Raw genomic sequence first — 287,232 nt, forward strand, 5'->3', positions numbered from 1 at the left:
AGCTCCTTCCTTGTGCTGTGTTCATTATACAGCTGGCTACAGCTACAAGGTGATATGCTCAACTGTTGCTAATTAGCACACATTTTGTGGGTGTTGGGCTGGGATTTATCTAGGTTATCAATTAGTCTCTAACATGAGCTGTAAACCCTGCTTCTGTCTCCCTCATAGTGTTTTATAAGTGAAGGAGATGGAGAGACAACTACAGCAGCCGGTGGAGCAGGTGAGGGACCCTTCTGAAATGTTTCTCCTGCCCACTTCAGTGTACATGAAGTTGTCTGACTTTCAGCCCAAGAACTGGGAGTGAAGATGAACAGCACATCAGACTGAACCTCTCAAACCACTCACTTCTCCCAAAAATGCTGGCATGGCAAGAAGGTGAAGAACCATAGAGACCAGAAAGGCAAAGTTTATTAGTTTCAGGTGTACAACGTAATGATTTGATATTTTGTACATATTTTGAAACAATCACCACAGTAAGTCTAGTTAACATCCATCACCATATATAATTACAAAATTTTTTTTCTTGTGATGAGAATTATTAAGATCTACTCTACTGGCAACTTTCAAATGTGCAACACAGTATTGTCAACTGTAGTCACCATGCTGTATATTATAGTCCCAGGACTTACTTATTTTATAACTGGAAGTTTGTACCTTTTGACCACCTTCACCCATTTCACCCACCCCTGCCTCTGGCAACCACCAATCTGTTCTCTGTATTTGTGAGCTCAGTTCTTTTTTTTCTTTTCTTTTTCAGATTGCACATACAAGTGAAATCATGTTATTTGTCTTTCTCTGTCTTACCTCATGTAGCAAAATGTCCTCAAGGTCCATTATGTTGTTGCAAATGGAAACATTTCCTTCTTTTTTATGACCGAGTAATATTCCATTATATATATGCACCACATTTTCTTTGTCCATTCATCTATCAGTGAATGCTTAGGTTATTTCCATATCTTGGCCATAGTAACTAATGGTGCAGTGAACATGGGGATGCAGCTATCTTTTTAAGGTAGTAATTTCATTTCACTTCCAGCTACATACCCAGAAGTGGAATTGTTGGGTTGTATGGTAGGTCCATTCTTAATTTTTTAAGAAGCCTTCATACCATTTTGCACAGTGGCTGTACCAACTTACATTCCCACCAGCAGTGCACAAGGCTTCCCTTTTCTCCACGTCCTTTCCTACACTTTGTTGTCTTTTTGGTAACAGCCGTTCTGACAGGCATGAGGTGGTAGCCCACGGTGGTTTTGATTCGCATCTCCCTGACGATTAGTGATGTGGAGCACATTTTTCCTGTGCCTCTTTCTTGGCCACCTGTATGTCGTCTTTGGAAAAACGTCTATTCACTTCCTCTACCCATTTTTAAATTGGATTGTTTTTTCACTATTGAGTTGTATGAGTTCTTCATATATGTTGGCTATTATCAGATATGTGCTTTGCAAATATTTTCTCCCATTGGGTAGTTGCCTCTTCATTTTGTTGGTTTCCTTTGTCGTGCATATGCTTTTTAGTTTGACGGAGTCCTCCTTGAGTTTTGCTTTTGGTGTTGAATCCAAAAAATCATTGCCCAGACTAATGTCAACAAGCTCACCACCTGTGTTTTCTTCTAGGAGTTTTATGGTTCCAGGCCTTACATTCAAGACTAATCCATTCTGAGTTAATTTTTGTGTATGGTATAAGATAGTGGTCCAGTGTCATTCTTTCACACATGGCTGTCCAGTTTTCCCAACACTGTTTATTGAAGGGACTGTCCTTTTGCCATTGTATACTTTTGGCTCCTGTGTCTTAATTGACCATATACAGGTGAGTTTATTTCTGGGCTCTTTATTCTGTTCCATTGATCTTTGTGTCTCTTTTTGTGCCAATACCATACTGTTTTGATTACTACAGCTTTGACTATAGTTTGGTATCAGGGAGCATGATGCCTTCAGCTTTGTTGTTCTTCAGAGGGCAAAGTTTTAAAGGCAGTTTGAGTTTAATATTTTTTAAGACAAGAAACTGATCACATCAAACTAGCTTGGGTAATGGTTCGAATGGCTTAAAATGCCAGATAAAACATGTTTTCAGCATGTCTGTCTAGATTTCGGATCTAATAGATCCTTCTGTAAGCTGCAGCTTAAGCCTCAATTTGGGATTCCTCCTTTAGTTTATATCATTCTCTTAACAACTCCATCTTCTATCTGCCCTGCCCTTCTCATTCTCCCGTTGTGGATCTCCCCCTAACTATTTTTTACTGTGATGCCTCTTTCCATTGCAAATAAATTTCTACACCCTCGGCCCCTTCACCAAAGACTCTGTTCTCCTGCCTCACCTCAGCACTGGTTCTTCCTTTCCCTTTCTGCGTTTGTAAGAGGAGGCAGCTAGTTCCCCAGTGCCCCACACGATGTAGTAATACATACACAGCTAGACAGACAGAGTTAAAGAGGCTTAAAAAAAACACGTCTTTATCACTTGTTCCCCTCATCCCCAGTCTTGCTTTCCAGAGGCCACTACTTCCAAATCTTCAGTCAGCTTTTCTGATATTTGCTTCCATATTTCTAAATGATATGCTAATACTGTTCTTCACTAATTTTAGGTACAGTCTGGTTAGTTTTTTATGGTAAAGGATTTAGCTCTCACATTAACTACCTCACTGTGTAACCCCCCCCCCCAATACAGTTATATCAGTTCTAAATAACTTTTCAAATGCAGACATTATCATTTTGAGCTTTTTCTGGGTTCTTCTGGGCAAAGTGGCTTCATGTACAATTCACTCTCCACAGGTAGGTGGATTGCAGCATTCTCCACTTGCTGAGTTAGTTACCACTTCATTGGCTTTGTTTTTTGAAAATACACTGGCATCTGGTCTTCTCTCCTATTCTCTGACCTTCGCTTAGCAATCCTCTCCCTCCCCTGGTAAATTTCCTCACGCCTCCTTTTTTGGTTGTTCCTAGTTACTTCTTAGCTTGGTAAATAGCTGGCAGAACTAGCAACTTCAGAGTCCTCCTAAAACATTTAACATTTAAAAAAAATTATAAAAGCATCACTTTGTTTTAAAAAAATTCAAATAATATTAGGGTACATTAAGCAAAGAGTTTATATATTCTACCACTCAGAGTGACACCTACTATTAAACATTTGGGATTCTTCCGTACTTTTTCTATATTGATTATATTGATTATATAAATGATACCCATTTGTGCTGGGGTTTTTTGTTTTGTTTTTGTTGACCTACAGCAAAAGGCTTCAGGAGGCTGGCTGCTCAATCAAGGCTTATTAATTGTCTTAGTGCAAATATGACTAATGAAGAATGTGTGCCTTTATTCCCCCTTTTAAGGTTTTAGGACATAAATTCGAAAGGAGTAAACTTTAAGAAAATTTTTATTTTAAAAAATCTCACAAAAAGTATTGGAATGAATACATAGATAAGGCATTTAGAAATGATTCTTTCTTTTGGTTTAGATTGTTCACTGGCTCAATTCTAGCTCTGCCCCCGGTAAAGTTCTCCAGAAACATTACTTATAAAGTCTGGTCTCATGGGAAAGGATTTTTACTGTACTGAAAGGAAGCCAGATGAAGGCGAGATCTGAAGCGCTCAGCTTCCAATTCCCGGAAGAAAGCATCATCGTCGTGCTGTGTTATCATGTTCTGCAGTTGCTGAATTTCCTTCTCCATCTTAGATCTCAGCTCTCTCTTCACCTTATATAATGTCTAAAAGAGAATTCATGTCATCCTGCCATTCACATTTCTCCAGGCCCTCATCTGTTTTTATTCCCTCTCCACCTTCCAGCTCATCAAGCTCCTGGAGTGGTTTTAATAATTTAGCAGCAGCTCTTACAGAGACCTGACAGGTAAAGTTAAAATCATAGGATAAATGTTTTGGATCCTAGATGGATCTTCTTCATAGTATTCTCTCCATTCCCCTTACAAGGTGTAATACGGTTGTTTATATTTCCTAAAAGTGTCAATAAATAATTTTTATCCTGTTATTACCTGGGCCTGGGCTTTCTCTCTGGCTCTGAGTTCTTGACGTTCCTGTGATACGGCTTCTGCCAGCAATGAAAACTGTTTACAAGAAAGAAAAAAACCAAATCTTAGACTTGTCTGTAGTCCAAATATAACAGTTCTTATACTTCTGTTTGTATAGAATAGCCTAATGTTCTTTAAGCCTAATGTTCATAGGCTTAAAATCTTTATTTTAATGGAAATAGGGCAATATAGACTCTAGATTCTGTACTGTGTTCAAGCACTAGCTTATTTTAAATTTCAATCTTGAACATGGGGTCAGCCTAACCTGTATAGTGACGAGTTCTGAGTTAATAAGTGGAGGTTTATTGTTCAACAGACTGAGCTGACTTGACCCAGGGTGGTCAGGAGAATGTAAACAAGCAACAGCGCGCCCACCTGGTCTTTATAGTAGTTCTCCATCGAGTCCAGTTCATTTTGGTGCTGTCTCTTTTGTTCATCTCGCTTTTCTTTGGCATAGTTTCTTAGGTCTCGTAATCTTTGCTTTTGAATTTGTAAACCTTCTTCAAACAGTTTCTTAAATATCTGTCAGTTATTTAGGCAGAAGAATAAAGTTATGCTGAACTTGCATGGAAGAATATAATCATTTTGCCCAAGTGGAGGCATATACTGATTGATTGTATTTCACAAAGATTTTTTTAAATAACAGCTTTATTGAGATATAATTTGCATACCATAAAATCCACCCTTTAAAGATGTATAATTCAGTAGGTTTTAGTATATTCAGAGTTGTACAACCATCACCACTAATGTCATAACATTTTCATCACTCCAAAAGAAACCCTGTACCCATTAGCAACCATTCCCCATTCTTCCCTCTCCCTAGGCAACCACTAATCTACTTTCTATGTTTATAGATTTGCCTCTTCTGGACATTTTTATAAATAGAATCATATAATATGTCACCTTTTTGTATCTGGCTTCTTTTTATTTGGCATAATGTTTTCAAGGTTTATCAATACTTCATTCCTTTTTATTGCCAAATAATACTCTACTGTATGGCTATATTACATTTGTTTATTCATCAGTTGATGGAGATCTGGGTTGTTTCCTCTTTTTGGCTCTTATAAATAACACTGCTGTGAACATTTGTATAGCAGTTGTGTGGATATATACCTAGGAATGAAGATCGAGTCATATGGTAGCTCTATGTTAAACCCTTTGAGTAAATGCCAGACTGTGTTCCGAAGTGGCTTGACCATTTTACAACCTCACCAGCCCTGCATGGGGGTTCCAACTTCACATCCTTGCCAACATTTGTCTATTTTAGCCATCTTAGTGGGTGTGAGTGGTATCATTGAGGTTTTGATTTGTATTTCCCTAATGACTAATGGTGTTCAGCATCTTTTCCTGTATCCCAAAGATTCTTTACCACTTTCAGAAAAGAACTCTCAAGTAGCCAAGTTTATAGGGCAGGAACCCCAGAGCATGGGCCGGCCTGGTGGCACAGTGGCTAGGTTTGCATGCTCTGCTTTGGTGGCACAGGGTTCACAGGTTCAGATCTCAGGTGTGGACGTAGCACCACTCGTCAAGCCATGCTGTGGTGGCATCCCACATAAAATAGAGGAAGATTGGCTCAGATGTTAGCTCAGGGCCAATCTTCCTCAACACACACACACAAAAGAACCCCAGGGCAGAAACCAATGCTGCATCTACACTTGTGCATAACTGAGGGTGATGTGGTTATCATCTAACGAGGCCACAGGACAACTAACTGTTCAAAGGATTGGGATATGCCCTCGTCATCCATGGATTAGTAAGAATTCTTGATCAAAGAACTGGTTCTTACAGCCATGCATTCACTAGCCAGCCATAATACCTTAGTTAAGTTCCTTAACCTCTCACAGCCTTAGAAATGAGGATAATAGTATGACCCACTTCAGAGCATTTAGCCCAGTTAACTATAATTACCTTAATGTTTTACTCTAGAGATGAAATTTACTGCCAGTTTGGAACCCCAAAAGATTAAGCATTTCAGCTTGATTAGGATGAGACAGCAAATACCTTGTGGAAACACCTCACAGCACATCTGTCCTACACTATTTTCCTGGTTTTTTTATTTTTTATTTTTTATTAATGTTATGATAGATTACAATCTTGTGAGATTTCAGTTGTACATTTTTGTTAGTCATGTTGTGGGTACACCACTTCCCCCTTTGTGCCCTCCCCCCACCCCCTCTTTTCCCTGGTAACCACCGATCAGATCTCCTTATCAATATACTAACTTCCACCTATGAGTGGAGTCATATAGAGTTCGTCTTTCTCTGCTTGGCTTATTTCGCTTAACATAATACCCTCGAGGTCCATCCACGTTACTGTGAATGGGCCAATTTTGTCTTTTTTTATCTATTTTCCTGGTTTTATGTGAAATCTTAGGTCATCTAATAACACGTTAAATTCCTGTCTTTTATAACATGCTCCAAACCCCTAAAGCAGTTGTACTGGAGAAGAACCTATGTGCAGGGGGTCAGAGGGAATTAAGACCTCACATTAAGTTTAGGGCAGTGGAGACTGAGAAGAGACTGGAGTGCACTATGGGAGTAATAAAATGAGGCACGGACAAGTCTGAACCCTCACAGTCAGCATTTTAGGACTTGCATTTGGATTCTGGATTCAAACTGGGACGAGAGTCACAAGGAAGGTGGTCCTAAAAGGCAAGAGACCAAAGTTCACCTTCTTAACAGGGTTTGAGAGAAAAGCCGTATTTACCATTTCTTCCCGGGTCCTCATTCTCATCATTTTTGCACGCAGCTGAACTCTGTAATCATCATAATACTTTCGGGCACGAACAATCTGCTGCCGATTTTCTTTTATCTTTGATTGGGTTAGCTTTTGCCTATGAATGCGATCGTTGAAGTCTTGCTAAGAAAGGGAAAGGGAGAAAGAGGTAAAGACAAGAGGAAGACAGACTCTGGAGTTGTCATTTGTTCTGCTCCCCATCATGATGTCTTCAAGCAGTAAGCCAGGTATAGAGGGCCAGTGGCCTACTGCCTGGGCACAGAGTGTGAAAGACCGTCAGCCCCCAGAAGCCCTCCAGCATTTGGTAGGTTCATCACCTCAATTTGAAGTGCCGCCCCAGTGAGCCCCCACTGTGGCAGAGAGCAGCAATGATCCTGGTGGAACTGAGGATCTCATCTCCCTGTTCTAACAGGGGGTTGCCTAAGCCACACTCTGATGCCAGCTTAAAAGGAGTAAACAAACAGCACTCTGAAAGACTTTCAAGCAAAGCTTGAGTTACCAAGAGTATTTACATCAAAACTAACGAAATTAGATAATTTCTTACAAAGTGGTATAGATGAAATGAGGTCAGGTCCATAAAGCCTTCACCTAGTTGTTCAGATATTTGTTTTCTTTTCCCCCATACCAAAGTACCACATTCAGTTTTTCAGATGGCTTCTCTTTCTTTCTCTGGAATTGTTTAGGATTATAGTTCTCATTGCTTGTCTCTACCTCCAAACAAGGGTTTTAAAATCTGTCTGTCTGGCATACTGTCTTTGACCTCTGTCCTCTCCCTTTAGTATACTCAACAGAAGATATGTTGTACTATGTATATTCGCAATCCAAATTATAATGGAGGCTGGTGAACTACCTCAGCTCTCTACTGGGGAGAAAGATGGGAGGGAACAAAAACACTAAGTTACAACCACCTGGTACCTCGAAGGGGCTGTGGAGGTAGAAATAGACCTGGATTAAAATCTCAACTTTGGGGGCTGGCCCTGTGGCGTAGTGTTTAAGTTTGGTGCACTCTGCTTCCAAGGCCCAGGTTCACAGGTTCAGATCCTGGGCATGGACCTATACTGCTTGTCAGCCATGCTGTGGCAGTGACCCACATGTAAAGTGGAGGAAGACTGGCAAAGATGTTAGCTCAAGGCTAATCTTCCTCAAGGCAAATGAGAGGATTGGCAACAAACGTTAGCTCGAGGCTAACCTTCCTCAGCAAAAAACCTCAACTTTGCCCCTTGCTGATTATGGTGGGACCCAGGGCAAGTTAAGATATCAAAGCCACCTCAGGTTTCTCATTTCACAGAAAACATCTCCATTATGTTACCATAAAGACTAAATTAAACTGTGTATATAATAAAGCACTTAGAACCTTCCCCCCTCATCAATTTTGGTGAAAGCCCTAGATGCTTCCCCAGGCAAGTATCAGAATTAAGAGTCTGTGGGACTATTGTCCAGCTGCTACAAATAAAATCGATATAACTTATAAATTCAAAATTATAAAGCCAGCCCTGATGGCCTAGTGGTTAAAGTTTTGTGCATTTCACTTTGGTGGCCTGGGTTTAGTTCCCGGGTACAGGACCACACCACTCATCTGTCAATAGCCATGCTGTGGCGGTAGCTCACACACAACCAGAAGAACTTACAATTAGACACAACTATGTACTGGGGCTCTGGGGCGGGGGTGAGAAAAAGGAGGAAGACTGGCAACAGATGTTAGCTTAGGGCAAATAGTCCCCTGCAAAACCAAACCAAAACAAACAAATGAGAATTCTAATACCCAACTTGCTCCTGACATACCAGTCTCTTGTTATGTTCATATTCTTTCTTGACAAGTGCAGTAAGGAGGTCATGCCGCCTTAAGGCTTCTTCTATCTTTAAGAGGGACAGAGGGAAGGAGGTTAATAATGCTATTCATTAGATTCTCAAGGATAGGCTCCTCCCTTTTCTGGTTTATATTCCTATGCTTAAAATTGACAGTTAACTTACTTCATCCTGGAGTTTCTTCTTTGATCGATTTTCTCTATATGCATCTTTTTTGAGCTGTTCAACCTGTGCAATTTGCTGTTTCCACATTTTGCTTAGTGTTTGGCCAGAAACATAGAGAAATGGAAACTGCTCCAGCATCAGGGGTAGGAGACCGTGTTCGTTTACTTTCACTGCAAGGTAAAACGAGATGCTCTAAATCTGAGATACTTGCTGACAGCTTTTAATAAGAACTCTCAACCCACCTTCCTGGTAGATCAAAGCTTATCTAAGTGATGTGGTTCTGCTCCTGAAAAGAACAATTCTAAAAGTACGTTATTACTTTTTGCATTCCTTCTTTGATCAGAGTAAATCAACTACTAGTAAGGAGAAAATAAGCTCAACAGTTCTGATTGATGACACGCTGGTCTGGTGAAGTCCATCCTAACTTCTCAGCAGACTCAGCGCCTGGGGTGGATGCTCTGTGTGTGGTCAAAGATTCCTCAGCCCTCCTGGGAGGCAAAGTCTCTGTCTGATGGGATGTAGTTAGAAACCAGCAGCCTTTGAAACTGCACCCTGGCATTTCACATGACCCTGTTTTCCTTATAACAGGACTCTAACACACACTGGCATCGATTATCAATACAACAGGAGGTGGACAGGCCATCTGCTTGCTTTGGAGCATCGCTTTGGTTCTACCAACTTCCCAGAAACAAAGAAAAGGCAACCAGCATAAGTGAGCAGCAGAATGAAGCTAAGCTGGAGCAGCAGGTAGCAGCCCCAGCACTCCTTTGGTGCCAATATATATAGGCCTCCTGAAGGTATTATTTAAGAGTTTTATATCTCTTTATAGCAATCTAGCATATGGCAGTTATAAAAGAGGGAACGTTCTGCAGCTAACTGGTGGATGTTAGTTTTCAGTGCTGTGTCCTTGGAATGTAACACACACTTTCAAAGGATGCCAGTTTTCCATAAAGTACAATTTTGTGGTTCTTACTTGGAACTGCTTTATTTGGCTTTGGCAAGCCACCTTTTGGACTTGGAGTTGTGGTTTTTCGAGAGTAAATCTTCCAGGGCTGACTACGTTTTGGAGTTCCTTTATGAACAGCTTCTCTGTATACTTTTTCCTTAGAAGCAGATATAAAACAGAACAGAAATAAGAGAGAGGTCTAATCACTCTTTCATACAACATCTTAAGTATTACGTATTGACAAAAGAGCTAACTAATCCCCAGCCAAACCACCTTCCGTCAGATTTCTAAAATCTGGTTAGTATTTATCTACTCTAAGTTACAAGCAGCTTTTGGCTTCTGGCATCCTTTGGAATTTAAAAAAGCACTGAATAGTTTTTGAGTTTCATAGTCACCACAGTCCCACACCCTAAATACAACTTACTAACAATGTTTTTATAGTACTTGCTTCTTTGACAACTTTTTCCAAATAGGTTAAACAATGTTTAGTTGTAACCGCACTGTACTTTACATCCTGTTTTGTTCATGAATATTTTAGCATAAGCAGTTTTCCTATGCTTTCATTTCATTTCTGTAACCATCCTTTTGAAAGGCAAGGAAAACTTATGCTTTGGGTTTCTTCCAACCAGGCCTAGAACTACAACTGAGATTTCCTATCTTCTCTTATTGCCCTTTAAAGTGTCAATCTAGACTATCTCTTAAACCCTTGGTGAACTGCTAAGCAACAGAACCTCTTAAAATTGATGGAAGTTTCGGGCAGAAAGGAAAAATGCTAATGTTCTTTGGTATCATGTCTTGTCACATTTTAGCAACTTGGCTACACTGTGAATAAGAGAAAATCCCACACATAAAATGAAATCCTGCCTTTTCCTAAGGAGCTAATGATTAAAGCCCTGTTGATTCTTTTTTCTTTTTAAAAAGATCATCTCTGCACTTTCCACTGATCTGATGGCATTTATTACAGTAGAGACTTTTACCCACTGTTTCCTCCTCATTATTTATTCCTAGAGGTCCAATATTCTCTTGAACTTTATTCCTTCTTAGTTCCCTTTCAAATGCTTCAGTTAGTGCCTAGAGGGAAAAAGGCCATACGATATTATAATTAAAAAGATATACAAATGAAAATGAAGGAAAAAAAATTCACCCAAGATCCTGCCATTCCATTCACTTTTTTTTAAGTCCCTTTCAGGCTCTATATAATAAATATACATTATTTAACACATTTAATTGGGACATAAAGTGAAATTTTCTATACTGTATTTTTTTGTTTTCACAGTTTTTGTAATTATTTTGATACTCCCTTGAGTAGAAGTTACATGCTGAGTTACATACTGAGTTGAAGTTACATGTTATTGTAAGACATCTGAATTCGTTTTCACTATCATAAAACATACTACAGGAAACAACTTAAGTGTTCTAAACTTATGCTACATTTCAAAATCCCTGTTCTATAGCAGAAAAGTCTTCCCTGGTAATCATGTAATCAAAGTATCTCCTTGTTGAATCCTAACTACCTCCTCTCATTCCTGTCTTGGGCACTTTCATCCTATCTGTAACTCAAGTGGCCTATCACGTTTAATCCACCTCAGATTTTCTTCATCTCTGAAGCTCTCTCTGAAAATATCAACCCACAATGATGTATACTTTCTTAATCCACTGGTGTACTGGGCTATATCTGACAAGGTTAGTTTCCTTAGAGTATCATGAGTACAAGTTTTATGATCCCTAATGGGGGACACAGAAGCTAAGTCACATAATTTTCTATCATTGACTCAGCTCAAGAATGTTAAATGAATTTTAAGCTTTTAATTAACAGCATGTTAATTACAGGCATTGCCTGCTGTCCAACGGTAATCAAGAGATGAGATGTACCTTTGCTTGGAATCGGCGGATATCTGTTTCCTTTGGCTTTCGCTGCTTTCTTCTCTCCATATGGAATGGTTTGTTTTTGTTAACGGGAGATGGCGAGAGTGAATGAGATCTGTAGGGTGGCTTTCTATGCATGGCAAGTCCTATAACATAGAAGAGACGTATACCATTAGTTGCTGACAGCCAGAAGTGTTAAGTTGGGAAAAAAATAGCTGATTTTTACCAAATCCAAAGAGACTGACTGTGAATATGCTAAATGTACTCTCTCCTATAACTAATCTGTATTTTCATATTTAGTCATACCAAGTAAACAGACAAATGCACATAAATGTGTACTGTCTCAAGTAGGTACTTAGGTTCCATATTCATCTTTGGGTTGAAAATGGAGCAACATGTGGAATGTGTGAAGCACACAAAGGCCTATATTAAGTGCTCTCGGTAGTGGAGGGAGAAAGAAAATGTTAAACCGTCTGAGCCATGTGTCTGCTATCCCTTTACCTATCTAGGTCCTGAGGAGGTGGGATGTAAGCATACACACATACCTTATAAAGCAGCATGCTTATAAGCAAAACTTAATGTAGTTTAGCATTTTCTAAGCAATTCCAATTCTTCCCTATTTAGCAATCTAGCCTTCCTAATTCCTCACTGCCCAAGAGAGCTGACAAATCACTTCTTTCCACAAACCTTTCTATGTTTCATTGTTTATAAGATGTGCTTGGGCCTCTGCTAGTTGTGAAGAGGGGTACTTCATGCCTTTCTGGAAAAGCAGATAATTTAATATAGCTCTAAGGTCAAAGAAATTAGTTTGATAGCTTTCTAAATAAATTTTCCCAGAGAATTCAAATTTCCCTGAGCTTTTATTTTTCTTTTCACTCTCTTTTAATTCAAATCTTTCAAATTCATTTTAAACTCTAAGGTATTAAGAAAAGCTGACTTACACAACTTATTTTAAATGATGTTTTTATGCTATTTTACTATGTCCATAATGTACTGTTCTTTAGAAATTGAAGAATGAATTAAAATAACATTTTCCTGTAAAATGCGTTTTCAAAACAGGATACCATATGTATATGTATAGTAAGGGAAACACGTAGGTTACTGGTGAGGTTTCCTAGAGATTACCTGAGTCAAGCTCAAGGAAAGAGATGAAATAATCAAGAGGAGGGAAAAGTATTCTTGCAGTAAAAAAAACAAGTGAAAAAGTTAAGGAAGTTTCAGGGCCGGCCCTGTTGCAGAGTGGTTAAGTTGGTGCACTCTGCAGCAGCAGCCCGGGGTTTCACCCATTTGGATCCTGGGTGCAGACCTAGCACCACTTATCAAGCCATGCTGAGGGCATCCCACATAGCAGAGTTGGAAGAACCTACAACTAGAATATATACAACTATGTACTGAGGGGCTTTGGGGAGAAGGAAAAAAAAAAAAGACTGGCAACAGATGTTAGCTCAGGGCCATAAAAAAGAAACATTAAAGAAGTTTTGGTAGATAAAAGTAATGGAAAACACTCAGAATTTTAGGTGGTGGAAGATAGGATAATTATTTGAATTTGAACAAACAGTAGGAAGTATCTGCAAGGAAGTGGCAAACCAGAAACTGTCATGCATTGCTGATATGAGTATAAACTGGTACAATCACTTTGGAGGGGAATTTGGCAATCGTGAAAAAGCGTAAACCTCATGATTTACCACTTCTACGAGATGTAGATCCTAGAGAAACTTCTGCACAGGTTATAGATTGTTCACTGCAGAACTGTAGTTATGAATATGTCCTACAGTAAGGGAAATGGTGATATATATATATACTCATACAAATGGGGTACATTGTATCAACTTATTACACAGTAGTTAAAAAGAATGAACTGGATTTATAAGTATTAACATAGATTTCCAAAACAACGTTAACAGAAAAAAGTTGCAGAATACACACAAAATCTACATAAATTTAAAAAAACAAAACAATAGCATATTTAGACAAGTAACATATAAGCTGTTACAGTATAAAAACAGGGATGAGTGTGTTCCAGTTCATGATGGCAATATAGAGGCTCCTGAACTCACCCCCTCTCGTGGAACACAATGAATCTACAGCTACATATGGAACACTTCCCACTGAAAGGAATCCAGACCCTAGCTGAGTGGCTCCTACACATCAGGTGTTAGGAAAAAGCCCATAGCGAAATGGGTCTTGGCACACCATAATCTACCAGAAGCAATTAAATAAAGGCGGCAGGGTAGACAAGCACAAAGGTTTGCTAGACAACCAAGAGGTAGGGATGGGCTGAACAAGATTCATCTCCTATGCAAGACTACTCCTTCAAGACTGGGAGAGGTGGCTGTTTTACCTAATGCACAGAAACCAACACAGAGTCAAGGAAAATGAGGAAACAAAGGAATGTGTTCCAAACAAAAGAACAAGATAGAACTCAAGGAACAGAGCTTAATGAAACAGAGATGAGGGATTTACCTGATAAAGAATTCAAAATGATGGTCATAAAGATGCTCAATGAGGTCAGGAGAACAATGCATGTACAAAGTGAGAATTTCAACAAACAGAAAGAAAATAGAAGAAAGTACCAAACAGAAATCACAGACCCAAAGAATAGAATAATTGAACTCAAAAATACAATAGAGGGGTTCAACAGCAGACTACATGAGGTGGAAGAACAGATCGGTGAACTCAAAGACAGGGCAGTGGAACTCATCCAAACAGAGAAGAAAAAAGAAAAAGAGTGAAGATAGGGGCTGGCCCAGAGGCCAAGTGGTTAAGTTCACACACTCTGCATTGGTGGCCCAGGGTTTTGGATCCTGGGCCTGCACCTGGCACCGCTCATCAAGCCGTGCTGAGGTGGCGTCCCACACAGTACAAGCAGAAGGACCTACAACTAGAACATACAACCATGTACTGGGGGCCTTGGGGAGAAGGAGGAGGAAAAAAAGACAAGATTGGCAACAGATGTTAGCTGAGGTGCCAATCTTTAAAAAAAAAAAAAAAACAGCAAGAGAGAAACAACTTGTTATGTACAAGGGAACCTCCATAAGATTATCAAGAGATTTTTCAGCAGAAACTTTGTGGGCCAGAAGGGTATGGCACAATATAGTCAAAGTGCTGAAAGAGAAAAACTGCCAGCCAATACCACCCTACCTGGCAAAGCTGTCCTTCAGAATGAAAGGAGACGTAAAGAGTTTTTCAGACAAGCAAAAGCTGAAGGAGTTCATCAATATTAGAAAGGCCTTACAAGAAATTTTAAAGGGACTTCTTCAAGCTGAAAGGGTAGTAATTAGTAACAGCAAAACATACAAAAGTACAAATCTCTATGGTAAAAGTAAATATATAGTTAAATTCAGGCTATAATGTAATGGTGGTGGGTAAGTCACATATAAATCTAGTATGAAGGTAAAAAGACAAAAGTAGTGGAGTGATGTCAACATCATGGTGGAGTGAGCTCTTCCCTTAGTCTCATCCCCGCTAAGATACAATGAAAGGGAAACTCATAAACCAACAGAGGACATTCGTACAACATAATACATGTTTGAGAGATCCACACAGACATATGTCTGAAGGTGGGGGTGCTGGAGCCCTCAGGAGACAGTGGAAGGAGGTAAGTGGATCTCCTCTCACTCCCATGTGGCAGCAATCTGGGGCATGGGACCATGTACGGCAGCTGGCACGCAACTCTGAGAAGAGAAAGGGTAAAAGGCAGCCCTCTGGAGGAATACTTGTGCTCTTGGGGTTGCCTCCCAACATGTGGGAATGCTCCTCACCAAGGTGGCTAAGCTACTGTGGGGTCATCCACACCAAGCCGAGCAGCCCAGGTGGGCAGTGACTGCAGAGTGGGAGCACATGGGAGCATGCATGTGAAAGACAGCGCCCCTCCCCCCACACCTGGCACACCAGCTGGGCCAGTCAGCTAGAGCAGGAGATCTCCACCAGAGTACTTGCACCAACGTGTGTAAAGCAGCAGCAGCCAGTAGGCAAACGTAAATGGGCCCTGTTGGCACAGTTTCAATGGACAGCAACATCTGCAAGAGGCTGCAGTGGGTTCAGAAAATACAGCTCCAGGGGCCGGCCCCAGGGCCGAGTGGTTAAGTTTGCGTGCTGTGCTTCGGCAGCCCAGAGTTTCACCAGTTCGAATCCTGGGCGCGGACATGGCACTGCTCATTAAGCCATGCTGAGGTGGCATCCCACATGCCACAACTAGAAGGACCCACAACTAAAAATACACAGCTATGTACTGGGGGGGCTTTGGGAGAAAAAGGAAAAATAAAATCTAAAGAAAAAACTTCCTAAACCTAGGGGAGGAGCTGGAATTACATGTAAATGAAGCTAATAGAACTCCTGATTACATCAATGTAAAAAGACCTTCTCCAAGGCATATATTAGTAAAACTGGCAAAAGTCTATGACAAAGAAAAAATATTAAGGGCAGCAAGGCAGAAGAAAGTAACTTACAAAGGAACCCCACCTCAGGCTTTAAGCAGATTTCTCAGCAGAAATCTTACAGGCTAGGAGAGTGGAACGATATATTCAAAATTCTGGAACACAAAAACTGAAAGACAAAAGCAAAGACAAGAATATTCTACCCAGTGAAACTATCCTTCAGATACAATGGAGAAATAAAAACGTTTCCAGATAAACAAAAGCTGAGTGAGTTATCACAAGACCTTCCCTACAAGAAATGATCAAGGGGGCCGGCCTGGTGGCACAGTGGTTGAATTCACATGCTCTGCTTCAGCAACCAAGGGTTCACGAGTTCGGATCCCAGGCACAGACCTACACACCACTCATCAAGCCATGCTGTGTCAATGTCCCACATACAAAATAGAGGAAGATGGGACAGGAGTTAGCTCAGGGACAATGTTCCTCAAGCAAAAAGAGTAGAGTTGGCAATAGAAGTAAGCTCAGGACCAATCTTCCTTGCCACACAAAAAAAAAGAGGACAAAGACTCTCATACCTGAAAAAAAAAAAGCTTTTACAAAGCCTTGAGGAGGCAGATTAACAGACAGATAAAATCAGAATAGCAGCTATCAGAACAGGTTAGCAAACAATTATAACATTAAAGACAAAGGGAAGGAAAGCATCAAAAATAACTATAATTACTTTATTTTAATCACAAACTCCCAAAACAAAACTGAATAAGTTGTTACGACAATAACTTAGACAGGGAAGGGCTGGAGCCTGCTTAGAAGAAGGAAATAAGAGGCTATAGAAAATGGACCATCTCATCTACAAGATCTTTTATACAAACCTCAGGTAACCACTAAACAAAAAAACACAACAGAGACAAAAATGATAAAGAGAAAACTGAGAAAATTATCAAAGGGAAACACCAAAGTGAACTGGCAGTCGGAAATACACAGGATGAGAAACAAGAGAAATACAGAACAACCAGAGAATGAATAATAAAACGGCAGTATTAAGCTCTCATATATTAATAACCACTCTAAATGTAAATGGATTGAATTCGCCAATCAAAAGACACAGAGTGGCTGGATGGACTAAAAGACAAGACTCAACAATATGCTACCTCCAGAAAACACAGCTCTAAAGACAAACATAGGCTCAGAGTCAATGGATGGAAGATGATACTCCAAGCTAATGGCAAACAAAAGAAAGCAGCTGTTGCCATACTTGTATTAGACAAAGTAGACTTCAAGAAAAAAAGGCAATGAGACACAAAGAGAGGCAGAATATAATGATAAAAGGAACACTCCACCAAGAGGACATGACCCTTATGAATATATATATGCATCTAACACAGGGGCACCAAAGTACATAAAGCAACTATCAACAGACCTAAAAAGAGAAATTAACAGGAACACAATAGTAGGGGAACTCAACACCCCACTTACATCAGTGGATAGACCATCCAGACAGAAAGTCAACAAGGAAATACAGGATTTAAACAAAAAACTAGACCAGATGGACTTAATAGACATATATAGAACACTCCATCCAAAAACAGCAGACTATACATTCTTCTCAAGTGCACATGGAACATTCTCAAAGACAGACCATATGCTGGGAAACAAGGCAAGCCTCAATAAGCTTAAGAAGACTGAAATCATCTCAAGCATCTTTTCCAACCATAATATTATGAAACTAGAAATCAACTACAAGAAAAGAAAGCTGGGAAAGTGAGAAATATGTGGGGACTAAACAACATGCTACTGAACAACCAGTGGATCAATGAAGAAATTAAAGGCGAAATCAAATGGAGAGACAAATGAAAATGAAAATACATCATAGCAACTCATATGGGATGCAGCAAAAGCAGTCCTAAGAGGGAAATTCATAGCAATACAGGTCCACCTTAACAAACAAGAAAAATCTCAAATAAGTAATTTTAAAATACACCTAACAGAAGTAGGAGAGGGAGGGCAGTAATAAACATTAGAGCAGAAATAAATGAAATTGAAACAAAAAAAAAAAACAGTAGAAATAATCAATAAAACTGAGGTGGTTCTTTGAGAAGATAAAAAGAATTGACAAACCCTTAGCCAGACTCACTAAGAAAAAAAGAGAGAAGCCTCAAATAAATAAAATTAGAAATGAAAGGGGAGAAATTACAACAGATACCATAGAAATACAAAGGATTATAAAAGAATACTATTAAAAAACTATATGCCAGCAAATTAGACAATCTATAAAAGAATGGATAAATTCTTTGACTCATAGAACCTCCCAAAACTGAATCAAGAAGAAAGAGAGAATCTGAATAGACCAATCACAAGTAAAGAGATTGAAACAGTAATGAAAAACCTCCCAAAAAATAAAAGTTCAGGACCAGATGGCTTCTCTGGAGAATTCTACCAAACATTCAAAGAAGATTTAATACCTATCCTTCTCAAACTAATCCAAAAAACTGATGAAGACAGGACACTTCCTAACTTATTCTATGAGGCCAACAGCACCCTGATCCCAAAGCCAGACAAGGACACACAAGGAAGGAAAGTTACAGGACAACATTGCTGATAAACATAGATGCAAAAATCCTCAACAAAATATTGGCAAACTAAATACAGCAATACATTAAAAGACTCACACACCATGATCAAGTGGGATTTATACCAGGGACACAGGGATGGTTCAACATCTGCAAATCAGTCAACATGATACACCACATTAACAAAATGAAGAATAAAACCCCACATGATCATCTCAATAGATGCAGAGAAAGCATTTGAGAAGATCCAACATCCATTTATGATAAAAACTCTCAATAAAATGGGTATAGAAGTAAAGTACCTCAACATAATAAAGGCTGTAGATGACACAGCCATATCATACTCAATGGAGAAAAACTGAAAGCCATCCCTCTGAGAACAGGAACAAGACAAGGGTGCTCACTCTTGCCACTCTTATTCAACACAGTACTGGAGGTTTTGGCCAGAGCAATTAGGCAAGAAAAAGAAATAAAACATATCCAGATTGGCAAGGAAGAAGTGAAACTCTTGCTGTTTGCAGATGATATGGTTCTATATATAGAAAACACTAAAGAATCCATGGGAAAACTATTAGAAATAATCAACAACTACAGCAAAGTGACAATGTACAAAATCAACTTAGAAAAATCAGTTGCATTTCTATACTGTAATAACGAACTAACAGAAAGAGAACTCAAGAATACAATCCCATTTACAAGTGCAACAAAAAGAATAAAATATCTAGGAATAAATTTAACCAAGGAGGTGAAAGCCCTATCCAGGGAAAACTATTAGACAGTATTGAAAGAAACTGATAATGACATAAAGAAATGGAATGATATTTCATGCGCATGGATTGGAAGAATAAACACAGTTAAAATGTCCATACTACTTCGAGCAATCTACCGATTTAATGCAATCCCAATCAGAATCCCAATGACATTCTTCATGGAAATAGAACAAAGAATCCTCAAATTCATATGGGGTAATAAGAGACCCCAATAGCTAAAGCAACCCTAAGGAAAAAGAACAAAGTTGGAGGCATCACAATCCCTGACTTCAAAATGTACTACACAAAGCTACAGTAATCAAAACAGCATGGTACTGGTACAAAAACAGACACACAGATCAATGGAACAGAAGAGAAAGCCCCAAAATAAAACCACACATCTACAGACAGCTAGTTTTCGACAATGGAGCTGAGAACATACAATGGAGGAAGGAAAGTCTCTTCAACAACAAATAGTGTTGGGAAAATTGGACAGCCACATGCAAAAGAATGAAAGTAGACCATTATCTTTCACCATACACAAAAATTAACTCAAAATGGATTAAGACTTGAAGGTAAGACGTGAAACCATAAAACTCCCACAAGAAAATACAGGCAATACACTCTTTCACATCGGTCTTAGAAGGATCTTTTCAAATGCCACATCTACTCAGGAAAGGGAAACAAAAGAAAAAATAAACAGGTGGGACTTCATCAGACAAAAGAGCTTCTGTAAGGCAAAGGAAACTAGGAACAAAATAAAAAGACAATACACCAAATGGGAGAAAATATTTGCAAATCATATATCCAATGAGGGGTTAATCTCCACAATATATAAGGAACACAAACAACTCAACAACAAAAAAACAAACAGCCCGATCAAAAAATGGGCACAGGATATGAACAGACATTTTTCCAAAGATATACAGATGGCCAGTAGGCACATGAAAAGATGTTCAGCATCACTAATCACTAGGGAAATGCAAATCAAAACTATAATGAGCTATTACCTTACACCCATTAAAATGGCTATAATTAAGCAAGACAAAAAGCAAGAAATGTTGGAGAAGATGTGGAGCAAAGGGAACCCTCATACTCTGCTGGTGGGAATGCAAACTGGTACAGCCACTATGGAAAACAGTATGGAGATTTCTCAAAAAATTAAAAACAGAAATACCACATGACCCAGCTATCCTACTACTGGGTATTTCTCCAAAGAACTTGAAATCAACAATTCAAGGAGACTTATATGCCCCTATGTTCACTGTAGCATTATTCACAACAGCCAAGACACGGAAGCAACTCAAGTGCCCATCAACTGATGAATGGATAAAGAAGATATGCTGTATATATATGTAATGGAATACTACTCAGCCATAAAAAAAGACAAAATTGTCCCACTCACAACAACACGGATGGACCTTGAGAGTATTACATTAAGCAAAATAAGCCAGACACAGTAAGAAAAACACTGCATGATTTCACTCATATGTGGAAGATAAACAAAACACATGGACAAAGAGAACAGATTAGTGGTTACCAGAGGGGAAGTGGGTCAAGGGTGAGCATAAGGGGCAAAGGGGCACATATATATGGTGACTGACAAAAAATAATGTACAACTGAAAGTTCATAATGTTATAAACTATTATGACCTCACACAAAAAAGACAAAAGTAGTAAAAATAACTATAACTACAATTATTAGTTAATGGATACACAAGATAGAAAGATGTAAAATGTGACATCAAAAAGAAAATACAGGGGCAGAGTAAAAATGTAGAACTTTATTTGGTGTTTAAACTCAAGTTGTTATCAGCTTAAAAGTGTCTGTTATAAATATAAGATGTATTATATAAGCCTATGGTAACCACAAAGAAAAAAATCTATGATATGCAAAAGATAAAGGGAAAGGAATCTAAGCATACCACTAGAGAAAATCACTGAAACACAAAAGAGAGCAAGAGGAGAAGAAGAAAGGAACAAAGGAATTACAAAATAGTCAGAAAACAATAAAATGGCAACAGTAAGTCCATACGTATAAATAATTATTTTTTTATTCTTTTTTTGGGGAAAAGATTGGCACCTGAGCTAACATGTTACCAATCTTCTTTTTTTTCCCCTCTCTTTTTATCACCAAAGCCCCCCAGTACGTAGTTGTATATTCTAGTTGCAGGTCCTTCTAGCTCTGCTATGTGGGATGCCACCTCTGCATGGCGTGATAAGCAGTGCTAAGATCTGTGCCCAGGATCCGCATCAGTGAAATCCTGGGCCACCGAAGCAGAGCACATGAACTTAACCACTTGGCCATGGGGCCAGCCCCTCAATAATTACTTTAAATGTAAATGGACTCAATTCTCCAATAAAAAGACACAGCATGGCTAAATGGATTTAAAAAAAAAAGGGACCACAAGGGCATTATGCTAAGTGAAGTCAGTCAGACACAGAAAGACACAATACTGAATTATCTCACTTCTATGTGGAATATAAAAAAAAGAAAGCCAGGGGCTGGCCCTGTGGCCGAGTGGTTAAGTTCACGCACTCTGCTTTGGTGGCCCAGGGTTTCGCTGGTTCGGATCCTGGGCACGGACATGGCACCACTCGTCAGGCCATGCTGAGGTGGTGTCCCACATGCCACAACTAGAAGGACCTGCAACTAAAAAAAAAAACATACAACTATGCACTGGGAGCATTTGGGAAGAAAAAATCAGAAAATAAAAAAAAAAGACTGCCAACAGTTCTTAGCTAAGGTGCCAATCTTAAAAAAGAAAGCCAAACTCAGAAAAAAAAGATCAGATTTGTGGTTAGCAGAGGCAGGGGATGAGGGATGGGGGAACTGGATGAAGGTGGTCAAATGGTACAAATTTCCAGTTATAAGGTAAGTACTGGGGATGTAATGTATAACATGAATGAGTACAGTTAACACTGCTGGCGCAAGCCCTGATGGCCTACTGGTTAAAGTTTGGTGTGCTCTGTGTCAGGGGCCTGGGTTTGGTTTTGGGGACGGAACTACACCATTCATCTGTCAGTTGCCATGCTGTGGTGATGGCTCAAACAGAAGAACAAGAAGAACTTACAACTATACACAACTATGTACTGGGGCTTTGCAGGGGGAAAAGGAAGGAAAAAAAGGAGGAAGACTGGCAACAGATGTTAGCTTAGGGCAAATCTTCCCCTGCAAAAACAAAACAAACGAACAAAAACACTGCTGTATGGTACATCTGAAAGTTAAGAGTAGATCCTGAGCTCTCCTCACAAGGAAAAAGAATTTTTTTTCTTTTTTGTATCTGTATGAGATAACAGATGTTAACTAAACTTGGCAATCATTTCACAATACATGTAAGTCAAGTCATTATGCTGTACACCTTAAACTTATACAGTGCTGTATGCCAATTCTATCTCAATAAAACTGAAAAACAAAACAAAAAAAATAAGAAAGATCTTAAAAAACAACCTAACTTTACAGCTCAAGTAACTAGAAAAACAAGAAACAAACGAGGCCAAAAGTTAGTAGAAGGATGGAAATAACAATGACCAGAGCAGAAATAAATGAAATAGAGACTAAAAACACAATAGAAAAGATCAATGAAACTAAGAGCTGGGTTTTTTTGAAAAGATAAGCAAAACAGACAAACCTTTAGCTAGACTTACCAAGAAAAAAAAAGAGGATTCAAATAAAATTAGAAATGAAAGAAGAGACATTACAACTGATAGCATGGAAACACAAGGGATCATAAAAAACTACTAGGAACAACTCTACACCAACAAATTGGACAACCTAGAAGAAATGGATAAATTTCTAGAAACATACTACCTACCAAAACTGAATTATGAATAAATAGAAAATATGAACAGACCAATTACAAGTAAGGAGATTAAATCAGTAATCAAATACCTCCCAGCAAACAAAAGTCCAGGATGAGATGGCTTCACTGGTGAATTCTACCAAACATTTAAAGAAGAATTAATACCAATCCCTTCTCAAGCTCTTCCAAAAAGTAGAAGAGGAGGGAACACATCCAAATTCATTTTATAAGGCCAGCATTACCCTGATACCAAAACCAGACAAGATACCACAAGAACATTAAAAGCCAATATCCCTGATGAACATAGATGCAAAAATCCTCAACAAAATATTAGCAAATGAATTCAACAGTACATTAAAATGATCATACAGCATGATCCAGTGGGATTTATTCCAGGGATGCAAGGATGGTGCAACACCCACAAATCAATGTGATACACCACATTAACAAAACAAAGGACAAAAATCATGAGATTATCTCAATAGATGCAGAAAAAGCATCTGAAAAATTCAACATCCAGTCATGATAAAAACTCCCAACAAACTGAGTATAAAGGAAATGTACCTCAACATAATAAAGACCATATATGACAAGCCCACAGCTAATTTTATACTCAACAGTGAAAAGCTGAAATTGGTTCCTCTAAGATCAGGCGCAAGACAAAGGCACCTGCTCTTGCCACTTTTATTCAACATAGTACTGGAAGCCCCAGACAGTGTAATTAGGTAAGAAAAAGAAATAAAAGGCATCCAAATTGGAAAGGAAATAGTAAAACTCTCTATTTGCAGATGATGTGATATTCTATGTAGAACACCCTAAAGACGCCACCAAAAAACTGTTGGAACTAACAAACGAATTCAGTAAAGTTGTAAGATACAAAGTCAATATATAAAAATCAGTTGTGTTTCTATACACTAATAACGATCTATCAGAAAGAGAAACTAAGAAAACAATTCCATTTACAACTGCTTCAAAAAGAATGATATATCTAAGAATACATTTAACCAAGGAGGTGAAAGACCTGTATACTGAAAGCTTTAAGATATTGAAAGAAATTGAAGATGACACAAATAAATGGGAAGATATTCTGTGCTCATGGAATAAAAGAACTGATATTGCTAAAATATCCATGCTACCCAAAACAATCTACAAACTCAATGCAATCCTTATCAAAATCCCAACAGTATTTTTCACAGAAATAGAATAAACAATTGTAAAATTCTTATGAAACCACAAAATACTCCAAACAGTCAAAACAATCTGGAGTGAAAGAAGAACAAAGCTGGGAAGGGATCACACTTCCTGATTTCAAACTCTTATTACAAAGCTACAGTAATCAGAACAGTATGGTACTGGCATAAAAACAGACACATAGACCAATGGAACAGAACAGAGCCCAAAAATAAACCCACACATATATGGCCAATTAATTTATAACAAAGGAGCCAGGAATATACAATGGGGAAAGACCAGTCTCTTCAGCAAATGGTTTTGAGAAAACTGGACCACTATCTTACACCATTCACAAAATAAACTCAAAATTGATTAAAGACTTTAATGTTAAGACCTGAAACCATAAAACTCCTAGAAGAAAAAGATAAGGGGTAAGCTCGCTGACATCAGTCTTGACAATATTTTGGGTCTGACACCAAAAGCAAAAGTAAATAAGTGGGACTATATCAAACTAATAAGCTTTTGCACAGCAAAGGAAACCATCAACAAAATAAAGAGGCAACCAACCAAATGAGAGAAAATATTTGCAAAGCAGATATCTACGCAGTTAATATCCAAAATATATAAAGAACTCATACAAGCAATAGCAAAAAAATAATTCGATTAAAAAATGCACAGAGGAACTGAACAGACATTTTTCTAAAGAAGACATACAAAGGGTCAACAGGTACACAAAAAGGTGCTTAACATCACTAATCATCAGGGAAATGCAAATCAAAACCACAATTAGACATCAACTCACACCTGTCAGAATGGTTATTATCAAAAAGACGAGATAACAAATGTTGGAGAGGATGTAGAGAAAAGGGAACCTTTGTGTACTTTTGGTGGGAATGTAAATTGATGCAGTCACTATGGAAAACAGTATGGAGGTTCCTCAAAAAATTAAAAAGAGAACTACCATATGACCCAGCAATTCCACTTCTGGATATATATCCAGAAGAGAAATGAAATTACTACCTCAAAAAGATATCTGCACTGCCATTCTCACCACAGCATTATTTACAATAGCCAAGATACAGAAACAATCCGTGTCCATCAATGGGTGAATAGATAAGGAAAATGTAGTGTATATATACACGATGGAATATTATTCAGCCATAAAAAAAGAAGGGAATCCTGCCATTTGTGACAACATGGATGGGCATTATGCTAAGTAAAATAAGTCAGACAGAGAAAGACAAATACTGTATGATCTCACTTTCATGTAGAATCTAAAAAAACAAACTCATAAATACAGAGAACAGACTGGTGGTTGCCAGAGGTGGAAGGGGGCGGGGTAAAAGGTGGGTGAAATGTATGAAGGTGGTTGAAACGTACAAGCTATACGTTGTATCCTATACAACTTATAAGACAAATAAGTTCTAGGGATCTAATGTACAGCATGGTGACTACAGTTAGCAACTTTCAGATACGCGATACAGTATTGTTAAGAGATTAGATCTTAAAAGTTATCATCACAAGAAAAAAATTTATAATAACTATGTGAAGTGATAGATATTAACTAAACTTGTGGTAATCATTTTGCAATATGTACATATATCAAATCATTATACTGTACACCTTAAACGAATACAATGTTCTATGTTAATTATATCTCAATAAAACTGGAAAAAAGCAGGGATAAGAAAAAAAAACTTTGAGAGTAGTTTCTTTGAGGGAGGGAAAAACAATGGACTGTGGGGAGGACAGAGGGGATTTCAACTCTTATTTCTCAAACCCAAGAGGTATAAAGCAAATGTAACTTAACATCTGTCACTTCTAGATGGTGAAGATACAGGTATTTGTTACTATTTTTGATCCTTTTATATATTTTGAAATACTGAAAACGAGAAAGCCAGTCACTATAAACAGACGGAAGTGCCTAAGTGGTTCCCTGAGATGTCCTCATCGTGGCCTCTCTGGGATAAGTACCTGGCCTTCGCTTCTTCGGCCCACACTCCATAATGCTGTCACTGTGCTGAGACAGTGTCTCATCATTTCCACTCTCCACCTCTTCATTTCCAATATTCTCTTCTTCATAGTCAGTCTTTTCTTTAATTCGATCACCCAGGGCACTTTTTAACATCTGTCAAGAAAATTTTTTTCCACATCTTTCATTGATTTCAGCAGAATGCAAGTTGGAAGGAGTAGACAGATAGAACCTTTAAAAAGCTTCCTCTGATAATTAGGCACTAAGTTTCCAGATGCTTATGCATGTTTAGTTTCTAAAGGGTGTATATCAGTGCTATGGACTATTCAGTTTCAATAAACTTTAGAGTAAGTCACATAGGAATTTAATACATTTATTCAATGACACCCCCAAACTGTAATATTGTATTTTGTGAGAATCAGAGGTCCATCTAATTTTATACCAAATCTATCTTTAGTAACAAAGAGAAACTATATAGATGTATCTAAAGATAAATGGTTTAATGTAATCATTTATGCTAAATGATTTAGTTTTCATCAGAATTCAATAAAAACTTGGATAAATCTGTACCAAATTTGTTCATATCATTAAAGGCTAGGAGATCATTTCTGACCCTATGTCCTACCTGCTTGACTTATGGAATATTTTCACAGTAATTAAGACACAACTAGTTTTCCAGTACCTTAGCTTTCAACTGGAGGATCACTTAAATGCTCACCTATGACGGTAACCTCAATTTAAATAAAAAACAAGACTTGCCCAATCTAGTTCAGATAGCCGCTGAGACAGTTTCTCTGAGACAGCATGTAATTCTTGTTCTGTTAACCTCTTTCCTGGCCTCTGGGAGAAAGGTGAATCCCAGGAGGAGCCTGCAGCTCTGTTTTCAGATCTGTAATAAAAGTGACCATTTAAGCAGCCAAGAGTGCATTACTTAGTTCAAAATAACTGTAATATGTGCTTTAACAAATATTTCATACTCGTCTTCACAGCTAAGTTTGGAGAGTATACCCCTTACTCTTCAACTCCCTTTGCAAACAGACTGCAAACGTTGAAGCATGCAGCAACATTACCTTTTTCCTTTGGGAAGCTTCCTTGTCCTAGGGCCTTGGACCTGAGCTGGACACATTTCCTGTTTGCTATCTTTAGGCAACTTGGAAGTTAAGAAAATTCTACTATCTGGTTCCTATTAAAAACAGAAGAGAGTTGATTTGAAAAACTACAAAGGAGACACGTAAAAATAAGAACATTTCGGGTGTGAGAGGAATAGAGGGCCTGTGGCACAAAACTAGGTTCCTTTATTCTCTCTCTCTTGCTTTTTTAAAAACACATTTGTCAAAACACTCTATTAATCCCCAATGCCAAAGAAATGAAACAATGTCTATAAACTTGTACTTGGAGAAAAAAAAAAATGTGCCTTACGATGCCATTCAAATATAAAGGCAGGTGAGATATTCTCAAATAGAAAAATTCAGAGGTTATGACTACACTTGGACATTGAAAAAATGATATCATAACTGAAAAGTATTAAAGTCACTATCTTTCATATCAAGAAGTCAATAGAAACTCCAAAATTGAAACAGTTAAAGAGAAAACCTCCCAAAATATGAGTAAAAACTCAACATTGTTAATAATTTAATTCTTAACCTTAGAGGGAATCTTATAGAAAATATTTCTTGAGGTGAAGAAACACTTGATGCTTAAGAATCTCTTCAATTTCACTTCAGTATCTTTTTTTCCTACTAAACTGAAATTAAATTTAATACTTTTTAGTAAATAACTATAATATAATCACATTTTTAAAAACTTTTTTATTGAAGTTCAAGTGTCCTGCTCAAGAATTATTCCAAAAGGAACATTCCCACTTAACTGCCATTCAGGTCAAGAAACAAAACATCACCAGCAACTCAGAAGCCCTTTCAACATCTCCCACTAAGCTTCCTCCAAATTAACCATTATCTTATGAACCCTTTTCTCTCTCTTTTTCTCCATGCACACTCCTATCTGAATAGATGCACAGAATGATAGTCACCGAATGCTAATGATGCTTACGTCATCTTTGTACTTTCTCTGCATTGTTTGAATTTTCAATAATGAGAATGTATCATTGTTTATAAATGAACCCTTTGAACACAACTGCCTGTTCTTGTTTCTAGGAAGATAGGGACAGGACGACTGTATAAAAAGGGATTTTTTCCAAAGAAAGAAGTGGAAGCAAATAGGCCAATATATTAATAGTAGTTGATGCTGGATAATAGGAATATGGATGAAAGGTTATTTTTCACACTTTCTTATATTTTTAAAATTTTAAATTATTTCATTAGGGATATAAAATACGGCTTCTGATGCTAGAATGCCTGAATTCAAATCCTGACCACAACTGCTGTGTGACCTCAGACAAGATACTTAACCTTTGCATATCAGCTTCCCCATGGGAAATACAAATAGTACCTACTCCAGAGCTGTTGTGATGAGTAAATTATTCAATACCTGTCAAGTACCCAGAACTATGCCTGGCACAAAATAAACACTCAATATGTGTTGGCTCTTACTCCCTTTTCATACATTTATCCTGTCCCTATCTTCCTAGAGTAAGAACATGCAGGTGTATGCAGAGGTAAATTTTAAGTAGTACAGTGCTCTGATTAGTGCAGTGTCCTTGTCTACTATTCTAGCAGAGACCTCTTTAAATCTATAGACTTCTATTCAATTGAAAGCAAGCTTTTCCACCTACCACAGAAAATGCCATGCCCTCTCCAGTAGAATTCATGGCAGGGGAGCAGTGACTTGAACGCAAGTATTCTTTTCCTATGGGGCAAGGTGCTCGAGGTTCTGAAGGGTGGTAGGGTGGATGTAAAGGAATAGCTGATTGGATAGGCTCGCCTAGCTTCCTAGCACTTGCAATCATATCCACAGAAGCAATTTCCGCTAGTTGGACAAATTAAAGTCAGCATTAAGACGAAACTCTAAGAAAAAAATCATTTTACATATACATAGCAATATAAATATGTTCATACACACTACTTAGAAATATTATTTTAAACTTGATTTTAAAAAAAGCACACAGAAAAACAATTAAATCAGGGACTCATCCTCAGCAAACTAGTGGGGACCTAATTAAATCAGGAAGAACATAATTTTAATTTTATCATAAAAATGTTCCGTGAAAAGTTATTTAAAAATAATAAAAAATGACTAAAAACCTAAATGGCTATATAAGTTATAGTTCATCCACATGTTATAAAGCTAGTTACCCATTAACAATGATTTTATATAATATTAACCATATGAAAACCCCAGAGATGATAATTTTCAAATTACTATATTTTGTCATTCACTAATAATGTGAAGACCACCAACCGACAGACTAAGGTATCAGAGACTTTTATTTTCCTAAAGTCTTTGAGAGGAGAGGACTTACATAATAAAATAGTGGATGCAAAGCATGTGACCAAAGACCATCTTTAGAAGAAATCAGAGCTCATCATTAATAGCAAACATTTACAAATAAGATCACATGAAACTGAAAAGAATTACATAAAGTGTAGAGCAACAAAAGTAAAAAGGCAATTGTCCCAGGAACCAACTACTGTCTCCAACTCATAGCAATAGTCTCAAGAACTAATAACACATTACTACTCACTGTCTTCAACAAAGGATGTCCTACTCTTGGACAAAAAACTAGATGAGGGAGGGTTCAACACTTCCTCGTGTGATTTAGAACATGGTACAGTTGAGGCTTTTTTAGAATGCATTTCATTAGGACCTTGGGTACCTAGAAAAGAAAATATTAAAGGTAAAATTTTTTTATTGCTGAATGTTATACTAGAAGCCAAGAGTTTCATATCCAGAGGATAAATATCTCAGGAATGACATAATCATAGAACTATGTCGGTCTGATTGCTCAAAAGACCAATTACTTTAATAAGTATCAGATAGCAAGATGTAGTTCTGTAGCCCAGAAGCATTTATACAACTTAAAGCAAAGTATTACACAATGTTTTATTACTTTAGAAAAACAGGGCCAGCCCAGTGGTGCAGCAGTTAGGTTTGCACGTTCCGCTTCAGCTGCCCAGGGTTCGCCGGTTCAGATCCCGGGTGCAGACATGGCACTGCTTGGTACGCCATGCTGTGGTAGGCATCCCACATATAAAGTAGAGGAAGATGGGCAGGATGTTAGCTCAGGGCCAGTCTTCCTCAGCAAAAAGAGGAGGATTGGCAGTAGTCAGCTCAGGGCTAATCTTCCTCAACAAAAAAAGAAAAGAAAAACAGGTGCCAGAGTTTAGAAACACTGACTGTTATACAGGTATATCTCTGAGCTAGGGATGTTGGCTGGATGTTGATACAAAGATTTATAGTCAAACAAATTGTTTTATTTGTCTAATGTTTGTATGCTTAATATTTGAACCAGCTTTATGATGTTATTACATAGAAAGCTATATTAAAATACTTTTTTGTGCTCTCCTTTTCCACAATCCAGTGCAATATGGTCATTTGCACATCAAAATGTTTTAAACATGCAAATCTCTCTCCATAACTTCGTATTTCACATAAATACCATCTCCCTAAGATCTAATGTTCAAAATTCATAACTTGTTCCACCTGATACTGATACCTGATATTGAATTTGTCATCAGTTTGACCCCAAGCTAATTCATTTTCACCTGGGTCCATTTTTCTCTTGGGTTTCTTGAATGACCATCTCATGCTTTCTTTTTGATGGAATTTCTCCTAAAATCTTGTGCTTGGTTAACATCTGGAACTTTTACTTTGTCGGACTGAAAGTCACACACTCAAATATCTCTCTACAATCTTTAGATTGTTTTAGGACGTACTGTTTTATTCTTGCAAAGACCCTGAACTTCTCTAAGCATTAACAATATTTCAATTATATAAGGATCTACATAATAAATGCATAACATTTACCAAAAAAAATAAGTGAAGGTGGTCAAAAGGTACAAACTTCCAGTTATAAAATAAATGTCATAGGAATGTATAGTATGATGACTACAGTTAATAATACTGTACTGTATATTTGAAAGCTGCTAAGTTAGTAGATCTTAAAAGTTCTCATCACAAGAAAAAAAAACGTTAACTATGTGTGGTGACGCTATGGTGATCATTTTGCAATATATACAAATATGGAATCACTAGGTTGTACACCTGAAACTAATATAATGTTATATGTCAATTATATCTCAAAAAAAAGATTTACAGTTCAGGGATTGAACACTAAATTACATGCCTATGAATGTGTATGATGACAGTTATCTGATGACTTAAATCCAAATATAAAAGGAAGTTACTATAAGCCCTTTATGACATCAAACCTTAGCCTGGCTTTTTTCTCAACCTTTTTTCCTTTGCCTTAATGCATTACAATCTGAATAGGTAAAATCTGAAAACAAGTAATTCACTTTTTACAGATGCAACCTTTCCACATAGCACTTGGTATAACAGAACACCATTTCTAAAATCACCACCGCTTCTATCTTCTGTCAATCCATCTGACTCTCTTCCTTCAAGAAACACTCTTGTATTACCTACACTTGACCCTGGTCATTCCATTACTTTGCCCATCCCAGTGGCAAGTACATGTCTTTGGTCTACTGTCTAACCTTCCAGACTTAGGTTCTTTGAACATAATTCCTTGGAATGCAGTGACTATTCCTTGGAATCAGAGCATTAATGCTGAAACACATTTCAGAGTTGGTTTAGTCAAATTCTCTAAATTCACACTTGAAGAAACTAGAGCTCAGAGAAGATAAAGGCCTTGTCCAAAGTTACACAGCCAGTGGCAGAGTCTGGATGAGAATGCAGGCCACCTGATTCCCAATTTAATATACCTAATTCCACTCTGGTATTCCTGTTCTTCCACTCAAAAAGAAAAAATTCTCATTGTGGGCCTAGTGTTTTCCTAAGTTTTGGAATACAAAGCGGAGTATGGATAATTTTACTATATATTTTGCTTGTCTTATTTATTGGCTCCTTCCACAAATAGAATGTAAGCTCTGTGAAGGAAGGGATTTGTACCTGTTTTGTTTACCACTATTCTCACCACTGCCTGGCACAGGGAAAACACTAGATAAATGTTTGCTGAAAGAGTATTATTGGCTACTGTCCCTGGAGCTCAGTTTCAATAATAGACAAAGTTTCTATGCAATGTGAGAATGGTGTCACTGAAATAAGGTGAGAAGGCCACCCTGCAGGAACAAAGAGCCTCAGAGTCTGACACGGGGGCAGCTAGGGTTTGTAGAGTGAGTGTGCCAGAGAGAAAGGAAGGAGAAGCATCTCAGCAGAAGAAACAATATGATGCCAGAGAAGGGCATGGCAACCAAGGTGGGTAGGACAGCAGTGGGATGGTTGGAGGAAGGCAAGGTGGGAGGCTCAAAATGGGCCTGATATTCACGTTTACTGTGTATAAGCAGTAGACTTGGAAATGTAGCCTGAAGCCTGGGAGAAAAATTGCCACTGGATGTACAGACTTGTTGGTTGAAACCACGAAACACGTGGGTCACCCAGTTAAGGAAACTACACTTAAGGGATATTCGGAGTGTGACTAGACTGTTAAGTCTACACAAGTCCCACATAATACATAACCAACTTGCATCCACCCATTTGACTTGCATGCACTCCCACTTGACTGATTTCCGGTAACTGTTCATATTTAGCGGGTAATGGTGGTACTCTGAAACGTCGCTTCTGATGTCCAGTTAGGGCTCTATTCTCAACTTTAAACACTCCTAGGTATAACTATTTACATTTTAATAGTTGTGTTGAATAACAATAACTGATATTTAAAGTTTACTCACCATTACTCCTTAGAGAAAAGGTGTGTGCTGTGTCTCCGAGTCTAATTATTTCACCAGTGGATTCTGCTTCATCTCCATCCCAAGAGGGACCCAACACCTCAGACGACAAGGAGCACCTGAAAGAGTTCCCTCATTTACTCAGGGCCCGGCCTGACCACAAAGGGCCCTTCCCATGAACATCCCAAGAGCTGCTTCAAGCAGCCTGCCTGTGGATGTTTACATTGCTCATTCCTATGCACAGAAAAAGGAAAAGACACTCCCCTCTGCTGCTTATCACTTCTTGCTGCTTATCTGTTTTGACTGACATATGTACGGTGGAAACAGCTGTGTATAAAGTGTCAAGGATTAAATGTATAGAAGAACACACACAGAAAACAATAAAACTACTTACTCTAGGGGTGTGGGAATAGAGGGCAAGATGGGTAAGGCATTAATTTTACATTAAATATCCTTGTATTGTTTCACTTTTGCACTTTTGTTATCTTTTTAAAAACCTAATAATGAAAAGTCAAGAAATTCATTTTATGAGCCAGCCCTGATGGCGTAGCTGTTAAAGTTTGGCATGCTCCGCTTCGGTAGCCTGGGTTTGGTTGCCAGGCGCAGAACCACACCACTTGTCTGTCAGTAGCCACTGTGGCACCGGCTCACTTAGAAGAACCAGAAGAACTTACAACTATACACGACTATGTACTAGGACTTTGCTGGGGGAAAAAAGAAGAAAAAAGAGGAAGATTGGCAACAGATGTTAGCTTAGGGCAAATCTTCCCCTGCAAAAAAACCAAAAACAAAAAAATAATAGCTAAAAAAAAAAGAAATTCATCTTATGATAGTCTCCTTTAAGATACGTTTTCCACAATGTACTATACCTAGACAAGAAGGCACTGCTGTGCTTTTCAAACCAAACTCCATAAAAAAACCTGAGAATCAAATCTTTAAAAGAAAGTCATAACATCACATTCAATCTCTAGTTAGCAGAAGTATAATCAAACCTATAATGACATCATATTTTGTCTAGGAAAACTCTGATCTTGGTCATTAATATTGGTTCATGAGGGTGCAGTAACTCAGCACTTTTATACTGTTGGTGGGTGTATAAACAGTCACGGCCTTTTTGGAAAGCAATTTGGCAACTTTCAATAGCCTTATAACATTCATACTCTTTGATTTTGAATGTAGCTTAGAGATATGAGGGAGGGGGAGAAAGAATAAACAAAGGTATGTATCACTTTTTTTAAAAAATAGTACAAAAAAGAGAGGAACCACTACCTCTACTTTACAGGAATGGTTTAGTAAATTATGATGCACCCATATGAATGGTACGTTACACAGTGATTAAAAATTACTATAAAAAGTTTAAGAACTTGGGAAAAGACAATGTGTTAAATTTTAATATGCAGGAAACAAAATTATATAGATAATATAACTAAATCCAAATGAGAAAAAACATAGTAAAAAAGACTAAAGTACAACAAAATGTTAACAAGCAGTTATTTAGTTCTGAATGGCAGATTTCATCTTTTTTTTCCTGCTTTTTTATTTCTCTGTACTTTCCAAGTTTTCTGCAAGGAACGTAAACTACTTTAATGATCAAGGGAAATATTAAAAAATAAGTAGGTGGTTAATGCTGAGAATTAAGTGTTATATATAGTTCAAAGTTCTTGAAACTCCTCTAAGAGGTTCAAAATATGTTAAGTTGGTTAAATTTTCACATTAGCTTGGGGTTTTCTTTGGGGTTTTGCTGCCATTCTGGTATATTGTGTGCAATTTTAATTCTTAGTAGAAAGAAAAGCATAACTCGTTTTGATTAAATTCACCGACACTGAGTGCTACCTCCCAAAAGAAACTCTTTTCCATGATGATTTGGATTCTTTAGTACTTTCTGGCTCTTCCAAAGGTTCTCCTCGATGGGATTCTTTAAAACATTGTCCTGTTTCATCTGTTTAGAATAGATAAAAACAACAACAACAAAACCCAAACTTAATACTACTATTTCTTTTTTTGGGGGGGGGGGGTTCAGAATGTGTCATTTAAAACCAGCCCCTTGCCATGACTGGCTAGGACATCAGCATCTCCTCCCAGCTAGGCCGTGTCCCCCGTCACTTTGCAGGCAGGTCAGCCTCTGAGACAGCTGGGGGCCACTGGCTGTGGGCTCTGAGTGCTGCCCCTGCCCCGGCAAAGCCTTAGGCAGCTCGGTGCTCTCTCCACCTCCCAGAAGAGACCAACAGTTAATACTACTATTTCTATACAGGGGGATGGTAGAGGTAAGGACTGTGAGACACCCTCAACCCCTCGTGGTAAACTGGATTCTTGTGAATGTGAAACTAGAAAGAACCAAATCACCACGTGTAATAAGCATGTTTTACTTGGGTAGTAAAGAAACAACACAAGTGTTGCTTTAAAAGTAGGGTCTACAGTTGTATCAGCAATGTTTTATTTTTTAATAAAGGTGGTAAGTTCATTTGTTATTCTTTATACCTCTCTATCTGTAAGGAACGTCTGAAGCAAGATGACTAGGGTGTGGCTTCAGAAAAATATGACTGTGTCAGTCTACCTCAAGCTCCAAGACAATCACGCCCTAGCCTAATTAAGAGTTAGACCACATCGAGGCTTGGATGAAATTTTCCTTAGGACTATCAACCTTTCCCTACCCTAACATACCTGAGGAATACACTTTCACCAATGGCAGTAACCGCCTAGGAGAGTGATTTCAGGAGGTATGTAGGTGAAACCTCCTATGATTCCGATCTATACCTCTAGATATTCCAATCCCCATTTCTAGAGATTCCCTGTTCGAACATCCAGTCATGTTTTTCTATTTCTGTATTCAGCAAGCAATATTTTAATAACATCAGTTAACATTCACTGTGCATTTACTCTGAGCTGGGCTTGTTGCTAAACTATTTATGCATGTCTACTTAATCTTCACCACGGCCATGAAAGACTTTCAGATGAGAAACCTGAGGCTCAGAGAGCTTCAGTCACAGAGTGAGGGGCAGAACTTAGCATTGAGCCCACGGTCTGCCTTCAAGTCCCTTGCTTTTCAGTGGTAAATGATAACGCTAGCTCAGGTATCAGCAAGAAGCTGGTCTGTACACCTGACGTGACTAGAGATGATAAAGATTTATTTCTTATTATTAATTGACATTTGAAGAATCTGATCAGCTCTAGGTAATAGCGCCATATAAACTTGGACCTGCAAAGGTGAGAATCAGACTTTAGAAAACACTGCCCAACTAAAGTGCCACCACATACAGGAGGCCCCATCTGAACATCTCCCTCCTAGCAGCACTAAGCTCACCACATGCTACTGACCTCCCCTGGGAAGATCCCCCGCTCAGCATTTCACTATTAGCGGACTCATACATAAGTATGTCTCAGTTCTGTCTTCCTTTCTCCATCCTCACTGCCGTATCCGCAGCCAGACCACTATCATCCCTCCCCTACCTGCAATCCAGCACTACATTGTAAAAACAGCTGCTGTCATTATAACACTTCAAATTAATCAATCTCTTTAGTTAAAAGTAGTTTTCTACCTCTTAATCTTGCTGCTAAAATGACTAAAAAGCCACAGAGTATCAAAATACCTACTGGCAGCCTTGAATTAGGTGAGTCTCACAAGTCATTCACTCTCCCTAATTCTCCTATAATGTTCTTACTGTATATCCATTCTTAAACAGGTCATATATTATTCCAACCATGACATACAGCATTATTTACTTAACTAATCTGATATTGTTAAGACATATAGGTTTTTTTTTTGCAATGATAAATAACATTACAATGAAGACTTTCAAGTGCTTAACTTTCTTTTGTATTATTTCCCTAGAAATGAGATTTATTGAGCCAAAGTTTATAAATAGCTCTTACACACTGCTGATCCAGTTTAAACAATCATAACCTTCTTGGAAAACAATATGGCAATATTGATCTTTATAATAATTATCATTAAAAAACATAAAACCAAAATTTCACACAATAAATTGTTATAGTTTGGGGACTGGGTTACTCAAAGAGTAAAATAAAAAATATTCATGCTGTCACAAACCTAAGTGTATGTTGAAGACAGAAACTCATCAATTCTTCCTGCTGATGCCTCAGCAACATTCAAATTTATAAAAAAAAGTCAGTTCTGACATAGGCAATTTTGGAGTAAGGAATTTCATTCAATAATAGGAAAGTAAGTAATTTTATCCAGAATCTAGCTTTCTACTAGAGATTAGCTTTAAATTTATAAGCAGCATCCAAGTTGACAAAAGAAATGACAAAAGTCTAGGATAGAGTTTTCAACCATTTGGAACAGTAAGAATTGAAACAATTTACACTTAAATTTATCAGATTTACTGTACTGGTGATTCTAATCCCTATGAAGAAAATTAGGCAGAAAGAGAAAAGGCAAAAAGGGACATGACAAAGAATATAAACCACACCAAATTCTATTCTTAAACTTACTTTTCTCATGAGATGTTTCACTGAGGTGTTCTGTGAGATAATCCAGCAACCCATCAAATATTTCTAGGAGATTCTTAATAGATTCCTTATCTCCTTTCACTATATTTTCTCCTGAACACAGAATACAGAGCTATTAAAAAATTTAACCAAGAAATTGAAAGCCTCATAATTTTGAAATGGATATACCACTGTGAAAACAGTGTTCAAGATACAAGGATTATAAACTAACCCAGGAGAAACAATGATATTATAAATATTAAAAACATCAATTTTGTCATGCCTGATTATATCTGAAGAGACACAGTGGATAGTCTGAATATGGTATTTGAGAATTCACTGGCATCTTCCTTCCTTTATCAAGAAGCAAAATAAGTGGACTTAAGAAAACATCCTAAGATTTATACCAAGATATAAAGCAGCTAAGTACAACTTTATTAGGCTGATAAAAAAAATGGCAGGAGAGAATACTGTTTCAGATGATAGTGGTTTGTTCTGAAGATGATAGCAGTCGAGTAACAGAAAAACAAAACAAACTTGTTGGGCTATGTTCATCAGGAATTCCTGATTTTTTCCATTTGTTAATTTGTACTCACCTTGCATAGATCATACCGTTTTTTTTTTAATTAAAAATCATCCATGGCTCACTGCATATAAAACCCTTTTTAATCTCACCTCACCCTCAACTTCTCCAGCCTCATCTCCCACCACATCCACTTTATACAGAGAAGTTAATCTTTAAACAGTCCCTAGCATAATACCTGGCATAGATTTTTAATAATGTAAAAACAGATTTTTAATAAATGTTAAGTTGAAATATTGACAAGAAATGGGCTGGCAAAAGCATGGAAACTTGACATATTTAATGTCACCTAAAATGGACTCCAATCAACATCAGGTATGGACAGATCTTAACTCTTGAGACACTAGGGGTGTCCTCGGGGAGATCACACCTGGCAGTTCAAAAGTTCAAACCAGTATAGGAGAGGCAGAGTAGAAATTGATATTTGAGAGAAACTAGTCATTTGTAACTTCAGTCATGATGCAAAATAAACCTAAACCAGAAATTTGATGTTTTACAATACTACTAGTAAGATGGACAATGTTTGACAGTTCTTTTCTCTTTAAAACAACTAAACAGAAACCTTGTTTTTAAGCCCTTCGTCTTTCTGGCTTAACAAGGTACACAAGTATACCCCAAGGGCATATTCAAGACTTCTCAGTTTCCAGGATGGGGAGCATAATCTGGAACCCAGCAACTAAGACTGCCCGCCAGAATGCAGTGCTTCACGGGGTAGGAGAAACTACGTTAAACAGAACACAAGGAGGAAAACACTGCTTTGCAGTCTACTGGAGGAGGTAAGCAATTTTGTAACTTTTCATGGGGTGGGTGTGAGTTGTCAGGGGCAGCTCTGTATTTAAAAGTTCTATAAACAGAAACACCTGCTTATAGAAATCCTGGGATTATCCCTCAAAACGCAGTATCTCCAAACTGATTTACCACATTTACTCACCTAGAACTGCACTCAAAAACTTAAGACAAGTATTTTTGAAAAAATTTGTTCCTCTCAATATCAAATTAAGAGATGTAAATGACCTACCCTGATTAACTTTTATCTCCATCACTGTCAAAGAATAAATCAACAGTATAAACCTTCTCTTAATGATTTAAGTATAGTTTCAAGTCCCCAAGATTCCCTCTGTTTGTTAGCTTGAAGAATTTACTGGAACAATCCTCATTTACTATCAACAAATACAGAGACTTATAAATATATTTGGTACGTTTGACTTTAGAATACAAGCATGGTACACTTTGTTGTGGGAAAATATTACAAACAATTTACAGTTTTATTTATTTTGAATAGGTAACATATTCACATGGTTCAAAATTCAAAAAGTGCAGGGGTGAGCCCAGTGGCGTAGTGGTTAAGTTCACGCACTCAGCTCCAGTGGCCCAGGGTTCGTGGGTTCAGATCCCAGGCTCCGACCTAGCACTGCTCATCAAGCCACGCTGTGGCATCCCCATAAAAGAGAGGAAGATTGGCACAGATGTTAGTTCAGCGACAATCTTCCTCAAGCAAAAAGAGGAAGATTGGCAACAGATGTTAGCTCAGGGCCACTCTTCCTCAAAAAATAGATATATAAATAAATTCAAAAAGTGCAAAAGGTATACATCTGTCTCATCTGACCCTTGTTCTACAGCCCTGAAGTTCCCCTTATTGAGAACAATCAGTATTACAGGTTTCTTGCATATGCTTCTAAAAAGTTCTTCTGTATGCAATCAGCTGTATATATATTCTCCCTACCTTTGTTTTTACAAATAGTAGCATACTCTGCACATTATCATTGTAACCTGCACCACATTTTTCTCACACAATATATATATTGGAGACTGTTCTACTAATATGAAACATTGTACCTAAGGAGCATCATCAATCATCTTTCACAGCTGCAGAGTAAGTTCCCTGTATGGAGTTATCATAATTTATTTAACCTGTCCCTAATAATGAACATTTAGCTGTTTCTAATTTTTAGCTACTACGAACAAGCAGCATGGTAGCTTTAAAATAAAAAAGAACAACAACAAAACATATCTCAAACTACCAGCTAGGATACTTTCATCTCAGACCCAGATCTATCACAAACTCAATGTTTGACTCTTCTGGAAAAGCTCCCAAGGATGGCTGCCTTAGCTACACCAATCAGTTGTCTTGGCTCAGTCTTGCCAGTTGGTCTATTTCATAAGCTTACTCATCTGTTAATTAAACAATGTCTAGGGCTCTACCTAACAAATTATTTTAGTAAAATGCAAAATTATCTGATGGCTAAGTATATACCAACCTGTTATGTGAGACAAGCTGACCTGCAGGTAATCCAAGGCCAGCGAATCAATTACTGCTTGTACATTGTGAGCTTCATCCTCTTGACTCCTGGGAATAGCTATGAGGTCTGTGGAAAAAAAGCTACATAACTTTGCATCTATGAGGGACCAAGTTTTCACCTATCTGTTTCTGACCAGGCTTCTGAGTAAGTTCAACTGCTACAAAAGTAAGCTCTGCCCAAACAGAACAGGCTTTAAAGTACACATAAAGTGAACAGAACCTGAATTCCACACAGTAGAATCTTTTTTTTTGGTTGAATATATATTGACTGAATATGGCTGAATCGTTATTCAAGCATCATATATATGAACATGCTCTACAATAAGCACCATGCTAAAGGAAGATAAAGAGGTCCCTAAATTCAAGGAGATGCTAATACTCTAATAAGGCGGACAATACATGTGGTGACACTTTAGCCCATAACCGTTGGCTGCTTTCCATGAGAGAAAAAAACCCACAACAGGTACGAAAGTAGAGTTCTTGTATGTCCTGTTAAAGCAGCCTACTGGGAATCACTGTATAAAGGTTCAACAGGTCAGTATAGACCAGAGTGCAGAAAGATATTAACATCAACTTAAATTTGGAGTTTCTCCCCTGGTTTTGAGAAAGATGAACATTTTGGGGTAGGATGAAAAATATTTTAAAAGACTAGTCTAATAACTACATGCCTCTGAACTCTTAAGATGGTTGAGACTAGCATGAAAGATACCAGCTAGAGGCCATCCCATTATTCCAGGAAGTGATGAGGGCACTGACTCATGGTAACAGTGGGAAAGGAAGGGAGACTACACAGAGCTTACAGCACTTAATGGTTACAAACTATATAAAGAAACAGAGACAATAGAGGAATTTATGGATAAGGAGTCTGAGATATTTAGGGTAACAAACACCAATTCTTATCTATAACATTGGTTAAGTAACAGGACCCAACAAGTTTCCAAGTTCCAGTCAATTTTAGAAACTTTGAAGGTACATTTACAGAAAAGGTACGACTTTCACAAGGCATTAGGCATGATTAAACAGTGATGACCAAGGCTGTTATTATGGGTGAGTGTCGTAAGGTATTCAGTAAGGTAATGAACACAACATTTAGATAAAAATAAGAGGTAGACTAACAGAAAACTCAAGATTTTATAAATACCACAGGATCTAACTAAAGGCACTAGAAACTTCTGGCCTAAGATATAGATGATATTACTCCCACTTTTCAGTACCCTTACCTGGCACCTTTTCTCCCAAAATGGATTGATAAAAAGCAATAAAAACATTAGCATCACAATCTTCTAGTTCGTGTATCCTCAGGTGTATGTGACATTTCAAAAGAAGGTTATTGGCAACAGTTACCCACTCTGTTGGGAAAGAGAAAAGATCAGCCTTAAACACCACTAGAAAAAGTCATACACATACATTTAAAAAAAACAAGCCCCACAACAACAGACATTGAACTCTGTGGAAGATAAGGAATTTGATTGTTATAGAATTTCAAAGACCCTCCTAGGCACGATTTTTGAAAAGATGTATTTAATTTCTTGGGACGATTCTCAGAGTGCCATAGTTTCAGTGTAGTCAAAACTATAATGCAAATCCACTTTCCACTGTTGTAACCGAAAATCTTGTCATTTACCGTAGTTATTTTATAAGCCATACATAGATGTTTCCATTTAAAACATATTTACAAGTAAATGGGAATATTGTCATAAACAAGACAGTTAATGATAATCTGAGATTACTAGAAACTAATTAATGGATGTTACTTCAAATTCCCAATAACATTAGTCATGTTTTTACCCAATTATCTTGTGCAAGTCAGAATTTCTCTGGTCCCCAAATAGGCGCTGTTAAGAAGTGGAGTAATGACACCAACACTACTGCACTTGTTAGTTTTAAAAATTATATTTGATGTATATGAACGAAAATGTGAGAAAAACATAAAAAGTCCCTACATTCAGAACTAGCACATTACCAACAATGTTGAATTTTCCTGTGTACCACCTCACCCCCCAGATACTGTTGGGATTAGACAAGTTATTTCAAGGGTTTCTCGACCAAAGGTAATTTAGAAAGCTTGAAACATTTGTTTGCTGAAATGATTGGTGATTAAGGGGAAAGTTCTTTTATTCCGTACTCAATATCTTCAGTATGTTCTAGAAATAAATGTGTGTATGTATATTTAAGGCACATTATCTCTTTCTCCCCAGAAACAATGTATGTATGTATACGTGTGTGTCTTCAAGGCACATTATCCCCCTCTCCCCATGGCCATTTCTGGTTGCTGACCAAACCAAGACAAGTGGTTTGAACGCTGTCCCGGGAAAAGGATGAAAGCGTCCTAGACAACCAAGTCAACCCGCGTTTCAAAACCCAGTGCTAGACAAAGCCGGTAACTCTAGAGGGCAGTGATTACAAAACCACACACTATTCTACTTTGGTGGGGGCATCCACACCTCTTAAGAGCGCCATTCCTCAAAAGCTCAATACAGATGCAGGTACGGCCTCGGTCCCCACAATGCAAGAGCAGAGAGCACACTGACAGGGGCTCGATTCCGGGGAAGAGACTGTCTGACGGCCCTTTCTGCAGCCAGAATGCGTGCATGCTACGGTCCTCGCCGCAGGGCCCTTCTCTCCCCCACCCCAAAATCGCGCTCGGCGGCGAAGAGACCCTACGCACGGACACCGCCGTCCTCGACGGGGTGTCTGTCATGAGCCCCGCCAGCAGGCCAGTCCTAGTTGAGGCCGGCTCGAGACCTCAAGATAAAATGGGCAGGGAAGTTCGGGGACTTGGACGAGGACAGTCCACACACACCGCTTCTACAGGCCGAGACTCACCAGCCTCTGACCGGGCCATGTCCTGGAGGCAGGTCGCCACCGTACTCCTAGCCGGGCGCGCGGTGGACGGTGTCCTGCAAGGGCCGCACGGCGCAGACACCGCGCTGAAAGCAGGAGGAACGAAGCGAAAGCGCAGGGAAAGAGGAGTGAAGGAGGGAGGGACGTTAAGCCGGCCTCTCGCTGCTGATTGGTCATCGAAGGAGCACTTCCTTTCGCAGCACGCGCCCAGACGGCGGTTTGCGGACTCTAGATACCATTCTCCGCGACAAGAGCCCGCTAAGGGATTCTCAGGTGGGCGGGTTTGACAGCTCGGGTCACCCGGCAGCCCTGGCCGGTCTCCCCGGGGCATTAGCACGGCACTTCCGGTGAGCTATTTCATTTTGTATTCCTCCGCCGACGCCAACTGGGGAAGTAGTGCGGTCCGCTCACCCGGTGGGAGGGGTCAGCCACGCGACAATGCCAGGCTCCGCCTTCCCGTCTCCTCGTTTGGTTATGGGCGTGAGGGCTCTTTGGAGACGTAAATATTTCCAAGTGGGCTGGCCATTTTATCCCTTGGGCTGGACCAGGAAAAGGGCAGGGTGGCTGCCTTGAGGTGCGGACAGACAAGAAAAAGATGCAGTCAAGAGAGTGCGGGCTAAGGCCTCCCAGTGGTGGGTGGGCCCAGCCATAAAACGGGCGAAAAACGGGCGCCTCTGAGGGAGGGGCCCAGGGGAGGAGCGAGAACATGGCGGATTCCGGAACGCGGGCGGTCGTTGCGGCCTCTGCGCAGGGGCGGGGTGATTAGGTCATAGAGCGGCTCCCAGCATTCTCTGCGGCGGGGGAGGCGGTCCAGGCTATAAAACCGGCTGCCGGGACGCGGCCGGCACCTCATTCATTTCCACCGGTTTCTTGCCGAGCAGCCCAGGCGCCTGTCATCGCCGTTTCTCCGCCGCTGTCGCCCCCGCAAGGCTTCGCCGTCGCCGAAGCCAGCTCCAGCGACTTGTCGCACCCGTTTCTCTCCACTTCGTTCCCCGCCAACCGCAACCATTGACGCCATGTCGGGTTATTCGAGTGACCGAGACCGCGGCCGGGATCGAGGGTGAGTGTGGGACCTGACCTGTCAGGCCCGGCGGGTGGGGGATGGGAGGCCGGCGAGGGTGGCGGCGGGTAGGGGGCGGGGGTGGGAACTATTTCCCAGCCCATCCTTGGGTTTTCTCAATCGAAGGTTTGCGCCATTTTGACTTTTGTCCAAAACTGACCAGAAGTGCCTGTTAACGGCCGTCGGGCTCTTCTTTTGTTTGCGAGGGGGCATCAGGGCCTCGGCGATTTAGCCGCTTTCGGGAGAATTCGGAGGATCGTATTTCGAGGGGAGGCAGGCGCGACGCTTCGAGGCGGTCGAAGTCGCCGCTGTTAGGTGTAAGCTTTCGGGAGGTGTTTGAGGGGCCCCCGGGATTCGGCGGGAGCCCAGGGGGCCGCCTCCGAAGCATTGGATGCGGCGGGGGCAGGAGGGTGGCCGGCGCCGCGGGAATCGGCCATGTGGCTGAGCCGCGGGTACAAAATGCCGGCGTCGGACATGGCGGCGGCGCCTTTGTTACCCCGCCCGGCGGAGGAGCTCAAAATGGCAGCGTCGAGAAAATGTGGCGCAGAGAGAAATGCGAGACAAAGGGGGAAGCGCCGCCCCAGCGGGATCGCCGCCCGGCCGACTCCGCCCGGCCCGGGACTCCTCCCCTGGTAGTCGCCAGCTCCTCCTTCTCTTTTTCTGGCGTTATATAATTTTGCTACCGTGCTCCGGAGGCCCTCCCCGGGATCCCCCGGCTCGATTAGCTTGTTTAAGTGTCCCCGAGACCACCCTCCTTGTTCTGCTGTGACTGCCTGTGCTGTCCCGTTATCCGTTTAAAACCAAAGCTCCTTTGCTTGAAACAGCTGATAAATAACATCGCTGTTAAGCTCCTCCTTTCTTGTATTGTTCCTCTCCCAGATATTTAATTCCCAAGCTCGTGGGAAAGACTAGTAGCCGCGAGCTGTTGTCTGTCCTTGTAATCTGAACAACTGGCGTTTGGGCAGCCCATTTCCGACCTGATAAATCCCGGCCTGTTGACTTGGCTTCAGGAGCGTGTACTTGGGACCACGGGAAATGAAAGAGGCACGATGCTGATTGTGGCTTTTGAGAGAATGACCATCACTAAGGGCAGTGCTAAGTCACATACATCCAAAAGTCATTCATCGAGCTTTAGTGTGTGCCAGGGGATGTTAAGTCTATGCATAAACTTCTATGTAGATGTTTGAAAATACAACTGTTTTTTACATTTCAGGTTTGGTGCACCTCGATTTGGAGGAAGTAGGGCAGGGCCCCTATCTGGAAAGAAGTTTGGAAACCCTGGGGAGAAACTAGTTAAAAAGAAGTGGAACCTTGATGAGCTGCCCAAATTTGAGAAGAATTTTTATCAAGAACACCCTGATTTGGCTAGGCGCACAGCAGTGAGTAATTTCATGTGGCTTCATCAGGCTATAACTCAGTAATGACTTGAAGTAAATGAACATTTGACCAGAAGGTTTCACAAATGACCAAGTTGTGGGAAAGTCATGCTTTTTGACTTCATATAGTTGGGGAAGAGGTGTTACTCTTTTGGAAACAGGTGGCTTTGAGTTTTTCTACTTAGAATAGTTGAGTGTAACACGATAGGGGGTTCTTGGGCTGTATACGGTTTTCATATGTGGATCTGGATTTTAAATGGCAACAAAGTAGCTAATGAATTATAAATTTAGGAGTCTACTGGTTGAATTTTTAATTAGGGTAGGTTGTCATGATACTTAATAGATTATTGTAACTTGTTTTGTAGCAAGAGGTGGAGACATACAGAAGAAGCAAGGAAATTACAGTTAGAGGTCACAACTGCCCAAAGCCAGTTCTGAATTTTTATGAAGCAAACTTCCCTGGTAAGTGCTACTTTTGTTTCTCCTCTCTCTCTTTTTTTATTCCTCACTTTCTGTTGGCATTACTAATTTTTACTAAATTGTTGCTAATTACAGCAAACGTTATGGATGTGATTGCAAGGCAGAACTTTACTGAACCCACTGCTATTCAAGCTCAGGGATGGCCAGTAGCTCTAAGTGGATTGGATATGGTTGGAGTAGCACAAACTGGATCTGGAAAAACATTGTCTGTAAGTTTGGGAGAACTTTTGAGTTAACTCTGTTATGTGCTGGAGAAAATGGATTGGGCATAAAAAGAAACCAGAAGTATATTAATATTGCCTTTGTTGTTTGCTCCCCCCTAAATAGTATTTGCTGCCTGCCATTGTCCACATCAATCATCAGCCATTCTTAGAGAGAGGTGATGGGCCAATTGTAAGTATATATGTAATTTTTCTTGATTTTTGGCTGGAAGTGTAATTTAGAGATTTGTAGATTCTATAGCAAAAGATGTAGTTTGTGGTGATTTTGTGGAGAGACACTAGTTATTTTACTCAATTTGACTAGAGACAAAGCTGCTTTGGGTATTGGACAGCAAAATAATATGCCGGCGTGAACTAATGTATTAGCAGTTTAAAACTGGGATCCAGATCTCTGCTAAAAGCTCCTCTGCTTTCTGTTCCTCTTTTCTTAGTGCTTGGTGCTGGCACCAACCCGGGAACTGGCCCAACAGGTACAGCAAGTAGCTGCTGAATACTGTAGAGCATGTCGCTTGAAGTCCACTTGCATCTATGGTGGTGCTCCCAAGGGACCACAGATACGTGATTTGGAGAGAGGCATGTAACAAAAAAGGTTCTGTTTGTGACTGATGGTGCTAAAAGTTTTGGATGTTTTAGTTAATTTGTATGTTTAATTGAAGGTGTGGAGATCTGTATTGCAACACCTGGAAGACTGATTGACTTTTTAGAGTGTGGGAAAACCAATCTGAGAAGAACCACCTACCTTGTCCTTGATGAAGCAGATAGAATGCTTGATATGGGCTTTGAACCCCAAATAAGGAAGATTGTGGATCAAATAAGAGTAAGTGCCCTTAAGTACGTTCTTTCTTCAAGCTTAGCTCTCAATTCCTTCTTAGAATACAGTACTTTTATTTTTTTATCCAAAATTTTTTAGCCTGATAGGCAGACCCTAATGTGGAGTGCAACTTGGCCTAAAGAAGTAAGACAGCTTGCTGAAGATTTCCTGAAAGACTACATTCATATAAACATTGGTGCACTGGAACTGAGCGCAAACCACAACATTCTTCAGATTGTGGATGTGTGTCATGATGTAGAAAAGGATGAAAAGTAAGTTTTTTATTAAATCTTAAGTACAAAAACAATTTTGCTATACAAATTGGGGAGGCACTGCTTCTTGGGTTATCTTAAAAGTGACTTTCAGTTGGGTGGAACCTGAATACGTTCTTGAAAATTACTGTCAATTCTTCTGAAACTTGTCTTGGAAGACAATTGGTTATCACCGTATTTATAGCATTCCTATGAGAAAAGGAACTTGTGTCCTGTGGTTTATTTAAGAGCCAAGGGTAAGAATTGCTTGGTAAACGGTTAAGCAGGTATTTCCTTTTTGACTTACAAACACATAATTTGAATTTAGTGTTTCACTGACCATAAATGCACGGCCATAACCATGGACTTCTTTTAAAATACATAATGTTTTTTCATTCTTTCAAGACTTATTCGTCTAATGGAAGAGATCATGAGTGAGAAGGAGAATAAAACCATTGTTTTTGTTGAAACCAAAAGACGATGTGATGAACTTACTAGAAAAATGAGGAGAGATGGGTATGTAGACTTCCCCCATTGAAGCACATGCATTAGAGCTGAGTTTAGAGGAAGGAAAAACTAAGATCAGGAGTAATGGATTTGAGTTGCATGGGTAGAAATCACCTGATAGTATAAGTAAACTTGTTACATAGATTATTTCAGGAGAAATCAAAGGGATCTGTGACCAAAAATGGTTAAGCACCAGACTAAAGTCTATCAAATTTTAAGTGTGAGCTTACTAATAGAATTTTTTTGTAATTTAGGTGGCCCGCCATGGGTATCCATGGTGACAAAAGTCAACAGGAACGTGACTGGGTTCTAAATGGTAAGCATTTCAAATGGAGAGTCCCCCGCACACCCCCACCCCAAAGCCTAGAATTTCACTCACTTTGGTGATGACATATACGCCCTCTTTTGCAGAGTTCAAACATGGAAAAGCTCCTATTCTGATTGCTACAGATGTGGCCTCCAGAGGGCTAGGTTAGTACAAACTCGAATTCATGGCTTGGTTTCCCAGAAGATCTCCATATAATTTTTTTAAAGAAAGTTTATTGCTTTCTTTAACCTCTGCATTTTTTCTAAGTTTTTTTCATATAAAGGTGCAGTCTTTGTGGCAAGGCCTAGGCATGACAATCGGAGGACTCGAGGGGGATGGAGGACTAGTGATCGGCTGGCTGCTTCCAGTCGAGTAGAGAGGTGAAAAGCTGAAAGTGTGCCAGTAATCTTCAAAAGGCAGAACATACCACCCTCTGCCCCGTAAACTGTTCTCTCCGGGGGAAAAAAATGGAAGTTACCCTCACAGTTCACTGCCGTGGTATTCCTTCTGTCCCATGCTTTGCATGACTGCCATGGTACAGCATTGTTTCAAACTGTTGACTGTGATCTGTGGGTCTTTGAGTTTCAGTGAGTTTGCTGAAATGTCGAAGAAATATTTCCAAACTTCAATGTTCAATGAAATTTTTGTTCAAGTTTGAAATGGAGAGAGCAGCTTTAAAAGGTACTAAGCCTTTTACAAATTGGTGAGTACTGGCACATGAGATCTAGAGCCAGGAGCAACTTCTCACACTTAGTCAGTGGGAAAAGAAAGCAGTGCTTTGAAAGTTCCTCCCTCACCTACACAGTAGTCGTCATGTCGAGACCTGCCAGAGAGAGACACATTTTCAAGTGAATCCTGGCTTCTTGGAAGCGCTTGCCTAGACGAGACACAGTGCATAAAAACAACTTTTGGGGGACAGGTATGTTTTTCTTGCAGCTGCGGTTGTAAGGTCTTGGCAAGACAAGCAGTGTGGCCAGAATTTTGAACTTCTGATGAGTGTGTAATGCAAAGGACCGTGTACATTTTTGTTTAAAGGTCCTCAAAATGAGCACATGAAGAGGTTGCTGTGAACCTTTAAGTGGCCCTACTGCGCAGAAGCATTCAGATGTCACTTGATGATCTGTAAGGGGACTTGCTGATTGGGGAATCTGTTAGGGAATACACATCTCTTTGATATCAGGCCCTGTCACTGGGTGGGTAATGAGACATAGGGATGACTTGTGCTATTTTTTTTTTTACCCCACCCCCCCCACCTCCCCTTTCTTTCAACCTCAATGGTATTCCTACAGGGAATGGATAACCATTTTAACTGTATTTTTTGCAGCCCGTACCTTCTTGGGAATACAATTGTCTAACTTTTTATTTTTGGTCTGGCTGTTGTGGTGTGCAAAACTCCGTACATTGCTATTTTGCCACACTGCAACACCTTACAGATGTGGAAGATGTGAAATTTGTCATCAATTATGACTACCCTAACTCCTCAGAGGATTATATTCATCGAATTGGAAGAACTGCTCGCAGTACCAAAACAGGCACAGCATACACTTTCTTTACACCTAATAACATAAAGCAAGTGAGCGACCTTATCTCTGTGCTTCGTGAAGCTAATCAAGCAATTAATCCCAAGTTGCTTCAGTTGGTCGAAGACAGAGGTTCAGGTAAGATCAGCCTTCAAGAAGAAATGTCAGTGGTTTGGGGTCACATAATGGTCTACAAATCCATTTAGATAGGATTGGCACGTGAGTAAAATCTTCACTGTGAAGCTAAGTTGAGAAAACATGTATGTTGAATAGAGCTACCTGATTCCTGTTGTATTTGTAATGAATTGTGCCATAGAAATAATCAGTTTGCAATTTTCTTTTTTCTTGACAGGTCGTTCCAGGGGTAGAGGCGGCATGAAGGATGACCGTCGGGACAGATATTCTGCAGGCAAAAGGGGTGGATTTAATACCTTTAGAGACAGGGAAAATTATGACAGAGGTTACTCTAGTCTGCTTAAGAGAGATTTTGGGGCAAAAACTCAGAATGGTGTTTACAGTGCTGCAAATTACGCCAATGGGAGCTTTGGAAGTAATTTTGTGTCTGCTGGTATACAGACCAGTTTTAGGACTGGTAACCCGACAGGGACTTACCAGAACGGTTATGATAGTACTCAGCAATATGGAAGTAATGTTCCAAATATGCACAATGGTATGAACCAACAGGCATATGCATATCCTGCTACTGCAGCTGCACCTATGATTGGTTATCCAATGCCAACAGGATATTCTCAATAAGACTTTAGAAGTATATGTAAATGTCTGTTTTTCATAATTGCTCTTTATATTGTGTGTTATCAGACAAGATAGTTATTTAAGAAACATGGGAAATGCAGAAATGACTGCAGTGCAGCAGTAATTATGGTGCACTTTTTCGCTATTTAAGTTGAATATTTCTCTACATTCCTGAAACAATTTTTAGGTTTTTTTTGTACTAGAAAATGCAGGCAGTGTTTTCACAAAAGTAAATGTACAGTGATTTGAAATACAATAAATGAAGGCAGTGCATGGCCTTCCAATAAAAAATATTTGAAGACTGAATTAAGTGGAAATTGTACTTTATTTTACTTACATAATGTCATGTAAAAGTTTGCTTAGATGGTCTGTTTTTTTAATTATAAAAACTAAATTGCTCCTTTCCATAATTTAGTTTTGGGAAGTGGGGAGATCAGAAGACCCTTCTTAAAATGATCTCTATTCATATTGGAAGAATTAAAATGGGATTGATTTAGATAAATTTATAATTCTAGGCTAAATTGCATAAAGGCTTTCTGTTAGTACCTCCCAACATCAGGTGAGTCATTTAATTTATCTATTAGCAGAATGGTGAAATGAAATACTGAAATAGGCAGTAGTCGACTGTATAGCCCCGCCTTCAACTTAGTGTGAGAACAACACAGATGACTTTGTTCCTTTTGCAAAACTTAACAGTTTGAAAAGCTCCAAATAATTTGCTTTTTCAAAAGAGATATTCGTGCTCTTGGCTGTATTGTGAATTACTGAAATGTCAAACCAAGCTAAAAAACTATCGACCTTTTAAGGTGGTTGGCCAAGAGCTAAGTTTGAATTGGTTTCCAGTGTTCCCTAGTGCAGGTTATATATAGATTCTAGTCTTCACAGGCTCCCTGGGGCTCTTAATGTAGTCACACTGGGAGTCATGAATATTTTTCCAGTAATTCAAGGACCTCTAGAGGACTTCAGACTGTAAGGTTTATTCATATTCAGGCAAACACAGGAAAAAAACCTCATCAAAATTAACAGTTAACCAAGAGGAAGCAATGTAACTAAAAGCACAGTGACTGTAGTACAGGTGATCTTGTTAGGGTTAACATGGGTGGTTTATTCCTAGAAAGATCCAGGGGGTAGCTTTAGGTCTAACTGCGGCTCACCAACATTTGTAATCCTTTATTTCAATAATGGTTTAGAAGTAGGTCTGACTATCTTCCCAGAGAGTGGTATAAATGTTTAGTTCTTTTTTGCCAGGAGAGGAGAGGTCTTTATGAGACTTCATTTAAATTCTGATTATTAAACTGAGGCTTTAATTGATGTTAATGCCTTATCTATAAAATGTAAAACAATCTAGAATTTGCTTGGGGGGGTTGGGGAGTGGTATTTCTAGGACTAATACATTGAAAACTGATTCAGCCTCTAGTAACTGAACACTTTTCAATAGCATGGTTAGTCAAATTCATTATGACTTTTAACTTACAAGAAGCTTTTGGAGTAGGTTGGAGTATTTATTACATATTTTACTGTTTACTGTCTAACGTGGGCCTTTAATTTGTAAACATTTATTGAAATGATTGTGGGGCTGTGGAAAACATTTACCTATTTACCTTTGAAGTAAGTTTTAAAAGACAGTCCACTTTTTAGCATGTGTGTTGTGTCCAGCCTGTGGTTGTCTTAACTAATAAATGTGATTTTTCTCCCCATTCTCTCTTTTATTTATTTGCGTATAGGCCTCTCCCCTGGTGTGTTTTTCCTGAGTATGGAAAACACAACACGTTAATAATGCCCAGCTTTGCAGTTTGATTAACATAATTGCTTTCCAACACCACTGTTTTCATTCTCTAATTTCTTTTTTTTACAAACTTGAGCACGTCTTTGTATAGAATGATTTTCTGAGCCTATCTTACAACAGCTTACACATGATGAAAAATTTTAACTGTTCTTGTGCTACGTTTGCTCAATTGCTAAGCTTTTGCCCTCATTTCATAAACTGCTCCTCCTCGGTAGTCTAGTGGAATCTAGTACCTTGTTCCTTTCACCTGGAGTGATTTTCAAGGTTTCTGTATTATGTATTATGAAGGAAGTTAGAAGTAAGGAATCATGGGCTTTGGAATCAACGGTTTTCCTCAGTCTGAGCTTCACCACTTTTTCACTATTTGGCCTATTTCCTTAAGGGTTCCAGGTGTTAAAATAGAGATTGCAAGGTCGCAAGCCTGCTAGGTAATCGTAGATCTCTGTTTTAAATATTTAAGTCACAAGGTTTACTGCGTGTTTGATGAACCTTTAGAAGGGCACCTTATACGCTAGTGGTTTGTGCCTGCACATTCGCTTTTGCCCCTCCTTGCGGTTGGTTTCCAGGGTTCCCAGGTGATGTGCTGACGGAGGACTGTCCTTCGAGAACCACTCCGAGGTGTGAAGGGACTGTACCCCCTCCCTCGCACGGCCCAGCTGCACTCCCAGGACTGCTCTGGGGGTAGGCATGCTAGCGGCAGCATTTGCCTAGCGTTGCAACGAAGGCCTTGGTCTCCAAGCCACCACAGAGGGACTGAAAATGGGAACCAAAGTTTATTTTCGTGACCGTTTTTAAGATTGAGAAAAGGGGTATTTAGATGATGATTTGGGGAACATCGAAGTAGTTTTGTGTCCGATTTGCAAAAAAACTGCTAAGGAAAGTAAAGCTGACTCAACAGTGGCTGTAGCACGATGGTAAAAAGTAGGTAGGAATGCCATCCGGGCTGATGAGGTCAGCTAAAAAGAACAGCAATTAGAGGGTATCAGGCTTGATTGAGGAGAGAAGGGGCACGAGGCCGGCAGCCGCCATGTCGAGAGTGGGAGGTGCGAGGCGGCCGCGGCAGGAAGAGGGACGCGCTTCCGTGGGTGGGTCGTGCGCACACGCACTTCCGTCGCGCCTGCGCAGTGGGCGCTCCGGCTCAGCGTGGTGGCGGTTAGTTGAGATCAGCCGGCTAGGAGGAGACTGCCCCTTAAATCCCGAGGCGATGCGCTCTGGTGCAGCTGTCAGGGCCGGCCGCAAGGTCTGCAGGGTCCTGTTGTCTGGGTTTGGGGGTCGACTAGATGGAGGCCAGGCGGAGCGGCTGACAGAAGGGAGTAGCTCTCTCGGAGGGCCCCTGAGTTCGCACGAGGAGCTGCCCCGGGGGAGCGAGCCGAGAGAAGCCCCGGAGTCCGGTAGCGGGGGCAGCGAGGCGCTGGTGGAGATGTGTCAGAGAAGATATTTCCTCAGTGGCACCGAGCGGCAGCTTAGCCGAGAGTCTCTTCTGAGCGGGTGCCACCCCGGCTTTGGTCCCTTGGGCATAGAGTTGCGGAAGAACCTGGCGGCGGAATGGTGGTCCTCGGTGGTAGCGTTCAGGGAGCAGGTCTTCCCGGTGGACGCCCTGCACCATGAACCAGGCCCTGCGCTGCCCAGGGACAGTGCCTTCAGGTTAGTTTCTGCAGAAACGCTACGCGAAATCTTGCAAGACAAAGAGATGAGTAAGGAACAGCTAGTAGCATTTCTTGAGAACTTACTAAAAACTTCTGGGAAGCTACGGGAGAGCCTTCTTCACGGTATGCTTCACGATTTCATGCTTCAAAATAGGTGTCGGGGTGGAAAGGCAGTCTCGCTCCTTTTCGCGAATTGCAACTGGCCCTTTATTCACGTGGGAAGGAAGTTATGTGGTTCTCGTCTTTTTGAAGTAATTGGGTGTATTTACATGCGTCTACCCTGGAGGAAACTGGTCCACGGAATCGTTACTGTTCCTTCAGAGTCTGGCCGAAGGACCTGATAACGCTCTCAGTTTCACGGGGCTGGAATTTTAGAGTTCAACTGAGCCCCTGTAGAGTTAGGACCTAAATTAAATCATGTGTTTGACTTATTTGTCTGTCGTTACTGAGATGTTTATAAATATTCCACAGTTATTCTGCTATTTTACACACAACAGACCAATCAAGAGCTCATTTTTCTAGAGCAAAAAGAAAATACCCTCCCCCCCCCCCCGTTTTGTTACTGAAAACTGATCTACAATCTGTCGTTTGAAGACCCCTTTAGGTAATTTTTGAGTCGGCAAAATAATAGGACTAATCAAGCTTTTTAAGTGATTCTTGAGTGAGTACACAGGAATTTATAGGGCACCATTTGCCTTTAATGTCAAATAGAACATGATTGCAGAGATTCTGAAAAAACAATTAAGGTTCTTTATAGGACAGACTTGGCTGCCACAGTGTCTGATTCTTGCAAAATGCTATCTTTGCCGTTTTTCACTAAGTGGTACTATAAAGTAATTTAAAATAACCAGTGTCCATGGTTCTCTGAAAATTAGTACCCGTGTTGTAACCTTCTAAAGATTTCCTTAATAAAGCAAACGAAAACTCGTGAATAAAGGTGACAATTTTGATTTATACCGCTTTAATTATTCCATAGTGGCCTTACTTTGGGGGAGTTAAGTCACTGCTCATTACCATGTCCCAAACCAAATCAATCTTTTCTTCCCTATTTGAAAATGAAATTTAAGCTCTCTTAGATGTCCATTCATCAAAGCGTCTATTGATGTCCCAGACATTTTCTTGCCCTCAGGAGACTAAAGCCACTTATTTGCCAAATCCTTTGGTTGTCTAGGGTTTAGCTTAGAGTTACCAGTTTGCCACTTCTTTCTACGCCCAGTGCCCTTGCTTGCTTTCTTCCATGTCTGAACGATTGTGGTAGCCGCTCCTTATCAATAGTTTTTTAAAAGTCTCGGTCATTATGTCTCCAAACATTGTAAGTGCCCATTGTTTTTCTTCTGTCCTTCTGTGACTAATTACACGTATGTTGGACCTTTTCCCCATCTTGTCAACTTTCTTGACACATTAATCACATTTTAAAGTCTCTGTGTAGAAACCCAGAGATATCCGTTTCTAGTATCTGTTTTCCTCCGGGCTTTTGGTCATTTGGACTTTTCTCTTGATATTCTAGGTAATTTGTGTGTAAATTATAGAGATAAATTGAAGCTTTAGGTGGCGTTTTGATAGGCAGCTCGAGTGGGAGCATGTCTTCTTAATACAGTCTGGGATTAAGTTTATTAGGGGCTGGGCTGCATTCAGTCTTTTCACCTCTACTCCGAGAGTGTAGTCCTTTGAGTGTCCCTTGTGAAAGACTGGAGTGTTTACCAGGGCTCCTCCTCCTTGATGAGCTAGGAACAACAATTTTTTGTTTGTTTTTTTTGTGAGGAAGATTGTTGCTGAGCTAACGTCTGTGCCAATCTTCCTCTATTTTCTGTGGGACGTCACTAGAGCGTGGCTTAATGAGCAGCGCTAGGTCCAGCCTGGGGTCCAAACCTGTGCACCCAGGCCTCTGAAGAGAAGCACATGAATTAACCCCTACAACACCAGGCTGGCCCCCTATGAGCTACAATTTTTGTACTTCCCAGTCTCGTAACATGTCAGGAATCTCTACTCAACACTTCAGCTTCTCAGCTCTGCTGCATGAGAATTGGAAAAGCAGACTAAATGTTGGGTTCTCCTCTCTGCACTTCCCTTTTCTCCAAATCTTGGACCCTCAAATCCTTGCTGCCTTGATAGCTCTCCTATGTCTTTATATTTTACTTTTATTTATTTTTAATTAAAAAAAATTATTTTTTCCCTCTTCTCCCCAAATCCCCCCAGTACATAGTTGTGTATTCTAATAGTGGGTCCTTCTAGTTGGGGCATGTGGGACACTGCCTCAGCATGGCTTGATGAGCGGTGCCATGTCCATGCCCAGGATCCAAACCCGGGAAACCCTGGGCCACCGAAGCAGAGCACCGAACTCACCCACTCGGGCTCGGGGCTGGCCCCTCTACTATGTCGTTAAACAGAATTGTTTTTTTTTAATGTTTCTTGACCAGCTTTTCTTGTTATCAACAAGCTAGTGTTCTCTTACCAGAAGTGGAAATCTCAAATCAAGCAACTTTTGAACACAGTGCTGTCATTTAGTGGGATATAATCTAAGTGCATAAAGAACTACAAAAAACCCCTTGAACTTAGATTTATTCTAGGTAGAAATGTTGGAATTATAATTCTGAAGCTATTTGGTATGCATTATAGGATAAAGCAAATAGATGGATAGATTAATATTATTAGGCACCACGATTTTCACTGTAAGAGAAAAGAGATAGAAATATAAAAGAAGGCAAGCATAATCTTTGTAATGTTGCATTTGAATTGACAGTATCAATATGACCTCATGATTTTTAAAAATATCTATTTCCTAACTTTCTTCATTGAAAGGGCCTGGAAGCAATTGCACTCAATAGCAATGAGTACACCTAGTACCCAGAATTTGGTTTCTAGAGTGAACCAGTGCTTGGAGAAATGGCTGATTCCAGGTCTGGGGTGGGGAAAGTACAAGGTGAGTTTGGGACAGTTTATGGTGCTAGAAAGCAAAGAATTACTTGAAAACTCGTGGGTTCATGTCAAAAGGACACAGATACTGGCTTGCAGGAGACTCCCACTGGCTAAATTTGGGACAAATTGAACATTAAAATAAATATCGATGGTAATGGATTATAACATATTAAATAAAATTAATCCATAGTGTTAATTTAAAAAATAAGTAATTGAGGCTGCTGGTGGAGGGAGGAGGTGGAGAAGTTTATATTTTTACAGAAGCTATGCAATAAATGTAAAAGGAAAGGTAAATTAGAAAAATAACTATTTTATGATTTTGCAATCCCCAGTATTATAATTGATTCAAGCAAGGATCATAAATGGATTCTAAAATATTGGGTATAAGATTGTTGGGGAGCAGGATACTATTGGGGAATGGATATTCACTACATTAACCAGGTAGTCAAATTTGGTTTCGTTAGTAGTGGGATAATCTGATATTATGTTCCTCCTGTTAGGATGCAGTAAGACATGCACATCAACTGTGTAGTATTTATTCCTGCTAAAAATAACCCAAATTAAATCATAAGGAAACAATCAGACAAATCTCTAGTGTGAGATAATCTATGATTAGACTGGATTCAAATAAAAAGTCAATGTCATTAAAAGCAAAGTTAGAGAGGGGAGGAATTGGGAAATGTTCTAGATTCAAAGAGATTAAAGAGACCTAATCAAAATGCAGTGCATGAACCTTAGGGAGAAAGAGAACAGCAATAAATGACATTTTGGGTGACAACTGGAGTAAACAGAATATCAACCATATGTTAGATGAAATATGATTAATTTTATGGTGTAATAATATACAGAGAATATTTTTAATTTTAGGAGATTCGTGCTGAAATATTTGAAGTGAACAAGAAAAAGAAAACAAATGTGGCAAAATGTTGACAATTGGTGAATGTAGGTGAAGGGTTTACAGGTGTTTATTGTCCTATTTCAGCTTTCTTGTAGATTTAAAAATCTTCAAACTAAAATGTTGGAGAGAAACTATCTAAAATTAAGTTGTAATCAATTAAGATCTGCCTTAGTAGTTCCATGCCGTTGTACTGCTCTGTTAGCATTATTGTGTTATTAATTTGTCTATTAATTGACCAAAATGATGTGGGTTTATAGAACAGATTTATAGGATGATTGGTCTATCTTTTGACAGGTGCCTTGGAGCACTATGTTAATTGCCTGGATCTGGTAAACAAGAGGTTACCTTATGGCCTTGCTCAGATTGGAGTGTGTTTTCATCCTGTTTCTGATACTAAGCAGACACCTGATGGTGTTAAAAGGTACTAAAAATGGCAAATAAACTTGGCCTTGTATTTAAATAGTCAAGAACCAGTCATTTTCACTTTGGGATAGATTATATAATTTTCAAATAAGTAATTATCTGATATTTCTGGTATCCAAAGAATTGGTGAGAAGACTGAAGCTTCACTAGTATGGTTCACTTCAGCAAGAACTGCAAGCCAATGGCTTGATTTCTGGCTACGTCATCGACTCCTATGGTGGAGAAAGGTACTACAATAATTATCCTAATTTAATCTTTTTTTTTTTTTTTTAAGATTTTCTTTTTCCTTTTTCTCCCCAAAGTCCCCTGGTACATAGTTGTATTTTTTTGGTTGTGGGTCTTTCTAGTTGTGGCATGTGGGATGCCGCCTCAGCATGGCCTGATGAGCGGTGCCATGTCCCTGCCCAGGATCCGAACTGACGAAACCCTGGGCCATTGAAGCAGAGCACGTGAATTTAACCACTCGGCCACGGGGCCGGCCCCCCTAATTTAATTTTTAATAAGTAAATTGTCTTAGTTTGTCAGAGGTAATACTTCTCTATAATAAATGAAATTTTATTTGATGTAGCTATGTTATATTTATAAGACAGCTATAATAAATCAACAAATACAAATAATCTCTCTGCAGTGATTTTTGTTTTTCCATATAACAAAGTTACTTTGGTTAAGACATTCATTGCTGTCTCTCTTTTGCTCAGAAGCTTTTGTTCATAAGCCTTTACATTCGAGATCAAGTTCAAGTCCCTCACCTGGCATTCCTGACTGGTACTGACTTTGACTCTTGCCCACTGTCACGGCTCTAACTTTTGCTTCCTACCTCCATGAACTCTTCATGTTAGTGAAAATAGTTCTGTAATTTCCAATCAAGTTTTAGTATATGCTGAAGAGAAAAGAGTTGAAGAAAGCATTTTTTGTCTCACCCTTGTCTTATTTTTCTCCAACTCTTAAAATCCCCACCCACCCACCTAAACTAAATGGAATAATCACAAATAATTAAGCTCTTCACAGAAGGATAAGAATGGTGAGTATATGATGCTTTCTTCTTTATCCCACTTAGTTCATGGTTCCCTTCACCTCTTACTAATTGACCACAGAAAGGCTAGATAGCATCAACAGTTGTTCTCTGTAGTTCTTTCAGACTAAAAAACAGCATTTTTAGCAGTACATTCCCTCATATTTAATTACACTTAATTTTTATTTGAGACGTGATCAGTTTTGTTCAGTTGCTGGATAAAAAGTCTCAGGCAACTTTTTAACATTTATTTTAATAAGTTAGTAAGACAAACTTAAACTTTCTTTTCCAGTTTGCCATGAGTCCATCTAACTTCAGCAGCAGCGATTGTCAGGATGAAGAGGGACGAAAAGGAAACAAACTTTATTACAATTTTCCCTGGGGAAAGGAGCCAATAGAAACCCTGTGGAATTTAGGAGATCATGAACTTTTGCACATGTATCCTGGAAATGGGTCTCAATTATACGTATGTTTTACCTTGAGCTCCTATGTATCCTTTACCCAGATTCTCTAACTGTGATTATTTCTGAACTATTTGAGAATAAGCTGCAGACATGGTGCCCCATGACCTGTTACTCCTTCAGTATGTATTTCTCAAGTGCAAGGACACTCACCTACATAACCACAATGCAACCATCAAAATCAGGAAAATAACAGTAATCTACTACTACCAGCCAATCCACAGAACCCTTCAAATGTAAGCAGTTATCCCAATATGCCCTCTGTGGGTCCAGGATCCAACCTGGGGTCATGTATTTCATGTCCTTATGTATCCTTAGTCTCTTTCAAATGAATAATTCCCTTTATCTTTTCTATCTTTCTTGATCTTGACATTTTTTAAGAGTACGGGCCAGTTACTTTGTAGAATGTCTCTTGGTTTGAGTTTCTCTCATTTTTCCCCATGTATTTTTGTTAGGAATGCTACAGAAATGGTACTGCCCGCTTCTCGGTGCATCATATCAGGAGGCAATGACAACAATTTGTTTTTGGTGATGTTAACTTTTACCACTTGGCTAAGGTTTCCACCAGGTTTCTCCAATGTAAAATTGATAAGTATTTTCTAATGAGTAAGTCTTTTATGGATAGATGCTTTATATAAATAACCTGTTTCTCACCAAATTTTGACCTACTGGTTGCAGCATCCATTGATGATTCTTGCCCAAATCAGTGGTGATTTGTTAAATTAATTTTATCATTCATTCTAGATTTATTGATCAGTTTGTATTCTGATTCTACAAGTCTAAAATATGTAATTTTAAGAGAGAGTTCTGCTAAATGATACTTTATTTTTGCTTTGCTTTTCTGTGAAGGGCCGAGATGGACGAAAAAGCGTGGTTCCTTCTGTTTTATCTATAAATGGAGATCTAGACCGAGGCATGTTGGCTTACCTCTACGATTCTTTCCAGCTAACAGAGAACTCCTTTACAAGAAAGAAAAATCTTCATAGAAAGGTGCTTTTGATATTTCAGAGATAGACTTGGGAAACTTAAATATGTTTTTATCCCCCTTTTTTTTGTACTAGTGTGCTTGTTTTATAACATAAACTCTGAATAATAAACTTATTTTAGTGCAAGTCATTTAGGTATTTTTCAGTTTTTCTAGAATCTGGCCACAGGAATAAGAAGTGGATTCTCACACAACGAACCAGGCATCCCTATTGGGTAATCCCAAAGGCATTTCTGTTTGATCATGGGCAGCCAGACAGCTGTCTCTGGTTCTTAGCCCCTGAGGCTTTTCATTGATGGCTTCCATCTGTATCAGAAGCTGAATGTTAAGTAGGAGTTAAGACAGACAGATCAGCAAGTCTTGTCTGCTTCTGGTCTGCCCCCAAGTGGCTGATCACTGAATCACAGGGACTAGATAGGGGCCTGAGTCAATGGAAAGGCTTTAGGACATGCAGCTTGAGCATTTTTATAGGCTCAAAATCAAGAGAGACGAAGGATTGAAGTTATGGGAGAGAAGATAAATGACTAATAGAGCAAGATTTTGGAGGAAACAGGAGGGAATCAAGACAGGATCAAGAATACAAGTTGGAGGGACTGGTCTTGAAAGGGAATTATTTGAAACAGTAGGGAAGAAAGAGATAAATAGGCTACTGGGGCTGGTTAAGTTTTACTCATACTCTATTTTCCTAGGGAATTAGGAGGCAAGATTATTAGCTTAAAATGTGGAGGAGTAGGGTTTTAAGTTGCAAGAGTTTAGAAGAGTCAGATTCCTCTTGAATGTGAAAGGGAGCTGCCTACATCAAAAGTTTTAACATGTTGGGTGCTCAACTGGGATTGGCAACTGTGAGCTTTCAGCGACACTCTGCATTGTTAAGTGATTTATTAGGCAGTGTTCATGGAGCCTGATATGGCCGTAGAGAAAGTTAGATTATAGAATTGTTCTGGGGGTTGGGATTTATAGGATGTATATAGCAAGCAAACAAGGGGGATCCTTTCTTTCTTTCTCTTAGACCCCACATTCAAACAATCAGCAAAACCTGTTTGGCTCTGCCTTCAAAACATATCCTGAATCTGACCATCTTTTACCACCTCCACTGCTTCCACTCTGGTCTAAGCCACCATCATCCTCTTATCCCCCTGCTGAGTGGCTCTTTTAAAAGATACATGTTACTTTGTGCCTCTGCTTGAAACACTCCAGGAAGTTCCTCTTCTCACTCAAAGGAAAAGCCAAAGCCCCTAAAATGTACAGAACCTTTTCCTTTTTGACCTGCTGCTCTCTACCTCACTCAAGCTGCCCTAACAGCACGGACCTCCTTGTTGTTTCTAGGTCGTGCCAGGCGTGCTCCCAGCTCAGAGTCTTGTCATTTGTTCTCCCTTTGCCTGGAGTGCTCTTCCTCCAGTATCCACAGGTCTTGTTCCCCAACCACCTTTCAAGTCTTTGCTCAAATGTCACCTCAGAGAAGACACTTTCTCTTACCACCTTATTTAAAATTGCAAACAGCCCTCCCCTACCTCACCTCTTGGCCAGCAGTTGCTATCGTCTCCCCCTTTTTTAGCACTATTATTTATTTTGTTTATTAGCTGTTTCTCTCCATCGTGAGGGACAGAGATTTTTGTCCCCAGCACCTACAGCTGTTTCTGGCACCAATGAGCCGTTCAGATGTTTGTTAAATGGATGACTGAATGAGAAGAGTGGTGGGTTTGGGCGAGAGAAGGTCCAAATGATAAGCCACATGGCCCAGGCTGGGCAGGGAAGGCAGCGATGCCGGAAGGGGACAGTTTGAGGGAAAATGGAGTTGTCAGAAAACGGCAGAGTATCAAGTGAACTTACTTCTGCAGAACATCTAAGTGGAGAAATCCGTAAGCAGCTGGATACATCATTACATGATTTTTTTGTGGCCTCAGCTGGCTTCCATTTTCACACAGAAAGTTTTAACTTTATGAAGCTCCATGTTTGTTTGTGCTTGTATTATATTTAAACAAGATGTGCTGTCCTTTTTCCCCTCTCTTTAAATTGTCTTAGGTACTTAAACTTCACCCCTGTTTAGCCCCTATTAAGGTTGCTTTGGATGTGGGAAGAGGCCCAACAGTGGAATTAAGACAGGTGGGTTAAATGAGTTTAATGTCATGATTTTAATTATAACCATTATTCCAAGTAAATGAGTAGCTTGCCACTTAAAGTTTTATTTTGATTCATCTGCTTTTTAAAAATTTTTAATTAAATAAGGAACGGTGGATAAATACTATGGTTAGTTATAGATAATTTGAAGTATAGTGTATTAAAGAAGCTGAATACAGTTCGGTGGATTTTGCTGTTAACGTCATGCCCAGTCATGGTTGCATTTTTTAAGTGAGTATGCATAGTTTGGTAATCAAAATTTTCGTACAGATGTCTAGTAAATTATTTCTTTCCCCCTTCTCTTTTTAACTTAATGCTTTTGATCCTTATTGGTATAAGCACAGGCTCTAGATCTGTAATCTTTTTTTTTTTTTAAGATTTTATTTTTTCCTTTTTCTCCCCAAAGACCCCCAGCACACAGTTGCATATTCTTCGTTATGGGTCCTTCTAGTTGTGGCATGTGGGACGCTGCCTCAGCGTGGTTTGATGAGCAGTGCCATGTCCGCGCCCAGGATTTGAACCAATGAAACACTGGGCCGCCTGCAGCGGAGCGCACAAACTTAACCACTCGGCCACGGGGCCAGCCCCTAGATCTGTAATCTTATTTTGATTTTTCTAATCTATCTGGTTGAATTACTCTTGAGAAAAGCCAGGAGGGTGGTTCTTGTTCCTTTCCAGCAGTCATTTCTGTCTAGGTGACTCAGACCCATCCAGGACCTGAGTGAGGACACTGGAAAGATGTAAAGAGTGAGAGTCTTGGCTTTCTGCCCGGACTCCTGTGCACATGTCTGGGAAGGTAAGGATAGCTCAGAGAAAGGGAAAGGAAGATAATGGCTTAATTTCCACATTCCCCTTCCCCCCCCGCAGGTTGTGGCAAGCCACCCAACACCCTGGTAGGTAGCCAGTTCCTACAGTTTTTTGCTTGAAGAACAAAGAATTCTGCCCTCTAGATTTTTGTGATTACAATTGTGGGCCTTTTTTTGTTTTTGTTTACTTAAAAGAGTATAGTAGTATTTTGTGCCTTGAATGTCTTTAATTTACCAAAAAGATAGTGTGTTATGTATCTTATTCTGTTTTTAACTTTTTGCCTCAGCAGTGTGACAGAGAGAATACTTAAGCGTGTAACTTTTGGGCTATACTAGAGTTTTTGTGGATTAAATACACAGCGATGGGATTTTTGGTTAAAATGAATCTGTATCCTTAGTTTCACAATATCAGCTAGATTGCCCTCCAGACGGGCTGTGCCTATCTGTCCTCTCACCCATGGTGAGGGTTCTCCTTTCCCCATGCTTTCAGTGCTTAATCATGCTTGGAGCTTTTTCTCTCCTGTTCTACCTTCCATTAGAAAGAGCCAATTTTCTGCTGGCAACCACTAACTTATTAAAACTCATATTTATTTTTCCTTATTAATTTCTTAGATTTATTAGTATCTATATTCTCATCTATCCCCAAAATATCGAGTACCTTAACACCCATTTGCTTCACTGTGGTCGTTCCTTGGGAACCTGTTAGGAATGCACATTCTTGGTCCCCACCCCAGACCTGCTGAATCAGAAACTCTGGGAGTGAGGCTGAGCAATCTGTGCTTTGACAAGCCTTCCAGGTGATTCTCATGCTAGCTGAAGTTTGAGAAACAGTGCTCTAGCTCAGGCACACCCCCACCCCCAAGCCCCGTGAGGGCGTTTGGTATTGTCAGGAGACCGGTTCCGGTTGCCACAAGGTGGGGAAGGATGCCACAGGCATCTAGTGGAGGCCAGGGATGCTGCTAAACATCCTACGCCAGCAGTGTGGGATGAAAGAAATCCTGTAGAGCTTTAGTTCTCAAATGTTAAGGCTGTTTTCAATTTTGCTTTGTTTTGCTTCACCATTGCTTCTTAAGAAAACAGTAAAGTCTACTAAGTCATTTACTCATTATTACTTCTGTATTTCCAGTCAGACTTTTGTCTCCAGCATTCCACTGAAACAAATCAATCAAATCACTCATTCTCTTCTTGAAGCATTTTCTTCAGTTGGCTTCAGGAATACCACTCTCCTGGTATTCCTCATACTTTTCTGGCTACTTCCCCTTAGTTTCCTGAACTGGCTCTTCCTTCTCTTCCTGATGGGAGTATAACCCTGGGGCTCAGTTCTCAACTCTCAGATGAGTTTAGAGTTAACACAGCCTTTTAGATTTCTGTTTTTCTCTGATAAAATCTGTTTGGTTTTATTTGTGTTTTAGATGATAATTCTTATATTTGGTATAAAAGTTTCTCTCAGAAGATTTGTATTTAGTATTCAGCTTTGCGGTGCTTAATTTCTTCATTTTCAGAGGAATTATATAATTTATAAGTATACAATATATAAATTATATCACATAATTAAAAGAATTTATGTCCATTGTAAAGATTGAAAAAGGTGATTTATGGTCCCCAAAAATAGGGTAATCACTCTGGCTACTTTTCTTTCGTATTTGAAGTTTTTGTATTTTTTCCCTAGGTTTGTCAAGGGCTATTTAATGAATTACTAGAAAGTGGAATTTCTGTGTGGCCTGGTTATTTGGAAACTGTGCAGTCCTCATTGGAACAACTTTATTCAAAGTAAGAATTGTCTTCTTTGCCACTAAAAACTGTCTTTATTCAGAGTTTTTGATCATATGATGTTTCTTTATGAGTAACAACTCTCTTCTAAATGTATATATAATATAATTTAAAATTATTGCTAATTTTCCCCCCATTTTACAGAACCACGTGCCCTTAGTTAATTGCTACAGCAGGGAACGATATTTATCAGGTATATTTGAGCGCGTACTATGTGCAACGTTAAGACTTAACATCATGAAGTATATATACCTGAGTTTATCAATTAATGAGAGTTGGAATTATGTGTATTGGGTGCATTTGTTGAATCAGGACTGAGGGAATCTGAGTGGAGTACCTTTTCCTTGCTGGCCTCGTGGTTCATTCTGAGGCTGAGTGGAAGATAATTCCATCCAAGAGGACAGAGAACTAGTCTTCTCAGTGATCTGCACCTCCCTTCACCGGATCGCTCAAGGCTGAAACCTGGATATTGTCCTTGACTCCTCTGTCTCCTTACTCTTCACATCCAGTCAATCACTCACTGTTTGTCATCCTGCCTCCTACATGTATCTCAGATCCCTCTCTCTCCATCTTCACGCCAATACCCAAGTTAAGGTCACCACTATCTCTTGGCTGGATTAGTAAAGTAATCTCCTAATTGACCTCCCTGTCTCTAATCCTACCCCTGCTATTTCACTAACTTCTCTTTTTTAGTAAAGTAATTCATTCTTCCCTCCTTTGAGTTTACTTTGTTATTCTTTTAGCTTTTTGTGTTGAATATATATCTTTTGGGTGAAAAGTTGTGAAGCTTTGTGTTTTGGTCCTCGGTTCTCTAGTAACTAAAATACACCTTTCAGATGATGTTAGAGGAAAAGTAGGTTTCTATCAATAAAGCAACTAATGGTTTCATCATATATAAAACGAAGGGGTGGTACTTGGACTTCCCAGTCCTCTCGGGTTCTAAAATCTTAACCTTGGAGTTGTGTGGACATTATCGAGTTACAGTCATTCTTTATATGGTAAAGGCTTTATTGTCCCGGGAGATTTTTATCCAAGTATTTATTAAGTGCCTGCTGTGTTATATGTACTTTGATAAAGCAGTGAACAAGACAGAAAAGTTTCCTGTTCTTATAAAGCTTATATCCTAGTGGGACAAAATAGATGAAAACAAGTAAATAGATAAATAAGATCATTTCGATGGAGTCCTACAAAGAAAAGAAACGTTAATGAGATAGTGTGACTGGGTAAGCAGCAAGAAGGCCAGTGTGGGTACTCAGTTATTGCTGAACTAGAAACGACAGTTGGCCCTCCACATGCCCAGTTCCACATCCATGATTCAACCAAGCATGGAGCAAAAGGCCTATGATGGTTGTATCTGTAGTGAACACGTACAGACTTTTTTTCTTGTCCTTATCCCCTCAACAATACAGTTTAACAACTATTCAATAGCATTTATATGTATTAGGTATTATGAGTGATCGAGAGATGCTTTAAAGTATGTGGGAGGGTGTGCGTAGGTTATATGCAGATGCCACTCCACTTTTGTAAGGGACTGGAGCATCGGCATATTCTGGTATCCATGGGCACGGAGGTTTCCTGGAACCAGCCCTCAGCAGATACTGAGGGATAACTGTATACGTTAGCATACTAAGTTATACGTTAAGCATGATTTTGGGTGTAAGCTGTCGTACACTGGATCTTTATTATAGTAGTATGACAAAAGACGTGAGTCTAAAGTATTGTTTACTGTGTCCGAGTCCCAGCAGGCCGAGGCGGCTAAGTTCATCCATGACATCGTCCCAAATGACGGGCTGAGACACCAGTGTTTATTTCTCAGATTTTATTTTCTTTTATGACTTTTCAGCTATTACAATAAGTCAGAAACTTTCTGAAATTTTACTTTGAATACAATTAAGAAACTTGAAAAAGGTGTTTTTTGGTTCAGCCCTTAAGCCCTGCCTTTGAATTTTGTGACTCATGAATGTAGCATGAACTCTAAGGAAATTAAAGCTGGTAATGTGGTGAATTTACAGTTGATACTTGTGCTCATGTGTTTTGTTTACTTTTTTCTTAGATATGATGAAATGAGTATCCTCTTCACGGTTTTAATTACTGAAGCTACTTTGGAGAATGGATTAATACATCTGAGAAGTAGAGACACCACAATGAAGGAAATGATGCATATATCCAAAGTAAAAGACTTTTTAACCAAGTATATATCATCAGCTAAGAATGTATAGATTTTAATATTTGTATAATAAATATTCTTTCCTAATTTGGTAGTCTTATATTAACTTACATTTTTTTTAGTCCCTTTGCACTTATGAAGTGGACATTTGTGGTGCTTCTTCTGATTCAGTTTTTATTACTTATATTTCTTGATATATTCCATTGTATCAGGAATATGTTCAGTTACAAGAAACAAAAACCCTGCCATACTGGATTAAGCAAATTGCAGTTTGTTTTTCTCATAACAAGGAATCTAATGGGCAGACTGTCCAGAGCTCGTATAATTGTTTCCTCTATAGTTAGGGACCCAGGCTCTTGCTATCTTTCTGTTCCACCATCTTTACTGTGTTGGCTTGTATCTTGTTGCTTCATGGTCACAAGGTGGCCACTGTATTTCTAGCCTTCTCTTCCACATTCTAGTTAGGAAGTTAAAGAGATAAGAGTTAGCCAGCCAAAATCTACACAGAATTCGAAATATATTACGATGTACCTCCAAAAGCTATATAATGTTATAATCCAATGTTACTGCAATTAAAAAATAAAAAAATTTTAAAAAAAAGAGTTAGCCAGCCAAGACTCTTCCCTTTTTTTTTCTTTTTTAAATTATTGCATTGAGGTTTATATTGGCTTATAACATTATGTAAATTTCAGAGGTACATTATTATATTTCATTTTCTGTGTAGACTGCACTGTTTTCACCACCAAAAGTCTAGTTTTTATCCATCACCTTACATATGTGCCCCTTTACCTCTTTCACCCTCCCCCCACGCAACTCTTCTCTTTTTAATTATGAAAGTAAAAGCTTTCTCAGACATCCCCATCAGAAGACTTTACGTTTCATTCATCAGAACTGGGTTACATGGTCATTCCTAGGCCAATCACTGTGCAAGGGAATAAGAATATCATGATTAATTTGGATCAAACACAGTTTTATCCCTTGGGGCTACAGTAGTGTCTTACCCTCTCTGAAGTGGGTTTTGTTATCAGGAAGGAAGGGGTCTTTATGGAGTCTGCTACATGTACACTGTCAAATATCTAAGATTAGCCTAAAACTAAACTTTTAAAAATTAGAACATTAATTGATTTTTGAAAAGCAAGCTAAGTGTTAGATAGTATAATGTAATTATTAGTGTATTTCATGTCTAATTCTAATAAATATGTTTGTAAGAAATCTTTGAGCTTTTAGGTGCTGATTATGTTTGTGTTCATTGTAATCATTACCAACCTGACAAAAATGCCAACTGATAATTTGTGTAAAATATCTTGAAAGGCTGCCTAACTTGTCTTAGTTGACTTGACTTAGTAGGTTTTTATTTTCTGGTTATTATCTTTTGCTATTGTATAGAATTTCACACACAAACATATACCAAATAGTATAATTAATCTCATGTACCAATCACCCAGCACCAACAACCACCAACCCATGGCCAGTCCTGCCTCACCCACCCAGCGCCAGCCTTCCAGGCTTTTTTGAAGCAAATCACAGCTATCACTTCGTTTGTAAGTATTTCAGTTAAGGATCTTTTGTTAACCATTATCATACCTAAAAAAATTAATACTAGAAGATATTAAGGAATTATTGACAATTCCCTTGGGTGTGAATGGTATTATGGCTTTATTTTTCTGTTTAAAAAGTCCTTATCTGATAGAGACACATACTTAAATATTTTGAGTGAAATAATATATCTGAGACTTGCTTTAAAATACTCCAGTTTAAAAAAAAGTGGTGGGGGGCCAGTCCAGTGGTGTAGTCATTAAGTTCATGTGCTCTGCTTTGATGGCCCAGGGTTCGCAGGTTTGGATTCTGGGTGCGGACCTATACACCACCCATCAAACCATGCTGTGGCGGCGTCCCACATACAAAAATAGAGGAAGATTGGCACAGATGTTAGCTCAGGGACAGTCTTCCTCAAGCAAAAGAGGATGATTGGCAACAGATGTTAGCTCAGGGCCAATCTTCCTCACCAAAAAAAAAAAAAAGAATATAGATGAAAAACAAGGATGACGCTGAGTTGTTGAAACTTGGTGATGAGTACATGGGGGTTTATTGTACTGCCTCTGTTTTTGTATATATTTGAGAATTTTTATAATAAAAAGTTTTAAAAACCAATTCTTAAATATCCATTCAGTTTTCAATTGGGTAGTAATTTCATAAAATTTTGTACTGTTCATTTGAATCAGAATCCAAGTAAGGCCAATTTATTGAAATTGGTTGTTAGGTCTTTTAATCTTTCTCATCGTATAGATTTAGGTGCTATAGGCACTCTCTCTCTCTCTTTTTTTTTTAAGGAGTTGGGTTATTTATTGTGGGATTTTCCTCTGTTGGGATTTTGCTTATTAACTCTCCACGGTGTAGTTTAACCTGTTCCTCTCTATGTCTTTCCTGTAGATTGAAAGATGAATCCAGAGGCTTGATCAATTTCATTTTCAACTTTTGGTGGCTAGATTATTTCATGGGTTGTGTTCTCCCATCAGGAGGCAGTAAGGTCTGGTGGTTTCTGTTTTGGGGATGCTAGTAATCACTGATCAATGCCCAGATCAGTCAGTTCCTTAGAGGTAGCAAAATGGTGATATTCTGATTCTGCCTTCCTGCTTCATTCATTAGCTAGAATGTTTCTACAAAGAAAAACATCTCATCTGCTGTTTGCTTAGAGATATGGGAAAGGTATGATAAATACTGGATTCATCCCCTTTAAAGTTATTCTTTTGATGCTCAAATTGTCCTATCTTTGGCCTGTGGGAGCCTCTTCAAGTTGGCCTCGAGACCTTTTGATACAACTTTAGTAGTCTTCAGTAGCTTCCTTGCTATCTAATGTAGAGGTTATGTATTTCAGAGTTTCTCCAGGGAGCCCTGGTTCCTTTTATTGGAAAACACTGTTTGGAGACCATACTCTGGGTAGTAGGGATGCTCGTTGTTGGAAAGTGATCTTTGTTCCTAGGCCTTTTCTGTGTTTAGAGCTAGCAAATATATGTGTGTGTATATTTCCCCCAAATTAAAAAATTCATCATGAATTCACACCCCTACTTTTCATTGAAATTCAGTACTGCAGAGGAGTGTGTGTGTGTTTTAATCAACTTTATTGAGATATAATTTACATACAATAAGTTTACCTATTTTAAATGTATGAATTATGAGTTTGGGCAAATGTGTAGCCACCACTACAGTGTGATACAGAGCATTTCCATGGCCCCAAAAAAGCCCCCTCATGCTCCTTTAGGACTACAGGGTTTTTACTTAACTTCTTCTATCATACATCTTTATCTCGTCCCACACCAAGATTTCCAACTCTTAAGGATACCGAGGGTGCTAGGATCAGGATGCCACGCCACACAGCTGCTCATTTGCTTTATCTCAATCACACAGTCTCAGAGTTACTATACCGATAATACCACCATATGTCTACCTAAAAGTTTAAGTTTTATTTTTGCAGTTTTGAGTTCAATACTTAGTTTTTAATATAACTGAGAGTCTAAAAACTTTTAAAAAATTATTTTTCTGAGGAAAATCTCAGTCCTGCCCACAGATACCTTTATTTATAAGTTACCTTGTCTTTGGAGGGGCCTCCGCCTTCACAGAGGGATTGCATTCTTGGTCTCAGATCAGCTGACTGTTACGGCATCTGCACTAACTGGCAACATAGAATGTTTACACTGCAGTTGAGGTGAGTAGTATTTATGGAGGATTATCCAGATCAGAGGTGTCCACCTGGGGTTACACATCAGAATCTCCTATGGAGCTTTTTTTTTCTTCCTCTCCCCAAAGCCCCAGTACATAGTTGTATATCCTACAGTACATAGTTGTAAATCATTCTAGTTCATCTATGTGGGATGCAGCCACAGCGTGACCTGCTGAGCGATGCTAGGTCCATGCCCAGGATCCAAACCAGCAAACCCCAGGCTGCAGAAATGGAGTGTGCGAGCTTAACCACTTGGCTGTGGGGCTGGCCCCATTTTTTTTCTTTTTTTAAAATTTTTTTGTGAGGAAGATTGTCATGAGCTAACGTCTGTACCAAGCCTCCTCTATTTTACGTGGGATGCCACCACAGAGTGGCTTGATGAGCAGTGCTAGATTCACACCCAGGATTCGAGCCCGCAAACCCCGGGCTGCTGAGTCAGAGCACGCAAACTTAACCACTATGCAACCAGGCCAGGCCCCTCCTATAGAGCTTTTTAAAAATATATTTGAGCCCTATCCAAGACACACCTACTAAATCTCTGACAGTGGGGCCCACACAAGAATATTTTTAAAAATGTATAGGTGGTTTCTGATGTTCACCCGAGCAGTAACCACTATTAAATTTATCAGAAAGCTGCATACTGAGATGGATTGTTTTGATAGAACTTCCTTCCAACCCAATTGCTTTTAATAAATTTTCTCACCAAATACCCTTCTCAGGTATTATGCCATAGCAATATATATTGAAAGATGTTATTAGAAATAGTTTTATGAAACTTGGTGTTGATTTAGCTGTAAGAATGTTCTTGAAGGCATTTGTTTGCTGTGTTATATCACAGCTCCCTGTGAGCAGGCATGGGACAAATTTCTCTCAGATTTGGATTCCAGGGATGGTGATGCTTCTCCTGAAGTCTGGCCTGTTATTATATGTGTTATGTATTTGTATGTTCACTTCATTCATTCACCAAGACTTTGAGCACCTCAGTCCCAGGCACTCTGGGTGCTGGGGATGTATTGGTGAACCAAACAGACAAGGCCCCTGTAGGGGTGGGTAGGTGCCTGGACAATTTCAGGCAGTTTCAGACAGTGACAGTTTGTAAAGGAAGTGGAGCAGGACGATGCGCTACATCATGGCCGCGATGGTGTGCTTTACGTAGGTGATCAGGGAAGCCTCTGAAGACGCGACCCTCGAACTGAGACCGAGTGATACGAAGGAGCCAGCTGTGTGAAGATCTGGGCAGCACATTCTGGGCAGAGGGACTAGCAAGTGCCAGGGCCCTTAGGAGGGAAAAGGTGTGGTGTGACTAAGGAACAGAAAGAGGGCAGAGGGGCTGGAGGAGGTGAGCAGAGGGGAGATGGGTAGAAGATGAGGTCAGAGAGGTGGTCCGGGGCCACATCACTCACAGCCATGGGGCCCATAGTAAGGAGTCGGGAAGCAACTGGAGCAGGCGGGGGTGCTTTAAGCAGAGGCGGGACGTACTGTTGTCTTGAGAAAGATCACTGTGGAGAATGGAATGTAGAGGAGCAGAAGAAGCAGAGACGGAGAGCGTAGAGGAGAGAGAACTGTGAAGGGGCTCGGACAATAGACCAGGTGATGGTAGCCAGGACAAGAGAGGTAGCCATAGCCTTCTTAGACCTGGCAAGAGGATCCCCTGCCCTGGGCCCTGCCCTTTGGAGGGTCCTGCTCTGGCCCTTCTCCGGCTACACCCTTCCGCTTGGGACGTCTGAGAGGCCAAGGAGTCATGCTGGGAGGTCATTGTAATCCTTAGGTGTCTGTGTTTTCTAACCTATAAGTTGATGTGCTCCTGGAGGCCTCACTGTCTCTGTAGTGTGTACTGGGGAAGGGTCAAAGGTAAGGCACTTGCCCACGTCCCTCCAGGGCAGTAAATGAGAAAGAAGGAAACTGATGAGCTTCAGGCATCACAAAACCACTGTTGATCTTTCCTCTGGCTAAGTGTCCCCTTTACATCCTTTGGGAGAAGCAGCACTAAGAGAAGGAAGTCTCCTTAGGTTGTAGTCCACCAGCCCTGGGAGCCGAAGGGGCAGAGGAACAAATGCTTGAGGGCAGCTGGTCAGAGCACAGCTGTTTGCAGCTCCTCACCCCAGCAAGGTCTTTGTGCTGTCCTCGTGTTACCCTGTGGATACTGCCTTTCCCAATTTTCTGTTGGTCTTTTTCTTATTGATTTCTAAGAGTTCATTATATATTATGGAACTTTGTACTTTATCTGAGATGTGGGTTCAAAATATTTTCCCCTAGTTATTCTTTTGACTTAGTTTATGTTTTTAAAATGTAATTTTAAAATGTTTCATCTAATTAATTAAATTTAACAATCCTTTGTGTCTTCTGGATTGTGAGTCACACCTAGAAAAGCCTTCCCCTCTTAAAGATTATTTTTAAATTCCTCCTATTCTAGCACATCTGTGGCTTTATGTTTAGGTATTTTAATATTTGATCTATGTGAATTAATTTTGTTGTAAAAAATAAAGTAGGGAACCAATGTGGTTCTCAAGTTTGAATAATATATTGAATAATCCGTCTTTTCCCCACTGATTTAAAATGCCATGTTTTTCATATACTAAATTCCCATATATATTTAGATATATAGCTGGACTTTCTATCCTGTTCCATTGTTCTCCTTGTCCACCCATATACCAATACCACACTTTTAAAATCAGGGTAACTTTATAAAGTTGTTTCCAACCTCATACAGACCTCCCTCTCCCTCTCTCGCTCCCCTTCTCTTCTGTCTCATTTATGTTTACTCATAAACATCTTGAATCCTGCACCTTTTCTCTATATTCCATTTCCTGCTTCATCAAGTACACTGTTTAGTTGTTAGTAGTTCTTTCAGTAAGAACATGTGATTGGAAAACCTCCTTCTCAGTCTTTGTCTTAATACCTTTATTTCACTCTGAGTCTTGACTGAGATTTTGCCAAGTGTGGTAGATATTTTGATTGGCTCTCTTAAGCCACGTCATAACCCTCCTCCTATTTGGTGGAATCAGAAACCTAAAAACTTGCAGTTCCCTTGCTGCCATGGCTGTGAGTATCTTCCACGAATCAGATGCACATGTACAGGATCTGGAAGGTAGAGGGAGGAGGAGGTTTTTGCTGAGAAGCAATGCTGCAGTGGCAAAGCTCCACATCCCACTGTCTGGGCTCCAGTTTCCGGGTGTGAGCAGTTGTGGCAGGGGCAACGGCGGTCACAGCAGCAGCAGTAGTTCTCTGGGCTCAGATTGGAAGACAATCTACAGATCAATTGTTAAAATTGAAAAGAGAGCTTAGCAACGTTGCTGGATACAAAGTCAACCAAGAATAATGATTGTGTTTCTGTATATCAACAGCAGGAAATAAAAATACAACTTAGCATAGCATCAAAGTATCAAGTACCTAGGAATAAATCTAACAAAAGATGTGCAAAATGTTTATGCAGAAAATGATAAAAGACCATTGAGAGAATTGAAGACATAAATAAATGGTGAGATATTTGTAGTTTGCAAGACTTAATATTGTAAAAATGCTAATTCTCCCCAAATTGATCTATAAAATCAAGGCAATATCAATCAAAATCCCTATTATGTTAATTTTTTTTTGTTTAGAAAATAACAAGCTGACTCAAATTTACATAGACGTGCAGAAGGTCAAGACTAGCTAAGACATTCTTAAAAAGAACAAGGTGGGAAAATTTGCTCTTCCAGTTAGCAAGACTTATTTAAAAGCTGAGTTATGGTATTGATATGAAAGAGATAAGCAGAACAATGAAACAGAATCTAAAGCCCAGAAAGAAACCCGCATGTATATGGACATTTGATTTGTGACAAAGATGACACTGCAGTTTAGTGGGGAAAGGACAGTCTTTTCAGTAGATGGCGCTGGAGCAACCGGGTATATCCCTGCGGGGGAGGGGGAAGAAATATGATGCCAGTTTTACGTCACACACAGAAACAGTTCCAGGTGGATGTAAACTGAAATATGAAAGTAAACTAAAAAAGCCTTTAGTAGACAGTAATACAGGATAATTGTTGTATGACCTCCAGCTGAGAAAATATTTCTTCATCTGGACACACATACACGAAAGAACACTAATCATAAAGGAAAAGGTAGAGAAATTAAGCTCTTAAATTAGAACTTTTCATCATTAGGCGCCATTAAGAAAGTGAGAAATCAAGCTACAGAGTAGGAGAACAACTATTAAAAAATAAGAAAAACTCAAAACACCTCAACAGAAAAACAGGCTAAGAGCCTCAAACAGGCAGTTCATAAAGAAGAAATCCAAATGACCTATAAATATAGGAAAAGGTGCTCAACCTTATTGGTCACCAGAAAAATGCAAATTAAAATCACAAGGAGATACCACTATATGCCCACCAGAATGGTTAAATTACAGGCAGAGCCAGTGTTGCTGCAGATGTAGGGAATGGGAACTCTCATACCGCTCATGGGAATGGAAAGGTGGTAGAACTAACTACTTTGGGAAATAGTATGGCATTATCTACTCAGACTGGAGATAAACATACCCCATGAGCCAGCAATTCCATTCCTACGTATATTCACCACAATTGCATGCACATGGGAACCAGGAGACGTGTTCATAGAATAAGAATGGTCATAGCCACATTATTTGTAATAGCCCCCACCAGACAACAACCCATAATAGATAACTGACAGTATATTCAAACAATGCAATACTACTACATGCAGCAACAGGGATAAATCTCACAAATATAATGTTGAGCAAAAAAAAAGCCAGAACACAAGAATAAATGCAATATGACTCCATTTATATTAAATTCAAAGAGAGGCAAAACTGAAGACAGCGTATAGGAGCGCATACTTAGGTGGTAAAACTATAAAGAAAAGCAAAGAAGTGATTCCCATAAAAGGGAGTTAGGTCAGGGAAATGGGGTTGTGATTGCGAAGAGGCAGGCAGAGGGCTCTGTGGCTGCTGGCAACACTCCACCACTAGTGTTCACTTGATATAACTTATTAAACTGTACATGTATTTTTATGCATTTTCATATAATGCGTGCTCTATTTCACAACAAGAAAAGTTAAATGTGGATTTGAAAAAGAACCAAAGTGAAATTTCTAGACATCAAAAAATGTAGCTGTTGAAACGAAAACTCAATAGATGCTCTTCTGCTTTTCCTCTTCTTCCCTTCCTAAACAATTGAATCCCAAAGCTGTTGGGGGGCTGAATGTCTGTGCAGGGTACAATAAGATGGAGTGGGAAGTCACAGTAAGTGGGAGCTGGGAGAGGAGAGGGTGGTTGTGAGAACTGCCTGAGGATGAGTATACAAAGGAGTTCACAGTACCTGGAACCTGGTATGTGCTCAACACATGGCAGTTATTATTATTGTTGTTATTATAGTCCTTATAAGGGAAATGTTGAGAGATGGCATACCAGCCACCTCTGTATCCTGTGTCACTGTATCCTCTGGGTCTCACCTACGATTCTAGCTGCATCTGAGGCTTCACTCACTTTGTGTTGACAGCTTGTTGCTTCAAGTGTACAACACGTAGCACTCATTTTCTGCCCTGGGGCTTTCCAGTGCCCTGGGTGAGACACCAGTGGAAGCTTGCTTAGAATGCACAGCCTAGAAGTGGGGGAGGCATCCCCTCCTAGGGCAACCCTCAGCCGATGGGATCTGGAAGTCAATGGATTAAAGGCTTCTCACTATCGGTCCTCAAGTGGACAATTCTGAGAGACGTTCTTTCACTCCTCAGAAAGTTCCAGTGGGATCAAGCCCCGGTTGCCAACAGCAGTGCCCAGCTCAACAATAGCACCCTTGTACTGGCTTTTCCTCCAGTCCCTCACACCTGTTCCCTTGGGTCACGTCCCAAATAAATTATTTGCACAGAAGCCCTTATCTCAGACTCTGCTTTCAGGGCTAGCCCAGGATAAGACAAGGTATCAGAAGGTTGTAGAAAGCAGCCCTGGGAAATGGAGTTACTCCCTGGATGGACGGTAAGAAGACTCCGTTGCTGGTGGTCAGGGGAGTGGTGACAACCCTTATACATGATAGCTTCACAGTTACCAAGACTTTCCCCTGCAGAGGCGGAAAGTGAAGCACACGGTTATGCAATAGTGTGAGCACTTGAAAGGCATGGGGCAGTGGTAATTATATGGGTCGTGGAGTTGGCTGGCTTCTATGAACTGCTTTAGAAGCTTTGCAGGGAGAAAAAGAGAGGCTGTCGATTGAGGGCATGCTGTGAATCCCAGAGGCATTCTGGACTTAAGACCTTGGAAGGTCTGAACAGGATCAAATCCAGTTGCTGGTATGGTCACTAATTTGCTAGCCCCTCCACACCCCTTGTGTTGGTTCTTTCCCTTCTCTGCCTCACTCTCCCTGGGCCCTCACTCCTGTTCCCGGGGATCACCTCCCATTTCAACTACCTGCACCCGAGTCCTTGTCTCAGGCTCTGCTTCAGGAAGGAGCTCAGGTTAAGACAGATGAAGAAGCCGATGATGGCCAAGTCACCAAGTTTATGACCTTCAAAGTCTTAAAGGTTTCTGAGGGAAGCAGCCAATTAGTATGACTCAGAGTAGGCATCATCATACTACAAATAGCCTTTTTTGAATTCTTATTATATTCCTGGCCCCATTCCAAGCCCTTTACATTCATTACCTGAGTTAATTCTCAAAGCAGCTTCACAATGTATGTTTCATTTCTCCCTCTCTCTGTCTCTCTTTCTCCTTACAAATGAGAAAACTGAAGCCCAGAGATGTTAGGTAACTTATCCAGAGTCACACCATTAGGACTTGACAGAGCCTGGATTCAGCTCAGTCTGTCTGACTCTGGAGGCCCCCACACTCCTATCTCTGTGATATACCAATTTCCTCTCAACAAAAATAGCAACAGAGAAAGGGGGGAAATTATGCTCACGAGTGCTGCTTTATGGCAACAAAATCCTCAGACTCGTCTGGACCTGTGTGTGTGGCATCCATCCCCACAGCCAGTGCTTCCGCTGTTCTCTGCTGGGATTTAACTCCTAGTTCAACCACTTACGGAGACGTAGTTGACCTTGTAAAATTACTTACCTCATTTGAGTCTAAGTTTCCTTACTTGTAAAAGCAACTTAATATTGGCCTTGTAGGATGTTATACAGAGTTAGTGTCTGATAACTGATAGCTATGATTTTTCTAGTTAGGGGTCCATTGTTGGCAACAATGATGACTGAGGCCCAGGCAACCCCCCAAAAGAAGAGCAGAGCAGAAAAATTTTGTTCAAGTTGCTTTGTTTGTCTGGAACCCTAGAAATGCCTCTTGGCTTTTATTGGATTTTACTTATAGCTCCTAGGATGAGAGAGTCAATCCAGAAATCATTTTGTCCCCTGTAGTGGGCTGAATGGTGGCTCCCCAAAGGGATATGTCCATGTCCTGACTCCTGGTATCTATGAACGTCACCTTATTTGGAAAAAGAGTCTTTGCAGATGGAATTAAAGATCTCGAGATCAGGTCATCCTGGATCATGTGGGTGGTTCCTAAATCCAAGGATGAGCGTCCTTATAAGAGAAAGGCAGAGGAGGAGAAGGCCATGTAAAGACAGAGGCAGAGATTGGAGCGATGCAGCCACAAGCCAAGAAACACCAGGAGCCACCAAAAACTGGAAGAGGCAGGGATTCTCCCGTAGGGCCTTTGGAGGGAGCAGAGCCCTGCTGACATCTTTTTTTTTTTTTTTCTTTTTAATAATAGCAGAGCAGAAACTTGATTCATTGATAAACAAATGGATGAGGCAGAGCTCATGCTCCAAAACACCTTCTACCCTGCCGACATCTTGATTTTGGACTTCCGGCCTCCAGAACTATGAGACAATAAATTTCCGTTGTTTCAAGCCACCAGTGTGTGGTAATTTGTTACAATAGTCCCAGGAGATCCTCCCTTCTCCCAGAACTCAACTCTGGGCTGTTCTCTGCACAGGACACTGATGGGAAAGGCACATAAAGACACGCCTTTCACATCAGCTAAATCTGGAGGACTGAGGGTCTATGAAAATCAACACAATATTTTTGCAGCCTTCCAAAATCTGAGAGCAAATTTAAACAGCAACGGATAGCACATGTGTGCTTGTGGCACAATCCTGCCTTCCTCCCACGGTGACTGCAGGCACTATTTCTTCAGACACATTTTCAAGGTCACCAATTTTTGTCTTAGAATTTAGACACGGTTTTTGCTTTGCGTGTTTACTTCTGAGCCTTCAATGTTCATGGGGAGAGGGACACCGGGAAGATGATCATTACAATGCTTCCAGGATGCACTTAGGAAGAGCACAGTGGTCTAACAATTATTCTTTTTTAAATGATATGGAAATGTGGAGAACGGTCCATGCCTAAAACTAGCAAAAGCATTTAAAAACTGTCATCAGTCAGGATCCCACCTGACAAAACTGTTGGCTGATGACAGGATTGGATGATTGGATTACCTGAGTGAGCCAATGGAATAGAGTTTAACATGAAAAACAGTGATTCTCTGTAGGTAACCAGGTGAGACATTTCTTAGCGTGAATCAAGTTTGCTTTTTCGCCATGTCAATCAGCTTTAGAAAAGCATCTCACCCCGAGATGTAGTTTGTATCTTTAAATTTCACAAGACAAGTTCAGAATAGACATATCCAGTTTTACAATCATTATGGGCTTCTGAAATATAAAAGAGAAAATAACTCAGTAAACTTAGGATATATATCCATAGAGGTTCTTAAAAAAAGTCCTATTTTAGTAGCTGGGTGGCCTGACAGAACCAAGTGTTAACTGGTTTTTCCTGGACTATATTAAATAATTTATTCTTGAAAACATTTTAGAAGTGCACCTGCAACCTCCTCTCTGGAATTTTTAGATGATGCTCTCCCCCAACATCCTTCCCTCCTCCCCACCCACCCTTCTGATGAGATTAGATTTCTTAGGAGCCGTGGTAGTGGGTGCTCTTGGTTTCACACGGTGTGCATGTTGCCCTCGTCCATCCCATCCTTGGTCTCCTAAGGCCCAAGAGTATGGTGGCCTCACAGGGACCACTGCCTCATTTTGATAGCATCTCTTATCCCAAGTTATTGCTCACCGTGATCTCCTTGTGCCACCTCCTGGAACACGGGGGTGGCATAATGTATCTCCTTGGAGTGTCCAGTCCCTGGGCAAAAGACAAGGAACAGAGTTATTGGGCCTATAATTCAAGTCTCTGATCACCTGAGGGCAGTGGCTTAGCCCTCGCAATGGTGCGTAGCCTTCAGAATTTGCAGAGAGCGCTTACCATCTTGGGCTGTGGAAACACACTGCCTTGGTTCCAAGCCTGGCACAGATTTGTCATCTGTAGAATGGGAGCGATGTAAATTGGGAGTTAGTGGTGTTTGCGTCAGACTGGGCAGGCAAGCTGCTTAGCACAGTGCCTGGAACGTAGCTGGCCCTCAGTCAACACTGGCTGGGATTGTGTTCATTGCTGGCCAAGGGCCTGGGTCTATTTACCATCGAGCATGTATGATGCCTGCTTTAAGAAATGGTCATAAAAGAAGTTGGAACACAGTGCAGATCATTCAGAACTGACAGAAAAAATCTCCAAGATATGTTAAGTGAAAAAATCAAGAGGAAGAATGGCATATCTATGACATGCTACCATTGCTACCATTTGGATGCTAACATACACGTAGAGTATCTGTGGAAGGGTTTCAAAAGCTGGTTGTTGCTCCCTGGAAAGTGGAACTGGGTGTCAGGGATGGGAGGGAGACATTGTTCTCTATTCTTTTTCTTCAGTTTTTTACCCATGTGTCTGTATGAGCTCAAAAAAATAAAACAGACAAAAACCTAAAACCAACAAAAATACCCAACAAAGTTCTCTTACCTGCTTGGTTTTGACAGACATTTGCATATATTCCAACTTCCATGGGTTTATTTCCATAGTTTCTGGGTGCATTATCTCTCATAGCTTTTCCTACATAAATTGGTGCAGAATCATTAAATTAAACCAATTCAGCCACATTTTTCTCATCTCCTCTGCCAAGGTGCAGAAGTCCCCAAAGTTCTGAAAGAAAGGATGACCTGCTCCAACTGCCTAAACTGTTGACTATTGAAGGAAAACCATGGACTCAGCGAGAAGTCCACAGCACCTGCTTCTCCAAGCCAGGAGCCCTTCTGATTTATCTTCCTGGCTCTGCAAGTAACATCCTTTGCCTATCAGATTACGCTGGAGATGGCTGGAGACGCATTTTCTTTCCTTTGCTGAAAAGAACAGTCTGTAAAAAGCTTTGTAATGTCTGTAAGAGATAGTAAATTACCCAGCTGAGTTATTTAGCCCTGGCTAGTAATCGAGAATATTAATTGCACTTTTGCAAGAACTGGGCTTTCTGTAGGAAGAGGAGACAGGTTTTAAAAATGAATGAGATGTATAAATTTTGACATCTATTTTCAACTTTCAAGTCAACTCAGTCCCTTATGACTCTCTAGAGACAGAGGGAGGCACAAGGAGCCCAACATTGGTCACTTAGTTCTCTCTCAAGTTCAGATACACTCTCTCCCATGGCTCCATCATACAGGTCAGAACACTGAGGATCAGGCAGGCAAAGGAGCCTGCCCAGCGCCCCTCAGCTCGCTGGCGGGTGCTGATGTTGTGACACAAACTGTCTTTTGTGCAGATCTCAATATTCCTCCATTCTTGTGTGCCAAATGAAAAGGCCACTTTGAAATCATAACTAGAGGTGGTCATCAGGTGTGAATAGCGAAAAGCAGTCCCTGGGGCTTGATGCAGCGCTTAAGGTGGGGCAGAGGGGAAGGATGCTCTGTTTGTCTTCACGTCGTGAGCTTCCTCCCAGGGGCAGACCCAGTGAGGATGCTGAAAAGTACAAAGCAAAGCTCCTGCCTTTGAGGAGCTGGCAATCAGGACTCATTACATCATTGACAGGGTGCAGTGCAAGATGAAAATATGGGGCCTCTTGTTAAGAAATTATTAAGACTTGTACACCCATGTTCAAAGCAGCATTATTCACAATAACCAAAAGGTGGAAGCAACCCAAGGGTCCACTGACGGATGAATGGGTAAACAAATATATGTCTGTATCCATGTATCTATATATAAGGGAATATTCTTCAGCTTTAATCTTTTTTTTTTTTTGAGATTGGCACCTGAGCTAACATCTCTTGCCAATCTTCTTCCTTTTTTTCCCTTCTTCTTCTCCCCAAAGCCTCCCAGTACATAGTCGTATATTCTAGTTTCAGGTCCTTCTGGCTCTGCTATGTGGGACGCCGCTCAGCATGGCTTGATTGAACAGTGCTAAATCTGCGCCCAGGATCCCAACAGGTGGAACCCTGGGCTGCCGAAGCCAAGCGCACGAACTTAACCACTCAGCCACGGGGCCGGCCCCTCAGCCTTAAAACTGAAGAAATTCCGACACATGCACAACACCGATGAACCTTGAGGACGTTATGCTAGGTGAAATAAAACAGACACAAAAGGACAAACACTGTATGATTCCAGGATACGAGGTCCCTAGAGCAGTCAAATTCATAGAGACACAAAGTAGCAGGGTGGTGGCCCGGGGCTCGGGGCGGGGGATGGGGAGTTATTGTTTAGTGGGGACAGCGTTTCAGTTTTGCAAGATGAAAAGAGCTCTGTGGAGGGATGGTGGTGACGGCTGCACAACAATGTGAGTGTACTTAACGGCCCTGGACTGTATACTTAATGGTTAAGATGGCAAATTTTATTGTTATGTATATTTTACCAAAATTAAAAATAATTTTTTAAAAGAGTAAAAACAAAGCATTAAGAATTTCAAAACAGTGACAGCAGAGCCTTATGGGGACCTGTGTGACTGCACAGGCCACACGACCATGAGCAATCTAAATAAGAAAGGCTTTTACCAGAGAAATAAGTGCCAGCCCATGCGGGAACCGAGCAGGAAGTTGATTTCTTTACCTTCCCCTTTCGCGTCTTCTCCTTCTCTTTCCCTTTTCTTCACATCCTGTTTCTGATTCCCCTTTCCCTCCCTCCTCACCCTTTCCCTGCAGTCTGTACCCAAAAGGCATGGAAAAGCTCCTAAAGAACTTACTTGCTTTGTACTTTGGTAGTATCCAAAATGCCAGCATTAGGATTATTACTATCAGCAGCAGTAATAACCCCGGAAGCAGTAGCTGCAGGCAGAAAGGACAGCTGTCTCCGCCTGGAAGAAGACAGCATTCGCTGGTCACTGCGCAGCCTGCTTTTCAATGACATTGAACTGTGAGAGGTTCTGGAAAGGGCAATCACACTGTCTCCCAAGTTAACCAGTCACTACACACCTGGCTCCCCGCCCTGCGACGGACCCCTGCAACTCTTGAGAGTTGACTTGTTAGTCAGCGAAGCTCTAAAGTCATGACCAAGTACATCTTCCACAAGGGATCATACAAGGGAGAGAAAAGCAGCACAGCATTTAACAGACTGGTTACTGGCAACATTGTGAGGGTCATAAGTCTCAGTATGGCCTGGCCACTTACTAGGCAAAGCCCTTAGTCATGTTGGCATGATTTATGTCTCCCGAACAGCTACCGTTTATTGAGTATTATCTACATACCAGACACTGCGTTGAGCACTTTGCATGTGTTGCCTTATTTATCTCATTGGTATCACTGCCAATTTACAATGAGTGGAGTAAGGCTCGGAGAGGTTAAATGACTTTCCTAAGGTCACACAGCTTGGAAATGCTGTGATTTATAGGCAAAAGCCTGACTCTGGGGCCTGACTCTGACAGCTGCCTCACTTGTTAGAACTTACAGAATACAGGGCTGTGGGCTCTGTTCTTCTGAGGATGAGGGCGGGTGAAGTTTTCAATGCCCAAGCATACCTACTGCCTTTGCTAACCTAATTTTTGTTCTATTCTCTCCTCCCTCGACGGCTGGACCTTCATAAGGCCTGGAAGACCAGGCTGGAATCTAGAATTCTCAGAGTCCATGGAGTTCTGCACTGGAACGTGAGAGCATGGGGAGAGCCAGCCCCAGCCCTGGCCTGGCCCACTTCCCACCAGGCTCTGGCCTACACCTGAAGGGGCCTCACACGCACGTGAACCCCTAGCCTACACGTCCAAATGCCGACCACACCCCCAACAAACAGGTCTCTTGACTCAGGTCCAGGCATGCTCACATCCTCACTGTGATCCACCTTAGGGGGATGAACTGGGAGATAGACTTATGCAGGCCCTGGAAGATGAGTTCTAATCTGATTGGGTATTTGAGTTCGAGCACCCAGAGTGTGGTGTGGAAAAGTGGAGATATAGGATCCAGGAGGGTACATTCCCATGGTCCCCTGGACTCCTCAGCCTGCGGGAAGGTACATGGCCAACAAGCACCAGAGCAGCGTCCTCCAAAACACAGGACTGGGACAGGGGCCCTTCTCGCCCAAGCTAAGGGTGGTACTGAAGTCTAGATGCACCAAGCATTAGCAGTGAGGCAATAAACAGCCAAGCAGGCAGGTACAGGTGTTAGAAGTCAATAAAAAATGATGAAAAAGCGAAAGAAAATCAAGAGACCTGCAGCTTCGGGAGAGACGCGAATTCTACTGTGATTGCTTAGACCCTGGGCAGTGGAAGGGCAGGGGGGGAAGCAGGGTCAAGTTAGGAAGTCTACTACAAGGTCCATTCCTTTCCCAGCTTCTAGGCTTTTCTGTGGTTCCCTTATGGAAGAAAGCAACCCCATCAGAGTTTGTGTGGACCCTACCAAAGAAAAGGCATTTGGAAGCAGGTGGCCAAAGTGGAAAGTGGGCGGGCAGAGAAGTAGCTGCAGTTTCTGGAAGCAAATCCAGACCCTGTTGAAAGAGCTCAGGCACCCCTTACCTGTTGAGGGCATGGTGAAGGGTTGACTGTATTTTGCATGGTTGGGCAATCTGTTTTTGGCTTTACACCTATATTCTTCCCTTTCTCCGGTGATCCTCTCGGTTAAGTTAAATTCAGCAGGTTCCCTTACATTCTTGGAAATAGCAGGTGATATGGCGACGTCTTTTTCAAAGAAAGTGTAATTGATGGGCAGAGAGCCATTGTATGAGATGCAGCGGAGTGTTATGTATCGGGCTGTTTCTGTTTGAAAGGCACTAATGTTCAGCACTGGTGTGGTCACTGGGTCTAGAAAAATAGAAGTGTGTGTTAAAGGGATAAGCAGGTTGGGTTCACTCACTCAGTCAACAAACGTAGATTGAACCCCTACTCTATTCCTGGCTATAGACCCAAAGATGGATCCCTTCTTGAGAAGTCAAGAAGCTCACAGCCCAGTGGGAAAGGCCCATGGATATTTGGCTAACCCTGTGCAGTGCAGCATGAGCCACGTCCTGAGAAAGCCAGAGGCCGGAGAGCAGCTCTCTGCTTTAAGGTATCAGAGCACAAACTTGCCTTTCGTCAGAACTCACAATTTCTTTATTGTTGATAATGAGCATAATTTTGTCAAAGATTCATTTCCAAGTATGAAGTTGAGAGGCACTTCTATTCCCAATCCTTATAAGACTATAGTGTCTTTTTAGTCAAAGAAATCTAAAAATATTATCTTTTCTAACTGTAGTTTCATTTATAGAATTCACCTGTACCGTTATCTTCCACTTCCTCCCCAAAGCAGAAAGTAACCCTGACAAATAGATTCAAAGGAAATTCTCAACCAGAAATAAGTGGGTCTGGTGGGCTCTGTCAGATCACACCCTACTTCACAGGTGAATCCAGCCATATGATTTACTATAAAATTCATTAATAAAACAGTATTGTAGGAAAGGAAGGCAGTTGTTGAGTACCCATCATGTGACAGGCTTGCTACCCACATCATCTGTTTTCACTTCACAACAGTGCTACAAGGTGGATGGTATCACGCCCATTCCACAGATGAGCCAACTGTGATTCAGAAAGGTTAATAAACTTGCCCAAGGTCACACAGCTAGTAAATAGCAGAGCCAGGGCCAATTTCCAAGCAGATGCTTTTTTTTTTTTTTTTAACAATATTAACTTGGCACAGAAACAATGAAACATGAAGACCAAAGTACAAGAAAAATCAAAGAAAATAATTTAGAGTCTCCTGGCTCCATCCCTCCCCTGAGCAGGAATCCTTGTGGCAGCATCCTCGACAGAGTGGTACCTGGTGATGATGGCCTCACAAAACAACTTTGGGAGTAGCACCAATAGGATGTTCTCCCTGCGAACTGAAATCTACCTCCTGTAACTTTCACGAAGGAGGCATCGAAACATTCATGAGGAAGGAGAGAGCATGGACTCCTCTCTGAGATGAGATGATTCAAACTGGACCAAGTATTGATATCCAAAGTGACTGGAAAGATGCAAACGTCCCTGAGAGATGTAAGGGCTAGTAAGGGCATCACAGCATCAGAGTGATCAGGGTGGGGAGTTGCAACTCTTCAATTAAAAAGTTATATTAAAAAAAAATGTCAGGGGCCGACCCGGTGGTGCAGCGGTTAAGTGTGCATGTTCTACTTCAGTGGCCTGGGGTTTGCCGCTTCGGATCCTGGGTGCGGACATGGCACCGCTTGGCAAGCCATGCTGTGGTAGGCATCCCACATATAAAGTAGAGAAAGATGGGCATGGATGTTAGCTCAGGGTCAGTCTTCCTCAGCAAAAAGAGGATTGGCAGCAGATGTTAGCTCAGGACTAATCTTCCTCAAAAAAAAAAAAAAGTCAAGGAGTGTTTTAAGGCTCATTCAGCAGCTCCCTTCCTTATAAAATTTTTCCTTTTCCCTGCCAATCACATGCCTACCCTCCTCACCTCATTGTACCCACCATGGCCGGAGATTCTCATCCAGAGTTAAAATCAGATAATGTGAGGGTCATACTACCTACCTTCTCAATTCATATTTTAATAATTGAGAACTGGAGATATATCCAAGCTATATCCAAATGAAATATCCAAAGTTGCACAGGAAGCAGGCGGGACACAGGTTCCCCGATGCCCATTCCATTGCTCCTTCTGCAATACCAGGCCGCCCCTTCCAGCAGGAGTCTGACCACCAGAGAATATTATCAGCTGGGGTGCTGCCCTCACATTATCTGACATCCTAGGACTATGTTTGCACGAGTTTCCCCCTTTCTTCACATTTCTTTTACAATTATGGCTCCCATTCAGTTTGTGCTCAAAATTGTCTTAAGATGGTTGGTTCTAATCCAGAGCCCGTGGCATCTGCTAAAGCCTTATGCAGAAATTTCCATCTGCAGTCTCATGAGCATTTCTCAGGGGAATTACCCATCATTATCACTGGACTCTTAAAACACTTATAACCCAAGAAGCTAAGAACCATTGACCTCTAGCAGAGGCGTGCAATGGAACTTTCTGTAATGATGGAAATGTTCTATGTCTGTGTTGTCTAATGCACCAGCCACCAGCCACCTGTGGCTACTGAGAACTTGAAATGTGACTAACAAGACTGAGGAACTGAATTTTTTGTTTCATCTAGTTTTAATTAATTCGAATTTAAATTTAAATTACCACATGTGGCTAGTGGCTACCATACTGGAGAGCACAGACCTAGAAAATCACTCAAAGATTTGATCAGTAAGTCAGGGCTCCTGTGTTTAGAAGACTCCAGGTACAGTGCACACATATTACCCAGAAGCCACCTCTACCCCTCCCAGGAGTCCATTATCAAGATCACCTTCACAGATGAGGCCATTCATGCTGGGTTGTGAGAGACTTGGGGTGGGAAGATGGGAGAGTAAATCTAGCAGTGATAAGATGTAGTTGGGTGGGAAGAGTGCTGGCCAATGGCCACTGCAAAGAGAAGATGGTGGAAAAAGCCTAAAGCTTTGAAGACCCTTGCCACTGGGTCCAACAGTGATTCTAAGACTTATTCGAATCTTCCGAGAAAACATCATTTTTTGCCTACATGATGAGAACTCAAATAAAGCATCTAGAAAAGATCTCTACAATTTTCCAAATTGTTGCTATAAAACTTTTTGTCTAAGACAATCAGCCTATTATTATCTGAAATAGCCAAAAGTCTTTGGGAGAGAAAGTGAAAAGGAATTATGAAGAATAAGGGTCTCAGGGACATACTTTCCAGGCTCCTGAGTGAGTGAGTATTCCCAGGGCAATGGAGAGCCCATCACAGAACAAGAAAGAATACCACAAATCACAGGGCCCCCGAGGAACAAGCGCCCTACTTACTGGCAAACGTGAAGCTGAACTCTTGACTATATCTTGAACAGTTAGAAACCTGGGTTTTGCATTTGTAGGGGCCTAAATCACCGGCTTCTGAGATCCTTAGGTTAAAAATCATGGGTTCACCTTTTCCATCCCAGGTTCCCAGGTGTTTCATACCCCGAAACATAACATAGGTGATCTGTAGTGATTTGTTCTGGTTGGAACAAAATAGAGATACGTTCTGACCCTTCATGATCACATCTGTTTCTGAATACACTTTCGGAGAAGGGAATTCTGGAAAACAAAATAACACAAGAAAAAGTCCTTGTTAAAATCTCTTTTAATAACTCAGTGTTGGTCTAGCCACATTTTGGGGGTCGAGGTGGGAGAGACACTGTTCCTGGTGAACTCTCCAATGGGGGGGCATTCTTTGCCTGCGTAGCCAGGCTGACCAGTGTGTGAGGAAGCCTCAGCAGCCACAGGGACCCCTCCAGTGAGAGACGGGAGACCTTGACAAGCTCTTTGGTGCCTGCTCCCTCTCCTGCCAGTGACAGCCTGAAGTGATCTCTCTCTTTTTTTGCTGTTTCCGGAAAACATAGTTGTTTAATTTAACTTATTTATTTTCATATATATTTTTTATTGAAGTATAATTGACCTACAATGTGATGTTAGTTTCAGGTATAAAACATTGTGATTCAATATTTATATACATTATGAAATGATCACCATGATGTCTAGTAACCATCTGTTACCAAAGTTATTAAAATAATATTAACTATATTTCCCGTGCTGTATATTACATCCTCGTGACTTATTTATTTTATAACTGGAAGTTTGTATGAAGTGGACTCTCTTAAGACTGGCTATGCTGACTTAGAAATATTAAAGTTCCAGGTTCTGTGACCAAACATTATGTCTGGTGGCTTGTTTTGTTCATTATTTATTTTAAATTTTTTATTTTGGGAAATTTAAAACGTAACAGTAGGGAAGAGAGTATAACGATCCCCTAGAGACCTATTATCCTGCTTCAACAATTATCAACTCATGGTGGGTCCTGTTTCAGCTGCCCCCACTCCCTTCCATTATTTCGAAGCAAATTCCAGACCGCATATTATTTCATCCATACATTTCAGTATTGAGAAAGAGGATAGCAGCCCCTGACAGATGGGAACTGACCTGGTGAGGATCTGACCTGTCACTCACACTAGAACACCAATACCAGACAAGGCCACTCTATGACCGTATTGGATAGAGACAAAAAGAAGTTGACTCCAGGGGCTGGCCTGGTGGTGCAGCGGTTGAGTTCACAAGTTCTGCTTGGCAGCTGGGGGTTCACAAGTTCGGATCCTGGGTGCGGCCCTACGCACTGCTTGTCAAGCCATGCTGTGGCAGGTGCTCCACATATAAAGTAAAGGAAGATGGGGACGGATGTTAGCTCAGTGCCAATCTTCCTCAGCAAAAAGAGGAGGACTGGTGGTAGATGTTAGCTCAGGGCTAATCTTCCTCACAAAAAAAAAGAAAGAAAGAAAGAAAGAAAGAAATTGACTCCATAACCATGTCTGCACACAGACAAAGATATGAAGATTGTCCAAACCTCAAAAACGGCCAAACATCCTCCCAAACTGGCTAATGTGCGTGACTGCTGCTTTTTTTTATCAGTGACAGCTTTAGCCTTGCTCTGTTCTTCTTGCCTTTTGGATAAGAATTATTAAGATATCCACTCATATCATTATTCCCACTTCCTAAAAGAATCCAATCCTGAATAGAGCCTGCAGCTTTGAATCTTCCTCAAAATCATCTAACACAAGTCCGAATCTTATCATAAGTCCCTTTTAACACACGCTTGCTGAGACGTCCTGTGGTTCCCATGGTATGCATTTTCTCTCATTGCCGCAAGTCAATAAACCCAACGTTGTTCAACCACACGTGTCCCTGTGATGATCTTTGGCTGGAGGACGCTGATAGTTTGTATCTCTAAGAGATAGGGACTCTTTAGTAAACACAATACCATTGTCATACCTAAAAATTAACAATATTTTTTAAATGTCATCAAATATCTAGGTAGTGTTCAAATTTCCCCAAATGTCTGATTTTTTTTAGGATCCAAAATGGTCCATTGTAATTAGTTGATATGTTTTGTAAATCTTTTTTAATCTACAGGCCTTTTCGTCTCTTTTTATCCCCCCTGCAATTGATTTGTTGAAGATTGCAAGTCGTTTGTTCTGAAGATTGCAAGTTCCACGGTCTGGATTTTATTGGTCATATTCCTATGGTTTTCTTTATCACGTTCTTCTGTCTCCTGTCCAGAGGCTTGATGAAATTCAGATTAGCTTTTATTTAGCAAGAATGCATCATAGCAGGTAGTGTGCACTTCCATTAGGGGGCACGTAATGCCTGATTCTCTCTTTTTGTTTCTTAGCAGGCTTTCACAATAATCACCCAGAAACATTATTTCCTTAGTGGTTGGAAAATGGTGGTATACTAATTCTATTATTCTTTCTTCATTCATTATCTGAAATAGTTATATAAAAAGATACTTGCCCTTGTCAACTCTTTGGTTACACTGAGGTACAGCTTGCATAGAAAAGGTAGGGTAAATGTGTGGTTCTCTCCCTATATTGACCAGTTTTGAAAATAATAAATTTATTTCCTAGCATCTTATAACAGTGAAATATTTTATTTTTTGTTTAAGAATCATTATGAACTCATAGATTTAACCATATCTGATTTTTTTTCAATCCATTGCAATTATTCTTGTTATTGTCCCATTTTTTGTCCATGGGAAGTGTCTCCAACTAGGCCTCTGAGTCATTATTTTTTTTAATTGAGATCATAATAGTTTACATCAATGTGAGATTTCAGTTGTACATGATTTCTTGACTGTCACCACATAAGTGCTCCCCTTCACCCTCTGTGTCCACCCCCCACCCCACTTCCCCGGTAACCACTTGGTGGGCGCTTGGATTGTTTCCATGTCTTGGCTATTGTGAATAGTGCTGCAGTGAACATGGGGGTGCATATGCTACTTTGGATTGTTGATTTCAAGTTGTTAGGTAGATACCCAGTAGTGGGATAGCTGGGTCATACAGTATTTCTATTTTTAGTTTTTTGAGGAATCTCCATACTGTTTTCCATAGTGGCTGCAGCAGTTTGCATTCCCACCAACAGTGTATGAGGGTTCCCTTTTCTCCACACCTTCTCCAACATTTGTTATTTTTAGTCTTGGTGATTATAGCCATTTTAACAGGTATAAGGTATTATCTTAGTGTAGTTTTGCTTTGCATTTCTCTGATGATTAGTGATGCTGAATATCTTTTCATGTGTTTATTGGCCATCTGTATATCATCTTTGGAAAAATGTTCATATCTTCTGCTCATTTTTTGATCGGGCTGTTTGTTTTTCTGTTGTTCAGTTGTGTGAGTTCCTTATATTATGGAGATTAACCCCTTGTCAGATATATGATTTGCAAATATTTTCTCCCAATTGGTGGGTTGTCTCTTTGTTTTGATCCTCGTTTCTTTTGCCTTGCAGAAGCTCTTTATCTGATGAAGTCCCACTTGTTTATTTTTTCTTTTGTTTCCCTTGTCTGAGAAGTCACGCTATTCGAAAAGATCCTTCTAAGTTCGATGTCAGGCTCCTGAGTCCTTTTGACATGATCCCAGTAGTCTTTGATAGCTTGTGTGTCTGTATTTTATTACTTAAAAATGCCAAGGGAAAAAGTACCTGTCATCAGAAAATCTAATACAAAAAAATAAAATTATAAAAGAATTAAGAGAAATATAGGGAAACATTTTTATATCACCCGGTAGGAAAAGCTCTTCCGAGTAAGACACACAAATTAGGAGCCATAAAGAAAAGATTGAAAAAATTGACTACCTGGAAGCTTTAATCTTCTCTATGGCAAAATTAAGACAAGTGATGGCCTAGAAGAAAATACTTAAAATATAAATGAAAGAAAGGATTCTTTTTATATACATAAACCAATGGCAAATGATAAGAAGAAGATAAACAAGCAAATAATATGAATAGATAATTCCCAGAAGAAGAAATGCAGATGGCCATTAAAAAGTGTTAGGGCCAAGGGATGGCTTAGGTGGCAGAGAGATTAGACACCTCAAAAATGCCATCCATCCCCTCCCACTCTTTGATCTGGACACTTAACATTTTCTCAGTCTTACGTAAGCTCAGCTTTAAGACAAGGCCTCTCCTCTCTTTCCAATCAGGTAATCATCCCTAAATTTCCTTTCGATGGGAATGCTGGAGCTTTCATGGCCAATAAACATGAAAAACATGCTCAACCTCACAAGTAATGAGGCAATTGCAAATTAAAACAACACAGGTATTATTTTTTACTCATCAGATTGGCACAAATTTAAAAACTGATGGTATCCACTGTTGGAGAGGAGGTGGGAATCTCACACTCACCCATGTGAGTGGTCACTTTGGGTGACCATGTCCAGGTTCAGCGTTCTAGGAGGGCAACTTAGCAGTATCTGTAACAATTCAAATGTACACGCCCTTTGATTCAGCAGTTTCACTTCTAGGACTTTATCCTACAGAGATGTGCTCACGTTCTCATGTGTCCACAAAGGATGTTTTGTACAAGGCTGTTTATTGCAGAATTGTTTGTATTACAAAACAAAATGGCACAATCAATGGGGAGATGGTTATATGAATTACGGCTGAGCCATATTATGAAATGCCATACAGCTGTTGAAAAAAGGAGCTAAATTTACATTCACTCCTTAGATCGATGGCTGTGATATATTGTTAATTAAAAAGAAGACAAGTCACAGAAGAGTGTGTTGACTAGGATATTAAAGAGAAAATGACTGTTAACAGTGATTGCTTCTAGAAGTAGAGAGGGGAGAGGGATTGGAGCAGGCGTAACAGAACTTTCACACTTTATATAGTGGCAACAACAACCTGGGCTAGCATCTACTGACGGCTCCCCATACACCAGGCACTCTGCGGAGGGACGTGTCATGTCTCAGTCCTCACGACAACCCTCCCAGGTAAGTGCTTTCGTTAGCCCCACTTCACAGAGGAAAGAAATTAAGCTTAAAGTGGTTGTCTCAGGGCTCTAGGCTGCCAGCTGGAAAACGGTAGAAACAGGGTTAAGACCACAATCCCGGTTAGTCTAGCTCTATGCTGATAAACTGCCTCCAAATATATATTCTTAGTGTTGGTTGAATTATTTTACAATGATTATGTGTTGATTTTCTCATTAAAATACAACAGAGAAAGAAACGTTTCGATGTAAAAACAATCTCAATATTTTGTCTCTGAGTCTCAGGAAACAGGCTCCAACTCCCTCCCTGGAATTATTTTATTTTAAACAGTAGGGCATGGAAAAAACTTTACTCTTCAGTTGTTCATCTAAAAGTGTGGAAAAAGTTATTCACGAGTGATCGTGTTTAAAGCTGTTCATCTTAGCATTTCAGTGAAAACGGTTTTAGCGTGAGAGAAGTAAACGAAACTCACCATTTGTTTTTTTCATCGTCTCACAATCCAGTGCGGCTGTTTGAGCTGAAAGGGAGAAAAGGAGCATGAGAAAACTCTTCTTCCACATTACGTTCTGATTTGGAGATTCAAGCCTCAAAACAGTAAGTGAGCCTTACACGTGAGCAAAGAAAAAATGCCAACAAACTGTTGCATAAAGAACGGTTTGTTCAAATGGCACCACATTCTCCCAAATGAAAGCGGAGCGGAGGGAAAGGAGGTGCAGCGGAACCTTAGCAATGAATCATTTAGAGAACTTCCTCTTTTTTGACCAAGTCAAAGAAATAGGAGTTGTGTGGACAAGCTTGACACAATATGACTGGTTGGTTTGACCAACTCGTGTTTCTCAGGGAGTTCTTGTCAGAAGAGAGAGACGTGTGTAGGGAGCCCCCAGCTCAGGCTGGCTGGGAAGTTGGGCAGTGGGAAAAAGAAATAGAAAAATATGACTGTGATATTGTTTTTGTGTAAACCCACCTGATCATCTCTCTGTGCATTCAGCCTATAGCAAAAGAAATTTAATGGAAGTTTGGGTTAGTCTTGGGAAGCAAACGTTGACTGTTTAGAGCAGACACACACAAACATGGCATCAGAAATACTTGACTGCGTTAAATGCTGGTTCCCAGGCCCCACCCTGGACTTACTGGGGATGAAACCTGGGACCCTGAATTTTATTAAGGGCCTCAGCAGTCTTAGAGTCTCTAAATTACAACCTGGAGAGGCTTATGATTTCAGTTCTATCCGATCCAGAATTCTCTAAGCGCTGTGAAGTGTATGTAGAAGGAAAGCCACTCATTCCGGTGTCACCGGTCTGAAGTGGGGAGCGGTGGGGGGCTTCCCAAGTAGAGGGAGCTGTCACCTGGCTGGGCCACTTGGACTACTGATTCTTGTTGCCACCAAGGGTTGGCCCTGTGGGTCTCACACGGTGGCCAGGTGCCCTCTCTGTGGGGAAGCCAGGTCCCTGTGCAGGTACAGGTTCTTCCAGGACATCGTCCAACTTCCAGTATGAACTCACCCCAGGTCCTCTTTGCTCAGGCTCCCCAGCTTCCATACTGTGGTGATCAGTCATTCCCAGTTCCACACCTAGCCCCCACTGGGGGTCTAAGCAGAGCCAAGGTCTGCTGCCATCACCCCCACTTCCTCCCTGCCTGGCCGCCACTGTCTGGAAGCAAATCATCCTATTTAGCCCTCAGTTCATAAAAGGCTTTTCTTCCCTTCTGACAGTAAACATTACTTCTCAGGCCCCTACTCTTCTAAAAAAGACAGCGCTCAGTGACTGACAGTGATTTTCATCTTGTGACATCAGTGGCAGCTTCTTAGACTAAATGAGAGGAAGGGAAAGAGCCCCACAAGTTTAATCTCTGGTGGGATGACCCTCAGTGCCAGAATTTCTGCTAAAGGGAATCAGAGGTTTTGTTTTTGACACTTTCCCCTTCGGCATCTCATCCGTCCTTGCTTGGGCAGAGGGTGGGGCTGGGGTCCTGAGAACTGTCATGCCTGGAAGGACCAGGGGGTTTTTTGGAAAAGCTGACGTGTCTGGGGCATTTCTGTGCATGGAACTTTCAGCTGACACAGGAAGCTTGCAGACCACAAAGACAACAGAAGAAAGCAGAGGAAATGCTACTTAACAGCTGTTAGCAAACGTTGCTAAGGAGCGTATTAGCAAGGCCCTGGAAGAGGACCGTAATGTGTCAGAGCTTACACAATAAATCAGAAGTGAAGTCTCGAATAAAAGAAAAAGTTCATCCATGCATCTGGTATGTCCCTTGGAACCCAAATCATGCCAAATCCACATTGCCATGGTCCACAGTAATTCACCATATTGATAAGATCAATAAGAATAAATAGGGGCCGGCCCTGTGGCTGAGTGGTTAAGTTTGCGCACTCCACTTCCTGGCCCAGGGTTTCGCCAGTTCCGATCCTGGGCTCGGACATGGCACCACTCATCATGCCATGCTGAGGTGGCGTCCCACATGCCACAACTAGAAGGATCCACAACTAAAATATACAGCTATGTACTGGGGGCATTTGGGGAAAAAATGCAGGAAAAAAACCCCAATAAATATAGTCATACAAACAGTAAAGTTAGTGTATTCCTTTCTGTTGTCTAAAAGCTTTATAGTTATAATCTCTTTTAATCCTTACAAAACCTCTATGAGGTGTACAGAGGTATTATTAAAAATATGTAACAACCAGTAGAGTAATATAAATATACAATTCAATGCATGGATCAAAAATTTAAAAATATATTCTACCACCACCCCTGCTTTCTCTCTAAATAAAACCAAGCCATATTACAAAACTACTTAACGAGTGATATAAATTTTCATGCAAATCATTATTTGAGTCATTCTCATAATTTCCAAAATTTTGTTGATATTTAGAAGTGATAGTCTTTCAAGACAGGGCTCATTTGACATGAGAAACTGCCTTGAAATTTTCCAATGAATTCCTTGAAAATTGGTGCCCATTGGATAACATGTAGCCTCAATAATTAGAGAATTCCTCTTCCCATCAATGATATTGTTCATAGTTTAAATCCTCAACCCCTGATGAACAATAACAATGACAAAATTTAAAAATCTTCCAGGCCTTATAATGCTGTTTGAAAATTTTCTATATCTAGTATTTCTATTATCTTACATTTCTAAGTCACAAAAATCGTTTGATCCGTTGGTTTAATTTTATTTATCCTTCCACAGAACTTTATAAATACCATTTGGTAAAGTGTCAGGATTTAATAAACATAAATGACTTTAGAAATCATTTACTTTCACTTTTTCCCTCAAACAAATGCATTTACATATAATAATTTATTTTAAAATATTATCATTTTTCTCTTGGAATTGATACTTTGTTTTCTTACAAGGAGCATGCCGTATTCCTTCATTTTTATAGTATCTTCCACTTCTCTTTCATTCATCAAATTAATCTTATAAATCTAAAAGTATTAAAAATCTCTGTTAGAACATCACTCATTAAGGATAAACCTCCCTAAAATGTTTCATTTTCCAAAGATTTTACCATTTCCATTAAAACGAACATGCAAGACTTCATAGTCTGCACAGCGACTGAGCAGGTGTAGGACCGCAAGCTTGTGAGGACAAGGTCCCAAAGCCTCCAGTTTTCGTTATCTCGACTCCCAAGTCTTGAGATATATTACTTAATTCTCTCTGACGTTTATTTGATGAAAGATGGTAAATAAAAAGTTTATCAGGACAATATTTCAAGTGATTGACATGATTCGCATCTTTCGTTACATCACTCAGAGAGGTCCTCGGAGGGTTAGACCCGCCTGTCTGAGGACAGGTTCCTGAGCAGCAGGGCCTGAGATGGGATTCTTGGGTATGCGCTTTATCCCGGGAATGATGGAAGGAGAAGGGAAGGAGCCTGGCAAGTAGGACAGGATGGAGAAGAAACTAAGCAAAGATAAGGGTTCAGCTGAAGCTGACCCACGGCCAGCCCCCACAGGGAGAGCTGGGGTGTGAGTTGTATACCAGGGCGTTCGATCCATCTTGTGGCGAGGGAGCTGGGTTTTTATACCCCCTCCTTGTTCAGTCATTGCTTTTGGGCCTGGCTGGGTGTCTGCATAGAGCCACCCAGGCATCTCTGGACAAGCTGTCCTCCTGAGAGGGTGAGCCACTCTGCCCAGTCTGGAGGAGGGGAGCTCAACAGCACTCGCTCGCCACCCAACCAAAGGGTCTAGGAGCAGTTCCTAAAATCTTGGCCGAAACTCCAGATTTCCCAGATTTCCTCTCTACCCTTGTCCAGTACTCCTACTCTGTACAAAATCCAGTAAGATTTTCGTGAGTCATTGAAACCATGTTTCTCAAGCAGTGACAACAGAATTTGGATATAGTATTTCAGATGTTCCTTCCCCTTTAAGAGATGCGCAAAAACCAATTAAACTATTTTCAAAGTGTTGGATTTTACATTCTAAGTAATTTTAAAGATTTTATTTTTCCTTTTTCTCCCAAAGCCTCCAGGTACGTAGTTGTGTACATTTAGTTGTGGGTCCTTCTAGTTGTGGCATGTGGGACGCCGCCTCAACATGGCCTAATGAGCAGTGCCATGTCCGCCCAGGATTCGAACTGGCGAAACCCTGGGCCACCGAAGTGGAGTGCACGAACTTAACCACTTGGTCGCGGGGCCGGCCCCAATATTTTAAGTAATTTTAAAATATATATTATGGAAATAGTTGAAGCTTTGGGGAAAATGATGGAAATTTTATTGCTTTAATTTATAAATTTTCCGAAATTTGTTTTCTTATTTCAATAGTTACGGTTTACAACAAGGAGTTCTGCTAATTTAGGTCATAATGATACACCCATGCTTTTTTATTCTTTTTTGAAATTCTATTAATTTAATGTCTAAAAATACTTAATTATTTAAAACTGTAGATTAGATTGTGTTAAAAATTCTGATAGAATTTTCTGAATATTCTCACTTGCTTTATAAATACAATTGTGATTTAAAATTTTCCAGAGTTGTTATTATTTCAATACCTGCATGAACAAGTTCAATGTATTATTTTCATAATTTTGTTCACTGAGACTGTAGAATTTATTAGAGCAATGAACTTTGCCAGAATATGATGACCATTCTGATTAAATATTTTTTTAATTAATTATTTTTTTTTTGAGGAAGATTAGTCCTGAACTAACTGCTGCCAATCCTCCTCTTTTTGCTGAGGAAGACTGGCCCTGAGCTAACATCCATGCCCATCTTCCTCTATTTTATATGTGGGACGCCTACCACAGCATGGCATGCCAAGTGGTGCCATGTCCGCACCCAGGATCTGAACTGGGGAACCCCGGGCCACCGAAGTGGAACGAACGCACTTAACCGCTGCGCCACCAGGCTGGCCCCCTGACTAAATATGTTTAGCATTTTCAACTTTCCACATTATAATTTCTGAGCCCTCTTTATTCACAATACAACTTCTGGGTGCTGTTCATATTTTTGTTATAACAATCAAATTGTTTTCCATTCCAGAAATAGAAATCATTTATTTTATTTGTACTGTTTCTTGTACAGTGTAAAAAAGACACTCTGAGCTGTTCTGACTCAGGCATCATAGCAGATGATGTTCCCAGCTGCAATTCACTATTCATTCCATTTTTTATTTGTTCCCACAGATTCTGTACTTGGTTAAATAGTGCCCCCCAGACTGCATATCCACTCAGAGGCTTAGAATGCGAGCTTATCCAGAAATTGAGGTCTCTGCAGATGTCGTTAGTTAAGATGCAGTCATGCTGGTGTCCTTATAGGAGGCAGCTTGGTGGTTCCTCACAGGGCAGGGCTGGCAGGGGCTCCTGTCGTGTTACCTGTCCTCCAGATGTCCTGTGTCCAGGATGGCCTGGGCTGCTGCTGAGAAGGTGGCTCTCCCTGGGCCCTGGAGTGATGTCCACTGACCCCCTGCCCTGCCAGGGAGGGGGCTGCTGAGGATTCAAGGAAGATCGGGTCGGTTCGCAGGCCAGCTGCTCACCTCGCCCTCCTTCTCTTGTTCTTTTTTTTTTTTTTCCCCTTAATAAATTTACTCACAAAAAATGAGATTGTAAAGGGTCTGGGGGCTGTACACGGGCAGGGGCCTGGGGAGCTTGTACACGGGGCCGGGAGACAAGGGGGCCTCCAGGTGGAAGGGTACTTTTTAATAAAAAAAAATAATGGGAGTTACAACCACCCCTTCCCCTCTCCCCGATTAAACAGACACAAAAATAGACGTCTCTGAGGTAAATGGGGAGCCTGGGGCTTAAGGGTGTTGAAAGGGTTTCACAGGTGGTGGGGCTCAAAGCGGGTGTCACAGGCCCCCGGGTGGCTCCTGCATCAGCTGGAACAGCATGTAGCCTTCACTGGATGCCACCTGGTCTTCACTAACAAGGCAGACACGAGAGTCATTGTAGACATGCCAACCAGTCTGGTATCGGCACAGGGCTGTGTAGTGGCCATAGTGGACCCCGCCGGAGTAGTTGTAAAGGACATACTCTGATCTGTGGGGCTTCTGGCTTCATCTCTGGCAAAGTCCCCTAGGCTCAGTCGCTGCAGTGGGAAGTCTACACCTATTGAACTTTTCTTGATGGATCCTCGGGAGGCATAAAATTGATTAACACGGAGCACAAGGATTCGGGGGCATCTTTGTACTGTCAACTTTTTGGTACTTCATGTTTTCTGCGACATTGGTCACACACTGGGGCATTCTCCAACTCCAGCTGTTCTTCCTTGGTGAAAAGGCTGAAACCATCCTGCAGAGACACCTTGCCCCCAGTGAATCTGTTCTTGGGGATGGACAGGGACAGGTCACAAAAAACCTCAAAGGTCGTGGAACGATACCCACAGGCCTGGCACTAGAGACAACTTTTCAACTGGCCCACAAACAGGTCCACAGTCTTGCTGTCCTCTTGCTCCACGTAACACTTCCACGTTAGGTTGGCTCGGTCATCTTCACTTAACTCAGATTCTTCTAGCAGAGCCCGTTGGTGGGGTGGAGAAGGGAGCTGGACTGTTGGCCAAGACTGACGGAGCCCGGCGGCCTCATTGGTTGATTTCAAGGTGCAGCCACTCCATGAGGAGCTTCAGGAACTTGTGGGCATCCTGCTGGCTGTATCCAGAGAAGGAGGGAACATGTTTCCAGAAGACAGCTCGTCATCCAGCACCATTCACAGCTTCGCAGGAGTCAGGGTGCCACGGAGCACCAATCACATCTGCAAAGGCTTCATTGAGCTCTTGGGCTCGGCCCCCTCCAGGCACCTCTTGCCGGAGGTCCCTTCACAGAGAGAAGTCCCGAAGAGACCCAGTGCTGCTCAAACACTGCAGCACAGCATTCAGGAAGCACGTATTTCCCAGATTTGGGAGGCCAATGTGACCAAAGCCCAGAAGCAGCATGTGGTGAGCCATCTTGTCATCAAAGTAGAAAGGCTCAGAGGGCCGGGCAGATATCACGTGGAAGAAGCCATGGGAAGCAGGGGGCTCTGTCCATATGCTGAGCAAGGTGGGGGGCCCAGGAAAGGCCCCGAGGTGGCGGAGAGAGGTGCTACGTCTCAAAGTGGGTGACTTGGGTTAGAGTGCCAAGCGGCTCAGCGCAGCCCCTGGCTTTCCAGCGCCACAGTGCCCTCCCAAGGCAGTCCTCATTGGATGCAAGTCTCCACTGCTCACAGACCTGGAATGGGCCAGGTTCGTCCTGGATGGGACAGGCAGAGCCACAGCTGGGGGCAGTGAGCCAGGAAGGGGAACTCCATGAGATGCCCAAAGAGGGCCTCTGGGACGAGGGCCTGAGGTTGGTCCTCGTCCTGGCTCCAGTTTCTTGAGCCGTTCCTCAGGGGGACCAGACAGGGGAGGCAGAGGTTGTAACGGGTTTCTGCGCTCCTTGCCGCGGGCCCGGGGGGCAAATGGTAGCTCGGATCCCACTCTGGGCTGGACATTAACAGGTGGCTCTCGAGTCAGCCCAGGTGGTGCTCAGAGGCCTGGGGCATTGTGGACATCACAGGCTGGACCTGTCCCCAGGTAGGCAGTGGGGGAGGCCAGCTGGGATGAGGCCCCAGCTCAGAGCCACCCCCTTGCACCCTGTGCAGCTCCCCTGTGGGCCAGGCTGCAGCTTTGGCTGCAGCTGTTGCCCAGATCTCTCCTGTTGCAGGGGCTGCCACCGTCCTTTTTGGTCCCGCCTGGTCACTGGTCCTCTTGTTCTTCCTGAGACTTGCTCCGTCTGTCCGCCACTGTGATTAGTGAGCTTTGGTGTTCATGCCTGGTCTGGGCTGGTGACTTCCTAATTGTGGGGCTCACCATTCCGGAACTCCATTGTGAATGGATTCACCAGGATCTTTCCTGCCTCTCTGAGTTTGCTGCGCTCTCCTCTAGAGTCTTTTGAGGAACAAAGGGAAAGATCTAGCACTTACTGAGCACCTCCTTGGGGGGCGGGGGGCGGGGGTCAGCCCATCAAATGGGCCAGCTCCCCTCATCCTCATAATAACCCTGTGAGTTCTGTTTCACAGATGGAAAAGCCGCTCAGGAAGAGACCTCAGTCTCCAGCCGGTAGAGGGAGCTCTGGGACACCGACCACGATGCTTAGCCACCCCTGGCTACGGCAGATTGTCCTCAGAACAGAAGACAAACCACCTCTGCCTCCTCCCCTACCCGTGATCACTGAGGGCCTACCCACAACGGAAAATTTTCTTTAGCACATGTTAAAACCTTTATTTCTTGGAAGAATTTGAAGTGGCTTCTACCACACCAGCCAACATCAGAATTCCTGTATTTGCATCCAGAGCTGAGCTGTGTAGACCTAGAATCTTCCCTCTAGATCAACAGGTGTGCAAAGACAGGCGTAGGGCATCCATGCAGTTTTGCTTGTAGTCATGAAAAACTGCAGACGCCTAAGTGCCCATTGATTAGGAGCGAGTTATTTAAATTACAGGAGTTCCTTACAATGGGATATTTTTTGACATCATATTTTTTTGTTAAACAGCTTTATTGAGATATAATTCACAGACCATAAAATTTAACGTACACATTTCAGTATTTCTTAGTATAGTCACAAAGCTGTACACCATCACCACAATCTAATTTCAGATAATTTTTATTACCCTGGAAAGAAATCCCATACATGATGAGCTATTTTGGAGCCATTTTTTAAAAATGAAATAGTTCTCTATGTATTTAAATAAAAATACATTCATGACTGGCAAAAGGTGCAAAAAAGCACATTGCAGAAAATATATAAGATATCCCATTTATTTATAATAGTATATATATACACACACACAACAACACATATACACACATGCACATATCAACACATGTTAGTGTTTTTGTATTTGTTCATTCATTCATTTATTTGTATATGCATGGAGTGCTATGTCTGGAGAAAAGGATGGGGAAGTTTTATTTTAAATACTTTTTTATATACTCTTTTTTTTTTTTTTGAGGAAGATTAGCCCTGAGCTAACATCCGCTGCCAATCCTCCTCTTTTTGCTGAGGGAGACTGGCCCTGAGCTAACATCCGTGCCCATCTTCCTCCACTTTATATGTGGGACGCCTACCACAGCATGGCTTGCCAGGCAGTGCCATGTCCACACCCAGGACCCAAACCGGCGAACCTGGGGCCACCGAAGCGAAATGTGTGCACTTAACCGCTGCACCACCGGGCCGGCCCCTGTATACTCTTTTTATGCTATATATTCTATACAATATTTTTACATCAATGCTATGTTTCTACTAGAAATAATAACCAAAAGTGAAATAAGCCATGACGGTGTCCAAAGCTGGTAAAGAGATGCTTAGGAGAAGCTGCTGCTGTCAAATTTGGAAATAAAAGAAATGATTTTTTGGGTGTCTAACCATTAGGTGGCACCATTGTAAAATTTGTACAGTGTCAGATGGCCTGGAGAAGGAACAGACGCTTGTTAACTGTTTCAGCCTGTAATGACTTATTTTTATTTTCGCTCGCTTTTCCTCTAAGTAACTTGAAAAAGAAAAAAAAAAGTTAAATCTCCCTTCAGAAATTCCCTACTATTTCAAGCCAATGGGGGTAAATGAAGTGAGCTGCTTTTTAAGGGAATTTAGTCATTTGATGAAAAATACTGTCAAATGCGTGCAAAGACTAGTGCTTGGGAGCAGGTTGCTTTCCCTCAGTCCTATAAAAATCCACCACTGATATCCTGATTTCCAGAAGTGCAGAACGCTGTCTGCTGCTTGGGAATTTTCCATAATTCTGAGCGGGCTGGGATTCCTACTTTTTCACCATCAACAACCCCTCCATTATTTTTATTTTGTAAACCTCATTATTGGGAAGATTTTATCCAAAATGGCATTTACGAAGTCGTCAATGGTTCTCCTGTCTTGTATTTATGTGTGCATATATTTGATTAATTAAAGTTCTTAACAGACAAAGGGACAACCATGTTAGGTTGACAGAACTCCAGCCAAAAGCTGGAAGAACTTGAGCTGGGTGGTAAGAACAAGGGCCCTGGGGTCAGCCCCTGGCCAGCCGGGGCGCTGTGGGTGAGTTACTGTAGCTGTACCAACCTCAGTTCTGAGCCACAGTGCATATGAATAAAAGGGTAACACACCAAGGGTAGTGCACCACAATAAACGCCAGTTACTATTATCGGTATTTTATTCAGCATATGCAGCCCCATCCTCAGGAGGCCACTTGGAATCTGTTTCACTGACCTCCCTGTCACTTACCCTGAGCACCCCCCATGGTGGGTGCTGTTGGTCTGGGTGTATGTCTGGGCTGATGAGGAGAATGCTCACAAGAGCTTCTTTTCCTTCCTGAAATGCCCCCATCGCCCTGTTCATATAGCTGGTGAGCTAAGCAACGGGATTCGTAGGTTTATAGCTTTACAAACTGTCCCTGAGCACCCACTGTTTGGGGGCGGTTTTTGTGAAATTCTCTGCTAGGGAAATGGTACTGTGGAACTAAAGAGCACAGAGTGGAATGTTCATGAGTCCTTTTCATTCAGAAAGAGTCAGTTTGCAGATCTCGGATGGGGTGAATTTAAGGAACAGATATCATAGTTTTGACAGTTGGTCAGAATTTGGTACCTGGATTGCTTAGAGCCAGACCTACCAGCAGGTGGTCTCATATGTATCATGGACGCGTGCAACTGTGCTAATTCTAAAGAGGTAACATTCTCTTATTGATTGCAAAATGCAATTCTGTAGGTAAACCCCACAGATATATGTCAGTCAATTTTATTGGAAGAGGAGAAAAAAGTTTCTCTCCTGTAGGAAGGAGAGAAGAAGACTTTTTCTCTTGGCTTAATGAGATTAGTGGGTGTGCAGGTGGGCGGGTGTGTACTGGGCTTGCAGTTCTTTAGATGGTGGCCTCCCTAAGAGCAGGAAAGTGGTGTACTCATCTTTGTAGCCCCCTGTTCAGCCTGCGCAGAGCAGTCAGTGCCCGCCCAGCCAGTAAGAGTTGAATTGCTGGGTAGCCATTAGCAAGGAGTGAAGGGGGTGGTTTTAGCATTTGGGGCACCCAGCAAATGGAGACCAGCTCCAAATTCCCAGAGCTGCCCTCCCGTGTTTTTGACCCTGAGGTCTTGCACTCCACATGCCCCAGGCCCCAGGCAAACAAAGTTATAGGAACTGTTTAGAAGATTTCCTGGGGCCGGCCCGGTGGCGCAGTGGTTAAGTGCACACGTTCTGCTTCAGCGGCCCAGGGTTCACGGGTTTGGATCCTGGATGTGGACATAGCACCACTTGGCACGCCATGCCATGGCAGGCATCCCACATGTGAAGTAGAGGAAGATGGGCATGATGTCAGCTCAGGGCCAGCCTTCCTCAGCAAAAAGAGGAGGATTGGCAGCAGTTAGCTCAGGGCTGATCTTCCTCCAAAAAAAAAAAAAAAAGGCTTCCTACACTGGTTACTTCTGTGGGTTCCTGTGCTGGTAGGGTGGTTTCTCTGGTTGTTGGTATTTTTTTAAGTATGCCTTTTGGTGAGGAAGTTTGGCCCTGACCTAATCTCTGTTGTCCAGCTTTCTCTTTTCTTTTTTTTCTCCCCAAAGCCCCCAGTACATAGTTGTATATGCTAGTTGTATGTCCTTCCAGTTCTTCTGTGTGGGATGCCACCACAGCATGGCTTGACGAGTGGTGTTAGGTCCACGCCCAGGATCCAAACCCGCAAACCCTGGGCTGCTAACTCAACCTGAGCATGCAAACTCAACCACTAGGCCACCAGGCTGGTCCCTTTATGGTTGTATTTTGGCAGAAATGAGAGTGGGGAGGGAGTGAAGAGGGTGTGCAGAAGGGAAAGCTGTATTTTCCTTTAAACATCAATATTGTTCTAGACACTGTGCTAAATTAACAGCTAAGTGTAATTTGCATACCATAAAATTCCCCCATTATAAGTGTACACTTCAACGACTTTTAATTAGGATTACCAGATCTTAACTAACAGGATTCCCAGTTAAATCTGAGTTTCAGATAAACAACACTTTTTCAGTGTAAGTATGTCCCATGCAATATTTGGGATATACTTATACTAAAAATATTATTTTTTTGCTTATCTGAAATTCAAATTTAACTGAACTGCAACTGTCACTACAATTTGGTTTTAGAACACTTCCATCATCCCAAAAATTCCCCCTGCTCCTTTGCAGTCCATGCCTGACCCTTCCAAATCTGAGGCCCCCCTGCTGGTCTGCATTCTGTCTCTAGAGATTTGAGGAAGGCTGTATTTTTAGGTGGACTCAGCTGTTACACAACTTAATTTAAAATCTAAATATTTGCATGAAGAGTTTGGTTTCATTTTTTCAAGCAAAACCACAGAGGAGACTGGTTACCCGATGTGGGGTTCAGTTTGACCTTGCCATCCGAGCGGCCTCTCGCAGGTATGTGGATTATTTGAATTGCTTGGTGTCCACAGAGCGCGTGGGAACCCAGCCGCACTGAGGCTGAGAGTCTCTTGGCCTGGCACTGAGAGTGGGGACGCTTTCCAGGCCCAGTCAGGGCAGGGCAGGAAGTTGGAAGGGATCAGAGGGGTCCGTTCAAGGAGACTGCATGTTACACCGGCAAAATGCTAGTCCTTGACCACCGGGCCCCAGTCTTTAAGTGACTTAGCTGAGTGAAATATGATGTGTCCCAATGCCTACCACTGTGCCTGGTACACAATTGGTAGCTGGAAAACAGCCTCCCATGAATTCAGAGTTCATTTGACACACACTGCTTAGCATCCACTGAGGGCTGAAGCATCTCCATCTGAGGCTATGTGTGAAAGATGGTCCCCGCTTTAAGAAAGTTAAGTCTTGGGGCCAGCCCGGTGGCGCAGTGGTTAAGTGCACACGTTCCACTTTGGCGGCCCGGGGCTCGCTGGTTTGGATCCTGGGTGTGGACATGGCACTGCTTGACAGGCCATGCTGTGGCAGGCATCCCACATATAACGTAGAGGAAGATGGGCACAGATATTAGCTCAGGGCCAGTCTTCCTCAGCAAAAAGAGGAGGATTGGCAGCAGATGTTAGCTCAGGGCTAATCTTCCTCAAGAAGGGAAGAAAGTTAAGTCTTCAGCAGGACTGTTTACTTGGCACTAACCGTGTGCCAGTGTTTTCCAAGTGCTTTGTGTGTGTTAATATTCTAACCCTCACAAACACTATAAGGCAGATAGTATCATTCTCTCCATCTTGCCTATGAGGACGTGGAGGCTCAGAGAGGTTAAGTAAGTCTCCCAAGGACACACAGCTAGTCCAAACCTCGAAGAGCCTTTTCTTACCACTATTCTGTGTTGCCTCACAATGTGGTGTGGTAAGTTCTGTGAGAGCCCAGAAAGCACAGTGTCTGAGCCACTGGGAAGGAGGGTCAGGCATCTCCCCTGGGGAGTTAGCTGACCAAAGAATCATGGAACATTCCAAGCAGAGGGAATAGCATATGCAAAGGTAAGAGGCAAGAGAACATGGCACAATGAAGAGTGACCAAGGAGGCTTGGGACAGATGACGTTTCAGAGCATTAAAAAAAACTAGAATTTTCCTTGGGAAAAATACACTGATTTGGGCAAGAGAAAGAGTCTCGGATGAGAGCCCTGAACACCTTCAGGAGCGACTTTCAGCAACTGTCTTAACTTGGCGAGTGGTCTCTGGCCTGTCTCTCTCCCTCACCGGGCCTGTTCTTCAGTAGTAAAAGGGCCAATAATACCCATGCTGTGGGGCTCACATAGTAGGACTCCGGATCGTGGAGGGCACAACGTCAGGTGATAAAATGGAATAATGTGGGTGGCATACACGGAAGAGCTTTAAAGTCGGCACCCAGGCACCTGTGCCCAACGTATGCCTTTAAGAGGAGCCAAAACCCCCTCCCTTCCGCTCTCAGTGGCAGAGGACTTTCGGCGTCGTCGACTCCCATCTGGCAGAGACCTCCTCTTTCTCCCTCTACCTGTGGTTCTGCAGGCTCAGCCTGGAGCGGCGCCAGGCACCCAACCCACTGGCGTTGGGAATGTGTTTGCAGGGAACCACAGGAAGGGAAAAATCCTCTTGCTAGCTCTCCCTCGCTGCCTTGCTGGTGATTTATCACTATGGAAACTGAGCTCTTTTCCTCTCGGCTGCCTGCTGGCTGGGGCGCGCATTGTTGATGCCATTGCTGCACAGATCAGAAGTTCCTTCCTCTTTCCTGTTGCAGGAATGCCACAGTAACCACCGTTGTGCAAGAACTGCAGCTCACACCTGAAGGGCTCGATCTTGGGAAAAACAATCTCATTTCATTCCCCAGGGGTCACGGGGGCCTTCTGGGTAAGTGGCGGGGGCCTGAGAACAATGCAGCCTCCAGGGCTGACCTGGGGCCCCACTTTCCCCTTCCTTCAGCCTTCCTCGCCTCGTTTTAAAAATGGATTTACAAGCAGTCGCAGGTACTATTGTGTTAGGCAGAAGCAAACTTAACCTCAGAGTCCCTTTGTGAAGGTCAAGGCTTCTGCAACGGCAGGGCAGACGTGATGACAGGCAGGGCAGTGCAGAGGCACAGACGAGAGAGGCGAGATGCAGATGGCGTGGAGATGCCAGCTGAGGGGAGATGTGTTTGCAGGGGACATTGCACACCTGTGTCGTCATCAGCTCACGTGAGTTTCAGGTGTCGTCTGCTGGAGGCCTGATGAGAACTGGCTCAGCTGGTTTTGGTTCAGCACTCAGGCCATTCCCTAGAGGCCACTGCCTGGGTCAGAGCACCCTGGGCCTGACATCACAATTACTGTGCCAGGTCCTGGGTGTGAGGACACAGAGCCACTGGTGAGTGGGGATCCCAGAGACAATGAAGGAAGCTCCCTGGCCAGGAAGTCCTGAGACACTGCCAGGTCCACTGGCTGGCTGCACGGGCAAGTCATGGCCAACCTCAGGGTCCTAAGGGACCTTCTCTGTAAGTTGAGCTAAGGGATGGCCCTCTCCACCTCACCCTAGGGGGGCAAGAGGGGACTAAGGACACCTCCTATTTACCCATTTCACTGTTCAAGAGGTCCATCTAAGAATAATTTTCTAGGTGAAACTGGTCTTGAAATTATTCGGGAGGAAAACATTTCATTTAGGAGTTGGGGCGTTTCAGTGTATCTCTAGAAAAATGTTCAAAAATCCCGCTTGACCTCCTTGAGCAGCCAAGATCTTTCCTAGTCTCAGAATATTCCTGTTCGCTTTCCATCCAGAACATCCTTCTATTTGGAGCATTGGTGCTCCTTCTCGCCCTGGGAGAGGCTTTCCAAGGTTCTTCCAGGTTCTAAGCATCAGTGTGAAAATTCATGTTTTATTTTTGTCAGCAAAGCGGCCTGAATGCCTGGACCCCAGGGGAGCCCCGACCTTAGGGAAAAGCAGATGGTGACAGGGGTATGCCTGCCAAGTGCCTTTAGACCCACTCAGCTCACCTCTTCCTCTTGGCGTGAAAGAATGAGCCTCTTTCCAGTTCTCTCTGGTTTGCTCTGCATGGGACCAGCAGAAATGAAGATGCTCAGCTTCCTGCTCACCACCCTGAAGGGTCTCACTCCCCATAAGACCTCAGGAGACTTGGAGGGGCCCCCTAATGCAGTAGCCCCCCAAAAGCACCGACAAGCACTTGAATCCTTTAGGGACAGGGAACTGGTCCATTTTTCTAAAATAGAGATTTTTGCTGAGATAATAGTAGATTCACATGTAATAAATAATACAGAGGGACTCTGTACCCTTTACCCAGTTTCCCCCAATGGTAACATTTTGCAAAACTGCAGTGTAACATCACAACCAGGACACTGACACAGATAGAACCCATCGATCTTATGTAATCCCCTCAATTCTACTTGTACTCGTGTGTCTGTGTCCATAAAGTTCTGCTCAGCTTCATCACTGTGTAGGTTCATGGATCCACCACCACAGTCCAGACACGGTTCCTGCCCCAGAGGGATCCCCCCTATTGCCCTTTTACAGCCACACCCACTTCCTTCCCTGCTCCCATCCCCAACCTCTGGAAAACGCTAATCTGTCCTCCATTTCTAAAATTCTGTTATTTCAAAAATGTTGTGTAGATAGAACCATATTTTGGGGGATTGGCTTTTTTTACTCAGCACATTTCCCGGGAGATTCCTCCAAGTAGTGGCATGTATCAATAGTTTGTTGCTTTTTATGGCTGAGGAATATTCCACGGTGTGGATGTACCACAGTTTATTGAAGCATTCACTCATTGAAGGACATGGGCGGATTCAGTCTTTTGGGAAAGCTGGAATTACAGAGAAAGCTGCTGTGAACGTTCATGTACAGATTTTTTGTCTGAATATACGCTTTTTATTTCTCTGGGCAATTGGTCCATTTCTTAAACAGCTCTAATGAAAGCAGATCCTTGAGTTCTGTGAGGGATCCACTGGGAGACCCACAAGTCTCCCACAAGACTCACCTTCTCAGTCTTAGAAACGTATTTACAGGCTCCCGGCTTGGTCCTAAATCACATGAATCTCACGTCTGTCCAGAAGCACCATTTCCTGGGCATAGTCATATCCCAACTTGGCTGCCTTTTTTATTTGGATGTATCTATTTATTTTAATTTCACTTAATCAGGTAATGAAGCTGGAAAGAAACAGGAAACATTAAGACAGTTGTGTATAGCAAATTGAAGAATTACCTCCTGGAATAACTTGGTGAATAAATATTTCATATTCTGCGTATTTCAACTTTTTCGCACTTTGACCCCTTCAGGCTTTGTCCCAAGCCAAAGATTTTCCCATCGTGGGGCATTTCAAGAAGCTCTGAAATGTTTTTCTTCAGAGGCCCCGTGCGAGGCGTCAGGGGCTCAGGCCTCAGCCAGTGCTCCTATGGACTTTACTGCTTAAACCAGCTGTGGGATCTTGGGCAAGTGCACTAAGCTCTCTGAGAGTCTCGTTTTTCTCCCATAAAACGAGGATAATGCCAGCGTCTGGTTCCTGGGCTTAAATGAGAGAGACGATCTGGAGAAGTGCTAAACGCCCTGTGAATTTTAGCAGAAGCCCCACTCTAAATCTCTGGAGAGTCACACAGCCTTTCACTGAAGGTCGTTTGAAGGAGGTTGTGAGGGGAGAGTTACATCACACTTCCCAGAGAAAAACTCACTGGAAGTCTTCCGTACCCAGCTTCTCCCCCAAAATCAAGACCCCGCCACCCCTCCCACAGTCAGCAATCAGTCTCGCTCTGTCATCCTTGCTCCCAGATAGGCTCCTTTCTCCCACAGTTCTGGGTGTCTCATCCCTGGTTTTTGTCATTCTGCCACCTGGGCTGGCACTGCAACCCCCGGGGTGAGGACTGTGACCACATAGGCTGCGGTTTCGCTTTCCTTCCTGTTTTTCAGTCCCTGTCATGCTTGCTGTTTGTTTGGTCAGACAGATCTGCTCAGATTCCCACAACAGGGACACTAATGCATTTTCATTCCTTGACGAGCTCCAGAACAACTTCCTGGCCCTTCTTAGCATCAAACTGGAATAGCAATCCCAGCCCACAAGCAACAGCGGCCACTTAGCCATCTTTGCAATGATGATGATGATGCAACTGTCTTCTTTCCTTTTCCTTTGACATCAACCCTGGAGGTCAGCAGGAACAGTACTCTGATTCATAGCGTTGGTTTTTGAAACTATTTACCTTCTTAGTAGCTTTATCAGTAAGACAAAGAGATCTTCAGAAGCCACAGCTTTCCCCTGGAAAGAGAAGGAGTGGCCTACATGGCTGCTGGAGTCCTCAGGAACTGGCATGCAAACTTGCCTCTCGCCGGAGGCTTTTTGCCCAAGATTGGCCCAGAGCAGACTCCACAGCGCTCTAGACACATCTCCTTTTCTCTCAGCTGCCTTTAAAAACCTTCCCCAAACTTTTCCTCACCTGCTGCGTTGCAAGGTTCTAACTGAAATCTACCTCCTCCTAATTTCTACACAAAGGTAGAAAAAAAGTCCAATTCCTCTTTCACATAAAAACAATGCAGTTATTTAAGGACAATTATCAAATATTCTCTCAAATCCTCTTTCTAAGTCTTGGCATTCCCACTTCCTTCAAATGGTTCTCTTATGATATGATTTGGAGGCCCTGCCCGCCTCAGCATTTTCGTTACTTGTCCTCATGCTTTTGGGTGTTGCCTCCTGAACTGAGCATGTTTGACAAAATACAGTGGGACTGACTTCTCTCCTCTTCTGAACTCCTTACTTCCATTAATGCTGCCAACTATGATGGCAGCCAGGCCACTTGCAAACTCATCAGTCTTTTCCACGCATTCTACTGTTAAGCAACGTCTCCCTCATCCTGTATTTGTAAGGTCAGCTTTGAGGGACTAAGATCAGGAACTTAACTTTCTACTATGTATCATCATTTGACCTTTTACTCCCTCCTAGTGACATCCTTTTGACTATAGATTCTGTCATTTGGGCTCTTACCTATCCCTGCCAGTGCTGTACCATCCAGCAACCCATTCAGCATGTTCTCAAGAGACCTCGTGTGAGCCATCAATAAAAATATTGACCAGGAGAGGGAAGAAGGCAGAGTCACGTGGCACTCCACTCGAGATATCCTTTGAATTGAACTTGATCAAACTCTTTTGACATAATTGTCCCACAAACGACAGATACAACACACCTCGCCATGAGGACCTCAGGACAGATCTCACCAGACATCTTGCTGAAATCTAGAACCCCTGTACTTGGAGTATTTTACTGTTTCAACAACCTAGTAATCCTGACAATGAAAGAAACCAGGTTAACTGTCATGACTTAGTTTTAGAAGATTCTTGATGGTTTCTGGTCATCGCCACTTCCTGCCTGGTGGCTATAAGTGCCCTCTGCCAACCAGGTGAGTGTTCTGCTCCGATCTGCACCTGTCTACTGGGTACTAGGCTGCCATCTCAGTCCCCCCACTGAGCACCCCACTCCTGTTCCCCCTGCCTCATGACTCAGGCCTCATCTAACCCTTAATACCTGGCCTGACCCCTCCTGGGTCCACGTTCACAGGCAGCCCTGTCAGGCCTGGCCCAGAGTCCCCATTCTTCACTATTCCCCAAACTCCAGCCACAGAGGTCTGGGCTCCCTCCATAATTTTTTTTTTTGACGATGACTTCATTAAAGTTCTGTACACAATGTGAGCCTTGACTCACTTGGAAAAGATTTTGGGGGATGCTTAGACACAACATAAAGTTTTTACATACATAATAAATACAGATCTTCCTCAATTTTTGATGGGGTTGTGTCCTGATAAACCCACTGTAAGTTGAAAATGCATTAGAGAAGTTGAACAAGATTAACAGTTCCCAAAGCTTCTTTTAAAGCTGTAGGAATCTTTACACAAGCACACGCACAGCGTCGTTTCACAAGACAATTTATTTGTGTGTGTATTTCAAAAGCAAAAATAAATGAAAAAAGAAAAAAAACCCCGTCCGTTACAACATAGACATATTCATCCTTCAGCAATCATTGAGGAAGTAAAATGAATCTCAAAGCTGACCTCCTCTCAGAGTTGTGTGAGTCAACAGTAGATTCAATTTCCACGCTGGAACCCACCATTGTAAAGTGGAAAAATTGTAAATCAAACCATCGTAAGTCGGGGACTGTCTGTCATCTGCTGGAGTTTTGTAGAGGATGGATATCCAGGACTCTGTGGTCTATGGTTTTGGAATTCCCTACCCTAGCCTTTTTTTTAACTTAGGACTTTTTCTGGGTTTCAGGCTAGATACTGGAAGGGGCCAAGGTTGCCTCCCTCGCCTCCTTCACCTGGAGGGCCAGCCCAGAAATAGTACCAATGCTCTTGACCCTAAAAGCTGGTCTGGAGAAGCCTCTTAAACAGGAGCCACTATTCCCTTTCAAAGCAGAGAAGGAGGGGTCACAGCTGAGAAGAGAGCGCCCTCGCAGCCCCCAACCTCTGCTTCCTCCGCAGTTCCCTAGCCAGACTTGTTCAAACCCAGGTGATAGTTGACCATGATAAGAAGTAGACACACGCTTCTGCTGGTCCCCTGAAAACCAGCTGGGCGAGGACAAAGCTACGCATTCTCGCTGGGCTGAGAACCACTCCTGTCGGTCATGTTTTAAATATTTTAAAGTATTTTTCTCCCTGAGATTCCCAGAACCTGTGCTGCGGACGTGGGCAACCGTAGAGGGGTGATATGAACAGCAGCCATCAGCCCACATTCCTGTCTCTTACCTTCTGAGTTTTCTGCTACTTCTCCTCAATCCCTAATGTTAACATATTAGGGCGAGGATGGATTACCAAAGCCCAAAGCTTTAGGCTTAAGAAAACAGGTTGGAGAAATGGCTGCCACCTTTTCCTGGGCCGCTGGGAGAGGCTCAGCGCTCACAGAGGTGGAAGTCTACAGGCACTGATGGGGTGATGGGAGGGGCAGGGAGGCTGGTCCTGTTGGGGAATTCCCAGAAAGAGGGGACTAGGCTCCATGAAAAAACTGTAGATGTTGGACTTAAAGTAGTCCCTGAACATGGGAGCTGCTGAGCCCCACCTGCAGGGAAGGAAAGTGCCAGACGCCCCCTGAGATTAAAGGGATTCAAAGCCGGAGCCTGAAGAGGCTTGGGGCTCAGGCTGCTCCGGGACAATTTGAACCTCATTGCCGATAAACGGTTGGGGGAGGCCGACTGGCCTGGAGGACCTAGTCAGCGTTGGTCAGATTGTTTTGAGTACATTTAGCATTTGCTCATTAGTCAACTTCAGGACAAACTTCTGGCTCAAAAGCTGATGATAAGCTAGAAACTGCCTGTACTCTACACCAAAGCCACTTTTTATATCTAAAATTCATTTTGCTGATCTCTAGATAACCAATGACCATTTTCCTCACCTCCAAGAGTTGTTCCTGGCAGGGTCATTTCTCCAGGAACTTATGATAAACCAGTTAGGGTTTCCTCTTATTTTAGCAAAGTTTACTTCGTCTTGGATAGAAAGGACAGAAAAAGGAGAGTGAGGACAAAAACTATTCTGTCGTTTATTATTATTATCATTACTGCTGCTATGGCAGTGTCAAGAGTCGCCATCATCTAATGGATGTATAATTTGCTGGTACTTCTGGATTTTATCAAGACGCCTAAGACGTCCTCAGGAGGAATCCTCATATCCTCATGGAGAAGTGTGGGGTGAATGATAGTAGAGTAAGGGGATTTGTAGCTTGCTGGATGTTTATATCAAAAGAATTTTGATTAAGATCAACCTGGGGCAAGTCTCCAGTAGAGTGGCGTGGGGCTCTATCTTCATTCTTCTCCTATTGAATATTTTTATTAATGACGTAGAGAGGACTTCGGTGACCTTCTGATAAAATCTGTGGATGACTCAAAGCTGGGAGGGGGAAGTCAGAGGATAGAATCAGTTGTCAGGAAGGTGGACAAAGGCACTGCCCTGGGGGTAGATATCGCTGGGCACCTCAGACTGATAGGAAAAGGAGAGAGCAAGACCCAGGGAAGCCCACCTCTCCTGCTTTATCTCCACAAGGAGCTTCCCTCCGCATGCCTGAAGCTGTGTTGAATAATCTGTTGATAACCCAGCCTCCAAACCACTCAAGCACCCGGGGCCTTTATCTTTCCTGCTGCTCAGCATGGCATCTGCTGGGAATGAGAGATGCCATCCCTCTGGCAGAGCATCCTTGCTGTTTCACCCCCATGTGGCCTCCTGGAGGACACTGACCTTCTAGTCCTGGCCCGGCCTGGAGCAGAGTATTTCTGAGGCTCCCTCCCATCCGCAGCCCTGGTTAGTGCCCTGTTTCCCCTCGTGTTCCCTCAATAACCTGAAAAAGAAAAAATGAGGAAAGAGTCTGCTTCAGCCCCCGAAAATTCTGGCATTCTACACACGACTCCAGTTTAGCATAAGCATTCCTGAAACGGCCGCTTCCCAGAAGGGGTCCTGAGGGAAGTTTCTCAGATAAAATACAGGATGTCCAGTTATGTTTGAATCTCAGATGAAGACCAAATGATTTTTTGGTACGTCCCATGCAATACTACAAAATGACTTGTTGCCTGTGTGAAATTCAAATGTCACCGGGTGTCAGGTATTTTTATTTGCTAAATCTGGCAGCCCTACCCTGCGCGCAGCCAAGGCAGGTCAGAGGTGACTGCCAGGGGACCCTCAGGAGGCCTGGCCTGGCCCACTTCCAGCCCAAACCGCCTTTCACCTAACGGAATGCAGACCCCCAAACCACACACACACACTTCCTCCTTCGCTCCTGTGGGCTCCTCAGGCCCTAGTCATCTCCACTGGCCTGGGGCCAGCCCTCCCATCAGGGCTGAATCTAGCCTTATGGGTCTAGGGGCTGCCACTGGCTTTCTACCCGCCCCCAAGGAGCCTCACTTGGCCCTGAGGCCAGCCATCCAGAGCAAATCTGATGCCATCAGACATGATGACTGTTTACATCTGGGCTCTGCTTCTGGCTCATTCACTTATTTGGCAAATATCTATGCGGGGCCCACGTGTCACAGGCATTGTGTTGACCACAGGGGCACTGGGGTGGGCCCAGCAGACAAGCATCTGCCCTCACAGAATTGACAGCCTCATAGGGGAGGCGCTTCTCAGGGACGGCACAGGTAAGTATAGGATTACCAACAGTGATGAGTGCTATGAAGGAGCATACGGGGAGCTTCGAGACCGTGAGGCAGAGGTCTGCTCTAGTCTAGGAGGCTTCTTGGAGCTGGGCCTGGAGGGGAAGAGCCTGCTAGAAAGAGGTGAGGGGTCAGGAAGAGCTTTCCAAGCAGAGGAGAGAGCCTGACTGCAGGCTGGTGGGGCAGGCTCGGGGAGCCTGGCACTTTCCAGGGCCGAGGAGAGGCCAGTGTGCAGGGCAGCCTTTCTACCCACGTCATCTCCTCTCTTCCTTTTCCTGCCCAAAGTCTCATGCAGGGCCCGTTACACAACTTGTGGATCCAGTACAAAATGAAAAGGCCGGGACTTGTCTTCCACAATTATTAAGAATTTCAAGATGGCAACAGCAGGGCATTAAACTAAGCCTGGACCCTTCTGAGGACCGGGCCCTGCCGGTGCAACCGCCCGGGTCACACGCCCAGGAGGCTGGTCCTGGTCTCCTGATTCATGTATGTGTCAGGTCAGGGACTGGATCTGAGTCTTCTGCCTAGGAAGACACCTTACAAGGCTAGTTACTGGAGGCTTCAGAGCAAACCAGGCAGGCACAGGCTGGCGGACATGACTCTGAGGACTGGCTGATCCTTCACCTTCTGGCTCTGTTTCCCCAAATGTAACAGAGATGGTGACACCGTCTGTAGAGGGCTGATAGTGGCCCCCAAAGATATCGGGTCCTAATCCATGGAACCTGTGAATTTGACCTGATTTGGAAAAAGGGGTTTTTGCAGATGTGATTCAGTTAGGGATCTTGAGATGGAGAGAGTAACCTGGATTATCTGAGTGGGCCCTAAAAGCAATCACGTGTCTTTAAAAGAGAAAGGCAGAGGGAGATTTACACACAGAGGAGAAGGCAAGGAGAAGACGGACAGAGAGAGATTTGAAGATGCCGGCCTTGAAGATGAGAGCGATGCAGCCACAAGCCAAGGCCTGCCGGCCTCCCCCAGAAGCTGGAAGAGGCGAGGAGCAAATTCTCCCCCAGAGCCTCAGAGGGAGTGTGGCCCTGCTGACACCTTGCTTTGGGTCCAGTGGTACTGATTTTGTGTTTCTGCCCTCCAGACCTGTAATAGACTAAGTTTCTGTTGTTTTAAGCCACAGAGTTTGTGGGAATTTGTTACAGCAGCCGCAAGAAACTAAAACACCCACCTCCTGGGATTTTTTAAATAAAAGCTTTATTGAGATGTATATCATAAAACATAGCATTTATTTATTTAAAGTGTACAATTCAATGGTCTTTAGTAAATTCACCGAGTTGTGCAACCATTACCACATTCAACTTTAGAACATTCTAAGTACCCCTAAAAAGAAACCCTACACCCGTTAGCAGTCATTTCTATTTCTCCTAACTCGTCTAGACCTGGGAAACCACTAGTCTACTTTCTGTCTCAATGGATTTACCTATTCTGGACATTTCATATAAGTAGAGTCACAGGATATGTGGCCTTTCACGTTCGGCTTCTTTAACTTAACATGATGTTTTCAAGCGTCATCCATATGGTAGCATGTATCAATACTTCATTCTTTTTATTGTCAAATAACATTCTAATGTACAGATTTACCACATTTTGTTTATCAGTTGATGGACATCTGAGTTGTTTCTATATTTTGGCAATTATTAATAACGCTGCTATAAACATTTGAGTAAAAGTATTTGTGTAGACACGTTTTCATTTCTTTTGGATATGTACCTAAGAATGGAATTGCTGCTGGGTCATATGGTAACTCTGTTTTTAACCTTTTGAGGAAGTGCCAGATTGTTTTCCAAAGTGGCTGCATCATTTTATAATCCCACCAGCAATGTATGAGGCTTCCAGCTTTTCCACATCCTCATTGACACTTACTATATTGTCTGTCTTTTTAATTATAGCTATCCTAGTGAGTGTGACATGATTTGTTGTAGTTTTGATTTGCAATTCCCTAATGACTAACGATGTCGAGCATTTTTTCATGTGCTCATTGGCCATTTGTATATCATCTTTGGAGAAATGTCTATTCAAGTCGTTTGCCTATTTTTTAAAATGGTTGTCCTTTTATTGTTAAGTTGTAAGAGTTCTTTATATTTTCTGGATCCTTATCAGATATATGATTTCCAAATATTTCCTCCCATTCTGTGGATGGCGTTTCATTTTCTTGATGGTGTCCTTTGCAACACAAAAATTTTTAATTTCACTGAAGTCCAATTTATCTATTTTTTTTCCTTTATTGCTTGTGCTTTTGAGAACAGAAGGCACGAATACCTGTTGGAGGTTGCACTTCAGTGCCTGGGACATGGTGGCTCTCTTGTCTCTCTTCCCAGGCCAGTGACCAGGCGACTCAGGGCAGAAGAGATCAGGCCCCGTGGCCCCTTGGGCTATCGTGTGGCTGATCTGTGTTAGGGCCCACTTGTCCTTTAGGCCTAGGAGGCACGGTGCCAGGGCCTGAAATACTTTTAGGGGCCCAGAAAAAAAAATTTTTTTAATCGGAAGAATAAAAAAGAGCTTTTAGTAGAAAGAAATGTTTTAATACATATAATACTAATATATTCTTGTTTATACCAGTGCAGTTGTAAAATATAATTAAAATTTATTTTTTATGGAGGAAGGGGCCCAGGGAGGCAAAAATGCCTACAGCCATGAATCATAATACAGTCCTGTCCCCTGTCATTGGAGGGGGGCCTCCAGCAGGTGATGGAACAGCACTGACCCCTCCACACTGTCCCAGTCTGCCTCCCTTTGGCCCAGCTGTCCAGCTTTGTGAGGGGCCAGATGGAGGCTATGAGGACAACACACGGGTGGGCATTGAATTAGGGACTTTGAGGCCCTCCCCTTGAGTTCATGAAGACAGCTGAGTTGCCAGGGCAGCAATTTAGATGGGGCAGGCTGGGGCTCAAACCAGACCTACAACTATTGTTTTCATTACTCTTGTTTTCATTGTTACTATGTTCTTACTGTGCTCTGCTGGTTAAATGTGCTTTCAAATGCTAGCTTTTGATCGTCCTAACAAGCCTGTGAACTGGGTAGAGTGGGCATATTCCCATTTTATAGGTGAGGAAAGTAACCTCAACCAACACACTATTAAACTGCAGAGAAGAGACTGGAACCCCAGGCTTCTGATTTGCGTATTAGTACACATACATTCTCCCACTGGGGTGACTTCGCAATCCAGTGAATGAGGCATTAGTCCTGGTCATCAACTCACCAAGGTTAATGAATCAGACTTGTGGTCACAGGCTGGGGGAAAGGCCGATGTCTTATTTCCCATCACCGCAATCAGGAACTAGACGGGAGGTCAGCCACGCCTGGTGCCGACAGCTCTCCGGCATGGCTACTGTCTGCCACCCCCCGCCCTTCCGCCCTTACCCCACCCCAGCTTCTCAGAAAAACAACTTCCTGAGGATTAGTCCAGCAGTTAGCTTTTTCATGCAGCGAATGAATTAATGTGATTTGAAAGCAGAAGCACAGCAGGTAGAAACCGCTTAGTCTCACTTGAGTTCCCTTCGCAGAGAAGGGGAAGAAGGTAGGGGCACTGTGGGAGAATTATGGTCCTGGGTGAGTGTGTCACGCCTGGTGGGAGCACCTGGCTCTTCGTCCTTGGCAACGTAGGAGTCAGTTTCTTGATTATTTACCAAGGAGCTAAAACAGTTGTAGGGAATCTTTTTTTTTTTTTTTTTTCTGATCAAGGAATCCACTAAGGACAAGGGCAAGGCAGGGGGAAGGTATGTGAGGGCCACACACATACAAAAAGCCACTCAGTTGACTGTGTTTAAGAAGGTGAAATAGAAAACATTCCATTCATACATACATTTTTAATTTTTGATAAGACATTGATACCTTATAAATAAAGAATCAGGCACATTATCATCTTTCCAATGAATAAAATAAATGATGGAGAATATGCGTTTTGGTTGTTGTATCATAGCCAATGCATGAGAGAGCTGGAAGAGATTTCCACGAGAACTAGAAGGAGGGGTTCTCATGGAAAGAGAGAGACAGGGAGGGAGACAGTCAGACAGACCCATGGAGAGTAGCGGAGAGGGGCTCTCCTATGAGGATCCACATGTCCTGTGAAGGACTGGCCCGATGTTGACTTGGCTCCTGGGGCCTCAACACAGGTCACCTTCGCGGTATTGTCTGGGGTGGGGAGGGGTGGATACAGCACCCGTTTCAAATGATTTGCAACACTCTGAGGCACAGCTTTTACTTTAAAATTCAATTTCTTAATTTAATTTTTAATAGGTAACACATTCACATGATTTAAAAACTGAAAAAGGCACAAGGGTTTACAATGAAGAGTACACTGAAAACTATAAAACTTTGCTGAGGGAAAGTACAAAAGACTTTAGCAACTGGAGAGAGATACGTTGTTCATGGATCAGAATACTCGGGGTTGTTGAGATGTCAGTTTTCCCCAAATTGATTTATAGATTCAATGCAATTCCAGTCAAAATCTCAGAAGGCGATTTTTGGTGAAAATTGAGAAGCTGATTTTAAAGTTCATACGGAAGTGCAAAAGCCCTAGAATAGCCCCAAATAACTTACAAAGGAAGAAAAAAGTTTGAGGATTCACGCTCCCTGACTTCAAGATGTATTATAAAGCTACAGAAATCAAAATAGTGTTGTACTGCAGAAAGATAAACAAATCAATCAATGGAACAGACTCCGGAAATAAACCTACCCATATATGGATAACGGATTTTCAGCAAAGGTGCAGAGAGAATTCCCTGGAGAAAAGATAGTCTTTTCAACAAATGATGCTAGAACAATTGACATCCATATGCAAAAGAAAAAAGAACTTTGATCCACACTTTGTATCATATACAAAAGCTAACTCAAAATAGATAATAGATCTAAATGTAAAAACATGGGGGCAAATCTTCGTGACCTTGGTAAGCATAGATTTCTTAGATGAAACACAAAAAGGATGACCCATAAAAGAAAAAATTGATAAATTGGACTTCATTCTTTAAAAATTTAAAACTTCTGCTTATCAAAGAGACCATTAAGAGGATAAAAAGACACACCACAAACTGGGAGAAAATATTTGCAAATCACATAATTGATAAAGGGCTTGTATCCAGAATATATAAAAAACTCTAAAAACACAATACCAAGAAAACAAACAACCTAACTAAGAATTGGGAAAAAGATTTTAATAGACACATCAGATGGCAAATAAGCACATGAAAATATGCTCAATATCATTGGTCATTAGGAAAATGCAAATTAAAACCGTGATAAGAAATCACAACACTCCCCACCAGAATGGCTAAAATTAAAAAGATTGACCTGCCAAGTTTTGGTGAGGATGTCGAGCAACTGGAACTCTCATACGTTGCTGGTGGAAAAGTGAAATGATACAATCAAGTTTGGAAAACAGTTTGGCAGTTCCTTAAAATGTTAAACGTACACCTACTGTATAACCCAGGCATTCCACTCTTAGGTATTTACTCAAGAGAAATGAAAGTGTGTGTCCACGCAAAGGCTTATTCATAACAGCTCTATCCATATTAGCTCAAAATTGGAAACAACCCAAATAGTCCATGAATAGGTGAATGGATAAACCAGTTTGTTAACTGGTATATTCATGCAATGGAATGCTACTGAGCAAAAAGGAATGAAATATTGATCATGTTGATTAAAAGAAGATAGACCAAGAACAAAAAAAGTACATACCATATGATTCCATTTATATCAAATTCTAGAAATGCAAATGAACCCATGGTGACAGAAAGCAGATCAATGTCTGCATGGGGACTGGTAGGTGTGGGAAGGGTGCAGGGAGGGAAGGAGTGCCAAGAGGAACAAGGAAACTTTTAGGGGTGATTGTATGTTCATCTTCCTAATTGTGGTGGTCGAGTCAAGAGGTATGTATACATACAACAGTTTTCTAATTGTACCTTTTAAATATGTGCAGTTTTTTGTATGTCAGTTATAACTTGATAAACCTGTTAAAATTTTCCATTTCTTAACTAAAAGTTTAAAAGTTAATACAAAAAAAAGGTCATACAGTCCCAGAATTTAAAAGCTAAAATGTACAAAAAGGTTTAGAATGAAAAGTTCCCAGCTGCCCAGTTTCCACCACCCGTCCCCATACCACAGACAAGAGGAATCATTTGCGTTGCTATAGACTTCGCAGAAGTTAATGTTGACTGTCTGGGAAATAGCCTAGTCAATAGTAATTAACAAGGTAAACAACAGTTTACCTACCCTTAGAGAGTCAGTTAATCTCTAGGAGACCCTGCTAGTCAATGTCCAGCATTGAAAGAACACATTGTAATCCTTTTGCCTATTTCCAAATTTCAGATACTTTTTCTTATGTTATCTATCTGTTCACATCCTTTGCCCGTTTTTTTTTCTTTGTGATTCTGAGAGCTCTTTACATACTAAGAGAGGTTAGCTCTTTCTCCATGATGTGAATTGCAAATATTTTTTTTCCGGTTTGTAGTTTTTACTGAACTTTTTTTTTTTTTTGGTAAAGCAGAATTTTTTTCATGAAGGACAATTTATCAATCTTTTATATTATGACTTCCGGATTTTAAGTCATAGTTAAACCAGCCTTTGCCATTCCAAGGTCATGAGGAATTTTATCCTGCTTTCTTCTAGAACTTTCATGGTTTCATTTGTACCTTCAGATGATTGATCCATTTAGAATTCGTTCTGGTGTGTGGTATAAATTGTGGGATGTAGTGTTTCTACTTTTCTTTTAAAACGTTAACACATTCTTTTAAAATTGATGTCATAACAGTTTATAACATTGTGAAATTTCAGTTATACATTATTATTTGCCAGTCACCATATATATGCACCCCTTTACCCCTTAAACCCACCCTCAAACTCCCTTTCCCTCTGGTAACCACTAATCTGTTCTCTTTGTCCATGTATTTTTTTATCTTCCACGTTATGAGTGAGATCGTACAGTGTTTGTCTTTGTCTGGCTTATCTCACTTAACAAAATACCTTCATGTTCCATCCATGTTGTTGCAAATGGGACAATTTTGTCTTTTTTATGGCTGAGTAGTATTCCATTGTATATATACCACATCTTCTTTATACATTCATCAACTGCTGAGCACATGGGTTGCTTCCACATCTTGGCTATTGTGAATAAAGCTGCAGTGAACATAGGGGTGCATAAGTCTCTTTGAATTTTTGATTTCAAGTTCTTTGGATAAATATCCAGTAGTGGAATAGCTGGGTCATACAGTATTTCCATTTTTAATTTTTGGGGAAATCTCTATGCTGTTTTGCATAGTGGCTGCACCAGTTTGCATTCCCACCAGCAGCATATGAGGGTTCTCTTTTCTCCACATCCTCTCCAACATTTGTTGTTTTTTGTCTTGATAATTATAGACATTCTAACGGGTGTAGGGTGATGTCTCATTGTAGTTTTGATTTGCATTTCCCTGCAAATGATTATTAGTGATTTTGAACATCTTTTCATGTGTCTGTTGGCCATCTGTATATCTTCTTTGGAAAAAAGTCTGTTCATATCCTCTGCCCATTTGTTGATCAGGTTGTCTGTTTTTTTATTGTTGAGTTGTATCAGTTCTTTATATATTTTGGAAATTAACGCCTTGTTGGATATATGATTTGCAAATATTTTCTCCCAGTCAGTGGGTTGTCTTTTCGTTTTGTGCCTGGTGTTCTTTGCCTTGCAGGAGCTCCTTAGTTTGACGGAGTCCCACTTGTTAATTTTTTTCTTTTGTTTCCCTTGCCCAAGTAGACATGGCATTTGAAAAGATCCTTCTAAGACCCATGTGAAAGAGTGTATTGCCTGTATTTTCTTCTAGGTTTCTTATGATTTCACGTCTTACCTTCAAGTCTTTAATCCATTTTGAATTAATTTTTTTTTTAAAGATTGACACCTGAGCTAACAACTGTTGCCAATCTTCTTCTTCTCTTTTTTTTTTTTTTCTGCTTTATCTCCCCAAACTCCCCTGGTACATAGTTGTATATCTTAGTTGCAGGTCCTTCTAGTTGTGGCATGTGGGACACCACCTCAATGTGGCCTGATGAGTGGTGCCATGTCCGCACCCAGGATCCAAACTGGCGAAACCCTGGGCTGCCGCAGTGGAACACGCGAACTTAACCACTCGGCCACAGGGCTGGCCCCTTTTTTGAGTGAATTTTTGTGTATGGCGAAAGATAATGGTCTACCTTCATCCTTTTGCATGTGGCTGTCCAGTTTTCCCAACACTATTTATTGAAGAGACTTTCCTTTCCCCATTGTATATTCTTAGCTCCTTTGTCGAAGATTAGCTGTCTGAAGATGTGTGGTTTTATTTCTGGGCTTTCAATTCTGTTCCACTGATCTGTGTGTCTGTTTTGGTACCAGTACCATGCTATTTTGATTACTATAGCTTTGTAGTATATGTTGAAGGCAGGGATTGTGATGCTTCCAGCTTTATTCTTTTTTCTCAGGATTGCTTTAGCTATTCTCTTGTTACCCCGTATGAATTTTAGGATTCTTTGTTCTATTTCCATGAAGAATGTCACTGAGATTCTGATTGGGATTGCACAGAATCTGAAGATTGCTTTACATAGCATAGGCATTTTAACTATGTTTATTTTTCCCATCCATGTGCATGAAATATCTTTTCATTTCTTTATATCATCATTGATTTCTTTCAATAATGTCTTATAGTTTCCATTGTATAGGTCTTTCACCTCCTTGGTTAAATTTGTTCCTAGATATTTTATTCTTTTTACATTAGCACTTATTTTTGAAATAAAGCTTAGTTTTCTCCCAGTGTTCTAAAAGTATTAGCATTGTGTATGAAACAATGACTAATTTTTAAAAGTTTACTTTGGAACTTAGGGGCATGGGGTGGGACATTTATCACTATTGCTTAAATGTCACTTTGAGAAGCAAAAGCTGCTTACTCTACAGTATGTAAAAGTTACCTTTGAAGCCAACATTTATTTTATTACTCATTGTGTTTCCTGCCAAATCAAAATTTGGTAGATGGGTGGGGGCAATTTCCAGTAGGTTGCCAAAGAAGACGGTTTACAGTGGAGAATGAAAAACACAAAACAACAAAAGTAAATAATACAAAACATAGAAAAAAATTCCTTTATGCATGCATTGCTCTTCAACAGCTCTTATCGAAACTTTGATTGAACCATAGATGAGAGAGAAGAATCGTTCTCTAACTAGAAGCCATCGCTTCTCGGTACTTACCTTGAGGCAGAGAAGTCTTTCCTTTCTATGTCCCGGTTCAAATCTGACTTAGCTTTACCATGTGGCAGTATTAGAGGGTAGCATTTCAGAAACAGCATGGCACCCTGGCCTCAAGGCAACGATAATCAAATCCAGACAGTACGGTTAACTTGTCTTCTTTCACCCAGACAATCATCCATTCTACTAATGGGTTTTGATCTACTGGGTACCAGACACTGTCCCTGCCAGTATTCCACTCAGAGGAAGACTACAGAAAGTGTCTGACAGAGGGAAGACTAGGGAGGTGAGGGGGCGCAGAGGAAGGGCAGCTCAGTGTGCAGAAGATGCGGGAGAATTCTGGAGAAGTTGATGCCTAAAAAGAGTTACGATGAATGGGCATGAATTAGCCAGAAAAGAAGAGGAAGAAGAGTACCCCAGACGGGAACAACATTGGCAAAGACATTGACACATGACGTGTTCCGGGAATATAAATTCTAGCAACCAGAATGTAGGGGTATGGAAGGAAGCTGTGAGAGACCAGGCTGGAGAGGTAAGCAAGGGCTGGACAGTGGAGGATTGTAAACTAACTTTTCCCTGGAAGGCAATGGCGAACCATTACGAGGTCTCCCTGAGGAACCTGCAATTTTCTGGAAATTCAGGCCTGTCCCATGGCCTTGCTAGGAAAGGCAGGAGGTCCAGATTTATGCTGTGTGAAAAGAGCCTCCTTGGGAGGCCACAGGAGAAGCAGAGAGATCTTGCTGAGTGTCCAAGGAGAGAAGTCCTTTTGGGTGGAGGTTGGAGGGAGGCACCCTGCCATGAGATGGGGCCCCCAAACTCAGGCGAGAGGAGGGAGGGTCAGGAGTGCTGAGACAAATGTCACTTGTATCTTTTTTTCCCTAAAAACCTAAACAAAGCAGCTGCATTCAGTGGCCTCTCAGGAAGGCCAGTCATTTCCTGAGGAGATATCAGGCTGGCCCAGGCATTGTTCCCAGTTTCCAGCAATGGCCGCCATTACCTGATCAGTGCCACAGCCAGTCTCTCTGCAGCGCCTGGAGAAGTTACCAGAGTGGTCTCTCTGCTTTTCACAGCGCGGGTTTCTCATCTGTGGCACGTGGAAAGCATCTTCTGCCCCAGGGGCATGGCCCGAATGCAGAACTAACTGTGTGAAGACGTCTCTCTCAGGATGCATCAGGGGTGGGCCCGAGAGGGCAAGATGTGGCTCAGAGTCCTGCTGACACTTCTGCTCTGTGAGTTTTTATTCCCTTCTCACATTACTTAAACTTTAGGAGAATTGAAACTAACTAAATCAACATATTCTGTCTTTTCCAGGTTCAAGCCTTGAGGGTCAAGAAAACTGTGAGTTGCGAAGTTTTTACCTAGTTTCATTGTCTTTCTGTGATTCTTAAAACTCATGTAAGATCGCTTGGGTTTAATGTTTATAACAGTTGAGAAAAATATTCCATTTGAGAGCTAAATTTTATTCCTTTCTGGCATTTTTAGGAGGTTTTAGAACAAAACGCTTGTACTAAACCAAGATCTAATTAGCTTGTTCTAGAAGTAGCATACATTTTCTAGATCCTAATGAACGGCTATCTGTTAGGATTGGGCAAGTGATAAAAAAGTGAATGATTCCATAATTTGTTTTCTGTTGTTCTACCATAAATTTCTCGATTTCGTATTCAACCCCATCCTCAATCGTTTTTATTCACAAATGAGATATGATCAATTTGTTAGATTCACGAGGACAGAACACAGTTTAAATTGTGGTGATGACTTTCTCCTAAATGATCCAAAATAGATGTTGGATTTCACTTCCCATCCACCCACGAGGCTGTGGTTACACCCGCAGTACTTGGGGCTTGTGCACAGGAAGGGGGCTTCTCCCTATCTTTGATGTCTGGTTTGTCATCCAATTTAGAGCTAATTTTGAATCTTAAGATAAGTGGGCTTTGTTTTGCTTCACCTGGAACCACGTCAAGGAGGGGGCTCGGCTGAGTCTGGGAGCTGAATGGAATGGGAGCCCACAGAACAGGATCCCTGTGTCAGAGGTCACTTCAGTAGGGAAAGCATGGGGGTGACTGGGTTGCAGACAGTTGTACAGCTCTTTGGAGATGAGGTACATGGGCAATGCTGGTTTGTTGAGCCAAAGCTTAGAGCAATGGTTCTGATGGGGTGGGCTAGTGTGGCTGCTAGCAAAGCCGGTCTGTGGGTCTCCTGCTTGACAGTCCATGTGCTTCGGTGGTCATTTGACCCCCAGGGTAACCCACGGAGGCAGGATATCCATTATCTTCATAATCATCCTAATTGATCAATGATGTTTCTGCACCTCAGAGAAATAACCAACTTGTCCATATGAGAGAGAGTTAGCAGGGCATCGGTACCAGAACCTCCGCTGTCCGAAACCCGACAGTCTGTCTGGAGCCATAGGCCTGACTCAAATCTTTAAAGCCACTTTTACTTTGCCTCTTCGAGCCTTTTTGTCAGTCTGTAAAACGGGGATGATAAGAGAATCGATCACAGAGTCAGTGTGAAGATGAGACTGGATAAAAGGAGGTGACTTGCCTGCCCTGTATGCAGTGGTTAATACTATCTGGTCCTAGCCTACCTTTACAGTCAGGGCTCCTGCATCCCACATCCCTGTCCACGAACCCCTTGCTCTTGTCCAGACGGCGCCCTGCCAACACCCGTGCTTCTGGGCTTCTGCGTCTCTTGCTCTGGGCATCCTGTTTCCCAGGACCTCCATTCTCTCCCATCTCCTTCCCCACCTCCCTTCCCAGGGTTCCTAGGGAAAGTCCTTCAGACCTTCAGGGGTGACCTCAGGACAGCAGGACTTAGAGCAGGGAGGCTCTCCCACTGCTTCCTCAGGCCTCCACCTTGTTTTACACTTGAGGAGACTGAGGCTGAGAGTCCATAAGGTACTCGTGCCTGGTCAACACTGGTTGTGAACAGAGTGGAGGCCAGGACCCAGGCCTCCCATTCCTTAGGCCACCCAAGACCATGCTGACGCGTTTGACATGCATGACCTGCCAGCTTCCTCCACGTTGCCTGCTTTCGGTGGCTGAGGTCCTTGGTCATCCTTGGCCCTTTCCCTCCTTTGATCGCAGGCCCCCACCCCCCTCAGCCGGCCTGCCTCAGGAGATGACCTCACCTCCATCCTCACCTAGAAAACAGTGCTGTCTGGGGGGAACTCCCTCAGCTTCCCGCCCTGCCCTGGCTGCAGGCTTATCTGCCTCCCCACCCATCCTCCCAGCTTCCCTCCCGCTTTCAGAGGAGACGTCTACCCCGTGGCCAACCAGGGCCAGCCTGTCCACCTGGGCTCTGAGCCCATCCCTCACTTCGCCTCCGGGGCGTCTCAGTCTATCATTTATTCAGCTCCCCACTCCACTTTCAGTATCTCTTCCTCCTCCTTCTGGCTCTTTTCCCTCAGTCTATAAACACGATTAGTAGCTCTTATTTTTTTAGGAGAAAGAAAAAGCACAAACAACCCCCTCCCCTCCATTTATCTTGTGTCCTCCTATCTACCCATTTCCTTCCTCAAACTTCTCCCAAGTCTAGTTTATAAGCGCCATCTCTGCTTCCTCACCTCTCAGTCACCCCTCACTCAGCAATCTGGCCTTGGCCTCCACCCCTCCCTGCCATTGGAATCCTTTCACCAAGGGGTCACCAAAGACCTCCTGATGCCAGCCGTCGTGAAGCCTCCCAGCCCTCAGCTCTCTGGGCCCTTGTGCTGCCTCGGCAGGAAGCCTCCTCCTGACCTTCTAGACCTCTTCCCAGTGTTCTCCGGTCTCTCTGCAAACCCTCCTCCTTCTCCCACAGGGGCGTCTTGGACTCTGGACTTTGACGGGGTCTGACCTCCATCCCCTGGTCTCTGCAGGCTCCGTGATCTTCTCCTCTCTGGAGCTCAACCCCATCTCTGTGCCTCCACATGCCCGCTGCCCATCCCCTCCCCTCGGTCCAGTGGAGCCCTGGGCTGTCCTCTGAGCATTATGCAGGGCCAATGGGTGACATCTCCTAGTTGTCCGCCAGGCCACTCAAAGCCAGCTGCACCACCATGGCTTTGAGTCCGCACTTATCTTTTTCTGGAGTTCTCTACTTCAGTTGGCGGCACCCATAGCCTCCTGGGCACGCAATCCAGGAACTTTACCTTCCACTCTTTGCCTCAATCCCCATATCCGGTCAAACAGGTCTTTTTTTTTATTGTAATAAAATACACGTAATATAAAATTTTATTATGAATGGCATTTAGTACATAGTACATAATAAATTCATAGTTGTGAAAATATCACCACTGTCTAGTTCCAGAACATTTTTTTTTTTTCCTTTTTCTCCCCAAAGCCCCCCGGTACATAGTTGTATATTCTTCTTTGTGGGTCCTTCTAGTTGTGGCATGTGGGACGCTGCCTCAGCGTGGTTTGATGAGCAGTGCCATGTCCGCGCCCAGGATTCGAACCAACGAAACACTGGGCCGCCTGTAGCGGAGCGTGCGAACTTAACCACTCGGCCACGGGGCCAGCCCCTAGTTCCAGAACATTTTGATCACTCCAAAAAATAAATCCTTTTGTGTCCACTAAATATTTCTTGAGTCCACTCCTTCCTTTATTCCCACTGTGCTGGCCTCATCAGCTTCCACCTGAACCCTTGTCCAGGCTGTTGCAGGCCTCTGGTCTCTCCCTCCAGCCCACAGTGATCTTTCTAAAACTCCAGTGTCGTCCTATCACCGCCCCTTGAAGACCCTCAGGACAGGGCCCAGCTTGTCAGCACAGTGGGCAAGGCCCTCTGGCCTGGTACCTTTTGCCTGGCCCACCTGGCCCTCTGGCCCCACACTTTGGTTTCTGTCACTGCCTGGGCCCAGAAGCATTGGTTTCTCACGCCCCTGGGCCCTGGTACATGCTGTTCTCCTGCCCGAGCACCCCGCCACCTGTTCTTGGCCCGGTCCAAAGCTCGGTTCAGGGGTGACTTCCTTCAGATTTTTCTTGGCCTCTCCTAGGCCACCCTTCCTCTTGGTGCTTACATCAGCATACTCTAGTTATCTGAGTCCCCACCAGCCCACACAGTCTAGGACAACAGAGATGATTTCTTGCTCACCAAGTAAGCCCAGTACAGGTGCTTGATAAATGTCTCATTGAAAGAGGCTCAACTGAACCTGGGCATGCTTGAGATTCAGACGAGATGGGTCAGCACACTCTATGCTGAGCACCAAAACTCATCAGGGATTCCATGCTTCTTGGCTGCCTGTAACTCTTCCTGACAATGGCAGGTCCTCCCCCACACCCCTTTCTTTCTGAGTCATTTCCAGGTTGAGTGCCAAGTGACCATCTGAATCATGATGCCTCATCTTCCCGGGGAGCACCAGCATCTGCTGACTGGTGGCTTGAGATAGAGGGAAGCAGGCCCCTTCGTTTTAGGGTTTGAGGATTTGGCACTGTGGTCCCCGGGTGCCACATCTGTGCTGTAGTGACTTTGTGACTTTGGATCCTCCTCCAGCAGGCTTCGTCTCTCCAGGTTGAAAAGATTTGACTTTTTTTTTAAAGTTAGCTTTTTTTTTTCTTAAGATTGGTACCTGAGCTAAAAACTGTTGCTAATCCGCTTCCTTTTTTTTTTTTTTCTGCTTTTTCTCCCCAAAGCCCCCCAGTACATAGTTGTATATTTTTAGTTGTGGGTCCTTCTAGTTGTGGCATGTGGGATGCCGCCTCAGCATGGCCTGATGAGTGGTGCTATGTCCACGCCCAGATTTCGAACCGGCAAAACCTGGGGCCGTCCAAGAGGAGCGCATGAACTTAACCATTCGGCCACGGGGCTGGCCCCAGATTTGACCTTTTTAGGCTGTTCCACAACCCTGTCCTTCCTTCGCAACAGTTCTGCACCTTTTGGGTTCCATAAGGAAAGCTGTGGATTCTTTCTCCAGAAAAACGTACACGTGCATGTAATTGGAGGTGGTTCATAGGCCCCATAACACCCACCTGTGAACCTTTGGGGCCCCAGGTAGCCCAGGTTGTGAACACTCTATTGTGTAAATAGTGAGACCTACACACAGTAATCCAGTTTGGCTGTTCCCAGCAATTTTTTCACAAACAGGATAATGTTTTCCGTATTATCTTAATAATCAGGTAGAGATTTTTGAGGACTGATTGCTTGATTGATTTGGGTTACCCTAAAATTTAGTGGCTTAAGAAAACAATTTATTATCTCACACAGTTTCTGGTGGTCAGGAATCTGGGAGCGGCTTCGTTGGATACTTCTGGCTCAGGTCTGTTAGGAGATTGCAGATAAAATGTGGGTCAGGATTACGGTTATCTGTAGGCTAGTCTGAGGCTGGGGGTCTGCTTTCAAGCTCATTCATGTGGCTGTTCCTCACCACGTAGACCTCTCCAGCTCACGACATAGTCCCTGGCTGTGCTCAGAGTAAGTGATCTCAGAACAGGAAAGAGTGACCAAGACGAGGGTTGCAATGTCTTTTATAATCGAATCTTAGAAATGACATACTAGCACTTCTGCAGTATTGTTATTCACAAGACCAACCCTGGTACGGTGATGAAGAGCCACATGTAGGTGTGAATACTAGAAGGCAAAGCTGATCGGGGGCCATCTCAAAAGCTGGCTACCACAACGATGGTGGTGGAGGTGGTGGAGGTGGTGGGAAAAGCTATGCTGCTGTTTTAGTCGCATCAAGTCAGCGAGGTTTTGGGTTAAGTTGAAGAGCTGGGATTCATATCTTGATCAATTTTCTAAGATGCTTTCCCTTTTTCAGTCCTGCCCTCCTTTCTTCTCCCTTATCTGTTCCAGCTGGCCATGGGAATCCTACCTATGAATTGGTTGAGTTAATTCATTAAGCAGGTGTGTTTTAGAGTTGCTTAGAGAAATAAGATGGCAGAAGTACCCCATGCTAGTGGATATATCCTCTCTAAAAACCACCACCTGATGCTTTTGCCACGTTTGCTTAAAATTGCTAAAAAGCAATACAGCTCCTTAAAAAGGAAATGAACTGGTCAGTAGGAGACCCAGGCAGGGACGGTGCTGAGGCTGGAAGGGCTGGAGTAGGGAAGAATTGTGAAATGCAGACTGAACTCCAGGCGGGCAGAAACTGTGCCTGTTTCACTCTTCTCTGAAACTCCAGTCCTGGGTGAAATGTCTGGCACAGAGATAAGACCCCTTAAATGTCTGCCGAATGAATGGTGCTAAGGAAGAGGGAAGGGACTGTCAACCAGGAACAGGCACTGGGCAGTGCATACTCTGTGCCTTCAATGCTTTCCGCCATCTTGGTTCAGTTATTGTTCAAGATTAGAATACCAGGGAGGGCAGGTATTTGTGTTGCCATTTTATAGGAGAAGTGGTAGCCCAGAGGAGTTAAATAACCCCCCACCTCCCCTAGCCATTACTGACGGCTGTGGGGTCAGGAGTTTGGCCCAGGGCGTGCCTCACTTGCCCTCTTCCAGACCCAGCTCGGTGTCTCAGCCTGGGGTATAAGCACCATGGGTGTGCATTTCATTCAGGATGATGACAGTAAAGCAGCCCAACACAGCGGGATGACCAACACTGGGAGTCCGGAGAAGTCGCGGTACTTAACCTAGAAAATTAAAAAATGGTTTTCTTTGAAAAAATTCACTAGCAATATGGAGTCAAGATAGAGCTTTAGAGACTTCAAGACTCGAGTTAGTTTTATACCTGTGACTGACAGAATTTTGCTAACATTTCGTCTGTGCTAGAAATTGCTCCAATTCCTCAAACTCAGGTTCCCATTTACACTTACCATTATTATGTCCATTGTATGGATAAGCAAACTGAGGCTCAGAGAAGCTCAGTGACTTGCCAAAAGCCACATAGTTTGTGAGCAGAGGCGGGATTTGGTCCAGGCAGTCTGGCTTTGCACTCATCTTGGGCTCTCTGTTGTCTCCCAATAGAATCACTGTACTAAAAGCACGGCTTGAAATGAAGGAGGAGGAACTGAAGGGGCAGCGAGACCTGCCTGGCCCTACCTGGGAATGAGCCGTGTGAATCGTCGGGAAACTAATTATGGTCCAAAGAAACTTCTGTTCTGAGAGCTCACCCAGCGGGCTCCTCAGGCCGGGAGCTAATCGAGTACAGAGAAAGACAGAAAAGGGAGTTCTAAAGATTAATGCTGCGGGAAACAACTCAGATTTAAACAGCCCCCTTGTTTCATCTTGTGGAGTGATCAGATGCCATTTTTTGTTAAATTAATTCCTCAGAAGAAAGTAATAGGTGTGGACCATTGTATTCATTTTAACACCTGAGATACGTCACAGAAAAATTAAATTCTAAATTGTTAAAAAAAAATGCTTAACTTTACTAAAAGAGGGGGAAAGAAAGATAATTTTCGCCAGTATCTCTAGCCAGCTAACTAGCTATATCTTTTCTTGTTTGAAAAATGATTTGGAATCACTTGTAAAAATTATATTCTTGTTTGAGAGCCTGAGCCACCTGATTTTAAGATGGTGTACTTCACATTTTCCCCAAAATTCCTCACCTACCATCCATTCTTTCTGCCCGTATATTGATCACAAAGATGTTTGAGGTTGTTTTTATGGCAGGAATTTGGAGAGTGAATATTTCCTAGCACTGACTAAGCCAGATCCATGTGCTTGAATAACAAACCATAGGGAAGGGAAGGCTGAGTGCTCTGAGATATATCAAGAAACGTGACTGGGATCCCAGATAGGATGCAGAAGGACCTATAGGCAGGTCCAAGAGGACCCTCAAAAGACAGACCTGCCCTGGTCTTCTCTGAAGCTTGGTCAAAAGTCCTGACTAATGAGCATAGTTCAGAACCTTCTAGCCTGAAAAATTTTCATAGCAGCGGCCCACCTCCAACCAATCAACAGACAGAGGTACTTATTAAACAGCCAGAGAGCATCCAATTTTTTTGTTTTGTTTTTAAACTTTTCCTTTTTCTCCCCAAAGCCCCCCGGTACATAGTTGTGTATTTTTAGTTGTGGGTCCTTCTAGCTGTGGCATGTGGGATGCCGCCTCAGCGTGGCCTGATGAGCAGTGCCGTGTCCGCGCCCAGGATCCAAACCCATGAAACCCTGGGCTGCCGAAGTGGAGCATGCAAACTTAACCCCTCGGCCACAGGGCCAGCCCCAAGCATCCAGTTTTAAGCAAGTCATCTTCCCATTAGCCCACCACTACAAATAAGTCTCAAAATGTGATCTCTAGGGGCTGGCCCCGTGGCCGAGTGGTTAAGTTTGCGCGCTCGGCTGCAGGCGGCCCAGTGTTTCGTTGGTTCGAATCCTGGGCGCGGACATGGCACTGCTCATCAGACCACGCTGAGGCAGCGTCCCACATACCACAACTAGAAGAACCCACAACGAAGAATATACAACTATGTACCGGGGGGCTTTGGGGAGAAAAAGGAAATAATAAAAAAAAAAAAAATCTTAAAAAAAAAAAAATGTGATCTCTAGTCAGATAAGCTGAATTCTGTTGATGGCCTATGGTTGCTGGATATAAGCCAATTAAATGCTGGAGGACATGGGCCAGAAATGATGCATTTGGTTGGTTGATCCAGGGCCTGGTTTCTGGCAGAGATCAGATAGCTAGTTGGGCATTGTGGCTGCTCTGGGTGCTTGGCCAGAGGTTCTTTTCCCTCATCAGTAGAGTAGAACCACTGCTCTTTGTTTCTCAGGGGCAGATGGTGATGGGAACTGCAGGTGGCTGCCTTAGAAGTGGTTTCAAGTTCTCATCCATCTGGTGAGAATTCTGAGTTTATCAGATAGAAAACACCAGCTGGGGGGCTGGCTCCATAGCTGAATGGTTAAGTTTGTGCGCTCGCTTCAGCTGCCTGGGGTTCGCCTGTTGGGATCCTGGACCTACCTGCTGCTCGTCAAGCTATGCTGTGATGGCATCCCACACAGAGGAACTAGAATGACTTACAACTAGGATATACAACTATGTACTGGGGCTTTGGGGGAAAAAAGCACCACCTGGGCCTGTGCTAATTTGGTCGGGCCTGGGTGGGGAAGGAAAGTTTCTGGGTGTGACCATCCAATTTTAGAACAGTGGTAGCCAGAGCCAGCCCAGTGGCTCGCAGCGGTTAAGTGAGCATGTTCTGCTTTGGCAGCTCGGGGTTCACCAGTTCGGATCCCGGGTGCGGACATGGCACCGCTTGGCAAGCCATGCTGTGGCAGGTGTCCCACATATAAAGTAGAGGAAGCTGGGCATGGATATTAGCTCAGGGCCAGTCTTCCTCAGCAAAAAGAGGAGGATTGGCAGCAGATGTTAGCTCAGGGCTAATCTTCCTTCAAAAAAAAAAAAGCCATTATTTATTAAGCAATTACTGTGTGCCAGTCACTATACTGGATGCTTTCCTGCTCCTCTCCTGTAAGTCTTGCAACAATCTACTAAGTGGGTATTATTCCCTATCTTACAGATGAGGAAGCTGAGCTTAGAGGTAATCGCCCAAGGTCACAAAGAAGGTGATGAGCCAGGACTTGAATGCTTGTCTGCCTAAATTCTATGGTTCCTCCAGGGGCTATAATGTGGCAGCTCACAAGCTGCATACATCTTATGTAAATGTTTTATTTGTCACACTCTGAAGGCCTCCACATTTCTTGGTGGGAATATGAACAGCTTAGTACCAACTGCCTCATGCTTGACCCACCATATACACTCATTACCTGCTTGGCCTCTGTAGGCATTTGGGACCCCCAAACACTACACTGCATAGGATGTGATAACACCGATACTAATGAAGGTCACCAGGATGATGTTGTTTCTGAGCTAACAGGTGTGTCTGCCCCCCTTTCCTTGGCATTTAGCTTTCACCATCAACAGCATCTACATGAAGATCCTGCCAAGGGACACGGTGCAAAATGGGGAGAACCTGACCCTGCAGTGCATCGTGGATGTCAGCACCACCTCACGAGTCAAGCCTAAGCACTCGCTGCTGTTCTATAAGGATGATGTGCTATTTTACAACGTCTCCTCCATCGAGAACACAGAGAGTTATGTTATTCCCCAAGCCCGAGTCTATGACGCAGGGATCTACAAATGCAGTGTGATTCTAAACAACAAGCAGAAAACCACTGCAGAGTCCCAAGTGTTGGTAAAAGGTGAGTCCCTGGGATTGAACGTAGCTCCAGCTGAAGATGAAGCGTAACACATGCAGTAGCAAGAATAGTAATTGAATGAGTAGTAACAATGGATCTACCTGCCTGTCCATCTCCCTTCTCATTCATCTGCCTGGCATTTTCCTAACCTGAAAATGTAGGTATTAGCCATGCTCCCAGTATGCCAGACTATTTCTCACGTCATTGCCTTTGCACGTGTTATTCTCTATCCCAGGAATACCCTTCTTCTCATCTCTTTGTGAACTACTATTTTTCCTACAGTACTCGGCTCAGTGATCTCTTCTCTGACACTTTCCCAAACAAAATTAATCCCCTCCAGAGTCTCAGTCCTTACAGCTTGTATGCTGTCTCTACGTTCAGCGGTATTTATGTAAAGGCCATAGGGCTGAGTGTTGACACCGGATTCTGCAGTCACTCTGCCTGGATTCCAATCTGAGCAAGTCCCTAACTTCTCTAAACTTTAAAATTCTCATCAGTGAAATGAAGGTAATAAAAATACCCAGCTCAGGGAGTTACTGAGAGGATTAGACATGTGTAGGGAAAGTGCTTAACATAATTTCCAACTCATAATGAGTTCTCAATAAATGGCAACTATTATTTCACTCAATGTTGCAACTAATTCCCACACATCTGTCTACTCTTCTGGCCTGTGAGATCATGAGGAAAGAGAAGGAGTTTGATCTATTTTTGTATCTTGAACAAAGCATCTGGCTCATAGTAGGCACTCAATAAATGATTGTGGAATAAATTAAATAGATGAAAAGGGCAAGTAGAAATGGATAGGGGTTGAGAAACAGGAGAAAAATCACTGTGGGAAATTTAGGTTCATAGATACAGAGTTCCATTCATTCATTCATTCATTTACTCCCTCAAGAAACCTTTCCCAAGGCTGCAAGTCAGGAAATAACGAGGGCTAGACGTGAAAATGTAGCAGGCAGATCCCAGCAATGGAGGCAGTTAAAGTCTGGTGGGGAAGAAAGACATTTAAACAAATCATTACAGCCCCATAGTCATATGATACGGGTGCCTTGGGAGCACAAAGGCGGGAGGAAACAATTCTGCCTAGAGAAGTTAGGGACGGCTTCCTGGAGGAAGGCGCATTGGGTCCAGATACAGAGTTTGCTTGATGGAGAAGTGGGGCAAGGGCAGAGAATGGGAAGTAGCGTAAGAGTGAGAGAGCACAGGCTGAGACAGAGGTTAGTATCCAAGCAGAGAGCCCCGTGGTCAAATTCCCCAACCTCTTGGATTCTTCATTTCCTGAATCTAAAATAGGGATACCGAGGTAACTACGTGTATCCTTGAATGTTGTCTTGTTTTGAGGATTAAGTTGGATAGTGAATGAAGCATGCCTCAGTAACCAAGTGTTGAATGAAAGAATGGCTCATCATGTGTGAGGTGCTCAACCAGGCCATCCTTAGATGTTTTACACAAACAGGAATCAGGAAGAACCAGTGGGCAAGAGTTCCAGGGCATTTTTCTTTCATAAGTATACCATCTCTGACCACTTTCTTGTCAGTCTTTGAGGCCCACACAGGAGAACATGACTGCATCACCTTCTAGGCCAGTTCCTCCATGGGTGTCCTATGGACAGTCAGGGGACACGGCTGACCGGATATCCCTTTGTGCCATCAGGGGTAACAGCCACGGGGATGCACACCAGCTCTTCTTCATCTCCACTGAGGACATGGGAGGAATCAACAGATCTGGGCATTTACATTAGTGATGAGGAAAGTTTGGCAGGCCAAAAGTTTGGAAAATGTGTATTGAAAAGAAACGTGCTGGCAGGCTTTGGAAACTTAGGGTAATTTTTCTTAAAACTTGGATGATTTAATGGATAGAGTTGGTAAATTCAGCCCTGTGCTTCCCTGACAGCGGCTGCCATAAATGTCATTTCTGCATTTTTGTGCTCACTTGTATGATCAGAACATTCATACTATTATTACTTCCACTAATAAGAACTACCACTTAGTAGGCCCTCATGAGATGAATGGTTATTAGTGCTGTACACACATTTCACTTAACCCTTGCAATAGCACTGGGAGGGAAACATGGTTCCTCCCATTTACAGGTGTGGACACTGGGCTCAGAGAGGTTGAGCGGCATGCTCATGTCCTGTAGCTCGTCAGAGGCAAAACCAGAGTTAGTACCAAGATCTATTTGACTGCAAAGTTAGCCTCTTTAACTCTTGATATTATGATAGGTCTTTGAGGTAGACAAAAGGCAATTCATTCAACATTTTTTGAGTCCCTTCTCCAATCCAGGCCAACTGGATCCAACAATGAGTAAGAGAGGATCCCTTCCCTTGGAGAGCTCAGCGTAAAGCAGAGCGACACCTTCGCAAACATCTGCCACCACAGGTGAAAATAGTGGTATGAATACACTGTATGTCCATGACCCCATGTGATGACTTCCCAAGATCTCATTCCCAACAGGACAGTCCTCCGCCTCTGAACTGGGTGGGTCAAAAAGAAAAGATTCATAAGAGTCATAAGTGACTGGGTGAGGTGGCACATCCAGAAAGAGGCAGGTTTAGGGTGCAAGCAAGTCTGCCTGACTCTAAGATGGAGGTCATGACCACCAGACCACGGGGCCTGGACAGGACATCTAATCTCACCCAGGCTCTCCCAGCTCCCCGTAATTTGACCCTGGCTTACCACCCAGTGTACCGTCCCCTCCACTCTTTCTCTGACCTAGACAGCCCTCCTGAAAAGCCGCTCATACTCCTTGGCACAAGCAGTTCCCTGTGCCCATGTGCACCCCAAAATGCCTGTCCTTAACTCCCGTCCCACCTCATCTGTCCAAATAACGTCCTTCCTTCAAGATTTCTCTCAGACCCTGTTCCTTTCTAGAAACTTCTCTGATCCTCCAGGCAAAGAGGGCCTCTTCTTTTCCCCACTGCTCCATCACTCATTGTCTCTGTAACACGCTCTGATGCTTAGTTATTTCCAGTTTTGCTTTTTGAACTGGGAGGCCACAAGTTCCTCCTCTCTCCCACCCCTCCACCTCCACCCCAACCTCTGGCTTCGGAGCAAGACAGACCAGGAGTCAAATCTCATGAACTATGAACTTTTGGATGGGCTATGAACCTCTCTGAGCTCCACATTCTTCACGTATAAAGTAGGCATAAGTCCATCTTTCATGCGCACCCAGGATGTTTATTATGAGAATTACATGGGGTCGTGGATATAAAGTCAATCCTAGCTTGTGGCGGGCATTCAATAAAATATAACAACATAGTAATACTAATAAATGCTGGCTGTTTTGTTTTGCTTTGTTTTTTAACTGGGATTATAAATGTCGAAAGCACCGATCACATCTTAAACATGCTTTACGTTTCTTTAAAATAGCTGATACAGTGCTGGACACATACATACTCAATAATTACCTGGTAGGTAGCACTGGGTGTTCTGGGAACAAAGGACAAGAACCCTCAGATGGGTCAGTCACAACGACTCAGCTGGGGGAGGCTTCTGCTGCTAGATCCAACTGATAGTAATGAACTTTCTCTTTCCCTAAAGGAGTGCCGCGTCCCAGAGTGACGCTGGACAAGAAGGAGACCATAGAAGGCGGGACCGTGACGGTCAACTGTTCTGTCCCAGAGGAAAGGGCCCCAATACATTTCACCATTGAAAAACACGACCTAGACACAAAAGGTTTCCGGCAAAAAAGAGAAAAAACTTCACAGAAGCAGAATTTTGTGACGCTGGAATTTACAGTTGAGGAACAGGACCGTCTTTTATCATTCCATTGTCAAGCTAGCATCGTTTCTGGGAACCGTGTGGAGACCTCTGAATCCAGCAGGAGTGAACTGGTCACAGTGACAGGTCAGAGGCCTGCTCTTCTCTTTGTCATTCTTTCTGGTTTACTGGTTTGGTATGGGGCGAAAGACCACAGGGTCGGAGGGGCTGGGGACTTCTGGTGGGGCTGCTGTTCTCAAGACTGTTCTTAATCACTTAATAAGTTTTCAAACTTTTTGACTGTGACACAGTTAAAAATATATATATATATATATGTATATATATACACACGTATTTATAGATTTCCCAAACAAAAGTTTTGCAAACAGTACTTAACCTTAATTTATGATACATTTTGCTATTTTTTTATTCTAGTCTATTTCAGTTTTTGAAAACAGTGGCCACAACTCACAGAAATGATGCATTGTGTGACCTGTGGTTTGGAAACCACAGCTTTATGCCACTGTGCATTGGGTACCAGGAAGCGGGGTCTGGAGGGGATCAAAAGGGAACCGGGGCCCGTTCCTCAGCCTTTGCCCCCAACATTTGATGAGGAACTCTCCTGTTCTGCCCACCTTCCCATCACCAAGACATTGCACAAATAGGAAACAAATGAGATGACCTGAGAAATTCTCTTAGGAAAGAAACGCAACAGCAGAGGGAAGCCTGAGTGTGAGTGTCCAGGACAAAGAGACCTCCAGGACGGGTGACCAGCAGCTCCCGGTGACCTGTGGGACAAGGACTCGTGAGGCAGGGAAGAGTCAAGGAAAGGCAGACTCTAATGCAGATAGCCTCAAATATTTTCAAAAGAGGAGCCCTAAAGTTTGTCATAAATGATCCTCTGCCTTTGGCACCTTACTTCACCCCTGCTCGTTGTGTATGCACATATGTATACATATATATACATAATATATAATATTATATATTATGCATAATATTATGTATACATAGTAATTTTCTGATTATAATTCATGATGTGGCTTAAATTTTCAGAAAATATGATACGATATAAAGTGACAATCATTTATGGTACCATTACTTGCAGAAAACCACTTGTATGTTCCTCTAGACTTATTCTGCTTATATGTTCATACACACACACAGAGTTTTTGTTTGTTTTTCCAAAAAATAGGACCTATCAAACATACTATTTTATAACTTCTTTTTTTTTTTTTTGAGGAAGATTAGCTCTGAGCTAACATCTGCCAATCCTCCTCTTTTTGCTGAGGAAGACTGGCCCTGAGCTAACATCCATGCCCATCTTCCTCCACTTTATATGTGGGACGCCTACCACAGCATGGCATGCCAAGCGGTGTCACATCCACACCCGGAATCCGAACCGGCGAACCCCGGCCGCCAAAGTGGAATGTGCGCACTTAACCGCTGCTCAACTGGGCGGGCCCCAATATAACTTCTTTTTAACTTAACAGTACATTATGGACTTTTTTTTTAAAAGGTTGGCACCTGAGCTAACAACTCTTGCCAATCCTCTTTATTTTTTTCTACTTTTTTCTCCCCAAATCCCCCCAGTATATAGTTGTATATTTTAGTTGTGAGTCCTTCTAGTTGTGGCATGTGGGATGCCACCTCAGCGTGGCCTGATGAGTGGTACCATGTCCTCGCCCAGGTTCCAGACCGGCGAAACCCTGGGCTGCCGAAGCAGAGCGTGCAAACTTAACCACTCGGCCTCGGGGCCAGCCCCTGGACTTTTGTCTGTGTAGAGAAATGTAGATCTACATCATTTTAGTGGCAACTTAGAATTCTGTTATAGGGATGTGCCATAATTTATTTACCTCATTTTCTACTGATCGACCATTAGGTATTTTCCCAGTTTTTGCTACTAAAACAACCTTGCAATGGATATACTTTACCTATAACTTGCGTACTTCTGCGAGTATTTTATTATTATTGTTTATGGGGTTGATTTCCAGCAGTTAAATTGTTGGTTCAAATGTTTTGTGCATTTTCAATATTGATAGATATTGCCGTAGTGCTCCTCAAAATGGCCGAACATTTCCATCAAAAGTGATGCCAGTATTTATTTTCCCATATCCTTACCAACACGGAGTATTATCAGTGTTTTATTATTTTTGTCAACTGAATCAAAGCACAATGATACATCATTGTCACGATTTGTACCTTTTTGGTCTTGAGTGAGGTTGAGAATGTTCTTTATGTTTATTGGCCTGTTACATTTTCCCCCCCTGAACTGCCCATATATGCTTTGCCCATTTTTACTGCTTCTCATTGATTTGTGTGAGCCCTTTATAAATTAAAGCATTTAGTTCTTTGTCAGGTACTATGTAGATATTTCTCCCGGTTTCTCATTTGCCTTTATTTTATGACGTTTTCCTTAAAGAAGCTTTTAATCTTTAGTTAATGAAATTTATTCGTCTTCTTTCTTTATGGTATCTCAGTTTTGTGATTCATACCTAAAGTTCCTCTACATGCCAAGATTATTAAAGGAAACAACTCACCCATGTTTTCTCTTACAATTTTTTGTGGTTTAATTTTTTTCTGCCTTTAGGTCTCTGGTGCATCTGGAGTTAATTTGGGTGTAAGAAACAACCCTTCAGTTATTACTAAGCTCCCTAACGGCAGTTGCTGAGAGTCTTAAAAGATGTCCTCTCTTTTATGACTTTTCCTCAGCAAAGTAGACTTTTTTCTTAAATGATAGCTTTTTATAGCGAATAAATTTAGTGGGCCTAGCCCTACTTCCCTCACCGTCTCCTGAAGCTCCCATGCCCTGGTATCTGACCCAGATTTTATTAAAACAGTGTTTTTCAAACTACGTGAGTCAGGAAGTCAATTTAATCAGTCATGGCCAGCATTTTTAAAAAAGAAATAGAATAGGGGCTGGCCCCGTGGCCGAGTGGTTAAGTTCGCGCGCTCCGCTGCAGGCAGCCCAGTGTTTCGTTGGTTTGAATCCTGGGCACGGACATGGCACTGCTCATCAGACCACGCTGAGGCAGCGTCCCACATGCCACAACTAGAAGGACCCACAACGAAGAATACACAACTATGTACCGGGGGGCTTTGGGGAGAAAAAGGAAAAAAAAAAAAAAAGAAATAGAATAGAATAGCAATCACTTTATTGGGGCATATGGTTATTTAAATAAGCATTTCCATGAAGTGGCACAGTACACACGGTTGTCACTTTTGAAAGCTATGGAATATTTATGCTGAAATGCCAGAGTTCCAGCCTAGAAAATCCTTGGTGGCCACACGGAAGAGTCTGTCCAACCGCTATAGTTATTTCTGAGGTCATTTGAAGAAGGTTCTGCAGATGAGATCTAGAGAAGGTGGTTTGGCCTTTGGGAAGCTCAAGAAAGTTAAAGAATTGCAGGTAAGAAGACTGAAGATGCAAGAGTGAGTGAGAAGGGAGGAAGCATCAGAGCAGCCAAGGTGAAGGTTTTTGAGAGGAAAGGTTGAATTTTTTTTTAATTAATAAGGAAAAACAGTGATTAGCAATGAAAAGAGCAGAAGAGGAGAGAAAGTACCTTTTCCCCCCGCCCATGTTTAAAGCTGAGTCCAACTGACTTGTCCTCTTCTTGTAGAATCCTTCTCTATGCCCAAATTCAACGTGAGCCCCCAGGGAAAGATCACAGAAGGAGAACAGCTCCGCATTGTGTGCACCATTCAAGTGAGGCACTTGGCCCAGTTTCCAGAAATCATAATCCAGAAGGACAAGGTGATTGTGGCACACAGTAATCATGGCAGTGAGGCTGTCTACTCAGTGATGGCCATGATGGAACACAACGGCAACTACACATGCAAAGTGGAAGCCAGTCGGATATCCAAGGTCACCAGCATCATGGTCAACATCACAGGTAGGTCTGCTGCTGGAGGCTGTTGGCATATGGCAGGCTCAAGAAACATATGTGCTGGAATCCAGGGTGGCCAATGAGAGCTGCTCTTTCTGCCCCTGCTTGTCTGGGTGAAGGTACTCGGGGGGGACATGGTGCTCATGGGGAAAAGTCAACGCAGAGCAAGTACGCATGTAGCTGTGGTGGTTGAGGGTGAAGGTACAAAATCTCAACCCTGCTACTCGCTACTTCAGGAGCCTCGGGTGAGTTATTAAGCTTCTCGTTGCCACAACTGTGAGATGGGCATAATGACAGCACTCACCTATAGGACTGTTACAGTGACCAAATGACATGACTCTGCCATAAGCAGCCTCGTATGGAATAAGCACTCAGTGAATCTTAGTGTTTCTATTATTATATCACATTTATCTTTCCTCTGTGCCAACCACTGTGCTAGATCCCAGACGTAAGTCCTATGACAGGGTCAGGAGTGAGAAAGCATTCGTAAACTCAAAAATAATAGTAACGATTCCCCTTTGTTGAATGCTGTGTACTGATTTACATACATTTTCATTTCATGCTCGTATCGTGCTATGAGGTAGGTATTATGATCCTGGTTTTATGGATGTGGAAACTGAGGCTGAGAGGTTAGGTAACTCACCCAGTGATCACAGGGTTACCACGTGGCAGAGCAAGAGTCACCCCAGGCCCATTTGACTTCCAAACCCCTTCACTTAAAAGTTCCCTTGGACTTCGTCCCCTTTGCCTGGCTTTACTTCTCTCTGTAGCACTCATCACCAAAAAAAACGTACTCTACCTCTTCCTGTTTGTTGTATATATTCAGGCACTAGAATGTAAGCTGATGAGGGCAAGAACAGTACCTATTTTATTCAGTGCTATATCCTGAACACCTAGAACTGCACCTGTGCATAGTAGGAATTCAATATGTATTTGTTGGATGAATGAATGAGCATTGGATGATAGTGTTTCAGAGATCAGAGAGAGTCAGCACTTCTTGGTTCCCAGGTGAAAGTGTTCATTCATTCACTTATTTACTAAAAACCTCCTATGTGTCAAGCATTGAGTGTACAGTCACAGGGACAGACCCCAGTGTCATAGGCTGCTAACTACCCAACCGAGAGATTGGCATATGTGTTGGATCCTGCTTGTCTATAGTGTGTGCTAGCAATGTAGTTTATTATTGATAATGACAAATATTTTGATGGCATGTGATTTTTTCACTGATAGGATATATTATCTCATTAAAGAAAAGTATTCAATTCAACATATATTGAGCACCTTCTGTATGCTGGGCAACTTATTGGGGATAGAGAGCCGCCTAAGCCAGGCTTTGCCTTTAAAGAATTCACAGATGTAAACAGACCATTAGAATGCAGTGCAGTGAGCAAGTACAATATAGGGATGGGCATTCTGCTCTAAGAGCAGAAGGGAGCAAGTGGTGAACACATGGACTCTTTCACCAATTAGAGCTTCATCCTTACCCCGTGGGTCAGGCTGCTTTAGGAAAGCATAAAGCATCATTGGACCATAACATGCTATTGTAGCTGATCACCCACATCCAGAAGTCTGTGGCATGCAGGTCGTGCAAGTCACTCAGTAGATCAGTCTCCTCAGCCAAGAAGGCAGTGTTATGCTCAGCCTGCCCTTCTCACCCTCTCGGGCTGGTGCTCTTTGCTCCTGAGCTCTGTCCTTTCTGTGTGGCGCTAACCAAGCCACACCAGGGCTGGCGGGCAAGCACCCTTGTATCCAAGTTCTACCGTGCCTTTGGACATGTCTCCAGGCCCACTGAGGCATCTGCTTTCCCACACCCCTGTTGCTATCAAGCCTCCCTGTAAATGGCTCTTTCTAGTGATGTTGGAGACTCACAATAATTTTGTGAATATTAAAATCATTGAATTAGTCATTTGTCTTTGGATAGAAAAAGGGTTTATTCCACCCTGCACTGTCCACCTTTTCAGATCCAATCTGTTCCCATGTGCTGCCAGGTCTCTCAACGCTGTCCTGTCTCCTCATCTCTATAGTCACACCCTAACACTGGCCCTCGCACCAATGAGGGATCTCCCTGAGCACCTCTGTTCCAAGGCGTCCTTCAGCCAGCTGCAGGAGAAGCCCTCCTAAAATGGCCCCTGCTCAACATCACTATTCATGGGCTTAAATTCCCACACAGTCCTGATCCTTCGCCTTGACCTCTCCCCCTGCCAAACATCCCTCCCTACTCTGCCTAGAACACCCTTTCCCCTTGGCCACTGGAAAGCTTCTGTTTTCCTTAAAGACCAAGCCCCAAATCTCCCTCCAGGCTCCCCTAGGTACAGTCCCATGGTCACATCTCAGTTCCCATTGCCCTCTGCTCCTATCTTCACGTCAACAGTCACTGTAAAAACTTAGCATCTGTCTCCATCACTCTGTGTGAGCTCTTGAAGAACCAAGTCTGTAGCTCAATTCACCTTACATTGTTGATTCTTAGCACAGAGCCTGTCACATGGTAGGAGCTCAATAAATATTCATTCAATGAGTGAGTAAGAGACTGATCCTTACTAGTCCATATCATGGTCCTGCCAGTCTGTTTAAATTGCCTCCTTTACAAACAGACCATTCCCCAACATTTCAGTCCTAATTCTAAGCTATCTTGCACCTACCTCAGAAAGATGGTTTCTATTTTTACATCTTTGTTTTACATATTTTTAAATGTAGAGTCATTGTTGTGGGATTTTTTCCTAAGTCATTTATTCACATTCTTTGGTATCTGCCCAATGAGGTTGTAAGACACTTTAGGATGTCAGTTTCTTTGGTTCCTTTTCCCCACTCCCAACCTAGAGCTTTGGATGGTGCTCTAAAAACAGATAAGTCAATACTTACTATATGGAAGGAAGGGTGGGATGGACCTTAATGAAATATAGATTAATTATTGAGATACCACCTTACTTGAAGTTTTATTTTATTCCCTGTCAAAGAAACTAGGAAGACATTGTGGACTGATTATGATGGAAATAACTTCCATAGCTAGGTAACATCAGTGATGACAGTGACAGTGTTGATTTGTATCACCAAACCTGTATGGCAGGTAAATTTAGAGCCAAAGGTAGTACTTGATTCCCTGACTCTTCGTTGCATCCTCAAACCTCTAACCCAAGAATCTTTCCTAAGAGGATTTGAGTCTCGGCCCCTTTCTCAATATGCAGATAGTCTCCAGAGTTACTGACTCCTTCTTCTTTCTGCATTAAGGGCCATAACTGTGAAGTCAGTGTGCATTTGTTTACGTGCAGGATCCAAGCCTTCACATTGGTTAAGTAGTTAAAAAGTAATTTCCCTGTAGCTGAAAATAAAAACACATACCATAACTATGAAATGTCGATATATTTCAAGAAATATTTAAATAAGGAAATGACAAGGCTTCTTAAAAGTCAGCTTCAGTCTTTACTACTGTTGACGTCCAAACTAAATTATGGCACTAAAATGCCATAGGTAGCGTGGAATGCTATGGCTTACAAAGTACTTGACCTTGGGAGGCTTCAGGGGTCGTCTTCATCCTTCTCAGTGGGCAGCGTTGGAGGATGATGGCCAGCCGCCACTCCCCCTCAACCTCACGCTGTCACTCTGCTTCCAGTCTGGGCCCCTCCAACCTCATCCGTTCTCCTCCCAGAGATCTCCCTACAACACATATCAGATGCCATTCCCCTGACCCAGACTCTCCCTGCTTCCATTGCCCTGAGGATACAGTCCATACTTCTTTGTTGGTTCCCAAGGTCCTTCCAGATCCACAAGCCTTCCTTTGGCCTCTTCTACTCCCAGTGTGTTCCCGGACGACTGCACTTTCAGGTGCTCGAACCTCCTGTGAGGGCTTCCATATGCTGTTCCCTCTGCCTCAAACACTGCTCTTTGCCTGGATAACTTCCTCCAAGAGTCCGTTCCTGATTCCCCAAGCCTGGGTTCAGCGTCTCCTCTATGGGCTCTTCTGAAAACACTGTGTCTGAATCACCCACTGAATGTAAACACTTTGAAGTCAGGGGCTGTTTCTTTTTCTCTGCTATCTCCACAATGCTAAGCAAGATGCCCAGCACAAAGAGAGCCTGAAATAAATACTTGTGGAATAAAACATATGAGTGAATGAATAATTGGGTGAATGCATGAATCGTTACTTGCTGCATTATAAATTGCAAAACTTTTCTAATCCATGTCTGTGGAATAAATTGGATTAACAAGGGCGGAAAACCTGTCTTTGGAATCCCAGGCAAAGAATGAGCCCTAGCTCTTTAATTGTGTGATTATCAGGTATATGAGAAGCAAAGGAAAACTTTTTGCAGGAAATTAGCGGTTGGTTCTGCCAAAATCAGCTTGGCCAACGGCATCTCTGTAAAGGAGCTTTGGGAGTGGTGCCCAGAAATATCTTACCCCATTCCCATTCACTGGTTTTTCAGAGCTATTTTCCAAGCCGAAGCTGGAATCTCCCACCATACGTCTGGACAAGGGTGGAAGCTTGGACTTGTGGTGCTCCATTCCAGGAGCGCCTACAGCCAACTTCACCATCCAGAAGGGACACACGGTTGTGTCTCAGTCTCAAAATTTCACCAAGATAGCCTCAAAGTGGGACAGCGGGACATATACCTGCACCGCAGGCATCGGCAAGGTGGTCAAGAAAAGCAACACGGTCCAGATAGCCGTGTGTGGTGAGTACGTCCCCACTGGCTCAGAGAGTCTTGGGACTGAGTGGGAAAAAGGGAATTTATCACCAGCTGCCACCATCTCCAGTCTGAAGGCAGATCAGATTGAGGCAAGGTAAGAATTCAAGGGAAAGAGAGGAGTGAAACCGAGAGACCCAACAGGAACAAGTGGGTATTCCTGCTCAGAGCTCAGGAGAAGGATAATACAGAGAAGATTCTGTTAGCAACAATCAAGTTCATGGTTTTGTGGTGGCTGCACGCTGTTGATGTGGACTCTGAATTAGCAAGATTCTGGTTGCTGGAGCAGGCACTCACCCGAAAGTTCAGCGAGGAAACACCACTTAGTCAATGCTAAAGTTTAAGATGTAAGCTCCAGTTTTAAATCCATATCATGGCTGACCAGAAGGGCTAGAACTTCCGGTGGGCAGAATGTAGGTATTGGGACCACCCAAAGCCATGCTTCTCACACTTGACTGTGCATCCAAAACCTGGTTAGAAGGCAGGTCAGATGGGGCCAGATTCCACATCTCTAAGTAGCACCTTGGGCATGCTGGGCCCCACACCATATTTTGAGTACAGGGATTCTACATGAATGTGGAACTCTGGTCAAGCTGTCGCTATCACTGTTACTGTTCAGTTCTGGTCCTGCAGGCTAACCTGTGACTGTGACTGTGGTTGATCCAGCCAAGACTGTAGTCTCAATTGAACCAGGGTTTTAGTCTATTGTCAACTCTCTAACCAGCTAACTCAAAAGGAAATAACGCAAGAGGCAAATGCGGGTCATTACATTTTGATTCTTAGTGTTGTTATTCTTTGGAAGAGGTCATTTTATTTTACAAGCTTCGTAAATAAGCTAACTTCTAAATAACGACCCGGAAGAATTCTTGTTTATTGAGGCATTCAATTTTCTATCAGGAGAGGCTGAGGCACTGGGAATTGTTTAAAAATACATCCTGGTTGGGCATTTGTTATATTTTTATGCTTTTCTTGTGTCTTTTCTCAATACAAAAAGATATGGATGTGTGTACATGTGCATGTGAGATATATGAAAATAAAAACATATATTTAAAGGGATGTAATGTTTTTCTCGATTGTGTCACCCTTTTTTGTTTGCATCATTCTCTTTTCCTCTCCCTCCTCACCACAAACACACACATTACCCGTCAGTCTTAAAGGAGTTCTGTAAACGTAGATAAGGCAGGTAGGCATTTAAAATTACGATAATGACAGAAAAAGCAAAGCCCAGAGTTTGGAGAAGTAAGCTCTTGGAGTGGATGCTCTGCTTCAGATTGTTTCTCTCTGTCATTCTAGAAATGCTCTCCAAGCCCAAGATTTTTCGTGACTCCAAATCTGAGGTGATAAAAGGACAGGCCATAGAAGTCAGTTGCCAATCCAGTGACGGAACCTCGCCTATTTTTTATCAACTTTTTAAAGCAAATAATGTTTTGAAGAGTCATAACATGAGCTCAAATGAGCCTGCGGTATTCAAAGATAACCCAACAAAGGACGTTGAATACTACTGTATCGTGGATAATTGCCATTCCCACACCAAAATGGTCAGTGAAGTTCTGCGGGTCAAGGTGATAGGTAAGTTGCTGTGCTATGAGAAGAAGTCACGTGGGATTGGGGCTTTAGTTCACATTTTCAAAGGTTTGGGGGTGTCCAGGGATTGTGTGGACGAGAAAAGTGGGTGGTATTTGTACAAAGTCCATAAACATGACATGTGGTAAAGAAGGACCAAGGCTGAGGTAAATGGGGCCAGAAGATATCTGGGGACTATTGGTGTGACCTGTGTCATCTCTTTTCAGAAACATTCAAGCAAACTGCTAAGATATAAGAGCAAAGTGTCCCGGCTTCAGGAAGCACTAAAATTCTGCTTTTGGGGCTTCCTTAGCATTTGCTCCTTTTTAGATGAACTGGCAGCCTTCTCTGAGAACTGGCGACCAGAGCTCTTCTCTATAATTGACCTTTGATGGGGCAAACTCTGTCATGTGCACAACCCGCAGCCAGCAGAGCTGCTGGCTATAATGTCGTGGGATTTGCCTCTCATACTCAAGAGAGATATACCATTGTCCTGGGGAGGCTCTTTTTCCGTGAGCCTCTATCTTGTGCCTCTCAGAAGGCCTTAGGAGTGCCATTGCTTGCATCTCTGAGACAGTCTGTATCCTGTTGTAAAAATCTTAGTAAGGCTTCCTCCTCTTTCTTCTTGTTTAATAACTGCTTATCTTCATGTACCATGTGGACATCCTGAGTTGGATAGAGTCCTGCTTCTGTTAATGTATAGTCTAAGAGTAGCCATACTTTTCAAATTAACATCATATATATAAAGCACCTAACGCTATAGGGCATACAAAAAAATAAAACAGATTCTTTGTTTTCAATGGTATAACAAGAACACAGGATCTCCTGATTAAATAGCTGATTAAAATTAATATATTTGGATAACAGTGCAAACAAGCATAGAAAAAGTGTTACTAGGCAACACATGATTAATTGTCACATGAACTATCCTTACAATGATGGTGATAGGAATTTAGGGCATGAAAGACATCATCTAGCTTGAGTGGGAAGAGCTGGGTTAGAAGCCAGGACTTGACAATGTTGGGCAGAGAGAGCTAGAGATGGCCTACCAGTCTCATCAAATACATGAGCAAAGGCCCCATGGAGCAGTTCAAAAGGCTGGGTAAATCAGATGGCTGGAGACAAAGGTTGGGAATGGAGAATCACTGGATATAAACTGAAAAAGTGACTGAGCCCAACTGCAAAGGGCATCAAATGCCAGTCTTAGGAGTAGGGAATTTGTCCTATGTGCATTGAAGAGCCAGAAGAGGGAAGGAGGGCATGATGAGAATGGTGTCTTGGAAAGATTAACCTGGTGACCCTATCAGTTAGAAGGAGTGGAGACTTCAGACCTCATAATACCTTAAGAAGCTAATGTAGAAACCCATGTGAATCTGTTAGTTTAAAATGGGTCAACATTAGTGGCTAATATTTACTGAGCCCTGGCCATGTGCCCACGCCTGTGTGAAGTATTTTAGTACATTATTCCCATTAATACTTACAATAGCCATGTAAGACCCATAATATTATCCTTGTTTTATGACAAGGCAACTAAGGCTTAAGACAGACAGCTGGTTGGCAGTAGAGCTGGGAATTGAGGGGCAGTCTGGCTCCTGAGCCCAACTTGCTACCACCCGCTTGTGCTTTGCAACAAGAGAGGCTGTGGGGTCAGGCTGCACACTCCAGGAATCTGCCCTTGTGGTTGACTTCCATGATTCCATCCCGGGCCTGGTGTTCCCTCTTGTTGGACCAGCAGCTCCATGGGCTGGCCACCCACTGCACTCATAAGAGGGTGATTCGTAAGTCAGGTGCCAGTCTGCCGACCACTCCATTCTCACACTAATAGGAAGATCATTTAGGGAAGACTATTTAAGATCAGAATTTTGGCAGCTGGACATGGAGCCAGGGAAAGAGGATACAGGAGGAAGATGAGTCCTGCTTGGATCTGCTGGGAGTGAGGGGCTGGCAAGACTTCCAGGTGGAAATGCCCAGGTAAAAATCAAGACTTAGCATTCAAGGAAGTCCTCTGGACTAGAGCTATATATTTAGGCATTAAGGGCTCTATGTTTATGTGTTGAATGCACAAATAGAAGTTATGATGTACATGAGGTCAGCAAAGAGGAGAATGGAGATGGAAAACTGGGCACTGAATATTCAGAAAGTCCACATTTAAGGAGTGAAAGAAGAAAAGCTGTTGAATAAAGAGGGAATGACAGGTGCAGGGTGAAGGGCATCAGGGTTCTCTTCACAGAGGTCCAGACAAAGCTCGAAAGGAAGGGCTGAGGGACAGTGGAGAGCTGTAGCGAAGCCAAGGGTGGGAAGACTGGAAGAACATCCACTATGGGGTGCAATCTGCAGGGGACTCTGGGATGAGTTAGGAGGGGATCAGATGACCTTTCAAGTTTCTTCACAACCAGAGATAGAGTGCAGTTTCAGAAGCAGAGGGACAGAAGTCAGATTTCAGGGGTAACGAGAAGGTGAGGAAAGAGGATGTGAAAGCAATAGGTTTAGACCACTCATAAAGGGAGAAGGAGAAAAACAGGACCAGAGCTAGAGAAGGTAGTGGTCAAGGTTCTTTGTTTGTAAGATCTGGAAGTAGCTATGCATCTTTGTGAGCAGAGGGAGAGAAATACACACACACACACATAGCACAATAGACCCCAACATAACATATACGTTAATCTTATAGTGAAGCTGAGTGGTCAGGAATACTTGAGGTGGTAAGTGAAGGGAGGTGCCCCTAGCATCTTGTGTTTAATCAACACTTGAGGACTGGAGGCGTCTGTTGCTGCCCTGCTTGGCTAATCAGAGGAGGAACTGTGAAGGATGTGGCATGAGAGGAGTGATTTGAATAAAGAGGACAATCCCTAAAGGGCAAATCTGAGTCACAGTGAAAGGAGGCTGGCCATGAGTGATGGCAGTGTCGTTTTTCTTCTTTTCCCCTTTCCCTTCTTTTCTCAGTGCTAATCTTTTTCCTGCTTTTCAGCCCCGGTGGAGGAGGTTAAGCTCTCTATCCTGTTGACTGAGGTGGTGGAGACGGGGAAGCCCATTGTGCTTCGATGCTCCGTGAACAATGCGTCTGGTCCAATCACCTACACGTTTTACAGAGAAAAGGAGGGCAAGCCCTTCTACCAAGTCATATCGAATGAGACCCAAGCCATTTGGCATGAGTCGCAGGCGAGTAAGGAGCAGGAGGGACAGTATTATTGCACAGCCTCCAACAGAGCCAACCTTGCCAAAAAGGTCCCCCAAAGCAACGCGCTCACAGTTAGAGGTAAGTCAAGGTCTCAGTGGTGAGATACAGTGTAGCCATCAAGGGCGAAGCCACAAAGCTCACCACTTGTAAGAGGAAGTGGGTCTGAATTAAGCACATCTTACTGAGGATTAAGAGACCAGTGTCCTCCAGGCTCTTTGGTCACAAGTGACAGAAACCCACTCAAATTGGTTATTATAAGGAAATGGAAGTATTTCACACAGTAGTAATTCCAAATTCTTGGCAGAGAGGTACCAATTGGCCCATCTTGAGTCAAATGTCCACTCAAGAACCACCCGTGGCCAAGGAGATTGGGTCATGCAGAAAGGACATGGTTAGAGGAACCCACCTTTGTGGGTAGAGGGTGATTTCTAGAGAAGGGGTAGGCTAACAGACCCCAGAAAGGAGTCTACTTCAGACCTGTGGTTCTTTAAGACCACAGCTGACTCTGCTTCTACCAAAAGCAACTACTTCCACACCAGCTATGAACAAGAGTCCCTCAGAGGTAGATGCTCAGTGCAAGATGTGGTTACGAAGACTGTCAAAATCAGTCTTATTTGTTGCTTAAGACTGAGAGTATTTCTTCCTGGCAGAGGAAAAACCTGTTTAAATTTTTAATCTAAATTTTTAATTTTGTATTTAAATTTTTGTTATTTCTAGTCTTTCTTTCCCCGTGGAAGAAAGGACTTATTGCAGTGGTCATCATTGGAGTGATAATTGCTCTCTTGATACTCGGGGCCAGATGCTATTTTCTGAAGAAAGCCAAAGGTGAGCACAGTTCTTTCATTCCATTCTGATCGGTTGCCCTTGCTAGAAACCAGCCGTGGATGTGTGGGGCTTCAGCTCCGTGGGGGGCTGGCGCTCTGCCCCAGCGGGAGCTGAGGAGATGTAACTGAGGACAGTGTTTTTCTCCTTCGAGTGTCACTTCAATAACCAAAGATTTTTGGCTCTGGTGGGAGTGGAGCTTTTCTGGTCCCTGGTTTTAGCTAGGCAAAAATGAAAATAATTGCTCTCCAAGTTGGGCACCCCAGAAAAGATGAATTTGGGGGGGAAATTGCTACTACATGTGGTCAGATGAAGCTGATTCTGTGGATTTGGCTACACCTGGTCCAGCAGTTAGTAGAGTGGGTGTGAGTGTTATGGACGTGCTCACACACACGCTAAATGCCTTCCAACAAGTCCAACAGTTTTACCGTGATCTCTACCCGGTGCTTGGGATTGGCCATGCACAGATAGGAAGCCAGGATCACCCGCCGACACTCAGGAATCAGTCAGTTAGCCTGGACTCAAGGAAAAGGGCACAGCATCAGTATATTCCGCAAACATTTTTGTGGGATAGGGTGGGCTCTGTGGGAGCCCCTGGGGCTGCCGGGCACAGGTGGGGGCAGATGGGATGAAGAGGGGCCCTGGGCTTTTTCTGGAGCAAGAAAGCTACAACCCCTCTGGTAAGACAGGCTCCAGAACGAACCCCTTCCTAAGGCTGACCCTGGCCTTTGTCTCAGGCCAGCGAGGAATTGAAAGTACAAGGACTGATTTAGCCTTACTTTTTGGAATGGTCCTGAATCAAAGAAATAGTTGCTTGTTTATGTGGCTAATCTAGTTCCTGTACTATTGTCTTCATCTCTATCACATTCCACTAAGAAAATCGCTCCTGGCTGAAACAGTCAAAATGTCATATTTCTGGGGGAAATGATGCAAAATCTCTCAGCGTAACACCAAGAGAAGACCTACTTTGTTTGTTTGTTCTTAATTTTCTTTCTCTTTCCTTTCTTTTCTGTTTTTTTTTTTTTTTTTTTTTGAGGAAGATTAGCCCTGAGCTAACATCTGCCGCCAATCCTCCATTTTTTGCTGAGGAAGACTGGCCCTGAGCTAACATCCATGCCCATCTTCCTCTATTTTATATGTGGGGCGCCCGCCATATCATGGCTTGACGAGCAGTGTGCAGGTCCGCACCCAGGATCCAAACCAGCAAACCCTAAGCCACCAAAGTGGAACATGCAAACTTAACCGATGCACCACGGAGCTGGCCCCTTTTCTTTTTTTTTTTAAGTGGAAATATATTTGGCTTTCTTTTCTTTTCTTTTTTGAGGAAGATTAGCCCTGAGCTAACATCTGCTGCTAATCCTCCTCTTTTTGCTGAGGAAGATGGGCCCTAAGCTGACATCTGTGCCCATCTTCCTCTACTTTATATGTGGGATGCCTGCCACAGAGTGGTTTGATAAGGGGTGGACAGGTCCACACCTGGGATCTGAACCAGCGAACCCCAGGTTGCTGAGGTGGAGTGCGTGAACTTAACAGCTGCACCACTGGGCTGGCCCCTCTTTTCTTTTTTTTATGGGTATTGAATCGTCAAGAAAGTCAAATATGGTTGAAGTGAGTATTCTTATCTGGTATGGACATGGGTACTTTATACTGACTTTGGTTTTTCTCTTTCTCTTTTAAAGCCAAGCAGAATCCAGTGGCGATGCCCAGGTCAGTGTGTGTACCTGAAAGAGAGGTGGCTGCTCTCTGGGCATGGATAGACTTATGTGTAGGGACATTCTGGTCATTAGAAAGTTTTCAATGGTTCTTGGAAAGCTCAGAAAAATAAGGGCCTTGGGTGTGGGTAGTGTACGGTTATGTGTGTGTGTGTGTTTATGTATTTGTCTCAGTGGAAGATTGCCAAGTGTCCTTTCATGGGATGGAATAGCTTTATTCCAAGATCCTGTCCTTCCTACACAGTTCCTTGTGAAATCCCCTTTTCCATGAGAAATTTTAATGGTAGTAGATGGAATTTTAAAATTTTACTTACTTGGCAAAATAGAGTTGGTCTAAAAAAATCGTTGTACCATTTTTACTGTTCTAGAAATCCAAAATCCAAAAGTATGGAAATGATAGCTCTGTTGCTGGAAGAAACTGTAGCACAGGATGAGGAATTCAAGGGGTTGAGATCCATCTGATAAAGGGCTCCTGGTATTCGTGTGCCCTTTGGACCTAGCACTTATTTTAACAGCAGAAAGTTTTTATCAAATAATCTTAGAGCTGAAAAAAAATGTTAGTCTTCCAAATGAGAGAGTAAAGTTTTCCCAACTTCAGAAAACTCTTCCTGATTTTCTCATGATCTTTCCTTGATTATTTTGTTGGTTTGGAGTTAAAGCCAAAAAATTGATATATTTTTTTCCTTTTCAAATTTCATTTCAAGGCTGGGAGCACCACTTCTGAACTCCAACAATGAGAAGATGTTGTCAGATCCCAATACTGAAGCCAACAGACATTATGGTACAGTCATGGTTTCCTGAAGTTGCTAAGAGTTTTTCCCAACTTGCTAAACTTTCCCCTTACCCCCTCCTAGAAGCAGAATCTGTAGGTGATGGGGTTAAAGTTGGAAGGGAAACCATCTTCTAGCAGGTGCACTTAATGTAATCAGTTGCTGGATGGTGAGCTGATAAGCAAAACAAAAACTAAAGAGGAAAGGCAGAACATTTTCCTCTAATGTCGCCACCTTCTAAATATCCCAAAGAATGAAAGGTGGGGAGTAATCATAATGTTGTGGATACCCGTCCTGGGTTATCTTCAAAGACTTTGAACATTGCCCAACTGGAATCATTCTCCATTTGTAAGACAGAGACCAGAGACCAGATTAAGGCATGGATAAAACATCTTCTCAGATGGAATTATTTATTACAAGCACAAGATAGTTCCACTTCAAACTCGCCACAACGGGAAACCAATCTAAATATTTCTCTGTTAGAAGAGGCATTTTGTTTTTCAAGGAGGTGTAGGAGAGGAATATCTTTATTCCTTTATGAGGAATATTCTGTTATGAGGCATATACAAGCCTGAGAGTCAGCTCGGTAGGATGGGCAGCCAGTCCCAGGAGCTCCTAATCCCAATATGTCTCAGAAAATTGTTTAAGGCTTTTAGCAGGATGCTAGCAGCTTCCCAGAGGGGGCTCTAGTTACATCACACAAAAAGTCCTGTCCCAGACCAGATTTGGGGCAGTTTTCTTTCTTTATCAGCAAGTTTGGGAATAGAATATCCATGCTCTTTTCTAATTCTGTATCAGTGCTCCACAAAATAAGAAAATTTTAGCATATGCCTTTTACAGGGCATACTTGAGAAACATGTTTTAAGAATTGAGCAATTCTTATTATACTGAATCATAAACTTTTAAAAAGTGAAATAAAACATTCATAGTAGCAAACTAATATGCCAATAAAGAGAAAAGAGCAAATGTATCATTTAAGAAACTACATTCAGAAAAATTTGGTGAATATTTAGCAAAAAGTAATCCAGTACTATAGAGAAAATATTTTTTCATGGTATAAGGTGTGTTCAGTTGGTTATTTGTATGATTTATACACAAAAGCAGAGATACTTTAAATTAAATGCTGATATAGACTTACCTTAAAATAGAGTTTTCCCAAATTTCCAAAGTGCAAGAAATGTTCCAATTCTTATGTTATCTCTCCATGGATTATTTTAGTTTATAAATATATTTTAGTAACCACAATAGTAATCAGTTCAAATACATGATGGAGAGGAAGATTGGCCCTGAACTAACATCTGTTGCCAATTTTCCATTTTTTTTTCTCCGCAAAGCCCCAGTACATAGTTGTATATCCTTCTAGTTCTTCTATGTGGGATGCCTCCGCAGCCTGGCTTGATGAGTGGTGTGTAGGTCCATGCCCAGGATCCGAACCTGCAGATCCTGGGCTGCCAAAGTGGAGTGTGAGAACTTAACCACTACACCACCAGGACGTCCCGCTGCACGTTCTTCAGGAATAGTATTTATAACATTTGTAAGAATTCTTTTTAATAAAGAACAGATTGATAAAAAAGATTTAAAAATTTTTGCCCACTGAGGTGGCAGCCCGGAGGTACTGCAATTTCTTTAAACCATGTTCTCATGGATCCAATTCTCCAGCTGGAGAAGATTAATGTCTACTAATATTCTTCATGTTTCTGGTTCCTGGCCCACCCCTTCCAGAATTAAGCTTAACTTCTAATGAACTTGTTCATATTGAACAGTTCTGAATCTTGAAGAATTCGTACGTAGAAGTGTCCCTCCCATGGGATGGTGGACGTCCCACTGGCGTTAGAAAGAGACCACACAGTGGGTCAGACAGGAATGCATGGGACCAAGAGGGAATCCAGAACCCAGATACACTGCTGGTTGCCAACTTCACTGAAGAAATTAGGCTTGACTTCCCTTATTAGTGTCACTGAATTTTTTAAAAGTTATATAGAAAACTACAATTTCCATGGCCTTTCATCTTGCGTTATTTTTCAACTAGGTTATAGTGAAGATGTTGGAAACCATGCGATGAAACCAATCAATGAAAATAAAGGTAATTATCTAATTAAGTTTTGTAAAATTAGGAACCCTTATATTAAAAAAAGTCCCCTAGGAAAAGAACTAAAACTGTTAAGACCTGTGGATATTTCCCCACCTCTCTCAAAGACCCTGTCACTGACGGCCGTGTAAAATGGAGATGGCTGCTTGCTTTCTCCAAAGACGCTATCCAGTGTCTCTAATGGGAAAGTAACCGAAACTCCAGTAGGAAGGAACTGGGCAGCACCTAAAAGGGAGCTTCTGATTCAGAATGGGCTGCTGAATGAGGCAGGAGGCCCTCCCTTCTCTTGGACAGTAGAGGCAGAGGTGCTTTTTAAAATAGCAGGGCGGCAGGTCATCAGGTTGTACACCTTAAATTTACACAATGTGTATTGTCAATTACATCTCAATAAAGCTGGGAAAAAAGTATTGAGGGGCTGGGATGGAAGAAGTACACAGAGGCCTTCAAAGATAATGAAAACGTTCTTTTTCTTAAAAACCGTAACGGGTACACTGTTATTTATTGAATTGTTATGTTTTATACATAACTTACAAATATTATGTTGTATCTACTAAGTATTTAATAAAAATGAAAACTATACTGTAAAAAATAAAACAGCATTGCTGCTAATTTTTTAAGACAATTAACAATAAATTGCTCGCTTCTGCCTAAAGCTCAGCAGGATTGAGCTAAATCATTTTTCAAAATTCCCTTCCCCTCGGATCTGAGATCGTGGGACTAAAACTCCAAAAAAGAAAAAGGGTTCTGTAAATACCGCTGTGTCCTTGACTGCAAAATCACTGTTTTAGTTGCTGGTGAGAAACCCTGATTCTTTGAGGCTTCAGAAAGAAAACGATAATGTTACTTTGAGTTGAAGACAAGTTAATTTACTAGATTTCACTGTAGCACCCCGACAGCTCTCATTCGCTTGTTTTTCTCCACATACGCCTCACACTCTCAGAGCATGTTTAGGCCAGGGACCCTGTTCCCCATTTCCAGAGATTCCTTCTATCTTGGACGTAGCTTTCCGTGCCTGTGGCTGTGGAGAAGGCTCCTAGAGTTCACTGCTGGGGCTGATACTGGCTGTTTTCTGTACCTATCGAGCTTTTACAAGTCCTCCCACTGGGGAAACAACAGGAACCTGGGCAGCAGAGTCACTCCACAACCTGGCAAGTACAGGCCTCATCACTACCCTCCCCAGCCCGAGCTTTCTTGCCCACTTAGAACGGAGTTAAGCCTGTGTCCAGCTTCCCCCTCAAAATACAGGATCCTGTAATCACTTGAATGGAAGTTTCCAAGGTGGTCTGAGGCCTCGCAAGGAGATTCTATCTAACCACAGGGCGCTGTGGTTCTTTTGAGCAGAGCCTCTGACCTCGGACGTGGAGTACACGGAAGTGGAAGTGACCTCACCTGAACCTCATCAAGGTAAACACCATCACTCGAGTGCTTCCTCATGCTTGGCTCTGCTCTCTACTTGAGTGTAGACGCTGGGGTGGGGTGTGTTGTGACCCAGGGACAAGAAGGGTAGTAGTCAGCAGACGGACCTGCTGGACATGCCTGAGGTGGGAGCGCCCAGGCTTTGAGGTGTAAAATTTCATTAGTTATTATTTATCATACTGCTAATAATGGATATATTTTATTAAGCAATTACTAAGTGCTAAGAAATGTTTGTTGAGTGTTGAGGGCAGCCTCACTCCTGGGTGTTGGGGCTTTCTTCTAGAGGTAACCCTCTTGCCCAAACCCAGCATCATCTTAAAAAGTTGCTTGCAGACTAAGCTTGTGTAAATGAAATGCATGCTTAAAAGTAGCAAGCGCTTGGCTATTTAAAGGACACTTGGATAAAGGCTTTTGAAAGCAAAGAATCTCTTTCTCTGTAAACAGTGGCAATGGTTTTATGCTTCAGGTTTTGTTTTTATGTGGTTCTTTCTGGCAGGCTGACCTAGAGGTCCCTAGCTCTGGTTCTGTGCTAGGGAGACTGACTCAGAGTGGGCTGGTCCACAGCAAATGCTAGAACATCAATCTCAGTTGCTTTTGGCACCACAAAAAACCACGCCTATCTTCCTAACCCTCCTCCACCTTAGCTCTTCCAGAGGCCACTGCACTCTCAAAGGAAGTGGCCACCCAGAGCCTTCCTGCCCTGCTGGGAAGCTCCTTAGGGCTATTGCTGTGCTTCCGCCTTCCTGCTGAGGCTAAGGTTACGCTGGGTGCACTCAGCCAGACAGGCCTGGGGCAGTTTTCCAGACCATGCCTGTGTAGCTTTAACCAGAGCCATATGGCAATGACGCCCTCTTGTCACCTCTTCTCTATGTTCTGGGAGAAGTTTGGGGTTCCTTCCTTCTTCCCTCACTTAGGTTCTGGGTACCATGTTAGCAGGTATGTGTACAGAACCTTCAGGCAGAGTCCCCAGGAAGTGTGCTGCACAATGGGGACACCATTCCCATAGTGTGCAGTCAGAATGGCCCCTAGAATTGGTACTGCCTAATCCGCGTGACTACACAGGACATCCTGCTCCCAAGTCTAGACTGGACCTGGGAGGGGTGGGGGCCATGGCAGGCCTAAAGTTCTCTTCCTTTTTGTTTCATTGTAAAGTGATTTGCTTATTGAGTTAACAAATTAAGGGCCCAGGATGGACCAGCCCCGTGCAGGCAGGAAAGGTATAGATGTGGTCCTCCTCATGGAGGTATAGCCTATGAAGGAGCCAGGAAAACAAGGAACCAAAGCGTAAACAGATAATATCAGGTTATAATAAGTGCTTGGAAGAAGAAGAATGGATGCAATGAGAAAGCATGAAAAGTGACAACTTCTCTGGCTTGGGTGATCCTAGGAGGCCTATTCAAGAGGTGGCATTTAAGCTTTGTGTCTGAAGAGCACAAAGAAGGTGGCCTCACTAAGAGGAGGGAGGGTTGGGAGGACCCAGGAATTGGTACCCAGAGCTTGGCTCGTTTAAGGATCTGGAAGGAGACTCGTGTGTTTGCAGAGAGAGGGAGAGGAGGCAGAAGCAGGGGGGGATGGGGCCAGGGCCGGGGCTTGTAGGGCCTCTCAGGTTCTCTTTGCCTTCTAGCCTCAGTGGATTAGGGGCCTTTGGAAGCCTTCAAGCAGGGAAGTAACAGGTTCCAACTTCCTTCTTTAAAAAGGATCCTTGTGGCTGGTGTGGAGGATGCATTGACAGGGGGACAAGTATGGAAGCAGAGAGATGAATATGTTCTCACCAGGCAAGAGGGAGGGAGGGTGTTGCCAAAGTACTGGCAATGGGTGGATTCTAGACATATTCTGGAGACATCACAGCACTGAGTGAAAAATTTCCTGGCCAGGATGGGGAAGACAGAATTACCCCATGTTTCTGGACCGAACGACTGCATGGATGGTCTTGATGTCTGAGATTGGGAAGAACAGGCTCAGGGGAGATCTGGTCCAGCTGGGTTAAATTTGAGATGCCCATGAGGAGACAGCACAGGGTCTGGTGCTCAGAACTGAATCTGAGTGGGATGTGGCCAGTGGGGCTGTAAGGAGCTCCCTGTCAGCCTTACCTGGTCCAGTCTGAACCTCTCCATCACTGTACATTGTGGGCTCAGTCTTGTGGGCAACAGCTTACTTTCTCTTAAGGGGCTTCAAGCCTGGAAGGAAACAAGAACCATAACAAGAGGGCAGAGCTGCCCAAAGACTTTGAATGTGTGTGGAAAAACCCCACTGTCGTCCACACCCGACTGAGCGCTCAAGCAGACAGTGATTGCCCTGGGCTCTGGCCTTGAGGTTCTGATACTCTCCGCAGAGGGCCGGACCCTGCCCTTCCCCTGCTGCCAGCTGGGCCAGGGCGAGGTGGAATTGTGAGGGCTGTGCATGATGGCTAGAAGGCTTGGGATTGAAGGAAACTGAAGCAGGATGAAGGAAGCAGGGTTTTGTCCTTGGAAAAGGGTCTGTTTTCTCCTCCTTTGGGAATTGTCCCTTGTTGGTAGCATCTGATTTTCTTTTTCTAGCTCGAAGATGGGGAGGGGTTGAAGGGAAAAGAAGGGCCCCTAGGCCCCTGTGAAGCAGAGGTGCTTTCCTTGCCAAGTTGCACGGGTGCAGGGTTGCAACCACCCAGTAGGTCACCTTTCCCCAATTTGCGCAAAGGTGCTCTGTGGGCTTCGGGGCCTTGGTAGAGCTAGAGTAAGTGTCACTTGCATAGAAATGGAGAGTTTCTAGAGGATTCAAGTTGAGTTTTCTGGACCCAACCTCCCTGGCAGCTAAGGGACAGTGGGGCAGGCCTGGCCTGGCCTATGATGCTGTCCCTTTGCTCTCTCATGGGTGGGGAGTGGGACATTACCAGGTGAGGAAAAGCCTTGTGGGTTCAAGACCAGTGGTGAGTAAACTTGACCTGGTCTTGTCCAGCCCAGTTCCCTGTCCTCAGGGCCCCCTTCCTCTACATTTCTGATGGAGAAGGGGATGGGGCCCATGTCCAGCTCTAACCCTGGCTGGCTGCTGACCAAGTGGTTGCTTGGGGGTGGAGGAGGGGTGGGAAGGAACTCGTTAAACCCCGGTTTGCTCTGAGGGTAATTGCTGGGAAAACCCCGTGACGTTGAAGCCATCTCTTTCTCTGTTAACAGAGGAAAAACAGAAGCCAAAATAAAGCCCCATCAGGAAACATCCCTGACAGCAGAGACAAACAGCCTGTTGGCCTGGGTTAGTCATTAGCAGGCAGCTGCTGCCACGGAGAAGCGAGAGGAGGGGAAGATAGTCATGAGTTGCGACCCCCCCCCCCCCCGCCGCTACCCCCCATCACTGAGCTCAGCAGAACCAGGAGGGCAACAGGAGAAACCACTGGGGCAGCTACAAATCTAGCAGCTCAACCAAGAAGTAGAAACCACCCTGCTGCCCTAGCTGATGTGCAGAGCTATGAGATGAAAGGGAGTCAAGAGGGGCTTCTCAGGTCCAGAGGGTGTTAGAGCATCCCCAAGGTGAACAGAGAGGTCCACCAGCCACCCCTTATGTGCCTTGGGGCAGTGGAGTTCACAAGGGTGTCCAGGCCCCCAGGCTTGGTTACCCAGCCCCGACACTCCATTCCTTCCTGTGTGGGGCTGGGTCAGAGGATGAGCGGGCAGGGACTCCAGCACGCCTGATAGGCAGTGCCCTATAACGTTTATCATAATGTTGTCTGTACACCCTGTGCCCCACAGCCTGGAGCTCCCGAGAGCTGGGACCAGGTCTGGTTCACCTTTTCTTCTTCCATGGTGCCCGGCACACAGATGGTGTTGGGACCATGATGAATGAGTGAATTGCCCAGGCCTGGTGTTGTGCAGAGCCCCTTGGGGATGAGGTAGATCTCTCAGCAGATACAGGGATTGCTGGAGCTTCCCTCTACACCCCCAAATCTGGTGCCCTGGAGGGAGGGTGGAGAACGGTGTGAGCATCTTTGCTGTTCTGTTAGAGACAGGCAAGTGTCCCGGCAGGGGGGTGCCTGGTACCTCAGCCACTCTCTTGAGTACCAGCTCCTGTTCAGTGCCCTGGGGAATCACTACAATGCCTTCTGCAAGGCCCTGGCACCCCAAATGCCCCAAGTTCAGCTGTTGGGATCTGAGCCACCACTCTTTCTTCTGGCTTTCAGGTCCTGACACAGGAACCACCATTATTTATTGTAATGAATGACCGTGATTTTAATTCTAAGACATAAAGTCTCAGGGATCGGGCTGATTATGCAACACCTTCCTGAAGGTCAGGGGGTCTGAGATAGAGACACCTACAGGGACACTGACTGGTGCCTTCGCTGTCACATCAAACCTTTACAGGTGCCTCCAGGTAGCTGTGCACGTCCTGGGATTGGGAGATGTGCAAGACCTCGGGGGCTGCCCTGGAGAAGCTCAGGGTCCACCAGGGGAGACAGTCGTGGGGACAAATAATGTCAGTTTGTCATGGGCAAGTGTCCCTAACGTGCTATGGGAGTACAGGGGGTCCATGTAACCTCCCAGGGCACAGGAAAGGGGTGAGTGTGTGAGGCAGAGTGTAGGTGTGTGAGGGTGTGTACACCTAGCGCAGGAGCAAAATTGTCCTGGGGCTTGGAGGACAAGGGGGATGGGGCAAAGAACAAGTGTGGTGCAGGCAGTGAGAGGAGTGTGTGCAAGGTTAGGGGGTGAGAAAGAGGGACGTCCCTGGAACGTGGTGAGTGGAGGGAATCTCGCTACAGTTAGAGCCCGTGAACATGCCCTGGCCATCTGCCGCTGGGGAAAGAAACGTGCACATGGCACTGACCGTGGTGCCAGGAAGTGTCTTACTCAGTCTGGGGTTCCGTTTTCTGATCTTTCAAAGGAGAATGCTGGCCGCAAGGATCAGGCGCCTTTCTGCAATGAGGCTTCCTGGTCCTTTTTGCAGGTGAGAGGAGCCGGGGAAGTGGCGAGCTCCATCCTGTTTCCTGAGGGTGTGTGGGTATGTGTGTCTGTGTGTGCATACTGTGTGTGTGTACTGTGAGTGTGTGTATGTGTGTGTATACACAACCTGTGCGTATACATCAGTTTAAAATAAAAAGATGGCCATATGGGCGCTCTTTGCCTCTAAAACACTCGAGTCTCCCCTGCGTGTAATCCACACTCTGGATCGGTCATCTTGTCTGCTGTTCAGAAAGGGTCCAGACCAGAGGATCTCAACTCTGTCTGCGTATTAGAATCCCCTGGGAAGCTCTTAAAAAACACCAACGCCAGGGTCCACCCCAGACCATTGCAATCAGGATCTGAAGTGGCCCCAGGTACGGCATTTGAAATCAACTGGCTCAGCTGTCTAGATCTGCAAGTGGTTCTCAGTCCCAGCTGATGCCAGGCTCTCACCCAGGACTCAGGTGATTGGGAAGCATAGCGCAGCATCCTAGGAGAGCAGCTGGACACAGGGACACAGTGGCAGGGAAAGAGGGATGGGGCCACTGAGCTGCAGGCTGCAGGCCTGTGCTGGGGACTCCTCCACCTGCAGCCCCTTAGGTCCAGGGTTCCCACAGTAGCCGGTTGACCTTGTACTTCCAGGCTGAGAGTGACGCTGGTTAGATCTTTTAAAGCCGGGAATTGGCCCGGGCTTCATGGTGGCAAGGTCTCTAGGCACTTATGGAGACGGGCACCAGTCGGGGGTCGTGGGGGTGTGGGGTGCAGCCTTACGCAGAGAGCCTCTGACATTGTTCTGCTTCAGCAGTGGGCTGACCTGGTGCCCAGAGACAGCTATTGACCTGGGCCTGGTCCCTTTTGCAGGTCTGGGAACAAAGGGCACGGAGACGGTGTACAGTGAAATCCGGAAAGCTGATCCTGGTGAGTGAGGGCCCCCTAACTCCCCCAGCCTGGGGAGACAGTTCCCCTAGAATCATCTATGGGGCCTTGGAGTGGGCATGGAAAAGAAGGGGCAAAGGAGGCCAAAAGGGGTGACACCTCTTACACTAGAGCTGTTGTCTGTCTCCCAACACCCTTAAAAAGTAGCCACAGGTTACATGCACTGTTTATTTAGTCACCAAACACACTGAGTGCCTGCGACAAGCCAGGCAAACGGAACCTCAGATGTTTGCAATACACAACGGATGGGTGAGTTGGACAGGAGTGTGTCCTGGCACCGCTGTCTGTTCACAGGATGCCTGGCAGGGTTAGGGGCACTGTCTCCTGACCCTGAGAGAAGCTGAGTGGCTCTGCCTATTTTCAGGTACTAGCCGGTGAGCCTCACCGCACCTGGGCCCTGGGGCCCCAGGGCTCCCGAAGGGCTTAGACAGGCAGTGCTTTGCTCTGGAAACGTCAGCAGCTTCAGCCTTTCTGAGAGTACACGGACTTTGGGGAGGGGGTGCAGAGCTGCTCCCATCTCCTTTGATTTCTGCCTAGACCCCACTTCAGTTCCCATCTCCACTGCTTCCTCGTGCCAAGCTTCCCCCACGACTGAGCATGGTGCCCAAGCAGATGGGGAACTGGGGAAGCTCCTGACAATCTCATGTTTTGCGTGATTGTTCTATTCCATTCTGTTGAAATGAAATCCATAAAGACTACTTTTGAATTCGGAAAATAAGTCGCAACCCAAAAGGCACAAACATTCTGGGGGGAAACAGTCACTATGTGGATATCTTGCTTTCTACAACAGACCTCTTTTTCAGTGGATTCTTTGAAAGAGAATCATTCAAAGGGCTGGGAGACTTCAGTAAAGCTCGGCTACACCGAGTGTGGTCCACACACCAGCAGCCGTGACAGCCTCAGGCCCAACCCAGACCCGCAGAATCAGCATCTCCAGAATCTGAGCTCTACGAAGCTCCCAGATATTTCTGATGCTGCCAATGTTTGAGAAGCACTGTCTTACCTGAAGAGCCTACTTTTAATCTGAAATACAGGAATCACCCCTTAGTTAACCTCTTTTTTAAAAATGGTATTTTCATGCATACAGCAGAAACCCAGCCCCTGTGGAACTTGGCACTGACTGAATGATTTTTCCTTTTTAAAGAGACGGGGGTTTTGGGGGTTTTTTTCTTAAAGATTGGCACCTGAGCTAACATCTATTGCCTTGATAATCTTGTTTTTTTCCCCCTCTTCTCCCCAAAGCCCCCCAGTAGATAGTTGTACATTCTAGTTGTAGGTCCTTCTGGTTGTGGTCTGTGGGACGCTGCCTCAGCATCATCAGTATCAGGCCTGATGAGCAGTGCTAGGTCCACGCCCAGGATCTGAACCTGCGAATCCCTGGGCCACCCAAGTGAAGTGCGTGAACTTAACCACTCGGCCACAGGGCTGGCTCCTGACTGAACGATTTTTGAAAACCATTTCCTGAGGAATTTTTGGCTTCAGTGTCTCCTTTTGCGTTCTCAATATGTTCAGAGCTAGCAAAACGCAAATTCAGAAATAGGCTTTCTCTCTTCTTTCAATGTAACAGAAAGCTAAAGGTCAAGTAGGGTTCCAGGTTGGTCCTCTTAGGTAATCGTACAAAAATGCCCGTTCTGTTTTCCCTAAAATTACTCACTTTCATTGCTTTGGTTATGCAAATACTCACATTTATTGAGTGCTGACTGTGTGTGCTAAGTGATCTATGTTACATTGTATCTTTCAATCCTCACAATAACTCCCATTTTACAGATGAGGATACCGAGGCATAGAGAGATTAAAACACTTGCCCAAGGTCACACAGCAAGCAAGTTCCCAAAATCTGGCCCACCCTGGATCCTCACTCCATGCTCCTGATCACTGAGCTGGACTGCCTTTGGTTTGGGGGAAGGGAAACTGGTGGAGCATGGAGGCCACAGGGATCCCCACAGGCCACAAGAGGCCTTGGGGTCTGTGGTCATCTGAGGCCCGATACAGCTGGTGAAGGCCACACCCAGTGTGGATTCCAAAGGGTGGTGTTAGGGGCCCTGAAAATTAGATTAACAAAGGACAGACTAAAGAACAGAAAAACTGAGTGATGAGTAACTCAGTGGAATGGTTAGAAGTTGGGGCTCATTTAGCATGTTAACCAAGAACAATAAGCTCGTAGAGAAGTGACAAAGGAAAAGGAGTTTCGAGGATGGCAAGCAGTGGGAAAGTAAATATGTGGGGGCACTAACAGAGTGAGGTTTGTTTGTGCAGGCCCATCTCGGCACCGGCTTCCCAGCATCTTCGTGGCCATAAAGCTTCCCTGGGAGAGGGGATTTAGGGCAGTCCCCATTTCTCAGAAGTTTCTGGTTTTAGTCAGTTAGGGGAAGCTCCCAAAAGGCTTCTTACTGCATGCGCTGGTTCTCATTTGCCTCCAGCTCAAAATAATCTCTATGCCAAAGTGGTATATTTGGGGGTGGCGTATTCTGACTTAGGGAAGCTGTTTAAGTGGGTTCTCTCAGCATCCCCAGCCTGGTTCCAGATGCCCCACTCCTCAGTCCTGAGCTGTTGGAACCTGACTGGAATGGACCATAGGCACCTAGAACCTAACCCAATAGTGATTCCAGGCAGTGAAGGACCCTGTTTTGCTGGGAGACATCCGAGCCCCTGTCCTAGTGCTGCCACGTATCAGCTGTGTGACTTTGACCAAGATGCCTAACCCCTCTGAGACTCAATTTCTTCTACTGTTAAATGGAGATGGGATTAAACGAGAACAGGAGATGAGACAGCGTCAGGGGAGATGGTGCTAATTACCCTAATCTCTTGGTCAGTGTATCACCCCTACCGCATAGTGAGCATTCAATCCATTTTAGCTGAAAAACACAAGAAAACTTGAGCCCTGGAGTCCAGTGCCTGGCGCAAGGCGAGACTAGAACCATCTCCCACTCCCAGGCCGGGGAGCTCCTGCTGCACCATCTGGGCCATCGGGGTCAGCTGGGGCTTGGGTCCCTCTGTAATCTGGTCTCTAACCTGGCAGCTGGCTCCTGTGCAGGGGTTGAGGGTAGAGTGAGCTGTGGGTCTTGTAGCCAAAACCACAATGCTGCTGCAAAAGCCAGGGCCCCCCTCGCCTTGGAGGCGCCCATCCTGGAAGCCAAGGGAGTTGCTGTTTCTGAGCGTCTCCAGCTCAGCTGCTGCTCAAGGGGAAGAGGCTGCAGGCTTTGGTCAATTTCTCTTCCCTTTTCTTTCTTTCTTTTCCTCTTACTCTCAGGTGCTGCTCGGATGCTCACTTAATCCTCAAAATCATTACAGGGTTGCTGGATGCCCTGTTATTATTCCTGCTCTACAGATGGGGAAATGGGCCCAGAGGTTAAATAACTTGTCCTGGTCCCAAGGCCGGCGGTGGCGGAGCCGGGATTTGAACGCAGGGAGCCTGGCAGCAGAACCACACTCTTCACGAGCCTTCACATTTCCCTGTCTGTGTTGCCAAACCGATTGACTGTGTGCCTCTGCACCTTCCAGCTTTCTTTGTTTGGTTTCCACATTATCATCAATTTAATTAGAGGATTCAACTCTGTCTACTTTAGAAGCTAAGAGTAACCGCCTGGTACGGCCCAGGTGGCCCTGGGCGAGTCATGATCCTGGACCTCAGTCACCTCTGTGAAATGAGGGGGATGGGCTGGACTCTAGATCAAAGGTCTCCAGGTTTGTTAAAACACAGGTGGCTTGGCATTAGCTCCTGAGTTTCTTTTTTTTTTTTTTAATTTTTATTTTTTTTGGATGTACATCATATTTCGAATTCTGGATACATTACATCATGTTCACCACCCGAACACTAATTATAGTGCATCCCCTCACATGTGACCCTAATCACCCCTTTTGCCCTCCCCCCTCCCCCCTTCCCCAATGGTAACCACCAGTCCAATCTCCAATGCTATGTTTTTTTTTTTTTTTGTCGTTTTTATCTTCTACTTATGAGTGAAATCATATGGTATTTGACTTTCTCCCTCTGACTTATTTCACTCAGCATAATACCCTCACGGTCCATCCATGTTGTCACAAATGGCCGGATTTCGTCATTTCTTATGGCTGAGTAGTAGTCCATCGTGTATAAATACCACATCTTCTTTATCCATTCGTCCCTTGATGGGCACCTAGGTTGCTTCCAAGTCTTGGCTATTGTGTATAATGCCGCAATGAACATAGGGGTGCAAGTATCTTTATGCCTTTGTGTTTTCAAGTTCTTTGGATAAATACCCAGCAGTGGCATAGCTGTATCATATGGTAGATCTATCCTTAATTTTCTGAGGATACTCCAAACGGCTTTCCATAGTGGCTGCACCAGTTTGCACTGCCACCAGCAGTGAACAAGGGTTCCCTTCTCTCCACACCCTCTCCAACATTTGTTGTTTCCTGTCTTGTTAATTATAGCCATTCTGACTGGAGTGAGGTGATACCTCATTGTAGTTTTGATTTGCATTTCCCTGATAGCTAATGATGTTGAGCATCTTTTCATATGCCTGTTGGCCATCTGTATTTCTTCTTTGGAGACATCTCTGTTCAGATTTTTTGCCCATTTTCTAATTGGATTGTTGGTTTTTTTGTTGTTGAGCTGTATGAGTTCTTTGTATATTTTGGATATTAACCCCTTATTGGATATATGGTTTGCAAATATCTTCTCCCAATTGTTAGGTTGTCTTTTCGTTTTGTTGATGGTTTCCTTTGCTGTGCAGAAACTTTTTAGTTTGATGTAGTCCCATTTGTTCATTTTTTCTTTTGTTTCCCTTGCCCGATCAGACATGGGACTTGAAAATATGCTTCTCAGACCAATGTCATAGAGCGTACTGCCTATGTTTTCTTCTAGAAGTCTCATGGTTTCGGGTCTTACATTCAAGTCTTTAATCCATTTTGAGTTGATTTTTGTGCATGGTGTAAGGGAATGGTCTACTTTCATTCTTTTGCATGTGGCTGTCCAGTTTTCCCAACACCATTTATTGAAGAGACTCTCCTTTCTCCATCATATGCTCTTGGCTCCCTTGTCGAATATTAGCTGTCCATAAACGTGTGGGTTTACTTCTGGGCTCTCGATTTTGTTCCATTGATCTGTGTGTCTGTTTTTGTGCCAGTACCATGCTGTTTTGGTTACTATGGCTTTGTAGTATAATTTGAAATGGGGGAGTGTGATACCTGCAGCTTTGTTCCTTTTTCTCAGGAATCCTTTGGCTATTCGGGGTCTTTTGTTGTTCCAGCTCCTGAGTTTCTGATTCAGTAGGTCTGGAGGGGGGCTGAGAATTTGCCTTTCTACCAAATTCCCACGTTCTGCTGCTGCAGGTCCAGCGTCCACACTTTTAGAACCATCTTCTAGATACTCTAAATTCCTTCTGATTGCACCACTCTAGGTTCTGCTCTGTCTTTCATTTGAAGGGTGGATTCTCTTTTAATCCCTAGCAATTGTGGGGATTGCTCAGCCTTGGCCAGCGGGGATAACCCAGAAACAGTGTGTGTGTGTGTGTGTGTGTGTGTGTGTGTGTGTGTTGGCAGAGGGAGTCACCCACAATGAAATTAAGGCCCTGGTGGGGAGTGGGCCTGTGGAAAGGTCAGGGAGCAGGCTGAGTGCAGAGTCTTTCTAGCCTTTTCCTTCTTAATTTTCTATTCTTCCCTATGCGAATTTCTTAGTTCCCGGTCATCTCCCAATCTTCCAACCTGCAGCACTTCAGGGCTGGCTATTTTGGGAAATGGCTCACAGGGCGTAGTTCTGGCTCTTAAACCCCCTTTTCCCCTGAGTGATACAAAGGAAAACTGCTCCTCTAGATAAGCAAAAAGGCATTGGGCAGGCCTGCCTCCAAGGGGCAGCCCCGGGGCAGAGCTCAAAGTAGGACCAGGGCCCTGCAGAGAGGGTTGGGGGCTGCCAGCTGAGGAGAGTCGAAGATCTCGTGGGAGGCAATAGATCTTTGCAATTTTGGCTTTAAGCTCTAAGCTCAGCTGGATTTTTTTTAAACTTTAATAACACTTTTTTTTTTAACTTTAATAACACTTGCTGTTTTAATCATTTTTAAGTATACATTTCAGTGGCACTAAGTTTGTTCACATTGTTGTACAACCATCACCATCATCATCTCCAGCACTTTTTCATCTTTCCAGACTGATGCTCCACACCCATTAAACAACAACTCCTCATTCTCCCCACAGCCCCTGGCAATGACCATTCTGCTTTGTGTCTCTGTGAATTTGACTATGCTCAGCTTATCTGTCAAAGGAGGTGGTTGAATGAATGATCTTAAGTTGCCTTCCAATCATAACATTCAAAGAGTTTCAATGTCCTGGCATCTGGAAATGATGGTCATTTGTCTATGTCTTGGTCACTCCAGACCAATGCCCCTGAACATGGTGGGGAGTCACTCCTTGGGTCCCTTGGAGCCAATAATCCTGACCCTGCACCCGCTCTTGACTCTCAAGTTTTCCCTTCGAATCTGAGTTAACTCATGGATCTCAGGGGCTGACTTACTGGGTTTCTGCTGCATTCATGTCAGCTGGAGCCGGGCCTGGGTGGTTTTTGTTCTGCGAACCTAAGGGAAAACATCCTAAGTAGGGGTTTGATCTCAGCTCTGCCCTCATCAAGTTATATGATTGGGCCTCACCTCTCACTTCTCCCCTGCGCATTAGCTTTCTCATTAATTCTCAATAAGATGCCCCTGACCTGTGTGGAATTGCTGCAGAGTGAACATCTCAGTGTGTGTGTGGCCCTTGGGTAGACAAAGGCCGTGGTAGGCAGGTGGGTTCTATAAAATGAGAAAGAGGGAGCATCTCTTTCAACTCAGCATCTCCCACTGGGTCATGGCCAGGGTCATGCAAGTCTGCTGTGCCATTGGAGCCTACTATTTTGTTGACATATAGCCAAACTAACTTCTTCTTGTCCCAGCAATGAACTCCTAGCCTAAGGCAAGGAAGCCTCTTGATCTTTGAGCTTTTGCCCTTTCCAGCTGTTAGATGATCCCTTGCTTTATTTTCCCTGCCTGTTAAGGAGGGAAGGAGAGGGGTTCCCAGAACTAGAAAAATTATATCAGAAACAGACCAAATTGAGAGAGGCCTAAGGAGAAGGAAAGGCATGCCCTGGGACATAGCCAGAGCAGGCTGAGAAAGAGTTTTTGCCTCTCAGTAAGCTTCAGCCTCCTTAGGGGAATGGAGAAATTGATAATTTCCTCATAACATATCTGCAAGCTTGGCACTTGAGGGGTTTTTTTGGGGAGGAAGATTGGCAACAGATGTTAGCTCAAGGACAATCTTCCTCTTTTTGTTTGAGGAGGATTATCCCTGAGCTAACATCTGTTGCCAATCTTCTTCTATTTTGTATGTGGGATACCGCCACAGCATGGCTTGATGAGCAGTGTGTAGGTCCACACCCAGGATCCAAACCCACAAACCCCAGGCTGCCAAAGCAGAGCGTGTGAACTCAACCACCACGCCACTGGGCCAGCCCCGCACTTGAGGTTTTTTAAGTTCTTATTCTCTTTTCTCTCATTCTCTTTTCAATTATTGCCTAAGGTTAGGATTTGCAAATCCCAGTCAGCAATAGTAGCTCTTGTTATGGCTTATCAGAAATGGGAAAGTTAGTCTGTTTTTTGGTCTCTTACTGAACAGTAACGTATGTGGTCCAAAGAAGGGAACGTTTAAAGTAAGTAGACCAGATTACAGTTTGGTAACTTTTTCTCTTAACACTTAACTAGAACCAATTTACTCCCACCCCCTTTAGCTTTGGACTTGCTGCAGGATAATCTGGTACCCACCTGAGTTCTCCTGGTTTAGACAGTGGTGTCCTCCCAGGCTGTTCGTAGCTTTGCTGCTCTGGGTTGCAGGGTGACCTGGGGTCAAAGCCCTCCCACCTCTCTTCTGTCTACGGTCAACTTCCTCTTTCTCTGACTGGTGCCAATTAATCCAAGGAAAGGTTTGATTTTTGTTTCCTCTGCCTTGTTCTCCTAGTGAGAAGAACTAAAAGAGAGACATCATGGCTGGCTAGGGAGTCTCTGCGTAGCTGCAGGGCTGTCCGTGGCTTGCCCAGCAACTTCACTCAACCAGGTTGAGCCTTGTGTGAACTGCAATTTCTGGCTAGCCAGGAAAGTTTGTATCTTTACTCCAATGAACTTTCCTCAGTGCTTGATAGTTTTACAGTGCTCCAGCTTATTCTGAAAGTACTTTGTAAAACAGCTTGCAGTCCATCTAAAGCAAAACCTATTAACATATATTAATACCAGTTTTTAAGACAGAAGACTAACGTGGTTTATCACACTTGGCAACACAGTCAAGTTCTTCCCTATGAAAGAACTCAGGTCTAGGATGAGATTTCCACAGCTGTGGTTCTCAAAGCAGGAGATATCCTGGCAATGTCTGGAGACATTTTTGGTTGTCGTAATTTGGGAGGGAGCAGGGACGCTACTGCATCTAACAGATGGAGGCCAGAGATGCTGCTAAACATCTTCCAATGTGCAGGACGACTCCCGCAACAAAGAATTATGCAGTCCAGAATGTCAATAGTACCATTGGCTAGAAACCCTGGTTTAGGGGCCTCCCCTGTGGCATAGTGGTTAAGTTCGATGTGTTCCACTTTGGCGGCCCAAGTTCACAGGTTCAGATCTCGGGCGCGAGCCCACACCACTCATCAGCCACATTGTGGCAGCGACCCACATATAAAGTAGAGGAAGACTGGCACAGATGTTAGGGCTAATCTTCCTCAGCGAAAAAAAAAAAAAAGAAACCCTGGTTTAGAGGAATTCACCTCCTACAATTCCTCCAACAAGCGAGCTGGTTTTTCTCTTTACGTGTCCTCTGCCCACCTTGGGAGGTGTTCTAGGCACATCCCTCCTGACAACTTATGGCCCTGGGAAGAGATGCCAAGTCCTGCTCTAGACACCAGCCTACGTTTTTTGGGTCAGACCGGGCCCACCTTCCTGTCTGACCCAAAAAACAAAAGGATCTACTCACTCAGCCTCCATCTTCTGCTTTCTCTTTGCCTGGAATTCAGACTTCCAGGATGCTTCTCAAGGGGGCAGAAATCCAACATACCAAGAGTGGCTGGTCATCGAGACAGGACCAAAGAGCAGAAGGCCGCTCTGCCACGTCCCCTCTGGGAGGGAGGGAAGAGCACTTGAGGGTCCCCACCCTTCCTGAGAGGCCCAGAGCCAGCCAGGCTGGCGGGCACTGCCAACCCTGCCCCCAAGGCGCTGTTTCCTGCTTCGGAATGGAAGAGGGTAAAAAGTATTCCATGTAAAAAATGGATGCTACCCACCAGATTCTATTTTTGTGGTCGTTGCTCCATTATCAAGAAGAAACAAATCTATGAATTTGCATAAACTGGTGTTCCATCAGTATTATCAGCATACGTGAATTTTCGTATTTCGTATTCATGTTGCTTTAGGAAACACAGCCTGGGGCTCTTTCCCTCTTACGTCTGATTCCAGAGCCCTTGGGGCTCTGGAGGAGCAGGAAGCATGGGGTCCTTTGGGTCCTCCCAGGTCAGATTTGGGTTGGGGGTGGGGTGCTGCCCACAGCCTCACTCAATGTGTGGAAGTTTACACAATGGCCTGACTTCGTTGTTGGGCTGATTCATCCATTTGGCCTTTGACGCAGCCTCTGGCCCAGCCAGGACTGAGGGGGGCCCCTTAGGAACTTCTGGCCCTATTCCCTCTAGAGGGGACATACAATGGAGCTGTGATAAGACAGGGTTCAAGGGGGAAGTGGACTTGTGGAAACAGGATATTTTTAAGTTAAAGAAAGAAACAGAAGAGTTTTGAGTCCCGTTGTGACAGATGGGGCCTGAGACTGCCCAAGATTCAGAAGGCACCAGGTTTGAGCTTGGGCAGCTGGATAGAAACCGAGGCCCCTTGGAGCACTTCCCTAGAAAGACCGAGGCGCTGGGGAGAGGTTATGGCCCTCCCACCACCACCATTACCTCCACCATCTTTAAGAACGGCAACCACTCCCAGTACCCACATCTATCTCCTCTGGGGCCTCCCCCAGGCAGCAAGAGGTCCCTGAGCCTTCTCTGTTTTCACGACTATATCATAGTGAACTGTTAGGGGAATCAGCCCCAATGTGTGGGCCACTACCCATTCAGAAACTCTATTAGTGGGGGCCTGGTCCAGTCCAAAAGGGCAAGCCACACCCCTCTCTTGCTTCTTGTAGTAAAACCACCTCTAACTAACACAGGCAGGGATCACTCACCTTCAACCAATGTCTCCTGTTCTCCTTGGCCTATCTCACCCTCACTGACATCTTCCTGACATTTGGCCAGGGTCATTTCACCATTACAGGCTGGCAGGGCCAGTCAGTCCCAGCATGCACTCTGGCCAGAAGACGGTGTGGCCTCTGGACAGTTGAGATGCGGATTCCCAGGGGAAGGAGATGTGGTGGTCCCGCCCTTCAGACAGCACTTGGGCCATATATGCCAAGAGCATTGACGAGGTTTATACCTTCTGCTCCGTTGATCCCACTCCTGGGGATGGAAAACTAGTATGAAATATGGAAATAGCTTTGTTCCCAAAAAGGATACTGGCAGCATTATTTAAAATAGCAAAAATTTGGAAAGAACCTAAATTTTTAAAATAAGGAAGTGGTTAAGTAAACAATTGCACATCTTTTTAATGATTATTATGCAGCTACTAACAATTCTGTTTAAGAAGGTACCAGAAAACGTTTAGAAAATCATGTTCCGTGAAAAGAATCTGCTGTAAAATGGCATATACTGTATAATTATAACTCAAAAAAAAAGCCTTCTCATAGTAGAAAATGAAGCCAAAAGCATCAAGAGGGTTTGAAGAGAGAATTTTTATCTACTATTTTCTACTTTTCTGTAGTTTTCAGTTATTTCCAAAAATAACATGTGTTGGTATTTTTTTTAACTGTTTAAAATGTCACATGAGCTGCCAGGGACTTTATATGCTCGTCACATGGAGCTACAGGGCCCAGGAGAAGCTGTCTGTGGGCAGAGGAGCCATAAACCTGGGCACCCAGCGAGCTTGCGGCTTTGGAGTCTCCTCCTGCACCCCCACTCCCATGCCCCCTGCAGTCCCCCCGACTCCCCCCGCCGCCAGCCCCTGAGATGCTGGGGGTGGGGAGCCTAACCCGTGCTCTGTGCGTTGCTCACCTCCATGTTATCCTTTGTTTTGCAGATTTCGTGGAAAACAGATATTCTGTAAGTACACGTTTCATAAACATTATTTTTTTAAACTAGTCCATTGAACAGTGAAACATTTCCAGACTCACCCAGGTTCTGCATTCTCACTAATTACTCACCTGTGCTGGCCTCCTCTGTGTTAGCCCAGGGTCCCTGGGCTCCTCTGATTAGCCTGGGCTCTTGGAGGTTTGGTCATCAGGCTTAGCCGGGTTTTCTGGGCCAGCTGTGATTTTGAATATTCTCTCCCACTGTTTCCATCATTACATCTCAGCCCTCATCTGAAGGGAGACCCTGGAAATCCCCCCATAGGATTGGGAATCTTGGGCACTCAGCTCCAGATGAACAAAGTACGCATTTCCTCCTAGTCCAGGGTGCAGTCTTGGGAAGTGAGGCGGATTCCGGGGGTATGCTTGGAGGAGCGAAGCATCTGACAGCTCATGTCAACTTCGAGAACATATACCAGTCTCCTTTACATACCAGGCCCTCTGCAGCAGGGGACACTCAAGGTCCTTGACCCAATGAGGGAATCAGATGAGTTATCACTGATGAGAAAGCAAGGCGATGAGAGGTCCACCAGAGACTGTGGGAATACAGAAGAGAGGCGCCTCATTCCGCCTGGTTAGCGGTCTCTTCACCAGGGAGGGGTCATCTGGATAGGCTGTGAAGAGTGAGTGGGATTACAGCAGCATCCAGGTAGAAATATCAGCAAAAGTAAAAATGTGAGTGACGGAGCAGTTTAAGGCAGCTCAGAATGGGAGGAGAAGAGGGTGACAGTAACAAGTGATAGAGAGAGGTAAGTTAGAGCTTGCATGTGAAAGACTCCAACACTTTCATTCTGTAGGAAGTAGAGGATTTAGGAAGCTGCTACTTGGCAGATGGGGATGTTTAAAAGAAATGCAGAGGTTCATGTTCAAATCTTTGCAAAGACCCCCGCTTCCTACTCCCAACCTCATTATGAGCTACCCAGCAGTCTAGGAGTTAACTAACTGGGAGCTTGTATCTTAAGAAATGAGGAATTTGTCTCATAAACTACTTCTTTAAGATCTGGGAAGAATTTTGAGCAAGATTGCTGTTACCCCTTCCAATGGGCCCCTGGCTTCCTTTGTTTTGCCCAAGTCTGAATTCTTGTAAAATAGGGAACTCATTATGCCTCTGACGGACAGGAAGCCACTGACATTCTTTTTATAGAGGAAAGCTATCAATTTAAGGAAAAGAAGAATGAATTGAATGTCTTTTTCTAGCCTAAATCCACTCAGACTCCTGAAATCAGAGACTGTTGCATTGGAAGGGCAGGGAGCCCAATTTATGGGTGAGAAAATCAAGGCCTGAATTGGCAGAAGCTTGTCCAGGGTCGCCCAGCTAGTTAATAGCAGAGCCAGGACTAGAACCCAGGTCTCCAGACTCCCTGGCCAGTCCACGATACAATCCTCCCTCCAAGAAGTGAAGTCACTGCCGCAGCTGTCATGGCCTTGTGAGTAGAAAGTGAGTACTTTGCTCCATGAGCAGAGTGAGACCCAGGTAAAGAGATGTTCTGCCACTGCAGTCAATATGGCTGTATCCACCCGAGGCGGGTCTGCTGGACCTGTAGGACTGACTTATTTACTTTGTCTTCAATCCAATGGTCTCTCTGGACAAAGGCTCCAAGCTCTAGGACAGACAGACCTTTCCCTTTCCCCAGCAGCTGGCCCATGAGCCCAGAAGTCTGCTCCCAGGATGCTCCTGAGAGCTCACCCACGGCTAGTCCTGCCCCCCAAAATAATATAGCCTTTTGACAGGAGCACAGGGGTTCCCAACCATTGGGAAAGAGATTTTGAATCTTTAAGCAAATGCATTTTGTTTATAAAAGAAGCAGGTATAGTTTGCCTAATAATCAGCTGGTGAGGGTCAGGAGAAAATTAATTGAATTGCCCAGCAGGGAAATGGGAGGGGATTTCCTTCCTGAAATCAAACCTGGCGATCATTCCCGGTTGTTTAATGGCCGTTGCTTCTGAAAACATATTGGAGGAAATATCTTAACAATGAGATAGCCACTTCGCCAAATACTAATTTAGTATTGTTTGACTTGCTTCAATGGCACATTCTGACTTCATTTTTCCTCTGCCATTTTTGCCTTGTTTATAAATCGTGTTTGTGGCCCAGGCAGACAGATAACGTGAAAGAGAACACCCTGTACTTAAGTGAAAGAGGTGAATCTGGACCTGCGTGGGCCTCAGGATCTTGGAAAGAACCTTGCCTTCTTACTAAAAAAAAGGCAATTCCCAGTTACAGCTCACCTCCCCCGCTCCTGGGAGCCAGCAGGCAGCTGGGCTGCAATGGGAACTGCTCAGGAGTTGGGATCAAGAGACTAGAGGGTGAATTCCAGCTGTCTAGCCATTTTTTGGGTGAGCCTGCCTTCCTCAAGCCTAAGCTTCCCAATCTGTAAAGTGGAGATGATGATGACAACAACAAAAACAGTAATAGCTATCCATTAGGAGTTTCTTAAGGGTTAAACAAGAAACACATATGCAGAGTACTTTGCAAACTTCAAACTACCATATAAAACCTAGTTGATTATCTATTCTAAAGTTCTTTTCATCAAACACTCTGGCAGTATGGGGTATGGATGGGGAATTTACCTTAGTTGGCCCTAAAATGCCCCTGTCACATGGTGGGGGGGGATGTAGCAGTTGCTTATCCAAGGCACAGGATTCAACCAAAGCCAGGCTTTGACTTAGGAATCAGAGATCCACATTAACACTTGACTTCTCCCTAACTAGACATTTACTAGCCATGTCACTTTGGGCAGCTCTCCTAACCCTTCAGGGCCTCAGTTTCCTCATTTGAGGAAATAAAACCCCCTCCTCTGGTTGTCGCAAGGATTAAATGAGCACTTAGCACAGACTTGACTTATTCAAAGTGCTCATAAGGGGCACATTCTAGAAGCCAGAAGCAGAGATCCCACGAGTGTAAGAAGCAAAATGACCTTTCAGAGCGTCCACACCATGTTCTGGCCAGAGGTGGGGCGATTTCATGGCTGTACTTGGGTGGCTGACTGCTGGCCTCTGAGTCAAGCACAGGCAAGCGCAGGCCTTGGATGTGAGCATGTTAACCTTTACTTCAAAATCCCCAAGGCCCAGTTGGCGGTGGCCCAGCCCTTCCCATCTGTGAGGCTGGTCCTGCAGCAGCTACCCAAGCACTCATTTCCCCTAGAAAAGGAGAGACTTGGTCTGGGGCCTGCAGAAAAGCTGGACACCAGGGTCACCCCTCCAGGTGGAGCAAAAAAACTGGGGACAAGTGTAGCTGCCAGGGTTGGCAGGCCTCCAGCCCTCTGGGGCCAACACAGCTCTCTTGGTCAGCTTGCCCAAGTCTCCCTGGCAGAGCCAGAAGAAACAGGGGCTCTATCTCAGCCCAACCTCAGGGAGCCAACCAGCCTGGCCATCAGGTTCCCAAGATCCTGGCTAATCCCCACAACTTCTGCCACTCCTGCCTCCCTAAGTTCCACCTGCAGCAGGGTGCCCTGTGCTCACGGAAGGTCCAGAGTCATGGACTCAGATGCTGCCTGCCCCTTGGGGCTCACCATTGCCCAGGGCCCCTCTATTCCAGTATTTCCCAGCATGCTCCACTCTTGCCCCTTGCTCCATCCATTTGTCAAAATCTGCCCCACCTTGGAGGCTGCTCCAGAGTCACTTCCCTCAAGCCTTCTGTGATTCCCTTGCTGCCCAGCTCTGGTCCTCTTCCCGCCCTGAACTCCTGCTGCAGTTTGTTAGGACTTCTTCCACCTTCTACTTCATGGTAGCATTGTTTGTCAATAATTGGGAGGATATAAAATTCTTGGGGGCAGGTTCTTGCATCCCCAGCGTATAGAACAGTGCCTGGGTCAGATGGGGGTCTGGTCACTGATGGTAGGTGACACAGATACCTTATGAAGCATTTAGAAAACACTATGAGACAGCATATGGAATCTTTTTTTTTAATTTTTTTTATTGTGCTGAAACATATACAACATAAAATTTACCACTTTAACCATTTTTAAGTGTACACTTTGGTGATGTTAAGTACATTGCCATTGTTGCGCAACCATCACCACCATCTACCCGCAGAACTTTTTCACCATTCCAAACCAAAATTCTGTCCCCATTAAACACTAACTTCCCCTTATCCCCAGGCCCCGGCAGCCACTATTCTGCTTTCTGTCTCTACAAATTTGACTACTCTGGGTACCTCATATAAGTGGAATCATACAGAATTTGCTTCTTTTGTGTCTGGCTTATTTTGCTTAGCGTGACATTTTCAAGGTTTATGCATGTTGAAATGTATCAGAATTTCAATCCTTTTTAAGGCAGAATCACATAATTTTAAAACATTTAAGTTTTATCATTTGACTTCATTCCTTCATGTTTAAAATTAAAAACAGACCTAGAGAAGGTTCCTCTCATTTTAGAGGCAGAGCTGGAACAAGAAGCCAGGTCTTTCTTAACTTTGCTAGTCTTCCTCTGTGAGTAAGTGTAGAACCCATGGGACGTGGTGCTGGGTGCGCAGTGCATGCTTAATGGAGTTGGTTGATAGCCTGATGTACAACGTGTGTATGGGGAGTAGAGTAGAGCAAGCACGGAGAGAAGGGAGAAATGAGTGTGGCAGGAGCTGCCCCAGCAGGGTAGGGGTACCAGTGGATGACAGCACTGCTTTGGAGTTCCTTTGAGAAGAGCTGTCTGCAATTTTGCGTATCTATCCATCAGGCCAGTCTTGAGTCCTGAAGTGTGTGACCATGGCTTGTCTTGTCTCTTGTCACTACAGAGAACGGAAGGCTCCCTTGATGGAACTTAGGACTACAAGAGCAGATGCTCCTCCCTGGGAAGACATCCACATTCCAAGAAGAGCAGATGATTCCTGTGTTCCAAGAGCTCTGTGCACTTATTTATGAACCTGCCCTGCTCCCACTGAACAAAGCAATTCCTCAGACCAAGTCACCAGTTTCTAAATCCATCTTACTACAGTTATGCTGGATATAAAGAGATGCATAGGGGCTGGTTAATTTCCAACACGGCCCACCTCTCACCAAGTTGGAGCATCCTCAGGAGTGAAGAGCAGCAGAAGGAGGTTCAGAGTAAACAGGCCATTGGGATATTTCGAAACTTGAATATTTTGTCTTGTACAGAGATAAAGAACTTTTCCAAGCACCCTCATACACAGAAACCTGTTTTTGTTTTGTAGTCAATCACTTCTAGCGAATGGCCTGGCTTAGAGGCTAGTTTTTCTCTTTGCCTTTGGTCCTTCAAAGGCCTGTGGTTCTGGGTAGTCTTTGTTTCTGGAAGTGCACAGCACTGACCAGACGGCTGCACCCTGTCCCCTCTACGACCTCACCCACCACAAATGGAAAAACAAAGCTGCTTGAGAGTGACCCCTTTAGATGCCGACTTGAAGACAAGGTTCATTCCGGGCAATGCACAAAATAGAAAATGAAGTTGGACAAAGCACAGATGTTCTTAAGCTGTTTTTCTATACCCTCTCTTTCTTTTCCTCTACCTTACTGAAGGCTGAAAGACAGGAATATGGTGGCCTACAGCAAATATTGTTTTTAATAGAAAAATGAAATGCCTATTTTTCTTACTAATTTTTTTTTATTTATTCCTTGCTAAAGAAATGGTCTCCTGAGGTCTTAAGATGTTTCTGATCGTGTCTTGAGTAGGTGGACGAGGGGCTGTGGCCATTTTGTGATGGAATTTCACTAGTGAGCACAGCTAAGCGAAACCACTTCCCCTGTCCACCTCAGAGACACGGCTGCAGGGACCCTGTGGGGTGTTGTATTAAATAAATTTGATCTTTACTCTTCACAGACCTGTGAAATGTCATCTTCTGAGAGGCCATGTGCATGTAGAATATTTGTAGTGCTTGAGGACTCCTCAGGCCTTCTGAAGTCACGGAGAACACCACGCAGGTGTCATCAGTGGACTGAGACTCACAGGCCAAGGGCCTATGAGTGGCCTTCATTATCCATTCAACATCCACTGACTGGTCTTCAGTGTTTGTTTCCCAGCTGAAGTCCTCTAGGCTGTCCCTGGCAGAGAGGGTTGTCAGATTGAGCAAAAAAACCAACAAAACACCCCAAAAGTCAGGATGCCCAATTAAGTTTCAGATAAATGAAATTATCTGAATTTCAGATAAACGAATAATTTTTGAGTCTAAGTATGTCCCCAGGTAATGTTTGGGACATACTTATACTGCACAAGTACTCATCTGAAATTCAGATTTAACTAGACATCCTATATTTTATCTGGCAACCCTACGGCAAAGCACCCTCCCCCCGCCCCAAGCCACAGGAGCCACCCTCCCCAGTGGCCTCAGACCAGATCTCACTACCCTACAGGCTGGGTCCCCATCAGAGCACCCTCTGCACTGGGCCTGAAGGCAGAGCGAGGTGTGAGTGTGTGTCCTGGCTCTGCCAGATTCCAGCTGCAGAAATGCAAAGGAGCATCTTAGCCTCTGAGCTTCAGAGTCTTCACCGCTGAAATGAGGAGATTAGACTAATGGTTCTTAACATTTGGAGGGTTTAGATTCCTTTGAAAATATGGTGAAAGCGATGGACTCACATACACAAAGTTGTACCACAAAAATGTCATACAATTTCCTAGTTTTCAGGGCCACAGACTCAGGTTGGAAGCAAAGGATTAGATGATCTCTAATGACCTTCAAGACTGATAGTCGATGTGTTGATGATTTGACGAAGAGCCCAGAGCCCAGTGTCAACCCCTCAGTCCCTTGCAGCTTCCAGAGCAGGGCCATTGCTGTGGAAGCTGGGAAGACCTTGTTCCTACTTCTTATGATTTAATTATCAAGCATGAGTGGGTTTCTAATTATTTTTCCTCCTGCCTATATTTCTGAGAAGGAAACCACACACACAGGAATCTTTCATAGTAGGTTTAACAGCTAAAATATCTAAATCCAGGATCCCAGTTCAGCTGTCCTAACCTGCCTGCATAACCAAGCATCTGAGCTGGAGCTCATCGCTTAACAGGAGCCTGCAGGCACCATTTCCTGGTGAGGCGATTTCCTCAGCAGTGGAACTCATTAGTTAGAGCTCCCTCTCGTGTCCTCACATTGTAATAGATCCTTAAAGGACTTAAAACTCTCCTTAGCAAATGCCTAGTGGAATTTTTTCCCTCGACTGAGGAGCCACAAGAGGTCAGCCACCCATGTCATGAGCATATACTGAGCGCCCCCCAGCATTAACTAACTGAACTCACACTGCCTGACATAGACTCAAGATGGGCAAAGTGGCTCCATTCAGTAAAGCAGTGGTTTCCTACCAGGGCCATTTTGTCTCCCAGGGGTCACTGGGCAGTGTCTGGAGACACTGTTAGTTGTCGTTGGGTCACCCTGTTGGGTGGGGATGCTATTGGACTTTGGTGGGTAGAAGCCAGGGATGCTGTTAAATATCCTACAATGCACAAGACAGTCCTCACAACAAAGAATTATCAAGCTCAAAATGCCAATAGTATCAAGGTTGAGCAACCCTCCACTGAAGCAGCCAGTTACATTTGTTTACTCAACAAGTTTGTATCCATCACGCCATGTGTTCCCGACACTGTTGGGAGCAGAAAGATTATAAGAATCACGTGGCCCCGGCTTTCCTGGAACATATGATCCAGCAGAGATACAGATGAGTAGAGAGCCAATTACAACAGTAGGACAAATGCCGTGATGGAGAAATTCAAAGCATATGGAGCACAGAGGAGGGGCTCCTAACATAGACTTTGGGGGAATCAGAGAAAGTGTTCAAGAGAATGTTGGGTTTAACCAAAGACCTGAGGGCAGGTAGAGGGTACCAGGTGGAAAAGCTGGGGTGAGGAGTGTGGCCAACAAAGGGAGAATGTGTGCTAAGGGCCTGAGGCAAAGGAGAGGATGGCATCCTCAAGGAAAAGCAGGAAGACAGCCTATCAGCCCCGGGTCCTTTCAAAAAGGATTCAAAAAGTCCTCTTGAAAAAGCCACCATTCTCCCCTAGGAATTTCTGCTGGAATCTCGTTGTCCTGACTTGGTCTTTGGGAGTCTTAAGGAGAAGATCCCTGAAAATTGCTCAGTAAGAACTCAGTTCCAGAGCACAATTGTTCTGGGGATTCTCCACCAGTATCATCAGCATGTTGGAGAGAAAAGCTCTGCCATAGGCCGGATTTAGCCCTTGCTTACACCATGTAACTCAAGTGAAAAGGTGAACTGGAGGAAGACAGTCTCCAGAGCTGGGTCCACAGGTTGAAGGACGGGGTTAGGGCATGGTGTCTGTGAACCCCCTGAGAGTAGATGCAAAAAGTTGTGAGTACACAGTTTTTGGGGAAAGAGTCCGTAGTCTTCAGTTTCTCAGAGACATGATCCAAAAAAGGGTTAAGGACTACGAAATAATTAAAAACTCATATAGTCTCCATTTGATTTAACATCAGTTGAAAACCCAAATAGGGTGGTTAACTCATTTCTTATCAAAGGGTCTACTTTATGGAGAGTTTTAAGTCCAATATGTCCAGAGGGACTTGGCTTGCCTTGAAAAAATTGCTCAGAATAAAGAAATGAATGATGATTTCAGTGGTAGGAAGAGACAGCCCTCACCTCTCAAGGGTATTAAGCTCTCAGACTGTTTGGGGACACTGAAGGAATAGGCAGTACATTTACTAAAAACTTCATGGTCCAAAGGATGTCTAAAGCCTCCATCGTGCTTTTGTAATTCAATGGGAAATGAATCTTTATTTCAAAATGAACTTTGACAATAGAAGAGAAAAATTATTTCCATGTTCGCAGAGGATGAAGGATGCTGTAAAATTCTTAAAGAAAACTAAAAGGCAAGTTGGAATGGGAGATTGGCTACCAGTTGACGCTGAGACCTGGGAGATGTCACACGTTCTGGGGTTCTTCTCCTGCAGAAGAAGGTGCGTTAGTGTCCTAGGGCTGCCCTTCCAAATTACCACAAACTATGGCTTAACTGACTTGAAACAACAGACATTTATTCTCCCACTGCTCTGGAGGCTGGAAGTCCAAAATTAAGGTGTCAGGAGGACCGCACTCTCTCCAAAGTCTCTGAGGAAGATTCCTTCCGGGGCCAGCCCCGTGGCTGAGCGGTTCAGTTTGCACACTCTGCTGTGGCAGCCCAGGGTTTCGCCGGTTCGGATCCTGGGCACCAACGTGGCACCGCTTATCAAGCCATGCTGAGGCGGCATCCCACAAATAGAATATACAACTGTGTACTGGGGGGCTTGGAGAGAAGAAGAAAAAAAAATGATTCCTTCCTTGCCTCTTTTAGTTTGTGGTGGTTGCTGGCAGCCCTTGGTGTCCCTTGGCTTGCAGGTGTGTCTCTCTAATCCCTGCCTCTGTCACCACATGGCCTTGTTCCTCATGTATGTGCATCTCATTTTCCTTCTACTCAAATCTTCAGTGGTTGAAACGTGGCCTTCACGTAGACTTCAGACGGCCTTCTCATAAAGGCACCAGTCATTGGATTTAAGGCTCACCCTAATCCAGTATAACCTTATCTGAACTAATTACATCTGCAAAGACCCTATTTCCAAATAAACTCACGTTCTAAGGTTCCAGGTAGACGGGAATTGCGGGGGCGGGGGGCAGGGGGCGGCGCACACTGTTCAACCGACTACATGGGGAATTGGACAAGAAGAGTCCATATCCTTGCAGCTCTGACTTTCCATGTTTCTAAGATGCTCATGTAAATAGAAAGCTGTGGCAACAGGGATTTACCTTCAAAGAACAATCGTTTGCGCTTTCTCAATCTGACGTTCTCTCACTGTGCTTTGCTCTCTTGTGCTGCTGAAATATTCTAGTGTTTCTTTCTCTGACCTTCTTCAAAGTTCTCCCTCCCTCTCTCATCTCTCATCCTTTCCCTGCTTCCTCCTTCCCTTCCTTTTTCTCCTCCCTTTCATCTTTTCCGTTTCTCCCTCTTCTGCAATCAATTGGCCATAATACAGTACTGAAGTTTATGTATTTCTTATATTCATAGGATGAGTTTTTTATTCCTGGTTATTTATTTTGAGTGCCAATGCATGGAATATTTTCTATTTTTCTCTTTCTTTAGGAAAAAAAAATACCTCCAAAACCCTGCAAAGTTGTTTTCTATCTATGTTTGACCCTTCGTGGATTATTTTTCCAAGGGTTTATTGGATTCATTAGGAAAAAGTCCCCAGTTACTGCCTTACTTCCTCCCAGTCCTGGGATGTGCTAGTTTTCCTGGAACCTCTTGGCACAGGAGGGTCTGGTTTAGTGCCAGAAACTATTCCATTAGTTTCTGGTATAACCAACACTCCCCGCCTCAGGGCTGGGTTGTTCGGGTCAGCATTTGCAGCACGAGGAAACTTCCCGCTGTAGGGATTTTGAAGGAGTCCAGGGCTGGGTCCTAGAAAAAGGAAAAAGAGCAGATTTCAGTGCCTTCCAAAGTGAGTACAAACCCTGTGCTAGAATCTGACACTGGTTCTAGAAGCTCTGTCCCACCGCCAGCCAAGGTCTAATTAAAAGTATGTGTCCCTCAGCCAACATGAGTTCAGTTTTCAGGCTACTTCTCTGGCAGGTTAGTGTAAGGAGAACAGGATGGCAGAAGGAGAAGCTCTTCTTTCCATCATGAAGCTTTTGACTATGATCGTTTCAGGAGACCCTTAGGCATTTGCAGATTTACCGTTTGAGGTTTTGATTTTTTAGGAATGACCCTGAAGTTCTAGACATGAGGCAGGCAGTCATTCCCCTGGGCCCCTGTGACAGAGCCAGTCGCTGAGGTGCAGTTTGTTGTCAGTTCTCTCTGGGCTCCTTCGAGCCGGCCCCTGCCATCATGCACAACTCTAGGAGGCCCAGCCTGAGGCCCTGTGTGCCCCTCACCTCAAGGAAGGCTATAGTGGGGGAGGGGCAGAGATGGAGCAGCAGGGAGGGCAGAGTCCTCAAAACCAGGCAGAGTGAGCCGCAGGGACCCACGGCCCGCCCCTATGATGACGGCTGTCCATCAGGGAAATGTCTGCCTCCAGGGAGGCCAGACCCTAGACCCTGGGACTTGCAGCCTCGGCCGAGATGCCTTTGCACTTCATGTGACAGGAAGCCTGTGGAGCCACCTGTCTTCTAGGGACCTTGGGAGCCTGATTTCCAAGGAGCTTGAGCAGTGACCACAACCAGAATCCTTCCTCCTTCCTCTGTTTTCCAGGAGCCACACAGTCCTTCCAGATTCTTAGGTAACTATAGGGAGAGAAGGAATTTGCCAGTTGAGGCCAACATTAAATTTCCCAATAGCCTGGCAGAGTCGGGGCTCAGGGACAGATTATATTTCATTTTATCATGGTGAAGGAAATGTCAGTTTGTTGCACAACCAAGTTTGGGGTTGATAAGCCACGCCATCTCCAGAGAACTTTGAGTCATGCTCTTCGAGGCTGGTGTGCAGGTGTGGAGAGCACAGCTGGTGAGCGAGCCTAGCCAGCCACTCAGCGAGCCTCATTTTATTGAATATTCCTGCAAGAAGTACTTTTTTTTTTTTTAGGAAGATTAGCCCTGAGCTAACTACTGCCAATCCTCCTCTTTTTGCTGAGGAAGACTGGCCCTGAGCTAACATCCATGCCCATCTTCCTCTACTTTATACATGGGACGCCTGCCACAACATGGCTTTTGCCAAGTGGTGCCATGTCCACACCCGGGATCTGGACTGGCGAACCCCAGGCCGCCCAGAAGCAGAAGGTGCGCACTTAACCACTGCACCACCAGGCCAGCCCCGCAAGAAGTACTTTTTAAGTACCTGTTAAGGTCCAGATCCTATGCTGGGTTCAAAGGATGCATCAGAGAACCAGACAGACATGGTCTCTGGTGCTTGTGATATTTTGCTCACATTTTCAGTCAGAGAAGTCATGTTTTTCAGTCATGCTTATTTAGGGAGAAAGTTGCTAGAATGTCAAATGTTCGCAGAAGATATCCCTTTCCAGTGTTAAAGGTCCACTCAGGAAGTGGATCCCCAGATCTGGAGAGCTTTGGAGTCATTGCAAAAGGGACTCAAATGCATGGGGACATATTTTTATCAGCCTACAAATGCTAAAAGCTTAAATAGCTCATGTGGGAGTCTGCAAATTTTTTTATGTTAAGGAAATCTTTATACTTGAACAGGTTGAGACCCATTGGTCTACTGTATTAATCTGTGAATTGGTCAGAGTTCCATTCGCTGTCTTGAGCTGATGTGACTGTCCAGCCCTTGGTCCATAAGCGTACATAAGTAGACCTGTGTGTGAACACACACTTATGCATGTGCTCATCCATATGTACACAGGCACATGCACAGCACACTAGAGAACAAGGATGCCCTGGTCCTGTGCTTGCACAGATCCTGTGCCAAGAATAACACAGGTGCTTCTCTCTGTTTTGTGGGAGGTGTTGGCATATGGGGATGCGATATTTAAATCAAAAAGTGAAAATCAAGACAGCATGGCTCCAAACAGTCAAACACATCACCTTTGCTTATCAGAGTTTATTCAACAAACAATGAGCCTCTGGTTTGTGCAAGGCTCTGCTTGATCCATGGCTGTGTGGAAGACGCCAAGATAAGCAGACACCTCAAAGAAGCAGGAGCCCACATTTAACCAGTACAGAATAAAAGCCTGTGATAGGCGTACCCAGCCCACAAAGATGGCAGCCCTTCCCGCAGTGCTTTGTACACAGCAGGCTGGTGGCAAACCCAATCAGATCTCTTCTTTCAAGATGGAAGTGACTGATCCATGTGGTTGAAGCAGAAAGATCCAGGCCGTTCAGGTAAAAACCTGGGGTTTGATTGGAGCAGAACCCAGCACCAGTTAGTAGCTAAGGCCACTTGACACATTGCAGGTTCAAGCACTTGGCCCTCTCACAGCCAAGGATTGTCAATGTGGCAGAACCAACGGCAGGGGGGAAAGAACATTCCACGTGTGTGACGCATCTGTGACAGGCAGAGGCAGAGCATGGTGGGGCTCAGTTGAAGACATGGTCACAGTGATTGCTATTTAAAAGTGCACCAGACATAAAAAATGCCTTGAGAAATATATTAGAATATTTGCAAATATCTGACAAGAGATTACTATCTAGAATATTTAGAGATCTCCTAAAGCTCAACAACAAAAAAAGAAACAACCTGATTCAAAAATGGGTGAAGGACTTGAATAGACATTTCCAAAGAAGATAGACAAATGGCCAATAAGCACATGAAAAGATATTCAACATCACTAATCATTAGGGAAATACAAATCAAAACCACAATGAGATGCCACCTCATACCCATTAGGATGGCTATTATCAAGAAAACAGAAAATAGCTAATGTTGGCAAGAGTATGGAGAAATCGGAACCCTTTTACACTGTTGGTGGGAATATAAAATGGTGCAGCCACTATGGAAATCAGTATGGCAGTTCCTAAAAAAATTAAAAATGGAATTACCATATAATCCAGCAATTCCATTTCTGGATGTATACCCAAAAGAATTGGAAGCAGGAAGAGATATTTGTATACCTATATTCATAGCAGCATTATCCACAATGACTAAAACGTGGAAGCAACCCAAGTGCCCATCAACAGAGGAATGGATAAACAAAATGTGGTGTATACGTACAGTGGAATATTATCCAGCCTTAAGAAGGAAGGAAATTCCGACATGCTAGAACATGGGTGAAACTTGAGGACTTATGCTAAGTGAAATAAGCCAAACACAAAAAGACAAACATGATATAATTCCACTCATATGAGTAGTGAAAATCATGGAGACAGAAAGGAGAAAGGTGGTTGCCAGGGGCTGGAAGGGGAGGGTGGGGGTTACTATTGAATGGATATAGAGTTTCAGTTTTGCGAGATGAAAAGAGTTTTGGAGATGGATGGTGGTGATGGTTGCACAACATCATGAATGTATTTAATACGGCTGAACTACACACTTAAAAATGGTTAAGATGGTAAATTTTATGTTATGTGTATTTTATCACACACACAAAAATTGTAAGTTCACCAGGCAGAAAAAACTGCCTTGTGAAATTTTTTTTAAAAAGTGGTATACAAAAAAAATGTATTTTCATTTATTAAAATATATTGGCTAGTATTCACTCACAGAGGCTTTGGAAAAGAACTGGGTTTTGAAAAAGCACCAGAGAAATGGAGCAATTGTCCCTGCTCTCTGGTAGAGGACAACTTCCTAGTGGCTGGGAAAGGTAAATTTGCCAGATGTGCAGTCTCTCTCTTTTGGACACATGACAAACCCTGGCAAATACTCTATACAGCCTGAAGAAACAGAAGTGGCTTCCCCTCCCGTCCTCTCTGCCCTAGAGATAGGTGGGCCTGGAGACTGCCCTGTTGGAAGTGAAAAATGGAAAGAGGAGGAGATTTATAGCAGCAACTCAATAAATATTTGTTGAACATATGAAAATCCAATCCGTGAATTGCCTGTGGTTCACTGCTTATCAAAGCCTGAGACATCAGTTTTTTTGTAAAAGATATCCCTAGACATGTTGAAGTATGATAGATTCTTCTAGATTCTCTGGTTTCCATCTTTATTTTCAGAGCATCAGAGTAGAATTCACTTGCATCACAAGAGCTTTAATGTTATACTCTTAGTCTTTGCAGAGAAAAAGATTGCATTCTTCAAGTGTGACTTTGGGTTTTCTGTAAACATTGGTCTATTTGGACCCCGATGGATGTTACACGGAGTCCTCTTGTACCAAATGCTTCCCGGACGTGAGTCCCCGCTGAATGCTCAGGCTTTCTTAGGTCAGACAACGAACACTACGCAGTCCCACGTGCTTCCTGTTTAACTCAGCTGCCAAAGAATTTAGAGCCAAATTCTGTGCCCCATTAGAGTAATTAACTACTGTCGACTGCCTCTTACGTCGACTCTCTCTTCCTTTAGATGATATCTCTTCCATTTTGGTTCCAACTGCTCCATTTTATATGACCTTTAATCTTGTCAGCTACTTGAGATCCTTTTTGGAAAGGCCTAACATGAATAATAAAAATTAAAGTTGTAGCTTAAAATTCAACTGATAGAAACAAGTCCTACTTTTAAATAAAATCCATTTAGAAGAACAGTGACAATATTTCACTGTCCGTGTGACCTTGAGCAAGACTTTATCTTGCCCAAAGACCTGGAGCTCATCTCTTCATCAACAAAATGAAGACACTCGAGAAAGGATCAAGCAGGTTGAAGGGGAACCAGAAGCAGGCATGGACACAGGGGGCAGTATTCCATAGGGTGGTCTGCGCAAGCCTCATTAAGAAGTGAGATTTGAGCAAAGGCTTGAGGGAGCCAAGGGAGTTAGCTGAGCAGAAGGATATCTGGGAGAAGAGATTCTAGACAGAGAGAACAGCCAGAGCAAAGGCCCTGTGGTACAGAAGCAAAGGAGGCCAAAGGACTGGGGTGGAGGGAGGGAGGGGGAGAGCAGGAGGAGATAAGACCAGCTTTATTGCTGATTATGATATAAAAATAAAGTTGCCTAATTGTAAACAAATATGTTCCTCCAGATGCTTGTGCTAAACCCCTGCTCTTCAAAGCATGGTCTGCAGACCAGCAGCTTTGCAATCACCAGCAGCTTGTTAGAAATGCAACATCTGGGGCTGACCAGGTGGCACAGCAGTTAAGTGTGCATGTTCCACGTCTTGGTGGTCCGGGGTTCACAGGTTTGGATCCCAGGTGTGGACATGGCACCGCTTGGCAAAGGCCATGCTGTGGTAGGTGTCCCACATATAAAGTAGAGGAAGATGGGCACGGATGTTAGCTCAGGGCCAGTCTTCCTCAGCAAAAAGAGGAGGATTGGTGGCAGTTAGCTCAGGGCTAATCTTCCTCAAAAAAAAAAAAAAGAAAAGAAAAAAGAAATGCAATATCTTAGGACTCACTTCAGTCCCACTGAATCAAAATCCTGATGAACAGTATCCCCAGTGATTATAAATCATACGTGAGAAGTCAGGCTCGAAAGGATACTACCTTTAAAAATATCTGGGCCTTTTTAACATCATATGCTTTAGCAAGTAAGGGTCTTATCTGATTGTAACAAAGAAGATTTGCTTGCCTTGAATTGCAGTTTTACAAGGGCTTTTGAGGACCCAGGACTTCTGAGAGAGCCACCTAGTGGTGGCATAGGGAATTTTACATTTCTAGGACAGGATTACACCTAGAATGCGAGTATCGTGTTTAAAGTAACTGTAGTTTTCACACAATTCACTTGAACTTTTCAAGTATTTCCATGTCAGAAAAGACCAAAATGGGCTGAAGATTAAAGATTAAAGAAGACTAAAGAGGCTGGACAACTAAATACAACATGTAATCCTGGATTGGATCCCAGACTGTTTGAAAAAAGAAGCTGTTAAAGGATGTCATTGGGCCAATTGGGAAAATTTGAATATGGAATGTATATGAGATACTAGGATAGTATTAATGTTAAATTTCCCAAGCATGATAATATACTGTGGTAATGTAGGATTTGCTCATTCTTAGTATTAGGAATAAAGCATCGTGATGTCTGTACCTAAATATCAAACGATTTAACAAAAATGACAATTACATATGTAGAAAGAGAGAGAGAAAGCAAATGAGCAAAATGTTAACAACTGGTGATCCAGGTGAAGGATATGCAGGTGTTCATTGTACTATTTCTTGTAACTTTTCTGAAGGCTTGAAATTTTTCAAATTAAGAAGGGAGAGCTTTGGTCTTTGGATACACTTTCAGTCGCAAGGAACTACTTAAGAAGGAGACCTGGGATCCGAGGATGAGGCAGTAACAGCTAGGGTAACATTGAAACTTCCCCACAACGGTTATCTCTATCTCTCGGCTTATTTCCCTTGAGAGATTAAAGACCGAGCCTGGGAGCCGATGGAAGCCTCAGGCAGTGGTGTCCCAGCTCTCCCGGCTGTGGAAGGTTTGGAAGTGGGAAGTCAGGCCTGTCTCAGGCCCTGGCTGTGTCATGGGCTCCATTTCTGCATTTCCCATTTATTTCATGTCCCCGTTTTGTATTATTTTAAATTACAAACGTGCATTTTTACTGTGGAAAAAAACTCAAACAATATAGAAGCATAGAGAGTAAAATACGAAAACCATTTCCCTGCTTCTGTACACCCTGCCTAGAAATAACCAATGTAAACAGCTCCTTCCAGTCTGGCTTCTGTTTATTTATAAACCCCGGCCGTGCACGTTCCACGGCGGACAGAGGCTTCTGCAGTTTGTCTTTTTATCCATGATGCGTGGCACGTAACAGGTCCTCAATAAATCTTGAATAAATTGTTTCCTTTTACATACATGGGATCATTTTCAACATATTTTTCTTTTGCCTGCTGTCTTCACTTAACACTAGATATTTTTGTCATCGATACAGGTCTCCCACCTTGTCTTTTTTCCCTCAGTTTTAACTGCCTGGTGCAACTCCCTGGTATCCCAAAATACGGAAGGACCTTTACTTATTTAACAAGCTGCCCATTAGTGGGCTTTTGTTTCCATTGCAAACAGCGGGGAAAGTCCTCGCACACAGCCTTGTGCACACGTGCGAGTCTTCTCTGGATGAGATTTCCAGCCTGGGAACTGCCGGCGAGAGGACATTTAATATTTGAATGGCTATTGTCCTCCTTTGGACTTGGTCACCTGCTGTTTCCTCCTCCTGGAAACTTCTCTTTCCCTGCTACACTGTAGCTGCTGTAGCTCACGGAGACCCTCGGCTCCGTGGGCGCAGGGGAGGGAGTTGGGGCCTTTTCCATTGTAGGGCAGGAATGAGCTGGCCCAGTGGGGCTTCTCTCTCTGGTGCAGGTGGGTCCAGACTTTGAGAAACTCTGCCAGGGGTACCCTTGCTTGCCAGAGTTGGATGGAGGCAGAAAGGGAGAAAATATGAAATATGACAACTAAGAACATTGAAAGTTGAGTAATATCCTAGGTCGTGGGCAGCTGCCCCCTGGCTGCATGGTGGGTGTGAGCATCTCAGGTGAGGGGACCCGCCCCTTAGCTGAGCCTCTGGGAAGGAGGAAACTCACAGGCTACGTCCCTCAGAGAAAAAGAGAGAGAAGGAGAAAGCTCTTCTAGGAAACATACAAGCAGCGTAAGCCCCGTATGACGTGTCGGGTGCTCACAGCGTTGGCAAAATTACCAGCCACGCACAAAGAGAAAATAATGAGTCTGTGTGTTCCTAGGCTTGATTAAACAGTAATTAAGCTTCAAAAGCTCGCTAAATGTCCCTCTTCAAAAACCACCCAGCTAGGCAATTTTTCTTTCACATTTAATAGCAACTATTCTCGTATTCTTTCTCATCCAAAGTGGTCATAATTATGGGGGCATGATGAGACAAGCACCCTCATAAGCTGCTGGTGGGAGAGGGAAGCGGCGCAATCTTTCCGAAGAATAACTGTTCCAAGAGCCTTAAAAACTTTCCTGCCCTCTGGCTCAGTGATTCCATTTCTAGGAATCTGTCCTGAGGTAATTAATAGACCCATCGACAAAGATTTATAGACAACGATGTTTGGCACAGCCTTGTTTATGGTACAAAAATATTGAAAGTCACCAAAGCAGTGACCCTTAGCGAGGGATGCGCTTTAGAATCAGCTGGAAGTTTATTAAACACGTGTGCACGCACACATGCGTGTGCACACACACACACAGGGGCAGAAGTTGGGAGGCCTAGCTGCAGTTTGAGCATCTCTAGTTTTAACAAGCTCACACATGTCCTTCTTATGCTAACGCCGGGTGGTGAATCATTCGCCTGATCCCTCTAGGATCATGGCTAAGTATTTCTTCTTTATACGTTTTTAACCCCACAGTGGGCATGAATTACTTTCATAATCAGAAAAATATATTAAGAAAATAGACTAGAAGACAATAGGAAGCTCAGCTAGCAAATGCCTATTGTGTACCAGGCCCTGTGGGTGGCGTTGATTCTGAAAAATCTGAAAAAGCATGGTCTGCCCTTCAAGTTCATAGTCCGCAGCGGGAGACCCATAGGGAAACAAACATCCTTCAACATCCTTACAGAGATGTGCTGTACTAGAGATTAAGTGCCAGGTATGGAGTCGGGGTAACCGAGGGAGTAATTAGCTCTCGTTAGAAGCTATGGGACACTGCTTCCGGAGCCAGTCTTTGAGGCACCTGTCGGAGGGAAGGAGGGAAACAGCATTCCAGGCTGAGGAAATGGCCCGAGCAAAAGGCATGAACACGCTTGCATGTCTGAGGATAAGCGAGCAGTGAGGTGCGGCTGGAACAGAAAGTTGACAAAAGGCACAAGAGCAGGTGAAACCGGAGAGGCAGGAAGGCCCAACTCAGGGGCTTGTGCACTATGCCAGGGATGTGCAACTTTCACTGGAAGGTCAGAGGTTCCCAGACTGTGTGCTGAGGAACGCCAGTCCTGCTTCGGACTGTGACGGATGCTCAGTGCAAAGTGGCTCCATACCAAAATGCCTTTGGAAAACTCTTAGTTAAGGTGTTCTTTTCAAAGAATTTCAGGATACGTCAAAGACTTTAATATACTAATATGCCAGGGATTCTCTAAGACTGGGCAGCACAGGGAGGATGTCCCAAAGTTGTTTAACCACAGACCCGCCACCCCCACCAGCAGTCCCCCACCCACACATACACATTTTATTGCTGTTGTTGTTTTAAAGAAAACTTATTTTTAACATCTTGTATGGTAGTGTCCCCAGGGCATAGTTTGGGAAACTCAGCTGTGGTCAGGAGGAAGCCCATGAAGGAAAACTAGTGAAATGAGAAGAGCACCAACTTAGGAGTCCCACAGACCTGGGTTCAAATCCCACTTCCACTGTTTTTGTTTGTTTGTTTGTTTGTTTAAAAAATTTTATTTTTCCTTTTTCTCCCCAAAGTCCCCTGGTACATAGTTGTGTATATTTATTTATTTTTATTTTATTTTTTTAAAGAGTTTATTTTTCCTTTTTCTCCCCAAAGCCCCCTGGTACATAGTTGTGTATTTTTAGTTATGGGTCCTTCTAGTTGTGGCATTCGGGACGCCGCCTCAGCATGGCTTGATGAACAGTGCCCTGTCAGCACCCAGGATTCGAACTGGTGAAACCCTGGGCCACCGAAGCAGAGTGTGCGAACTTAACCACTCAGCCCCAGGGCTGATCCCCCGACTTCCACTGTTTACCAGCTCAGTGACCTTGACCACGTTATTTAAGCAAGTTGCCTCATCAGTAAAGTGGGACTAATAAAAACTACCTTGTAGGCTTTTGGAGATTAAATGAAAGAATACGAGTGATATGGTGGACACCCAATAGGTTCCGAGTAATTGATGGTCACCATTATGATCTTTTCATTTGTGTTTCAGAACGATCCCTTGGCAGCTGGTTTGGAGGGTGCTCAGCCAAGTTCAGGCCTGGACGCAGAGGGACTAAGGCACATGCTGTGCAGCTGCCTGGGGAGGCGGGGAGGGAGTCTGAACTCACAGGGCAGTGATGCCAGGGGGAATATCCCACAGCTGCGAGAGGCAGGCAACCACAGGACTGGGTGACTTGATGGAGCAAGAAGGGGAATATTGAGGGCACCCCTGGGTCTAGGACCAGTGGTCTTGGGGTTGGAGGGACTTTTAACCAGGACAGAAAGTCCAGGCAGAGCAGCACTTTAGGGACAAAAGCGATGAATTGTTGGGTGTGTGTAGCCCCTCTTTCTAACTCAGATCCTTCTGCATGATATAAGACTGGCTCTGAAAGCTACTCCTTGATTTATTTATTTTTTTAGAATTGTAGACACAATGATTACTTCCAGTTTCAAATTGCATTTCATGTTGTTTTTCTTTGCCAGACTCGGAGGGTTTTTATTATGTCTTTTCCCCAGGCTGTAATAACAAAAGAAGGAAGAATAAATTTTAGGTGGGAAAATTAGCTGCTCAGCTGTCGCCTGAAAATTACCATGCACGCGTGTGTCTAGGTGCTGTCACAGAAGAAAGGTTCTGTGATTCCACAGCCGTGGGGCAGGGGTGGGAGTGGAAGCGCTGCCTTTAGAATGGATGCCAGCGACACTCAGATGTTTTCACACTGAGAGACATCAGCACATGCCCCGAGCAACGTCTGTGTTCACCATGAATCTGCCACTCATGGTAGATAACAAATGGTAAGAAGAGGACTATGCCAGGCATTTTGCTGAAGGTGAATCTGATCCTCGTGACCTCCCAGGAAGCAGGTCAAGGCAGCACCGTAGTGTAGGTGAAGATACTGATGCTGAGGGAGGCTGAGGTCACACAGCTAACAGTGGCAGATCTGAGATTCCGGCTCAGGTCTTTCTGGTTCCAAAGCACAAACTCCACTATCCCGTTTCCACGTGTCTCTGGAGAAGGATGCAAGTAAAATGCTTATGCAGCACCTGGCACATGGGATGCACGCAGTAAAGGTTAGCTGCTCCTATCGTCATCATTGTCATTCCTAAAACTCGGAGCAGGGTAGCTGCCAGTGGTAGAATCTGAGGGCTACTGTAAGGCCCCCCAGCCCAATGGTAACAATAGCTCTTTTGGGGGAATGTTGTCACTGGCATTTCCTCTAGGCTTAATGGCACTTGAAGCAGGAGGGAAACCTCCTCCTCTACCTCAGACTGGGAGTTTCACAGGCAAGGAAACCAAAGGCTGGACTTGCCTGGGATCACCCAGTGAGGCGGGCAGAGTGGAACCTGGGCTCAGATCTGACTCCCTAGTCTTCCCTCCCTGTGGGCGCATCACTCGAGGGTCAGCATCTTCAAGTTCCTCTCTGTTCTTTCTTCATAACGCGTTCTCCTCTGTGTGTCAAATCTCCCTCCACTTCTATCTCATAAGGACACTCGTGACTGCACTTAGGGCCCCCCACATAAAGCAGGATAATCTCCCCATTTGAAGATCCTTAACTGAATCAAATCTGCAAAGCTCTTTTTTGCATATAACATTCCCAGGTTCCAGGGAATAGGATGTGGATATCTTTTGGGGGGCCGTTTTCAGCACACCACAATGGTTAATAATTCACTTCTCTGCTAGCCGTCCTTCGAGGCCCTGGGGAATGGAAGCTGGGAGAAGAATGTCAGTTAGATGGGAGAAATAGAGATGAAGAGAGAGGGAGGCGGGGCTGAGGTCTGGGGTGAGCTGTCATCTAAGAGGCTCAGGCAGCCCCTCTGAGTTTTGGGGGCGCTGAATGAACAGTCAGGACAGTCACTGGATGCTCTAGGGGAGGGGTCAGCAAACTATAGACCGTGTGTCATCTGCCTATTCTTATAAATAAAGTTTTATTGGAACACAGACATGTCCATCTTTTTACGTGTTGTGTGTGGTTGCTTTCAAGCAGAGTTGAACAGTTGGCAACAGAAACCATATGGCCCACAAGCCTCAAATATCTACTATTTGTGCCTTTAAGAAAGAGTTTCCCTGCAGTGGGGAAGGAGGGGAAGTCGACGATGACTCTCTGTTCTTCTTTCTTTCTGTCCTCTCCCCGCTCTGTTCATTCTGGGTCGTTTCTAATGCTCTGTCTTCAAGTCTACTCATCGTTTCTCCACAGCATCTAATCTGGTGTTAACACCACACAGTGCATTTTCTTCCTCAGGCATTTTCCTCTCATCTCTAGAACTTCATTTTGGGTCTTTTTTCATATTTTCCATATCTCTACTAAACATGCTCAATCTTTCATCTCCCTTCTTGAATATAATAGCTGTTGTAATAGCTGTTTTAATGTCCTTGTCTACTAATTGTATTATCCGTGTCATTTTTAGGATTATTGATTGATTTTCCTCCTCATTATGGGTCATATTTTTTTCTCCTTTGCATACCTGATAATTTTTGACTGGATGTCAGACTGTGACTGTACCAGTTACCAATTTATTCCCTCTCGGTTCCAAATCTATTCTTCATTGCCTGCCTGGAGATAGCTTAGCTGGACTCTATGAGCTTTTCTTCTTTGCAACTCGCATTGCTAAGCTTTGTCAGCAGGGGGCACTGGAGGGACACTGTAGGTAAAGGGGCTTTTCTTTATTCTAATATACTTCTGTTGGCTTCTTGCTCTGATGGCACGGCTGCCAGCGGTATGTGGGGGACATCCAGGGGCACTCACCCCCATCACGTTTTAGCAGCATCCCTTTGACAGCTTACCATCAAGTGTCAGGAGCTCGCTCAAGGGCAGACTCTCAGTGAGTCACACAGGCCCCACAGAGGTTTTCCACCTTCAACCCATCTGCAGCCCAGTGGCGGGATTTCCTACTTGCCAACCCCAATCCCATAGTTCTCTGGCCACCACACTGACCCACCTGCACCCTAGCGGGGAGTTTCCTTCTTACCCAGCAACTATGGACCAGCTCTGGCCCAGGCAACCCAGTGAACTCCACTATGAAATGGGCTGCAGCCACACCTTCTCCAACGAAGTTTGAATTCCAGCTGTGGATCTTACCCTCAGTCCTAGGATATTCTTTGGACTTCTCTTTACCCATTTATAGTTAGCCCCCTCTTATAGTTAATAATTCTTTATACTAAACTTTCCCTGTTCAAATTACCGTGTGGTTTCTCTCCACTGATTGGACCCTGAGTGTTACACATACATTGTGAATTTCACCTTGTTGTGTGCTGGATATTTTTGTATTCCTATAAATGTTCCTGAGCTTTGTTCTGGGATGCAGTTAAGCTGCTTAGGAACAGTTTGATCCTTTCAAGCCTCACTGTTAAGCTTTGTTAGGCAGGACCAGAGCAGTGTTTAGTCCAGTGTTAATTTTCCCCCACTACCGAGGGAAAAAACCAACGCCCCATGAATGATGAGGTTTTCCACTCTGGCTAGTAGGGACAAGGACTATTCCTGGTCCTGTAGGAGCTCCAAGAATTGTTCTTTCTTCTGCTTTTGGGTGGTTCTTTCTTTGGCTTCTGGTAGTTTCCTCACATGTCCGTGATGATCAGTACTTGGCTGATGACTTGAGCAGGACCCTGTGCAGATTTCTGGAACTCTCTCTTTGTGAAGCTCTCTCTTCTCCAGGTCTCTGCCCTGCAAAATAGCTGCCCTGGCCTCCAGCTCCATCTCTTGAACTCAGAGAGACTGCCAAGCTCCATCTGATTCCTCCTCTCCACACAGTGGCCTGCAAACTCTCCAGGCGGTTAGTCGGGGCAATTGTGGAGCTTTACGGGATTCGTCTCATCTCTCAAGGATCACTGTCCTCTGCTGCCTGATGTCAGTGTCTAGACTACCATTGTTTCGTATAGTTTTTCCAGTTTTTAAGTTGTTTCAGGCTGGTCCCATGTTCCTCTGCTTTGGACAGACATAGAAGTCAAATCTCCTAATTTTCAAATATTCATTTATTCAACACATGCACAAAAAAATTATTGCGCACCAGCCATCTGGCTGCATCAATGGATAAAACAAACAAAAGTCCCTGCCCTCCTACAGCTGATTTGCTTACGGCAACTGATTAAGAACATTTCTGGGGCTGGCCCGGTGGTGCAGTGGTTAAGTTCACACGTTCTGCTTCTCAGTGGCCCGGGGTTCACCGGTTCGGATCCCGGGTGCAGACATGGCACCGCTTGGCAAAAGCTATGCTGTGGTAGGCGTCCCACAGCATGGTGAACGCCTCCAAAGCCTGGAAAGTGGCATTTATGTTTTTAATCATATCTTTCTAGCATCATGGGAGGAGTTTTCTTCCTTCCTATCTCCACAGCATCACACTTGCTCTTTGGTAAGTAAATTGAGATCAAGCCTTGCCCCTTGTGGGGTCACAGACAACCAGCCCTAAGCAGCACCTTGCATCTGACAACTAAAAGCCAGGGTCTTATTTATAGGCCCTGTTAGGGGCCGGCCCAGTGGTGCAACCATTAAGTGCGCACATTCCACTTCGGCAGCCCGGGGTTTGCCAATTCGGATCCCGGGTGCGGACATGGCACCGCTTGGCACGCCATGCTGTGGTAGGCGTCCCACATAGAAAGTAGAGGAAGATGGACATGGATGTTAGCTCAAGGCCAGTTTTTCTCAGCAAAAAGAGGAGGATTGGCAGCAAATGTTAGCTCAGAGCTAATCTTCCTCAAAAAATAAAATAAAATAACAAAAAAATATAGGCCCTGTTAGGGATTTACACTCCCTTCCCCACCAAGCTCATCTTTCATGATTCTAAGTTGGGGAGATAGCCAACCCCACATCCATCTTTGTGTGCCATATCGCCCAGTGGCATAGACTGGGTAATGGCCATAGTATATATGTATATATATTTAATAACGGCTTGATTGAGAGGTAATTCATGTACCATGAAATTCATCCATCTAACGTATACAACTCAGTGATTTTAGTATATTCACAAAGTTATGCAACCATCACCACAATCAGTTTTAGAACATTTCTATCACCTCCAAGAGAAAGCCCACACCCATTGGCAGTCACTCCCCATATCCTCTAACTTCCTTGCCCCAGGAAACTACTAATCTGCGTTCTATCTCTATGGATTTGCCTATTCTGGACATTTTATATAAATGGGATCAGACAATATGTGGTCCTCAGTGACTGGCTTCTTGCCCTTAGCATCATGTTTTCAAGGGGTGCCATCTTGGAGAATGTGTCAGTGCTTCATTCACTTTTGTTGCTGAATAATATTCCATTGTGTTGACATACCACATTTGGTTTATCCATTCATCAATTGGTGGACATTTGAGTTGTCTCCCTTTTGACTATTATGAATAATGCTCATAATACATTCATGTGCATGCTTTTGGGTGGTGAACATAAATATTTAACCTCAATTTCCACCAGCACCTTGGCTGAGAGGGTGCTTGAGACAAGCAAGGGAAGGTAGCCACAAAAGGCAGCCCATTTTCTGACTGGCACACTGGTGGAGCCCTGAAGGAGACGGAAGACAGGAGAGCTGGCTGCTTCTTAGAAAATTCAGCCTAATAAACAAGAGTTGAGGACTTGTTTTGTTCTAGGCACTGAGATGGGTGCTGGGCTGTAGCCTCCTGCCTCTCTCCTTCTCAACACTCCTTTATGAGCTCCTCCTCCCTGCCAGACTGAAGTATCCCCAAGGGGCGTGGCCTAGTGGAAAAGCAGAGCTTGAATTCAGGACACTAAGTACCTTGGTGACTCGTAGTTCCTGTTCTGGAGCTACAGTAGCCCACTGGAGGGGCATCCAGCCTAGTGCTGGGGAATCAGGGAAGGCTTCTCAGAGGGGGTGACTTTTGTTCTTCCCACATTATACGATATGAATTTCTAAACGTATAAAACCTTACATGCTCATTGCCTGGTTTAACAACTGTTAACGTCTGGCTAGGTTTTTTCTAATTTTTTTCTGGAGAATTTTAAAGTTTTTTAGACATTGCGACAGTTCACCCATTTCAGTGCATATTTTAGAAATGAGGATACTTTCCTGTATACAATACCCTTATCACACTGACGTAAGTCATAATATTTCTTTAATATCTTTAATACCCAGTTCATATTCAAATTTCCCCAATTATTTAGAAAACCTTATTTACGGTTGCTTTGAATGAAAGAGGATCTAATTCGGGTGGGGGGCCCCTTTCATCTACGACATGAAGAGAGGGTGAGGGGGCTCTGTGGGCAGAGGCAGCTCCGGAGCAAAGGCTCAGGGAGGAGTCTGAACAGGGGCAGCAGGACCTGTGGAAAACAGGTGCACCCGGAGCTTGGAGAAGACTGCTTGAGGAAGAGGGGGCCTGATCCGAGCCTCTGTAGGGTCCGTCCTGGCCATGCTGTGTTCCCACTGGATGAGAGGGGGACCCTCCTGGGCACAGGTCAGCCATACCCAGAGCATGGGGCCGTGAAGAAAGGAAGGGACTGCTGGATCTTGTCATGATCCTGGAAGCTGACTTCATAATGTCCCGTCTGGCCCTGAAGGACTTGAAACCTTCCTTCAGCCAGGGGATAGGTCAGTCCTTCGATCTGCTGCTTTGGAAATTTCCCCTGATGATTGATCCGTTGTTGCTCACCTTGTGCTCACTACATTATCCTGGGACTTCCAGGGCAGTGCTCTTTCTACGGTGTCGTGCCTTTCCTCCCGCAACCTCAGGCACACTGGGACATGGCAGGTCCAGACTGAGTGACAGTCCCGGATAGCTCTCCTGACTCCCAGGTGTGCTGCTGTGGCACCACTGGGTGACTCTGCCTGGTTCTAATCGCTGAGTTGATCATCAGAGAAGGAAATAGCTGAAGTCTCTGTTCTGAGCCCTGTCCTTTGAGAGCAGCTGGGTGCTCCCAATGTGGGCAAAGAGGTGACCTTTTGAGAGTCAAACTCTGCTTTCCTTCAGCCATTCATCCATGTCTCTCAGATGTTGCTTCTTTCTCTTTGATGGAGCTTCAGATGGAAGCTGCTCTTCGGCTTGAGCCTTGCTGTCCCGAGTTCATGTGACAACCTGTGATTCCACTTGGATGTACAGATGAGCATTTCAACTCAGCCAGCAGAGATGGAGGGGCTGGAGGCAGGGGCGCTGGCCATCTATGACCACACCCAGCACAGCACTGTGAAGCCCAGGCGTCTGTCTCTCCCTGGGGCCCCAGTGCTCCAGGCAGCGGGGTGTGGGGTGGGAAGGGGCAGTACTTTAGTTCAGGCCTTACCTTTCCAGAAACTTCTTTATCAGCTTACTTCATCAGGCTCACCAATCAAGCGCTCAAGAGTTAGATAAATAATTCAGGAGCCCAATTTTATTCACTCATTCATTTATTGACTCATTCAACACATATTTATTAGCACATTCTGGTTGCCAGGCACTGTTTTAGGGGCTGGGCATACAGTGATAAAAGACACAGAGTTCCCACCCTCGCAGGGCTGCAGTCCAGTACATTCGTTTACAGCTAATTGGCTTTTTGTTTTTGTTTTTTTTTTTTTTGAGGAAGATTAGCTCTGAGATAACTGCTGCCAATCCTCTTTTTACTGAGGAAGACTGGCCCTGAGCTAACATCCATGCCCATCTTCCTCTATTTTATATATGGGACGCCTGCCACAGCATGGCTTTGCAAGTGGTGCCATGTCCTCACCTGAGATCCGAACTGGTGAACCCCAGGCTGCCGAAGCGGAAGGTGTGAACTTAACCGCTGCGCCACCAGGCTGGCCCCAACAGTTAATTGGTTTTAACCAAGAGACAGAACAGCTAGAGCATTGAGCACCCGTGTCAGCTGACCTACCATGGATGGGGTCAAAACAATGGTGTGGTCCCTGGACCTTAATGACTGATTTTGGTCCCTGGACCACCAGAAACGTCTCAAGAGTCTGCAGTGGTGCCCACTTCAGGAAACCCTGTTCTGTATCATCAAGTACTATCTTAAGGCATTGCACCTGTCACCACAATTGGCCTAGCCAGGTCCTAAAACCTCTCAGCCCCCACTCATCCTTCCCCAGGGAGCATCACTTCCATAGATGGTGCAGCTCATCCTTGTCCTGGGTGTTCCACCAGGACTTGCTCTGGGAGGGTAAGTAGGGGAATGGTTTGAACCTGTTTTCTAACTATACCCCATAGGTTCTTTTTCAAGACTTAGGGTTGTAGCTTTTAAAATTATTATTATTTAGGAGCCAGTCCCATGGCAGAGTGGTTAAGTTCACACACTCCACTTCGGGGGCCCAGGGGGTTTCGCTGGTTCGGATCCTGGGCGCGGACGTGGCACTGCTCATCAGGCCACATTGAGGCGGCATCCCACATGCCACAACTAAATATACAATTATGTACTGGGGGGATTTGGGGAAGAAAAAGCAGAAAGAAAAAAAAAGATTGGCAACAACTCCATGAGGTAGGTGCTAACATTATCCTCTTCATTTCACAAATGAAGAAACTAAGGCTTGGTAAGTTTAAGGGACAGAGCCGGGAGGAAATCTACTATCCTCCTCCAGAGCCCTGCTCTTAACCACGGTGACATGTGTCACTTTGGGATGTACTTGAAACAATGCCACACTCAGGAAGTTTTCCAGACCTGCAGGAAGAAGATAGAGACTGGCAATTCCGGAGGAGATATTATCTAGGGATTCCCAGGTCCCCAAACCTGCTGAGCTTTGTCAATTACAGATTGCCAGGCCCCCTTGCAGACTGCCTGCATCAGAATTTCTGGATGGAAGCAACAAAACTCACTATGCCAAAGGTCCCCCAAATGATTCTGATGCGGCTGACCAGGTGCCAGCCTTGGGGAACCTCAGGTGTACCCCCTCCACTTTATAGGAGAGGAAGCTGAGGCTTGGCAGAGTTGCACGACTTTAACTAGGTCCTGCAGCTGGGTTTAGCTCCTTACAGAACAGGGGTAACCCAGGGAGGATCTGATGAGGGTAGAACCGTGGAGAACCCAGGTGTACGTTCTTCCCGGACTCCCTCCCTCTCAGATGATTTTCTGGGGGACAGGCGTCGGCTGGGTTTTCTCTGCACTGGCAGTAAACCCTGGGGCAGGTGGGCTCCTCTCTGAAAGTTGGACACAATGGAGATAAGTTTCCAGAAAGTCTCAGGCTGAACATAGAATAGCTCTGAGACGGGTGAGTTAGATTCACGCAGGATGTCTAACGGGCTAATCATATGAAATGCTTGAGCCATGTTTCTCACATGAGGACAATTACATGAGGTCCCCAGAATACCCCTGGGCCCATGGATTGAGATGGATCTTGGGTTGGAAGTCCCACAATAGAAGACCCAGTGTGATAGTTGCGCTACTTATGGAGCTATACCATTGTCAGTTTAATTCTTCATTGGATTTTTGGCTAAGAGTAGTTGCTTAGTTTGACCACAAGGTAGCGCTAATGGGCTTGGTGTCCAATGGTTGGGGGACGGTAGGCATTGTAGACTTTAAAAAGAAAATCTCAATAATGTCTCCTTAATTGATCAAATCTTCATTCTTTTCTCTTTTCTGCACTTTCCAAATTTTATGCAATGAGCTCGCATCGTTTTTATAAAAGCAGAATTGAGGGGCGGGGGAAAATTACCACTCGATATGTAAACTTATTTTGATATATTAACTTGGGGCAAATTTTCCTTACTTGATTGTGGTTATATAGTAGTATAATTGCTTAATAGTTTTTAAACTTGAAATTATAATAACTCTCTATGTTTCAACAAGACTCATTGCTGCACATTATACAGTGACCATATATTGAGGGCTCACTTGGAACCAGGCAAACTATTTGCTGAGTGACTTCCATGCGTTTTTACTTGATCCTCATAACGACAGCGCCCACTGCATGAGGTGGACACTATTCCTACCCATATTTTATCTGTGAGTAAAATGATGCTTTGTGAAGACTTGATAGTAAATGGTGGAGTGAGCCTTCTAATGTCACTGCCTTTCTCTAATCACAGTGCTGTTTCGTTGGGTATTACCATAACTTACTTAACCATTTGCCTAGTCTGTCCATTTAATTTATTACCAAATTTAATTATTATAAATAAAGCTGCAGAAAACATCTTTATGTATAAAGCTTTTTCTGGATTCAGAAAATATTTCTAGAAGTGAACTTGTCAAATAGAAACATTTTTAAGACTCAATAAATACACAACTCCAAATAGGAGAAAAATTTCAGGAAAACTTGAACTCTGGCTGGATATTTTATGATATTAAGGAATTATTGTTCATTTTTCTAGGCATGCTAATGATATTGTGGCTATGTATTTTTACAGAGCCTTTCCTGGGGATACATTGGGAAGTATTTACAATGAAATAATATTGTCTAGAATTTGTAAAAATAATCCAGTTGAGGGAGGAGTTGGGGATCAATGAAAAAAGCTTAGGCCTGTGTCAATCATTGATAAAGCTGGGTTATGGGTACATAGATGTCGATTATGCTCTTCTGTCTACTTTTGTCTCTGTTTGAAAATTTCTTTTTTTTTTTTTTTTTTGAGGAAGATTAGCCCTGAGCTAACTACTGCCAATCCTCCTCTTTTTGCTGAGGAAGCCTGGCCCTGAGCTAACATCCATGCCCATCTTCCTCTACTTTATACATGGTACGCCCAACATAGCATGGCCTTTGCCAAATGGTGCCGTGTCTGCACCCGGGATCTGAACTGGAGAACCCCGGGCCGCCAAGAAGTGGAACGTGTGAACTTAACCACTGTGCCACCAGGCCGGCCCCTGTTTGAAAATTTCTATGATAAAAAGTTTAAAATATGTCTATAAAATAATCTTGTAATCTGTAAGAGAAACCAGCCCCATAATGCTTAGTCTTCCTAATTAGCGAGAAAGGCAGAAAAAGGGGGTAGATTTCTAGAACAGTTTTGCTCAACTCCTTCTCTCCATCAAATAAGAGTTAAGGTCTCCCTAAAACAAAAACATATCAATTGATTTCATTTTGCTAAGACTTTTATTTCTTTTTTAATAGGATTATAGAGCTGGAAAGGGTCTTAGAGATCTGGTCCTCGTTTTTTAAACTTCTGAGAATCCTCTTCTGAATTATAATCAATGCTCTCGTGACAATTTCCTGCACACACTACCCAGCCATAGTTTGGGGCAGGATTTGTCAGATTTCTGGAAGCGTCCAGTGTTCTCCTTCATAGGGGAGAAACTTGTCTATCATTTTAAATTTAAAAGGTGAAATGATTTGTGTTTCGTGGACACAGGTGAGCACTGAGCATTTGGAGACCGTCCCCTGGGGTCTGGGGACGGGGGACACAGCTTCAAAGGAAAGAGAGCTATCCCTCAGGTCACTGTGCACACACACACACCTGCATAGTTTTACTCACATTCCTTCCCTCCCCCCCACTTCCTCCTGTGTGCTGGCACCTTCTATCCACCCTGCCACATTCTTTCCCCGGGGCACACAGGCCTCACCTGGCCAACACTGCCAGCGTCAGCAGCCAGGCTTGGGCCTGTCACAAGGCCTTGCTCAGTGCAACTCATCCCCAGCAGCGTAGACTCAAAAGAGGAGGATGAGGAAAGACAGCGAACAATGCGGTACCCCTCTCTGCAGGTCTTGGTTCTTCAGTCCTCAAGAGTCATTAAGGGAAAGCAAAATTTAGCGTACCCTCCCCCCTCTTTTTTTCCCCCGGACTTGGCCACAGAAACAGGAATTTCTACCTCTCCTTATATATTCCATGTGATTTAGGAAATAAAATCTTTTAAGGCAGAGGGAGGTCATTCCCTTAAACAAATACTGCTACTGCAGGGTTGTATTGAGTTCAGCGGATGTTGGATATAAAGTCATGGAGTCATCGTCTTCCTCCCACTATATATGGCAAGGATCTTTGTACTTTTCCCCAGGCCTTAGAAATTCCATCCTAAAGATTCAGACTAAAGGGTTTGTGCCTCATTTTTCTCGTGGTGCTGCTCTGTACCCTCGATAGAACTCGTCAGTTTGAGGCTTCTGAGGCATAGAAAGAAATGTCTGTCACACCACTGTAGAGTGAGAACAAGCACTCTGGCTCATCCCAGTGGCTTTTAGCCTAAAAATATCTCAGCTCAGCTTGCGGGAACTTTTTCTGTCTTTCCTTCTAGTAGACAAGGCTGGAGTCAGACAGGACTTTTCCAAATTCTAGCTGGATAGAGCATGTGTCTGTAAGGGCCAAGATAAAGAGTCGAGAGGTGTTTCCTTGGGTCCAACAGGCTCAGAGAAACCCTTCACTGTTTCTTAGTGGACATCTTCCTTCATAATGAGTGTTTCTTGAGGGCCTACGATGGGCCTGGTCTTGCAGAAAGAGGGAGGCACAAGATCCAGTCCCTGTTCTCCTGGAGCGCCCGGTCCAGGGGCAGAGATGCTAATAATTACTTGAATCACTCTTTTGATAAGTGTCACAAAGGAGATAAACAACACCTGAGAGATGTTGGTCACTCTCATTTATAAGCCAGGGGCAAAGGAAATGTGTCGCCAGGGAGACAGGGCTTGATTTCATCTTTAGAGGAGAAAGAGTCTGGTAAAGGTGAAGAGGTCTGAGAAGGAGGTGGATATTGATGGGAATGATCCAGTAGAGAGGAAGAAATTGATTGTGCAGGAAAAAGGGGGAGGATGATTGCAGGAGTAAACTCCCAGGAAGCCAGCGGGTTTAGGCCTTGGATAGGATGAAGGACAGAGAGCAGTGGCATGCATGCAAGTGCCACAGGTAGACCTGGTGCTGAGGGGATGGCGGGTTCCCGTCTGGCTGGGCCTGTATTTCCGGGGAAGGATGAGATGAGGTCAGTAGCTGAGGGGGGAAGGAGGTGTTGGGCATCTGAAGAGAGAACAATCATAGTTGTCTCAGAGAGTGGGAAAGTGAACTTACCGAGGAAATGTGTGCTTGTTGGCCAGCGTTGAGTGCCCATTTGAGGTCTGTGACTATTGATTTAAAGTGGAAGCTCTGAGTGAGGATAAAAGCATAGGGTTCGGGTAAGAGCTGATAGTGGCCATGGAGACGAAGAGAAGCAGACAAATTTGAGAGTTTGGATGTGCCCAAACCAGGACTTGCTCATGGATTGGATGTGACAAGGAAAGGATGAAATCAAGAATAACTCATTGTTCTTGAGCAAGTATGTTGGTTGGCAACATGCCATTGACTAAGGTGGGGGTGGGCAGAGACCAAGAGCTCTGAAGCATTTTAACATGAGATGATGATCAGGCATCCACAAGAGACCAAGCAGGCCATTGCGTAAGGCTAGAGCATAAGTGGGAGGCCCTGTGTTTCCTCCTCTGCTTTGAAATGTATGAAAACTATACCATGAGCTGGGCCTGAGTATGTGACACCCTAATTTGCACAAAGAGGAGGAAAGGCTTTGGCACTAGATTGCAAGCTCCTTGCAGGCAGGGCCTGGGTTTTGTTCCCTGCTGTGTCTCTAGCACCTTGCAGAGCACCCAGAAGACAGTAGGTGCTCAATCAGTATTTTCTGGCTGGATAGATGAACAACATGATGGTTCCCCCAACCCCAGCCTCAGGAAACTGAGTGACTTTCTAAAGTCCGGTACAGACAAGTTCGTAGCTTAATGGGAGAGGCCTTACTAATTATGATGACAATGACAATGATTTAGGGATGACTTATAGTCAGGAAAGGACAATTGCTCTTCTGAATAATCATCTATACAGGTCACACCATGATTGCTCAGAGTGATGTGAGTGACAAGGTGGGTGTCGGAGGTTGGGGTGGGGGATTAGAAAATGAGTGGGAGGTAATTCCAATTCCACCAGTAAACTGGGTTTGCTTTGTGACCTCAGGCCAGCTACTTGACTTCTCCAACCTCTTAATTTGTTTTTTTGGTTTTTTTTTTTTTACGGGAGTGATAGAGATCTACAACCTCAAATGTCTGTAGGCACTCTAATAAAATTGTGGTGCCTCTGTGGCAAACAAGGGAACCTAATAAACCAGAAGCTGAGCATCGGTTCTCAGAAGCAGAGACTGTCACTACTTTAGGAAACAGCCAGGGCCCTGGATACTGTGAAAGAGGCCAATCATTTTCTAGCCAAAAAACCACACGGTCTTGAGGAAGGGTAGATGGAAAACATAGTCTGCGTTTGTTCTGCTCTTTGCTCGTATGTCCCAGGGACCTGTTGGGAGTGTTCCCACCTTCCTCTGGCTGAATGCAGCAGGTGCTACCTTTAAGGTGAGCCTGCTAATCTCCTCTTGTCAAGTTACACAGCCCCATGATTGAAATCACCAGGAGAGCTTCAAGAGGACCAGGGGCCTGGAGTGTGTGTGTACCCCAGAAAGAAAGAAGGAACTTGCATAGGAGAGAGGAACAGAGATGCTACAGACGCTGGAGTCTTCCTACAAGGTGAAGTAAGGCCATGTGGCAGGAAGCCAAGTAAGCACCATAAAGCAGTAGATATGGAAACTTGCAGAATGTAAGGCATGGAATGGCCTAACCTCTGTGATTTTATAGAAAAGGAAACTGAAGCCCAACAAAGGTCATCCGTTTATTTACCTGACAGTTCTCAAGAGCCAATTATGTGCCACATGCAGAGCCAGTGTTTTGGTTAAATATTGCTGCATGATACATCACCGCAAAACTCAGAAGCTTAAAACAACGGCCATTTTATTATTTCTCACAGATCTGTGGGTTGACTGAGCTCAGCTGTGTGGCTGTTTTGCTCCATGTGGTAATGGCTAAGGCTGTGGTCATCTGGAGCAAGACTCAGCTGGAACCTCCAAGATGCTCACCCACAGAGATGGCAGTTGGGGCTGACTGTTGGCTGGGTGTTTTACCTGGCATGCCTCAGTTCTCTTCTATAGGGCTTCTCTACGTGGGTTGGGCTTCTCAAAGTATGGTGGCCAATTTCCAAGAGCCAGGAAGTAGAATCTGTCAGTCCTCTTAAGGCCTGGGCTCAGAAGTCCCAGAATGCCACTGCTGCTGCACTCTGTTGGTCAAAGCCAGTCACAGAGTGTATCAGTTATCTACTGCTACATAAGCAATAATCCCAAAACTTAATAGTTTAAAATGATGATAAATATTTATCTCCCAGTTTCTGTGGACTAGTCAGGCATTATGGAGCAGTTTTGCTGGGCGGTTCTGGCTTAGGATAGATATCTCATGAGATGCAGACAAAATGTCAACCAGAGCTGCACTCATCTGAAGTCTTGACTGGGACTGGAGGATCCATTTCCAAGGTGGCTCCCTCATATAATTGGCTAACTGATGCTTGCTGTTGGAAGAGGACTCAGCTCTTCTGTACCTGGGCTTCTCCACAGGCTGCTTGAGTGTCCTCATGACATGGTGGCTGGTTCCCCCACAGCGAGTGATCCAAGAGACCCAGGCAGAAGCCTCAATGCCCTTTATGGGCTAGCCTCACAAGTCAGACTTCATCACCTCTGCCACACTTTTTTTGTCACATAGACTAGCCCTGATTCACAGTGGAAGGAGACTATGAGAGGGTATGAATGACTAAGAAGTGAGGACCTCTGGGACCATCTTGGAGGCTGGCTACCACACAGAAAACTAGTGGCAGAGAAGGAATGTCTATCATCTTATTATACAGATGACAAACCTGAGGCTCAGAAAAAGTAAATTATATGCCCAAAGTCATATTGTAAGTGATGGAGCTGTGATTAATACTCAGACCCTTCTGACTCTAAGCCAAGCCCTTCTTTCCCTTATCCTGTACTGCTGCTCATTATGTTACAATATTAAATTTTAAATAGGGAATACAAAATTGCATATAGGGTAAAATAGTAGCTATGTAAAACAAACTATGCTTTTAAAAAGAACAGAAGGAAATGCAAACAAAATGTTGACAATTGTTAGTAAGTGGTAAGAAAATAAGTGAGTTTTTTTCTTCCTCTTCTACGTTTCTGTGTTTTTTTTAATACTCTAACCTGAGCTTCTATCACTTTCATAACAGAAAAACCCAAACCATTTCCTGCTATGGTGGATTGCACAGGCCCAGCAGGAAAGGGGCCCCACGGGTCTGGGAGAGGAGCTGGGAGGGTGGGGGGAGGAGCCCTCCACCTCTGGATTTTGGTTCCTCCTCTGCTGTGTGGCTTCATTGTGCTTAGAGTGTCTGGTTCTTCTGAAAGTCACATGGCTGTTAATGAGCTCACCTGTGCAAACAATGCTGCCCCCCCCCCCCCCCGCCTGCCCCCCTCAGCTGTGGTGTGGGAGGAAGAACCTCCTCAGAAAGAAGAGCTATGTTTCCCACACTCCTGGGGTGGGCAGAGCAAAGGAAACTAGAGGGCTGATGTTTCCCCTTCTTCATATCTATAATGCTGTTTTCTAGTCCACCATCAAGGTGGCTGCCTGTCCAATGAGTTTATGTACTGGGACAAGAGAGCATACTTCAAATTGATGCTTCTCTGGAAACTCCAAAATACGTAGTCACAGTACATAGAAGCTATTTGGTTGTTTGGAGGATTAGAAGTCTTTTTTGGATTCCTACAACCATGTGATATCTTTTTTTCCTTCTATTTTTGAGGCTTAAGCATATCACCCCATTGTCTTCCTGCATGCATTACATTCTGTGGCCAGAAATTTTCCATAGAGTAAAAAACAACAGCTTCCATTAATTGGGCACCTATTACGTAAAGATGCTGTATTAAGTGTTTATACATACAGTTAATCTTCACAATAACATAAAATGTGGCTATCTCCAATTTACAGATGAGGAAACAGGGGCTCAAGGAGGTTCAATATCTTCTCCAAAGTCTCATGGCTCAGAAATGACAGAGGCAAAACCTGAACCCAGGTCCAAACAACCCCAAAGTCATTAGCATAATGCTACTTCCCTAAAAAGAACATTATAAGAATATTAAAAGACATTTGAAATCTTTTTTTTTTAAAGATTTTATTTTTCCTTTTTCTCCCCAAAGCTCCCCAGTACATAGTTGTTTATTTTTAGTTGTGGGTCCTTCTAGTTGTGGCATGTGGGATGCCGCCTCAGCACGGCCTGATGACTGGTGCCATGTCTGCGCCCAGGATTGGAACCAGTGAAACCCTGGGCTGCCGAAGCAGAGCTTGGGAACTTAACCACTTGGCCACAGGGCTGGCCCCGACATTTGAAATCTTATATCCCTCCATCCTAATTTAAGATGGCAGCTATTTAAGATGGGGATAGTGCAAAGTCCCTCTTACTGGAAATGGACTCTGTATCAGAAACCTCTTATGTACCAGTTGAGATCTTCCAGCCACTACTGTAGCATCCAATTCTGTGAATACTCCTACCAGCTTCCAGCAGGTGCAATCTGACAGTGTCTTACCTCGGGCCCACAGCTCGTACCTCTCAGCCCCTGCCCAGGGCATCTCTGTCAACACCACTTGGTGCCAGGTCAGTGCATCCTGGAAGCAGGGCTCAGGCCCCTGTGCAGAGCCTTTCACCAACCGGGGCAGAAGACATTGGATAAGTGGCTTCTGCTTTCTAAACATCCCAGATGGTGGGTCCTGAGATGTTTTTCATAGGGCTTCTCAGTCCCTCCAAATCAAGCAGCCAGGAACGCGGCCACCCCAATAACACATGATCAAACACCTCTGCCTACATTTTCACTTCAGTCCCTGAGCCTCAAGTATACTCCCTGGGCTCACGGTCCCCAGTAATGTACCTGCATGTGAGCTTTTGTCTCAAGCTCTGCAATCCGGGGAACCCTGGCCAAAACAGATTCAAACATTTTCTTTGCCTAAGCTCTCACTCAAATATAGACCATGTTTGTCTTCTGAATGGCATAGGTGCTGAGTAGAATAGCCACATGGAAATGGCAAAGGCTAGCAATTCCACTATTTCCATTTACAATCCAGTTTAACAACCTGTTTGGGAGCTGACATTTCCCACCCATTTCTAGCTACTCTAAATCAGGAAATATAAATCACCTTTTCACGATGAAAAAAAACCCAAACTAACCTTCCTTTATGTTTAGGTGGATGATCATGCAGTTAAATGGCTAGCTGAGCCCTCCCACTGCTGCTACTTATGGGGCGATGTGTTCTGGTGGGAATGCAAGATGTAGGGCAGAGGCCAGCACTCGTTGGCTGCACTGCTGACCCTCCATCCCTGGAGTTAGAATTGTGCTCCAGGGTGATTCCGGGAAAGCTGGAGATTGAATCTCCGGTGCTGGGGTGGAGCAGAAGGCCTGGTGCTTGGATGGTGGCAAGGATGGCCGGTGATGTCAAGGCCATAGGAAAAGTGAGGGAGTAACAGCTGTGTGTGTATTCATTCTCTGTGCGGAGCATTGGGAGGGCCCCTGAGAGGCAAGGCACAGAGTAAGTGGGGAAAGGGAGGGAAATGTCAGTCTTTCTCCCTAGAAATTCCGCTCTGGTTCTGCTCCATATCAATTAGAAGCCACCATTCCCCCAATGGCCCTTGAAATGACAGAGAATTGAGACATTTATATTTAATAACCTTGCGTCTCATGTGCTAACTAGCAAAGTAAATAATGGACATCACCCTGCCATTTGCTGCTCCATTATGGCCAGGAGTTCACAGGAGCATCAACCCACTGGCTGAGGCATCTCTAAAGCCCCTGAAGACTTCCCTCCAGTAGCACCTGGCACAGGTGCTCCTGTCTCCATGATGGCGGGAGTCCTGATTATTGACAGGTTTTTATTTTAGAAGGAAAACTAGATGAGAATGATGCTTTCGCTATCCCTATCATCTCAGAGAGTCACCCCAGTGGTGATGCAGAGTGAACAGAAAGTGCTGGAAGCTATACAGTCTCTGATGATTCTCCATAAGGAGCCTGGGGAGGGGAAAAACCAGGTGTTGAGCATCTTCAGAAACTCCAATTCTGTGACCACACCTGAGCTTCTCATCGCTCTGAATTGTTCTCCTGTGAAAACGTCACCTCCTCCACCCCACTCTAAATGGACACAAAGTCTGGTTCTTTGCCTCTCTCCTGCCTCCACATATTTCCTCCTATTCATCCCCTCTTCCTTGGATTTCCTTCTATTTCCATCCAACAATAGAACCCATGATCCATCACTTCAACCACCCTGTTGTCAGTACCCAAACTGTTCTGTGTTCCTCCTGTTCCTGACCATGGAAATTCCTGACTCTGGATTCTCCACACCTGGGCCCAGCTCCCAGCCCCTGATAACCATCTATCCCACTCGGCAGTCCTGCAGGTGCCTCAAATGCATGGGTCCTCATGGCTGCCCAGAATGCTCCCTCTCAGCCTCATAGCTCCCTCTTTCATTCCTCTCAGGGGCCCTTCCAGTTCTTCACTGTTTCCCTCGAAGGCCCTGTCACCACCTCCCACTCTGAGAGGACTCTGAAGACTTTTAGAGCTAAAAAGAGGCCTGCAGGCAGGAATTTCCTCCACTTCCTGCTCCACCTATGAATGCATCTGCACCCACACCCATTCTCATCTGCCTCCAGCTTATGGCAATGGGAGGGCAGACTCTCTTCTGCCCCAGGGTAATTCCCTTGTCTCCCTGGGCTTTCTGGTACTCTGCCCCAGTGGTCCTCTCCTGCCCAGCCCCTTCATTCTCTTTTTAAAGCTCTTCTCAGCCCAGCTCTGGGGAGCATTTCCAGACCCACCTACACTGCTTTTGTCAGTGACCCCAATAACCTTCTAATTTCCAACTCCCAAGGTATACTGTTCAGACCTCTTCTAACTTGACCCTTCTGAGGTATGTGTTGCTGTTGACCACTCCCTCCTTCTCCAGTCTCTTCTCCTTTGGTGACAACACTCTTACTTGGATTTTTATCACCCTTCTGATTTCTCTTCTTAATAGCCTTCATCTGGCTACCCTGAGGCATTATTGGAGTTCCCCAGGGGTTATAAGTGCCTATTCTGTGCCCCAAAGCTCCTGGGCTTCCCTTCATGGAAGCCTATAGTGGTCTAGCAGCTTGTCTTTCTCTACTACATCCAGTGCCAAAAGTCCACTTTTTTTTTACCCTTTGTTACAAGAACCTTCATCTCCATACCCAGCACTCAGCACACCACTTGGTACTTACTGAGTTCTCCTTCATTGCTCGTTAAAGGTGCAGCTGTGGCACAATGGATCCCTAACCTTTTTTTTGACGTACAAGTGGATCAACTTTTTGTTTTTGAGTACTTCGTAACCATTTCTCCCCCAAAAGTGCAATGCAGTGTCAAAAAACTGAATTAAAAATCTTAGAGTGGGGCCGCCCCCATGGCTGAGTGATTAAGTTTGCGTGCTCCGCTGCAGGCGGCCCAGTGTTTCGTTGGTTCGAATCCTGGGCGCGGACATGGCACTGCTCATCAAACCATGCTGAGGCAGCGTCCCACATGCCACAACTAGAAGGACCCACAACGAAGAATATACAACTATGTACCGGGGGGGCTTTGGGAGAAAAAGGAAAAAATAAAATTTTTTAAAAAAAAAAATCTTAGAGCATTTTTTGGTTTAGCATTCTAGGAGAAAATAGGGATTATTTTGAAATGTCATAATAGGGAATAATTCAGGTATACCAGAACCTATGTAGGCTTAACTGAAGCCTGGGTAGTGAGAGAGACTATGGTGATGGTTGGGGGAAGGGAGACAGGTGACAGAGTAATAACTTGGGCTTGAATTTCTCTGACTTCTACCTCTACTGTAAGTGCAGAAATTTAGTTCACTTTGTATATGCTGTACCTATAGAGCAGCCATTCAGGGGACAAAGTAAGGAATTTTGCTTGATATCTGAATTTAGCATCACAATCCCAGACCTTTGCCATATGTGGCCATAGTGAGTCAAGGATGCCAAGCTCTAAAATCACTCTTTTTATTTGTAAGTTCAAAGTATGTATGTATGTATATATACATATATATATATATTCATATATATTCTTTATGGGATTTAGTTTTCATACGAGCCCAAGGCGGCAGAATTTGTTATTATCCCATTTTACAGATGAGCAATCTGAGGCTCAAAGAGATTTAATTATATAACTTGTTCAAGGTCAAATAGATGGTAAGTTGGAGCAATGGAATTTAAACTCCAAGGCAGTGCTCCTATATTATACTCTTTTGGTGAAGATTTAGTGATATTTGCTTCTTTTGCCTTTTGAAGTTATCCATCCTGTTCCTGGCAGCAAGCAAGGGCATTTTGGCAGGCAGTGGAGCAGAGCAGTTAGGAGAAGCCTGGTCATTAGAGTCATGAATGCTGGCACTTTCTTTAGCTAGTCTTGTGATCTTGGACATATCAGCAATCCTTTGTGAGTTTCAGTTTCTGCATCTGTAAAATCGAGAAAATAATCATATCTACCACTAAGGGTTATTGTAAAGTTTCAATGAATTAATATGTGCAAAGGCCTTGACAGCGTATCTGGCACATAGTAATCTCTTAATAGGTAGAAGCGTTAATATTATTTTATTATATGTTCATTTATTTTTCAAAGCATCCAAATTCCTTACTTTTAAAAGAAGGGATCCTTCTAAGTGTTCATGCTGGATCTCATTGGCCTTTAGTTTGAGGTCAGACTGATAATGTATTAATTAATCTAATATATAGGTAGAGCTTGGCATGGACAAGGAGGGTGGCGGCCACTCTGAGATGTACACTCCCAGCTTCCAAGGACTCTTGCAGTAGTGCAGGTCCATGCTCCCCCATGGTGCAGCCCCAGGTGGGGGGGTTTAAAATGTAGCTGAGAAGATCTTTGAGCTGTTTCTCTATTGATAACTGCCCTTGTTGCACATTTTCAGATATCGACAACAGGAGCCCTCTCCTGTTGAGACAAGCGCTCCTTTTCCTTTGGGAAGGCCAAGGGAAGGCAAATGGTGATCCCGGGCAGTAATTTGTGCAACCCAGAGATTTAACCCTGATGAGTCTGATCAATCTGTGTGCGGAGCCTGTTTTTGGCAAACATAGCACCCATCAGATATCACAGCCAAAAAAGGATTGTTCTGTGGAGGCCATTTGCTCCTCAAAAGAGGGGTCTGGGTGGAAGGGGGCTGACCTTCAATTTTTTTTTGGAAGATTAGCCCTGAGCGAACATCTGCTGCCAATCCTCCTCTTTTTGCTGAGGAAGACTGGCCCTGAGCTAACGTTCCTGCCCATCTTCCTCTACTTTATATGTGGGACACCTACCACGGCATGGCTTACCAAGCAGTGCCATGTCTGCACCCAGGATCTGAACGGGCAAACCTTCAGTCGTGGAAGCAGAACATGCGCACTTAACTGCTGCGCCACCTGGCCAGCTCCATGACCTTCAATTTGAAGGCAGTGATTTCTAGGTCAGATGTGTGTCTGGGACACTAGGATGGGGAGAGAATGTGGCGTGGGTAGGCAGGGCTTGATGGCATTGGAATGAAGCTCCAGAAGGGCCAGGCACCCTCCCAGGGTTATGACTGGGCCTGGTGATGGCAGTGATGAAGGGTGTGTTTGCCATTAAGATGTTTAACCATTCTCTCACAAGTCAGAGAACAAGACTGCCTTGTTGCTTCAGCTCAGTCCAGTGCGCTTCAAATTCAGTTCTTAGTAAGGGGCACTCAGGAAACTGTTACGGAGTTTCTCAGTAGGCGACCTCCGCTCAAGCAGCAAGTCTCCCAACCATATTACTGATTCTGAAGATAAAAAAGAGTTTAGCTTTATTTTTGGCAGTTGAATTTGCATTTCATTACAATGATGGACTCGCAATATGCACCTGAGTCTGGCTCTCGTACCACCTACATCAGAATCATCTCGGGGGAGGGGTGTTGAGAAATGTATATTTTCCCCAGTCCCATTCCAGACGTAGGGAATTAGAGGCTCTGGGGTGGGACCTAGGAATCTGCATATTAACATCCTCCAGGGTGAGGCTGAGAATGTGCCTTTTTCAGCCACTTTCTGGGATTGTACGGGGATAGGTATGTCTCATGACCCTCTAAGACCCAAATTCGAGCGAATTTGCTCAGCAGGAGACCCCGAGTTCTTGGAGCCTCAGTTTCTCCCTCTGAAAGCGGCAAGTTCCATCTTCACTTGTTGCTAGACTGCAGGAAGAGGATATTTATAAGGGCAAAGAGCTGGGGAAAAAGCTGCAGCCAGGTTGGAAGAGAAGAGAAACTCAGCCCTCCCACCCGGGACCCTTCCAGGTAATCCTACGGCCCGCCTCTCCCCAGCCCGGTGGGCGGCGGCCCCTTTAACAGACCTGACCAATCGCCCACCCATTTCCGCGGCCGCTCCTCGGCGCACGGGTAGGGGCTGGATTGGCCGGGCCTGGCGCGCGGCCTGCCCCACCCCCGTCGCCCTCTGGTTGGCGGCGGCGGCCGCGGGCGCGGGGCGGGTCCGCCGACGGGGCGGGGCGGCCGGTGCCCGGGGGCGGGCGGCTGGACGGCAGCCGGAGCCCCAGCCGGAGCCGGAGCCGGAGCCGCGGCGGCCGCGGAGCACGGGCCACGGCGCAATACAATGAGGCAGCCAGCGGATCCGGGGTGAGCGCGCCCGGCGCCGGGCGGGGCGGTAGGGGGAACGCCTGCGGAGAAGGCCCGGGCTAGGGGCCCGACCCCTCGGGTCCCGGGGACGCCGGCCGTTGGCGCGGCGGAGCGCGGGGTCCGGCTCCCAGGGCCCCGCCCCGCTGTCACAGCCTGGGTGTTGACTGGACGCCCCCTCGCGACACCCCGGGCCAGCCCTGCTTTCGTGAGGCCGTGTGGGGGCGGTCTGGGCTTGACCCCGGCCCGAGGTGCCCGCCGGCGCGTCCCCTCCCCACCTGCGGTCCGCGGGCTCGGGGCTTGGGGCTCGGCCCTCGGCCCGGGCAGGGAGGACCGTCCACACGCCAACTAGGGCAAAACAGCTCGTAATTCCATGAATGGGGCCCCGGGTTCCTCCCGCCCCCCTCGCGCACGTCTCGAAAGGCTCGCAAGTCGGGAACCGCAGTTACTTTTACGCGGATCTGTCAGAGGCGGTCTGCGCCTCGGGTTGTTTGTCTCCAACTCCTGGAAATCGCGGCGGCCATGGGGTGGTTTGCGTGTCTTAGGGGGCGACGGCGTGCCGAAACCTGGGGATCGGGAGGTTTTCAAGTGACATTAGGCTAAGGCCTAACGCCAGGTGCCCTGCCGGGAGCGCGGGTGTGATGGTGGAGTGTGTGGCTGCTGGTGAGCACACGAATGTGGGACCGGGAGAAGGTACGAACAGCTGATTTCAGTTGCCCTGCACGCACGGCTGACGTGGGAGTTGGGGGGTTTCCCCCTTTGGAAAATGATTTTTGGAAAACAGCCCCCGAGTCATGGTTAAACTACTGTTATGGTTGCAGGGCATCAAATGTAAGGGCAAAGTCTGTTTCCGTTCTCGTTCTTTCTCCAAAGCTAAGAAGTACTTTGTCACTACGTTTTACAGACACTGCACAGGGAGGACGTACTTTTTTAGAGCTGCGGGAAAAGTGTGGGTCCCTTGAAGGCAGGAGTGGTGCCATATTCATGTTGGAAGTCCTAGGTCTTAACGCCATGGCTGCTCTGCACGAGAACTGAAAGGAACAGACTTGGCATGTTTTGATGATTTCATCAAAAGATTTAAAGGAGTCCTTTCAGGAACCAGATATAAACTGGAAGGGAAACAACGAATGCCTTTTTATGGAAACCAATAAGGAGAAACAGAGGGGCAAATGGTCCTTGAACTCAGGAATATGGAGTGTTTGAGGAGTCCAGTTTTGTGGGTTCAGAGCCCGATGACACAGTGAATCTTATCGCACAGGAGGTATTGGAAGAGCAAAACCACCATTTCTGTTAGCTCTTTTTACCCAACCCTTAAACTATTTCAGTATTCTTTCAAATTCTTCCAAAAGTTTGTAGTTGGTTTAAACTTACGGAAAACAGGTGAGCCTCCTGAGGCGATGGGGATAGAGTGGGATTTTTGCCATCTAGTTCTTTATTGCACACGGGCCTCTCAGAGAGTTGAGTGAAGGCTTGAAGGGAGAGTGTAGGGGTGCTCTGGGTGAACTCAGCTTGCCTGCCCGTCTACCTCCAGGAAAAGGTGCTGTGCCTGAGAGGAAGGAGATTAACAAACTGATTCAGATCTGAAGATGCTGGTAAGTGAGACAGCTGACCAGTAACCCAAGGGCTGGGACAGACAAGAAGGAAGAGAATGTGCAGGAGTTTGGCTGGGTTGAGTGTACTGGGCCTTGTTGGAGGTTTGAAAAGCGAGTAGAATGTTACCGTGCGAGAGGATTGGAGACGTAGCATATACCAAGCGTGTTGTTTGTTATTAGAGATTATTTTTTACTTTTTATTTTTTTGAGGAAGATTAGCCCTGAGCTAACTACTGCCAGTCCTCCTCTTTTTGCTGAGGAAGCCTGGCCCTGAGCTAACATCTGTGCCCATCTTCCTTTCCTTTGTACGTGGGACGCCTACCACAGCATGGCGTGCCAAGCGGTGCCATGTCCGCACCCGGGATCCAAACTGGAGAACCCTGGGCCACCGAAGCGGAACGTGTGCACTCAACCGCTGTGCCACCGGGCCTCCCTGAGATTCTGTTTTTAGAATGCTTCTGGAGAAGAAGCAGGAAAGATTAGGCCTTTTAGGTAGAATAAATATATAGGATGTTTTGGAGTTTTGGTCAAAAAGAAATTACACATAATTCAAAAATATTAATTTGACTAATTGTCATTGAGAGTCAGCCATGTGCCAGAAACTGCATACCATTATGGGTACCAAGGAGGAAAAAAACAGATCGAAAGTTTGAATGCCTTATTTTGCCTTCCTTCAAGTCAAAAACTCTCATCTTCTGAGGATTTTCTGAAGCTCTTGAGGAAAGAAAGGGAGAAATGCATGGAATATTACTTAATAGAGCAACCAGGAAATTCTTATGATTTTGGTTTTTTTTGAGGATGATTAGCCTTGAACTAACATCTCCTGCCAATCCTCTTTTTGCTGAGGAAGACTGGCCCTGAACTAACATCCGTGCCCATCTTCCTCCACTTCACATATGGGATGCCTGCCACAGCATGGCTCTACAAGCAGTGTGTAGGTCTGCACCTGGGATCTAAACTGGCAAACCCCAGGCCGCCAAAGTGGAATGTGCATACTTAACTGCTGCCTCACTGGGCTAGCCCCACAACCAGGAAATTCTTAACCCTGTAGGTCACTTCTGGTATCAAACTGCATCTTCACAGACTGGTTTTCTGTGTCAGGTTTGGTATAAAACTATCTTCGACCTCATATCTGTTCATCGGTATCTTTTTTTTTTTAAAGATTTTATTTTTCCTTTTTCTCCCAAGCCCCCCAGTACATAGTTGTGTATTTTTAGTTGTGAGTCCTTCTGGTTGTGGCATGAGGGACGCCACCTCAGTGTGGCCTGATGAGCGGTGCCATGTCCGTGCTCAGGATCCGAACCAGTGAAACCCTGGGCTGCTGAAGCAGAACGCGGGAACTTAAAAACTCGGCCATGGGGCCAGTTCCCTGTTCATCAGTATCTTTTGATGGACTTAAGTTCCTCTTCTTTCTTTTTCTCCCTTTATCAATTCATTTATTCAGAAGTTGGGGAATTCATTAAACAAACACTCTTCCTGTCCTCCAGGTGCTTCCAGTTCATTTTCTTTGCCTGAGCATCCCTCAGGGTCTGCTCTCTCCTGTCTGATCCTTATTCTCTCCTGAGGGTCCCCATTGGGAATTGTTGAGGTCACAGGGAGTGTTTGTTTTTTGATTCTGTCCTAGAGCAGAAGGCAGGTAGTATAGAAAAGAGAGTTGACTTACAACTGTGCCATGTACTGCTTTCTCCTTTTGTGTGTGTATCCTCTGCAGTCTGTGAGCAGCTCTAGTCTATGGGAGCTAGATGGTGGTGGTAGCCTCATTTTATAGAAGAGGAAACTAAGGCTCAGATAATTCATGCTCAGGGTGATAAGTTGGTTAGATGACGGAGCAAGAATTTCAATCTAGGACTCTCCGATTCCAAAACATGCTTTTTCCATTGTACTGTGTTGCTTTTCTCAAAAAGAGGAAAGGCAATTTATTAGAGGTAGTCTTGCACAGTGCCTTCTTTGGACGTGTGAAAGGTCACGTTCAGAGATGTTCAGAGAATTGCTACAGTTAATATGCTCAAGGTGGAGCAAGAATTAGCACCCCATGTCCTGCCTCTCTGCCTGGTGCATTTTTGGGTAATTCACGTGGCTGTCGGGAAATTTAAGTTTACTGCTGTGAAAAGGTGTCCAGACTTAGCAAGTCTATATCCCAGGGCTTTCACTTACGAGCTCTATGACCTTGGCAAATTATTTTTTCTCTCTATACCTCAGTTTCTTTATCCATAAAATGGGACACATTTCAACAGTGCTGACAGTACAATTTGTCTCATCTTAACATTTCTAGAAAAAAAGTATCTTATAATCTATGGGGGCATACAGTTGTAGTTGGCAGTGACTTCCTTTTTTTGTGCATAAAATAAAGGGATGTTTTCCAGTCAGTGGGGTCTTAGATTAGGTGAACTATGGTAATACATTCTTTATAGATAGTTGTGAGGATTGCATGAGTCACTATGTGCCTCGCACATAGTGAGCACCCAATAACAATTGATGCTGTCAAATGACAGAATATATGGTTAACTGGTTGGTGGCTATAGGGTAAAGCTGGGGAGCATCTGATAAGATTTGCTACTTGGAGCCCAGGCAGTAATCCATGATCTGTGCGCAGGAGCAACATTTTCTAATTTGTCTGGAGCTCTGTCCTTTGGCTGACTCTTGTCCCTGTGAGAAGCATTAACTTCAGGAGCTAACGAGCCATGGATAGACAGCTCCCTTTGTCCTGCCTGTTCATTAAGTCTTAGTTAACTTTAAATCCCAAGTTAAAAATAAATATCATTATAAGAAGATTGGAAACCCGTGCTGAAGTGAATACTCTTACATGTGAATTTTAAAGCACTTCAAGGTTATATACAAGATTCTGTGTTGCCCCTTTCCAAACTGCTTATGATGCTTATTGCATGAAATATCTGTGAGACACCATTAATCAGAGGAATGCTAGGAGGTCATGAAAGTACAGAAGCCCATTACTAGCAATGGGTGAGGCAGAGAGAGCACTGCAGTTGGCGTCAAGAGGCCTGCTTCCAGTCCTGGGAGTTTCACCTGTTATCCTGTTTATCCTGGGGGTTTATCCTGTTATTATGTTTATTGTTGGGCACATGATTTCACCACTCTGGGCCTTGAGGATCTCTTTTCCAAAATGAAGACCTGATTTCTTAGTCTCCTCCCTCCACTCCTTCCATCACAGTGTCATAGATTATGTGAGTTTATGAATCGAAGGATCTGAGAAGTTAAATGATTGAAAGGAAATGACTTCATTCAGGACTCCTGAAGTCTCTCTTGGGTGTTTGCGATAGTGCTTTGTAAAGCAGAAAACAACAGGCAGGTGATAACAATATGAGTAACTATTATTTGTGGAAAATTGCTGTGTGCCAGGCACTGTAGCTATTTTTAAACCTCACATCGCCCTATGAGTAGTAGATACTGTTATCAATCTTATTTTAAGATAAAGGAACTGAAGTTCGGAGAAGTAACTTGTCCGTGATCACACAGCAAGGACAAGGGCTTATTGGGACTAGAACTCAGGCTTATGTTGTTCCCCAGTACGAGTTCTCTGGTTGTTCCAGGTGGACCCTTTCTCATCTTGGAATCCTCTCAAACCCTGTGCCCTGGAAGCTTTCCCAGTTTAAGAAGTAAGATTCCCTCTGCTTTGAGATCATAAACGTCTAGTCTTTTATTGTGTACTGACACCTGTTTAAATTCTGAGTTCTTGTTCAAGACATCTGCTGTATGTTGGGAGAACTTTGTTAAACCTAAAGAAGAACCCCTATGGAAGTTGCGGAAGACTTCATTAAGTCCTTGAAATGAAAGATTTTTCTTTGGTTAACAGAAGCCATAGGCGAGGTCACTGTGAGCATAAGTGGGATTGTTGAGAGAAGAATAACCTTTCCATGTGGAAGCTGGTGGGATGGGAAACATGGGTGGGCTTTGAAACAGCCAGGGGACCTTTGTCTGTTGGGTTTGCCTGGATATTGGTTCAAGGGCTTTCTGCTAATAAGATTATTGGAAGCACTTGAGTGCCTCCCCAGCTTATCCTAACAGTTGAGAACAGCACTGGGCAAGAGGAGTGTTCTTCAGTCATAAGCTTATTTAGGATTTGAGATTTAAACCCAAGCCTTGGATTGCTCCTGCAGATAACCTTTCAGAATCACAATATGCCTTTTATAAGTTTCATTTCTCTTTGGTTTCTTAAAGCTGATGTAAGCTGGCCTGTTCTCTTATTCAATTTTAAGTCCTTTCTTACATCTAATGTTGTCTTTTAAGCAGCGTTCCTAAAGGTGGTTACGTTTGTCATTTAGTGCTTAAAATAGAGAATTTAAAAAAGTTTCCAATGAAAGGACTGACTGGACATTGATTATCAGTCATTCAAGTGTTTGAGCGTCTACTGAGCCATCTATTGTGCTTGGCATTGGAAATCCATTGGGGAGCAAAATAGATGTGGTCCCTGTTGGTACATAGCACATTATCTAGTCTAGACAATAAACAAGTCAACAGACTTACGCATGTTATATATTAAGTTGGGATAAATGTGAAATCGTCCATTGAAGGAAGAGAACAGAGCACTGAGAAGGAATAAAGGGAGGGAGCCAGCAACTGGGTATGTTGGGAAGAGCGTGTCAAGAGAGGGAGCAACATGTGGAAAGTGTGGCTGCAGCAAGGAGGGGTGAAGATGGGAAAGGCTGGCATGTCACGGAGAGATCAGTGCAGTGTAGAGGTGAAGAGCCAGGGCTCAGGAGCCAGACACTGCTTGAGGGGCCTTAGGAATTTCTTAACTTCTTGGTGCCTCAGTTTCCCACCTCCAGGTGGCTGTGAGGACTGCTTGTGCTAATGTCAGGAACGTCCTGAGACAGTGCCTGGCATGTACAGGAAGGGCTGTGGGTAGGGGTTTGCTGACTCTCATGCCGTGGGGAACTTGACCTGGAGTGGATGAGCTTCTGTTCTTGGTCAACATTTTGCACCATTCCACGTGTAAAGTAACCTTAGGGCTGAAGGTAATCCTGGGATGGCGAATATGCATGTCCACTGGAGGCATTCTGAGGTAGCTTGGTGTTGGATGGTCTGTAGTGTGCTAACCATTTAGCACTTGGACCTGGGGCGCACTTGCCTTGTTGCCTTGGCCCTACCTGTGGGAGCCTCTGCCGTGGGTGCACTGCTCCGCTTGAAGCAGGGGTGGACTGGAAGCACTTGTTCCTCTGCTCCTTCCTGCAGTTGTCTGCTTTAGTGTCTTGATATGGGAGGTCGATTTTTAGCTTTTTTTCTGATAAGAGGAGGCAGAGGCCAGTGGCCTTATTACCAGGTGATCAAACATGACCGCTCGGAGCTGCTGTGTGCAGTACCTGCCTGAACCCCAGTGCCGACGAGATTTGCTGTGGTGTTTTCTCATCCAGAGAAAGAGCCACACCCTGGGATCGAATGGGGGAGAACTTCATAAAAGGAGTCACTGGCTTTGGTTCTTTGGCCTGGCTTGGGATGTTCAGTAAAATACTATGAACCTTAGGGGCTGGCCTGGTGGCGCAGCGGTTAAGTTTGCATGTTCCACTTCAGCAGCCCGGGGTTCGCCAGTTCGGATCCCGGATGTGGACATGGCACCTCTTGGCAAGCCGTGCTGTGATAGGCATCCCACATATAGAAGCAGAGGAAGATGGGCACGGATGTTAGCGCAGGGCCAGTCTTCCTCAGCAAAAAGAGGAGGATTGGCCACAGATGTTAGCTCAGGGCTAATCTTCCTCAAAAAAAAAAAAAAAAAAGAACTGAGTAAATAAGGCCAAGATTTTAGTGGTTCAAAGACTTGGAGAGGTTAGATTTGATGCCCTGTTGTCTCTTGGGGCTGAGGATCTTATGAAATGAGGAGTGAATCTCCCAGTGGAAAGTGCTTGTGCTGCTTGTTGCAGTGTGGATTGTCTCTAAGAGGTAGAGACGAGTCTGTTAAGTGACTCATATGAAGGTTTCAGCAAGTAGGATGACCCCAGTCTTGGGAGTTGTGTTTGCTTCAGGAGGATACAGAGGCTCAGAAGAGACATGACAAGGGCCTGGGCTGTCTTGGTCACCTCTTTGTCCCCACCATATAGTAGATGCTTGATAAATATGTCTCAAAAATGGATGACAGTTTTCAGGAATAGTTTTAAGAGCAAATGAGGAGAATGGCTTTAATTTATCTGGAAATTATGAAAAATAGGTGCCAAGGGAAGTGTAATACCAGTGACCTGCAGAGTATGCACAGCCAAGGTTTTCTGCCAGAGGTAGTTGACATTTCTCTTCACTGCAGATGCAAGCTGGCTTTCATCTAGTCCTTTACCAAGTGCTGTTGGCTTTTATCTGCAAGCATCTCTTGAATGGTCTCTTTCCTAATTCACTGCCACCACTCTAGTCCAAATGACCATCTTTTTGCTTGGAACACAGCAGTCACAGCCTCACTGCTCTCCCCAAATCTGCTTCTACTCCTTTCTAATCTATTCACCCCAGTGCAATCAGAGTGGTTTAAAAAATTCCTAACATGATTACGTGACGTCCTTGCTCAAAACCCTGTGAGGGCTTCTTGTTGCTCCTAGGATAAGATGCATTTCTGAACCTGTTCTGAAAAGTGCTGTGTGCTCTCGCCCCTCCTTTCTTCTGCTTCAGCCTGGACCCATGCCTTTCTCTTCCTGGTTTATTATCTTCCAGGCACCTTTCTTTTCCCAGCTGAAAGGGAGCTGGGCCTTTCAGGAGGTGAACCACCTGCTCCCTCTTCAGGAAACAGCTCTGCCCCCTCACCTCACCCCTTTTTTCTCTTCTCCTTTATAGCACTTCTCACTGTTTTCTTATGACATATTCTTTAGTGGACATCTGCTTTTCCCCTTCCTCCAGGAGGGCAGAGACCTTGTCAGATTTTCTCACCGTTGTATACCCAGTACCTAGCATAGTATCTGACCCATCGCATGAGCTTCTCAAATGTTTGTTGAGTGGTGAATGAACGCAAGCACGTAGAAAACAACAGGAAACTTGAGGGATGCTTTTTAGAACTTGGGTTTATTGGAGGGATTGAATAGTTTTGAGAGTAGAATAAGCCAGGAAGGGAAATAGAGGGGGGAAAAAAGAGTCCTTGGGGAAGCCATCGTTGGAGCTGTCCAGCGGGTAGCGAGCTGGCTTACAAAAGAAGCATGGTCTATGCCCTTGACCCAGACTTGAAAAGCATTTGGCTGCCGAGTTGCAAGGGTGGCCCTCTTGTCTAGACGGGCTTCCTGTTCCAGCCTCAGGAGGCAACACTCTCACTGAGTATGTCATCAATAGCGTGGTGCTCCAATTTGAGACCTCAAGGTTGGAGTCTTCCATATGCAGCCCGCAGTCGGGGATGTAGTAGTCTTCCTGTCTTTCTAGAGGTGGGGATGCTGCCCTGCTCATATTTGTATCTCTTTCCTTCCTCTTACCTACTGCCCTTACTCCCATCAGCAAACCGGAGTACTCTACCTGGGGGGGTGTTCGGCAGGTATTTGTCAAGACCCACTAGTACTACTCAAAAATGATGCCAACTGCGCCCTAAGGAGGGCTCTAGACAGCAGTAGGAGGGAATTCTGGTTGCATCTTGAGGGGAGAAGAGGCTTCTTGCTGTTGGGAGGTTCCCTGTCGGGAGAACAGAGGCAGCTTTGTTTGGACCTGACCCAGCAGATGGGGGAGACTTGCTCTCTTCCTGAGACCGACTTCAGGTGAGGGGAGGAGCGTGTCAGTGCTCCACCTGTCATGTGGGTGGGATTCATAGGAGACACCTGGATCTTCACTGGGAACTTTGAAGTTCTAAATAGCAAATGAGGGGCCGGCCCGGTGGCGCAACGGTTAAGTTCGGACGTTCAGCTTCTCGGCAGCCCGGGGTTCGCCGGTTCGGATCCCTGGTGCGGACATGGCACCACTTGGCACGCTATGCTGTGGTAGGCGTCCCACATATAAAGTAGAGGAAGATGGCCACGATGTTAGCTCAGGGCCAGGCTTCCTCAGCAAAAAGAGGAGGACTGGCAGTAGTTAGCTCAGGGCTAATCTTCCTCAAAAATAAATAAATAAATAAATAGCAAATGAAAGGACTTGAGGTGGATATGGTGGTTAAGGTTCTTCTACAACTTCTGTGATTGTGATTCTGAAAGAGAAAACTGATGTGGGGTGTCACTAGCCAGTTTCCTAGGTAATATTTTTTTTATTGTTTTTTGGAAGGAAGGGAGTGGTTCCCTAGACCAGGGCTTCTGATAACCAACGGGGAGGTATTTCATGAAAACCAGAATGATGTGTTTTCTGGGGACTTGCAAGTCTGATTAAGAAGGCTTTAAACTGAATATTAAGGAGACAGAAGAGAAAAGTATACAGGAAAATTGCAGAGCCAGATAATGTAGAGACCTGTGTGACTTAGCAGCTGTGTAGGCACTGTAGTGGTGCCCAGGAACTCTTAAGTGAGAACACCACTGAGGGAGGGGCTCAGGGATCTGTAAACTCATGCCTGAGGGTGAGCAGCTAAGGCCTCCATGCACTAGAAACCTTAACAGCATAGCCAGGTAAATATGATCTGGTGGTAGGTCAGATTGGAAGAGAGCAAAATTGTATGGACATGCCTGGCGCAGAAAGAAAACCCTGTGAGAGATTCCCTCTTTGTGCCTTGATCATGGACAGCTGATGGAAAACATTTCAATTATGATGGAAAGAGCAGGGGCAGGTTATGTCATTGTGAGACTGCTGGACTGAGGGAGCAATGATTTTTTTTCCGTAGACAGATTTTAAAACGGGCCCCCTGGCTTGTGTAATAGACCAAGCAGATGTTTATATAAGGTGAATTCTATTAAAAGTGGACTATATGGTAGATTTTAACCCTACCTTGCTGATAATTTTGCCTCTCAAAGCAGGTAGAGAGAAAAGTGTGTGTGTGTGCATGCGTGTGTGTGTTGGAGTGGTGGGTGCTGCTTGGACCTAATGATAACAAATAATTAAAAGCCGGTTGACAGTGTGGATGGGGTAAAGCCATCCAGAGGGCAAGGGAGCCTGTGACTGCAGCCCAGAAATAATCACAGAGCTCGGGGTTAGTCAGGCTGGCTCCACAGCACCTGCTCTTAACCATGACAGTCATTGGGTTGAGCATCTCCTACCTATTTTGTTGTTTCCTTTGGTAAAAGTGCTCCTCACCTAAGCTGGAACAGGAGCCATCTTGGTTTTCTCAATGTCCGGATGCCTGTCACCAGTGACCTCTTGAACATTAGCCCACAGTGGTGACTAAAATTTGATGCGGCTCCTCGGTTTCCCATCCTGCTTACTCCCTACAGAGTGAAGAGCAGAAACTCCGGTACCTGTAGTAGGAAATCTGAGGGGCGCTGTCCTCAGGGAAAATGGAGCTGCTTGCCCTGGCTAGGTTCAGAGGCAGAATTGAAGTGGAAAATAAGAGTAGGAGAAAACCCATGGGAAAGGAGCTGCTTTTGTTTTAATTTCCCAGGGTAGGCTCATGTCTGTGGGGGATATGATGAGTGGTATTCGATCCTGATGGGGTAGCTTAATAGTAAAGCAGGAACATTAATTTTTTTTTAAGGCTAAAGCTCCCAACAGAAATGACTATTGATCATGCTCTGAGCCAAGACCAAACTCATTTGGTCAGCCTAGCTTTTGTCTTAAGGCTTGACTGTGATCGAGAGCGGTGTTGTCAGAGGCGTAATAGCCTGAAGTGAATTTGTTTCATGAGGTCTGATTTGTGGTATGAAAATCTTATAGAAGGAAAAAACATATCTTCAGTTTCTGAATTAGTGATAGAGTTGTTTTGGCAGCAAAGGTAGCAAGCATAGGGCCCAGAATTTTCTGGGGCGATTGATCAAGAGATCCTTCCAACTATATGAATTTATAATGCTGGAGTGTTGATCTCAAAAAATAAAATGTAAAAACATGTTTAAAATATGTGTATATATTTTTGACCCACAGCTTAGAGGAAGTCTTCCAGAAATTACAGCTTTAACTATTTCTAAAACCTCGCTCTATGGCGGCCTGATAAGAATTGTAGTGATTTTGTGTTGTGTGTCAGAGTTGACCCATTAACTTCAATTTCCTCTCCCAGAAGCACTCTCCTGCTCCTCCTGGGCTCCCTCCCACTGTGCCACAGTGGGGTACCCAAACCTCATCCACCATTGTGCTGAGTAAGGACAGAACTGGTGGGCATTGTATTGGTTAATGTTGAGTGAGATGGGTGCTCAAGCTAAGGAAAAAAGGTGAATTTTTGCCACGTTTTTCTATTTTAGGAGTTCGTTTATACAGGTGCCCAAATTGGTATTTGAAGTGGGAATGAGAGGTTATCGGTTTTCTGTTTTTGCAACAGTCAGGCAGGAGCAGGTACCTGGTTTAGCCCTGTCAGTTCTTATTCTTGCCTGATGTTGTAGGGTGTGCATCAGTATCTCTCAAAAGTGTGATGCTTTTGTTAAGGGAGGGAGTCTCCCTTGTTAAGGGACACAAGCAGGAACTCCGGAAACTGGCTTCCGAACCCCTCATCCGACCGCTGTGATGATTTCAAGCCAAATTCTTTGAGGCTTGAGAAAGCACGTATCAAATAGGTTATCCCCACATTGAGTTAATATGGGTTGGTTATCCAGCGATCCCTTGAGCATTCAGCAGATGATGCTGCTCAGAAGACAGTAGCTGTGCCTGGGGACTGTCACTGGGCAGGTCCAGACTCTTGTAGTGAAAGTCAGTCTTCTGTGAATTTCTTAAGTGGAGTCCTTACCCACTTTGCCATTCCTTTTAAAGAAGGCTCTGTGAAGAATCTTAAAGCAAGTATTCTAACCCCTTGAATAACATTAGACATCATACATTCTTTTTTTTTAAAAGATTTTATTTTCTTCCTTTTTCTCCCCAAAGCCCCCCTGTACATAGTTGTATATTCTTCGTTGTGGGTCCTTCTAGTTGTGGCATGTGGGACGCCGCCTCAGCGTGGCCTGATGAGCAGTGCCATGTACGCGCCCAGGGTTCGAACCAACGAAACACTGGGCCGCCTGGAGCGGAGGGCACGAACCTAACCACTCAGCCTCGGGGCCAGACCCTAGACATCATACATTCTTAATTATAAAGTGGTTAATTAGATTATTTTCTCCCAGATTAATAGCTTATAAGTCAGCGTGTTAGTTTTTCTTTTCTCTTTCTTTCTTTTTTCTGCGTTATCTCCCCAAATCCCCTGGAACACAGTTGTATATCTAAGTTGCAGGTCCTTATAGTCGTGGCATGTGAGACGCCCCCCCCCCCAACATGGCCTGATGAGCAGTGCCACGTCCGTGCCCAGGATCCGAATCGGCGAAACGCTGGGCTGTCACAGCGGAGTGGGCGAACTTAACCACTCGGCCACGGGGCCGGCCCCTCTTTCTTTCTTTTTTAACTTGGGTAAGCACTTAAGTATGTTTTGGAGTTTTAATTTGTTTTTCAATGTTTTGGTTATTTGTGGAGTCTCTGGAAAGTGACCAGCTATTTTCCCATGAAAGTCTTAGTTCCAGGAGTAAATTACCTGTGAAGCTTTGGGAGGCACTACAAGACTTGCCTTCCTGCTGGGTCTCTTCTGTCCTACCCAGACTCCCAAAAAACAATGCACCCACCATCCAAAGGGGTGTAGATCAGTACTCTACCTCTCTGAATGTAGTGAGTTCTTTAAATCAAGGATTTTTAACCTTGGAGAAGAGGAAGGGAGAAATCTGTGTCTTCCCCTCTCAAATTGAATGTGAAGTCTTGTGGATGTTTGCAAATATGTATTTGGGTGGGGAGGGTGCTTGTGATGTTCATCAGGCTTTCAGAAAGCCCTTGACTGAAAAAACTTAAGGAAGAACTCCAGCACTAAAGTCTCTTGCACCTCTCATCTAAAAAACTTGAAAGCCCACTTTTTAGAATGGAGGAACTGATTCACGGTAGGAGAGAACCTCGAGCACAGATTGCAGGTTCCCAGCTGGTGGAGTCCATGTGTGCAAGCCTGGCCTCTGCTCACTGGTCGTACCTGGTTATCCCTGAACCCCTGAGGTTCTCTTTCCTCACTACTGTCCTCTCTCCCCTCCTCAAATCCTTAAGATATCCTTTGTGGGAGAGCATTGCCAAGTTTATCCTGTACCAGGATATTTTCTCCTTGGTTTCTTTAGTCGGTTTCTTTTGATCGATGCCCTAATTGGCCCCTAAGTTCTCACAGGGCCTCTCTTTTCATTTTTCTTGAGTTTACCTCTTTTATACCACTTTCCCTTCCTCCTCCTCCTTTTCTTTTCTTAATGCATTCTACGTTAATCTGTTTCCTGTCGTTGGCTTTTTTGTTAGGTTTCGTAATTCTTATCTGCAGCCAGAAAGGGGGCCCTGAGGTAGACACAGGACCAGGAGGCTGGTCCTCCTAGCTGTGTGACACTGGATGGTGGATCCTGCCCCTCCCTGGAATGCCTTGGGGTCTCCGCTTACCCCTTCTAGCCTGGAAGTTCAGGGATCTGCTCTTGTAGCCTCCAGCTGGTCAGGAACACACATCTGCCATCACCAGTCGCTAGCTCCCTCTTTTCCTTATGGACCTCATGTGTGTCCTGTAATGGTTTTATAGTCCTTATTCCAATTATGCCAGAGGCAGTAAAGACAAAACTTATTGCTTTCGGAAAGACCATTCTTCCAGGGGCAGGCCACCACATAAGAGAGTGCTGGTGACAAATATGCGTTATTGCAATAGAACCCTGTTGGCAGAAATTATATTATAGTTACAGATGACCATCTTCTGCCTTTGGTAGTTTAAGCTTCTTCCCCTCTCTGAATTTCTTCCCCAGTGCTCCTTTGTGTGCGTGTGTGTGTGTGTGTGTGTGAGTGTGTGAGTGTGAGTGTGAGTGTGTGTGAGAGAGAGAGATCTAGCCCTGACAGGGTTTTGGAGGAAGGTCTCCTCTTGTTACTTCTGAGGATTCATTAGCCCTGTGGCAGCACACACCTGTACCTGGAGGTAGGCTTGTGATCTGAGAGGCTCTAGTTAGGAAACCAGATCTCTTAATTGATAGAGCCATCTCATGAGCTAGTAATGCAAGCTGTTGGTAATTACAAAAAACCTACCGTGAAATTCATCTAAAATTAATGAAAAGTCAGCACTGTGGATTTTAAATACAGAGGAAGTTATGGCATTGGCTCTCAGTTATCTGACCGTAGATTTTCTTTTTTTTTTTTTTTAAGAGTTTATTTTTCCTTCTTTTCTCCAAAACCCCCCGGTACATAGTTGTATATATTTTTAGTTGTGGGTCCTTCTAGTTGTGGCATGTGGGATGCTGTCTCACCATAGCCTGACAAGCGGCGCCGTGTCCATGCCCGGGATTTGAACCTGCGAAACCCTAGGCTGCTGAAGCAGAGCGCAGGAGCTTAACTACTCGGCCACGGGGCTGGCCCCTGTTTCTTGCCAGTCTTTAAGCCTTCAGCTGGCTTCACCTTGCTCCCCATTGTGCCTGTGGGCTCTCCTCCCATTCCACTCCAGTTGGTTTACATTCCTCTGACACTGACCCATTTTAATGGGAAGCTACCAAAAAAATGCAGTGCATTCCCAAGTCAGATGTTTGGGGTTATCAATTCTGCTCTTCTCTTCTATGAACACAGAAAAGTGAAAGGTCCAGTGTATTTAAAAGAAAACAATAAAACATGTGGAGAACAAAAACTTGGACGTGAAAACCAAGTAGATGAGTAGAACATGTATGTTTTTCCTGACTTTTAATTTTTTAAAAGGAGCATTCTTTAACTTGATTTTGTATGTATGTCAGCATTTGAAGGTCTCTAGATCAGTGCTGATGACATATACTGTGATAAATGGTTAAGGTATTTTGAGGCTAAAATGGTTTATTACTTTGGTGACATATACTTTATAGGCATACATCCCTTAATTTAATAGGAAGGATCTCTGGTCTATATGTGCTTTTATGTGACTTGCAAAGGAAGTAGCTACTCCATTGATTTCAGTTAAGATGATGGTTTTGGGGGGGCTGTCCCTGTGGCCAAGTGGTTAAGTTCTCACGCTCTGCTGCAGGTGGCCCAGTGTTTCGTTGGTTCGAATCCTGGGCGCAGACATGACACTGCTCATCAAACCACACTGAGGCAGCGTCCCACATGCCACAACTAGAAGGACCCACAACGAAGAATGTACAACTATGTACTGGGGGGCTTTGGGGAGAAAAAGGAAAAAAATAAAGTCTTTAAAAAAAACAACATGATGGTTTTGCGACATCTTGCAATGGTGCATTTTCTAGACTTTAAGAATTGTCGAATTATGGCAAATAGAGTTAGAAATTATTTTGCAATGTTCTCAGCAGATTGTAATTTCTCCTTCTGTACATCTCGTCATTCTAGAAATAATAGTGTAAAGGTACCTTTTTCTAAAACTGATTATTTTCCAAATACAGTGGTACCTTTTGGTTTAGAAGAAATGGTAGAGGAAGATTGTAATCTAGGAGAGCAAGCAGAAAACTGTCATTTTCAGCCTCTCTTTTATGTACCTTTGGCCACGTTTTTGAAGAAAGACCAAAAATTGCCATGTGTGAAAGAATATTGCTAAGTGGGTAGACTTAGAATGGTGAGATTTTCAGAGTAACAAGGTCTGTTTCTTCTGTGGCTTGTAGAAACAAAAGATGTGTGATCACAACTAGTCCAGCATGTAATCTGTAGGATATTTAAATTTGTGTGACAATTACATTTCCATGTTAGAGAAAGCTCATAGAAAACAAGAGTTTGTCCACACAAAAGTAAATTTTAAAAAATGGGAGAGGTAATGTACATGTATTGATTCTTACAAGATGTTGAAAAAATTTTAAATATCTAGGACACAGCTTGTTGAGGGAGCCAGAGAACAGCGGGAATGGTGACTTAAGGGTTACATTTTGATGTAGAAACGCTCAAAGAAAAAACTTGCCTGGGAGGAAAGTTTCTGTGGAGCTGTGCCCCGCGTTTTGATTGATATGCTGAAGCCTTGGAGACTCAACATTAATTTTGATCTTTCTTAGGAAGCTAGATGAAATAATATGTTTCTGAGAAAAAATAGTAACTTACTATAACATGTCAAAACCTTGCAGTGGAAAATGCCAACATCCACGAGGCCAAAGCAAATTCAAGAATCAACATCCTAAGTGCAGACCTCACTCACTTGCTGTCTTTTTTTTCCTGAAGAAGATTCACGCTGAGCTAACATCCGCTGCCAATCTTCTTCTTTTTGTTTGTGAGCCACTGCCACAGCATGGCCACTGACAGACGAGTGGAGTAGTCTGTGCCTGGGAACTGAACCTGGCCCCCTGAAGTGGAGCACACTGAACTTAACCATTAGGCCACTGGGGCTGGCCCAACTGACTTGCTATCTTGATTTCAGGGGCTGTAAGTCCTGGGGTCCAGCAGCTTGCTGTTGGGCACCCCAGAAATGTGAGGAATCTGTACCCACAAAAAGTGTATGGCAGCTAGGACTCTGGCTTCTTAGTATTTTTCCTGGGAAAATGTTTGATCCAAGCAGTTCGCACCTTATTAAAAACCTTGCTCACCAGAGGTGGCTCTGGGAAATTTTGGTTTCTTGAAATAACTGAAAGGATAAAGTTCTGCCACCCTTTAAAAGACTGGTATTTTAACTTCTTTTGGGACGTACGCCCCTTTGAGCCTCTGAACACTATGAACTCTCTCCACAGAAAACCCCACGAATACAGAACAAACATACACGTAGAGGTTAAGAATCCTTGATTTAAAATAATGATTCAAGGTTTTGAAGAGAATATTGGAAAGGGGTTTGCTGCTGTGACAGACACCATTGTTCATTGGAGGGTCGGGGCACTCGCTTGGGAATACACCTTGTGGGTTGTTCAGCATAAGGTTTAGCAGGGCTGGAACACGCAGCCACGCCTCATTTTGAGAGCGTTGTCTGTGAATAGTGCTTCCAGAAGGGGCAACTCCCCACTCCCCTCAGGAGCTGGGGCCCAGTGTCTGCTGTCAGGGACTTTTTGGATCAGGTCTTTTTGTCTAAGGGCAGTTTTATTATGTGTATTCGAAAAAGCAATACCAATTCTGCATTTACTTCCCTGGTTATTTATATGCTTTTTTTCCCTTAGAGTAAAAAGACTGGTAAAGCCTTTGGCCTAGTGGGTTTTTAGAGCCTGAAATTAATTTGTTAGATAAATTGCTTGTTATGTTACTTATAAAGGAGGCATTACATGCTTTATTGTGTATAACATGATTTCAGAATTCTCCTATTTGAGAATATGTTTTTAAGAAGGTACCTTGTGAAAACTACAGCTATTGGATTTGTGTCCTGCTTTCAAATCCTCTCCTGCACTTCCCAGTGGCCCCGCGTGTGAGAGAAGCTGGGAGTGGGGTGATTCTGATGCAGAGGCAGGCCCTGGAGCCACAGGGCTAGAACCCGGAGTCCTGTTGCTGGCAACAGCTTTTCGATTTCCACTTCCGAACCCCTGGTAGATGGTGATTTGCAGAGGAGCTTTTATTAATGCCATCAAGATCTAAGAAGTCAACCACCACCCAGGAGTATTCCTCCTTTTCCTGAAGGATCCTTTTCTTTGATACATTCAGTTTCCTAAAAGGAATGCATCTTCCCAGCAGAATCAACGTTATACAAGTGGTTTTGTGGAAAGGAGAGAGGTACCATGCCTGTAGTCCTCAGATAGGGAAGCTTGTCCTAAAGTGATACTATTGAGTAGAGATGATCTGGGTTTTCGGTTAGATTTCACTTTCTCATAGCAACAGTGTTATAATGTGTTACATTCTGGAGCTAAAACCTGACGCCCAATTTCTAAAAATATACTCAACTGTAAATGACATTTTTATCTTCTGTAATATATGGAATTTTCTGAAAAGGACATAAACAGGTTATTTAGGGATTACATGCAGTGTTTATTCACTCATTCATTCAAGAAATAAATAGTTAAGTGCCTACTTTGCACAACATAGGGGACACAGCAGTGAATAAACTGAATTTCTGCCCACATAGAGCATATATTCTGTAGGGCAACAGGTAACAAGTAGCCATGTAACACAATGTCAGGAGGTAATATTATTCTGAAAAATAAAGAGAATAAGGGGATGGAGAGGCCATTCTTTTAGGATAATGGTCAAGAAGGTCTTTCTGAGGGGGGAGACATTTGAGCTGAGTCATGCTGTTATTTTTACTACAGCAAATATTCGGGAGTAACAGTTATCGTTGGGGCCCTAGAATTCAGTGAGGCTTCTTCGCAGAGACTTTGACTGATTCATGTGAAGGACCTTTTGAGGGGTTGGAACTTTGATGTCAGTGATCTTTTTAAAAAAATATATTTATTTTTATTTTGTGTATGTGAGGAAGCTTCACCCTGAGCTAACACCTGTTGCCAGTCTTCCCTCTTTTTGCTTGAGGAAGATGGTCACTGAGCTAACATCTGTGCCAATCTTCTTCTGTCTTATGTGGCATGCTGCCACAGAGTGGCTAATGAGCAGTGCTAGGTCCGTGCGCAGAATCCGAACCTGTGAACCCTGGGCCGCTGAAGCGGAGTGCACGAACTTAGCCACTGCGCCACTGGGTTGGCCCTGTCTCTGACCTTTTGAGAGAGTGATCTGGCCTTATCTGGTTCATGCTCTCTTTCTTACTGTCAGTTTTCTTTTCTTTTCTTTTCTTTTTTTTTAAGATTTTATTTTTTTCCTTTTTCTCTCCAAAGCTCCCCAGTACATAGTTGTATATTCTTCATTGTGGGTCCTTCTTGTTGTGGCATGTGGGACGCTGCCTCAGTGTGGTTTGATGAGCAGTGCCATGTCCGTGCCCAGGATTTGAACCAACGAAACACTGGGCCGCCTGCAGCGGAGCACGTGAACTTAACCACTTGGCCACGGGGCCGGCCCCACTGTCAGTTTTCTTGCAGCAGGAACAGGAGGAGAGATGAAGTTGCTGCTGGCCTCTTGGCCGTGGTTCACAGTAGACCGAGCATCTCCCTGTTCTCCCGTTGGCCACTAAACCTAGCTTCCTGGTGTTGTTCGTGCCCAGCAGTCTTTAAAATGCGTGAACCGCCCTTCACCAGTCACTCCACAAGGTCCAACAACCTGAATGCTTTCCCTGGACTGGTCAGCACATCCCGAGGCCAGCTAACCTGAGCTTGGCCCCAAGTCCCAGATGCAGGGGCCTGGGTAGAGGGGGGAGGATTGCAGCTGTTCTCCTAGAACTTTTTCTTTCTGAGTGTCATTTTAAATCATTGAATCACAAAATTATAAAACAATCTTTTGGGAAGGAGTATACTTCTGCCAATGATGCTGCCACTGTTGAAAACATCTTGTCACACATGTGACCTGTCAGTCAGCCCCAAAGTTAATTCTGTTACCCCATAATCCCAGGGTACAGTAATAGCCAGTATTTGTAGAGAACTGCAATTGACAGACTTCCTTGTCATACATCTTCTTTAATCCTCGGGACATCCTATTGTTATTGCTGCCCCTTTGCAGACCAGGAAGCTGACTCTAAACTGGTCAAGGAAGGAAGGGGACTAACCATACAAGGAGAAGCTTGTCCAAGGGCTTCTGTAGAACTCCTTTCATGCCCACACAGATCCTGTGAGGTAAACTTTATTTTTCCCATTTTGTAGATGGAAAACTGAAGCTCAGAAAGATCATGTAACTTGCCTGAGGTCACACAGCTGGTGGGACAGAGCTGGGGTTTGCTGCTGGTGGAAATGCATGCTCTTTCCTCCCTGCGGGTGCTTACCTCACCTGCCTGAGGCCACCTGCTCCTTGCTCCCTTCTTCCCTTTGTAACTCCAGCTCTGCCGTCCTCCTCTTCAGTGTCACCTCAGCCGCTTTGCCTGGTTTTTGAGCCAGCAGCCCACCTAAGTCCTCACCAGGGTAGGGTGTCATGGGCCGGGCAGGGGGCGGGCAGTGCCAAGTTGAAAAGTGCTTCTATCTCAGGTACCTGAAGGGTTAATAGACTTTAAAACATTTGTTGACAAAGAGCTTTACACACACACACACACACACACACACACACATATGTACATACATATACTTACATAAATGCATACATATATGTATGTATGTGTGTGTGTATGGAGAGAGAGAGAGAGAGAGATTTCCATAGAGGAAACTTAAACTATATCATTCTAGCATATCAGAGATTTGTTTACATTTTAAAATATTGTGTAGGGGGCCGGCCCTGTAGCCAAGTGGTTAAGGTCGCATGCTCCACTTCGGCAGCCCAGGGTTTTGCTGGTTCGGATCCTGGGCATGGACATGGCACCCCTCATCAAGCCACGCTGAGGCAGCATCCCACATGCCACAACTAGAAGGACCCACAACTAAAAATATACAACTATGTACCGGGGGCTTTGGGGAGAAAAAGGAAAAATAAAATCTTTAAAATATTGTGTAATCATTGTACTTACTAGTTTGTGTTTTTTCCCCCTCATTTATCATGATTTCATTTGTGTATTGCCCCATTTCTACATAGTGCACATACCTGCCATTTGTAAGGACTGTGTAATATCTCCTGTTAGCATGCATGGAATCCTTAGTTAATTATTTGTTAAACTTTTTTTTTTTTCCATGAGGAAAATTGGCCCTGAGCTAACATCTGTGCCAGTCTTCCTCTATTTTGTACGTGGGACACTGCCACAGCATGGCTTGATAAGTGGTGTGTATGTCTGCACCCAGGATCTGAATCCACAAACCCTGGGCTGCCAAAGCAGAGCAAGTGAACTTAACCACTATGCCATCAGTCCAGCCCTGAGTTGTTAAGCTTTTGTGGATTGGCAGGGAATTTACCTGATCACATTATTTCTTCAGGAAAAAAATTCTGAGTTTTTCTTAAACAATTTTAAGGTAGAGGTGCTTATTCATCATAGTTTCAATGGATTTTGGCTGGAAACATGCACTAGGCATTTGATGGAAAATATTTGTTTTTTCCAGATTTGAGTTTACATTTTGATCCGAATGTTTTTTTCTTTTTCTTTTTTTTCTGAGGAAGATTAGCCACGAGCTAAGATCTATTGCCAATCCTCCTCCTTTTTTGCTTGAGGATGATTAGCCCTGAGCTAACATCCATGCCAGTCTTCCTCTGTTTCGTATGTGGATCGCTGCCACAGCATGCCTGACGAGTGGTGTTAAGTCCCTGCCCAGGATCCGAGCCCGTGAACCTGGGCCGCTGAAGCAGAGCACACGGAACTCAACCACTGGGCCACAGGGCCGGCACCATGATCCAGATTTTATAAGCAATTATTATAAAACTTATAAAGGTTTTTTGGGAGTGATTTACGCATCTAACCGGGCAAAACTCTTTTAAGAAACTGAAGCAGAGAGGATTGAATTGACAAAGAAAACTCTTTAAAAATTAAGATTATCTTGAGGCTAAAAATGTAATTGCTGAATTGCAGGTGATTACAGAAAAAACTTTCCAAAATAAACAGTTCGACATTCGACGTCCGCAATAGAAGGTTGGCACCAAGGAAATAGCTGCTTCCTCCCCTTCCTGGCCGCGGGCATTGGCAAAGGATGTTGTGTGGACCTGTTGGACTCCCATTTCTGCCGTTACTAGTTATGGCTCCTTCGGCAAGTTTCTCAGCTTCTCTGTCTCAGTTTCCTCACTTGGGAAGTGAAAACACAATTTCTGCCTTGTAGGGCCATGAAGATTAAATGAGGAGTGTCTTGATGTGTCTGGGATGTGAATCTTCAATAAAAGCTTTCTTTTATTTCTTATTCTTAACTCAAAACTTTGATTGAGTTAGTGCGTACTAAATGAGCCGTTTGGGTGATGCAGAGACCCTCCCTGCTCGTTTTAGGGAACAGTTACTCTTCCTTCTCCATTTTGAAGTTTCTTGTTTGCTGCCTAGTTTTAATTAGGATACCAAAAGTTGAAGAATTTTTTGTGTGGAATAGTAGATGGAATTAAAATTCTCTTGAAAGATATATTTCAAAAAGTTGAACTTACGCAGACATTTCTGAAATGGTTTTATTACAATGTGTTACTTGCACAGTTACTTGCACAGTATTGTTAGAAGTTCATGACTTCAAGAAAATACTGTATCATCCATCAAGTTCTCTTGCTACTGGTTTTAGGTTATTTGTAAGAAACCATTAGTCTTTCATCTGGGTGGGTATGTAATAGTGTCAGTTACCGAACCAGAACTTTCACCACCTTTCTGACATCCACCCTTGGAGATGGCCAAGTGTTGGACTCTAAGATGTCTCAAACTGAACCTGCTACGTTCCACCAAGCCCGATCCTCCTCTTTTTTTTTTTTTTAAAGATTTTATTTTCTTTTTCCTTTTTCTCCCCAAAGCCCCCCGGTACATAGTTGTATATTCTTAGTTGTGGGTAATTCTAGTTGTAGCATGTGGGATGCTGCTTCAGCATGGCTTGATGAGGGGTGCCATGTCCGTGCCCAGGATCCGAACTGGGGAAACCCTGGGCTACTGAAGCCCCCTGATCCTCCTCTTATTCCCAGACTTGGTGAATGGGACCACTGACCACTGTCCATCTTGTAAGCTCAGAGACTTTTGAGCCCAAAGCCTAATAAGGCTTGTGCTTAAGAGCACTTTCTTCCTCACTCTGTATCCCGTCCGTCAACTCCCACGCATTTCATCTTCTGACTCTTTTGCAAGTCCCTCCTTGCGTCTCCACAGTTACTTCCCTTGTCTGGGCTACCATTATCTGTCAATTAAAGTGTTGTAAGAGTCTGACTGACCTTCCTGAACCCCTTCTTGCCTCTTTCCAGTCTGCTTTCACCTTGTAGCCACGATAAGCTTTTCAGAAGATACATCTGATCCCTCTGTACCTGCCTCCAGACCACATGCAATAACCTTCAGTTGTTCCTCATTGCTCTTGGGATAAAGACCAATTCCCCAGTGTGGCCTTCAAAGCCCTGCGTGACCTGATCCCTGCCCGCCTCTCCAGTCTCATGCTGTGTACACTATACCACATCCAGGGGGTTTCTTTGGACTCCTCCATTAGGCTGTGCTCCTGCCTCAGGTCCCTTGCTCATGCCACTCTCTCTTCTGGACTGCCCATGCTACCATCCCTCACCCAACTCTGACTCATCCTTGAGTTGTCAGCCCAGTTCCCACTTGCTTCAGGGACCCTTCCACGACTGACACTCAAACCCATCAGTTCTTCCTGCCAGCTATGAGCTCTTGGTGCCCTTCATGTTCTTTCATCCCTCAAGCTTCCTGAGGGCCACTCGAGTACTGTGCTGCCTTGTGAATTGTAAGGCAGGTTACAAATGACAAGTACTGAGTGCTAAATCATGACCTCTGCTCTCAGAGCTTAAATCCCGCGTGTCCAACTAGAAAAGTTTGGCTTAAATTAAAATGTTTTTGCAAACACACCTGTAGCAGTGCATAAATTGTGAGCTTGAGAGAGCCTTAGATCTACAATCAGCACCAAATGCTTGTTTTATATACATGATAAATTGAGAAGAAAACAAGAGTTTGTCTTTAGGTGTCAGTTTAGTTTTGTTTTGTTTTTAAAGATTTATTTTTCGTTTTTCTCCCCAAAGCCCCCTGCTACGTAGTTGTGTACTTTTAGTTGTAGGTCTTTCTAGTTGTGAAATGTGGGACGCCGCCTCAGCACGGCTTGATGAGCAGTGCCATGTCAGCACCCAGGATCCAAACCAGCAAACCCTGGGCCGCCACAGGGGAGCGTGCGAACTTAACCACTTGGCCATGGGGCTGGCCCCCACAAGCAGGTTTTGAGGGGCCTATCACAATAGAATAAAGTATTTTATAGCCTTTCCTGCAAATTAAGGCAACATTTTTTTTTTTTTTTTTTTTTTTTTTTTTTAGCACTTTTCAGTGCTTTCCTGAGTTGTCTTTAGACTCAGGGTCCACCCTGAAATTGATGCTTGCCCTGGACAGACAGGGTGAAGGTCTTTGCCTTACAGTGATAGGCTTGGCTTGCAGCTGTGCTCAATAGATGTTGAATGGATGGAACTCTTTCTTGAAGCGCAGAGCACCTGTAGGAGGCTTCTGTTGACTCTGGCTGATTTGCCCATGGAAATATCTGAATGAGGCAGTGTAGTGCAGTGGTGAAGAGCATGGCCTTGGAGCACGCGTCCTAGCTCTGCTAGTTAGTAGCTCTGTTACCTTGGTAAGTTGCCTAAACCACTTTCAGTCTTTCAGCAGAATTGTTAGGCTTAAGTGAGATATTGTTGGTAAAGCACTTAGAAGCGTGGCCTGTGTAAAGTTAATTGTTGTTATTGGTTCACTATCCTTCTGATAAGTCCTCACAAATCAGCACTGTGTCTGATTTGGATCTCTATGGCCCTTGGCCCTCCTTTCCTCTGAGAAATAGTTCTTGTTGCTCTAGTGGACTGGGCCATGTACTGCTCAGTATATCAGTAGTGTTCTTTACCACAGAAACTTAAATGGCTGTCACAAAGTTTTTGAAGGAAAAAAACTGTATTTTCTCAAGAAAAGAATAATTATGATAGATTTTTATTTAAATAGGATAACTGCCAAACAGATAGGGTCTTTTGAGAACAAGAAATAATATTCCCTTGGTCTGTTTACTCCATTATATCCATGGGGAGAGAGTAGTGTGGTTAATTATAGCAAGATTTTTATGTCACTGCCCAAACTTTACAGTTTATGAAGTGCCAGCTCATTTGTTCTTTCTGTCAACAATCTGAGGGGTGGGTTTCACCATCATGACCCTCATTTGACAATCAGAAAATCCAGAGCCAACGAGGCTGCTCCTGAGCTGGAGCTCTCCCCGGTTAACCTCAGCTGTCACAGGCAGCACACTTTAGATATTAAGTTATTTGAGTGGGATTTTATGGGATCCTGATCACACACGATGGCCAGAAAGTTCTGCTCCTGTTTTGGCATTTTACTTTGGCAGAGAGTACTCTCTGAGGACCCACATAAGCTGGAAAAAAAAATCCCAGCAACAAACTCAGCACTACTCATTTGGAAAGGGCAGGACACTGCTTAGGCAGTTATTGGACCTGTGAACAGGAAAACATCAAGATCACAACTTTACAGCATTTGCTTCTTTGAAACGTCAAGTGGAGCCCTGTATGGCCATCAGGTTTATGTGTCTCCAGAATGAGAATAGACAGTTTTGTTCCATGCTGTGAGCTCATATTCCTGGTGATGAAATGCTGCGTGTGCTTATTTTCCTTGATCTGCCAAGAAACAGCTTTTCCTCTTGTTGCTTTGTGCATCCGGGTTTCTTGTTTATTGCATTAGCCTTTCATTTCTGTCTCTGTCCTGCTTTGGGCCTTGAGACAGCAATGAAACAGACCTTCAGGAATGGGCAGCTGTGGAGGTCCTGGTTGGGGTCAGCTCTCTACCCCGGAGTCTGGGTTGGAACGGCTAGGACCAGCTCCAGGAGATAAAGGGCACACAGTGCAGGCAAGCATATCAAAGATCAGGAGCAGAACCCAGCTCAATTGTGTCCTGTGCCTGTGGAAGCAGCGGCTTACTTCTGATTCCTCATATAAAATATCTGAAGTAGTTGATTACTTTGATGGAAATAGGGCCTTTTTTCTTGTCAGTAAAGAGTGGTAGCCTCTTACAAAGCAATTGCCTCTAAGGTGGTGCCTTCTAACCTAAGTGTAGACTGGATTAACTAGTTACTGGTGCCCAGGACTAGCTGGTCCTGTATCTCCAACTGAGTTCCTGATGATTTCATCACCTTTTCCTGTGTGTGTTTTTAAGTAAGTGTAATGTGTTCCTAATATTCCAAGTTGATTTAGACTTGTAAGTCTTAATTCCATGGTGGGTATAGGGGCAGGGGCAGTGTGTGCACACACATAAGATGTGATTACTGGGGAATTTTTTCAAATTATGTATCTTCCAATCTCATATCCTCAATTATGATAAGCCCTGAGATGGGAAGGGTGGCTGGGTCATCTGTGTGAAGGCTTTCCTAGGATTTTCTGGTATACTTCCCCTCTGCCCAATCCCAAGATGCATCTGCTGTTTAAGAACTAGGTAAGAAGGTGATTAGGACTGGCTGATCAGTTGTCCCACTGTAGTCTGCTGGGTGGAGCCGACCTAGGCTGGTGGTTCCAACCTGGCATCTGCAAAGGAACCATGGGAGCCACGGGGCCATTTTCAGCATTTCAAAAGACAGTAGAAACTACCCAGGATAAGGACACAAAGCTACCCAGACCATCAAATTTCCTTGCTTTTGTTTGGAATTGCAAGTCTGTATGATTTCGTGCTGATTCCAAGTTCTCCTTGGCTGTGGATGACATAATAGGAATTTCCAAGACAGGATTGCTCCAACTCTAGACATTGTTACTACAGCTGGTATCAGATCTTACTCCTCAATCTGAACGTGCTCACTACTTTTAGAATGAGGCTGACCCTGAATGTGAGTGCCCTTGACTATCAAAATTAAGCACCTGATTGCTTACTTAGCTATGCTTATCATCACACCTCTGGCAGTGATTTGATTGTATAATGTTACTAAAAACCCTTTCCAAATGTGCATTGTTGGCTAAAGTTTGGATCAGCATTGAAAAGGAAAAATGGTAAACAGAATTAATCAATTACTGTTAAGCATCATTTGTTAGAATCTTGTAAAACATGTGGCCAGCATGGGGAAGGGACAGAAAAAAAGGTTGTTGGTTAAACTACAGATCTCATTCAGTGCCCTCATTTTATTTTATTTTATTTTATTTTTTTAAAGATTGGCACCTGAGCTAACAACTGTTGCCAATCTTTTTTTGTTTTTTTTCCCCTGCTTTTTCTCCCCAAATCCCCCCAGTATACAGTTGTATATTTTTTAATTGTGGGTCCCTCTAGCTGTGGCATGCGGGACGCATGGCCTAATGAGTGGTGCCATGTTCGTGCCCAGGATCCGAACCAGCCAAATCCCGGGCCACCAAAGCGGAGCGCGTGAACTTAACCACTTGGCCATGGGCCCGGCCCCCCAGTGCTCTCATTTTAAAAATCATCCTTTTAACTAGCTTTGCACTAAAAGCAAACAAAGATAACTCACAGTAAAGCACCAGCTATTATTACTTAGTGTCTGTAGCCTAGGAATCCTGTTGATCGTATGTTTTTATGATTCTTTTTATGTAGTTGTGTTTGATGCATGCATGTCATCCCAAGTTCTGCTCTTTGATTTTTTATTACAACGTATATACTGTTCCGTATTTCTACTTTGCTCGTGCGTTTGTCATTTTTAATGGTCACAGCTGCCTGAATTATACCTGAAGTCGGACAGTCAGGACAATCTAGTTCAGGTTATTAGAGAATTCTGTTTGATCCTTGATAACATGGCTGATGGGGTCAACTTTGGCCAAGTCGGCATGGATAAAAAAGATGTGCTGTTGCCTACTGCAGATGCTGATAATAATAGCTGACATATGCTAACCGTTATTTCTTAATTTTCCCAGCAGCCCCTGTGAGGTAGGCACTGTTATCTCCATTTTATTTATATATGAGGAAAAAGAGGCTTTTTGTAGTAACTTCTCCAGGGTCACATGCTGGTAGGCAGTGGAAGTGGGATCTGAAGCTCCTTGGGCTGGATTGGAAATTAGAGTTGGACTCCAAGAACTCTGGTTGGGGCAGATGAATGAGAAGTGTCCAGGTCTACCCCCTGGGCTTTCTGTTCTCTAGAACTATCTTTTTCTGGAGTGTGGACAGGGGCCTTAATTCTAGAGTCCTGGTATTATCTGAACTCAGAATGTGTTTTTCTTTTGAATTATGTTATAAATAGTAGTTCTGTGTACTTGGAAAGGTACATTTGTACCATAGTTAAGTTATATTGTGGATTGCATTAAGTTTTGTGGGCCTAAGAACCTATTTACCATTTGTTTTCCTTCAGGATAAATGGCTTTTGAATTTAAAACAATTGATCTATTAATGAACTTTTGGAACTTAACCTACTCTTGGTTGAGAATTCACTTTCTGTGATTACTTGTATCGTATAAATGTTGTAGGAGGTCAGCTGAGAGGCTGGAGTTGTCTAGGAGGAAGGCTTGGCGTTCACTTAAAGCATCTCTGCCTTCATGGAGATTGCTAGGACTTGACAAGGCAGAGGAGTGAGGCGAAGGCATTTCCCATGTGGGGAGCTGCGTGAATGAAAATGTGAAGGAGGATGGTTTCACATGAGCCAGTGGCTTATCAGACCCAACCAGAATGTTGGGAACACATTGGAGAGTAACTGAAAATAGGTTGAGTAGATAGAGGGGCTGGGTTATATTGGGCCCTAAAAGCCAAGAAGATTAGATGAGATACAAGAATGTGATGGGTTTTTGAGCATAAGAGTGACACGATGAGAGTATTATTCAAAGGAGGCTAGTCAGGAGGCAGAATGCCATATGGGCTGGAGGCTGGGGGTAAGGGATGAAATCAGAAAGAAATGCTAAGGTGTCAGGTGATGAAAGAAGAACTCGGTCAACAGGACTTGGGGGAATTAAAGAGGTTTGGAGGATAAAGAAGAGGAGAACATCAGAGATGACCCTTTGGGATTTGGCCTTCGTGGCTGGAAGAGCAGTGGTCCCTTGATGGTTGAGGGGGAGTTAGTGCAGGGTTGGGTTGGGCTGGGTAGGAATGCAGATGACAGATGGGTCCATTGGGTTTAGAATTAGGCCTCTTTGGACCTGGATAGGGTCTGTGCATGGGTGGAGAGTAGAGAGGAATGGATAGAAGAATTTCTAGCCAAGGGATGAGAATAGTGATCAGTGTATATAGTTGGGTATGGGAGATAAGATGGCAACTCCTACCATCTTCCAAGTGAGTTAGGGGCGAGGCCATCTGCTTAGAGAGAGACAAAGTTGGAGGCCTGGATGAGAGACAAAGCCTAGAATGCACCACTGGGGGACCTGACTAGGAAATCAGTGAGCTAATTCAGAAATTTCCTGGAAACAGCAACAACATGGACCAGGTCAGCATGCTGCAGCCACCTCCTGGCTGGGGTCTGCAGCAACTCCTGCTCAAACTGTCTCCCCTTCTTCCCCTCCTAGCTGGGATGGAAATCCTTTGCAGTGGGAATGATTCCGGCCAGGGGTGGGGATGTCTTGCAGATAGTAGATAACAGTGCTAATGATTTAGAGAGGGTGGTACAAATGGTGGTTTGGTCTGAAAATACAGATAGTGGTTTGGTCTTGAAAGCTAGGCCAGCCCTTCTCTTACCTTGCTCTCCTCTCCATTTTTAAAAAAAGCCAGGCAGAGTAGGATCATTTTTTTGTGACAGGGCATGGAGTTGTGTCCGTGTAGGGATTGGTGGTCCCTGGTGGGCTCTGCAGGGTACTGTAGAAGTGAGGGTGGTGAGAATGTGGAAGAGGTGTAGTTTGAATCCATGAGAGGGTGAAGCTAAGAGGTTGTTCTTGGAGTGATGTTTGTGTGGAGTATGAATGAATGAAGCGTTGGGGTAGAGAGCCCGATGGGAGTACTGTTGTTATCACAGCTGGAGCAGAGGCAGCCTGGACACGAGTTACCTTTTGTACAATTTGGCAATGGGTGGGGGAGGGATGAGGGGTGCTTGAGGAGGATTGACGCGTGTTCCCTGTTGCCGCAACACACACAAGTGCTGATTATCTGCGTCTCATTCTTAGTGGACTTGGCAAACTCTCCACCTATGACCAGAAAAAGTAAGGGATGTTTCTACAGCTGGGTTAAGCAAGACAAGTTCAGAAGGTCTAGAAGTATGTGTTAATGGGAGATGAATTATTTCAATATTATTAGAAAAATATTTTGACTTAATTGCCTTAGGCACATTAGTCAGTTCAAGTGTATTCTGGTTTCCTTTGCTTGACTTGAGCAGTTGCCAAGAATTTTTCTGGTGCAACATGAAAACGTAGGACTCTGAGTAGGTTCTGTTCCATGGAAGTTGAATCATAGAATCATAGATATAGAATGTACAGCTTTCTGGAAAATTCCTTGAAGACAATGGGGGAGGGTCCCCTCAGTTAACAGTGAAAACCCAAGGCTCAGGGAGGTGAAGTGGGTGAGTTCCATCACTGTCATTTGAGAGTCTTGGTCCTCCTCAGAGCTTCTGCCCCTGCTGCCGCATGGCTTCAGCTGGTATGTATTTCAGTGACTGATTCTACTACTAGCTGAACAGTTGTCAAAATCTCACATTTGACTGGAACTTTTGGGCTGGGTCACCTCACTGGGCTGCCCTCAGCTCGAGTCCTTCCCTGTCACAATCCACAGTGGTGGTGGAGTTTATGGAGGAATGTTACCTCCTGGGGTTTATAGGCAGGTGGTTCTTCTCACAGGGAACCCTGCTGTGTCCAATTGGCCAGCCATGACCATGCCCCTGCCAGGAACACAGTGTCTCCTGACCTTCTTGCAGGTCTTGCCATTTATTATGACTGGAAAATACAGAGAAATGATTGTTCGCATTAGTCAGTTTTTCTAAAGAGTTTGATCCTTGTACAGAGAACAGAGACCAATATGTGCATTATATACACTATTGTCTGAAACAGTTTCAGAGACTAATGGTTTTATGCTGATGGAAAGGGAAAAGCTGCCTCAGGAACTATAAAACCCGGAAACTATAAAGTAAAAGACTGATTCAACATTTCGAAATATAAAATTTTGTAGATTTAAGAAATTAAAAGACAGGTCGGAGATGGGGGGAAATATTTGCAAACACATATAGTAGAGAAAGTGTTGACCACCCATTATTCAAAAATGAATAAGAAAAACCCTTGGGCAAGAAATATGATGACCAGTTAAGAAGAGAAACAGATAAGGAAAAACTTGAAATGATTATCAAAGCATTGAGTTGCCTTTTCTGCATCCATCAGATGGGCAAAAATGTTAAATAATGTTCAGTCTTGACAAGAGTTCAAGGTGGACACTTTTATACACTGTTGGTAGGAATAAATTGGTAAATTGGACAAATTGGTAAGTTTCAAAATTTTAAATATGTGCCTCTAGCAATTTCACTTCTAAGAATGTGCCTGTGGATGGAGTTGACCTTGTGCACAAGATTTATATAGAAGGCTTTTCAAGGTAGCATTGTATCTAATAGTGAAAACTGGATAAAACTCAAATTTCTATCAATAAAGGAATGGTTAAGTGGATGACGGTATACCTGTACTATGTAGAAAAGGTGTGTGTGTGTGTGTGTATGTATGTATGTATGTATGTATATGCCTGTTGATTTATAAGTATGGGCATAGGAAGAGGTCCAAGAAATAGTAAGTGAAAAACAAGCTGCAGTGCAATATGTATAGTATGATCTCTTTTAAGACTGAAAACAAAAACCGCTTGGTGTGTTTGTGTATATTTATAAACGCATACAAAAGGACTGGAGGGATACATTCTAGGTTGATTTGGGGTGGGGGGAACAGGACAAAACATCGCTTTTCCTCTACAGATGTCTCTTGAAGTTTTTTACAGTGAGTTTGAAATTTGTTTTTTAATTGAAGTGAAAATTTATATATGCTATTCAACCTTGTAATTTCACTTCTAGAAATATTTCCTAAGGAAATAATTGGAGGTAGTCAAAGGTTATATACAGCATCATAATGTATTGCAGCATTGTTTGTAACAGCAAAAAATTTGAAGTAGTATCCTGTGTTGAAATGGTTACATTATGGAATATTAATTTTATATAGATATTTAAAAGCATGTGTAAAAGAATCTTTATTGACTTGAGGAAATGCTTACAAGAACAATTGACATTTAGGGAATGCTTGCTCTCTACTAGGGACCATGCTCAGTGCCTTTTACATAAATTGTTGTGTGTAATCTTCTGAACATTCTTTTTTTTTTCTTTTTCTTTTTTTGAGGAAGATTAGCCCTGAGCTAACATCTGCTGCCAATCCTCCTCTTTTTGCTGAGGAAGACTGGCCCTGAGCTAACATCCGTGCCCATATTCCTCTACTTTATACATGGGACGCCTACCACAGCATGGCTTTTGCCAAGTGGTGCCATGTCCGCACCTGGGATCTGAACCGGCAAACCCCGGGCTGCGGAGAAGTGGAACATGCAAACTTAACCGCTGGCCACTGGGCCGGCCCCTTCTGAACATTTTTCTGCAATTCCCATTTTACAAATGGAGAAACAGAGGCGTGGTTAGAGTAAATAATTTACTGCTCAGACCCGGTCACACTGCTACCAGGTTGGTGGAACTGAAGCCAAAGGCCTCACTCATAACTCACATGCTAGATTACTTCACTGTGTAATCTTGAGTATAAAAGCAGATTACATACATACATACATATGTATATAGTGTATGACTTATTTTATAAAAATGAATCTTTCTGCTTTGATTTCTTGTGGGTAAGGTGTGGGTGATGGCCTCGTACAATTTTATATTCTGAAGATAACGATTTTATTTTAAAGATTGACATGCATTTACATGTAATTTTTTTCCAGATCACAAGAGTATTTGGAAATACCTAAAAGCAGAAAATAAAAATTATTGATAAGCCTGTTATATGCTGGAAACTAGCATTAATGCCCCCCATTTTTTGTCTGGTGTGTGTATAGGTGTGACATTATCAAGTTGCTTAATAGTTACTGCAAAATTGCTTTCAGAAAAGTTTTTACTAATTATGTTCCAACCATTAGAGTGAGAGAATTTTTCTCACTATACCCTTACCAGCATCATACATTATATTTTAATCATGGAATTTGATGGTAGAAATTGTTGAGTTGACTTATTTTCCAATTTTTTGTTGTTTTTGGTAAGTGGAGCTTGTTGGTTTGTTTATGGGCCATTTGACCTTTTGGGTGAATTGCCTCTTCATGTACTTGGGAAGTGTCTGTTGAGGATGTCTTTCTACATTTGATCGTTAAGGCCCTGAAGAAAGACTAAACGGGAAGTTTTACTCTTCACTCAGTCTTTACTCAGAAGGCATTTTTCTTACAAGGGTGAACTGGTGGTCTCTGGTTAAAAGCTGATTTCTTAACCACTTGGAATTTATTTGACTTTAAAAAAGGAATGGTTGGGGCTGACCCTGTAGCTGAGTGGTTAAAGTTCCGTGTGCTCCACTTCAGCTGTCCGGGTTTGCAGGTTCAGATCCTGGCTATGGACCTAGTCCACTCATCAGCCATGCTGTGGAGGAATTCCACATACAAAGTAGAGGAAGATTGGTGTAGATGTTAGCTCGGGGCGAATCTTCCTCTCTCTGTCTCTCTCTCTCTCTCTCACACACACACACACACACAGAGGAATGGTTGATGAAAGGTACGTGGGGCCCTCTCTGGACTACTTTTGCAACATCCTGAGAGTCTATAGTTATTTCAAAATAAAGTTTAAAAAATTCAAGGAGTGGTGAGACTTTGGCTCTCTCATGTTACTGCCTGTAACTGGGCTTGATAATTCTGACTAGTAGAGTCAATTGGGAGGAGCAGGAGGGGAATAATATATGATGACAGACCCAAAGCCAAACAATGGTTAGGAACACTGCTTTTGTTGTTGTTGTTGTTGTTTTGAGGAAGATTAGCCCTGAGCTAACTGCTGCCAATCCTCCTCTTTTTGCTGAGGAAGACTGGCCCTGAGCTAACACCCGTGCCCATCTTTCTCCACTTTATATGTGGGATGCCTACCACAGCATGGCGTGCCAAGCAGTGCCAGTTTGCACCCGGGATTCAAACCAGCAAACCCCAGGCCACTGAAGCAGAACGTGTGCACTTAACCGCTGCGCCTCAGGGCCGGCCCCTGCAATGTGCTGTTTTGTAACCGTGGTCACTACCCTATTCTCATCTTCCAGATTTTCAGCTCAGTCTACTGGGTTCCAGGCATTCACTCACTTGAACAAGATGTTTGCATCCAGTTTTCAAACTTCTCAAGAACCTATAGTGGTTCTGTTTCCTAAGATTTAAATATAAATCCAAACACTTAGCCTTTAAAGTTTTAGAGCAATTGATTCCCAGCTCTAAACTCAAATATTAGTCTTCTTCCTGCACCCCCCAGTGCAGCCCCTCAGCTGTAGCTAACCTAATTGTTTAGCGATCCTCTTGATCTGACTTGACAGACTTGTTCCCATCTCAGTGCCTTTCCCTGCACGGATGTTTCAAATCTGCAATATTCTTTTCTCCGCATCTCTTCCTCCTAAGTCACATACATGACTTTTCTGCTAAAAAAAAAAAAAATTTATTGCCAGGCTTCTTTACTTGATTAGCCTGTCCTGAGTTTTCATTACGGTAGAATTTTTTTTTTGCTTTCTTTTATTAGGTGTCATTATACCACGTCCATCTGTTGTCTCCTTGAGTTCTCCCGGTGGATGACACCGATGTAATTTTTTATGTACCTCCACAGGCCTTGTGTGATTGCACTGGAGGCATGACCTGGTTTTGAATGAGTTACTGTGAACTGAATTTGAATTTCATTATCAGGATCATCTAACAATCTATAAAGCAAAATTCTAATTGTGTTAATGCTTTTGAATACCTTTTTCCTCCAGGTATGTGGCACTCTTTCCCAGGTGGGCCTGCATCATGGCAGGTAAAAGGTCTGGGCAGTGGCTGAAGCGGGTGGACGTGTTGTTTACCAGTGGTAGGAACCCTATGTCGTGTTGTTTGTGGTGCAGGACTCGGCTGGGTTGAAGACTTTGAGTGTGGGTCTGGGAACCTAGTAACTAGTGGGAAAGGGGTTCTGAGTTTCTAACAATCAAGCTCTAAGTGCCTTGGGAGGATTGCCTTTGCTGACAGAGTACTTTCTTTTCTTTTTTGAAGTCCAACTAAGGCTAGAGCTAGTTCATTAACTATAATGTCAATATTGATTTTTGTTTGTGAGTTGGAGTATTAACAGATTAGAATGGCTGCTGGCAAGTCTTAGCTGCTCCACTGAGTTTAAATGAATCAAGGGATAGCTATAAAGATGTACTTGAGGTTTTTAGGCTAAATCAGACCTTCCTACTCTGGTTGGTTTTGACCAGATTCACTGTTTCCTCTGCAGCATCAAGGCAGAAAAATGGAATCTTAAGGCCTCTTCCCTACTTTTTATAAAATCAGATTCTATTTAAAAATACATAGATCAGAGGTGTTAAGACATCCTCTGCAATACTGTGCAGCTTTCCTCTTTTCCTCTGCCAAGAGAAGTTTTTGAATTAAAACTGTTGACTGATGCAGCCCATGCTGGCAGATGGTTGGTACTCATACATCATATATCCAAGTGTAACCTTGTTCAGAGGCAGCAAATGTCTAACAGGATGAATTTTACAAAGACAAATAATTTTAATAATGATCTGGAAGGATTAGGGATGCTCCTGAGAAATGAGACATTCCAAACCGGCTTGCTTGTTAACATGCTATAGTACTGTGCTCTATCTGGAGACTAGTTCAATTTTCAGTCAAAATTGCTTTATTCCCTCCTTGCTTCCTTCTCTTTTTTCTTCCTCCAGCACTTCTTCTAATCTAGTATATAAATTAAAAATTAATAATAGTAATAATAGCCACATTACTATTGTCTGTTTTAATGTGGGAGACCCAAGTAGATGAATTGGTGATAAGTGAGCTGCCTGGAAGGAACAATTTTCTCTTTTTATGCCTCTGTAGAACCCCAAGATTGAATTGTTTCAAATACAGCAGGTAGGAAGGGCAGTTATTATTGGAAAATTAGCCAAAAAGACCCCACCAGATTCAGAAAGGTTATTATCTCTGAGTTAATAAATGCCAACATTGAGTCTTAAAATAGCTCTTAATTTTTCATTGTACAGTCTGATTTATTGTTGATTGGTTTTTCATGGCCTAATAAATGATCATAACCTTTTTGAGTGACTAGAAATAAAATAAATTTCATGGATGTTTCGTATTCTAATTCTGACTCCACTGAAGTTGGTAGCCTCATGGAGTTCATGATAGGAGGGCGACTGGCTACTGGCTTCCTCTTTGAGGCCTTTGGTTTTTGTGAGTTCAGGTTAGGTGGGAGCCATTGATTTGTTCCTTGTTTTTAGACTGGATAGAATGGAATCCTGCATAGATGCTGCGGGGAGAAACACTTATTGGAGGCGTTCTCAATCTTAGAGCAATGAACATCTTTACAAGACATAGAAACCTTAATGGAGAATTATAGTCAGCAAAGATCCATCCGCAGAGCAGTTTGAGATATCCTGCTTCCCCAAAACGTGTGACTAACGCTGAGGTACAGAGAGCATTTGGCTCTAAAAAGCTTTGTTTTCTCCCCTAGGAGTATGGGAACCTAAGTACATTTGCCTTTATTATCTTAGAATGTAACCACAAGGTAGTGTAAACACTAAAGAACAATGTGAGCTTTTTGAATAGTTGTTTTAGTTGGCATGATAAGTAGTTCTAGGTATTATACTACTTTCATTGTAAAGTTTTGAATGGTGAAATTTTAAAAACATTTTTTATTTATAATTATGGTAAAATATACATAATATGAAATTTACCCTCTTAACCATTTTCAAGTGTATAATTCAGTAGTGTTAAGTCTACTCACATTGTTATGCAACCAATCTCCAGAACTTTTTCATCATAAAAATCTGAAACTCTGTATTCATTAAAAAACAACTTCCCGTTTTCTTATCCTCCCAGCCCCTGGTAACCACCGTTCTGCTTTTTGTTTATGTGAATTCGGCTACTTTAGATACCTCATATAAATGGATACAGTATTTGTCTTTTTTTGTGACTGGCTTGTTTCACTTAGCATAATATCCTCAAAGTTATTAAATCGCAGTGAGGGCTAGTTTGCTTCTGGCTCACCTCTTGCCAAGTAGAGGTAGCCCTCTGAGGTCCCAGCTCCTTGTAGAAGGGTCTCCAGTTCGTGTTCCACCTCTGCCAGCCCTGGGCTTCAGTTTCTGTTCGGGAGATCATTAAAATGAAAGTTCCAATTTGCCAGAATCATCCAGTGTTTTGAGGACAAGAGTGGCTTCTTGAGGGCTCATCTCTCTAGGTTCCCATTTTCCTTAGTTTTGGCCTGGTTATTCCTTATTCAGTTGTTGAAGCTTCAGTGCTTTTCGGATTTTTTTTTTAAGATTTTATTTTTCCCTTTTCTTCCCGAATCCTCACAGTATGTAGTTGGATATTTTAGTTCTGGGTCCTTCTAGTTGTGGCATGTGGGATGCCACCTCAGCATGGCCTGATGAGCAGTGCCATGTCTGCGCCCAGGATCTGAAACTATGAAACCCTGGGCCGCTGCAGCGGAGCGCATGAACTTAATCACTCCGCCACAGGGCCAGCCCCAGATTTTTTTAAAAATATTGAATTCAGGGGCTGGCCCCGTGGCCGAGTGGTTAAGTTCGCGCGCTCCGCTGCAGGCGGCCCAGTGTTTCGTTAGTTCGAATCCTGGGCGCGGACATGGCACTGCTCATCAAACCACGCTGAGGCAGCGTCCCACATGCCACAACTAGAAGGACCCACAACGAAGAATACACAACTATGTACCGGAGGGCTTTGGGGAGAAAAAGGAAAAAATAAAATCTTAAAAAAAAAAAAAAAAAAAATATTGAATTCATTGTTAGTTATTTTCAGCAGAATGGTGGTCCTGATAGTGGAGCTTGCCTTCCCAGACACCAGCCCTCTGGCCTCAGTTTGTCAGTGTTGCCTCTCCCAGCCCTGTCCATTCTGGGGCTGGATGTAATTAATCTTTAGCACCACTTTGATTGTGACCAAATCAGACTTTTACTTAGACGTATCTCTGGCAGGAAATCGTCCTATGTGGCAGCGTGAAGTGTAGGCCCTCCCCTCTCAAGACTCAGGATTCAGTGTTCAGATCCAAAGTGCTGTGGTCTGTTGGTAGCTTTAGAAGGAGAACTGTTGGGAAGGAAATTTCCTTTTTTGACATTTCATTCAGTTCCTGAGGGCTGGAGATAAGGTTGTCTGTTTTTTTTGAGACTCTTTATAATTGAGTTTGGATACTAGAAGGCAGAAGGCTAGTTATTTTTTTATAATGCTAGATTGTCAGATGAATGATGATACTCTTCATTCCTCAGTGCAGCTGGTTGTGTGCAGATTGTTGAGAACCGAGCTTAGTTCCTGGGAGAGCTGTCCGTGAAGGAGCACAGAGGGCGGCTACCAAGGCCAGGACAAGGACTAATAAAGAGTGTACGTGACATGCTTGAGGAGGAGCTTGCTGTGGTGGGAAAGGCATCAGGACATCAGTGTTGAAAGCCCACGTCTAACTGTCTCCTTCGCCCCCTCCTCGTTCAGTGCTGTGGCCTTGGATAAACCACGTAATCTTTCTGGACAACAGTCAGGTGCAATTTTCTCTTGATTTTGAGTGTCCTGCAAGGCTGTGACTATGAGAGGGTCAGTTTTGCTGACTCTGGCAGCCAGCTATTAGGAGGACAGAGAGGAGGGGCTTGGACTGGTCCCCAGGAGGAGGAAGGAGTGACTGCTTGATGGGTTGTCTAGAACCCAAATCATGGACCCTGGTTCTAGCACACTCAGTTATCCAGCAGAGTTGGTCCTACAAGCAGTCTTGGTTCATCTAGTCTAATCCCCTCATTTTGCAGATGAGCAAACAGGGCCTTGAGATTTTCTTGTATTTAAAAAGTAGTAGTGCTGTTTTTACGTCACACGGCTGGTTTTAGTAAAAAAAAACAAAAAACAAAAACACACACACACAACAAACTGGTGAAGTGGAGCCAGGCTTTGGTCACTGTGGATTCGGGGGCGTTTACTCTAAACCTTGGAAGCCACTACCTGAGCCCTGGAGAAACACATTAGCTGTGGTGATCCAGACTGCCTGCCCCAGGCTGGCTGCCTGGCACCCATCTTTCCATGGGGCCCAGCTCAGGCCCTGTTGGCTGACACAGACCTTGAGACAGTCTGATCAGAGATCAGCAGAAGTCCCTTTAACAAGCAAATCAGGGGGCCTGACTTGTCTTGGAGGATTGGGCAGGTAGGCCCCTGTGATGGCCCTTCCTGGACAGGTGCCAGCTCACTGTTCCCTGGGGCCTTGCTTGGCTGTTGAGGCCACAGGCTCCTGGATACACTGCTGTTTTTACTCTTTGGCTCTGGACTGGGCCTGACTTTGCCTGTGGATTCCCAGGCAATCCCACCCTCAACTACAGAGGAGCCTCTCCTCTCTTGCCTTGCTCCCCAGAGGACTGACTTAACATTGTTCAACTTCAAAATCGTGCTCTCTGTGTTTGCGCCTCTGCCCACAGTCGCCTTCGCTTGTGGCCACACTCTCCTGAAGCGCCCTCAGAGCAGCAGAGCCCTGCGGATCGTCCTTCATGTTCTTAAAGCAATTGAAATGAGGCTTATTTCTCAGCCTACTGAGAATTATCAAGTACCAAACTTTCTTTTTAAATTACCTCTATAATTTTCTTTTTAAATTACTCTTAGAAAACTAGGTGACAGTTAAATGAAAAACATGTGTTGCGCTTGGTATTTTTCTTCCTACTAAGCCTACAAATCCGTGGCTTAGAGATAACAGGGAAGGATTGTCCTGGACCTGAGTCTGTCTTTCTAGCTGGCTGCCACCTCCTGGATTTAAATTGCTTTGTTGACTGATAGAAATCATTTCCTTTTCCTGGATCCAGTGGGGATAGGAAAGCCTGAGGGTCATAAATAAGTGAGGGTAAAATTCTGGTGGAAAGTTTCCCCCCCCCCTCGATATTTCAACACATTTTTTTATTGAGTTCATAATAGTTTACATCAATGTGAGATTTCACTTGTACATTATTTCTTGACTGTCACCACATAAGTGTTCCCCTTCACCCACTGTGCCTCCCTCCACCCCTCTTCCCCTGGTAACCACTGAACTGTTTTCTTTGTCCCATTATTTGTTTATATTCCACATTTGAGTGAAATCATCTGGTGTTTGTCTTTCTCAGACTGACTTATTTCACTTAGCATAATTCCCTCTAGGTCCTTCCGTGTTATTGCAAATAGGATGAATTTGTCTTTTTCTCTGGCTGGGAAGTATTCCATTGTGTATATATACCACATCTTCTTTATCCAGTCATCAGTCGATGGGCACTTGGGTTGCTTCCATGTCTTGGCTATTGTGAATAGTGCTGCAATGAACACAGGGGTGCATATGTTACTTTGGATTGCTGATTTCAGGTTGTTTAGATAGATACCCAGTAGTGGGATAGCTGGGTCGTATGGTAGTTCTATTTTTAGTTTTTTGAGGAATCTCCATACTGTTTTCCGCAGTGGTTGCACCAGTTTGCATTCCCACCAGCAGTGTGTGAGGGTTCCCTTCTCTCCATACCCTCTCCAACATTTGTTATTTTTAGTCTTGGTGATTATAGCCATTTTAACAGGTGTAAGGTGTTATCTTAGTGTAGTTTTGCTTTGCATTTCCCTGATGATTAGTGATGTTGAACATCTTTTCATATGTTTATTGGCCATCTGTATATCTTCTTTGGAAAAATGTCTATTCATCTCCTCTGCCTACTTTTTGATCGGGTTGTTTGCTTTCTTATTGTTCATTTCTGTGAGTTCCTTATATATTATGGAGATTAACCCCTTGTCAGACGTATGACGTGCAAATCTTTTCTCCCAATTGGTGGATTGTCTCTTTGTTTTGATCCTGGTTTTTTTGCATTGCAGAAGCTCTTTAGTCTGTTGGAAGGTTTTTAGGAAAGTAATTTCTTTGAAATATTGATACTGAGAATGTGTAGTTTCAGATGTGTCCTTGTTATGGCTAGGCCTTTGAACTGTAATTCTTGTCATCTTTGGGTTATTTCCTGTTTCTAGTGATCCATGATCACTGTTTCCTGCACTCCCCTGCCCAGGTTTACCTTTTCTCTTGTTGGTAGTATCAGTCATCAGCATTTTGAACATGAGTATTTGGCAGAAGACTTAAATATAGGAGTCCTTCAAATTAAAGAAATAAGCAACATAATATTGTTTATGGTAGACTACTTATATAAGTGTGTTATGTCGGGTTGTATACAATCACCTGTAAACATAAACATGTAGGGTTTTAGATTTGGAAAAGACTCTTAATCCTCCATTTACAGATGAAGATTCTGAGACCCAGTGAAGTCTTGGCTTGTTCAAGGTCCCTGGAAGAGTTCCAGAGTCAGCTGAAACAGGAACAAGTATCAGAAGCCCTATTTTCTAGTCTCAAGGCTGCTCTTCCCACTCTTCCATGATACCTCTCTTGTACTGATGCTCTCCCATTGCTTCCCAACACCCACGCTCTGTCCTGGAGGTAGAAAACAGACCATGTGGCAGGACACACTGTGCCCATGCTCATCTTCATGCCTTTGTCCCTTCTCTGTAATCATGCCCATTTCACTACAACCTGCTCATCAGTTTAAAAGACTGAGCAAGTGTCTTACCTCTCACACTGGTCTCACCCTCCTCAAAATGCCTGAGATCCACTCATTTTGACGGGGTTTCTTTCTAGATCTTGGTGTTAATTTCAATCTTGTGGGGCTTGTCATGATGCCTGGTGCCCAGTAAATGGGCCTTAAGGGAGTAAGGAGACAGGCAGTGTCCTAGATGTCACAAGGTGGGCTTGGTGTCTTGTGTTTTTCTGCCCAGGTTTTTAGATGTCTATTTTCTCTCCAGCTAGCTACTAAGCTCCAGAAGGGCAGAAAGCATAACTTCCATGTCTCTCACCATAGCCCTTAGCAGAGTCCTTGCTTGGTGGTTGGTTACAGCACTGATACTTCATGCTTCATTTTCCTGCCCTTTGAATCTTGGATTCAGTTTAAAATATGTTTGCTTTATCCGGAAGCCTCAGAAGATGGCCATGTCTTCATGGCTGCCTGAATACCCAGGCCTTATGGTACCTACCATTCGGCAAATAAAGAAGCCAACAGGTCATAGCAATTAGTTTACAGATTTCCCTTTCCATACTCGGATACTTTGCTACTCATTTGCAGTGGCAAGATAGTATGAGTGTTCTTGGAAGATGCAAGCCAAGTAATTGTTAGGATTGCTGTGAAAACTGCAATGGAAGCAATAACCCTCCTCGGTTAGCTTTTTATAGCTAGAAAACCACTGGTGAAATTTTTGTTCCAAGATCCTTAAAATCAGCAGGATGCTGTGTTTTATCCTGTTAGACTTCTGAAGTAATGCTGGTGACGTCTATTGTGCAGGTATTTCAAGGCTTGAAATACAGAATTGCTGATAGAAATGAGCCAGTTAAGAGGGAGGAAACGATTACTCAGATGTTGTGAAGTAAGACAGATTGTATGGCATTTATAATACTGGTTTGTAGTTATCTCATAAAAGAGAATATCTAACTGGAATTTATCTGGTGAAAATGAAATCATTAAACCCACTCAAGTGAAAAACAGTGGCCATCTGCCAAGTAAAAGCATAATCACCATTTAGAAGTGAGCATCATCTGTGCTCCTTTATGCACATGACAGTGTCTCCTGTGGAGAAACCACTTTCTGATTTCTGTTTTTCTTGCTGTTTTCACAGAACCTGAGCCCTTGTGAAGCCGGCAATGACAAGTCTGAATGGTCGCCATGCCGAAAAAATCACTGACATGCCAAAACCATCAGCCCCCAGAGTGCATGTACAGAGGTCCGTGTCCCGAGACACTATCGCCATTCACTTCTCGGCATCCGGGGAGGAGGAGGAGGAAGAGGAGGAGGAGTTCAGGGAGTACCTCGAGGAGGGGTTGGACGACCGAAGCATTGTAACGGGGCTCGAAGCCAAGGAAGACCTCTACTTTGAACCCCAGGGTGGCTATGACCCCACTGGCCCTGCTGCCCAGCCTATCCTGGCAGATAGACTGTCCCCTGCCATTTTGCCCGTCTCCCAGAACGCTGTAAAGCTGTTGGAGTCCCCTCCTCCAGCAGTGCAAGTATTAAGTACAGTGCCATTGGCTCTGTCTCCAGGGTCGTCTTTGTTGGGGCCCTTAGCTAGCTCTCCCAGTGTGTCCTCCCTTTCTGAGCAGAAAACCAGTTCCTCCTCCCCACTGTCCTCTCCTTCCAAGTCTCCTGTCCTCTCATCCAGTGCCTCATCCTCCACACTTTCCAGCACAAAACCCTTCTTGAGCCTTGTGAAGTCCCTGTCGACCGAGGTGGAGCCAAAAGAATCCCTACACCCCCCCAGGCACAGGCACTTGATGAAGACGTTAGTCAAGTCTCTGTCCACAGACACCTCCAGGCAGGAGTCAGATACTGTGTCCTATAAAGCTCCTGACTCCAAGCTGAATTTACACCTGTTCAAGCAGTTCACACAGCCACGAAACACAGGTGGAGATTCCAAAACTGCACCTTCTTCCCCACTGACTTCTCCCTCCGATACGCGCTCCTTTTTTAAAGTGCCCGAAATGGAGGCTAAAATTGAAGACACTAAACGACGCCTTTCAGAAGTCATATATGAGCCTTTTCAGCTCCTTAGTAAAATTATAGGGGAAGAAAGTGGGAGCCATAGGCCCAAAGCCTTATCTTCAAGTGCTTCAGAACTCTCCAATCTGTCCAGCCTGAACGGTCACTTAGAAAGCAATAACAACTACAGCATCAAGGAAGAGGAGTATGATTCCGAGGGGGATGGCTATGGAAGTGAACCCAGCATCCCCAGAAGTGACCCCCCGAAGTCCACTGAGGAGCCTGCAAGAGAGGTGGAACCAAAAAGTTCCCAGGTGAGCAGTCTAAAGGATTTAGGCCTGAAGACAAGTTCTCTAGTTCTTGAGAAATGTTCTTTGTCTGCCTTAGTGAGCAAAGAAGATGAAGAGTTTTGTGAACTGTACACTGAGGACTTTGATTTGGAAACGGAGGGGGAGAGTAAAGTTGATAAGCTCGCAGATATCCCTCTCAAGCCAGACGTGCTGGCAGATGATCGCACATCTCTTGACAGTGACGAAGACATGGCTTCGGCTGTGCAGCACCCGGAATTACCAGTGAAGACGCTGGGCTTCTTTATAATGTGTGTCTATGCGTACCTCATCCTCCCCCTCCCCCAGTATACGAGTGGACTCTTGCTGGGAGTTGGCCTTGGATTCATGACTGCAGTTTGCGTGATTTGGTTTTTTACACCACCAAGTGCTCATAAATATCAGAGATTATGTAAAAATCTACAACACTGGAACACAAGACCTCTGGATATCAAAGAACCTGAAATACTGAAGGTAAGCCTCTCTCCAGCGCGCTTTCTGTCACATGCAGCCTTATTTCAGATCTGACTTAATTTGTTTAATTAATTGTCACAAGCAGTGTTTTTAAGACTTTGGGATCTTCATTCTCCAGGTACCCAAGAAGCTTATCTGGAAACCTCATTCTAGTTCAGGTTTTGCCGATTTCACCAAGTATTTTTTCAGGGATCTCCAAGGTTCTAGAGAGTAGCATTCACATCCAGTTCTTATCTGAGTCTCTCTCTAAACTTGGCAGAGATTTGCTACTTGCTTAGGATTCATTATGGCTGAGTCTATTAGGATTAAATATTCTTGAGACCCTGGAGAAGGGTCAGATACTCCTGTTATGCAGGAGAAGGAAAGGAAGAAGAGAAGGCAAATTAATGTGAGCGGCTAGCTCCTGCTGGCACTCCTCTTTCCCCTGCATGCAGTGGGGCTTGGGCTGGAGAAAGAGACATCCCCATTCAGTGTGTGTCAGATCTCAGACTTTGGGCCTCCTGAGGGGGGCCTGAGACGATCTATCAGGGTGCAGGAAGAAAATTTTAGAACTTCCATTTGTGTTTATTTTTGCATACTTAAATAATTTCTGGTTATTGTGTATGTTTCATAATATACACAATATAAAAGTATAGTTGTAGCTTGTATAGTTTGTAAGTCATGGGCACATACACACATTTTTATATATATTTTTAAAATTGTAAAATATACATAACAAAATTTACATCTTAACTGTTTTTTTTTTAAATTTTTTTGAGGAAGATTAGCCCTGAGCTAACTACTGCCAGTCCTCCTCTTTTTACTGAGGAAGACTGGCCCTGAGCTAATATCCGTGCCCATCATCCTCTACTTTATACGGGGGATGCCTACCACAGCATGGCTTTTGCCAAGCGGTAACATGTCCACACCCGGGATCCAAACCAGTGAACCACAGGCCACCGAGAAGCGGAACGTGTGCACTTAACCACTGCGCCACTGGGCCAGCCCTTTAACCAGTTTTTTGTAATTATTATTTTTTTATATAATTTTATTTATTCTTTTTTTTTTTTTGAGAAAGATTAGCCCTGAGCTAACTGCTGCCAATCCTCCTCTTTATGCTGAGGAAGACTGGCCCTGAGCTAACATCCATGCCCATCTTCCTCTACTTTATATGTGGGACGCCTACCACAGCATGGCTTGCCACATGGTGCCATGTCCGCACCTGGGATCCAAACCAGAAACCGCGGGCCGCCAAAGCAGAACATGCGCACTTAACCACTGCCCCACCGGGCTGGCCCCCTCTTAACCATTTTTAAGTGTACAGTTAGTGGTATTAAATACATTCAGGGGCTGGGCCAGTGGTGCAGCGGTTAAGTGCGCACGTTCTGCTTCGGTGACCCGTGGTTTGCCGGTTTGGATCCCAGGTGCAGACATGGCACCATGTGGCAAGCCATGCTGTGGTAGGCGTCCCACATATAAAGTAGAGGAAGATGGGCACGGATGTTAGCTCAGGGCCAGTCTTCCTCAGCATAAAGAGGAGGATTGGCAGCAGTTAGCTCAGGGCTAATCTTCCTCAAAAAAAAAAAGCATTCACATTGTTGTATAATCATCACTATCGTTCATCCCCATATCTCTTTTCATTTTGTAAAACCAAAACTCTATACCCATTAAACAACTCCCCGTTCTTCCGTCCCCCTAGCCCTTGGCAACCACCATTCTGTCTGTCTTTTTGATTTTGAATGCTCTAAGTATGTCATATAAGTGGGACCGTACAGTTTTTGTCTTTTTGTGACTGGCTTATTTCACTTAGCATAATGTCCTCAAGGTTCTTCCATGTTCTAGTCTGTCTTTTTTTTGAGGAAGAAGATTAGTCCTGAGCTAACATCCACCGCCAATCCTCCTCTTTTTGCTCAGGAAGATTGGTCCTGAGCTAACATCCGTGCCCATCTTCCTCTACTTTATATGAGGATGCCTGACACAGCATGGCTTGATAAGCAGTGTGTAGGTCTGTGCCTGGCACTGGAACTGGCAAACCCTGGACTGCCAAAGTGGAGTGTGTGACCTTAACTGCTATGCCACTGGGCCAGACCCAGAATTTCCTTCCTTTTTAAAGGCTGAATAATATTCCATTGTATGTATGTACTGCATTTGCTTATGCATTCATCAGTCAGTGGACACTTGGGTTGCTTCCATGTTTTAGCTATGGTGAATAATGCTGCTGTGAACATGGGTGTGCAAATATCTCTCTGAGACCCTGCTTTCACTTCCTTTGGGTATATACCCAGAAGTAGAATTGCTGGATCAGATGGTCATTCTATTGTTAATTTTTTTGAGGAACTGCCATACTATTTTCCACAGTGCCTATACCATTTTACTTTCCTGCCCACAGTATACAGTGTTCCAATTTCTCCAGACCTCGTCAACACTTGCTGTTTTCTATTTTTTTGATGGCTTTTTGATAGTTCAAAGCTTGTTTGGTTTCTCTGTTAATAGGTTTTTCCTCATTTCTGTTTAAATAAGAATGCTCAAAAAATGGCACCATGACCAAGAGTGACAAATGTTGGAGAGGCTGTGGAGAAAAAGGAACCCTCATACACTGTTGGTGGGAATGCAAACTGGTGCAGCCACTATGGAAAACAGTAGGAGATTCCTCAAAAAGTTAAAAATAGAAATACCTTATGACCCAGCCATCCCACTACTGGGTATCTAGCTTAAGAACCTGAAATCAGCAATTCCAAAAGTCCCGTGCACCCCTATGTTTATCGCAGCATTATTCACGATAGCCAAGTCATGGAACCAGCCTAAGTGCCCAGCAACTGATGATTGGATAAAGAAGATATGGTATATATATACAATGGAATACTACTCAGCCATAAAAAGGACAAAGTTGTTCCATTCACAACAACAGGGATAGACCTTGAGGGTAACATGTTAAGTGAAATAAGCCAGACAGAGAAAGACGAACTCTGTATGACTCCACTTATAGGTGGTAGTTAACATATAGACAAAGAGAACTGATCGGTGGTTACCAGGGGAAAGGAGGGGTGAGGGGAGGGCACTAGGGGTGAAGTGGTGCACCTACAACATGACTAATAATGATGTACAACTGTAATTTCACAAGGTTGTTAACTATCATAATCTTAATTTAAAAAACACTACAAAAAAAAAAAAAGAATGTTGACTCTGAAATATTCATATTTTACACATTGGGAATCTGCCTCCTTCCCAGAAGTCTTGTGGATGTAAACCATTAAAACAACACTTCTCTGTTAAAAAAAAAGAAAAAAATTGTCACCATGATCTCTCTTGATTGCAAAAAAAAAAAAAAAAACCCCACAAGGGGAAGAACACTCAGGGTCCAAAATACTGCTTGTTTTGTTTTGCTTTTTAATTTCATAATTTTTTTTACCTTATTCAAAAGACATATATCGTCAATGTTTAAAAAACACAGAAAACTCAAAAAAATTGTTCTTTATCACACTATGGGAGGGAATTATAGTTAATGATTTGGCATATATCCTAGTTTTTTTTTTTAAAGTTTCTGCATGTATGAGTATACACATGCACACTCACAATCTTTTTGTTTTGACTTAATGGGATCATGTATTTTGCAGTCTGACCTTTTTTCTTTCTTTCACATGGCAACATGTTATGAGATTGTTTCTTTTTTAAGAGAAGCTAGTGTTGAGTGTTGAGGATGTGACACACTTAAGCTTAGCATTAACGTATGAAGTGGAGCAGCAGTGACTCAGTGGGCATGGTTGCTAAGCTTTTTCAGTATGGTGGTGCTGTGACTACCTCAATTATGTGCCCTCTGAGTAAGTTAGTGCTGACTTTAGCAAAGAAAAGTGGTACTTATATTTACTCCAGTGTCTAATGGCATTCAGTTTAAACTGGTTTGAGCACTTAATTGTTTTGAGAATATTTTAATTTTAATGTAGTCAATCTTTAGTGTTGAGTCCAATCCCTGCTATATGTCAAGAATTTACTAACTACACAGAGGATGCCAATCGAATGGGATTTTTTTTTTTTTTTTAAGATTGGCACCTGAGCTAACAACTGTTGCCAATCTTCTTTTTTCTTTGCTTTTTCTCCTCAAATCCCCCCGGTACATAGTTGTGTATTTTAGTTGTGTGTTCTTCTAGTTGTGGCATGTGGGATGCTGCCTCAGCATGGCTTGATGAGCGGTGCCATGTCCACGCCTAGGATCTGAACCGGCGAAACCCTGGGCTGCTGAAGCAGAGCGAGCAAACTTAACCACTTGGCCACGGGGCCGGGCCCTGATAAGTAATTTTTAGATGAATGGATGGGCTGATGGATGAATTCGGTTTGATCAGAAAATTTAGGCACTGAGTCAGTATTGACCCTATCATTTACCAGTGAAGTTGCTTTTTAAAAAACAATTCCTGATACTTGCTTTAAAAAAAAAAAGTTTAGGGGCCAGCCCAGTGGGGCAACGGTTAAATTTACACATTCCGCTTCAGCAGCCTGGGGTTCGCTGGTTCGGACCCCAGGTGCAGACCTACGCACTGCTTGTCAGTCATACTGTGGCACGTGTCCCACATATAAAGAAGAGGAAGATAGGCACAGATGTTAGCTCAGGGCTAGTCTTCCTCAGCAAAAAGAAAAAAAAAAAAGTTTAGTCAGAGGTTGATAGGAGTGATCTTTTAAGAAGACAAAAAAATAATTACTGCAAAGTTCAGCTTATGGAGAGTTTTTTCTTTTCCCAAAGCAATGAAAAAGTTAAGATGGTACATCTTTGACAGGATTTGAAACTTGGTGTTTGTTGATTAGAAATCGTCTGGCAGTGTCTGCTCACCTCTTAACCAGTGTTCCTACAGCGCTGCCCTCCTGAATTCAAAAGGAGTAAAGAATGGCTTATGCCAAAAAGAGCATTGGAGAAATGGGGATGATGGCGAGTTCTAGATTTCCACTCTGCCTCCAGATTTATGGCTTTAAAGTCATGTAGGAGATGGGCCTTGGTTTCTTTATAAAACAGGTCTGTGAACCTGTTTCTAGTTTGAGTTGAAAGGGCCGCTTTTTGAAAATAGCTTGATTTGGAGGATTAGTCAGCTGGCTTGAGTTATTTTCCATGCATGTCATGCTATTTAGTTGATTTTTATAGAGGATACGATGATGTAATTCTTGAGGGCAGGTAGGGAAACTTTTTAAAAACTTCACTGATATAGGAGGCTATAAAACCTGCTTGTGATAAAGATCCCTCGTGCAGAGGCCCAGCCCCTTGACGGTGATCCTCCGTACGTCATGCCCTAAGTAGATGCTGTCTGGGAGCCCCGTGAACCAGTCAGGCAGGGAGCTTGTGCTCTAGGACTGTTTTAGGAGACCATGTGTTTTTAAACTTCTGAGCCATAGAAGTTCTCATTGATGGGTCCAGGAAGTCCCTGCCACCTGGACCAAGAATCTGGTTCCTTTATTGGCTTCGTAAATAATTCAAGGAGCATGGCAATTTTTCTTCAATGTGACTTCACATGACAAGGAAAAGTAGGAGAAAAGTAAAATTTTTCTGTACTTTATCTGGGTGATTTTATTATTCCATCCACACTGCAGACACTATTTAAAAATGATGCTGCACCAGGGATGAGTATGTGGGACGGTGAGCCAAAAAGATTAATTTGCAGCCAAGTAGTAGCTATTCTTAGCGACTGGTGTGCGGTTGGTTAGGCCTCGTGGTACTCCACCATCTTCCACTCTGAACCCTGCTGATCAGCAGCTCTACTGTCTGGAATAAAAGCGGTCAAAACCTTTGTGAGGCCAAAGAGCTATCACAAAGAACTCTTAGAACTCCTCCAAAGCCTGCTTGTTCTTAATGTGTGGGAATTCATAGCTGATGCAAAGCAGCAAATAGGAGAAAGGTTGCCACAGGTTGTCAACACAAAGGGAAGTGAATGAATGAAAGCCAGGGGAAGACCAAAATGTTAGAAGCTAACGTGACTTAAAGCATGGCCGTCTGGGTAAGTTAGCTCAAGGCAGAGCCTCATGTGTGCTGCAGAGTCCAAGGGCATTATTGCAAGCACCACCCCTGGGTGGTAACCTTCTGGGGGTTTTATTTTGGGTGACAAGCTAGGTACCTTGAGCTGGTGGCCCTGGGAAAGAATGACTTTGGGCATGGGGAGAATGAGGCACTAAGAGTCAGCATATTGCACTTGGGACGTTTGTTTTTGCTGAGCATTCTTGAGCAAGTTGGATGTTCTTCTTTCTCCAAAAATGTACTTGTCACTTGACCAGGAGTATGTTTAATTCAGTGCCATTCCTGCACACTAACATTTCTACATGTCTGTAATGAGAAGCTTCCCGAAGATTCCAAAAGGTTCTTGGGTTTATGTTTGAGTGTATGACTCATGTAGTTTTGAATTCTATTCATGAGTAAATTCTTTATTTCAGACTTATAAACCACCTGCAGAACACAGCAGTAGGATGTTGGTTTCCAGAGTGATGATCTGTCTCTTTTTAAAAGATATGGCCTAGAAGGATAACTAAAATTACATTCACACCATCGCAAGACTGATAGAAATTAATTTTGGAGAACCTTTTTTCCTTAGATCATGTCACATTTAGATATTTAATAGAAGGATAGGTTTTTAAAATAATTGCATTCCCTAAATACAGGCTTTGGTTTTGATATATAAAAGAATAATTTTGTAGGGAGAACATTATCAGTTTGAGAAGAAATTCTAACTTCTAAATTTAATCTCAGTTTCATGCAGTTCTTTCTTTTAAGAAATTAGGGTAAGCAAATCTTAAGGAGAAACAGCCTCATTACATACAGCCAAAAAGGACGGGTTGCTTTTCGTTGGTCTCTTATAACCCTCAGTATAATGAGTACAAGAAATAAAAAAGCAATTCTTTCTGCATTATACTTAACTGAAAATATCCTGCCCCTCTCATGGGTCATTTGAGTTTTTATGTATGGCTTTTATAAACATGGCTATTTCCCAGTGCCCTTGTTGCTAAAGAAGCTTGTCAGGTAAGGTGTTTCAGTGCAGGCATTCATTTACAAGCAGGTACCCCATGTTTTGAAGTTGGTTGGAGAGGCGACTGTGTGGGAAAATGCTTCCTGAATTCCATAGGAACAATGGTTAACAATGTAGGTGACCCCAGAATGATTTTTTTTTTTTTGGATCTTTTGTTTTTTAACTTTTTATTATAGAAAATTTCAAGTATACACAAAAGTGGAGAGAATAGTATTGAACCCTCATGTACCCAATACCCAGCTTCAGCAATTTTCAACACTTTGCCAGTTTTCCACTTAACTTACTAACTTTCAGCATGGCTGAACTGTAATTCTGATCTACCTGTGTGTAACTACAGTTTATAGCATCGTTTCCTTGGGAGAATGCATCCTGAATTCCAGCAAGGAATTAGAGGACCATCTTCTGTTTTTGTTCCAGGTGTCATTTATAGAGTGAGGGGAGAGCCTGTGGGCATTATGGGTGTGAGATTTCTCAAGTCATGTTTTTTAGAAGAGTAAGGTGTTAACCATGAAGAAAATAATCAGTGCTAGGTATCTTTTCACCTCTAAATTTTATACGTAATGTATAAGGAAAGAACTAAATCCATTGAAGATTGTTTTTATCATACAGTAACTAGCCTTTAAAGAAAAGATTTCCCATACCCCCAAAGACAAGGAGATTGTAAGCAAGATGGCCCCAGGGCATGAACATGTGTGGTCTTGGTGCCCTGGCAGCTGTTGTGAATTCTGTTTCATTCTGGTGCTTCTTTAAGTGGTCTCCTAAAGGTTGCTGAAGATACTAGCCGAGAAGAAAATATTAAAGTTTCTATTTGTGTATATTTTTACTCTTTCTATCTAAGAAAGTAAATAAGCCTTGTTAATATTTAACATACAGATGACCATATGCTGACCTTTGGCCAAAATCCTTGGAAATTATCGACAAGACTATTTGAAATATGGATTTACATCGTTATCATTAACGATGAGCCTCACCCAAAGTGTACATATCGTGCCTTGAGATATCAGCTGAAGATAGTACAAAGCTATCAGAAAGGAAAAGCTACAAGTTAGCAAAAAGGCTAATTATTTCATCTTTTGCTCTTTATTTCTTTACTTTTTATAAAAGCTGTATTACATTAGAACATGTATATAATTTATAAGTAAATGTATATATTGTGGGTATTCAAAAAATTTTTTTAACTGATAGGATATGTGATCTAAAAAGTTTGGAGGCTACTGATTTATTTGCTTACTAATCTGTTTATTGTCTTATTTCAACACTTGTTAATATGATTTAATGTTTATCGTATATTAACATAAATCAAACTTTGATTTTTTTCAGTGGTTCATCTGAAATCATCTTATTTTTCTAATTTGAATGCTTGTTGTCTCCTACCTCTGTTACTTTCTGCCAAGGCATATACCTGAATTGGGGAGATGCTACCCTGAATGATAGCAAAAACTGGAATAAAGGTGATTTTTCCAAGCAGAGTCTGTGGCTTTACCCCTGACTCCAGTGCTTCTGTGACGCTGCTGGGAAGGTGACCTTGAAGCAGGCAGTTGGAGGGTGTGGATAGTATTGATACTGGTGCTTCCCTCCCTGAAGGGATTTTTTTGTATATTCATGATGGTGTCTTCGAGCAGCCTTTATTTTGAATGTTAACTATTTGCTTGAGGCTGTCATTCATAATATGAATTCTCTATGTCTGTAGGTCTGTTTGTCTTTGATGGGTGAAATCAAGTTTGTATCTAAAGTGCTGTAAAGTTTAGTGGACTGTTCCTGCTATATTCCAAAATCCGTGATCTATGATACTGTGTTTTAACTGATGACTCCAGTTCTAAACCGTTAATACACCAAAAAGGGTTTAAGCCTGGCAATGAGAAAATACTGCTTATGTTTTAGTTTTGAGGACAAAAGAAAAGTAATCACGTTTTTGTATGCTTCAGAGATGACTTTCAGCAGCAGGGGCCTCCGGTCCTGACTCTGTTCTTATGTTTAGGATTTACCGGGCCAGCTGGTGATGCAGCGGTTAAGTGCGCACGTTCTGCTTTGGCGGCCCGGGGTTCGCTGGTTCCAATCCCGGGTGCGGGCATGGTACTGCTCAGCAAGCCATGCTGTGGCAGGCATCCCACATATAAAGTAGAGGAAGATGGGCATGGATGTTAGCTCAGGGCCAGTCTTCCTCAGCAAAAAGAGGAGGATTGGAAGCAGATGTTAGCTCAGGGCTAATCTTCCTCAAAAAAAAAGGATTTGCTCCTTCCCTGATAGACTAGATGAATGAGGCAGGGTATCTGAGTGACAGGCAGCCTCAAATGCCAGCACAGCCACGTGACAGCAGGGTGTCAGCCCAAGCACCCCACGCGCTGAAGGTAGAGAAAGCCCCATCACTTCCTTGGTCAGATGGCTGGTGCTTTTCTCTGGTCAGCTCAGCATCAAGCTAACCAAGAGAGCATTGGCCTTGACCTCCTGATTGACAGTGTAACTGAAAGTGAGCACAATAATAGTTCTTCCAGACTTTATTATGTTGCAAAAGGTTAATTGTAGCTTTTAATCTTTCCAAGTATTAAATGAGTCCCTTTACAGATTGCGGTTTGTACTTTCAGCCAGACATGGTTTCTAAATCCAGCAGAGAATTGGAGAGAAACCCCTGACCTTTTACAGACGGGATCACAGGACCAGTCTGTGGGCCAGCCAGCTGCAGCCTGGCTGACTGTGGTTATTGTCCCCCAGCGGCGTGCACTGTCTCCATTTTAACAGTTGCAGCTTCAGAAAGAAATGAGACTTGTCTGGGTTGCTTTAGTGTGGGTTGAGAGCATCTCTGAGTCTTTTAGTTGAGCTGTTAAAATGGAATGAGTTGCTAACTATATGCTATATCTCTTTACACCCACTCCCATGTCCCATAACAAAATAAAATTGGAGAAATATCTTACTTGGTAAGAAATCAGGGTTAAGAGTTTTGGAACAGCTGAGCAGTAGACAGTCGGGCACTATATGGGGAACAGGCCGAAGGCCTTGGAGTTGCTGTGCTGCTTTCAAGATTTGATAGTTGACCACTAAGGTCTGGAAATTCCATGTGCAGCTTAATCCAGGGAGTTTGTCATGCCCTGAGAAAAACTGGCTGATTGGTATCAAAAGGCAGTTAGGGTTTGCACTGGGCAATTGCTTTCTGCAAGGGCAGCCTGGATTTGGGTCAGTAGGGGTATATTGGGAGGCAGAATCAGCGGGACTTGAGGAGAGTCATGCTTGGCCATCTCTTGGCCTGAGCCTCCCAAAGGCCAGTCTGCATCCTGGATGCCTGACTGATGTGGAGTCAGTTATCAGTCCCTGCAGTCTCTCAGGGTTTCCTATCAAAGCTTGTAATGTTCTGGAAAGAGCTCTACATGGGAGTCAGGAAACCTGGACTCCGGTCACAATGCCTCTCTCTACTCTGGATAAGAAGTAGCTAATTCAATTTCTGTCCTGAAAAACTTTAACTTTTTTTACTCTTAAGATCTTGAGAAGTCTCAAGATCTTGAAGTCTCATATTTGCCACTCTCTAGACCACTTTTTTTTTTTAACCGCTCTCAAGGTCAATCACTTAACCTCCCTCACCACTTTCCTCACCTGTAAAATTCTAGGGAATTGGCAGAAATAAAGGAGATAATGCGCCTGAGGTGTCTGGATCATAATGTGAGCTTAAGTGTAACCTATTATTATAAATATGAATATTAATATTTTAAAAGTCATATGTGTAAGATTTGTTCCTTTTCCCATGTGGAAATTAAACCTCAGTAAAGCACTGTTAGCATGGAGAAAGTTATGGCTTGAGCAGAGTGTGAGGTGGGGACCAGGGAGGCATGAAGCTGGGAAGTAAGCCATCCCGAACCCTTTACAGGTGAGAAAACCGAGGGTCTAAGGATAAGCATCACCCAGCTTGGCAGGAAGTAGTGAAGCCAGTACTGCAACCCAAGCGTGTCAGACTCCTAGCCCTTCTGCTGATGTGTGTGGGCTGGTGTCAGTGCGTGTCTTTTGACCAGCAGTCTTCCGGGATCAGGTATGATCAAGGATTGGGCCCTGCTTAAGCTAACAAATGATTGTTCACAATAGTCGTGCGATTCGATTCCTCATTTGTGGGGGCCAGCCCGTGGCCGAGTGGTTAGTTCACCCACTCTGCTTCAGCTCTACTTTATTTTATTTTATTTTATTTTTTTTTGAGGAAGATTAGCCCTGAGCTAACTCCTGCCAATCCTCCTCTTATTGCTGGGGAAGACACCCTGAGCTAACATCCCTACCCATCCTCCTCTACTTTATATGTGGGATGCCCACCACAGCGTGGTGTGCCAATTGGTGCCATGTCCACACCCGGGATCCGAACCAGCGAACCCCAGGCCGCCGAGAAGCAGAACGTGCAGTCTTAACCGCTGCGCCACCAGGCGGGCCCCTTCAGCTCCACTTCGGTGGCCCAGGGTTTTGCTGGTTTGGATCCTGGGCGCGGACATGGCACTGCTCATCAAGCCATGCTGCGGTGGCATCCCACATGCCACAACTGGAAGGACCCACAACTAAAAATACACAGCTACGTACCGGGGGGCTTTGAGGAGAAGAAGGAAAAATAAAAAATTTAAAAAATTTTTAAAAACCAGTTCAAATCCTGATTTGTCAGTTGTATTTGTTTGTTTTTTGGCAGCTGTGGACTTTAGCCTCTGATACATCTTTAACACAAAGAAAAGAAAATGGTAGTGCAGGAAGGAGGAAAGCTGAAGATAAAAGAGAAGGAGAAACCACAGGTGCCCTGGTGTTTGGAGCACAGCGGCTAGGAGGGGGGGTTGGGAGGAGGATGGAGCCAGCCCCAAACCAGAAGAAGGGATGTTGGAGCCCCTCAGTGCTCTCCCCGGGGAAGGCATGTCCTAGATTCTCTTCCTAGGTCGACCCCGCCTCGCACCTTTGTGGTTTTGAACTGTGCAGGACTTAAAACTCTCTTCTGTCCCTCACATCCTCGGAATCAGGTTGTTCTAATATTCTTGCAGTTTGGTGAGTGGTAGAGGGTGACCTATATCTGTCAGAGCTGCTAGCAAAGAAGGACAACAACACCTCATCTCAGATCTGTGGCCCTGTGGGAGGACACCGGCTGCAGCCCAGCAAGAACTCTGTCAGGGCTGGCTCTCCCACTCAGGTGGTTCATTGGGCTGCTGGGGCGGGAGCCTGGCTTTGTGGCTGAGAGCTGAATCCCCGAAGCACTGTGGAAATGGTTGCTCTTGTTAAGCGGGTACAAGAATTGTACTAGGAGCAATAACTGAGTAGCAGCCTGATAGAGTAGTGCAGAAGCGTGGCTCTTCTCCAAGTGGTCTTGTGAACAGGTGAGCTGATGCGGGGCTTGTATCCCAACACGCGTGCCTGTGTGTCTTGTCGTCTTTTCTACTAAAAACCAAAGGAATAGGCTAAAAACTTGATGTAACTTTGTTTGTAGATTATCTTTTAATGTTCTTATAGAACTTTAGGAATTTTTTTAAAACCTTACCCTTTTGGGGCCGGCCTGGTGGCGCAGCAGTTAAGTGCACACGCTCTGCTTCAGCGGCCCGGGGTTCAACGGTTCGGATCCCGGGTGCAGACATGGGACCACTTGGCACGCCATGATGTGTTGGGCGTCCCACATATAACGTAGAGGAAGATGGGCACGGATGTTGGCTCAGGGCCAGTCTTCCTCAGCAAAAAGAGGAGGATTGGCAGTAGTTAGTTCAGGGCTAATCTTCCTCAAAAATAAATAAATAAATAAATAAAACAATGGAAAAAAATTAAAAAATAAAAACTTTAGCCTTTTACCGGATTACTTTTATCCTTATTCCTGAGTTTTTAATATTGCATGTTAGCTTTTTAAAAGGATTTTGAATTTATAAAGTAGAATGTTCATCTGGAGATTCCTTAGATTATCTTCTCTCCTTTAATTATGTAAAGCACCTAGTAAAACACAACATAAAACTACGCGTTGCAAGTGTCAGCAAGAGGAGAGAGGCGGATTTTGACCATTCTGGTTCAGCCAGGTGTCTAGGTCTGAAAAGCCAGAACCCCAGAATCGGCTGTGCGCTCATACAGTAGCCACCAGCCATGCATGTGTGGCCGTTCAGTGCTTGAAGTGTAGCTAGTTGGAACTGAGATGTGCTCTAAGTGTAAAATACACAGTGGATTTTGAAGACTTAGTTCAAAACAAAGGATGTAAAATACCTAGTGATCTTTAATATTTATTACATGTTGAAATGATAATATTTTGGATATATTGAGTTAAATAAAATACATTAAATTAATTTCACCTGCTTTTTTCTTTTTTAATAGGGCTCCTATACAATTTAAAATTTTGGCTCACATATTTCCATTGGACATTGCTTCTTTCGACAGTTCTGCATTTGCTGACTAAAGAAAGACAAAATGAAAGCAATTGGAGAGAAACCACCTTTTATTCCTAAATTTCTCTTATTCATAAATCAGATAATTAACGTGTCTTGTCTCAGGGGTTTCGAAAGGGAAAAATCTCTATAGCTTGCAGTACTCTGTTTCACAGAGACTGTCCTGCTATTTGAGAGTAACTTCGTAACATAATGCCTGTCTTTTTTTTCCCTTCAGCCTTTCTAGTCTGGTGGTGACTAGATGATAACTGTAATGCTGGGTATATTGTCCAAAATTCCAGTACCATGTTAATTCTTTTGACTTTTTTACATGTCTACTAATAACCTTACGTAGTTGGAAACTGATGGAGAATCTTTTATATGGAGATATTGTTGCAGAAATGTTTGTCATATCAAATTATGATTATCTTAATTCAAAACAGTCATTAAATGTTGAGCATCTCAGCTAAGATGTTATGATGGGGACCCACAGAGATACCACACATGCTCTGTTTCCTCAGGTAGCTTTACTCTAGCCAGGAGATGTACAGTCAGAGTGAAATGACTCAAGAAGAGCCAAAGGGCTCGTAAATGACACTGATGGCAAGTTGCTATTTTAATCTCATAGTCATTCCCTGACCCTAAGAAGTTCTTAAGTACCAGCCCTTCCTCCCTCCCTCCGTGGATTCTTCTTGATTTTAGTAGCTCTGCAAGAAAATACAACCTGCCCTTGAGCATGGCTCTGAAGCAGCCCAGAAAAATCAGATCTGCTTCAAGTTCTTTATTAATCTATTTGCCTTTAGAAGTTTAGGCCTGCTAAATGTGTTATATGTAAGAAAGTATTTTATGTAACCAAATTGGATAAAAAGAAAACTGTGTATTATATGCCAGGAGATCTTTGGTGAAAATCTTTGTTTAAAACATTTTAGACAAACATTGTTTAAAGAGACAAATACATTTATAGAAAATTCCATCTGACAAAAGCAGAATGCATATTTTTTATAGTGTACGTGTAACATTCACCAGATAGACCATATTCTGGGCCATAAAACAAACCTTAACAAATTTAAAAGAACTGAAATTATACAAAGCATGTTTTCTGACCATAATAGAATTAAACTAGAAATCAGCAACGGAAAGATATCTGGAAAATTCCCAAATATTTGGAAATGAAACAACACACCTGTAATTAGTCCATGGGTCCAAAGATAGTCACAAGGGAACATAGAAAATAATTTCAGTCAAATGAAATTGAAAATACAGTGCATCAAAAATTGCAGCTGACACAATGCTTAGAGGGAAACTAATAGCATTAAATGCTTTTATTAGAAAAGAAGAAAGGTTTGAGAGCAGCACGAATTGCCAGTATCAGGACTGAAAGAGAGGGTATCACTGCAGACTCTGCAGACATTAGGAGAACAATAGGGAAATCTTGCAAACGACATTATGCCCAGAAATTGGACAAGGTAGAGGAAATAGACAAAAATTCCTTGGAAGACACAAACTACCAAAGCTCACTCAAGAAGAAATAGATGACCTGAGTAGTCCAATAGCAATTAAAGAAATTGAATTCATAGTTTAAAACCTTTCAACAATGATAACTCCAGGCCTAGATGGCTTCATTGGCATATTTACCAAACCTTTAAGGAAGAAATATTAATGCTATGCACACTCTTCCAGAAAATAGGAGGAGGATCACTGCCCAACTCATTTTATGGGGCTAGCTAATATTGAAAGATATAGCAAGAAAACTGTAGACCAGTTTCCCTCATGAACTTATAGGGACAAATTAGCAAAGTAATAGCAAGTCAAATTCAGCAGTGTATATAAAAAGGATAATAGTATTGTGCTGGTAAACTGGCTTTCTGGAGTGGGATTGGGGAGCCCTCTCTACTGTTGACTGATCTCCATGTGTAAAAACTCCCACCATGGCCAATTAGAATCTATCAATATGAAGTCACTAAACACGGAGTTGAGAAGAGATGTGTAGAGTCAGCTTTCATGAGCTGGTATGATCCAACTTCAGTACATCATGACTTATGTATAATTTTCCTAAGAATGCAAGACTGGTTAAACATTGGAAAATCAATGGATGCACTTCATCCTAATATCAGACTAAGGAAAAAGACAAAAAGCTATCGACCTAAAAATGTACTTAGTTCTACAGTTAGCAAAATAATGCCACCCAAACTGATGCTCTGAAAACACAGACCGCCTCAGGCCCCACTGTGCTCTGTATCCCTTGTCCCTTTTTTCACTTCATTGCTCTGAGCCTTGCTGTTTCTTTACAGACATGTAGATCACACCCTCTTTGCATCGCCACTGCATACTCATTCAGCATTTTTGAATAGATACAAGTGACTCATTGGGAGGGGAGGAGGTACTCCTAGCTCATGCAAAAAATATACTGAGGTATATAAATCTGTCTAATTGGTTTCTAAATTTCACACATACCTCCCACGACAAAGAAGTGTTTGTCTGTTTTTACTTCCATAACACATTCAGGGTACTCTTTGTGATGACTTTTCTTTGATGGTTACCCTAGTGGGGTTGTAGGGTGGCAAAATGAAGACCTAATTCTTCCCTGCTGGTTTTGGAGCACCCTTTGGTCAAGAATCCTTTCCCTTTTTTCATCTTTGTATCAGCTCCTGACACATTACTTGATACATAAATAGATTCAACACATGTTTTTGATAAATGAATAACAGAGAATTCTGAGGATTCCTTATTTGCAGAGGCTCTCAATTCAGGACTTTAGTGTGAGACTCAGGGACTCACCATGGAAATGGCTATTCCTTGAAAAGAATGACAATCCTGCCTTCAGTGTAGTGATCTTTAGTACTTCTCTGCTCAGTACAAAGACATTTACAAAATGAGAGGAGTGGGAAGATATGGAGTAAAATTCCCTAGAGAACTTCTTTTAAAGAGGTCTGGGCCACTCATCTGAAAAATCACTGTAGGGCAGGCAGAGTGTTAAATGATGAATATTGATTACAGCTATGAGGTTAGCTTTAGCACAGTTTTCTCGTGTGTTATGCTTTTGTGTGTGGTGTGCACACCACTATATTTGCTGTTTTTAAAAATCAATGTATACATTTATGTTGATGGGGGGAACCTAGAGCACAATTTTATTCATTTAAGTTACTATATATCTTTGAATTTTGACATATTGTTGATCATATCTATGATTTAATGCCTAATTCTCAATCATCTGCTCTACTGTGTGATTTCAGTGAGTGGTAGGGGTCCTCTGAGTCCTGGAATGGTAACATGAGTTAATATGCTCTGAAATTTGAAAGATTGTTTGCAGGTGGGCTGAGAAGAGGGCATATTTGGCTAATTTAAGAGGGCCAGACTGTGTAGGATTACCCACCTGCAGAGGAGGTCAGGCCCAGAGACTTGCTCTGTTTACGTTAACAAAACTTGTGAATGTCCTGATTTGCTTGTTAGTTTTAAAACAGGAAAAGAAACTTTTATTTAGGATAATGAACATTATTATTCTCCCCCCAAATCCAGGTTTTCAGTTATAAAAAGCATACCAAATTACTTCTCAGCACTGATTATCCGTCAAGCTAAGCACTTGTTGCAGCAACCTCTAGTCATCAATTGACGCTCGAGTCATATTAAAGTTTGGTTTCGGTGTCCTGCATACCACAGTGGTCATCATTTTCATATTGAATCAGAAGTGTATTTATTCTACTTTTACTAATGGAAGATTTTCTCCATCAGGGATGGATGAATGAGATTTACAACTATGATCCAGAAACTTACCATGCGACTTTGACACATTCAGTCTTTGTTCGACTTGAGGGTGGGACCTTAAGACTTTCAAAGCCCAATAAAAATATATCCAGGAGGGCAAGCTACAATGAAGCAAAGCCAGAGGTCACCTACATCAGCCAGAAAATCTACGATCTCTCAGACAGCAAGGTGAGCCCAACTAATTTTGGAATCTTAGATGATTGAAAAGCATTTGGAATATTGGTTGCTTCACTGTATTTTTTTTTTCTGTCCTAAAGTTGTGTGTGTTTTAAAGCATTAGCATAATTTAGAGCATTGCCTCTCAGCATTAATCTACATATGAATCTTCTGAGCATCTTTTTAAATGCAGATTCTAATTCAGCAACTGAGAGTGGGCCCTGAGAGTCTGCGTTTTTATGAGCTCCCAAGTGATACCAGTGCTGCTGGTCCAGGAGCCAGGCATTGCACACTCTTCTGACTTGGAGAGTTAAATTTTTTCAGTCAAACAAAAAGCTTTGTGTGGTATTAGGGCAATAAATAATGAAGGCTCTGTAAATGTGGAAATTACGAGTATGCAAAATAACTACATTTTGATAAAAGTACTATGTACTTCTGGTTTTGAGAAATGTAAATTGTTATTCAGAAAAGCTATAGGTTCTCTGGTTGTCTTGTAACTCATGTGAGTGATATTAAGTTTCCCCAAAATGATAGAAATATTTAAAATAGTTTTTGTATAACTTTATTGAACTTCCCAACTAGATCTAATTTGGTGAATTCTTTTTTTTTTCCCCAGCTTGTTTGGCCTAGGGTCATTAAACCCAGTTGATATCCAAATTTAGTTGGTGATAATTCGCTAAACAATTATTATGCTACTATTACCTGAAAATTATAGATATTTGTAACTCTTGCAAAATTCTTAAATATCTACTTCTGGAATGATTTTGAAGAATAACAAGTTGTTTCTAAAAATTTATTCCAGTTTCTATAGTCATGTTATAGACAGGTGGTAATTATTTCACATTCATCATTTTAGTCAAAAAGAATATAATGTTTCATGTGTGCTCTGCATAATATCAATGCACAATGTAGCCAATTCTTAATTTAGTATGTAAATCCTCATTTCCCTTTCTCTGTAGATTTATCTTGTACCTAAAAGTTTGGCTCGAAAACGAATCTGGAATAAAAAGTACCCCATTTGTATCGAGCTTGGTCGACAAGATGACTTCATGTCTAAGGCCCAGAGTGATAAAGAGACTTCTGAAGAAAAGCCACCAACTGAGAAAGAGCAGGGAGTCGAGGACCCTAAGAAGCCATCCCCTCCTCAGGAGGGAACAAGATCTAGCCAGCGAGATCAGATACTGTATCTCTTTGGGAGAACTGGCCGAGAAAAAGAGGAGTGGTTTAGGAGATTTATTCTGGCATCTAAGCTGAAGTCGGAAATCAAGAAGCCACCTGGTGTCTCTGGAAGTAAACCAGGTAATGATGTGTGTGCTAAATGTGTATGTATTTTTAAAAGGCCTGTAAGAGAATTGAGAGAGATTCCCAGGTAGGACAGAAGGAAGCCCACCCTGAATTGCTAACTGTCTGCCACCTAAGACGTGTTCTCATGAATCGTTTACCTCTTAGGCTGATCACTGCAACCCTTGTGCTGAATCATTTAACCAATAATGGAACCATTTGCAGATGTATGTTTTTTTTGCTTTTGCTGGTTCCTTAGGATTATATTTATTTTTACATATTATGACTCCTCTGAGAGAAGAAGCAAAAGGAGAACCCTAGTTATAATAAGAAGGTGAGAGAGAAGGGAGCTAGTGCTCTCAAGCTGCTGGCCCTCAACATGTCCTTCCAGCCTAAGATGGCCATAGAATATAGAAATGCTGAATCCTCTGGCCTCCTGACTCCCTGCATTTGCACTGATAACCATGCACCTCTGCTCATTTACTATCCCTCTGCCCATGTATTCTGCGTGAAACTTCACTGAATCTCTCACCATTCTCCAAACGTGCTTTTTACACATGCTGTTCCCTATACCTAGAATGCTCTTACCCCATCTGGGACAGGAAAATGCCAAGTGTTCCCTTGAGAGGCAGTCCAGAGGTCAGTACCTATGAAAGTCAGTACTGGAGAAAGCACTTTTCAGCTCTCTTAGGCAGAGGCAGTTACTCCCTTCTTCCCGCCATGAAAGTCCTTTAGTTGTGCTTCAGTTACAATGCTTATTACAGAAAATTGTGATTTATTTGCCTAGGTGCCTGAGTTCAAGGTCAGGGATTATATCTTATTCTTCTTTTTAATGTAGAATTGGCCCAGAGAAAGTGCTTGATAAAAAAAATTTGTTGAATGAAAGTTGGCGTGTTTGGAATGGCCATGAGCTGTGGATGAGCTGTTAGCTTTCTGCCCACTTTCCATTTGCCCCTGGGGTTGTGTCAGTCCTTTATGTGACCCTTCAGGATCACCAGGAAAAAAGAGAAAAGTACCTACCAGATGTATTTCATGGCACCAGGATTCTGAATTGTCTTGGAGAAGAATAAAAACTGTTCTAAAAAATTATCATTAGAGGGGAAGGTATTTTTCAGAGTGGGAAATAACCTTATAAATATTTTTTAAACAGTCATTTGATAGCATTTTAACTGTTTTTCAACTTAAACCAGTGGAGTTTGTTCTGTGTTCCATTTACAGTCACGTGCCATATAGTGTTTCGGTCAATGAGGGACCACATATACCACAGTGGTCCCATAAGATTAGTACCCTATAACCTAGGTGTGGAGTAGGCTATACTAGACGGGTTTGTGTAAGTATACTTGGTGATGTTCGCATGATGACAAAGTCACCTAATGACGCATTTCTCAGAATGTGTCCATGTTGTTAAGTGATGAGTGGCTGTCCGTTGCAGTCGTTTTCTTCCTCTGTATTGACAGCTGTCACTTCTTTGCCCCAGGGCTCTTGCCCTCACACAGTAGGCACAACAGTCCCTCGGGGCACCCGACTCACAGCCGCAGCAGCAGCAAAGGCAGCGTGGAGGAGATTGTGCCCCAGCCGAAGCAGAAGGACCTGGGGGGCAGCGTGCGGCAGAAGATGCTTCTGGACTACAGCGTGTACATGGCCAGATGTGTCCCCCATGAAAGCCAAAGCCCCCAAAGGAGCCCCGTGCAGAGTGCAGAGAGCAGCCCCACCACTGGGAAAAAGGTAAAGCTGGCTCCCTGGGCTGTGGCTTTCGTGCTCTTCTACTGAAACCTTCATATATAAGCACTTTGAGTGCCTCTTGTATACCAGGCCCAGTTCGAGGCTTTGGAGACACAGTGATGAACAAGGCAGACAAGGGCCTTGCCCTCGGAGGGTTTGTACTCTAGTCAAGGAGACAGCAAGAAACAAACATCAGGTGGTGATAAGAATTAAAATAAAGCCAAATAAGGAAGGATGGAAAGTGGCCAGAACTGCCATTTTAGATCAGTAGTCAGGGAGGGCCTCTTTGAAGAGGTGACCTTTGGGTAGAGACCTGACCAAAGTGAGGAAGTAGGCCATGGTGATAAGTATGGGAGGAGCATTCCAGGTGAGGGATCAGCAAGTGCAAAGGCCCTGAAGCAGGAGGTGGTTGCAGTATTCAAGGCATTGTGATGAGGCACGGTATGGATGGACAATGTGCAAGGAACAGAGAAGTAGGGCCTCATCAGACCAGGTCCAAGGTGGGTGGGAAACCCTGGGAGGGTTTTGAGTGGGGAATCACATAGATCTGATTTAAGTTTAAAAAGATAAGTGCCTCTCCATGGAGAATTGGCTCTAGGAGGAAAAGAGTGGGTGGGAGGTGATCATGGTAGTGGAGAATGGCTGAAGTTAAGGTGGTAACAGCAGGTGGTGAGACTTGGCTGGGTTTGGGGTATGTGTTGGAGGGAAGCTGGCTGTATTCGCTGATGAATTAGATGTGAGGTGTGAGAGAACCAGAGGAGTCAAAGATAACTCCTAGCTTTTTGATCTGAGCAACTAGGTATTCAGTAGGCAGTTCACAGAATCATTAGTAGTGGAGGTCTAATTCCTCAGTAACCATTGTATTCTCAAATTCTCAGAGTCCTCAGCTATGTCCACTGCTTTTGAAAATTTACCTACGGTATTATTTCCACAGTGTAACAAGCTGGACATTGACTCAAGATCATCTGTGATAAGTAAGATGAATAATAGAAGCTGCCATAAGCCAGACTCTGTTAGGAACTTTGGAATTACTCTGGTCCCTTGGAGAGTCTTACAAACTAGATGCTATTCTCTCCATTTTGTAGATGGGGATACTGAGGCTTACAGAAGTTAGGTAACTTCACAGTTGCTGAGTGATGGATTGTGCAAAACCTGATCTGCAACTCTGAGGCCCCTTGGCTGCCACTACGACCATTTTGGTGGGTCATTCTAAAACTGTGCTTGATTTGAGGCCTCCTGCCACTACTCCTGCTGATGTTCTAAGGCACAGCCTCCCCGCCTGTGGAGTACCTTGAAGTGTATTTTTTTCATATTCAATTACTAAAGTGTTTGATCTCTTTTAGTGACCGTGTTTCTGTTCTTAAGGGGGAGCATTTGGTGCCTTCCTCTTTGTGCTTTTAGCCTTTGGTCTTTATTCATTCCATTGATCCTCTTCAGTATGGAAGAGGCCCCTGAACCCTCACCGAACCTACTTTATCAGGGCAAAAAGACAGTATGCCTTTGCTGGCCTCTGACCCACTGCCTCTACCCTCTGACCTAACTTATCTGCTACAATGGGAGCTAGCCCTACCTCTAGGCTAGTGTGATGTAATATAAAACTGTTCTAGGGGCTGGCCTGGTGGCGCAGTGGTTAAGTGCACACGTTCTGCTTTGGCGGCCCAGGGTTCGCCATTTCGGATCCTGGGTGTGGACATGGCACTGCTTGGCAAGCCATGCTGTGCTAGGCGTCCCACATATAAAGTAGAGGAAGATGGGCGTGGATGTTAGCTCAGGGCCAGTCTTCCTCAGCAAAAAGAGGAGGATTGGCAGCAGATGTTAGCTCAGGGCTAATCTTCCTAAAAAAAAAACAAAACTGTTCTAGAAACATCCTTTTACCACCAGTGAATCCCCCTCCTCCA

At 43.4% G+C, this 287,232-nt stretch overlaps 6 protein-coding genes, 2 long non-coding RNA genes and 1 pseudogene across 48 annotated transcripts in view; 5 read left to right on the forward strand and 4 right to left on the reverse strand.

Annotated features, from left to right (window-relative positions):
- Positions 1–3,345: 3,345 nt before the first annotated feature.
- Positions 3,346–44,039, reverse strand: CEP95 (centrosomal protein 95). Of its 3 annotated transcripts, none has more exons than XM_001495129.7 (20): positions 43,134–44,039; positions 41,528–41,656; positions 40,267–40,374; positions 37,429–37,539; positions 34,810–34,915; positions 32,980–33,095; positions 29,811–29,942; positions 28,902–29,095; positions 27,241–27,353; positions 26,930–27,059; positions 26,173–26,326; positions 11,537–11,676; positions 10,646–10,735; positions 9,692–9,821; positions 8,719–8,888; positions 8,530–8,604; positions 6,718–6,870; positions 4,387–4,533; positions 3,976–4,047; positions 3,346–3,693 (listed from the first exon to the last, which is right to left on the reverse strand). In XM_001495129.7, exons 1-20 carry the CDS (start codon positions 43,480–43,482, stop codon positions 3,517–3,519), a joined length of 2,796 nt encoding a protein of 931 aa, XP_001495179.6. In that variant the 5' UTR covers positions 43,483–44,039; the 3' UTR covers positions 3,346–3,516. The 3 variants fall into 3 exon arrangements, with proteins under 3 accessions (XP_001495179.6, XP_014594747.3, XP_070083143.1); XM_014739261.3 differs by having other exon boundaries at positions 3,346–3,826; XM_070227042.1 differs by lacking the exon at positions 8,530–8,604.
- A 38-nt stretch (positions 44,040–44,077) lies between these two features.
- On the forward strand, positions 44,078–50,743 carry DDX5 (DEAD-box helicase 5). The gene is made up of 13 exons (XM_001495147.7): positions 44,078–44,211; positions 45,425–45,590; positions 45,953–46,049; positions 46,143–46,276; positions 46,395–46,460; positions 46,720–46,861; positions 46,945–47,105; positions 47,199–47,371; positions 47,756–47,866; positions 48,112–48,173; positions 48,269–48,328; positions 49,598–49,822; positions 50,037–50,743. The coding sequence occupies exons 1-13, from the start codon at positions 44,168–44,170 to the stop codon at positions 50,438–50,440; spliced, it is 1,845 nt and encodes a 614-aa protein (XP_001495197.2). The 5' UTR covers positions 44,078–44,167; the 3' UTR covers positions 50,441–50,743.
- Positions 50,744–52,042: 1,299 nt separating this feature from the next.
- Positions 52,043–84,600, forward strand: POLG2 (DNA polymerase gamma 2, accessory subunit). Of its 3 annotated transcripts, XM_005597266.4 has the most exons (11): positions 52,043–53,992; positions 57,978–58,104; positions 58,228–58,333; positions 59,411–59,584; positions 60,429–60,569; positions 62,587–62,667; positions 65,158–65,258; positions 67,312–67,429; positions 68,871–68,966; positions 71,025–71,128; positions 84,006–84,600. In XM_005597266.4, the coding sequence occupies exons 1-11, from the start codon at positions 53,251–53,253 to the stop codon at positions 84,067–84,069; spliced, it is 1,854 nt and encodes a 617-aa protein (XP_005597323.3). In that variant the 5' UTR covers positions 52,043–53,250; the 3' UTR covers positions 84,070–84,600. The 3 variants fall into 3 exon arrangements, with proteins under 3 accessions (XP_005597323.3, XP_023507974.1, XP_001495239.3); XM_023652206.2 differs by lacking the exon at positions 84,006–84,600 and having other exon boundaries at positions 69,856–73,662; XM_001495189.6 differs by lacking the exons at positions 68,871–68,966; positions 71,025–71,128; positions 84,006–84,600 and having other exon boundaries at positions 67,312–68,637.
- MILR1 (mast cell immunoglobulin like receptor 1) lies at positions 74,028–93,969 on the reverse strand. 9 transcript variants are annotated; one of them, XR_001380642.3, is made up of 10 exons: positions 93,834–93,969; positions 93,697–93,741; positions 88,237–88,506; positions 84,924–85,208; positions 83,169–83,279; positions 80,969–81,058; positions 80,384–80,440; positions 80,195–80,263; positions 79,567–79,779; positions 74,028–74,391 (listed from the first exon to the last, which is right to left on the reverse strand). XR_001380642.3 is itself a non-coding variant. In XM_014739278.3 (10 exons), the coding sequence occupies exons 1-9, from the start codon at positions 93,898–93,900 to the stop codon at positions 79,727–79,729; spliced, it is 1,047 nt and encodes a 348-aa protein (XP_014594764.1). In that variant the 5' UTR covers positions 93,901–93,969; the 3' UTR covers positions 74,028–74,391; positions 79,699–79,726. The 9 variants fall into 9 exon arrangements, 7 of the variants coding, with proteins under 7 accessions (XP_014594764.1, XP_070083145.1, XP_070083146.1 ...); XM_014739278.3 differs by having other exon boundaries at positions 79,699–79,779; XR_011423159.1 differs by lacking the exon at positions 80,384–80,440.
- LOC111775611 (uncharacterized) lies at positions 93,092–101,836 on the forward strand. The gene is made up of 3 exons (XR_002811391.2): positions 93,092–93,227; positions 93,728–93,818; positions 101,697–101,836. It is a non-coding gene; the product is annotated as an uncharacterized lncRNA (long non-coding RNA).
- LOC100064280 (ubiquitin carboxyl-terminal hydrolase 21 pseudogene) lies at positions 99,512–101,180 on the reverse strand (annotated as a pseudogene).
- Positions 101,837–105,881: 4,045 nt separating the features above from the next.
- Positions 105,882–182,998, forward strand: PECAM1 (platelet and endothelial cell adhesion molecule 1). Of its 14 annotated transcripts, XM_070225704.1 has the most exons (19): positions 106,983–107,078; positions 107,816–107,925; positions 126,423–126,581; positions 126,664–126,690; positions 133,233–133,551; positions 136,107–136,400; positions 139,937–140,242; positions 143,713–143,985; positions 148,398–148,646; positions 149,952–150,227; positions 153,187–153,474; positions 154,114–154,221; positions 155,898–155,925; positions 156,635–156,711; positions 158,730–158,783; positions 160,131–160,193; positions 165,968–166,024; positions 177,184–177,206; positions 181,962–182,998. In XM_070225704.1, the coding sequence occupies exons 5-19, from the start codon at positions 133,509–133,511 to the stop codon at positions 181,989–181,991; spliced, it is 2,169 nt and encodes a 722-aa protein (XP_070081805.1). In that variant the 5' UTR covers positions 106,983–107,078; positions 107,816–107,925; positions 126,423–126,581; positions 126,664–126,690; positions 133,233–133,508; the 3' UTR covers positions 181,992–182,998.
- LOC138916224 (uncharacterized) lies at positions 114,541–115,361 on the reverse strand. Its single transcript, XR_011423160.1, has 2 exons — positions 115,258–115,361; positions 114,541–114,912 (listed from the first exon to the last, which is right to left on the reverse strand). It is a non-coding gene; the product is annotated as an uncharacterized lncRNA (long non-coding RNA).
- Positions 182,999–220,561: 37,563 nt separating the features above from the next.
- Positions 220,562–287,232, forward strand: part of TEX2 (testis expressed 2) — a 104,061-nt gene continuing 37,390 nt past the window's right edge. For 5 of the 16 annotated variants that reach the window (XR_011422857.1, XR_011422859.1, XM_023652212.2 and 2 more), the window contains exons 1-5: positions 220,575–220,715; positions 263,451–265,107; positions 282,143–282,343; positions 283,291–283,630; positions 285,090–285,337. Coding sequence is in view for 13 of the 16 variants with exons in the window: in XM_023652212.2 (XP_023507980.1) it covers positions 263,476–265,107; positions 282,143–282,343; positions 283,291–283,630; positions 285,090–285,337 (2,421 nt within the window). In the remaining 3 variants the exon portion in view is untranslated. Of the gene's footprint in view, positions 220,716–220,799; positions 221,406–222,243; positions 222,305–251,061; positions 251,211–263,450; positions 265,108–282,142; positions 282,344–283,290; positions 283,631–285,089; positions 285,338–287,232 lie in introns of those variants that run through there. The other 11 variants (XM_070226047.1, XM_070226055.1, XM_070226051.1 and 8 more) reach the window with 7 other exon arrangements.

The sequence above is a fragment of the Equus caballus genome, chromosome 11 (assembly GCF_041296265.1).
Source record: "Equus caballus isolate H_3958 breed thoroughbred chromosome 11, TB-T2T, whole genome shotgun sequence".
Taxonomy (NCBI): domain Eukaryota; kingdom Metazoa; phylum Chordata; class Mammalia; order Perissodactyla; family Equidae; genus Equus; species Equus caballus.

What these genes read in the sequence shown, in the direction of transcription:
- CEP95 (XM_001495129.7), bottom strand. Translation starts at nt 43,482, where the DNA reads ATGCCCCGGGGAGACCGGCCAGGGCTGCCGGGTGACCCGAGCTGTCAA. An exon ending in CTTTTCTCTAAGGAGTAATG is followed by an intron (nt 29,943 to 32,979) that starts GTGAGTAAACTT and finishes TTTCTTTTCTAG; the next exon opens with GTACCCAAGGTCCTAATGAA. An exon ending in AGGGCATGGCATTTTCTGTG is followed by an intron (nt 27,354 to 28,901) that starts GTAGGTGGAAAA and finishes TGTTTTTAATAG; the next exon opens with GAACCAGATAGTAGAATTTT.
- DDX5 (XM_001495147.7), top strand. Translation starts at nt 44,168, where the DNA reads ATGTCGGGTTATTCGAGTGACCGAGACCGCGGCCGGGATCGAGG. An exon ending in GATGTAGAAAAGGATGAAAA is followed by an intron (nt 47,372 to 47,755) that starts GTAAGTTTTTTA and finishes CATTCTTTCAAG; the next exon opens with ACTTATTCGTCTAATGGAAG. An exon ending in AGAAAAATGAGGAGAGATGG is followed by an intron (nt 47,867 to 48,111) that starts GTATGTAGACTT and finishes TTTGTAATTTAG; the next exon opens with GTGGCCCGCCATGGGTATCC.
- POLG2 (XM_005597266.4), top strand. Translation starts at nt 53,251, where the DNA reads ATGTCGAGAGTGGGAGGTGCGAGGCGGCCGCGGCAGGAAGAGGGACGC. An exon ending in GACTCCTATGGTGGAGAAAG is followed by an intron (nt 58,334 to 59,410) that starts GTACTACAATAA and finishes TTTCTTTTCCAG; the next exon opens with TTTGCCATGAGTCCATCTAA. An exon ending in GAAATGGGTCTCAATTATAC is followed by an intron (nt 59,585 to 60,428) that starts GTATGTTTTACC and finishes TTTTCTGTGAAG; the next exon opens with GGCCGAGATGGACGAAAAAG.
- MILR1 (XM_014739278.3), bottom strand. Translation starts at nt 93,900, where the DNA reads ATGTGGTGCCATTTGAACAAACCGTTCTTTATGCAACAGTTTGTTGGC. An exon ending in CATTTTTTCTTTGCTCACGT is followed by an intron (nt 93,742 to 93,833) that starts GTAAGGCTCACT and finishes TCTCCCTTTCAG; the next exon opens with CTCAAACAGCCGCACTGGAT. An exon ending in GTTCAGCTTCACGTTTGCCA is followed by an intron (nt 85,209 to 88,236) that starts GTAAGTAGGGCG and finishes CTATTTTTCTAG; the next exon opens with ACCCAGTGACCACACCAGTG.
- PECAM1 (XM_023651625.2), top strand. Translation starts at nt 126,518, where the DNA reads ATGCATCAGGGGTGGGCCCGAGAGGGCAAGATGTGGCTCAGAGTCCTG. An exon ending in CCTTGAGGGTCAAGAAAACT is followed by an intron (nt 126,691 to 136,106) that starts GTGAGTTGCGAA and finishes CTTGGCATTTAG; the next exon opens with CTTTCACCATCAACAGCATC. An exon ending in TTTTCTGAAGAAAGCCAAAG is followed by an intron (nt 154,222 to 155,897) that starts GTGAGCACAGTT and finishes TCTCTTTTAAAG; the next exon opens with CCAAGCAGAATCCAGTGGCG.